Consider the following 288,358-nt stretch of genomic DNA (forward strand, 5'->3'; position numbering starts at 1 on the left):
TAGTCCCGTCACGGGTGAGGCCCCAAACATTATCTCCAAGTTATGGTTCACTTTTACATGAATACCGTGCAGCCATTGCCACTCAGGCAGAAAGTTACAGTCGTGGTTTCACTGCAGACACATGCCCCCCCCTAAATACAACATAAGATGATTGACGTGCGGTCCAGCCAATCGCAGTGGAGGTAGGCGGAATTTCCGGGGACATTGACAAATCAGTAATGGCAACAGCAGAAAAAGTTTAATATGTCAGCATAACAACACCGAGGGGGAGTGAACTTATGGACAGCAGTCATATTTTTAAGAAACATAATATTTTCACCTAATTGTGTGCAGTTACAGTTCAGCACAAAGGTAAACTGACCAGCAGCGCTTCCTTTTCGATACATCTTGACTCGTAACTGTTTAGTCTACCGCTAACTGTCCAAACTTTTTGACATGGACACAGTTCGCGTGGAGGAGATTCTATAACGACAAGCCAGCGTCACTCGGACTAGCTAGAAGGCTAGTTGCTATCCTAGCTAACGTCGGCTAGCTGTTAGCTAAGTTCCCCAACGATCGAGCGATGCAGACAGCGTAAACGTCTTGAGCGTTAGTTTGAGAAACCGTGTGATTCTCGATGTCATATTAAAGTTTATTATCGTCTCTGTAAATGTCGCCGAGGTCATGTCAAGAGCTTGACTTTCATTTAAAGTTTGATTTTGTTTGCCCATCCGTGATGGCCACCAGTTTTTGGGGAAGCCATGATCCAATCAGAGATCTCCAAAGTGGTAGTTAATGTTATCAAGCTAACGTTGCTGTTGTTGTCAGAAAACGACGATATAACACGACCGCTAGCCTGTTAATATCATCTTTATCGCGCTATGTAGTCTGTGTTTTAGTAATTGACTCGTATAGACATATGTTTAAACGCTTTAAATACGGCCTGTTTGTTCAAACGTTACCTTTGGTGGGCATTAGTTGACCACGATTATCACGATTACCTTCCTATAGCATATCTGAGATGGATCATTGTGTTGTGCATAAAACAAAACCGAAATATACGTCTTTAAACTGTAGATCATTCAAATGTGATCATCTGCATTTGTGCACCAGAAGCTATGTGCCTGAAGTTGACAGCAGAAAGTGATGGACTTTTTTAAAAAAGTGGACGGAAAGATGTCCAGCTGTGGATGTTTGTGTGTCACTAGTGATGAACACAGAAGAAAGACATTTCCTCTCATTAAACTTTGCAGTCCACATACCCAATTCACTTTTATGTATATAGTGCATAAGCTATGGTTGATGTAATGTCCACATTCATAAAGGGGCTTAAAGGTTGATTGACTTTTATCATGAAGATACATTTAAACATATGCTAGGCCTCAAGAAACACTAGCTATGAGGTGCTCCTTTTGCCTTTATTGAGAGTAGATGGTAGAGACAAAGGGGCGAATGACATGTAACAAAGGTCCGCTTTGCAAACACTATCCTACCAGGTCGCCCCCTAATTTAAGTCATCTTAAAATGCTAAAATTTAAAATGATTACATTGATTTGTTGTTAAAATACATTTAAATTAAATAATGAAATGACTCTGGTTATAAGGTAGACAAACAATAGATATTACAAAACAGAATTTCATGGCAATCTTAATCCAGATGACACCCAAAGCAGATATCTTTCACTGCATAGTGCCTAAAAAGAAAATGTAACACTGACAAGCTAGGAGATAGGAGCGAATGAAACAGCATTTTGTAGAGTTCACTTTTTGGAGCTCATCGTAATATGTTTTTATTGACACTGGCAAAGAGTGGTTGATTTAACTCATTGATTATTTAAGGGTCTGTGTTTTTAAATAATAATATAGCATTATTTAACATCTTTTTATACATGATATGCAGCTCATTAAACAAAAAGGAGACTGTTTAAACAGCTAAAATATTAACTTATGTGACATTTTATGGTGGTATTGGACTTTGCATGTCATTATAATACTGTCCCTCCTCTGTTTCCTGAAGCCGACTGGTGTCCTCCCAGCATTTCAGTCGATGTCCACCCCTTCAGATACCTCAGGTGGTATGTCCCATCCTGGCCCTTCTCCGGGGGCAGGTTTATCACCAGGGCCCATCTTGGGCCCCAGCCCTGGACCGGACCCCTCACCAGGCTCTGTTCACAGTATGATGGGACCCAGCCCTGGACCTGGAACACCCAACGCACCTCACAGCATGCAGGGCCAGGGACAAAGTGATTACTCTCAGGACAGCATGTATCCTATGCACAAGGTACAGCATCCCGACTGTTTGTTAGTGTCTTTTTATGTCACTGTTGCACAAGCAGAGTATTGTAGTATATTATATTAGATTCTCTGTGAAGTCTAAATGACTTCATTGATATAATTTGACTGAGATCCTTGTTACAAGAGACTGGCAGATAAACTGGCCAGACCAATATATCGACTATGGTGGCTCACTGCGTTGGTATATTGTAACAAGAAATCCCATTACAGAAATACCAAGATATGTTTCAGGTAATTAAGGCATGTATTTCTGTGACATAGTTTGTCCAACAGAAACTAAGAATACATTTCTTTTATATTTATATATAGATTTATTTGTTTATGAAATGTGGTTATTATAAAAATGATTTGTAAGGGTTTGTGGTTGTAGTTGTAACCTTTCGCTTGTTGGCAACACAAATACCCAAAATAATCATTAAAAATTGTTTTTTTAAATAGTTTTCTGAGATATTTATTAATGCATGAGTCTCTGGCATATTGATAATGTATGTTGGATGTTGGATTGACAGACTATTTTTCATCCCCACAGACTTTTTGTAGATCTTGATTTTCAGGTTATCTGATTATTTACAGGTTACATTACTGTTGTGGGGGAAAATGTTGTATACAATAAATTGATCATGACCCTGAATCTTTTCTTCCCTATTGTCAGACCATGGAGGGGATGAATGACAAGACCATGGCAGATGCGATGCACTTTGGCCATATGAAAGGTGTGGGGATGAGATCCCTGCATAGTGGTATGGGGCCTCCACAGAGCCCTATGGACCAGCACAGCCAAGGTAACAAATGCTTTGGTTTAAAAGCTAAATTGCTTTCTAGGCAGGTGAATTAGATTGTGATTATCATAATCTTGTGACTCCATAGACTATTTCCCACCCCTCAGGTTGGCTCTGACCCCTTGGGAACCACCGCTTTAAGGGTGCTAATGTGAACTTCTTCCTGTCTACTGTAGGATACATGTCCCCCCATCCATCCCCCATGGGTGTCCATGAGCATGCCTCTAGTCCCATGTCAGGAGGTGGAGGTGGTGGGGGACCCACACCACCCCACATGCCTCCCTCCCAGTCAGGTCCTATGATGCCCATGGATCCCCAAGGAGCCATGCCCAACATGTCCACCATGGGCCAGCAGGGGCGGGGACCATCTGCTTTCAGTCCGATCCAACTGCAGCAGCTCAGAGCTCAGATCCTGGCCTACAAGATCCTGGGGCGTGGGCAACCCCTGCCTGAAAACCTCCAACTGGCTGTTCAGGGCAAGAGGAGCTTACCCACAATGCAACAGCAGCAACAACAACAACAACAGCAGCCGCAGCAGCAGGCACCTGGTGCTAGTCCTTACAACCGGCCTGCAGGTAATAAAATACAGTTGTTGAATGATGCAAACTGGTTATTTTGATACTGTTGGTTTCTTTATTATGAGCAGATGAATCTGATTTGTGCAGGATTTTCTTTTTTTTGAGCATGGTCTCTTAAACTCTCAATTTAAAGATCCAGAATAAGGATTGTATTTTTTTGTGACTTGATCCAATGACTTGATCCAGACACACTTGACACTTCAATGCGAGCTCCGTGTCCTCCATGAAATGTGAGCCAGGCCACCTCAAAACATGGATGGTTCATATCTCGGTGTGGACAAGATCTGACCTAAGAGCTTCCATGCCTGCAATGTAACCTGGCTGTTGACGTATTCTGGCATGAGCAGCGTGTCAGCTTGCATTGAAAAGACAACTGTAATAATTTCCAGAGACTTGATAAATTTAAAGCTTATCCAATCTAAATAATTTTCCGGTGTCAGAGATGTTTTTCATGGTAAAACTCACAATTTTCTGTACCAGATAAGTCCCCTATTTGCGATTTCTACCTCGTTTATAAATGTGTCTTGTGATGGAAATGATGTTGTTTGTGTAGTTATGATTGCTATATTCATATTTTAAATGTTTGTATTTCTTTTTTTAAATGTAACACTGTCAAAATTGAACAATCTTTGGTATTAACTTCATTAAAACTTTTTAACTGAACATTAGGGCCCTCTCTCTCTCCCTCTCTCTCTCCCCCAGTCCCTCCCACCCTCTCGATGATAAGTTACAGTGAAACTTGGGCTTTATAACGTTGGTGAAGGTGAAGGTGATGGTGTTGTGTTATATATTCGAGACTAGATAACTTGTGGGGAGAATAACTGAAAACGGGTCAGATGAGAGAGGTCTGGCTATGCAAGACTAGCTATGACTTGAATGCCACACTTGTCAGCCTCCAGTAAAATCAGCTTTTCAAACGTTAAACGTTACCCCAGGACCGCAAAGATTTAACTGTAGCCCATATTTTCTAACCGCATTGCCAGAGTAATGCTAGAAGGTATTTCATGGAGTGGAGAATTACTTTATGAACAAAATATCACTGATGAAACATTAATCTCTCTTAGGCTACATGGAAAAATGTGACATTAATTTTAAATGTCTGTCGCGCATGTATGGCTGCTGCATATCGAACGGTAATGTACAGCAGTTACCTGTCTGTGTCAATTTGTTTACTTAAGATTATCAGGAGTCAATCACATGCACACAGATATTTTCAGCAGAAGTTGCCCTCAAATGATGATGACTGACTCAGAGTATCCTTGCAAAATGGTGACGCACTCGGTGGAGGCTGTGCAGCCATCGGCAACTATTGGAGCCAAGTTAAGCCGATAACAATAGTTTGTAAAAGGTCCTGTCGGTGCCTCTAGTTTGTAACAACTAAGTTAACGTATTCAAATAACTTATTTTGTCTGATTAACAGTTTAAAACTTAAAGTTATTCATTTACAGTGTTGAAAAAAATCAGACCCTTTGATTTTCAGAAGCATTAAACTGTTCTTCAATAAAAGGATGAAACAAACAGACAGGAAGGTTAAAGTTTTTTTGTCAAACAGTAGCTACTGTAGCACATCACAGGCTCACATTATCTGCTTGTCTACAATTTGAAAGTGCAACAGATGAATTATTAAAATATTAATCGTTATTGTGTTGAAAGGTATGCCAATGGCACCTATGGGTGGTCCCCAGTCAAGTCCCTGCCCTACACCAGCCATGCAAGGTCACAATCAAAGCGCAGGACCCAAGCCTTGGTCTGATGGTAAGTAAAGCCAATGTGTTGCCGATACCCGCTGGGAATATAGCAGGCTAAATAATTGGTTGAGTCAGCGATGGGCGGGGCTGCCGTGCATCCTGATCCGTCCCTCACTCATGTTCTTTTCTTTCGCTTCCTTGTTTTTGTGCGCACCAACAAGTTGCACTGCTTTGGCCCCATCATTCCCATGACACAGCTAAACAGAAATTACTACCCTGTGGGGCTTTAACATTAAACAGCAAAATAATTGAATTTAGTTTGTTAGAAATTTCGTAAGTTTGTTGTTTGGGTTTGTCAAATCTGTCCCGAGTAAGACCTCTTCCAAAACAAATCAATAAAAGATCTGTGGCAATGCTATCAGTTCTCTTCAGTTCAGTTCTTCCCCCATGAGTGAACCCTCTTTTTTCCCAAATCATAAAGGCTTCCTGAAAAAGAAAATAAACCCAACATCATATGTGTCTATGTGTATATGGAAGTGCAGCTGCAGGCTACTGATAAGCTAGTTGTGTTGTTTTGTGTCTGTGTTTTTGATGTGTTTTTTCTCCTTTCAAGACATGAAAGGAAGACATGCAGACGTGCACAGGCCAGCGCGTGCAGGGTTAGGGTTATGGTTATCACTGATGCTGCCTTTGATGATGAAAAATAAAAGCTAGTTTTGCAAAATTTAGAGTTGTGGCACCCCTAGTGATCTTGTGTGACCCTGTGTCGCCAATAAGTCATTTAGTGTGCAAACCACAGATTCATGACTCCTGATGACAAGAAAGAGTGTGAACAGTACAGTGTTCGGACTCCTTTGAAAGTCGTGTTGTATGACCTGGGCATTAGTACTCTCTCAGTGCATATTTTGGACCAGCTGAGCTGAGAAGTCAAATGTGTATGTGGACTAGAGTCACAATGAGCGGCATTAGTTTTCACTTACAGTACACTTTTTCATTATATACATCATAACCCAGTCTGACTGGAAGAGAAAGGTTTGAGACTGAACAGCAACACCCATCTGTTTGATGTGTAGTCTTACATCAGAGTGTCTTTGAAAGGTAACTAAAGTGAATTTTTTGAGTGGCATGTGATGTTGTGGAACGATGCTTCAATCAAAGGTTGACTTAAAATACAGAGTGACAGCAGCGGCTTTGAAGAGACTGCATTTTTCCTGTTGCAAAGAGGGAACTCTACCCTGCCTGAAACACAAACAATTTGCATACGCTGCTGGTCATTTGGACAGCTCCATCTGGACAGCCATAATTTTCTGTCAAAGCCATGAAAAGTGTGAAGCCAGGCGCTGTTGATGAACAAGACATGATTCCTAACTAGGAGACACGGAGTACAGTGAGTGGCCCACTGTCATTTTATGGAAATTTGGGCAAAATATTATAGTAATACATGTGAAGAGAAATAAATTCCCATCAGGATGAGTGATGGAAGTAAACAAAATTCTCCAGTTCTTTGTCATTGAAGCAGCACTTTTCTGTTTCTTTTTTCCCTCTTCCCTCTGTTTTCCTTCATTTCCAAGCTTTTGTCATTAAAATAAGATGATTTAGAGAATTTATTCATGAGAATTTTATTCATTAGAAAACCTCCCATTTGTCAGTAGCTCTCGGAGTAATCTACCAGTGTTCAACCACACACACCAGCAGCAAAACATGCTTTTCTCATGTCTGCATCAGTTCGAAGTGGTAAAATTCCTACAGTCTACCACTCGTGACTGATGCATATCTTGTAGAAAATCTTGTACTTTACAAATAAATTAAGTGTCTTAAAGATTCATAATAATGAATATTAATCTACCCAGGTGATAGCTCTCACATGTTGAAATGACATGAAAGATTTAGCATTGGACGATATGGTGCAGCAATATATACTACATGCACCAAAATGTATGCATTCGCTTTAGGTTAGGTTTTGTTTTTCCAATCATAACCCTAATTTAAACTAAGCAGTCTTTACAAATTTCCACCATATATTGTATGTAAAGTGTTTTGAATTTCAACAAAGGTTAAGACAAAAACGGCAGTAATAGTCAAATACACAATTAAAAATCCAAGATAAAAAACAAAAATCACAATTCCCACTGAGGTCAATTTAAAACTGGATAAATACAAAAAATTAGGTTGTCAAAACAACAACAAAGGGAAGGGTCTCTGGTGGTAAATTGTTTCCAGGTGAAGCACCAGACATGGAGATTAGAGTGACCATCGAAACAGGTTGATCTCCCTTGAGCCAGGCCTGGGAGGGGAAAGGCATAATGTTATGTGTAGGTGTCCCATGCCCTGCCAGTCTATGTCTGAAAATGACATAAGTAGGAAACCCTTCCTGACATGTACCTGCCTAAGTGTGTAAATTAGCAAAGTTAATTTCTCTACAGAGTTGTCCACTTCCAGACTTGTGTGTGAGGTGATGTCTTTAAGCTAAAATATTGGCTGTGGAGGTCGCTGGTCTAAACCCCCAAAATCAAGCCCCACTGCTTTGCTAAAATCTGGCTAAACATTAAAAAAAAGACCAACGTTTATCCCCAGCCCACCAGTCCTCAACAGGATCAAAAACTAGAAAAGAAATGTTTGGTTGAAAGCTTTTTAAATGTTATATTTCATCTGCTTTGCGTTTCATTTACTGTGTTTACATGCACAAGATATTCATGTTTTGCTCTTATTCCAAAAAGGATTATATTCCTCCTGCACGGCCATGCATACTCAGATAAACGCAGCATCAAATGTTGTTTATCACATAAAAATATGGAAAAGTGGAACGACTGGTGCTGCTTGTGCTGCTTTTTCACTCATGCCAACCACCTTCTTGACAAGGTCTCTGTTAGAATATTTGCCGATATCCAAAAACCTGTTGATATCCAAGTCTTTCATAATGTTTAAAAGAAGGTATAAGATATATGAAAGCATATCAAGGAGTATTTTGTCCAGCCTGTCCTACTGAAAATTGACACAATTCTTTGTTCTCCAGGTCAGGGTGGTGAAAGTCAAGCCAATGCTCAGAAGCACCTCACCCCAGCTGTTAGTGGACGCCCGTCCCCTGCACCACCTCAGGCCTCCGCTGTGCCAGCTGGACCCATGCCAGGCAGCTCAGTGACCCCTCAGCCTCCCGGGCAGCAGGTGTCTCCCATGCTCCAGATGCAGCAGAAACAGAACCGCGTCACACCAATCCAGAAGCCTCAGGGCTTGGACCCAGTTGGGATCCTGCAAGAGAGAGAGTACAGGTATTTATCTTTATTATCCATTTAGCACTGGTGTCATCATACAGAAATACTTCTGCACATACAATCATGAATTATATGTAATGTTACATTACATATAATACTATACTCGCATACAAAAAGATAACTGTCAAGTCAATATGATTAAGATAAATATAATTGATAAAAGTATGTAAGTACTTTTTGTAAGTAAGGATAGTATGTCAGTAATGAATTCATATTTTTGTGTGACAAAGATAAAAGGAAATCAATCTAACAAATTAACCACAACTTTTATGGCACTAAAGTGAAAGACGATTTACCAGCAATTAATTTGCAGACATTTTTTTTTTTAACTTTATAAATTTACAAAATCAAGTGTCGCACTTTTATCGACTTGTTCTTGACTCCCAGTTGTAATGTAGGCTGGCAACACATACTCTGAGTCCACATTTGCCAATGGTGCTACAGACACCGATAAAGGTGTTTTTTCATTCACTGGACGGCTCGAAGTAGGTATGGGAACCTAGCAGGAGACCTGTGGGTCACACTCACATCACTCACCATAACCCAATATCACAAATCACATGCACAGAGAGAGAGAGGGTGTGCTGTATCCTATCCTTTGAATAGAGTTAATTTAGATTTTGTGAAGGAAGTGCTTCAGAAATTTTCAGACTTTTTGAAGTACGTGTCTAAAAAGGGTTCAGTTTGCATGGCTTGGCTGTGAACTTCATAATGTCTTCGTCATTTTGTGTTGGAGCCTCTGAGGTCTTTGATAATGATGCTGTGCATACACAATCACCATTCTCTGATGTGGTTATAGTATCCCTCAGGCTGTATCCTTTTCTGAGAACAGAGATGGAGATATGAGGAAAGGTTCACAGGCCTTAATCTTGCTGTGGCCCTGAGGCTTCTTTTTCTTCATACAACTTCAAGGCTCTTGTTTTGATGATCTCTTCATAGTAATCTCAGATCACCATTGACAAGCTGCATTGGTCAGGAAATGATCAGAGACCGGAGACAGAAGACCTCTCTTCACCTTGTCTAGCCAACGAAGCTGTCTGAAGATACAGTACCTCTGGGAAACCATTGGAAAAACAGCAACTTTCTCTACAAACAAGGACTTAATTAATTCTTTAAACAACCTCTTTATTCATCCCTTTTAGGGTAATTGGGTATGATAGCGTGCACACATGCATTAACCTTCCTGTCTTGTCTTGGTCGGATGAGGGCCTGAGCAGGTGGAGATCGATTTTTTAGTCCAAAAGTACACTAAATATGTGTTTTTATAGGCTAGTTTTTTATTTGCAAAAAGACCAGTTGATTTACCATCTTCATAATGTTCCTCAGATTGCAGGCTCGGATTGCACACCGAATCCAGGAACTGGAAAGTTTGCCGGGCTCTCTGCCCCCCGACCTGAGGACTAAAGCCACAGTTGAGCTCAAGGCATTACGCCTACTCAACTTCCAGCGGCAGGTACGCAGCAGCTGCTGTGTTTTCATGTTCAGTGTGATTGCACAGAATATTAATTTACCCAGAATGACTTACAGTTGGGAGCACCAGGACATACTGCTGTTTTCCTCATTGTCTCATGCTCATTGAATCCACACAGAAGGTGTTAGTTTTTTGCCCTGGGTTTACCATTTTATCTTGCTCAGGAGCTTAACAGTGTAGTTGTTAAAACAATAGAGTTGTGTCAGCCTTTGCTATTACTTTCTCCAGTTTCAGTTAAATACTACAAAATAACTTCATGCACATCATGTGAAATAGTCATTTCAGTTGGATCGAATTTAGTTTTATCCTTAGAACACCCCTCACTGCCTTAATTTTAAGAAAATAAATCCAAAGTTGTTGTTAATTGGTGTGAGACCATTAAAAAGTTTAATGATGCCTCATAACCTGAATCTTTATGTATTAGTTTCCGTTTTGCGTCATGTAAAAAATCTACTGTTATCATCAATATACCTTGAATTAGATTTTTATGTGTAACCTGTGTGTACTGTATCTCCAGCTGAGGCAGGACGTGGTGGCATGTATGAGGCGAGACACAACCCTGGAGACGGCCCTCAACTCTAAGGCTTATAGACGCAGCAAGCGACAGACGCTGAGGGAGGCACGCATGACGGAGAAGCTGGAGAAACAGCAGAAGCTGGAGCAGGAGAAGAAGCGCAGACAGAAACATCAGGTGATCCACACACTTGTGTTTGATAGAATTCAGAGAAGAGCTATGTCAGTTTCAAGGTTTAGGAACGAGAATCATCTATTATACCGTGTTCTGGTTGTTACATTAATTTGCAATGAATGCCATGAAACGTTGTTGTGATAACTGAGATTTTGAAATTCAAGTGTGAGTCATTATCACTTCGAGCTGCTGTTTGAAGAAAACTTCAATACTTTGACCATTCAAATGTTTTCTGCAAGCTTCAGCTGAAAAAGTTGAAGAAGAGAAGTCTCAAAAAGAGACATCCGTAGTCTATTTCTTGACAGCGGACAACCACTGTCAAAACAAATCTTAATAACATGGCTGAAGGCTTACAAAGCAGTGTCATCAAGCTGTCAATGATACCATCTAAAGTAGATGACAAAACTGACAAAGCAAGTGGGGTCTTAATGTTCTTTTTCTAGTGTGCCATGTTGTCAAAATATTGTTTTTGCTTCAACAAGTTTTGTGACTTGTTTTTCAGGAATATCTCAATAGCATCCTTCAGCATGCTAAAGACTTTAAAGAATATCACCGCTCAGTGTCCGGTAAAACCCAGAAACTCACCAGAGCTGTCGCTAACTGGCACACCAACACAGAGCGGGAACAGAAGAAGGAGACTGAGAGAATCGAGAAAGAGAGGATGAGGAGACTTATGGTAAGTACCTGAAAGTCAAAATATACATTGTTACACACCTTTCAGAAATGATTACACAGTCCTAAGAGCTGTACACTTGAGCTTTGTCATGGCAGTAGGCAGAAATCAGTTTATACTATTGATTTATTTGACTCTTTCTTTTGAAATATTAGCTGTAAGAGGTCAGAATAAGCCAGAATTAACTGGCCATATACAGCCATACTCACTGATAGATGACAGATGAAATACCCAGCAAACTTTGACACACACTGAATAAAGCACAGCACAGCTGATATATTAATGGTTTACTTCCACTGCATTAAAAGTAAGACAAAATCTGCAACATGAGCAATATAGTCTGCTCTATGAACCTAAATAGTGATGCATCTTTTAATGAATACCGAGCACATATTTTCTTATTTTTCAATATAAAATTTGTAGATATCACAATATGGTATGATTGCAATTACTCTTTAAAGTCTAAGGGCAATTGTATGGCAGTGTGTAAAAATAATAAGTGTGTTCATAGGGAACGGAGAATGAAAGTATTGCAAATACAGTGAACACAAGTGATAGACAGTGTGCAGGACTTTCGGTTCTTTAGAATTTGTCAGATTTGATGATCCGAGGCAGCCAACACTGATCTCTCATATTGGATTGATGCATTCGCACCCCAGAGCTGCACTAATCATACAAAACGTGGTCTAACTGGCTTTATATGAATGTCATCAATCTCTAAGTGATATTATGCCGATTGATTGCTTCTACCATTAACCTCCTGTCACCGTTCCCCTCTCAGGCAGAAGATGAAGAAGGCTACCGAAAACTAATTGACCAGAAGAAAGACAAGCGACTGGCCTACTTGCTGCAGCAGACTGATGAGTACGTGGCCAATCTCACCACCCTGGTGTATGAACACAAAGCTGCTCAAGCTGCCAAGGAGAAGAAGAAGAAGAAGAAGAAAAAGAAGGTAGGAAGAGAAATGGTCAAGTGGTTATTATTGACAGGATGATGATTCATGCTGTTGGATGTCAAATTTGTATTCTACTAGTTTATTATAAAGACGTTAAATAGATTTTTATATGGTGAATATAATTTTTCCTATTGAGTCAAACAAGGCATGCAAAGGGCAAAACCAACTACTTGTTGGTATGTTTCTAAATATTTTCGCACTTCTGGCCAAAGCAGTAAATTACTCAAGATTATTTTGGGTGAAAATCCAGGCAAACACCCTGTTATGTAGTAAGTTTCAGTGTAGATGGGCGTATATCCTTGCATGAAGTCAATTTCCCTAGGACACTGTGACATGAATTATACCTTATAATTACTTTCATCTCATGGTTCATTATTTTCCTCATTTCAAGTGTCTTCTAGAATGAAAATGTGGTTATTGTCGAGGATCACATAGCCTCCTCGTGATTTAAAAGCGTCTCAAACTCAGTGATATGCTTGACTGATAGTGCACGCCAACCCAGATCATTTCATACCTTCTGTCCGAGAGGCACAACTAATCACCGAGCTCATCTGGTGTTGTCTCTGACTGGAACAAACACCTGCAGACTCTCAGCTGCTCAGCACACCTGGTCTGAGATCGCTGACACTGACGTTAGCCGTTTGAAAAGGCTCTCTCTGGAGCCACATACTGTGCCAGCTCAGTTGATGTGATGTTGATTTCAGTAATACACCTCAAAAAATATTTTGATACCTATCATGATCCTTGATTATCCTGTAGGAGAGCCATTTGTGATCTCTTAAGAGTGAAGGACTCTGCCCTTTGACCCAGTAATGGAGGAAACAATGCCATTAAAACCAACCAAAAGCATTACTGAGAGATTATATAATCTCTGCTGCTGTTACCTTCACTTAAAACATACCGTGCTGTTGGTAATGTATGTCAGCTGAATGGATTTATGTGCTTGATGTCTAGAAGGTGGATGGAGATGGCGAAGGCACCAGTGCCATTGGACCTGATGGAGAGGTGAGCTGCAGTGCTTATGTTTTTATGTCATATTTGGTCGTTTAACATTGTATACCTGATGTGTAGCTGTCTTTTAGAAAGTGGCTGTAATCAATATTTTAATTAATGAATTCTATTAAGTTACATGCTCCCGGTAGTGATCTGAGAGATGTAATAACAAATTACCTGAATATGAGGCTCCCCTCAGCTTTACAAAGCTTTATAGTAAGTTTTAGCTCATCGGCTAGCTGTCTGGCTACAATTTAACAGATGTGTTGCGCTGTTACCGCTCACATTGTTGTTTTTGGCTGAATCAGGCAGTTGTTTTCAGAGAAAACGCTCTAAAAACCCACTGAACACTACATGCTTTGCACCAAACAGCATACAGAGTCAATAACTAGCTGATGATCATCGTGGAGTATCCAGCAGCTTAGGAGCCAGATATTTCCCTCTAGAGATGGTGGAGACCAAAACAGGTTAAAAGAGAGATGAACTCCTTAGATGTTCGACTCACCCCCCTGAACATAGAAGACATTGTGGTTTCCATACGATACGATCTTGTGTGGCCCCCTGATCAGCACCTCGGGGTCACACACTACAAGGTCTGTCATCAGAAGGCATCCCTGAAGAATTTGTCTGGTGTTCAAACCACATTTTGTCACAAAAAAACCTCAAAACCACACATGAGTAGCACAAAAGTAACGTGCAGTCCAAATTGTTCAAATTTTAATTGATAAAAGATAGAAAAAATAATGGATGGGAGAGTTGGATGTGTAATTTTTAGCTCCCAGCTCTGTTGTGGTTTGGCAACAAGGTTACACATACTGAAAATATTGTGTGTATGCCAATTTATTCTGATAGAAACGACATCATTGTGCCCCTTCTGTACAAACAAATACATAATAAGGCTGGGTACAGAGAGCTACTAAGCGCTGCTCTGCCTCTGATCTGAGGCCTTTCGTAAGCAATTGCCCAAAATTGTGGCCAAGTGGAAAATCGGTGCAACAAATATCAGTTATTGCAGATTTGAAGGGTATTTCATATTTCAGAGTGACTAATTGATTTACAAATGGATCTCAGGCTCTGAGGTTATCCTGCTTCCTTTGAGGATATTTCACTGTCAAGCAAACCTTGTTATTTTGATACTCATATCTCTGCTGCTTTCACTGATGTATTACAGCTGCTGTGAAACCACTTTGCCTCAATCCTCATAATGTGCTCTGGCAGCAATGAGAAAAAGTTGTAGTTATTCTGCTAGAGGCAAACAACACCCTAGGTAATAGCACAACCAAACCAAGTCAAATGTCTTGTAATTAACAAAAAAACGCTCGATATCTGCAGTATTTATTTGTTCTTTCTTACAGATTCCCTCAGCTTTTTAGTTGAGTTCTCCTTACTCTGGGGTGATCGAGTAAAAGGATTGCATAGAATAAGACAAAAAGAAACAGTAATTTGCAAAGAAACTGCAAAGCATGAAATGCATCCCTAATAGTGCTACCAAGCAAATACCATCATGGTGCTCTGGTCCTGTTTGCATGTATTTAAACTAGGTAAGATGCATTCTTTTGCCTCAAAATTGGCCACCTTGGACCCTCATTGACTAAAAGTCCAACTCACACTGTTTGTCATAGCCACATGCCATGATGAGGTCTTATTGCCAAAGTCTTTTCACATTTATCATCCCTGTTATGTATGTGTCAATAAAATGATTGTTCCCTCTTGGGAAGTCTCCTGATTGAGGGGTGAATTTACAAAGAATGGGCTGCAGCCGCATTTCAGTCTCATGTCAGATACACAGTTGATGGCCAATATAGAAATATAGAAAAAAAAACACTTATTCATGTCCCATCAGTTGTCTGTAGATCCAGATGTTGGATTCTTATGAGGCGGGGCATTTACAGGTTTGGGATTTATTGCCCCTCCTTTGTTATCGAGTAACTGCAACAATGTTCTCAGCAAAGCTTAATCATGTTTATCTGAATTGAATGCAGGCAAAAATATAGGCCATTTTATTGACATAATGAAGTCTTTTACGAGGGTCTACTAGGGTTGGACAATCATCTGTATTTTCATATCAGGCGCTCTGTAACTTTCTCTGTAATCACTCATTTTAAATGTCAATATAACGGATCTCTCAGCACAGCTGCTGTCATTGACCTGTATTTTAGTTCATTCTGTCAGCCATTGTAGTGATCATAAAATATTGATTCTGTCTGCAGTGCAACAGCTTGCTAATGACTGCAGGTTAAGGTCGCATTCATGAGCTGTGATTAAATTTCACTCTACTACCAACGTCTCACAACAGAAACAAAATAATATGCAAATAAGAATAGCTACGTTGTAACTTTGGCTGCATGAAAACAACGTGGATATAATCACAAAGAGGGCATTATGGACAATTAATTCCTAGTTAAAAATACATTTTAAGTCAAATCGTTACAGGCATTTATATACATAGACCAGTGAATTTGATGCTTCATGTTTGTCCTTTTGGTTTGTTTGTCCTGCAGCCCATGGATGAGAGCAGCCAAATGAGTGAGCTGCCAGTCAAAGTGATTCAGACGGAGACTGGGAAAGTTTTGCAGGGAACGGATGCTCCAAAATCCAGCCAGCTGGAGGCCTGGCTCGAGATGAACCCTGGGTGAGGAGGCACATTACTGCGTAAAACTGACTGAATCTCTCACGTTCCATTACACGGATGTTATTTTTGTACTGCAAGTGGCACTTTTTTGTGCACAAGCTGAAAATGTCATATTCAAAATAAAATAATCACATCCAAAGGAAAACAGGAACTGCAACACATACTGATTTGCAGCCTTTTAATAGTGCAGACAGACCAACACTCCTGTGCCCTCAGAGTCAAAATGGACAAAGACACTAGGCAAATAAATATATAATCAACCTAGAATCGTTGTACGGTTGTTATTGGATCAGTGTGGCTACAAAAGGTAGAGCTGTTGTTCACTAACTGGATGGTCGGTGGTCTGATCTTGTGCTTTTAAAAAGCTGTGCAGCTTGTCAAGGTTCAATGAGGACTCATCCAGGTGCCATCTCAAATAAAGTCAAACACCCCACATCGAGGCTGCTGCTTCTTAATTCTCTCAAAGGTGTGCATTGTTTTGATTTGTGACAGACAGACAAGAAATATAAATACTCTGCTTTCTATTTTCATCCTTTATTAAACAGGTATGAAGTGGCCCCGCGGTCAGACAGCGAGGAGAGCGGCTCTGAGTTTGAGGAGGAGGTCAGTGACTTTCTCATTAATGAACTCCCACAGTGCCGGATTTTAGATCAGCCACCCTGTCTGCACTTCTTCAAATCATGCAAATGTTATTAAATGGGATTCAGCCAGTCAGTCAGACCAACACATACATACACACACTGAATACACACATCAAAATCCACCAGGGGGCTGTAGCTGTATGCTCTAAAATAATGCTGTTTCGGCTGCTTTTGTTTTATCCCCTTCGTAGCTTCTTTGTTAATTTGTCTGTTATCATTATATGTATCCTCTCAGTCATGTCTTATCAATTTTGCCTCATAAGGAGGAAGACGAGGTGGCGAAGGCAGAAACAGAGGAGAAGATGATCGATCCGAATGGAAACAGAGTGAATGTGACGGCTGCCAAGCACATCATCGAGTATTGTATTACTTCTTCACTATCCCACTATCTCGTGATTTTTTTGCAGGACAAATATTTTTGTTTTCAACCTGGAACTGCGCTAGTTAGAACAAAGATAAAAAAATCTTTTTTGCTCAGTGGTATTGTTAACAAAAGACAGAAAACATTAAAGTTAGAAACATATTTTTCGTCTTCAAAAGATTTCAAAGAAACTTCTTCATTTTCCCAGTGGGAGTCTCAAGTATGGGTAAATCAGTGAGACACTGAGAATAAAGACAAAATATGATAGAATAAACACATAAATAAGTAAAGCTCTGTTAGACCTTATACCGTATCTTGACGTTTCCAAAGGGGCTCCTTGTGAGGATCTCTGGCTGCACTCCAGCTGAGCTCCCGGTGCCAGACCAACTGAGTCTTGAAACTGATCATTAAAATCAATTCTAAAGAGCAGAGTTCAGTTGGTGTTAGAGGGGTCTCAGACAAAATCCCTCTCACTCCCTTTTTTTTTCTTACATCATGCACACAGGTCAGCCAAGCAGGATGTGGATGATGAGTACAGTGTTCCCACTGGACAAACCAGCTCCGCGTCTTATTATGGAGTGGCCCACGCTGTCATTGAGAGGGTGGAGAAACAGTCGTCCCTGCTGATCAACGGCACACTCAAACATTACCAGGTAGACACATGCATACACGTATACTTACATTTGCTCTTATTTTGTAGACTTTTGTAACAGCCTTTTGCTGGTTTGATTGCTCAGTTTTGAGCAATGGGTTGTTGGTATTTCAGATTTTTTAAATGTTTTTCTATCCGTTATGTGTTTTAAATGAGTTATAGATTGAATGTTTATCACCGCACAACCTTTTTACAGAAAGTAAAGTACTTAAAAAAGTACTTATTTTTTGTTTGTTTTTCTGGCTTTGAGTTTTCCAGCAACATGACTCATGAATGCAATAAAGAATTTCTTACCATTTTCTCTCATATCTCGGATGATGACTGTCCTTGAGCCAAACACAGAGGAGGGTTTTTAAAATGGCAGCTTAAAACGATGTGACAGTAATTTATCAAAGAAAAACAAAACAGATGTGACTGTGACAGAAATACTGAAATGAATAATAACAATCAAGTTTCCATTCATTAAATTGTTTTTGTAGCTGGAACTACCACTGATTGCAGTTTTACTGTAATTTGGTGGGTTTTGATTAGGGCTGGCAATCTATTTAAATATTTAATTTAATCACATGATTGTCCACAGTTAACTCGTGATTAAGCGCAAATTAATCACAATTTTTATCTGTTCTAAATGTCCCTTTAAAGGGATAGTTTTCAAGTTTTCAATACTCTTCTGCAGACATAAACATGGGAGTGGACAAATATGATTGCTTTATGCAAATGTATGCGTATTATTATTGCAACAATCCAAAACAATTGCAAACGTCGTCCAGAATATTCTCTAGAGTAGCATGCTCAAAAATATGCTGAAAGCGTAACATGGCAAACTCAAGCCCAACAAGCAACAACAGATGGACTTTTTGCAAGAATGTAGCATTCATAAGTAATACTAACACAATGTAGTGTCCAACTTTACACTTTTAAAGGTTAACTAAACAATGTTAATTGACCTGCAAGCTGTAGCCACCCATTTAGCTATTGCTGTTGAAAGTTTGTCACATGTAGAGTTGTCCAGGCGTCTCTGTTGCAAACTATCCACCGTGGTCTGCCTTGTAATTTTGAAGCTGAACTTGCCGTTCAAAAGACCCTTTTCTTTATCCATTTCTGCTCAAGGAGGTTTGTTTCTGCTTGCCATCCACAACGTTACTGCTGCATCGCTTCCTGATTTCCCAAACTACGGGGTGGGCCGAGGGTCATAACGTGGCGTGCGTCAATCGCACGTCAAAAAACACATTGTGTTTTGTGATGCTGTGTGTATGGAAAAGCTATTTTGTATTTTGCAGGTTGTTTACAGTAATAACTAATAACCTCCTTAGTGTTACTCTTCTAATCTTTTACAAACACTTGAAGCTGAGCTGTGGAAACAGAAACAGGAACCATCTCTGTCCCTTTCAGCTCTCATCATGCATCACGCAGTGTCCCTAAATACTCCTGTGTGGTGGGAAAGAGCTTCTGTCATGTGGGTTTGCTAATGGGTAGATGGTGTGACCAAACATGTCTGCTGCTCGGCAACTGAATGCTAAATTATCTTAATTTAAAGACAACTGTCTGCTTATAATGATGCTACTACATTGTTTTCGTGTTTGACACTACAGTCTCTTCTTGTGTGTAATAAGTTGAGATGGCATTAAAAGAAAGTATATTAAAAGAGATAGGGCACTGGCAATTGGATGTTTCTTTCTTGCAATCAGGTGGCAGTCCTAGTGTTGATTTATGGTGTGCCAGCCTTTAAATGAGATATGGTGGAAGCTCCCTGGGGAAATTGGAGAGATTTCAGCTACACAATAATTGGATCAAATGTCTGCTGTGCCAACAGAAAACTGTGTAACAAACCAGAATAGTAAACAAGAATTCACAGAAGCTAAACATTAATATAGGATAATTTTCAGTTTATCATTTCCTATTAATTTTACCCTCTGCCAGCCTTTTTTCTGTGGTATTAGCTGAGCTGTCAGGCGTTTCTTTAACTACCATGCAGTTGGTAATTGGTTGTCGGCACCTTTTTCTGCTGCCTGTCCCATCGTGCCCTTTCCTATCTCTCTGTACTGTGTGTACTGGTTTGTACCATTGAAGTCCAGGTTTTGATTTTCTTCTAGTAGAGCTGAAACGAGTAGTGGAGTGATCAGATAGCAGATCGTCAGAAAATTATTTGGCAGCTATTTTTATAAACGAATACTCATAATGTCATTTTTCAAATGGAACAGGCTTCATAGTCGTTGGACAGACAAAACAAGCTCATTGAAAACGTCGCCTTTGTTTTTGTGAACAGGCATTTTTTTTTATTGTTTTCTGATGGGAAACCTGACAATTACTCAAGAAAATAATCGTCACATGAATATATCATTTTAAATAATAAAAACATTTTTCCTTTTAGATTGTCACAGCTAAAAGTGACAGGAGATTTAACAAGAAATAGTAGGACACGACATGCCAAATGTACTGTATGTTTTGATGCCCTAAAATACAAACAGCCATCTGTCCGATCAGCAACAGCAATTCAATTTAACAAGGTAAAATTTAGTCTCTTTGATTTATCCTTGATAACTTCCTTGAACTACTCATGGTGTTTTGTGTTTATCTTTTATATACAGGAGTAGAAATAATACACACAAATGCGGAGATGCAAGCAGCGTCAATACTATTTTCTCTGCAAGAATATTTTTAGGCATGCCTTTATTTCTCTGTCTTATCCAGATCCAGGGGCTGGAGTGGATGGTGTCCCTGTACAACAACAATCTAAACGGCATCCTGGCTGATGAAATGGGTCTCGGCAAAACTATCCAGACCATCGCTCTTATCACCTACCTGATGGATCACAAGAGGATCAACGGCCCCTTTCTCATCATTGTTCCTCTCTCGTCAGTACTCCTCATCTCCCATCCATCATTGCTCTTATTGTGCAGTGTTATGACATCCTAAAATATTTTTGGCGAAGGATCGATGAACGCAGTATTAAAAAAAAATTACTTTTGGGAACAATTTGATTAAAATACACAGACCTTATCAGTCTAAATCACAAGATAGGGCACAGATAGTCCACAGGGGTGTCAGGAGTCCCTTCCCTTATTGAGACACTTATGCATCTATTTGCTCAAATGAAATCCAAGTGTGCACATTGATCTGCCTACAGGGAGTGGTGAGTCAAAGTAAACAGCAAACAGTGTCTATAAAACAGCAGTGAGTTACTTCTCTGCTCCAGCGAAGCTGGACTCATTAGTGCTATATTTTATCATCCAATTTGTATAGTGTGGAAACTCAATTACTACCTTAGAAGACATGAGAGTGCTGTGTATATATATGTCAGCATAGAAATGATGGGCACTGAAGTTCAAATAGTTATCAGGTATTACAGTGTTGGCCTGAGTTTAGGGCAACCATGAAATTTGTTAAAATTAGAAAAAATAAGGACGCATTAATTGTTCGAACCTATCAATGACCTGTGTGGGGTCAAAATTCATTGTTCAAAGTTGTCTTAACAGCACTCCTTTTATGTCATTATTCTCCATCATCTGTTGGTATTTATAAAGGCATGAGATGCAAATATGGGAATTTCTTCCATCACGTATTTGTCCCTGCAAAATGTGTGATTTCCCTTGCTGTTTTTGCTGCCTTAATTAACCTCTTCAAATAATTCAAACACAAACCACTCCAGCCTTCATTTAAAGCAGCAGAAGTGGTTTTATGCTCCTGAGTCCTTTTCAGCTTCCTAAAATGTAGCAGGTGAAAGCAGCCTCAGTACTCAGAGATTTACATTTCTGGGAAAAACGATGTTGTTATTACCGGTTACACATTTTACCTGATTAGTTTATGTGTAATTATTCATAACTGCAGGTGTTAAAAGATTAAAATGAACAATGGGTTTGGTTTTTCCAATACCTGTTTATCATTATTACCAAGAGGTGCACTACTTTTTGTTGTCAAACAGAGCACATCAGAGGCTGTGTTAAATTTTCTTTTTAATATGCACAGCGAGCTAATGCGGAGGCTAGCCTTAAACTTGCCCTCTTCCCCTCTTTGAAGTTAAACTATCAAAGTTAACGGGCAGAGAGCTCGACCTTCCTGGGGGACCTAGTTTTGAACAAAGCCCTTCTTAAAAAACACAAGAAAAAAAACAAACTCATTTTTGAGCTAGAATATATTTGACCCTTTGGAAATGCGTTGTGCATAATCACTGCAGGGGACTTTTTTTCCTCTTCTGATGTGTTTTCCAGCAAATTATGTTTGAATTTTGAGGATAGACATTTAAATGAGCACTTGGCCTCGAGTTGCTCTTGCCTCTCCTATTCATGTCTTAGCCAAGCGCAGCTAAGAATTTGTCTTTGATTGCTCTGAATTGAGACCACGTTCTTACATGCAACAGTTGTGGAGATTTTCATTGATTTCCTTTTTTCCAGTACTTTGTCTAACTGGGTCTATGAACTTGACAAGTGGGCACCATCTGTGGTCAAAATTGCTTACAAGGTAAGAAAAATCTTTTTTATGTCATTTTTACCTTTATTTCCACCTTTTTAAATAGCCATTGTGATTGCTCTTTGATGACTTGTGACTGACAGCTGTCTTTTCTTTGTGTCTGTCCCATGGAAGGGCACCCCTGCTTTGCGCCGTGGGCTTGTGCCTCAACTCCGCAGCGGGAAGTTCAATGTCTTGCTGACAACCTATGAATACATTATCAAGGACAAGCAAATACTGGCCAAGGTGAAAGAGATCAAAGCTTTGTCCTTTCTGTATAACTTACGTGCTCTTTTCAGCTCCATTGCCAATCAGCACACTTTATTCATTTTACAAAGTTTTCAATACAACTTTCCTAATCAGTGGTTACATGACTGATGCCTGAGGTTTCTCCATGTAAGTGCCAGAGTTTGAAAGTTATTTTTCATGACCCACACTCTAACTGAATTGCTCTGCACTTACTGCTGAATACAACGAGGTAGTGAAAACAGACTCCAGGTAAAGGCAGATATAAATGATTGTAGGTAAAGGAAGATTCAAAAAGTTCCATATTGAGTTTATTTGTTTTGGTTTTTGCTTAAATTTCAGGAGGGGCTTCTTCAAATGTCTTTGCTTGACTTTTTGCGACAGTGAGCAGGGAGTCTGGGGCCCGACAGGCAACATACAGGGTCATACAGCAGTGCATGACATTATAATCAGAGCTAAATATTTCTGTAGACAAGTAGTAGAATAATTTGACTCACAGAGGCAAACTTGACACCAGTGCTGAGCTTTAAAACAAATGTGATGGGAGCTCCCTTCTTGGTTCCAATTTAAAATATGGCAGCAGCGCTCCGTATGAGCTGTAATTGATTTATCGACTTTTCAGGGAGGCCTGAGAACGGTGCACCGCAGTAGTCAATCCTACTTGTAATAAATTAATGCAGGAGGTGTAAATGTGCTCATGGTGCATAGGAAAATCTAGAGCCTAAAATGTTGTCCTTAGATGGATTTTGGATCATCCACACATCAGTGTCATATTTAATGTATGATAAGCAAATATACATGCAGTGAATCATATGTTAGGTAAAGAGTTTTAGTTGGAGTTCTGCGGCCCCCCTCAATGAATTCTAATGAAGACATTGTGCTTAGGTCCGACTCAGCAAACGTTTTGGCTGATTAAATGATCATTTATCCATGTCATTAAGTGTCAAGGCTGTTATTGTATATTTGTATACACAGTCACTCCTGCCCACAGTTTTACTACATTTCACTTTTGCAAACAATATAGGAAATCATTTATCCTTGACTTAGTGTGTTTGTGCGAAGGTGCTGCATACTAAGTGACTTACTGCTGTAGACAGGCTGGAAAATGTAATATAAAGAGATCATTCAATATGTACAATTGTGCAATTCAAGGAGTTGACTTTTAGCTCTTGCATGCACATTTAGCAGTTATCAGCGTCCTCCACACAAGTGGGAGCTGTTCGTTCATCGTCACTTCAGGTTTTTGCTGAAATACAATCTAACGCATGTAATCCTTTTGTTTGCAAAGCAGCATTAGAAGCAGCTTCAGTCCACACACCAGGGTGTACTTAAGATGCTTTCGGGCACAGCAAACATAAATGAAATAGACTTGAATGTTAAAAAGTACTCTGCGGGTTGTATCGACGTGCATACAACACAAGTGAAAAGTGAGCTGTTACACAGCCTGTATTGTTCAAAGGAAAGTGTCTATTCTCACAGATGCATTAATAACGTGGGAGAAATTCCTCCTGTATACACAGCAGTGTAAGTGACTTTGATGTTGTTGCCTGATGTATTGGTTTGGTTCTCAGATACAGAATTTTACCCACTACAGTTTGATCTAGAAATAGGAGCGTTAAGTGTTTTCTGTAGCTGTTAAACCATTGGAAAGAGATGGAACGGTTGACGGGAATCTGTTGCATAAGCATTGACCAGAATCCCCTTAAAGCGGTCCAGCACCCTGCTCAGTCCATGGCTTGAAGTGTTAAGGCGTGGATGGTGGCAAGGAAACAAAATAATTAACAAAGCAAAAAGTGTGCTTTTTTAGTAAAGAAACAGTGCATGTTGATTTGTCCACATCGCTTTAAACTGTGTGCACAGTTATTACACTTTTGAAATAAGAGGGGAAATATGAAACTTCTTTTTTATGCAGTTGAGTTGTGCGTGTCAGAGCACACACAACTTTTGTAACCAAAACTATTTCACAGTGAATCTGAAAATGGTTTCTCTGTGTTTTCCACTATTCCTAACACAGATTCGTTGGAAGTACATGATAGTGGACGAGGGTCACCGCATGAAGAACCATCACTGTAAGCTGACCCAGGTGTTGAACACCCACTATGTGGCTCCCCGCCGCCTCCTCCTTACTGGTACACCACTGCAGAATAAGCTGCCTGAGCTGTGGGCCCTGCTCAACTTCCTCCTGCCCACCATCTTTAAGAGCTGCAGCACCTTCGAGCAGTGGTTCAACGCCCCTTTCGCCATGACAGGAGAGAGGGTAATTACTGGGAAAAATAGCCTGGATTCTGCAGCCTGTGCTTCATTTGGTGAAATGTTAACATGACTCCTGTCTACCTAAAACCTGTAGTTTTGCGATATGAAACTTTCCTACCTAACTCTATTTTCTGTAAACGAAAGAGAATTTTGTATCCAACCTCTCAAAACATTCAACCTGCAGGTTTAGCTGAGTTATGTTTCGGAGCGAACTCAAACTTGCAGGTTGCTCTGCAAGGAAAATACAAAGTAAAAGGCAAGTGAAACAAAGACTTTGAGCTTTGCAGGGCAGAGCTGAGCACACAGCTTATCTCCATTGTTGTTTCAAAGGCTTTCATTTTGGATTCATATTAAAGGCGCTCTGCAGATTTTTCTTGTAAACATACACCAGCTTTGTTTATATTTACTGTTACTCATCAAAGCACGTTGTGTGCATCCTTCAGGTCTTAAAATCAAATTAAAGCAGATAAACAAAAGGTATTGTTTGTTGCTGCTCATTGGTCAGTGCAATATTTATGAATCTGATCAAGAGAATATGTCCTTACTAACATATTTAATGCATTTCTTCCTAATAAAACGTTTGCAAAAGCTGACTTTAAAAAATATATATATACAGTATATTTGAAATTTTGTAATGCTAAATCAGTATTAACTTGCTGTCTTCCCTTGGTGAATGGCTTCCCTTGATCCACTGTTGATCAGTGGAATAGTGTGAAATAGGCATCAGGACTGTATATTGTGCTGCCTCCACTGTCTGTTCATTCTGTTGTTGTGCGCTATACACACAATAGGGACCCACTTGTAAAAAATCACTGCCACTGTCAGAAACTCCCCTTCTTTAATGTGACAACTAGACTCACCACTGGCCACAGCAAATGGTTGGCCCAGTCCCACAGTATTGTTATTTTCATTACAGGTTATACTGCAGTGCATGAGGACACATCAGCAGGTCACAGTCTTGTCACTGTGATACTTAATCATTCTGCAGTTATTGCATGTATTAACACAACATTCTGTGAAATGTATAATCACATTTTACTCTCTGACTTGTTTAGGTCGATCTGAATGAGGAGGAGACCATCCTGATAATTCGGCGTTTGCATAAGGTGCTCCGCCCCTTCCTCCTACGCAGACTGAAGAAAGAGGTGGAGTCTCAGCTGCCAGAGAAGGTGAGATTGAGACAAAATGTTACTTCTTTGATTTGATGTAGTATGATTATATTTACTGCATGGTTTGCAATGCAGAAACCTCGTACTGTTGTTTCACAAACTGATTTTATTAATTTTGTTTCACTTCTTTTTGTGACATAATGTTGACAGAAAATAAATTAAACTAATGCACACACAATTTAAATCAATGATTGATCTACCAGTTACTGTTGACATCTTTCTCCTCTCCCTCTTCTTCCCTAATATATTTTAAGGTTTAACCTGAGTTTAAGAGTAACGACTGCTCGATAAATCAATCAAAGTGTACTTTAATAAAGTGACTCACACCCAGAACCATGAATTATAAAGGGCTGTAGACTGTTTACTGCACATTAATATTCAGTGTTGTACTGAACAGTTCCAAGAATAACGTGATGAAAGTGTATTCAGCTTTATCTTCAGTGCTAAAGACAGCCAACATTAATAAGCTTATAACTATCTTAAGTGCTGCTTTAGGGAACTCTTTAAAAAATTTCAGTGCCTTTGCAGAGAACACTTAACTCTGAAGATCGACCGATATAGGGCTGCAAGGCCCAAGAGAAGAATAGAAAACATGCTTTTAAAAACCCCCCTTTTATCTTTGTATAGTATGGAGAGGTACGTAAGGTGCCTTTCTTTCGCTCTTCCTCCCTTCTCTGTTTTTGTATTTTCCCTCTCAGGACTGTCATTTCCTTTCTCTTGCTGTCAAGTATGAGGGCTGTCAGCGCAAACAGCCTCGACACCAAAAAGACACAGCTGTTTCACTGATGCATTGTCTTTACTGTCATTCATCCAGGTGGAGTATGTCATTAAATGTGACATGTCTGCTATACAGAAGGTTCTGTACCGCCACATGCAGAAAGGCATCCTCCTCACTGACGGCTCAGAGAAAGACAAGAAGGTAAATTAACCCAGACCCCCGTGGCTTCACTCAACCTGTCTGCTTTGTTTTATCAGTGTGTGTCATGCCAACAAACTGAGCTGTTTAGCTCTGAGCACAGCGATATTTACTGCTTCCTGCTGTTTGACATCAGACGGTCCGTGATTTTTCTTGTATAATTGGAGTTATACAGTTGCCCTGTGCTATTGATTTTAAGAAAGTGCTTGCTGTGAAATGAACAAGATATTGTGTTTGCTAAAGATAGAGACTATATTGAAAATGGTGCTGGAATTCAGATTGTGAGACTACATCTTTGCTTCTAGCTTCAATGCAGTTTTGAGGCTAGGAGACTGATATCCAAACCACCCGGGGACTCCTAATCTGTCAAGTTTATACCTGCATTACCTGACATGACTTTGAAACGAACCAGGGGTTCTTTGAGGTTTTCAGTGCAGTTAAGGATACTTAAAATGCCTTTAATCTATGTTTTTTTTATATGAACAATGAATTAGATTATATGAAAACAATGCGAGAATGTCAAAGCAGTTGCTTATAGTTATATATCTATAGTTATATATCTACAGAGAATTATAATCTTAATCTGATTTACAGATCTTTAAGAGAGTTTCAGCTCATTGTCCAGCCACAACTCAACTGTTTTGGTTAACTCTCAATGCTCTCATAGTGTCGAATTCAGTCGCAGTAGGTAGATTAAAGGGGTGATATGTCAACATTATGTTCATAACTTGTTTCTGCTGCCCCCAACTGGCCAAAAAAGAAAAAAGAAAATCAGGTTTAAAACTCAAATTAAGAAAAGCTTCATTGCTTTGATGTTTTAATTTTCTGCAGGGCAAAGGAGGAGCAAAGGCCCTGATGAACACCATCATGCAGCTGAAGAAGATCTGCAACCACCCGTACATGTTTCAGCACATTGAGGTGAGTCCTCCTCACCCAAGACCACTGCTCCTGACAGTCTCGTCAAGCAAAGAACTGTAGTTGTCTGCAGGTTTATGACTTTTAAACAAGAAAATGTTAACGAACAGAAGAAGTAGTAATTTAAGCAAGTAATTTAAGAAGTTGATTGCTCAGACTCATTTTGACGCCTTTCCCCAGGACTGCCTTATTTAAGCCAGTAATTGTTCTCTGTTTTAGGAATCTTTTGCTGAGCACTTGGGCTATCCAAACGGCATCATCAGTGGGTAAGGTGGACTCAAAAAGGCTCTGTGTTCTGAACAGTTACACACATCATTAATCGTTTTCCTATCAACAAAAGCTAAAAATCATTAGAAGTGACAAAATCCAGATTTTTTTACCTTCTGAATGTAGAATAAAGGAGAGTCAACTGATATAAACAGGACAAGTCATGACTTTCATTCATGTTTTCAGTTTTCTATATTATTGTGTCAAGATGAGCTTGTTTGATCTTAACATCAATTCATGTGATTTTTCGTAACAAAATGCACATAGTCACAAATACACTGACATCCACATTATGTTTATTAACAATATTGTGTGTAGCATCATTGTTCAGTGTTGTCACTTTCTCTTGTTTCTCTTGATTTTGTGTAAAGCTCATTGAAACAGTACAGTCATTTACATCTAATGCAAGAAGACATTTTGTCAGTGTGTCAGATCATCTCTGCAGCAGTTGGCAGAGGTACTTGGCAGCAATAGCAGTTATTCATAGCAACAATTCAACTCAAACCATGTCACAGTCCAGTCACACATTATATTTCCATTGTGACTGGACATTAACCACTAGGCTTCTATCCCTTTGGTTTACCTGCCACATAAATCACAAAACAGCAGTGTTGCGTTTAAAAATACCAGAAAACAACCAGATGTGAAGACAGGAACATCTGAGCTCAGCAGCACAGCAGAGAATCGTTCCAAAGAGCGTGCAATTTAGCCCTATGTTGATTATATCCATAAAATGCGAGATATTGTTAAACTTCTACTTTAAACCATTTTCAGGTGAGTGAGAGTACATTTGTTGGAAGGGTTTTGCACTTAGTGCTCTCCATGTAATTCTGCTTCAATCACAAGAGTGCGGTGGACAACAAAAAGTCGTTCTGTGACACCCTGCCCGCTAAGGAAAACTACATTGCTCTTGCCAGCACTGCTAGTTGTGTTTGCAGGGATATACTGTGGGGGCAGATTATATTTTTTTCAGGATGGGGGGGTCGTGCTTTTTCATACTCAATGATAACATTACTTAATTGTATGATGATGAATATGATTATATTTTTTAAATGATTGTATAATTAATAATTATGAATAATAGTTAATATCACTGAGGGATTCTGTCGATTGTCGTTGATTGACAGCTGTTGCGTGTCACGGTGCCCCTCCCTCCTCTGCATATAGGGGAAACACTGTGAAATGCTTTACCAGTGAAACAATGTCAAAGTGATGGAGGATTTGAGTATTAAAAACATAACATGCTGGCAATGTGACACAGGGCCCAATAAGGACTAATTAAAAATAATGAGGCAAGCACTCTGAATCTCTGAACCAACTGTTGGTTCTTGAATTTCATTGTGGGTAACATAGGTGCCAGGTTTTGACAAGGAAGAAGAATGCATGGAGGGAAAAAGACGTTAGCTCTGGTACTGCTCCATCAATAGTGACTTTTTTTTTTTTTTTTTTTTTTACTAATGCCTCACATAGCTGCTAACAGGGCTGTAGACTCTCTGTCTTGTTACAGAAACATTACAAAGAGATTCCATCTCTTTCCATAACTGAATAAACAAGCTGTTCTCAGAAGAAAATAAGGTCCCCAGAAAACTGTTTGAAGCTAGAAAGGTGGCAGGGTCCGCCAAATATAAACAAAGTAAAACAGTATGAAATTGTGTTGTTTTAAGGTTTATTCAGTCGTGAAAACGAAGAGAGTTTGTGTATTTAGTTTGTTTGGGCATCAAAAGAAGATCAGGTCACTGAAGATCTTTCTCTTCTGGATACATTTTCTTCCCCAAAACTAAAGAGTGCATCTTTATCAATCATTATATGGGTATTCTTGACTTTTGTTACATGTTTGCCTGATTACTTCCACCCAGGCATGATCTGTATCGAGCTTCTGGGAAGTTTGAACTCTTAGATCGCATCCTGCCGAAGCTACACGCCACCAACCACAGAGTCCTGCTCTTCTGCCAAATGACCACACTCATGACAATCATGGAGGACTACTTCAGCTACCGCAACTTTCTCTACCTACGTCTCGACGGTAAGCTCACACCTTTACTACTCTAATTATATGAGATGTTTTGAGCCAATCCTAAAGACTGGAATTGGAGCAGAAAAGCTGATGTTAATGTTAATTGTGTGAATGACTTCGTAACAAGTTTAATTTTAACGTGGCTGTTGTCTGGTTAAAGTTTTTACTTAAGGCTAGTGTTTGTTCCCAGCCAAAGATGGTGTGGTGATGTAGACTGAGTGTTTCTGTAGTTCCCACAGCTCCAACTGAGAACTTCCCTCAGCAGGTCGCGTCATGTCAATTTCAGGAATTGAATTTTCCCAGTTAAACTTTAATTCATATCATTCCAATCATTTAAGATGATCAACTTAATGGTTTTCACATCCACTTTTCAAGTGTCTCTTGAAAAATAAGGTGTGTCAGACTTAGTTATTAGTTATTTGAATGTGTCACGTAGATAATTAATCAACATTTAGGTAAATATAAGTATCAGAGAATGAGTGAAACGACAGATACTCAGTGTAAAAGGACTGCGATTGGGATCTGGTAGCAAATCAGGACACCTTTCAGTATATTATTGCTTACATGCCAGAGGAAGTAGGTGGAATCTGTCCATACAGACTTTTCACTCCTCCTGCAGTTTCTGTGTTGTGTGTATAAAGTATAGTAACCACCATATGTCAACACACAACGCCTTGTGTGTACTAAGCAGAAGAGAAATACTATATAAAAAGATTTTTCTAATTAGTCCTTGCAACACAACACATGATCATAATCTGAGATTAAGTCAGATTTCTTGTAATCCCTTTATCCCTTTGTGTGTCTGCTTTATTAAAAAGATCAATTTCTCATTTCTTATTTAAGTTGACTCAAACTTGACATACTGAACGAATAATAACGTGTCACACTGAGGTGTCTGAGAATTCCCATCACATACACTCAGCATGATGCATCTCAAACAAAAGGCAATCCTATTACTGCCACTAGGACGGGCAGCAAAGACCCGAGTTCACTGAGGAGATGTTATCGATTTTCAGTGTTATGTTCAAGCTCTTTTTGGGGAAAATAAAATGTGCATTGTGATCCCGGATGTGTCTCTCACTCCATTTTTCATCGACTGCTGTGCGTGAGAGACTAATGAGGCAGATGTGTTTCCCCCAGCAGTGAAAACAGCAGCGCATAGAAAATGTGACAAAATAAAAGCAACGTGTGGCTCACAGAAACCTGTAGTAACTTTTGCTGTTTAGTGTGTTTTTTGGGTAGTTATTCAGGATTTGACAAAAGCTTAGAAAAGCTCAGGTGAAAGGTACCACGACGGACGTTTTTAATAATTTTACTTTGGTGAAAGTTACAATCAATTCTTTCATATAATTAGTATTTTCTACAACTAAAAAAATACATTTTTGAAAGGAATCAGTAAATCATTTTAATGGTCAGCTTTTATCCACACAGCACTTTCTGAAACATACTGAGTTAGCAGACTTGTGAAACCTCCATAGTAAGCACAATATATTTAGACATAAATAACTAGTCGTTAATGTTATTTTTTCCCAGCTTAATTAGAGTCACTTCATGCCACTTTCAGAAACCTCTGAAACAATTAAATTGGTCAGAGATGAAGCACAGTGTATAGGTGACATTTTTACTTTCCTGCCAACAAAAAGTTTTGGATCAGAAGAACAAGAAGTTCAAGCAGACTTTATCAAAGTTAACTTGACAGATATTTCATAACGATCATGTTTGGTGTTTCAGGAACCACCAAGGCTGAGGATCGAGCGATGCTGCTGAAGAAATTTAATGAGGAAGGATCTCAGTTCTTCATCTTCCTGCTCAGTACCAGAGCCGGCGGCCTCGGCCTCAACCTGCAGGCTGCTGACACTGTCATCATCTTTGACAGTGACTGGAACCCACATCAGGTAAGTCCACAAGTAGATTTACAACCTGTATTGACAGGACTTGTTCTGATTATAGGAAGTTTTCAGTATGTTAGTTTAGATTTGGGATATCATTATATCCTAATATGTCACAAGTGTCTTTTCGTAGTTTTAATGGCTGCATTACAGTAAAGGGACGCCATTTTCTAAATTTACCCGACTGATCTACTTGTTCATGTTATACTTGGCTTTACCAACTTAGGCATTATATTCACATTACTGATGGTTATTTAAGAGTTGGGTTGTGTTAACATTTAGTGAAAGTACCAATATTCATCCCCACAATATTTGTGCAATATTGGTATCGCATTATTTGGTCATAAATATCGATATCTAATTTTGACGGCCAGCCCTAGCTCTTAGAAATTATCTTTAGGAGATATCAAAATACTAAGATATATATCATGTGTGCAATATAGCCTAAAGATATTGTAATATTATTTCAAGGTCAAATTGCCCAGCCCCATTTTATTTATAGTGTAGTTATTGGTACCTGTTTGTATGTTATAATCTACGTTGTTTGCACAGATAATCTGGTCAATGCAGTTTTTTTCTCTTTTCTCAAGCTGTGTGAATTGTTCCAACAAGACTCAGGAGTAGTTCAGGAGCAGAAAACGCTTTGGTTTTATGTTCCATTACTATTCAGATGTGTCAAAACAGCCAATCATTATTTATCAACTAGAAGCACTAAATGTAAATCAAATGAATTGTGACTGGGCTCATTTACATTTTTAGTCTTTCTAATGAACCCAGTAAATAGACATATTGCGGCGATGCACCACCTTTGGCTCCTGATATTAATTTGCCACAGGCTTACTCTAGTGAATCTTATTAAATCCAAATCAATTTTATTAGTATAGCCCAAAGTCACAATCACATTGCCTCAGTGGGCTTTACAGTCTGTACAGCGAGCAACATCCTCTGTCCCTAGACCCTTGATTCAAGTGAGGAAAAACTTGCCATATTGAGAAAGAAAAAAACCTTTCAACAGGGAAAATAAAAAATGGAAGAAACCTCAGGAGGAGCCACAGAGAATTCATTAGCTCTTTACTAGCAACTCTTTCAAAATGAAAGAAGTACCTGAAGGACCCTGACATGACAAGTTGAAAGTTAGGTAGTTGAGTGTCTGTGGACAAAAATCACTTTTAGTCATTGTGATGTGTTCAGCACGTCATCTCTAGTCAACATTTATCAATGGCTGTTAACCCAATTGAACAATTTGTATTGGCAGAGATTGTGGCTTCTAGTGAAATCATTTTTTTTGTTTGTCTTTTCTTGATGTTTTTAGGAGCAGAAACACAAACTACAGACTTAGAATTTCCTCTTATACGGGTGCAGAGCGTACCTGCATGTGTTAAGAGAAGATAGGTGTTGACACAATGCATTTCATCAGTCGTTCTTTGATATCAGCAAGGTGTGTCAGTACTCTGACAGGCAAAAGGATTGTATGTTATACAGTGATTTATGTTTGCTTTGACTTTATTGGCTTAGAGAGAAAATATTGGTTTTTATTTAGAGGCAATCTAAATGATCTCGAATTTCTGATTCACCTGTTGACACCAGGACCTTCAGGCTCAGGACCGGGCACACCGCATCGGTCAGCAGAATGAGGTGCGTGTGCTTCGTCTCTGCACCGTAAACAGCGTGGAGGAGAAAATCCTGGCAGCTGCCAAATACAAACTCAATGTGGATCAAAAGGTCATCCAGGCAGGCATGTTCGACCAGAAGTCCTCGGGCCACGAGCGCCGTGTCTTCCTCCAGGCCATTTTAGAGCATGAGGAGCAGAATGAGGTAAGATCTGAATTTGTAACTTGTGTTTCATTTGATATGTATTATTAGTATCTATATCAGCCATTGTATCATCCTTCGCTTATAATATTACTCGGATTTGTAATGCAATTCAAGTTATTTAATTATTATTTGATAGAATCTGTATGCCAAACTTAACTGATTTGTTTTGAAGTGAGCATGTGTGCCTTCTGATTTATTGAAACAGTTAAAGACTGGTCTTCTCTTTTAATGTGTTTCCAAATGTAACTCCAGGAAGAAGATGAAGTACCCGATGATGAAACCCTTAACCAGATGATAGCCAGAAGTGAAGATGAATTTGAGCTCTTCATGGTGAGAAAAGCACACATTTTTGTAAGATCTAATTGGTGTTTAAATTTCAGACTAAAACTGAAATATGAATTAACCCAGAGAGCTAAAGCTGACAGCTGGTTCTCTTACTCCAAGATAATTATAGCTGCAAATTAAATGCAAAATGCTCGTACTTTTGCTACTTCACGGGTTCCTGGTGGTGTCGCCTAATTTCAATGATGACTGGGTGCAAGATATCAGATATTCATACGCATCTGGAAGCAAGCCGCATAATATGGTAGCTGGTAACTTCTGGAAGGGCTTCATTCGAAGTAGGGCTGAGCGGTGTATTGATATATTTTCAAACAAGATTTACAATTACACAATAACGTTTATATCGATATATTTTGATGTTCAGTTACATGAACTGTTTCTTCCATAAAGCCATGCCAGTTTGCAGTCACTTATTTATTGGCCGTATGTCAGCTGATTGTCATGTGGCATGAAAAATGAGACCTCCCTTGTCTGTCTTGGTTGCCTATACAAGCCTGTAGACAATGGAAGCCTGGACTTTGAATTTCTCTGTGAAGGACTTTTCCTTTTTGCGCTGCATGAATGTGGGATGGAGCCACTTGTTTGTGTGTGAAGTGAATCATAGCGCATCACTATTCTCCTTGATAGCTAGACAATCGTGTGATGGTGAGATGGCACCTGAATTTCAACGACAGAAGTGTTTGTAAAAATGCAGCGCAGTGATGATACTTATTCGTAAGACAATACCTATCACCACAAAGGGACAGCAGTAAATTCAGCTGAAGGTTTCCATTCATGTGGTATAATACAAAGGAACCAATAATCATGTCTCCATTTGCTGTTCCAACCTGATGAGATTTTTCCCCTTTGTAGCGCATGGACATGGACCGACGCCGTGAGCACGCCAGGAACCCAAAGCGTAAGCCTCGTCTTATGGAGGAGGACGAGTTGCCATCCTGGATCATCAAAGACGACGCTGAGGTAGAACGTCTGACGTATGAAGAGGAGGAGGAGAAGATGTTCGGCCGAGGATCGCGCTGCCGTCGGGACGTGGACTACAGTGACGCGCTGACCGAAAAACAGTGGCTACGGGTAAAGTCTAACTATATATGTCAGTCTATGATATTTAGCCTTTCAGAAATTTAAAGTACATATGGTGTTAAAATGTTTTATGTATTTATTGATTTGCAATCTATAGCATTGTTATTTATTGATCCTAATAGTGAGCAAACATGAATAGTGCACATTGGCTTTGGAACTGGGAGAACATTTATTTTTTTTTTTTTCCCACTCTGCAGTTAATTATAACAATTCTGTGTAATATCCTGACTGATTTGATTTGAATAAACTCAATTAGAGATATAAAACTTTTGTGCGCCAATCCTGTTGGAATGTTCCACTTTATTTCAGACTGCCATGAGCAAACTGCCAAACTGCAGCCAGTTTGATTTCTTTTGTCTGAAACAAAACAAGATTTTTCTTTTGTAAGCTTGTTTATGCTCACACTGACAAATGAAAAAAATCAAGGATTATACTCCCTCCGAAAGAGAAGTAATGCACAAGTAGCTTGTTTGTTTTTCTTCCTTTCAATCTTATTAAAAAGACCAAAATTAACAATTTTGTGGTCTAACTCTCCCACCCTGTCTGTGCCTCTCAGCCCTGAGGCCATTTGTTCCTACTCAAGACATACATCTTAACAGTCACAAATATGTGGTTTCATTTAAAAAAAAAAAAAAAATCCTAAAACAGGAATAACGTCATCCATCGTAAGCAGATCAGACCTTAACCATGACTGGATTCAAAGCCAAAGTTTATTTTACCGCGACTGGGTTCCTTAAGCCAAAAGGAACCCAGTCACCCAAACCAAATACACTCCGACACTCTCCCCAGGAGATACATGTCAGGCCTGGCAGATCCATTTTATTGACTGTGGCTCAGGTGTTAAGGGAGACAAGAATAGAACAGAGAGAAACTTTAAGAGCAGGGTATGTGGGATGTCTAAGCTGAAGTTCAGAGAAGAATATGCACTCATAAAGAAATTGAAGTTATCTTTCGGTAGGAGCCAATAGCAGCCCGAATTACAAATACTGGAATCAGTGAAAGTGCTTTCTGCTGCCAAGTCGGACTTGCACATTTATTGACAGGGATTCCACAGTTCTACATCATATATGGACAAGTTGAGGTGGTTAAGAATTAATCTTGTCTTTGCTCTGGCTCTTTTCGACTCCAGGCCATTGAGGATGGAAACTTGGAAGAGATGGAAGAGGAGATCCGGCTGAAAAAGCGCAAACGCAAGAGACGTCAGGACAAGGACTCGTCGAGCAGAGATGAGGGGAGCTCCAAGGCCAAGAAGAAACGTGGGCGTCCACCAGCTGAGAAACTTTCCCCGAACCCCCCCAAACTCACCAAGCAAATGAACACCATCATCGATACGGTCATTAATTACAGAGATGGGTAAGAAGATTGATTCACTTATGAGTTATTTCAATGCATTAATCCGCCTGTCATAGTGCTAATGGGTTTGCTAAGGGTTTTTTTTTTTTTTTCTTTTGCACTTACCAATCAGTAGCATATAACATATCCATATTTCCATGATCATTTTTAGTCAACACAGAAGTTGTGTTAGCACTTGGAAGATGTTTTCAGGGCAATTTAAGAGTTGTTTCCACCTTAAACCATTTGGTGGATCTCATCCACACCTGAGACTATTTTTTCAGCTAATTTTGAAATGCAGCTGCTATTCCTACTCGTACACAGGAAAATGATACCTTCATCCTTAAATAGGGCTCTGATTCACTCGATTTTCAGCCGGTGAAACTCATCAATGGACAACACACGGAAACTATTGTAATAGCTGGGAGAACAAACAAAAAATGGATATGTTTGCAGCATTCAGAGGTCTGAAACCCTTTTGTCCTCAGCATGTATGATGGTATTGTTAATATTAGAAAGACCTCTCTATAACTCAGTACATTTCTACAGCAACCCAGCCTTCTAAAACGACCATAAAGTTGAATATTTCTGCAAAACTGAACATAATAACCTTCATGAAGGTAGGAATTACAGCTATCTGTTATATTAGCCTGCATTAGTTTTAGTTATGTGCACCTAATAAACTTGCACATGAGTATATTTCTGGCTACATCTCCACCATCTGCTGTGGAAGGACACCAAATTCTCCGGTTACAGTGAGTGCACTTACACTTTGACTACACAGGACAGCAATCAACTGTGCTTTATTTGTCTATCTGAATGAACAGATACAGTACATGTAGGTATTGACAGCAGCATAATTGCTCATGCTTGACACATTTAAATGCAACATCAGCATCTTGATAGACCTTAAATCTATTGATCTATACTTTGATTGTTCAGTGGACTGTGAGAGTGGTCAAAATGCTTCTGTGGCTGAACAAATGCAGTGTAGACCCTGATGGAGGACTAAAAATGTTACTGTTGTGCTGGTGACATGCTTTGTCCACTACACAGCCAATATTTAGGCCCATGGGAGTGTGAATAAACAAATCTGAGTTGTTGGTGAAGTACACAAGTAGTAGCAACTCTTGTAAACCTGTGTAGAGCACTGTAATGTACTGTATGTAAACGATTTCGAGCACAGGCCATCCTTTAGAAGTAGTTACGCATTGAAAATGCTATCAAATGACATTAAAATAAAACTTAACACTAAACTTTTTGAACACAATTCTGTCAAGTTTTAACAGAAAGCAGGCAACGTCTTTGCACCACAAAATCAATTTTACTCTTTTAAACCTCCATTAAAACCTCGTGTTTCTGTTCGGTACAACTCTGCCACCACAGTAATGGCGGCAGCGCTCGGGAGCACACACAAAAATCTGTGGCCAGTTTCACATACAAGCATAGACCATAATCAGTACATGCAATGCAAAGATACATTGTATTTGATAGTGGAGTAAACGTTATAAGTCCGCTCTCATGAGGGCCCATTCAGTCCTTGTTGTGGTACATCTCTAAAACATGTGCTTTTGAGAGCAAAAAAGTATCTAATTTGCGAGAGTTTGTTTGGTTATTCAATGGAAAGTCCCGATTTTTCCTGGTCAGCAGGGTAAAAATGAGCAGACATGAAGTCATGTCTAAGGAACATAATGTGTGATAAACTTTTTTTTCTCTTCAGTCCAACGTTCCTGAAAGTTGGTGTGTGAGTGTATTTCTCTGTGTGTGCATGTGGTCGGTTCTGTGGTGTCTGCATTGTCTGCCATGTTCAAAATCATAAGTATGCGAGTGTCTGTCTCGGTAATATTCACCCGTGCATGAAAGAACATGTGCATTTGTGTTGCCATTACTCAAATATGCACTGGCTGACTACTACGCCGGAGCATTTCCAGGAAACTGCTACCTGCCTTTCCAGAAGTCAAATTCTTTCCTCTCCCAGTCGATGGTTGTTCATCCCAGAGCATCTCAATCATAGCTTTGGCACTCTTCTCACTTGACTAGACTGGGACAGACTCAAGAATTTCCATTCCAGGACTTTAGGACTCTTATGTAGCAAAGCCTTTTCCCCATAAGACAAATTATATCGCTTCATTGCAACAGTGTAGGCTCCATTTCCTCCATCAGCTAGATTAAGGTGTCACTTTGTAGAGATCTCCAATAAGCATGGCAACAGACATCACTGATTTCAAACACAGCATGTCTTTTGCAGGTTGTTTTGAAGTCACCGCATTCTGTCACAAGACATTTGAAGCCTTCGTGATCCCATTTCCATTCATTCCAGTGTCTTTCATGGATGTCAACAATTGGGTCTGTTTCCAGAGATCCCCACTGCCATAACGCTGAGCTTGGAAGCATCACACTTAATACATCAAAGATGTAAAAACCCATTTTCAACATACCATCCACCTTTGTGGTTTCTGCACAGTTTACACAGTGGATTTGAGCTCACAGAACATTCAGAACTCAGAGGAACCGCAGTGGGATGATTGTACAATATCCAAGTCATCCGAGATCAGCAGCCTTGAAATCAGGCTCAAAATACTCTGCTGCTGCAGTTTCAATCTTTAGGTGGATAGACTGTAGTGGATTTTGTATTTCCAACACACTGCAGCTTTGGTGTGACAGCAGTTAAGTTGCCCTTTCTCTCCATTCATCACTTTATATTACTGAAAGTGAATCTTTTTTCCTGTTAACTGTGCTGATCTGTATCATTTTCCTGTAGGAAAAAAACAACACATTTAGGATGCATACAGATAAAAATCCAGGGGAAAACTGATCTCAATTAATACACAGAAAATGCTTCTGTGTTATATCATTACAGAAAGTCAGTGGCGTGACTCCTTGCAGATGTTTGGTGCAGTATATAGGTGTACTGTATGTTTTGCTTAAGGATAAGTAAGGAGGTAAGGAAAGGATTTAGGGGGCTTAAGACTCTTCTGGTCGGAGGTCTGTTTCTCTTGCCCTTTGTTGCTTATTAAGCTACAGTCAGGCACAGAAGCAGCAAGCAAATCCTTAATAATCTCTGTTAGACCTGACAGTTCTGTTGAAATGTACAAAATAAACACTAGGGTTATGCTAATAACGTCTCAAAACACAACAGTGAGAATGGCATGTTGGCAGAATTGAACTGCTACTAAAGCAGACGGATCAGAGACCTTGATGTCTGCGTAGAAAACCTGTTGTGGGCAGAAGTAATGCAGATAAGCAGCGATTGGTATTACTGACATGAACATTTAAAAACTCTGTTCACAAGGTTGACGTAAAAAACAAACACTTGTCGTCTCTAACTTGCTTCTTTTCCTATAGTCCCACACTCTGGGGAAATGAGTCAAGAAAAATAACAGTTAAAGAAAAGACCTGCGAACCTTTATCTCTGCTGCAGGAGGATAATGATTCAAGGGTATTGTGATTTCTAAATCCTTGTTAAAGTGAGCTCATTTTTGCAGTTGTGAGCATACTTGCAGAGCATACTGTCCTGGAATAACTCTGAAATTATAGTGCATCATACATGTTTGGTTTGTATGGGCTGAGTAATACACTGCTCAAAAAAATTAAGGGAATGCTTAATCATCACAGTATAACACCAAGTCAGTTAAACTTCAGGGAAATCAATCTGTCCATTGAGGAAGCACAAGTGATTTTGAGTCATTGTCACCTGCTTTGGTGCAAATGAAAGTGACAACAGGTGGAATGAAGAGGCAAAAGCAAGACAACCCCCCAAAAAGGGAATGGTTTTGCATCTGGTGGCCACAGAGGATTGCTCTCTCCGTTTCCGTCCTGACTGATTCTTCTCTCGTTTTGTGTTCTGCTAGTGTCCTTGTCACTACTGGTAGCATGAGGCGGTACCTGCAGCTCAATCAGGTTGCACAGGTAGTCCAGCAAGAAGGTTTGCTGTGTCTCCCAGCACAGTCTCAAGAGCATGAAGGAGATACCAGGGGACCTAGAGTTACACAAGGAGAGCTGGACAGGGCCGTAGAAGGGCATTAACCCAGCAGCAGGACTGGTATCTGCTCCTTTGTGCGAGGAGGAACAGTAGGAGCACTGCCAGAGCCCTACAAAATGACCCCCGGCAGGCTACCGGTGTGCATGTTTCTGACCAAACAGTCAGAAACAGGCTCCACGAGGGCCTACTGCCTCTAGTGGGACCTGTGCTCACTGCCCAGCACTGCGCAGTTCGATTGGCAGGTCCACCATTGGGCCCTGTTCTCTTCACAGATGAGCAGGTTCACACTAAGCACAAGTGACAGGCATGAAAGGCTCTAGAGACGTCTTGGTGAATGTTATGCTGCCTGTAACATCATCTGTGATGGTCTGTGGAGACATATCCTTGGAGTGTTGCACAGACCTCCATGTCATAGCCAATGGTACCCTGACTGCTGTTAGATACCGGGATGAAAACCTCAGAGCGACTGTCAGACCTTACGCTGGTGCAGTGGGCCATGGGTCCCTTCTGGTGAAGGACGATGCCCTGCCTCATGTGGCCATGAGTATGTAGGCAGTTCCTGGATAACAAAGGCATTGATGCCATTGACCGGCCCTCTTGTTTCCCTGACCTAAATCCAATTGAGCACCTATGGGATGTTATGCATCAGTGCATCTGACACTATCAGACTGTCCAGGAGCTCACTGATGCCCTGATCCAGGTCTTGGAGGAGATCCCCTAGGATACTATCTGCCAACTCATCAGTAGCCCAGACATTGTCGGGTGTGCATACAGGCACTGGGGGGCCATACACACTACTGAGCCACATTATGAGTCCAAGAGATGAGCTGGATCAGCCTGCGATTTCAATTTTTTATTTGCTCTCAGCTCCTCAGGCAGACTCTTCCAGCTGCTCCCAGCATACAAGCGAAAGTTTGCCTCACCAAAGTTTTTGTCCTACACTTTGGAACAAAAGAACAGACTTGTGCCAGAGGAGCATTGGTGCATATGTCTGGAATCTAAAAAGACAACGACTCAAATATGTTGCACAATTGTAGGACCAACGCTGTTAGAGCTCTGTGTTTGGTTTTTATGCAGCATTCTACTCGTAAGAGCTTCTTTGACTTTATTTTCTCTCCTGTTGCCATATTGCAATTCTTTCCATGCACTCATTTGCCTGTTGTTTACCTCGCTAGCTGTGAAGCAGTCACCCTGGCCCCGAGCATAAACACTTTATTATTGATTGTGCTGCATTATTCAAATGTATGGAAACAGATTGAACATAGCGCGCTCCATGAGGCCAAACAGCAATTAATACACCAAGGAAAGGTTTTGCACTTAAAGTCACAAAAGTCATGACTTGGAGTTTTATAGTATTATATATAGAGTGTGTGTCTAATTGGTCCTGCTTTAGAGACGATAGCTGAGGATACATACTGCAATCGGGACTCACCTTGTCACCTCTTTACATTTAAAGCCACTATGTGTAGAACATTTTTGACAAACATTGGTGCCCCTAGGTGGTTGTATCATGAAGACACTTTGGCAGACAGCAGTTCATGCCACTACCCATACATTCTCTGCCACTCATTAATTTTTTACTCCATTGTTTGACTTGGCATATATTCTTCTTGTTTTGCATTGCATGTTTATGGTGGTTAATGGGAAGCTGAGGCTCAGGAATTGGAAAGGGCCAGCAAGTGCAGGGTTTGCAGTTCTTTGCTTCTCCCAACCACACGTGGAAGTGTCCTTAAACAAGACATTAAACCCCAGTTGCTCCCCAGTGTTAGCCCAGTACATCGCATAGCAACTCCACTGCAGCCAGTGTGCGTAACATATTTTGGGCCTATTCCAGTATAAATACTGACATTTTCAAGACCAGAATGGGGATCAAAGACTAGTTCTAATGAGGCTGATCTGCATTCCTGAGGTCATTTGAATTGTGGATAAGTTAAGGAAGTCAGTTTCTTTTGGATAGAATAAGGTATTCTGATGTTATTTGCTGCTGAAAAGGAAACAGCTCAGATTTTCCAAGATGGCAAAAAGACACCATTTCATTTGAACTTATACTGGAATGTTGTGTATCGATGTTTTTTCTTCTTTTGTTGTAGATATAAATGAAGGCAACCCATATTTTTTTACATTTAAAGGCTTGAATATTTTAGTCGTTAATATGTAAGAATTGCAAACACACAAGATTTTGGGGAGTTAAAAGGAAAGTTTTGCCTAATGATCTCCCTTTAAACAGGGTCAAGTTTGAATTTAATAACAGTGTGAAATGATTCTGTGTTAACAGGTCAGGAAGACAATTAAGTGAGGTCTTCGTTCAGTTACCATCCAGGAAGGAGCTCCCAGAATATTATGAGCTAATCAGAAAACCTGTGGACTTCAAAAAGATCAAGGTATGTCAACTATGACGACCCAGCAATTAATGTGAGTGAGGGATAAGATGGTTATGATGTTGAAAGTGAGCAGAATAAGAAAGATACAATCAACAGTCCAATGATAAATGTTCTGCCATAGCAACTATGACTTCATATAGCATTGCAGCTTTAAGATTTATGGATCAACCGATTAATCAAGAAATCAGACTACCTGGTAATAGCAATAATCATACGTTGCAACCCTAATCAACTGTAAGTGTCATTAAGAGAGATTTAAAAAAATATAAATATATATTTCTGAGAAAGTAAGTTGAATATCTCATTAGCTGTAGGCTCACAGAACCTGAGAGTGATGAGTGTCAATCAAACTGTGGCTCCATGCTTCTGTTTTCTGTCAACAGGAGCGTGTGAGAAACCATAAATACAGGAGTGTGGGCGACCTGGAGAAGGATGTGATGCTGCTTTGTCACAATGCCCAGACCTTCAACCTGGAGGGATCCCAGGTCAGAAACTCCATGTGTAGCTGAAGTTTCGCAAATTTACTTCCTGCAGTGTTCAATCAGTGTGGAATGGAGAGCCAGATGTGCAGGTTTTTCACTCATTACGTTTACATGATATAAAAAAAAGTCGGACTATTTACTCTCATGTATAAGCCTAAATTGGACCTGAACTGGCCTCGGCGTTCTGTGCATGCACCACAGTCCACGCGCCAGGCTTTGACCATAAATCCATGTCCATCTCAGTAAGATTCATACCAATAATACAACAACCTTGTTTGTTGCGTGCCGTGTCACTATGGCCTTCATTCATTCCCACTCAACCAGAGGCTTTTAATGCTTTTTTCACTTTTACGAACTCTTATTTTATAAAACAGACCAAGTCATTAGTTAATCAAAGATATGATTGTTTATTGAAGCCTTCCTCTCAAGTGACTTATTTTGCCAGTCCCATGCTCCATTGCTCAAGGTTTGACAGCCATATATCCTCCCTCTGTTCTGTTCCTTTGTTATTTTTTGGGAAGGCTTGGTTTTGTCCTTGAAAATTTCCAAGGGAAATTATATTCATTCTTTAATGTATTATACCAACCCACAGAAAGAGATAAAAGCAAAAAAGGTTTCTTTGGACATTTTTAGGTGCCAATTAATTAATTAATTGCTAAGCACTCCTTTTATAGCCCCCTACTTGCCCATTTAAATTCTCTCCATTTACACTTAATCTCTCCTCTTTTATGATCCCTACCCACGTCCACCTTTTTTCTGGCGTTTATGCATGCTGTTCAAAGAACCATTTTTACCATCCTTCTTTTTCATTCAGTCTTCTTTTTGTTTCCCCCACAGATATACGAGGACTCCATTGTCCTTCAGTCTGTGTTTAAGAGTGCCCGGCAGAAGATTGTCAAGGACGAAGAGAGTGAAGATGACAGCGATGAGGATGATGACGACGACGATGAGTCCGAGACTGAGGGTAAGACACACCATTTCTGGAACACAGACAAATACACACACAACACACCAACACGCTTGTGTTATCTAATTTTAATTCTACATTTGTAAATCCAGGCAGTGCTGCTGCGGTTTGAGATTCACTTTTCCACCATCCCACTGGGAGCAAAATTGACTGCTGCTGCCTTTAAATGATTTCTCAGAAGGAAATTAAAAATAAAAAAAAACAGGAAGGAAGAATGAAATTGTAGCTAAAGTTTGAGGGGAGTTTATTTCAATTGCGCATGAAATTTCTTTCTTGACCCTTGAAAAAGTCAAGAGGAGTTGTCAACTGGGTCTTCAAGCCACTGAGAAGGTGTTTCGTTAAGAAGAGTTTCTGAAATGGTTCACAAACATCATCTTGAAAGTAGATCAACAATTTAGTTGATTTATTGTTTGCTCCACATGGCAATTAAAAAAAAGTTAGTTAGTTAGAGTTAAGTTATCAACAGTCCAAGTTTCTGGCTGACAATCTATGGGGCTTGGGTCTGCAGTGGGTCATGGACAGAATCAGAATGGGAATGAGTCCAACCTGGGTGCCAGTCCCCACCTCTCTTAAGCCTTGACAAAAAGGGCATCGTCACACCCTGATTGGCTGGGAGGGGAATGCCTCAAGCTGCTTTCACTCATTAATTAGGAAGGAGCCAGTCTCCCCACCCCGCACACAGGTGATCTGAATCCACTGCAGTCCATCCAGAGGGATTTTGAAATTCAGCCAAAATAATTTCAATCATAATTTCTATGGTAGCTTGTCAGTTAATAACAAACAGGTGCTTGTAAATATAAGTATCTCTTTTTCTGAGCCTACATGTAGGTAGAAAGTTAGATGGGCATCAGTTATGTTTTCTGTCTAAGCAGAACCATTTATGTAAGATGTGTCGGTTGTTACCTTAAATCCATCCTACTCTTTTTTTTTTTTCTTTCCCTTCATTCAGCTAAGTCAGTGCGGGTTAAGATCAAGCTCAGTAAGGAGGCACGTAGCCATGACAAAGGCAAGAAGAGACAAAGCCGAGGAAAGGCCAAGCCGGTGGTCAGCGACGACGACAGCGACGAAGACCAGGATGACAATGTAGGTTGTTCCACTTGGCTGCGTTTCACTGGATCGTTAACACACCTTTCAGCACAAATAACTCACAGTTCACTCAGGAAAAGGCTTATTCCTCACTATCTGGGAAAATCACTGTTTTTCAAACTCAGCAGGTCTCCTTCGTGTGAATATGATTCTGAATGGGCAAATTAGTTAATATTATTGTATTTATATGGAAAAGACACTGACGTAAATAACAGCTGTCAGTCGTCTAATCAGAGGCTGTTTCACACCTCGGATACCAGGAGCAGGCAGATAATTGCTGAATAAAAGCTGTAATCGTAAATATTTGTTTAATCTTTGTGTCACTAACTGAGCTTTGTCAGCTGCCTGATCGATACTGCACTGTGCTACTCTCAACTGAGATTAGAAAGAAGCAAGATGTCTCTCTCCTTACCACCTTACATCATCACCTCTGGAGAAAAACGAGTCTAGAACATACCATGTAGTTACTTTTTTAAGGAGCTGTACATCAGCTACAGAGGAGTGTAGCAATATGAAGCGAAGACATGTAGCCGCCATAAATACAGTGTAACCCCTTCAGTTATCGTTCTGGCCAACCTGAGCCCTAAAATCTGTAGCAGGGAACTCCAGCAACACAATGCTCAATTTATGCTTCAACACACATTTAAAAGGTCTCTGTGGTACTTCAGTGTTGTGCTGGAAGCCGGACTCCATTTCAACACTAATGTTAGCTACTGTTGCTCTCTGTTAGCGGAGCGGAGAGAGGCAGTGAAACGAGGCACTTGAGAACGGACATAAAGTCACATCCTTTGGACCCTTGTGGAAAATCCGACCTGAGTCCTTCACAAGGAAATCCACAGTCCAGCCACATTAAACAACTGAAAGTCCACAGGCTTGTATAGACAACAGAGAGAGATGGGAAGGTCTCATTTTTAACTTCACATTACAATCCTGTCTGTGGGTGTTACGAACTGTTGTATAGTGGCAGTGTTTTGGCATCTTTAAACACTTAATCTGTTACTCCACCTGGACTTCCTGGATTGTAATGTATTGTAATGTATTGTCTCATTTTCACAACACGCTCCCATCTATGCAGCCCTCTGCAGGGTTTTTTTCTTCTTTTAGCTCAGGGCTGAATCCCTGCTAATGCAGAATAATGAGTCCAGTGGAAGAGCTTGACAAACATTTTCATTAAAAACAGCAGTACGCACCACCTTAATATTAAATCTGTAGGGATCAGAGGTTGTTTTCCCATCCATTAGATTTTGGTAGATTCAACATAAGTGGGCAGCTTGAGGCAGGCCTTAGTCATGTCAAGGGTGATACTTAACTGCAGGGTGTTTGAGGTTAATATAAACAGCTCAGCCAAAGTTATACTTTCAGGAGAGGATGGCCAAAAGCCACATCACTCTGTGAATACAAATGTAGGGAGTGATTTCCTCACCTGTCTATCAGTCCTGGTGGTAACGTACTTGTACTCTTTATGCAGGGTGTTCAAAGAAAGGTCTTTCTGTCCTTTTTATCTCTCATACCACTTGCCACTCGCTACTTTACCAAAGGTTAAAAACTGAACTTTTCCTCCTGAATTTCTAAAGCGACTTTACAAGTCTACCACCCCACCACCCCCTTGGCTTTGGCCCAGAAACTAAATCTAGAGAGGAGTGGATGTAAGGAAAGGGCACTGTCTTCACCTCCAGACCTCCTTCCCTCTGGAGATCTTTATTTCTTATTTAAGAGTGTTTGATATATTCTGCCTGTGTTGACCTACACCACTTCTTGTTGATGCTCTCTACAGACAATAAACCTTCATCGCACAGCGTTCTCCTTTTCTCCTCTGCGTCTTTGCCTTTATCTCTCTCTCTCTCTCTCTCTCTCTTCCAGGATCAGTCAGACAAGAGCAAGAGCGATGATGACTGAGGACAAGGATATTGTTTATAGCACTTATAAACAAAAGGACAAAAGCTTCCATTATCTTTGTTCAGGTTCATTATCTGTATTTTTTTATTTGTTTTATTTTACTTATTGTCTGTCCGAAATGTGTTGTTCCTCCTCCCACCAGCTTGGAAATGTATTACTAATAATCAATAAGCTACAGCAAATACCAATCTGCTTATTCCTGTTTTTAAGACACTTTTGTAGTATATTTTTTAACTCTGCGCTTTAAAGATTGAAATTCTGTTTGAAAAAAGAACAAAAAAAAAGGTCATGTTACATGCGCTTTTGCTTTATTTGTACTTGCTTGCTTGCACTTTTAGAAAATGAAACATTAATATCCAAATTTTTAAAAACAAATATATATATATATGTGTGTGTGTGTGTGTGTGTGTGTGTGTGTGTGTGTTGCCAAGGACTTCCAAGTTAATTTGGAAAGCCAGTGGTAATTAAAACAAGGCAATCAATCAACTTTTAGACTTTCACCTTGTGCAGTGCCAAATGTTGGAACATGGAGAAACTGATTGTTTGTTGAACCCCTTCCGTGACCAGTGATTGTGCAGTCATAGCTTAGTAAGCGTAACTAGGCACAGCAGGCATGTCCAGCTTTAGAGTTCTCCACATGTTGAAGTGGTGTGTATCGGGCTGCAGTAAGAGAGATGCATTTTAAGAGTTTGGAGGGCAGTGCCTTTTTTTTTTTCAGCTTTTCAAAAGTAAAAATTAAAAAAAAGAAAAAGGGAAAAGTTTGAGGAATGGATTAAAACGTGTGCTTATCTGCTCTTACATAAGCTGCAAATATTTGAAAGTCCTATGCAAATAAAATGTACTATTATTGTTACTATGAATAATACAGTAGCAATCAAACATTACTGCCAAGGACAAGGAGCTCAACATTAACTACAGTATGTTAAACAGATACTGCAGTCATTAGCATGTCCAGCTAACTATCTTACAGAAGTATTATCCAAAGCCAAGAAGCCCATCCGTAACTAGGTTACATTATTGCATGGGTTATCTGGATGTATCAATAAAACTCCCTGCTGAGTGGAAGCTGGTCCAAGATGACCTCAGAGTTTAGGCTAACGCCCTGCTTTTGTCTGCTTGTGTCTGAAACACAGGACCCCATTATTTCAAAACTTACCAAGAATTTTGACAGTAAAACTGCCACAGTAATCACTGACAACTGCTCCATGGAAAGCTTGACAGATGTAGCATCAGTAACTCCAAAGGGTGGGACTTAACCAACAGTCACTTGCGAGACAACACGTTTTTGAGCGGAGAAACAATTTATTAAGTATCTTTCTTACAGCCAGCAGAACAAAATGTCAGTTGTAGCTGACTGAGAAATGTATTGAAGATTACCATAAATGTTGGCTGCATTTTTAAACTGCTTTTATTAAGAGAAGTGTAACCTTTACATTATGTACGCGGCACATCATTTAGGTAGGTCCATGTGTTTCATGTATTCTTTCTTCTAATGTGTTGGTGATGTTGTGCATCAGAGCAGAAGCTTTGAACTTTGTGTGAACTGTATTTTCTCACTCAGAAAGCAGTGTTTGGGTTATTTTGATTGAGAAGCTGTTCCCTTAGCGCAGTATTTGATTTTGGGCAGCATATTAATGCGAACACACCTTGTCTTGTTGATTAAAACCAGCATTTATCGTAGCATAAAATGTAGCTTTCTGAAGCATCTGCATGTTGCACCATGCGATCATAAACGGATTGTAAAGAACAAAGTGTTGGCTGGATTTTTGCAGACTATTAAAGACAGTAGACTGCAGGAGAATATTACAAATAAATAAAAAACAAGTGTTATGGGATTAAAAATCAGATTTGAATGACAGTGAATATAACTATGTTTTGAACAATGTATTGAGTTATACATTTGGATTGAGGTGTGTTCCTCTATGTGTGTGTTCCTGTATTAGATTAGAGTCCTCATTTTATTGGTTTATATGTTTGTAGCATGAACTCTTGGCAATATACTGTGTACATGCAGATACATCATTTTTGTCTGTATAATGTGCTTGCCGACTCTCCATAAGTGTGACTTAATCTTTGCTTTCTTTGCACAGTGTCTTTGTGGTTGTATATCATTGCCCAGGGCAAATAAAATTACACCGATTTTCAGCACAAACAATGTGTTCTGATTTATGTATCTCATATGCTGGGAACCATTTCTGCCATCTTTTAGTGTAACTGATTTTGTAATGCACACTTTGTAGAAATAGAGGTTTTTGTACACGTCATTCAAACTGGAAAGTTCTCACAAAGACATACATTACATACATTTAATTGTTCTGTTACAAATCTAGTTTGGAAATCTATTTAACTTCTGCTGCCTTTAGTTTAGAAACAGGATGTTTGAAAAACGTACGTTCTTAAATACACTTAAATAAATCCTGTGTTGCTCTTGTGTTGACAGAATGAGCAATCTGACATCTGATGTGTTGATAGTTACCCTGTTTATTTGTTTGTCCCTACTAGCTGCCATGGCAAATGTCTTTAAACATCTTAAATGTGCCATAAGCTGATCAAACTCCCAGAGTTCCTGTTTTAAGTCAATCTAGTCTACTTTTACTCTCTTCAAGCACCTCCATCTCTGTCAACACAACTATCTGGACAGTATTGAAGATTGTTTGAGCTGTGAGCCTTGTGACAAATTATGCACTGCAAACCTCGCATACTGATAACACATGTATGCGCTACATCTTCTCTAGAAGTTTGGCAAAAAATAACTTGATTTAACTTGTCTTTAATGTTATCAAAACTCTTTAAGGAGACAGCACAGTGTCAATCACTGTGAAATAAACTAAACTCAGCTGTACTTTGACATGCCAATGAAATGCTACATACAAAAGCATTTAACAGGTTTGCTGTAGATTGTTAGCATGCTATGTCTAGCATTAAAGGTGCAATATGTAAGAATTTAAGTTGGAAATCTCAGAATCGATCTCAGAAAGACTAAACACATCTCTTCATTATTCATTCGTTCTTTTTTTCTCTCTGGTGAGCATTACAGCCCGAGAGAGCTTATAGCATGGCTTCAGTTTGTTTGTTTAGACTGTTTTCTCTTGACCTGAGGCGATCCACTGAGTATTCCTTACGGTATGTTTGTTTACTCTTCTTCATATTGTACCCTCTGCCATTTCTGGGTTAGAGAAGAGTCTGGCAAAAAAAAAACCTGATGGAAGGAATCATGGAAAGAGAAAATGATCTCATCTGGGACTGTGCATGTTGTTGCTCTGCTCGAGGCCAACGATCACCCGCGTCGAGGCTGTGTGTGATGTACACTGTGGCTAAGGTGAAAAATGCACCAAGGGCTTCTTGAACTTTCATACTGTACTACTACTACTACTACTACTACTACTACTACTACTTCTTTTACTGTGTGACCTCATTTCATGATGAGCTTTGGAGTCGACATTGCAGTACATCTATCACTTAAGCTATAATTTCCTCATTATCGTCAGATTTTTTAATATTTAAAAACTGAATGTTAATGTGCTCATACGCCTCATTCCGCCAGAACCCAAGAGTCTTCCTTGTTAGCCCTGAACACGTGAACGGTCAAATGATTTTATTCACCTGATTAAGCATTTAACTCAGTGGTCACATGTTGCCATGCTGTCACTGTAACTGACGTAATAAATTCTTATTTATGTGTCAACAAAGTTCACAAGTTGGGAGAGTGAACTTCGAAATCCAGCTTAAATGTAAAAAAAAATATTTTCTAACATTTTATCCTTACGTCTTGAATCAATGTCTTCCTGTGAAACATTTCAATATGTTTTGAAGACAATCAAATGTGATTCCGGGTACCGAGTTAACCACGTCCATCGTAAACCACACTTGACCCTTGGCCTTGGGCTGCAGCAGCTATCAGAGCAAAGCGACTTTGTTTACATTTGTAAACTGGGTTCTTACACATTTTTATTTATCCAAATTTTCTCTGTCCTTCATGTCCTGAGTAACAATGTGGGTGAGGGAGGCCTACAGTCATCTCCAGCACCGTGTCAATGTGATTCTTCAGACACTCATGCTCACTAAGCCACAGCTGCTGTTGAACAGTCCAATTAAATCCCTGAATGATTCAGTCAGATCCCTCACAGAATGGCTCTCTGCCCACGGATTTACTTCAAAATCCAACATAAAAGCTAAAGACGCGTTAACTGTCATTTACTGTGGACTTTGAGTCAGCCTTCCATTTAGTGGGCGTTTACCAACAAACCTGACAATAATTTCTTGCATTGTAATCAGATTAAAATAGAAGATAAAAGATCAATGATTGGGAAAAGTGGGGATGGGGAAAGTGGAATTTCAGCCACTACAGTATATACTATAAAACTGAACTACTGTGGAAAGGTGGCGATGCAACATGGTGGCTCGGATTTCTTGCTACAACACAAGTTACTCTATAGGAGTGAAGACTACTGCAGAAAAATTAACACAATTGAAAACACACTGGAGATATATATCGATTTTATTTTCATTTAAACTTTAAAACCAACCAAATAAACTTTACTTTTATTTTATTTTCAGGAGTTTTATCCCATACGACAGGAGCTGATAGACTAGACTGGAAAAACACTATTGATAGGGAAGGAGCTGATAGACTGGAAAAACACTAGGAGCAGGGAAGGAGCTGATAGACTGGAAAAACACTAGGAGCAGGGAAGGAGCTGATAGGCTGGAAAAACACTAGGAACATGGCTGGGCTCGTGAAGGTGATGCAGTGCAGGTGTGGAGTGAAAGCAGACCAGGGAGGAACACCGGGAACAGGCTAGTTAGACAGATGCAATACAGGTGTGGAGGAAAAATCAGGCTGGTGAGGAGCACAAGAAAACAGGAGGGAAACATACAGTAGCAAAACACACCACAAAGATCACACATAATAGGAAACTGAGGAGACAGGGCCGTGACAGAAACTAAATAAAACATTATCAAACAATAATTTGGCAGCCCTGATGGGTTAAGGACTTGCTGTTGAAGACCCAGGCCGTATGACATTTCCACACAGCTGTCCAAACCCCTGCACTGATTGGTCTGTACTGGTGGGCTAATACTGTATTTCATGGCATCACAGCTGTATTGTGCAGCTCAGACACTGGAGGGCAGAAGAAGGGCCGTCACACTGTACAGCTGGCCCGACCCTCACACATCAAAACAGCTTTCCTTTTTGTATTCCTGCCATTTTAAACAGAGCCTCACTAAGCCAATTCCCCCTGAAGAATGACCATCCATCGCCCTCTTTTTATCTCCCTCTTTGAAGTGCCGAGCTGTTGGGATAGACTTGAGCCCAGGAAGAGAGGGCCAAATTGGATGTTAATCCTTGTATGAGGGCCAGAGATGTCAGCTGGAAAAAGTCAGGTGCCAGTGCGATTTCTGCTATTCCTCTGTAGCTTTTGTCCGGAATCATCACATTCTCCAAGCAGCAGATGCAGGTCCTTCCACTCGCAAACTGATTCAAGGAATTTTCCTTCCTAATGGCTCATGAATGGTGATCTGAAAGGGCCAGGTGCTCTCTATTATTAGAGAGTCCAGTATTATCTGGTGTTGTAACCCGTCCGCATTCAAGGCGCTATCAATGCTAACTCTTGCACAACTTAAAAGGAAGAGCGGGAAAAGGCTTTGTCTCCCTTTGGATTCCGGGGTTCACTATCAGTTTAACGCATGATCGAGGAAAAGGCTCATTTTTCTTTGCAACGCTGAGTCCCGGTAAGCTGAAAATCTGCATCACAGACACGAGGACAATAGGGGTTTTGTGAAGAAACAGAAAACATACAAAAGCATATGTACCTGTTTCCTGCAACAAACAGTCTGCATCACTGATGGAAATGTCTATTTTTTGTCTCACTGACCAATCAGTTAGTCTACAAAATGTCAGGAAATAGTGAAAAATGTCCATGTCCTGAAAGATATTACATTTTTCGAGCATCTGGTGACACATTTTAATACGTACATTTCAATTCAAAAGCAGCCAGTGCTCACATTTGTAGACTGGACACAGCAAATGTTTGCCACTTCTCATTTACAAATGACGTATCAGCTATCAAACTTATTGGTGTATAATTGACTCATTAATCAAAATAATTGTTTCAGCATTCGTAAATACAGCAAACTGCATACAGCCAGATTAAGATTCTGTAATGAACAGGGTTCATGGTTCGTTACACCAACAATGTGACGTTTCAAATAGTTACTCTGTCCAACCAACTGTCTACAAGATATCCAGTTTACAAAGAACAAAGAAAATCCTCTCATTTGAAGCAAATATTCAGATTTTTTGTGAGATGAATGAGGTAAACCAATAGTCATTTATCAAAATAGTTGGCGTTGATCGATAATCAATTGATTTGTTTTGTTTGTTTTTCAAAGTTTCTTTTATAGGTGCAACATGCTAAACATCCCCAAGCATATACATTTTCAAAGATAATGTCTGAGCCTGTAATAACACTCTGCAAACCCTTAAGTTAGCCACAACAGCTACAATGCTACAATGCTTTGCAGCACCTGGAAGTTGGACAAAGACTTTAAGAATTTAAAACAGTACAAAGACGATGTATTTAATGTTCTACCATACCGTGCATGTTTATTCTGAATTTGATGGCAGCAACATGTTTCAAACAAGTTGGGACAGGGGCAACAAAAGACTGGGAAAGTCTGACGGTAAACAGGTTCATTGGTAACAGGTTTGATTGGGTGTGAAAGGAGCATCCTCGAAAGGCTCAGTCGTTCACAAGCAAGGATGGGGCAAGGTTCAACACTTGCAGAACACATGAATGCTTTAAGGAATATTTGTAAGACTGTTGCTGGTGATCACAAGTCATTTATTGCATTCTGTTATTTTATACCTTTTACACCACATCCACACGTTTTTGGAATTGGGGTTGTGTTTTGCAATCCTCTTCCTCCATCTTGTAATTTTACGGATGATTCAAAGGAGGAAGTCTTCTGCTGTTCTCCACGATACTTGTTTTCTCCTCATTGAGGCTCTTTTTGGGGTGTTCTTCCTTCCAAAGCCAGACTCCAAAGACAGAGAGTGTCCTGTGTTGTACAGGTCATCAAGCCCATTTAGTTTTGGGCTGTAACAAAATTGTTGACTTATACACTCAATCTAACAGCAGCATTGACAGTCTGCATTTGAGACCTCTGATGCAAGTAAACACCTACCCCTGTTTAGTTATCTCAGTCATTGTCCTCAGCTTTAGCCACAGCTCTGTGTGGTGACTGAAAGCATGGGATCATACATACATACAGAAATGTCAAGATGATCGTTTTTAAAAGGGCAACTCACTCATTCACTGGTGATATAATAATGATTGACAGGTTCAGCAGAACCTCAGTGTCTTCTTTACAGTCAGAGCAGCCAGCTGAGGTGGGCTGACAGTTTATTATATCCCCTTTTAAAGAATTATTACATTATCTGGCAGAACATTGCAGTACATAATCTATTCTTTATTGGTTTTAACCAATTTCCACCTTGTTTTGTATTCTATTTAATGACATCACCAAGCCACAATGACAGTGCTAACATGCTGATTTTTAGCAGGTATAATGTTTACCCTCCTCTTGTAAGACCGTTGCTGGGGAAAACAAGTCATTAATTGCATTCTGTTATTTTATACCTTTTACACCACATCCACATGTTTTTGGAATTGGGGTTGTGTTTTGCGATCCTCTTCCTCCATCTTGTAATTTTACGGATGATTCAAAGGAGGAATTCTTCTGCTGTTCTCCACAATACTTGTTTTCTCCTCATTGATGCTCTTTTTGGGGTGTTTTTCCTTCCAAAGCCAGACTCTAAAGACAGAGAGTGTCCTGTGTTGTACAGGTCATCAAGCACATTTAGTTTTGGGCTGTAAGCAGCAGCATTGACAGTCTGCATTTGAGACCTCTGATGCAAGTAAACACCTCCCCCTGTTTAGTTATCTCAGTCATTGTCCTCAGCTTTAGCCACAGCTCTGTGTGGTGACTGAAAGCATGGGATCATACATACAGAAATGTCAAGATGATCGTTTTTAAAAGGGCAACTCACTCATTCACTGGTGATATAATAATGATTGACAGGTTCAGCAGAACCTCAGTGTCTTCTTTACAGTCAGAGCAGTCAGCTGAGGTGGGCTGACAGTTTATTATATCCCCTTTTAAAGAATTATTACATTATCTGGCAGAACATTGCAGTACATAATCTATTCTTTATTGGTTTTAACCAATTTCCACCTTGTTTTGTATTCTATTTAATGACATCGCCAAGCCACAATGACAGTGCTAACATGCTGATTTTTAGGAGGTATAATGTTTACCCTTTTCACTATCAATGTCTTGAGTTTTGTAGGCATTTGATCATATAAACTTACATAGAATTGGACAAATACAAATCTACCTGTTAATCGTGCTACATGAAAAGTCATCTTCTAGGAACCACAAATCTCTGTAACACATTTAATGCCAATCCATCCACTAGTTGTTGGCGTTGGCGTTATTCAGCATTTTGCTGATTATCAGAATCAGTGTTTTTTGTTTTTTTATCCAATTGCAGATTTAAAAATGTACTGCTTTGGCTCAGATGCAGCATGCAATGTGCAAAGTAATTGGTAACTAAAGTTATCAAATAAATGTATAGAGTAAAAAGTGCAATGTTTCATCAAAACAATGTTATGTGCTGAAAGCTTGTACAGTATGTCGAAGTAAACATGTATGTAACTCTGTGATCCGACCCTCTCACTGAAGTAACATAGTTCAGAAACATGTGATAGAGACAGAGACACCAGTCACCGTGTTACAAGGCACTGTACCATCAACGTGATTTTTAAGCTGTTATTTTAAGGTAGAAGTTATATAATGTTGCTTTGATGGCTACAAAGGATACACAGTCCAACTCGCACTACTCACCAGTGTTTGAACTCTAAGAATACCTTCCCTTCTCATACCTTATTTTAACAGAACTAAATTGCGAGTTTATTGTAAGTAAGTGTTTCACATCAATTTTCCGTACAAATGCAGCTCAGCGTGCTTTCACTGAAAAAACAGCGTCAGAAGTGATGCGCTACCTCATTTTCACCGACAGCTGCACAAAGAGAGGCAATGTTTCAACTTTCGACACCATGTTATGAATACATTCACAGGAAACAAATCCACAATTTTCCCGGGGATAGAAAATTGATATGAATGCATTTCATGTTTTATAGATTAGTAACAGCAAGAACACAAAGTGAATTTTCCTGAGGTCCTCAGATGTGGATGATTTCACCAGTGGAAGTGATGGGAATTAAAATGTTCCTGTTTCCTCAGGCGCCCGGTGTTTTGTCATCGGATGAGCCTCTCCTTGGAGCTTGAATCAGTCCCACCAGCAGCAGTTGTGCAAAATGAGAGCTAATTTGCCACAGCATACCAACAGATTTCATAACGTCTTTGAACTGCCACTTCCTAAGAGCCCATGAATAATTTCTTCCCTTAAAATTGTTACCACAGCCCACACCTCTGCTCTGAAATAATGAGTCAGAGAACAATGTTTATTTTAACGTAATTTGTGATGAACAGACACCCATAGTTACCTATGACAATTTGGCTGAAATGTTAGCTTTTAATTTGAGCTCCAAACCAACCAAACACATGAATAAACATTACGTTTTCAGAATTTTATCACACAGGCACTATGTTTTACTTGTTCTCTGTTCCGGTGTTGTAATGCTAAACCTTTGACCATTTCACTGCAACATCATACCTCCACCCATGACAGGGTTACATACATTCTCAGCTGGAGCCCCTCACAACAAACCACGGGCTTCTTTGCATGGTCAGATGAACCCAGCAGGAGTCCCCAAAGGCGAAAATGAGCAACAATGCTCTTTGACCTGTTCCTCCTACTCTCTTTGACCTGTTGCTTCAAATAGCCACCAGGCACGGTGCACACAGCAGATGACACACAGGCACGCAGCTTGGTTTTATATTGCTGTAACTGAGCAGTGCTCCCAGAATTATACCTGGCCCCACTGCTGTAGCTGATGTTATTTAATTGTGGAAATGTTAGTCAACAAATGAGTTATGTGTCAGGTAAGTACAGTACCTACTGAAATCATAAAGGAATTAGAACATGTTTTGTTGTTGCTACTTTATATTTGTTTAGGTTGAGTTTTCTTTCTCTCTCTCATCACAATGAAAAATAGCCTGCTATCTCCACACAGAGTCGCTTGTGGTAAAAGCACCACCATCCCTCCACGTCCTGATGAATAAGTCTGCTGATAAGCATTTAATGTGAAATGGTATGACACATTTGGTACACGTCAACCTTGGACGTATCTGTGGTTTGCAGAAACATTAACTACTAACATTAAATCCAGGCAACTGGGCTGGGCATTTTAATTAAAAGTTGCTCAAGGATGCTTCAGAAGTCGTTGTCAAGAGATGACAGAAATATAGTCATTTTTTCACTTTTCCCTCCAGATATAGTTCTGATTCAGTAGTTTTTCTGATTCACAACACTTTGTGATCAAATATGTGTTTGCGTCAGATGCCACATTCTGTTAATTTAATCTTTCTTTACAGTCACCTATCAAATGATTTTACAGAACTTGATAAAATGAATTATTAAAGTTTATCCAAAGTGTACCCAAATACTCTTTGGGTATATTGTTGCATATTCAAAATGTTAAGAGTGGAGGAACAAATGTCTCATGCCTCAAGGCAGACAGCTACACATATTGAAGCTCAGATTTTTTTACTTACTTTTTAACTTATAGCTTTTCTGGAGAAGCTTCAAACTTCACCACTACTCTTTTTTGTGTCAGTGCTACAGATAAAACACATTTCTCTCTTCGGGTTAAAGCTTAAATGAATTCCATTTGGTCAGTTTGTCTTGACCTCAACACACCCTACAATCAAGAGGACCCCGTCGCGATCAATATATCTGACCCGGCTTGTGTGTCTCAGAATTGATGAACACTGAGGGTAAAGCTGGCAGGTGCTCTGCAGGTCCATCAAGGTCTGTGGAGCAAAGTCTGTCCACTCGCAGCTGTGGGATGTTGAAAATAGAGTCTTGAGTGTAAAATAACTAAGATGAACTTGAAAATTAAATGTTTTTACTGAATAAATTGGTCTGTTTAGAATTTCAAACTCAAGTGTTACAATAAAACATACTGCTTAAGGAAGGAGCTCCCATAATCCCAGAGCACGGCCTTGTAAACAGACAGAGATAAGTAGCCTGATTTGGTTCTGCCCAGCTGGTCCAATTCACAGCTGCATTGGCTCACATTCCCATTGTGCCTAAAGCAGATAAGCTGTTTGCTGCAATGTTGTAGTAGCTTCCTATCATCACTAATTATTGTTAATGAATTGATCCGTCATCTTGTCTGAAGTTGTGGATTAGTCACAGACTTCAGTTATTCTCTTTTTCCATACTTAAAGGGGCACTACGTAGTTTTGGAGGAGAAATTCAAACTCAGAATTGTAATATTTACAATATTAATGAGTTAATAATACAAACTCAGAAATATTTATTTGTTTCACAACTGAATAAACAAGCTGTTCTCAGAGGATAATAATTTCCCCCGAACACTGTTTGAAGCTAAAAAGCTGGCAGGGTCCGCCAAATATAAACAAAGTAAAACAGTATGAAATTGTGTTGTTCTTTAAGGTCAGTTTGTTTGTTCAGTCATGATAACAAAGTCAGACGTTAATGTTGTTTATCTAGTTTGTTTAGGCATTAAAAAATCAGTCAGTGTAGATCTTTCTCTTCTGATTAAAATGTCTTCCCCAAAACTTCATAGTGCACCTTTAATCAGTGAACGTTTATTTAAATTGAACATTTAAGTGAGGTATTTAATGATACAGAGGAATACTGAAGGACATCCCACAAAGTCTGAGCTGGAGGTCCTTCTGCACACACACACACGCACACACGCACGCACGCACGCACGCACGCACACACACACACACACACACACACACACACACACACACACACACACACACACACACACACACACACACACCTATGATATGAAAAGCAGATGTGCTAGAGCTGTGCCAAACTATCACTCCAGTCCTCCATTAAAACCTGTGGGGCCTGGATCCCCATCAGTGTCAGATTGGAGTTTTGCTTTCACAAACTTGGACAGATAAACACATACCAAGTTATTTTCCGTCCCTAATTTCCCCTCAGTCGTCTGCACTCTGACTACAAGACACCAAGTGTGCTTCTTATTCACTTGTTTTTAGATGCATTTTTGATTTGCACATAAAAAAACAAACACTTGAGTGTCACAAAATAGCACTTAAAAGAATATCCCAAAAAAGTTTCGACAGATGTGAACAAAATGGAAACCAACTTGAAGCAAGTGACCACTGAAGAGGCAAAAACAAAACATGACGAAACAATTACACATGCCATATTTCCATAATGTTTTCCACATTGTTTTTGTTCATTTGAGGTTTGACTGGAGCTCTTTTAGTGCCACCGTCTTTTTACATCCTCAACCCTCGATAGTTAAAGGAGACCTGGTATACTTTTAGTTTTTTCCTTTACCTTCAGTGTTTTATGTTCTTGTGAATGTAAAAGTTCTTAACTGTTAAATACAAACTCCGCACCAACAGAAGCTCCCCTCTCCCACAGAAAACACTGCTCCTGAAATGCCTCATCTCCCCTTTAACCTTGTGACGTTGTGACATCACACTATGTCACCATGTCATACATAATTTTTGCCTTGCGGCTACTTTGGCACATAAAAATTAATTTCGCACAGCTGCTCTGTTGTTGTTAGCTGTGCTGGCTCAGGAGTGTGTGAGCTGACCAATCAGAGCAGACTGGGTAATCCGGAGGGGGGGCCTTAAAGAGACAGATAGACAAACATAGCGCTTTGGAGAGGGGGAATACAGTGCTGTACAGCACTGGACAGTATGAGAGAACTGATGTGTTTTTTGAGCATTAAAGCATGTAAACCTATTCTAGTAATAACCCAAAATAAAATTATGAACCTGAAATTGTGCATAACATGTGTCTTTAAATTGCAGGCCTACTTGAATAGAGAATTAACATCACCAATTGTTTATATCAAAGCTCCCCACTCTTAAAGGGGAACTCCGGTTTTTTGACACCTGGACCTTATTTATAGGTGTATATTATGCTCATATACTCACACAGACAATTGTAGTGCAGCTTGGAGTCCTTCGGACGTTAGTTAGATCCAACCGATCATGACCGCAGCGCACGGGGGCCACGGCAATGGAGCTTCTACATAGGAATTATCTGCCGCGAAACTCGCTCATTTCACCTACATTTTGTCATGAATGGCCAGTGTTATCATCATGTCAGCTCAGCTGCCTTGTTGTCGTCAACCCTGTTTCTCCTTTATTTCTCCTGCGTAATAGCTTCAGTCTGTGGTCTGTATTCTACACAAGCCATTACTATGAAGTACAGATATCTAAATTCGCCAAGTTATTTACTTATAAAGCAAACAAATTCATGGAAAATAGACCCTTTATGCATGTATAGACTACTTACTCAATCGAAAGTTGACCGTTCGGTCCTGCTGGCTTTGGCTGGGTCTTCCAATTTACTTTCGGGACATGGAAAAAAGTCTCTACCACAGCCCGGTTTATCATTGCCGAGAAATCCTCCAGAGTAGTCAGACATATATTTATGGAGACATCAATACGTGTATCTCCTGGTCTCAAGTCCTACTCTGAGCAGCAAATACATTCCTCTTCTGTTGCCATCGGTGAGCAGTGTCCACAAGAGCACCACCAGTTAGCAGCTATTCGTGGACGTGCAGCGGTTTCTTGTTCTTGGGCCAGCTGTTCGGCTCTCTGCCTCCGCGTCCTCCTTTCATGGAGCTCCTCGTCAGTGTATTCTGGCTCAAAACGGTAAGGACACCCATCATACTCAAAGTCGTCGTCCTACACCTCTACATCAGATAAATATTCTGCCATGTTGCACAGAAATAGCCGACCAAAACAAAGTGAAACAGCTGAGTTTTTGCGGCGCATGTCTATGACGTCATCAAAAGTTTGTTTGAAAAAATCCCAGACGACAACAAGGTAGCTGAGCTGACGTGATGATAACACTGGCCATTCATGACAAAATGTAGGTAAAATGAGTGAGTTTCGCAGCAGATAATTCCTATGTAGAAGCTCCATTGCCGTGGCCCCCGTGCGCTGCGGTCATGATCGGTTGGATCTAACTAACGTCCGAAGGACTCCAAGCTGCACTACAATTGTCTGTGTGAAGATATGAGCATAATTACACCTATAAATAAGGTCCAGGTGTCAAAAAACCGGAGTTCCCCTTTAATGTTAAGATAACAGTAGCAGATAGAAACATGTATTTCCTGGAAATTCAGTTAAAAAGTCTGCTACATTTGAATTGAAACCTCATTATTGTTCCTAAACTTTGTTCTCAGTATTCCTACATAACAGTTAGGGTTGAACTATATATTCATTAAAGGTGCAACATGTAAGATATGGCCAGAATTTGAAGATAGCTCCAAATATATGGGGAGCAGCATATCACCAGAGTGAGCACCAACAGCTGCCCTCTATACTCTTTGCTTGCTAACTAGCTGTAGCTCAATCTCCAATGGGACTCTGCTCAGCCGGGCTCAGCAGCCTCCCAGTAAACATAGTTAGACAGAGGTCAGATACAGCACAGAGTTAATATACAGCAGCCGGGACTATGACCTCGAGTACATTAAGAGGCAGAGGTGAGTGAGAGTTTGGCATCAGCACAATCATAAAAAATGTGTCATTTGTGCTATGTGTTATGATGGATGGTGTTAATGTGTCTACTGCAGAACAATTATTTTGTTCACGGAGGAAACGTGAGTAAGTTTGATAATAACTATTGCTCTTCCCCAGATGAACCTGAAATCTTTCTGAAAACAGCCTTTGGTTCTGGAAAATGTCTCCAATTAGTCCAAGTGTGAAAAAGGCCTCAACCGTAGCATGTGAAAGAAGTCTGTCAGCCATTCAGAGATAAAAGCTGTTGTACACATAGTCTGGAAACTTTTTTGCTGGCAGAGGTTAGTGAGGACTTTTCTAATCACTTTCAGGGCACCTGTGTCATCTTTTTTGAAGCGTGTGTTTCCAAAAAGAGGGAGGAGGTACTCAAGGCAGTTCATCTGTGGTGTTCAGTGGTATTGACTGAAAACAGACAAGGAAATAAAGACTATTTGTTCTTCAGGCATCAATAAGGTCTTCATCCACACAAGGCATCATTTCTGCGAGGGTTAGAGGGAAATGATTTTCAGTATCCCAATACTTCTGTATCACTTCTAAAGTTTCAGTCAGAATTACTCACTGAAATCTTCAGTACAGTCCAGCTCTTTTTTGACCTGGGTTTTGCCTTTCAGGTTGCAAGCAGGCTGCTTTCTGATCCTCTGATTGGTGGAAGTTGTTCTGTCATCCTAGTAAAGATGCATGTAAACATATGCGTCTGTATGAGGCATCTGTCAACAAACAGAGGTAAACGGTAATAACGGTGTGTTCTTTCTAAATTTATCTAAACCATCGGAAATAGCATCCGCTAAATATTATTTCGATATTTGACTCTGTGTCCCTCCCACCTACAGCCTCAGGTAAACATCAGCTCAATAGAAAATAATATTAAATGCTGCTGAGATGCAGCGCTGGTGTGGAAAAGCTCAGTGATTTAAACTAAAATGGCAGATGAGTGACTTAGTGATTCAGGCCTCTGCTGGCCTCTGGGCCTCTCTGCTGCAGCGATTGACAGCGAGAGAAATTTCATATGAAACATGACCACCAGACCCATGGTTTTGACGAGGATCTGGAGCAGTAATGCACATCACATCAGGCTTCATGCACCACCATGTGCCGACCTTCAGCTGGTGTTGAGAGTGTGAAAGCTGCCCACATCAATTCCATCAACATGATGGGATGACCATTTGTAGGAGATGGTGAGATGATTATGTCTGAAGGCTGTGACATTTGGCCAGGGGACAGGAGCCATGTAATAAACCGGCAACAAGAGGAATCAGCTGAGTAGTGGTGTGTTGTGCTGCGAGATCACATGATCGTCAGATCTTGCAAATCCGTCTTGCCAGCTTCAAGCTATTCACTTGTGGCTGGCCTTAACGGCACTGATGGCTTTTACTCTTTTCGACTGGCTGTGGTGAGAGTTTGATTTACCAACTGGCTCATCTGGTGATAACACTCTGATGATCTGATAGGTAGAAGCTAGCCTCTGATAGATGGTTCGTCCAATATTTGGGGCTCCTTTCCAGATGGTTATTACGTAACGCATCAGGATAAGCCACTTGTACCCTATTATTTGTTATTGCACTATGTCAGTTCAGTAAGTGGGTAGGGCCACAGTGTGTAATGACACACACACGCAAACACACACTTTCTCTTTCTTTCTCTGTAAAAGTCGTTTGTCTCAGGTTCTTCAAAATAATAATGTTTCCATGAAAACATGCTTTAACTTTTGATGTTTGGATTTGAACTGAGAATAAATTCATTAAAAATGTACTCACATTAAATCACTTGTGTCCTTGAAACGAGCAGGAGATTAAAAAAATTAAAAAGCAGATAGCTTGTTATTAATCATGCAGAATTGGGGACAGCACACTCATATTAATTTGTGTTGTAACAAATGTAATACTGTTGTTGAAGTGCTCTAACACTCAACTTAAGAACACTCTGACTTTTGTGTACTTAAGCACTCTAACAAGATAGTGGCAGTTTCCTTCATGCCTTTACAATCATCTCAACAATTCATACCTTCTTTGAAAGGATACTTGTGGTATATTCTTGAATCTGGCCTGAATTTCATAGCTTTGGCACTAGTTTCCACTTGTTACACTCCCCAAAGAAATTGCGAAGTGCCATCTCTACAACTATTCCAGTGGGTCAAGAAACACCAGGTTGACAACCTGACAGGTTGTGAACAAGGCAACAGTTAAGAGAGACTATCCTACCACTTGATTTTGAGGTGAAGCCAAAATGCTTGAAATAACTCCCCATTGCTCAACAAAACTGTGCTGAGATACAGTGGGTCAAAATGAAAAAGTAAGTTTGGAATAATACAGCACTTTATACATAAAGCCTTTATAAGCAATAAGTCAATAGGATATATAATTTGACATATTGATCTCGCCACAAGGTCCATCTAGTCGCTCTTCTGGAGCTTTCAGTCAAATCACACAATCTTCCACAGTATGGTGTCTCCCCATTTTCCATATCCATTTTTCTGAGCACTTTTACAGCACCTAAAAACTGCAGTAACTTAAACAAGCTGTGAATATTGACACATCATCAGATATTAAGTCTATAAAGTCTTTTTTTGTCTCCACCACCTCCTGAGGGAGACATCTGACTCTATAACTACTAAATGTTCATCTTTGTTCACCAGCTAGTCTCTAACAGAGTTTGTCTGATGTATGCTGTAGCACAGTGGGTTTATAGATCCTTTTTTTTCTGAAAACAACTGCCTGCTGTGTCTAAAAATGATGGCATGAGAGCGGTGATCAAAACAGCAAAGTTGTTGGCTGGACGGCTGAACAGTGAGCTGGAACTTGAAATGAAGCTCCTGAAAGCCGTGCAGATTAAAGTGGCTATTCTCTGTGGGTTCATCACTATGAGCGACCCCTTTCCCATTGTCTTTTTATACGTTGTTAATAGAAAAAATATTGATTATTCATCCATGTTGGAATATGTCGACTCTTCAGTGTTGAAGTGCAGGAAAATGGAAATGTGAACATCAGCAACTGACCACTGGGCAAACTCCTGCTGAGGAAGGTCAAGAATGAACTTTCCATCGCAGCATACAGAAAATATTGCATTTACAGGTTGCATAAAGGTATTCAGATTTCACTAAGATTATTTTAAAAAGTTGCGTGAGGTGACAGTTTGAACAGCACTCCTTATTCAAGGGCCTTTTGCTGATGATTAAAACTACCACCAGGAATATCAGCATTGACAGATGATACAACTGTGATGAACGAGAATCGTCTCCTATTAGATATGTTTGTTTGGATCCACGCAGCGACAACAGCACCATGAATGAGAATTGCTTAGGATGCAGCGTGTTAAGTGGCTGAACTCTTACCTGCAAAACAGCAGTGGGTTCAAAGAACAGGGAGCAGGGAGAGAGATGAAGGGCAGAAGAAGGTCTGGCATGTGGGCAGACTTCAAATCATCTCTGCATTCAACCGTTTGACCCTGATGTGCTCAGGAGGAATTCAAGGTCTGAAAAGAGAAGCGGGATTTGAAACGTTCGCCGAAGCAGGTGGCCGGATTGTAGAAAGAGACGATCGCAGCTTGTTGGCTCAGTGGTTCAACCTTTTGATAACATTTCCCCTGCAGCTGCACCATCTGGGCTTTGATTTCTCTTCTTGTCATTACAGTTTGTTAACAGTGGTGCCACAAATGCCCTCGTGGTACGAGCCAAAAAAACCTCACCACTCGACCAAATTTCACTCTGCCAAGACAAAGTGAGTGCCTGAAATGTCATGAGTGGGGTTTTGTATTTTAGTACTTCAGCACGAAGAAAGTCACTGATTTAACGTTACACTACGCAGCATAAAGTCGATGCAGCAGAACCAGAGATCTTCCTTTTATATTCTTTTTCAAACCTGGCACCTACGTTACCCACAATGCAACTCGTCTACTGACAGTTGAGTTAGGCGTGTGGATGTGTATTGCTAGTAACAGCTAATGTAGACTATTGCCTCAAGCAGCAATGAGGAGCAGGCTAATTCAAGTGTGAGATCACTTCTTTCTAACTTCACACCCCCACACTCATAGACTTTTTCCCTCCTTGGGGAACACGTATTGCAAGTTACAATTGTGTTGTCTCCTTCTGAACTTGAAAAACAACGCCCATTCCAGCGAAGACATGTGTGGCTCTGGTCTTGTATTAACCCCCCTAACCCTAACCCATTATCTGCCAACAACCATTGATGGAAATCTTCCGTTGTCGGTTCCAGTAATTTATTTATATTTCACGTATCCCGAGATAATTGTAATGGACGGAAGTAGAAAAGATCCACTGACAAGAAAAGAGGTATAGGGAGGTATAAGCAATTAGAGTATTGGCACAACAGACAAAGTGAAGAAGTAATTTGTCCTTTTGTGAGATATACTGCTCTGTGATAAGCCTCTTTATGCTTCAAAGCAAAATGTGTTGCTGTGCAAGGGGTCAGAAAATGAGTTTTGAGAAACACATTCCTTCAGAAGTAATTGCTAAAATTATTCAACAATCAGACGATTTTCTCCTGATGAATGGTGGGTGACATAACTCTCTGATATCCCTGCATTTATAATGTTAATGACTTGTTGAAAGGGAAACAATGATTCTGTATTTGCTTATAAAAATGGAAATTTAAACCAGATTCATAGTCGCAGTGACATTTCCAACACAAAGAAGTCGACAGTTTGTCTTTTAAGTGAAGCTGCTCAGTGATAAATAGTCTGTATTAGCATCAGACTGGGCTGCCAGGAGCCTGTTTTAACCTTAAGAGTCAAAGCTGTACAGGAAGTCAGAACAATCTCACTGGTTGCATTGAACTTTAGAAGAACAACTTTTTAAGGGTGGAAGTTTACTGAAGGGGTTAAAAAAAGGTGGCAGAATATGAATTGAATATAAGTGCTTATAGGACTGTGGCATTAATGAACAGGCCTGTAAAGTCCTTTGAACTTCGGTCAAGTAAGTTTGGCAGACAGTGCATTTTAATTAATCTTGCAAGTTTTGTAACTCAGGGCCAGGGCCTGCAGCTTTCATGCTCACATTGTACGTGATCGCTGAACACCCAGTGGGTCCTTTGTCGTTCTCTTCACACAAGAAAACCCAGTCTTGATCAATGCTGACAAAAAGGGAGAAAGGCAGCATTATGTGTGCAATTTTACAATGATGCAGACAGTACAAAGAAAAATAAGACGCTGTCCAGCAGTGAAGTTTTGTTACAACTTGTAAAATATTTCTTCGATAATATTTATCCAAGATCACTACAGTTTTTCCAGCAGCCATTTGAGGAATTGGCCTGTGGAATTGCCAAAACTGCAGGAGACCAAACCAAAGTGACTATTACACCCAAGAATTAGACTGTGTTCAGACGTAACAACTACATGAAAAAATGGCAGCCACTGCACTGCAGAAGGCTCTATAGGAAACCTCCAGGGTCAGCCGGGCAAAAACGTGAACCTAGCTCAACTCTCGGTGCAAAACCTTGCACTTTCACTTGCTTACTTAATTTCTTTTGCACTTTTTTACTTTGTGACTGACTTTGTAACCTGTAACTGGCTTTTAGTTGATAAATTCAAATTCAGTAGAGCCTTTAACTGAGTGGGAAGGAGGGATGAAAGTAGGCAAAGAAATGAGAAAATTGTACAGACAAACAGTGGGGAGGAATAATAGGAAGGAATTAAATGAGGAATACATGGGGTAAAGAAAGAATAGACAAATACAGAGAAGAAGACAAGAAAGAGCTAAATGAAAAGGAAATTTAAAAAAAGAGAAAAAACACCACAAAATTTAAAAATATCACAATTCTGGAGCTGACGAAAAGCATCGTGCCTCCAATGGATCATCTCATGAGTGTATTTTAACAATAAGAATCAGTCAGTGAGCACATTCAGGCTGTTAAAGTTTCTCAGGAGTTTGAAGAGGCAGCTACAGAAATCTATCATCAAGTATCTGTCTGTAAAGTTTGTTCCGACTACAAGAGTGAAGCAGCTTGCATTGTTTCCACAAGACATAACCACCTGTAATTATTGCACTTTACACAAAGCCTGACACGCGTATGTCTTTGACTAGTCAGTCAGCCATACTGTAAGTGTGGAAAAGTGTTCAGACTGCCATCGAGTGCCATCAACCTGCTTTGATTAATTTTTTATCTTTTCTCAAAAGAGACGAGTCGCAATTTTGTGCTGAAGGCTGAGGCTGAAGGAGAGCCTTTGTGAAGAGTCACAAAAACTGCAATTCTTCAAATTGTGAGTGTAGACTGAACAAGGCAACAATATGTGCAGGTAGGGACGAGGTCTGTGCCATGGTCATGATAAAACAGGTATTTCTAGTGAGTCACTCAGCATGGGCAGAAGTACATGGGATGTGTCATGCCAGTGACTCATTGCTGAACTTGCTTGAAGTTATTTTCAGGTGAAACTGGTCACACGCACACTTTCATATTTCACACCAATAAAAATTTTCTTAAACAGACACTTTTTTGATCATATAGCACATGGAAAAAATGTAGGAAAAAAAGGTAATCAGAGAAGCTGTTAAATAGACTTGACTGTGAATGGCTCGCCACAGATGAACTGCCTCTGGACAGGAGACAGAAGTTAATGTTGCAGCCTGCCCACACATCCCCTCCTGACCAAATATTCAGCAGGCATGTAGGGAAACCATCTATCTGCATTCCTGCAATCCTCTGGGGTCTGCAGAAAGGCGAGTTTCATGGAGATCACATGAGGACTGTGAAAGAAGACTTTCTGAAAGCAAATGCTGCTCTGCGAGACGAACAAAAAATCACCATCAAATAGGTTTATTTTGAAAGACAAAACCTTCTATAAATAAACACATTAGCTCAATGTCCAAAATGCTCAGCCTGCAGCTGTGAATTATAGTTTATGAAGGAAAATTGTTATGTTTTTAGCAGAGGGCCAACTGGAGGATGACAGCCAGGCTTGAGGATGTGCAGGGTAAATTTAGAGCACTACACAAAATAGCTTTCCAGTCTCTTTCACAGAACACGCCACTCAGTTGTTTCACTCTCAGCTGTCCAAGAACCAAACCCTTTGTGTCCAGAGGCATTGTGTCAGTTCAAAATCAGCCAGGGAAACGCAAGCAGGAAATAATTCCTCAACAACAGTTATATGCCTTGTTATTGATATTCAGCTTTGCTTGATGTCAGCTTATTCCTCAGAGAGAGGAAAACAAAAAAAAACTGCACATTCTACATCTGTTCATTCAAAGCTGAGGTCCCAGGAGAGAAAGTGCACTCTCACTATCAGGTCACTGTCACCAGTGTTTGCTTCTATTTTAGGACTGATCTGATATCGAGTTGTTCAGATAATATTCTTCTTCTTTTGTTTTTGTGGTTGTTTTGGTTGAGTTGATGCCTGGTGTGGTTTTGTTACTGTGTTGATTCTGTTGAAGCTGCATGAAAAAGACCAAACATGCATTCTGACTTCAGCTTCTGTGTTATTCAGCTGCATGATAAACCTGTTTTTGATAACAGCTCTCTCATAATGGTACAGTTACATAATGTAAATGGGATGGTAAATGGAATTGCATTTATATACTGCGTTTCTTACCTATGACTACTCAGAGCACTTTACAACACTCATCACAGTCACTCATTCAGACGCACATTCATACACTGATGGCTTTGAAGCAGGTGCCGACCTGCTCCGCAGGAGCAACACGCCCCACAATATTTCTATGGTTAGCCATTCACACACACTCTCACACAGATAGAAACTGTCTGGGATGCAGTGTCTTGCCCGAGGTGTAGCCAGAGCCACATATTGATCCCCCTTCCTGGCTCTCAGTGTTTAATGCATTAGCATAGAATGGTTTGCCAAGTAGTATCAAACTGAAAGCACTGCTTAGGCTGATGGGGAATGTCGTTTTATCCTCACTGGGCTAAAGATGGGTGAACCAAATTTCATGGCAATCCAATGTTAACCTCATGGTTGCAACAGAGGAAGAGTCAGGGTATCACCAAAGTAAGCAGAATTGATTGTGTGGAAACCACTAATGTCTGAGCCAAAGAAGGTGCCAATTCAACCGTCACTTTGACAAAAGGCAATAACATTTGCCACCTTCATGAAATAAACGCAATGTTTTGTCAGTGTCATGTCATGACCCAACCTTTTGACCAAATGTTTGGCGAATTATGTTTTATACAGTGTTATCATGTCACCAAGCTCTCCACATTTGACAAGATTTATTAATATTAAGTAGAAAGTGACAGCCCTATCCCCGACTGAATGTTTAACCTGGATCTTCACTTCCTATTAATGCAATAACTCAACCCTAAACCTTCTGAGGTCCCCATTTACATGCACATGATTAATCAAGAAATATGATATGCAATGAGCCGCAGCTTTAAAAGACGGTAGAAAAGAGGGTCAGAGTCAGTCTCCATTTTCAGTAGATGAGGCTTTCGGATTTTCAAGAAGTGTTATCATCTACACAGTGGGATCATTATATATCCGTTCTCTGCTACTCTCATAAATCCCTTTTATCTCTGACTTTAGATCAGCTCATATGCTGCTCTCATAACAAGCATTTGATGGATAACTATGTGTGGGAGGAAGCAAAGTTCAACGTCAATCTTAACAAGCAGGTACTCTCCTCAATAGGATGTAACAGCGCAGGGAATATGAATAAAAATATAAAAATGCAGGTAATAGCTGCTGTATGGACCACATATATATATATAAAAAATTGCTTTTGAAAGGAACTCGTTCCATTATAAGATTAATGCCACTTAAAGCAACATTATGTATCTTTTTTACCTTAGAAAAACAGCTTCGAAACCATGTTGATGGCACAGTGTCTTGTAATAGGGTGAATGGTGTTTCTTGTTTCTGCACTGTGTAACTTCAGTGAGAGGGTAGGATCACAGCGTTATGTATGTTTACATCAATATACAAGTTTTAAACACCTAACACTGTTATGATGTAAGACGTTTTGTTTGTAGTTAGCACCTACATTACTGTCAATCTGACAAATTGTTACCTGGGAATTGTGTTTACGACTGTTGCATTAAAAACTGTGGGGGACGCCCAGAAAATGCCAATTTCTACATAATGATGCTTGAAAAGTAACTTTTTACGTTACAGCCTACTGAGAAAAATAACTAGTAAGAGTACTCCTGTATTACAACAAATGAAATGCCTTTTTGATTCCCAGCACATAATCCTGTTTAGATTATATAGCCTTTTCTGCTGAAAATTGAAATATTATTATCAATTGTTCTGAAACTTTTTCTCTGGGGCCCGTCCTTTTGTAGAGAACAATATTTTCAAGCCCCAGGCGAGATATGCCGTCATATTTTCTTGTCTTTGTTAAGTCGCCTTGCCATGCCCCCTCTGTTATAACAACTTTGGGATCCACTGTTCTTCATTATTTATGGCTTTGTCTTAGAGTCTCTTTTTCTCATCTTACATTTGTGTGGTTGTCTTTTGCACATTTTGTATGAGCATCGCTGGAGGGAGCCTGAGAACAAGCATTTCATTGCCAACGACTGCATGTGACTCATAGAGAAATTAAACTAAAGTACTTGTGAAGGGTTGTACCAAAATAATCATAATCATAATCACATCATACATAGTGATTGTTCAAACCTGAGTTATGTACAGGCAATATCAGGTACTCTGGAAACAGAGATACTCCCACAGTTAAATATATTCATGGCACTCTGTTCCCTTAAGGTGCAAGAACTGTATTTATTAAAAATTCAACTGTCTCACGATAAGAGTCAATTTCATTCATGCTATATGGTTTATTGAAATAACGGGATGTGAAGCGTCCCCAAAAATACAGTTTCATTTCACCGTCACATCCAGTCTTCTAGGAAAATGAGATCTAGACAAATCACTCTGAGGTCATCATGATGACAAAGCTGCTACCACTGTTTCTCTTTTTATAGACTTGTTTTGACAAAACGAGCTGAAGAATGACATCTCCACAGCATCTGCAGCGCCAGCCAACAGAAAGCAGAAAGGTTTAATGTGGCTCATTATTCACTAATCAAAGGTAGGAGCAGAAAGGCTTGTGCATGGGAGTAAACACTGTTATATTTAGCCATTTCAAAACAAAAACATGGTTTGTGAACATGTACATTAAACCATTTAGTATGATAAGTAATTGTGTTATAGCTTCAGAGCTGTAATGTTGACTGTAGGGACAGTAACACTGCAGAAGGTAGAAAAGATTTGAGAGAATTGAGTGATTTGGCAAAGAGACGCATGTTAGCATGTGTGTTTTTTTATTGCAAGGTGGTAATTTATTATATCAGTAATATATTGTTAATTGTGATGTCATAGTGGAAGAAACTAGTCCATTTGTGGTGTAAAATCGTGTTTTTTCCCAAATTTCTCATGGCCCAGAGAGCCAGGTTGTAACACACTGAACTGAACAGATCCAGTTGTGGTGAAACAGTGGACTGAACACTGATGTCAAAGTTGAACGAACACATCCATTTGTGATGTCACAGTGGGCTGAACACATTTCTACAATATTAAAAAAGTATTAAAAGTCCCTATTTTAGTTGCCCAGGTCTTTGGCACACAGGTAAGTGTGCTTGTCTCCCAGCATACCTGCCACATCACTGGTTTAATCTCTTTGAAATAGCTTAGCTAATCACAGTGAAGCATGAAGACAAAAGCTCAACAAACACTGAACTGGCTTCCCTGGCGAATCATATTGTTGTCTGGATGGTGCAGAGCAGCATGACGTGAACAAACACAGCCACAAACCCGCAGCCAGACGCAGGTGTGGAGTTTGTTAGAGGCTAATCAGTGCAATGATGATAGAAGCAAACAATAAAGAATAGATTGATGAAGCACTTTGGCCATTCAGTCATAATTTTACTGTAAGTCACGTTGCAAATGGTTAAATTATATCTTAAAATGTAACACAGCAGTGTTGGAAAGGAAGATGTGACGTACAGGATTAATGAGCTCCAGTAAACCGACATCTTTCACAAAAGAGATCTCTGAGTTGTCAAAGACCAGTCTGAAGACGGTGCTTATTTTGTGGCAGTGGGGTGTCGTTTGCACATGATTTAATGATGGTAAACACCGTAGACAGCTGTGTGTAATGGCACTGCGCACTGGCATGGCACTGGCAGATTCATCAGTTTATCTGTGCTGCTGTGTCCAGATGTCTGCAGTGATTTAATGAACCGAAGAAGAAACTTTTCATAAAGCAGCAGCTGTGGACAACAGATTCTGTATGAATCACTTTTAACTTTGCAGAGAAGTAAAGCTAGTGGAAGGAAAACGTGCCTTTTATTTATCTATTTATTTATTACAAAACTGGTTTAAGCTCTTTTTAAACTCATGTTCCCCAGAGCAGTGCAGAGAGTGTAAGTGTAGCACTGACAATCTAGTCTGTTTTTTCTTCTGTCTGGTAGTCAGACCCACTCTTAGCCAATCCACACTACTGTGGAGAGACTGAAAAGTTCAAATATTGGATTTTCCTCTGAAGCCAGTTTGGCGACGACTGCTCTGTGCCAACATCAGCACAAAGAGACGAGGGCAGCGAGAGGCTCTGCCCAGTCTGTGGATGTAGGAGCGACATCAGTGTGAAGCTGTGATCCTCTGTTGGCCTCACACATGTAAATTCATAATTCCCTGTCAGGGTTACTGTAATCGTTATGAGTGACAGGATGTTTTTTGGGATCATGTGTGCGATTCTGGCTCCACATGGGATTTGTTTCTTCATCCTCTTCTTCAAACACACACACACACTTACACACATACATTTACCTCCTTGCCAATTCAAACCCTGAACAGCTTGAGAAGTGAGAGAAAATGTGAGAATGTCACCCTACAGACTTGCTGGTGCTGTTGCCACTAATGATTTATTTTTACACATTTGCACAAAGTTCTTGTATCCAATTAACAACTTATTTACCAACGGTGTAGCTGTTCGTCACAGCTGATGAATTTCAAACCACATATGGTGTTCAAACCACATGCAGACCAAATGGAGGGTTGTGTTTATCGCGGGGCAAATTCACACAAACAGTAAGCTGACAATACTTGACTTGCTTATTAAGTCTGGGAGTTTTTAGCCCCTGGGTATCATGAACCATTCTCTGCTCTTCTCTGCTGCTGCATGGGGATTTTAGCTAGGAGCTGCCTGGGGACACAGACAAGCTTCCCTAAGGCATCCATCACCTTCCAGGTTCAAACCGGGAGTCAAGGAAGATTATAGTAACAGTAAAAGCCAAACTTACTGTCTGAAAATAAAACATAATTAAGAATGATCTAACCTTTGCAACAGGTTTAAGCATGTAAGCTAAGCAGCAATTTGTAATTCATGTGAAATTGTAGTTGTGGTGTTTATTCTAAGTTTCTGAAAACATTACGGAAACGATTCCTATGGAGATCCACATTTTTTGTTATATAAGACGATCCTGTTTGTAACCAGAAACACAGGTCTCGTTCAAGAAGTCTCGCTTTGAAATCTTGCATGATGAGTTGTCATGGTTGTCGCCACACATCAAAATTAGATATTCAGCCATGACTCCAGAAATAGGTAAACTCTAAACTCTTCTCTCCAACTCTTTCCACCACCATCTTCACGTCTCACGAGATTTCGGAGGGAGACTTCTCCTTGAATGAGACTTGTGTTTCTGGTTACAAAAATGATCTTATTATTTAACAAAAAGGTCTCTCTCTGTAGGAACTGTTTCATAATGTTGTCAGACACTTAGAACAATAACCCCTCCTGTCAGTGACAAAAAACAAGCACTTTCAGTGGACGTAACTTTGATGGTCAGAGTTGCCCTAAGGTTTACATTGCAACCGTTATAGCCCATTATAATACATTATAAATCCAGTGCCAAGGTCTAAAAATACCAGAATTTCCCTTTAACTCACTACAACATTTATTAACCAATGTCTGTTCTTAAATCCCAAAAATGAACAGGGTTATTTTTTTAACCCAACAAATTACTTAACTACTAACTAAGTTACTACTGCTAGGTTATTTAGCCTAACCACTGTAGGCTAGGTAGCCAATGATTTACTTCTCTGCTTTGGAAGTAACATTTCCAAGCTAGGTAGCTGAACATGCTAACGCTAAAGCAGATAAACATACTGTTTATTTAATTCCTTACACCTCTGCTCTTGTGGTTTTGGTTTAGGGAACACACACACACAGTCATGTTTCTATCACTTTTGAGGACATTAGACATCCATTTTCTGGAGACTTACCCTAACCGTAACCATAACGACCACTTACTTACCAAAATGTGACTCATACCCAAACATGAACCAAAATGTGACCTTACCCTAACGTTAAACCAAGTCTCCCCCCTAAAAATTTGTGACATTATGGGGACATGCATTTTGTCCTCATAAGTAAAGTGGGTCCCCACATTGTGACTGTCCTCACATTTGAAAATTTGGAACATGTGAACATTAGATGTTTTCTTCATTCATCGATTATCAAAATTGTTGTCAATTAATTTTCAGTCAGCTGGGGGTCCTGCTATGAAGAGGGCTGCCTACCACTTCTTCCATTTGTTCTCTGCAGTGAAATCAGGGCAGGAACTATGGCTCAGCCTCAGTCTTTTCAACCGTCTGTTTGTCTTTAATTCTCAATTAATCCAATTACTCATGTCCAAGGTTTTACACAGCAGTAACTGGATTTAATGAGACTTAATGAGACTTAATGGATTGATGTATTTCTTTGCTCATTTGCAGCATTTTCAAAAAAGGACACCGGAGGGGACCTGCTTTATATTTTTTGTTTTCCTTGTTCCAGACTGTGTTTCATACTTGAAGACTTTGATGTGTGCTTTTTCCACCAGGGACTCAGAGTCAGCAGTGTGGTGAGTTGTGTGGGCACGTTTTAATGCACACAAATCACTCATTTAGAGGGAATATTCAGAATAAAATAACATGCACTGTTCACAGCAGCATGACTTATCAATAACCTACGTTTTCATGAGTGATTTAATAATGTCTGGAAGGATGTGTGCTGGCCTAAAGGCCAATAGGAAATTAACTATAATAGGAAAATGGATGGACTCTGTGTGTGTTTTCTCCCTCATTCAAGCCCACAAATGAGTTTTACTTTTCCACCTACACTGATCATGCTGTCTCTCTTCTGAATATGAACAGGCATACAAATACTGTTTTGTTTCTTTTACCACTATGGGGCTGTGAGGTAAACACAACATTAACATATAGTACGTTCATATGCGGAAAATAGGGTGAGGCCAAGAATTATGATTCTTTCACATAACCACACTAAGATATTACCAGACTTTGACAGAAAACAAAGTCCTGTCCGATCCTGAGAGGGGCTGTCGAGTCATATGATTATTATTATAGGATTATTATATTATATATTATATTATCTTTGCAGATGACCACCTTCACTAGTTGTCATGTTATTAAAGGTGCAATATGCAAGAATTTGCATGGGGGGGGGAACTATAGTCAAAGAGGAGCCTGTGGTGAACCTGAGCTGCACACGTCATCTCCAGACAGGATAATTGATCCAGTGGGAGGTGGGTAATAAAATATTTTCCTTTATAACTCATCGTAATTCAAGCACAATTAAATATAAGGTGACTCATAGTGGAGAAGGATCTTCCAAAGGAAAGTCATTTATAAAATTAGTCTGTAGCAGACTTATGCAATCATGTGTATTTAGAGGTGGGAAGTATAAACACTTTTTAAATGTACTTACTCAGGTATACACACTTTTCTTGAGTATTTAGTATACGCCATCTTCCCATCATCACAAAATGGATTTCAACCCATCAGCGCATATCAAGCACGGCAGATGTAGCATGATGCAATGGTGTAAAATACTCAACAAGATGGAAACAGACAGAGGGAGACCCGAATGTGTCTCTAGTGTCTCTTATCTGTATTGTATTATTTAACCCCTTAAGTTTTGTCCCTTTTTGCCCTTTATATAGCTTCAAAATCATCAAAATCATGTCCACCTGTTCTAACAGTATCATATTCTGTATTATCTTGTTCTTTTTTATTAATATTTGAACCAAAGACTTTAGTTGAATCAACACCTCCTGACACAGCCTTCTGCATTAGATTGTAAAGGTGTTGTTTTATTAGTCAACCACCTTTACAAATAAACCTTACCAGGCACTTTAAAGCCTAAAAATGATGTAAAACCGGCCTACTGAACTCACACTGACACTGAACTGAAACTGAAATAAAAACTCTGTATGGGAACAACACATTATTCAAAACTTAAATTCAAGCTATAATAACCCAGGTTGTTGGCAATCGCTCCTGCCCTTTTCCTCTCTCTGGTTGACTGCATTTCCTGCCGTGTGTGTGTGATTACGTGGTATGTTTATTTATTAAAGCTGTGGCCTTTACTCATTTTAGCCTTTCATGACAGGAGCCTTGTTTTGCATTTGTACTGTCTTCCAGTTAAAGAATGAATAATGTCCTTCTTTCTTGGACATCATTAATGTATGCATAAACATCAGCCTGAATACATGGCCCTAGGCTGGTTATATGTAAAAATGTTCCTTGCTTTTGGTAAATATTCCATTGGGGTGGAAGGTGGGCAGGCCTGCTCGAGATTGTTTCTCAAAGGTTAGCTGTGTGGGAAGTCTTCCTGAACAGGGATAAATAAGGATGTCCACACAACACAACAGACAGTATCAGAGAGACCCTTATATGATATGTAGATGTATAGAAATAAACAAAGTCATGAAGCTCTGAGGGGAAGATGAGTCATAGTGCGGTCAACATCACAGTGACGTCAATGACTTGTGTATTTTTTTAGTTTCAGCAGCTAACTTTGTCTGTCTGCCATCGGCACAAAGGCTAAAAGGCTTTTCTTAGATAACAGAGTGTGTTATAGTAATAATAAGAACATGTTCTGCTATTTGAGCTCACTCTGCATTGAAATACACATAGAAATGCAGCGATGGGGAGACTCCAACAACATTACACATTAAGTGTTCCAAGAAACATCCACTGTAAAACAAAATAACATACAAATACTCTTATTATTATTATTTTTAGGGAAATGTATTACACAAAAGCAAACAACTGGTATACATCAGATGTAATGTAGGTGCTAATTACAAACACAACTCATTACATCATAACAAGGTGATGTGTTGAAAACTTGTATGTATGTAACGCTGTGATCCTGCCCTCTCACTGAAGTTACATAGCGTAGAAACAAGTGATGGGGTGCAGAGTGGCTGAGACAGAAACACCACTCACCCTATTATGACACACTGTACCATTAAAATGATTTTGAAGATGTAATTTTGAATAAAAAAGTGACATTCTATGGCTTTCATGTTGCACTAATAATCTTCATATGTGATTTGTACCCCTGGGGGCGGCTGTAGCTGCGAAGGTAGAGCCGGCTGTCTGCTAATCAGAGGGTCAGTGGTTTGATCCTTGGCTCTGGCTACATGTCAAAGTGTCCTTGGGTAAGGCACTGAATCCCAAATTGCTCCCAATGGCTGTTCCATCAGCATGTGAGTGGTATAGCATCGACATATTGTAGGGCGCTTTGATTAGGAAGCACCGTATCACCCCTGATGCAGGAGTAGGCAGCCTCTGCCATCGATGTGTAAATGTGTGTGTGAAAGGGTGAATGTGGAAAGTGTTATAAAGCACTGTAAGGGGTTGGTAGACCAGTAGAGTGCTCTATAAATGCAAGTCCATTTACCAACTACCCAGGGAGGGGGCAGGGAGTCCAGTATGTTATCAAATACTCCTATCTATAAAGCAGGCACAAAAATACGTTGCTATCCAGTTAATAGTGCCACATAATTACAAATGATTGACCCATCATGAAGCAAAAATAACAAAAATTAGCAAGTTTCAGCTACTCAAATGCCACTTTTCTCTGTTTTAAATCTTTGTAATTCAAAGTTCTGACTGTTGCATTGATAAAACATCAGTTGAAAACATCACCCTCCACTCTGCAAACCTTTAAGTAACATATTTTATTGTTTTCTGACCCTTTTTAGACAATAAATTGAATAAATCATTGAAATATCAGAGTCAAAAACCTTTGTTTTGCACTGTGCTCACCACTTCTTTATTTTTAATCAGCAACATTGACAAATACATATTTCATTCAAGTGTTCATAAGTCACACCTGCTTGAAGTCACATCATTAAAAAGTATTTTCGGGGAGTATTGTGCTCACTATGCTGCACAGTCCACGTGTGCAGCAGCAGTTCGAGGAACACTATTATGGTGGTAGGACTTGAAAACACCCTTACTCAGCCCCATCACACACAGACACACACACACACACACACACACACACACAGGCTTACGAAGACTTTCTGACACAATAAAATCTGAGTTTAAATGCCTTGTCAACATCAACTGCGGACGTGTTATACAGTACCAGAGGAAATGCACAAGACAGCAGCTTGAAGAGATGAGTAATGCTTGGGTGGTATGTCTTTTTCATCTTTTGTTTACAAGGTGACGTGTAAAACGATCAGACAGGGCACCATGACCCAGTTCTGACTCCATATGGGGGCCACTAATTCACCTCCTTCACAGTTTGGGCACAGTTTATGGCTGTTTCCGCTGGGTTTCTCCTGTTGAAGTGAGACCCATGAAAGCAGAGCGAGACAGGGGTGGGAGTGCACCGCTCAACTCTCATTATTCACCATTGTCTCAGTGGTCTGTGTGACATGGCAGAGGAAGTAAGAGATGGCTGTGCTCAGCGAAAAAAAAGCTGCTGATTGACAGCGGGAGGGATGTCTTTAATGTGTGTATCCAGAATCCAAAACATCATCAGGAAATGTATTCTGACAAGAGTTTGTGCATTAATGAAACAAAAACTCTGACTCTAAGTTAAAAGATGTTAAAACGTACTGGATTGATGAAGTAAACAAAGGTGATAAAAACTTTTAGTTGAAAAAGAAACATTTAAGGTGAATAAAGTTCATAATTGAGGGGTTTTCATTGTATATGCTGATTTTTAAGTTTAACAGATATGAGTGAGGTGTTGAGTACTATTAATTGAAGCAGCTCCAGAGTATTATAACACATTTTCCATATTGTTCAATAAGTTACAGTACCTTTGCTATGTTTCTGCCTGTTTCAGCACCATCCTGAAACATCATATTTACATTAAAGCTATGTTAATTGAATGTTTGCCACTAGGGGACAGGAAACCTCCACCCACAAGCCAACACACTGCTGTCACATTGCTTTTAAAACACCCCCATGGCTAATGTGATAGCAAAAAACATCTATTTTTTACAGCGTACCCAAATGCTTCTACCACAACAAGATTTGTTACTAAAACTTGACCGAGAGACAACAAAATAGTTTCCTCGAAGCAACGGCGATGGCGCAAAGCAATGTTAGAAATCATCAATGCAGTTTTGAAAAGCGAATAATATTTTTGGTTCATTAGCGGGACAAATTCGACTGTGGTGGTAATTAATGGGAAACACAGCTTCTACACTTCTACCATTGCCATTGTAGTCATGGTAGTTCAAATCAGTATTTGAAGCTTGAGCTTTGGTGGTTCTTTTTGAAGAGAAAGGAGACGTTGCTTCGTCAGTATAAGGAGACAAAGGATTGATAAAGAATGATAGATCTTTGTATCTGCTTCTCTGGAGGCATATTTCTCACTATGAGCAACAGCTGGAGTCATTTGGTTCAACATTAATATTTGTGATTCACATTTGGTCCAGCGAGAGCGCCCATGTATTACAAGAACAGTACTTGGTTTCCAGTATTGGGGTAGTTGCTCAAAACAGGTCATTCATTCCATATTACTCATCACCTTTGAAAAAAGTAGTGCATTACTTCACTAATTTTCTCCCTGTATGGAGTAATTCATTACACTCCTTGTTACATTAACTTTCTGTTACTCGGCAACATTGCCTTGGATGCACTGTCATGTAATCACCAGCTAATATAATGTTAAAACCTTACATGTCAGCACCCCATCCCCATCCTAAGGAGGACACACACAAGATCTGGTTACGTTAACTGAAAGAGGAACATTTGCCCAGAGTCAGCTGATTCAGAAGAAGTGAAGAAAGAGATGATTAAACTTACTGGATTCTGAGCCTCATTTCCCTGAAAGCTGTTTTTATTGGATTTTGCAAAAACATGTGGAGCCTATTGTACATGTTCTGGGAAGCAAACCTGCATCTGAATGAAAAAGGTGGAGCCTCTGAGTAAAGCAAACATTAATAATGGCAGGGAAACGCTAAATATATGTGTTTTATGCTTTATTGGATGATTATGCTGAATAAAGATTACCTCATATATTCATTTGGTACAAACAAACAGCTGAATGTGGGCCCTTTTTGAAGACGAAACAACATGTTTTTGTTTTCTTTTAAGCTCTGAACATGTTTGCGGGCTTATACATAATGAAATATTTGTATTATTGTTATTTTTCCATTATTTCAGCATTATTATACTCACGTACAGCTGGAAAAACAGGTAAAACCAAACTGTACTTGAAAATTTGGAGCAATCCTGCATTTACATGCGATAAATTTCAACCACCTGTGTTAGCCTCATTAGTGAGAGCATGAGCGTACACATGGCAGTGGCCTGAGGCTGCTCGTAAAGACTGGAGTGTATCACAGAAGCATACAAGTAGGTCCTGCTGATGCAGAATCGTCTAAACTCTCCAATTAATGAGCTGCCTGTATTACTTAATGTTTATACCTGTTGGTGCATTTGTAAAAAGTCGGTGTTAACAGGAATCAGAGAAGAACTCATGTGCAAACATTTTTTCCCTTGTTTTGGACCTAATGAACCAAACTAGAGGTGTTTAAAGAGCCACTTAAATGTATATCTAAAGCCCGACAGAGAAACAGCTACTTTCTTTTAATTTCCTGCCAACACTGCATACTAATTAGAAACGATTTTTGAATGCACTGGAATTTAGCACTCTTAAAACAGCATGTATAATAAAAAAGTTACAAAAACAAGAACACATTTTTGCATGCTGTTGATGGAAACTGCTGTCAAACAATGCAATGCACAAAGAAAAGAGAGTAGATGCTCACAGCTGCATGTTATTAAAGTAAATGATGTGTGGTGGAGAAACAACTCCAGGGAGTTCTTCAAATACAAAAGTAGTTTATATTTGAGTCTTTGGTGAAGCTTTGTAAAGTTTGATTGGCGGTGATGATAGTCAGTTTGAAAATGAGTTAGTACAAAGCAGTTAAATGGAAATTTTGCCCATTTGGGTAGCATTACGAAAGTGCACAATGTTTAACTTCCCCACATCTTGCCCGCTGCAGATTTGTCAGCAAAAGTCAGTCGAATGACGCGTTGTGTCGCATCATCAGCCAGACTTTTGCTGACCACAGGGCTGTTTTTCAAATTACAAATTATACTTCTGCATTTTTTTGTATGCCAGACAGTCTTTTTTTTTTTCCTCGAGTAGCAAATGGAGTCGAATAATAGCAAACCCCTTTACGCCCTCTCCAGCCCCACATACCCTAAAACAAGTGGTGGCTGGTGACCACCACTTGTTTGGGGGGGGGGGTCATCATTGGTCAGATGCGCTATAACCATGTATCACCAGTAGGACGCGCCAAAGCACCCTACTGGTGCATCATACCGGTCAATTTAAATAAATTAAAAGAGCTCTGCTTGTCAAACCATCAGTCCAAAACCTAAAACCTAATAAATGACAAGAAGAACAGCAGCAAAAAAAAATACATCCAAGAAGCTGGAAACAACAAATGATTGACATTTTAGCTTGAGTCAGCACTCTTAATTTCTTTGATGACTCAAACTGAGAGTTCATTCTGTTCTGTCTTAGATGTTCCTTTAAACACAGTAGCACTCTGCAGATGTTCTTGTACTGCTGCATCTAGTGATGCTACAATATCCACTCTGAAAACACCTGCATTTTCTGAGCGCACACTATCATCATGGCCACGCGAGCTAGCTCAAACGCTAGCTCAAATTTTAGACAAGATGTGCCTGTTTTTGTCGACCTCCTCATTGTCTTTCGGATCCCTATTCTGCAGCCTTCATCAAGTTATGATTGGGAATTGAGTTATTTCACAGGGGTCGTGACACGTAAAAAAGGTATCAACCGTTCACAGTGAAATGAAAGCGTGAGGAAAAAAATGTCTTTTTGGGCCCCAGAGCATCACGTGACATTGTAATTACACAGTTTGGCCACTACGCAAGATGGATTCAAGACCTGCCGCTTATCCTGGGGGCTTGGTAGTTGTTGGCACGACGTCACAGTGATTTGATCTGTAGCACTTCCTTCCTCATGACATCATGAAGGTCATGAAAAAAGGTATGGTATAATTGGTCAGAGACCTTCGTGTAGTCTGTCAGCTCTCTTGTTAAAGTCACGGTAAGAATTCATGACTATTGACCCTAATCTGACATAGTGACCACCATAACAGATAACTCCTGAAATTAGCATCATTGCAGAAAGCTGAGTTAGCGTCGTATCATGTATGTAGCCATCAAATTCATTCACTTTCATTCTGAAACATTAAAAGATAAGCTAGAGAAAGAGTTTTCAACAAATTCATGGTATTTATGTCAGCTAGCTAGCTAGCTGCAGCTGATAAAATCTGTCAGCAACAGTTGTATTTCCAGACTAAAAATGATAACTCTGCTTTTGTTTCCCTTTTCAAATTATTGACAGATTTTAACACATTTCCAGCATTTAATCTGCCACTGCATGTTATTCTCATACATTTAGAGCAAGTTTGGAAAGCTTGACAGGCAGAGCAACAATGGCAGCGCTTCTGTCGCACCCACTGGCCTCATACCAATGCTTGATGTCACAGTGTTTAGAGGCACTTTGACGTCACTCTGGCATTAATGTGAAAGAAAAGTCCTCCTCAGCTTCACTGAATCCAACGAGCATTATTCAGTGTATATGGAGACAGGCAGAAAACAGTGTTTCTGAGCTATTTTCAGTGACATATGACGATGTTCCTGGTCAGCAAGTCTTTGCGGGGGCTGTTGCCTCTGCCAGGGTTGCATCAAATCCTCTGCTGCTGAGGGTCGTTGAAATTCACAGACTGTCAGAGGCTCTGCTGGTTCTGTTCCCCTAGAAACGGCAGAGGGATGGTGGGGAATCAAGGAATGCAGGACACCAGTGGTTGCATTCCCATGTGCAGAGAGATCCATTTATTTCTTCAGTTAATGGGGAAGAAACAGCAAAGTGGTGTGGTGGAGAAACATCACCTGCTAAGTCGTTTCAAATAAGAGACAATGCATGATAGTTACGTCTTAGATAAGGAAAACAAAGTTATTGTGCTAAAAAAACCCAAATGTGCTTATCCCCCAATAACAAACAAGACCAACAAAGATAATAAAGGAGAGAAAAAGAGAGAAAAATTGAACAAAATAAAGAGGGTAAAATTCACAGGTTCTGCCAAGCTTAGACGGAGATTATAGCTGACTGACAAAAATTGCCACAGCTCGGATTTGGGCTCAGTGGATAATTGGCTAATGCCTGCTATCAGAGATGATCTCTTTTATACGGTTAGCGTAAAATAGGAGTGCAGACAGAAAGTGATCCATTCACCCAAAGGCACACGTTTGGGGCTTTCAGGGTTCTCTAGAATACATATAAATAGACGAGAACAACTGAAACAAACATGCAGTTTAACGCATGGGGATTTACAACATTTTATCCACGGTAGGCACGGCGTTTGTTTTAACAGGATTTTAAGCAGTCTTGCTAGCTTAACCATGTAACTGTAAGCTGAAATACTTTTTGGATGAACAAGACAAGACCAGTATGTTGTTTAAAGTGACAACATTCTTCTTTTTGTGACATCTTTCTGTTTTCTTTTACTATTTTCTCTAGTCTAGTCTCTGTTTTTCCCTTTATGATATTAAATGTAATTTTTTATATTGTGAATATATCCTTCCATTGAGTACTGTAGCTTTTGCTTTCGACTTCTTGAAACTATATTGATTTCAAGAAAACTATCATCTAATAAACACTGCAGCACCCGGCTAAACGGGATCGGCGTCACCATTTTTGTTATTGTCAAGCTTGTCCACCATAGCAAGAGTATCTAGGTAGGCAGGGAATTGTGAAGAGATTTGAAAAACAGCGATTAAGCAAATAGACATCTACCTGTATTGCAATATCAATAGCTGTCTATTAATAACTAAATATGCTGAGAATAAAAGAAAACGTGTAGGTTAGAATTAGTTGAATGTTCATTGTGCAGTGTTAGCCACAAATCAACCAATTATCTCATTGTCCCCCTCTTAATGACTAATGACAATGACCTGCATTTCACTGCGCAAGTCACAACAAGTCATACAAACTCATGCTTTTCCTGCGTTACCCCATCCTTACAAGCTTTAGCAGGTTGAATCAGTGTTACACACTTCAAAAAACATCAGTAACACTTTATATTAGGGAACACATATTAGCCATGAACTAGTTTCTTATTAGCTTATTCTTGTTTAGTGGTTTACAACAACTCCCTAATTCACTATCAATAAGCAGTGATTAGGAAGTTATTGAGGGAAAACTCTTGCAGAATATGATCATGCAGAATAAGGCATTAGTAAGTGATTTATAATGGCTTAAAAACAGCCAATATGCTACTAATATGCATGCTAATAAGAAACTAGTTCATGGTTAATATGTGTTCCCTAATATAAAGTGTGACCAAAACATCTATCAAAATTGCCATGGCCATAACACTTGCACAGGTTAGATTCAGACGACAACCAAATTAGATTCTTAAATCAACTGGAGGCTGGTTTGTGTTTTGTACGTCATCAGTCTGTCCACTGACCTTTAGAAGAATGCTCTTTTATATTGTGCACCATAAACCTGGAGGGATCGGTGGCACTTGAAGAGAAACCAAATATATTGCTTGGAAATCTGATTTTAAATGATAAATAAATTATAATTTTTTGAAATATATTTTATACTTCAACCTGAATCTGGAGATAATGATGAACAGAAATCATGCAAAATAAAGGAGAGACTGATTTGGACACTGTAATGGTGCTGCCTCATAAACCTTGCCCTCCTGAATAGATGAAGTGCTTTCCATCCTTGCAGATTCTGTGTCTAATCACTTCCCCTCTATTCACAGGCTTATTGTAACACACTACAGTTGCCCTTCTGCCCTCAACTTAATTGTTTTTGTCCTGTTCCCAAACAAAGCAAGTTAGAGGCGCTCATGCTTACGTAAGAAAACAAAACAGAAAAAAGAAATGGTTTCCACTATGGAGGAGGGAGCGGGGGCTCCCATTCATAATATGACAACCATGTTTTAAATTATGTCAAATCCCGACGCTCCCCTCCCTCTGCTGGAATGTCTCCTTTAGCGCCAAGGAATTTTATTACCCTACCTTCCCTCTGTTGTGGTGACACTGGGGGACAAAAACCAGCGCTGACCCCATGGGGGCATCTGCTTGGCTCACCACCTAGATGCACATTGTGACTCTGGCATAACTTCGCTGTTAGACGTCACAAGTCATTGTGTGGGTGCGTTTTTGTGTCTCGGGACAAAGCGTGAAAGAGAGAAAAGAAAACAATCCAGATGCCTTCTCTGAAATGGCTCAGCTTGCCCCCTTTTATAATGCAAGTGGGGGTCAGCTTTGTTCGAACGCGGTGATAGTTGTCGTTTTAGAGAAACCTACTTTCAAAGCACATACTTACATCTTGTAATTAGGTTAGCCGTTCCCCATGCTGATGGCTCTGTCCTCTCATGGGGATTACTCTCACTTGGCAAAATTACACAAATTAGACGCATGTGTTAGAGCTATGTATTCATTTTCTTTGACTGAATACCAGTTGCCCAAACCAGAGGCACACACAGGCTGTCATTAAAGACGTTTGAAACAATAGGTTCCCACCACAAATATAATTTTTGTTTTTCTTTTCTTCTCTTTATAAACATAGATTTTCTCTCATCTCTGGCAAAATAAATGCTGAAGTATATGAGAACTCCAAGTACGACAAATTGTCTTTTTCAAGACATCTCCAGGTGTATTTCATTCAGTTAGAAACTATTAAGTATTATTTGAAGGAGCAATTGCTACATTTGGCTCCCCATCCTGGATCATGGAGAGAAGCTGTCACTTTTAAAGAGTGTTTTTATTATTTTATATATACACACACAAATATATGCCCAATGTACACACACACATATATCTATATATTTATATCCACATTTGTATAATGTTTTGATACAATCCAAGTTAAAGTTCTTATAAGATTTAATGCATGAAATTGCACATCGACATCTTGGGGCAAAGGACTCCGACTCCTGTAGCATTGTTTTTCATAAGCACTCCTTTTTTTGGATAAACATTAAAGGGTAGTTTTGGATAATAATAATGTTTACAATATTAATGAGGTAATAATACAAACTCAGAAATATTTAGCTTTTCCATAACTGAATAACAAGCTGGTCTCAGAGGACCAAAGTAAACAAAGTAAAACAGTATGAAAATGTGTTGTCCTTTAAGGCCACTTTGTTTATTCAGTTTATTCAGCCATGAAAATGAAGAGAGTTTGTTTATCTGGTTGGTTTAGGCATAGAAAATCCCTCAATGAAGAATTTTCTATTTGGATTAAAATTTCTTCTCCATAACTACGTAGTGCACCTTCAATCTGCAAGCTAATCATTTACTCACTATAATGTAGTTCAGTAATAAGTACAATATGTGTCTCTGCACTGTTGTGGAGTAGAAGTATAAAGCAGCAAGAAATGAAAACACTAAAAATTGAACTGTATTTGGGTAATTGTATTTAGTTACTTGCAACACTGATTATTAGGGCGCACTCACACTAGGCAATCCCTACTGTGCCCAAGCATGATTGACCCCAAAGCACTAGTGTGAGTGCTCTGTAACGCGCTCAAGCACGGTACACTTTCCTGGCCCTGGCACGGTTGGAGTAGGTGTGCTTCGGTGCGGTACGGTTGCTCACAAGCACGGATGCGCAACGTGGACATGAAGTATAATCATGTGTACTACGCCGCATTGCATGATCAACAAATCCAGGAATTTGAGAGGGCTGTCCATGACCAAAACAACACAAAAAAGTCAGTAAAGTCATGTTCTCTGTGTGTTTCTCCATTCTGCTATGACATGATGACATATGTTCAAGAGCTAACCTTGCTCAGGCCCGGTTGCGGCCAAAGAAATGTGAGTGCAGAGCAACTGGGCCAAGTGTGAGTGCATCCTTAGTGACAAATGAAGAAGTTCATGGCAGTCGGAAGGGAGTTTTATAGGCACAGCATGAAAAACAGGAAATAGAGCGGGTCCTGCTGTTTGTTTTAAGCCTATATAAAATGTAATGACGCAGAAATCTTGTGAGACTTTTTTACAGTGAAACAATTCAGCACTAATTAAATTTGTCCCACTCAGAGGAATCATACAAGTGTGTTTCTTGCTTGAGTGATGGATGATAAGTGAAAGGGGACTTGTTACCGCACCTGTGTAAGCAGAAAACATCTGTTCTCTCGAGCGATATCCTTCAAGAACTTCTTCCCAAAAAACGTATGAAAAAGAAACAATAAAATCTTTTCCTGTAACCTCTAGAGTAAAATGTTTTATCGCGCTATCTGCATTGAAATCCAATTTTGCCGCAGAGGCCTGCTTTCAATTTGCTTCATGTGATTCACTGCCAATTGTAACAGCAACTTATTTGTCTGGATCTGTGGTTGTGAGAAAGACCAGATGTTGGACTCTGAGGCCAGATGAAGGAAGTCAGAGGGTCTGTGTCTCTGTGGCGGGTCAAGGATGAACAGGATGTTGATAAACTAACAAACCAGGAAACCTTGACTCCTTAAAAAAAAAATCACTTTTGCTCTCCTCCCAGCTGCCCTCATCTCTCTGTTCGTCTGATTTCTTTCCCTCCTTCATCCCTCACCTCACCTCTAAGTCTGGGCCTTCTGGCCCCTCATTTCTTTTCCCCTTGTCTTGCCTCTGCTCAACCCGTCACCTAGTTTTTCTCACCTTTCTCTGCCTGTCGTTCCTCCAGCTCGCCTGTGAGGCCATGAGGCTTGCAGATGTGCCAGTTAATTAGGTTTCCTTATCTGCAGGCAGCTCACCTACAGTCCAGCTGAGGCAGGTCTGGGAGGGCTCAATCACAGACCCAAGCAGCAGCAAACGACGACGGAAGTCTTGTTATATTTCCTCTTTGTTATCAGGTCATTTAATGAAACCTGCAGCAGAGTGAGAAGGCAGCTTCATGTCATCACGGTGCAGACGGAGAGTGGGGGGGAGGAAAAAAAGGGGGGTAAAGAGAGGCTGCGAGAGTGAGGAAAATGAACAGAATGTCTTGACACAGACCTCTAACGACCCTTTCGTTGTGCCCAATAAAAGCAGTGATATATGATCATGTGTCTTCCATGTGTGATGCAGCCCAAGCACAGACTCACACAGCGAGGGCTCTCAGGGCTCCATTAATCTGACAGTTCATTCTCTCGGAACAAACCACGGGGGAGAAACCACAAACTTGGAAATGAATTTGTTGCATCTTCTTGTTTTGGTTTGTTTACACTGAACAGGTGAGACTGTGTGAGGTCAACAAAACATTACTAAAGATGGCTCACAGCCAGCATTTCTCTAGAATCTGGGTTCAAAAGTTGTCATTTTTAAATGTCTATATTGATTGATGTGTTTCAACATCATGATATTTCAATGAAAACGTTACCTAAGAACACATTGAACACAAAAAAGTCCAAAATCAAATCTAATCTAAGTCCTTTTGGGGAAAATCCAAGTCACATGCAAACAGTGCTGATCATTAAAATGAAAGAACATTGTACTTTCAAAGCTGTTTGACCAAGTCATACTACATATTACATTATATAGGCTGAATGATTAGATATTTAGACTGTGTGAAGTCTCAAGTCTTCATTTTTGTGACTTAAAATCCTCTATATGCTGTGAGATTTTGGGCTGTTTTAGACAAAAGTCCAGTCATGAGAGTAATGTGCATGGATCTTGAAAGATCTTGAAAAGCACTCTATAAATTAAATGTATGATTATTATCATCAATCAGCTGATTCAGCCAGTGCCAGAATTCTGACAGGGTCCAAAGTCTCACAATGTGATTACTGATATGATCCACATCGACAAGTCAATTTTGTTTACATAGCTCAAAATTACAGATTTGCCTCAGAGAGCTGTGCAATTTGTAGAGCACACAAAACCATCTGTGATTAGACCCTGTCCCACAAATATGTACCATACAGGAGTTACAGGGAGGTTTTAATGGAGGGAAATTGCGAGTGCAAGACTTTGGCCCGAGAGTCCCGGTTTACATCTTGGGTACCATCTGTGGTTAAGGTATAGACAAGAAAAGCAAAGCAAAGTTGTTTCTCAGGTCACTTCAAACTTTTTCTTTACTTAACCAGACCAGACCATATCCCTTAACATCACCATAAAATCATTATGTTATTAGAAAATGTAATCTAATTGCTTTATGTCTCCTTCAAAACATATTTTCTGTTACAAATCAGTTGTAAAACCTAACCCATCAATCTCGACTTATCACAATAAATATCTGTTTTTGGTCATCACAAACCTGTCTGGAAATTGCCCAGGGGTCTCCTCAAAAATATCCTGTTGTTTCACACTCACAAATATTGAAACACAGTCTTGAACTGTGGTCGCTGGCTAGGCAGCCTTGTCGTCTGTAACTACACCACCATCCCCTTCACCTCCTGATATGAAAGTCAATAACATGTAATGTGAACGTAGTATGACACACATTTTGTTGAAATATCATTAAGGTAAGTGGCCATGTACAAATGTGACGTTTGCAGGAAGGTTAACTGTCAACATTTTCTCCCGGCAACTGGAATGCGTATAGAACCAAACTTTCTGGGAAGTTGGAGTTAAGTTGATTTAGATCCACAAAAAATGCTTTAACAGGACACTTAAGTACAGCATGAATTGACACAGTATGCTCACAGACCTATGCTTGCATTTCATTTCCTCTATATAGTCTATATAGTTTTGAAACCTCACGACACTGACATTGAATTAACCCCCCTTATCGTGACTTGGTCCAAATCTTAAAATGTGTCATACACAGCACTACTTTTGTTTTGTTTATTTGTCTAATTATTTTACTTTCTCTTTTTTCTCCCATCTGTTTAGCTAATTAAAGCCTGTGGTTAATGACACAAGGTACATGATACAAGGTTGATGTATAATATGGTCTAATTAGAGGATAACAATCACATAATTTTGATCGTCTTGTCTCGTCTGGCTCTTTAATTCAAACATAAAATGAGGCGAATGCCTTTTATGTATTCTCCTTTTATGCTGGTGCTTTTCAACAAGCCCTCTAACCCTTCAACAGAAATGCCTTTCAATCAAAGAGATTTCTTCAGAGAGGAAGTCATACAGCAAATTCTGGCTAAGAGTTGAAGCTACTTCAACACTCTGGGCTAATACCCCCCAGGTTCTTGACAGCGAGTGGGAAATGTTGGCTTTTCGTCAGAATAAAACACCAACGCAAGCTGCAAACAGTAAGAAGTGAAGAGGTCAAAGGTGAAAAGCTTTTGGAATATTTCTACATGTAATGTACTTTACTCGCCTTCCAGAGAGGTTAATAGAAGCAGAAGAAGCAGTGTGCAGACACCGCACGGTGCCTGGGGACCAACTACTGTTCTAGGCCGGTGTCGCTGGCAGCAGAAGTATCCTAATAGACATGTTTTGATACGTTTTTTATCCTCTGGTGGGTGGGGGTATTGGGTCAGCTGGTTCTGTGCAGGTTTAGCTGATATATTTAAGCCGAAGGATACCTCAGAGTTGTGGGAAGTAACATCAACTCAACCACTGCATTGTTTTGAGGTAGCCATACGTAACTTTCCTTTTTATATCTGAAAATAATATTCGAAATTTTACTCTGTGGCATATATTTGACACCTATTTTTTTTAGATTAATTTCCAATTTCTTCTTCTTTCATCTTCTTCTTTTTTAAAAAATAAAAGCACGCAAGCAGATTATAAAACACAAGATAAAACCTGTGGTTCTTTTACTTTTTGACTTGTGACCCCTCAAAAAAAATACAGTGTCTGCCTCTTGTCACGTTTCACATTTCAAAAAGTCATACAGGAATTTAGAGGAACCAAATTAATCTTTTAACAGTATAAATAAGTGTCAAGTTCTGACTTAAATCTTAAAGGCACTAGTTTCCTAACTCAAAATTATGAGGTGAATCGATGTTTCTTAACACTGAACTTATTAAATTACATTTCTAAACAAACATGATCGCCATATTCACAGACATCCTAACATTCGGTCTTTTAGTAGTTTGTAAAAAACATGCATGATGGAAACTTGCAGCGTGATTTTTTTTTAACATGCTTGACAAGGTCACCGTACAAGGTCTTACAGTTTGCCTTTTTCTATGTCTGGTATCAAGTGGCTTCAACAGCACACACAGTTGTTAAGGTCTTTGCGTGACTTCTCAAACTGAGAAAATGTTCAACAGATGTTGATACAACTTAATCTCTTAAATTTAATGAACTTGTTTAATTATCTTGTCTCAGGGCATCGGGGAAGGTTACATGCCTAAGTGGAACCAGCCTGAAATGTTTTACAACAGACATTCCCCTTTAAACTTTAAATACAATTGAACTCATCTGGTTTTATTGAAATTGTTCGAGGTCCAAGGAGGTCAAACCAAATTTAATACAGATTTGTGTAGAAGAACTTTGCCTTTTCCTCATTACTACCTACTTAACCCTTTAAATGTATCTTGTGACCCTCTGGAGGGGGCCCAGCCCTGAGCTTGGGAACCTCTGGTCTAAACTACCTTACTGTATATAAATCTAGACTAAACAATTCAACTGTATTTGAAGTAATTAACCCTAGCTTAATCTTGATCAGCTAAAAAAGTCCAGTGCTAGATCAACCAGCCTGTCCTCATCAGAAAAACGACGATATAGGTCAACTATGGAAGCAGGTTGTTTTGACTCATATTAAAATTTTTTTATTGGCTGTAGTAATGATTATGGCTGTAAAGGAAGAAATAAGGAGAAATAGTATAAAGGGAGAGAAGTTCGTCCCAGGACAAGCTCAGGGATGGTGGCTGTTTCAAACAATGATAGAACTTTTATCTAGGAGACCGCTGTTTATGTCCAGTGTGAAACTAGAAGTTGACATTGAGTTGTTTTAACTTACTGTCATAGTTAAGTTTTGTTGCATAAATGACATAATGTTACTTACGTTGCATAGGTATGTTTGCAACTGAAGTTACAAAAGTAACATAGTGATTCAACCCAAACCACATTGTTTTTTTCTAAACCTTACAAAGTATTTTTAGTGCCTAAACCTAACCAAAATGTTTTTGTTGCCCGACCTAATCAAACTGGGACAGTACAACGAAGGCCCAGTACACCTGTCGCTGCTCTGTTGCAATGGTCATATTGTTTTGGGAGTCACCAACCTATTCAGTTGTTTTGATATAAAGATGTGTTGGGTTCAACATTTATGGAATAGTGACAATCTAAAGAATTACTATTACATGTCAGGGGGCAATTATCTGCAGAACATCTACTTTGACTTAAATAACCAATCCTCATACCTAAATAACTGAATAGGTCGACTGGCAATCACTCCCAAAACAACATGTGACTGTTGGACAGTGACATTGGTGCAGGACCTCCGTCTTCGTCACGTGGTTAACATTAAGATGGTTGCCATTAGGTTAGGGTTAGGTACAAAACTAGTTGGACAGGTTTAGGACAATATCATGGTTTGGGTTAAAAAAAAAAGTGCATTAGTTGTGTAACTTTACATGGGCGTGACTTAATTTAAGCAGTTTGGTTAAGGTTAAGCACAAAAAAAAATCTTGGTTAGGTTTAGGAAAAGATCATGTTTCAGTTAAAATAAGTTATATATGTTATATACTTTTTTTATATACCCCAACAACCTCCATCTGCAAACTTTGTTGCTGTTTATACATTACCTGACTTCCTCCTTTCCTTTCATCATAATTACGATGGCCACTATAGGTCTAAATGTATATGTGGGCTTGTAATAAGCTGTTTGACCTATACATCCGTTTCTCTGGTGACGACAGCTGTTCATTACCTGCTGCTGGGAAATCAAACCGGATCCCCCTACACCTTCCTGCTGCCATTTGTACTCCAGTTTAAAGATTGAAGGGGTTTAAATAGGATATTCCTTGTTCATTTGAAGCCATGGATATTTATAAATGTCATTGCTATTCAGAAAGTGTGTCTCGAAACCATTTGTCTGTTACGCCGACATTCAACCGAGACATTTAGGCTCATGTATTCCCCTGTAGTCTTATAGCTGTCTCTGCTGCTCTGGCTGGAAGTGTCCCTATTTGCTCGCGCTGGCTTTCTGTATTAATATTTAAATGCCTGACAGGACCCAAATCTAAAATCATGACATTTCTGCCTCAGAGAGAGCCCTGACATGGAAGGAGAGACACAGAAAGAAAGAAGTAAATGATGTGCAGTCAGTAATGAAAACGACTACGGTTCACATTATTGCAGATGATTGCTACGCCACCTATCTTGATTTTACATGCAGCTCTCACCCTCGAGACCGTGTCAGTCAACTGAGAGAGAAAGTCTGCGGCTCTGACAAATGGTTCATGTGAAATGTATTCAGTTGTTGGAATATTTTAATATGTCACATACATGAGGAGAGAGGAAGGTTCAGCGGTAAAATGCAGTTATTATGAAGCAACTTCTGCCAGACAAAAACACACATTTCTGTCAAAATTGAAAGTAGTTTTAGTGTGAATTCATATATAAATTTGATTTTATACAGATTCACATATATTTTATAGTGTATATGTATTGCCTTAATATCAACAGCACTAGTATTTGTTCCTCTTTCAGGTTTCCTAATCAGTTTGGGTTGTAGAAGTTGAGTGCCTCTCCTTGTTCTCCTGTCCCACCATGTGTTCAGATGAGGAAGGGTAGGCATTAATCATTATTGCTAGTAGCACTGGGGTCAGTATTATCGCGCACTAACATGCATGCCTGGACCTCACATACTGTAGGGGCTATTTTATTACATTTTTCAACATGGAATTATACCTTCTGACCCTTTTTAAAATTTTAAGCTAAGAAAATTTACTTCAAGTATCAAAAGTCCTCAGAGAAATGCTCCCTGTCAGTGTTTTACTACTACTACTACTAGTTTTTGGATCACTATTACTGTTGCATTAATGTGTAGATTGCATTTCTCTGCTGTAGAAGTTTGAAGGTGAGCTAATTTTTAACTACTTGAAATCCTGTTGAGTAGTTTCATCTACAGCAATGCATCATATTCTGTAAGACTATCGTATGTTTGTTGCCTCGCTGTCCATTCAGCTTCTTCTTCAGCAGCTTGTTTTCAGCTTTCTGATCATGTATTTCTGATGAAGGCTTTTAAATACTTTCTTTAGTGTTTCTTTAAGAAGTATGAGAACTTTCCCAACCCATAGAGGAACACTTTATCCTTCTATTTTGAATCACCACATTTGGAGATAAGTGGTTATCACTGAACACATATTGTATGAAAATGAATAATCTGGAAATTAAGTAGAAAAATGACACTGGCAGACAAATGTCAGGGAGTAAACAGTCTAATATATGACTCTTGAGATGAAGTGGAAAAGATGTATGAAGTTGCATAAATTGGAAAGACTCAAGTGAGGTATGAGTACCTCAAATTTGTAGCGTACTTAAGTAAATGTACTTCATTACATCCCACCACAGAAAATAAAGATGTGACAAAAAGGACAATCTGATTATCAGGTTGATCAACAGGCACATTTCAATCTATCACCTGTTTATCAAATGTGGAAAACCATTTCACATATAGTGAAGTGAGGTTTTTTGACATTTCACTTGGGATTAACTCACATGATGTAATAATTTGTTGATATTTCACAAGTTAAAGGGGCTCTGTTGAACTTTCTCTGTGCTAGAAGCTGGTTGTTGCTTTAGATAGTGGTTAGGCACTTGAGAATGTACGTTATGTCAAATCTTTTGGGCTGTTGTGGAAAATCTGAGTCTCTCGGAAAGAAATCCACAGTCCAGCAGTGTTAATCAACTTCAACAAACCGTCCAGAGGCTTGCATAGGCAACCGAGAGAGACAGGCAAGGTCTCATTTTTCACGTCATGTTTCAGTCTTCTCACATAGGGCCAGTAAAATGTGATTAATACACGGAAATAATACAAATTGTCACTTTAAATGTAAGACACATGCAAACACTAGTCTATACTGTGTTATCAAGAATGTATTAATTGTTTGCACACGAGTTATGGATCCTTCACAGGAAGTTTTTGGTTTGTTTTGTTGTCTGATTCTTGATGAGTGAAATGTTGTGTATAGTAATATTTGCCTAACTTCAATAGTGGAGTACTTGATACTCCAGAGTTAATACTTTCACTTGAGTAAAGGATCTGAGCCTGCTGTCTCATCCTGTCCCGTCCTGGGATGAGGTTCAGGAGGGGGGAGTTCTTCCTCCTCCTCCTCCTCCTCCTCCTCCGTCCCTCCATGTGTTCAGGCTGAAGAAAGCGTGACGTCACGCAGGGCTGGTCTTTGCCGTTTATTAGCCAGGGGAGCCAAGTGCCAGGTTGCAAGAGCTTCACACTGCAGCTCTGTCCGGGCCGGCGGCAGAGGGGATGTCCTACTACTAACTCCACCAAAAAAAAAAAAAAAAGAAAAAGAAAAAAAAAAAGAAAACTTTCTAGAAACTCAGTCAACAGCAAAACACTGACTGACTGACAAAAGTGTCGCAACTCGCCTCACTCCTGCTTCAATGAAACTTGAACTACTTTAGGCTTCTTCTGTTTTTTGAGCTCAAACAGAGGCACAGTCCGCACATCCACCCTGGCCACTTTTTTTTTTGAATGAGCCGGGTCACGCTTGCGTAGAGAGTTTTTTTTTTTTCTTTATTTTAATTCTCACGTTGGGATAAAGTTTTTTTTTTATTTTTTCCCTTTATCATTTAAGACTCGTGATGGCTGTCCTGTCACTAGCGTCACTACTGCTTGTAGGATTTGTGTTGACTTCAGCTGACAAGGTAAGTGTCCGTGTCGCCTCGGTTTTTTTTTTTTTTTTAAACTCTGCGCAACATCGCCTCTCAAAGTGAAGCCCGTCTGTGTGAAGTGATTTCAGCCCCGAGGCGGAAAAAGTGGGCCGACACAGCAACAGGTTTTTTAAAAAACTGTCTCCAAACTTTCCCGTTCTTGACTGTGTGAACGCGCACACTGCCTCCTCTGTGAGATACATGTTGACACTGCACACGCATGAGTTTAGCCTGTTACATAACACATGTGAAATAGAGGCATTTCTGTTATTTTCTTTTTTCTTTTCACAAGCAGCTCAGCCTCCAGTAAACTGCTGCAGGGCGGTAGTGTTGCTGCCGCTGGACATCTCAGCCTCTCTCACATTATGATTTCCTTCTGGCTTTGCTTGTACCGCATTTAACGAGCTTTTCTTTTCCTCTTGCAGGCTGGTGAAGTAGATAGAGAGGGTAAGTCCTGTTTATGTTTTTGTTCATCTTTTGTTGATAATGAGATGTGAGCTGGCAGAAAGTGTAAGGGGTTTTCCTCCGGGCACTGATAGAAAGAGAGTAACCCCTGTGCACTGAGATCAAAGTGGGAGGGGGGTTTGTGTGTGAGGAGCTCTGTAATACACCTCCCTCCTCTACTACCACCCCACCATTCCCCCTGAACACACACACACACACACACACATGCACACACACTTATATTACACGAGCGAAACTGCTTCGAGGGCTTTGTTATACAGGAAAGAGAATTCCACTTCTAAATCCTGCACATCTGTTACCCATTCTGAGGTTAAGAAACAAGTGAGCTGCAACAGTGTCCACGAAGGATCCTTTTACACCCGCCGTTATCTTCTGAACACCTCAAGGGCCCTCACACAGCAAGATGACAGCTGCCAGTCGGACCGCGGTTGGCATTTTGTGGTCGTCCCGTCCCCTGTAGTTGGCCACCGTTGGCTCTTCTTGGCCATTATCGGCCTCGTAAAACAGCCCTTTCGCCCATTTAGTGTGGTTTCTCTGAGATTTTCACCTCCCAGTTTTCGTCTGTCATGAGTTGAAGTCCACGGGGCTCGTGTAAGAAGTACTTGTATGAACAGATTTTGTCCACAAGTGATGCGGGATGAGAACTTGTTGCATTCACCAGTTTTCTTATATTAAGTTTTCTCTAAAGTTGAAACACAGTACAGACCTGTCGTACAGAGAGTTATGATTAAAATTTTATTAGCATATTACGGCATCAGACCTCAGGCAAGTTGCACCCAACAGTGTACCATCAGATACTATTTAATATTCTGTCGTCTCCCTATGAAAAGATGACTCTTCAAGGTAATTTACAAAAAGTTTGTGCTTCTAGAGTCTTGTGAATCTGACCTGAGATCAGAGAAAAGTAGGAGATGTTTAGGTTAGAATATGAAAATACTCTTTCATGAGGCCTCTCGTCGTTTTCCTGACTGAATAAACTGAACAAACAAACCGACCTTAAAGGACAACACAATTTCTTTCTTTTTTACTTTGTTTATATGTGGCGGACCCTGCCACTTTTTTCTAGCTTCAAACAGTGTTGGAGGGATTATTATTATCCTTATTTTCCTCTGAGAACAGCTTGTTTATTCAGTTACGGTAAAGATAAATATTTCTGAGTTTGTATTATTACCTCATTAATGTTTTAGATACAACATTTTGGGTTTGAATTACTTCTCCAAAACTACATAGTGCCCCTTTAAACTCATAGTTAATTAAAACCTGAAGGGTTAAGTAAGCACCTTTTTGGCTGTGAAATCGGCATCAGACTATTCAGCAGTCATGCTTATTCTATAGCGATTGGCGAGGTGTGTAGCATAGTAGAGTGGTAGAAACACAGACTAGTTTCCTCCCCTCACATCAGCACAGCACCATCTTCCATCCTGGTGGTCAGCTGGTCGTTGGCTAAAGCGGTTTGTTCAAGTTCACAAGCTTTTAAGTTTAGGTGTTGCATCAGTGCAACCCAAGTGCTTGTTGGATGATGGGATAGCGTCAGGGCTTATACCCAGCTAACCGTACACATTCTGCCCTCAGAATCCAGGAGCTGTGTCTGAAAATGTTCTGATATATGTATCTCAAGCTTTCCCGTTTGCGCTGCCTTCAGATATTGGTAATCAGACCAGCTGTAAGTCTCTGTGGTGTGTTCAGGTTCACAAGTTGTCAGGCAGAGGTGAGGCATCAGTCTTTGTCAGTGCTAATCATGGTGTGAACACTAGGGGTCGACTGATATGGTTTTTGCAGGGATCCCAATTTTTTAGTAGTCAAAGAGAACAATAACTTATATTTATACATTTGCAGTAAAAATTTAGTTTAGAATAACCTGTGCTGGAATGTAACTAACTACGATTTACTCAAGTACTGAACTTAAGTACAATTTTGAGGTACTTTACTTGAGTATTTCCATTTTCTGCTCCTTTTATATTTTCACTCCACTACATTTATTTGATAAACTAGTTACGAGTAACTTTGCAGATTCAGATTATTGAGTGAAAGGTTGTCATCATGGGTGAGGTGAATGCAGTGTTTTTCATAGTTACCTGATAGTGGTAGTGACAGTCATAGCGCTCTCTTTACACTGCAGATCGCATAGCCTTTGTAGGACAAAATCTGCACATCAGTCCATCTATCAATATGTATGTATATTTATTTTATTGAACTTTAAAACAGCTACTGGTGATTTGTATTGTGACTTTGCCTTCATGGGTTTGTTTTTTATCTTGCTGTGGACACCTGGCGAAACGGATGTTGCACAGAGATAGACAGAGATAGGCAGGTACAATTTTTGCTGGTTTGATAACATCAGCTCTCCCAGCGAGTAAAAACCTCTGCAATAAATGTCAGGATTCAGTGTTAGACCCTCACAATCAAAGAACCGAAGTGTGTCTTTGGAGAGCTGCCATTTTGTAGTACAGCAGTCATGCAGATGGACAAATCCATCAGAGCAGAAGCAGAGAGAGCAATTTGTCCACTCACGGTAGCAGAAAATAGACCGAGCGCTGTGCTTAAGAATTCCATTTATACTTCTTCCACACTAGCTCCGCTAAACCAGCCGTCACACACTACAATGAAATTAATCATGCAGCTCACGCTATTTCAGCTGTGAAGTTGATATTTGACAAAAAAAAAATAATACAAGAAAGACAAAAGAGGAAAGAAAATACAAGAGAAAAACCAAATCCAAATTTGCATGAGAATACTGATAGAAACAGAGAATCGCCCGACTTAATGAATTAATGTCAGGGAAGGTAAAGCTTAAATTAGAATTAATTCATTATTTAAAACATCATCTTCTTCATCTATAGATGGAATTTCATCAAATTATGCGGGATTGCTCGGACTGCGTGTGTGGTCATACCATCAACATTTTACAGTATATATAGGAGAAATGGCAGTTCATGTCAGATAAGCAGCCTCTGCAATGAGTTATGGGATTACTCACTGGGAAATGGTTGCCAGAGTAGGTGAAGGTTGTATGAAGATAAACGGCGCAGAATTGGTTCAGGCAAGAATTGGTCATGTTTTTACATCAAGATTTGTCTCGTACCAAACAATCCAGGAGAGGGTTTTATATTTACACCTCGTAGATCAAGAGTCATAAGCTTATGTGCTTCATTAATGACCACATGGTGGCGCCGCCTGCACCACAAAGTAATTACATATATATCTTGGCTTATGGCAGAAATCTCTTTAACAACAAACAAAGCAGACCATACAAATGAACTGATGGGACTTATAACTGTGGCAGAGATGGATAGGACTCACTCCTGTCATCTCTATCTGATGCTTCTGAGGGTTTGCAACAATCAGATGTTTACTTCATGAAAGTAGAGATATGTGGCGGCAAAAAAACCCCGTTTTATTTTAAATTGCAGATGTTCCTTCTAGTTCAGTATTTTATTCAGACATTTTCACTGCCGTTTGATCCTCAAAGATCAAGACAGAAAGGTTTGAAATGTCCAGATTAGATAAAACAAAAATCAATTGTCTAGCTATTTAGTGTGTCCTCGAATTGAATCATTTGCAGGGTAAAAACTGAACAACCCCAACCTTACCCTTAGCCCTTTCAACAATGTATGTTAATAAGCTGCAGCAATGTGTCCTTAGTGTTTCATATTTGGATTAAATTGATGTTAGATGGAATTTTTCCTCTGTAACTGTGGATGTCATTGAGGGAGTCAAACACTTTCCACATTTCTTGGCCTTGCCATTTCACTTTGACAGAATGTATCATTTTGAATAGACTCAGAAACAATGAGAGGTACTCTAAGTGCATGTAACTGTAGCACTGAAGTGCCAAATCCTTTTTCTCATTTTCTTTTCGGGTGACACAGTGAATGATTAGATGGTCTTTTAGAATAATATAATGTGTTGACTCTAAGTGCTGTCTGGTCTCGCCAATCATTGAATGTATTTTATCTTTCACTCCAACTTGTGAGCAATTGTGCCTCTTTTGCGAACAGCGTCAGGTTTAAAATGTAACCTTGCAAACCTCCAACTTCTGGGTTTTTCAGTTTGTCAGACCAATTGTACTCCTTTGAAAGTAAGCTTTTATCCTTCTTCCAAAATAAATGGATTCCAATACAAGGTTCAACATTTGCAGCTCAGTTCAGCAAATATTACATAGTACCTCTAGAGCAAAGCCAAGACTTAAGGCCTATTCAAAGTTGATGCTCCTTTAAATGTAAGGCTGTCCAGAAATACTTCAATCAGATCATTTCTTTAAATTTTTTCTAATCCCATTACACTTGCTAGGCCTTGCTTTGATGGATTACTGGATAAAATAATATTTTTTCAATCAGTAGTTTCTGAGTCTCTTTAGAGCAGCGAGCTTCTTCATGAACACACTGTTACACTGTTATCTTCCAAAGTCAGATCAGTTTTCGTTATTTCTCATGAAAGAATCCAGGAGTCATGTGTTTGTCTGTGCTCCTCTTTAGCTTGTATAACCTGGGTGAGGCTGAAGTGAAAAACGTGATGTCATCAAATTCAGCAACATTTGAATCAGATGTACTGTAATGACTGTTGTGGGGTTAAACTTGTAATCATGAAAATATTTCAGTTCCAGCTGATTTGGCGAAACTTGTGATTACCATGGTAATAGCAAGGGTGGTTAAATACTGTACAACAAACACTCCTTTAGTTTACAGAGCAGCCCAACAAAGTCACAATGCTGTCAATAAAAAGTTGTAGAAAAAGTTGCAAAAAACAAACTCTGGGGAAATATGCAATGCCACAGTCCAAACTTAAATCAGTCCTGCACACGACCTGCACAACTTTTTCATATACTAGTATCAAACAAATAACTCTGTGTCACTCATGTTTGCAGAAAGAGTAAAGTTAACTGGATGTAACTGCGAGGTATTTGCCCTCATAAAAAGGCCTTTGCATGTTAAAAACAGACACGTGCCTGCAGTTTGCTTTGGTTTTGGTCTTATGACAAAAATTTTCAAAGTTTCAGAGAAACGTCATCAGGATGCTTTCATCCCTCACAGCTAAATGTGTTGCGTCGGTATCATCGTCATCATCATCAAATGGCTGATTAATAACTGCGTGCTCTTTCTCAAAAGCTTGTTTTCTTTTAAATCACATTTGTCCAGAGCATGCACACTATGATTTGTAAAGCATGTAATTTCCTCAGCCATGTAATTTGAGTTTCACCATTGACACCTGTTTAAATGTCTTCTAGTCAAAACCTACAAGATAATGACTAGGTTTCGATATTCATGTTACATTTTTTCCCAACCAAAACTCAACCCAAAGATCTTGAATGTGTCTGCCGTTGCACACATGTGGAAAAGCAAACTAAGCCTGGGTGGAAATTTCCTTTAAACCGAGAGTGTTTCAAGGCCCACAGATTTCCTCGTACAATTGAGCTGACCACAAATTAGCCAGTGAACAAGCGCCTGAGGGCAAATGAAGCACTATGCCAAGATAATATTGATCACCATCCAGTAAAGGATGCATATTTTTTGTGCTGGGTATGTATTTTGGACATGTTTAGGGTAACAACAACTTATCAAGAACATCTGGAGGGAAGACTTCTCTGCGCTTTAACTAAGCCTGTAGTTGTATTGTCGGATCTAAAAGCATCATGCTTTGATAGAGACACTGGCCGAGTCTTGGTGAGATTATGGTCATACCCGTCTGTAAGAACATCATGCGAACAAGGCTATGAGATGGTGCAAAAAGTCACAGCTTCTACATTTATGTTAAAGACCAGTGGAATGGCACAACGTAGGATCTTTCCTGAGGCGCAGGGTGACAGTAAGGGCTAAACTTCTGCTTAAGAGCTGTCCAAGGTCTGCTGTACTGGCTAATTCAAATACAATTCATTGTGATGTGTAGCATGGTGCTTACCTTTGGATTTGGTTTGGAGTGTTGTTCTAGTATTGTATCGAAGCTTTATATATTCTGGTATCATCTTACCTCTGACTTTGAAACTTGTGATGTGTGTGGGAGAGAGAGTGTGTTTTCACAGCACAACACATTGCAAACACAACCCTGTAGGTCTTTGCTGCATGGAGCCACAGAGTTCACAGCATATCACAATAAAGTTTGGTCTGAAAAAGAGACTGAAAAGTTTTCGAACTTATTTTACAAACATGCAGGAGTGTGTTGTTGATGTTTCTCCCTCCTTCTGGCTTGAAAAAAAAAAGCTCTCATTGTCATTGTGTTGTTTTACAGATCAGCTGAGGAGTCGCCTGAAGGAGTATGGCCTCGTCACTCCCTTCAGCACCGACTCCCATGGACACTACCTGTCGCACCTCCTCTCCGCCACTCACAAGCAGCGCGTCAAGAGGGAGGTGTTTTCCTCTGGTGATTCTGAACAGAAACTTTTCTTCAACATCACCGCCTTCGGGAAGGAGTTCCACCTCCGTTTGCACCCAAACAACAAGTTGGTGGCGCCGGGTGCGATGGTGGAGTGGCACGATGAGGTCGAAGGCTTCGGGAATGTCAGCAACAGCACTGGTGATGATGCCAGCGCAGGCTTCAACCAGACTGAATCCACCACTGCAACGGAGAGGATACTGCGCCGTGAGCTGCTAAAGACGGACTGCACCTTTATTGGTGACATCACAGACGTCCCCGGGGCCGCGGTTGCCATTAACAACTGTGACGGACTGGTAAGTCCTTCTCATCCATAAAGCTCACAGTCCCCCACCCCCTCAAACCCTGTTTCTTCATTACAAAAGTGCCATGACCTTATCAACTGACACAAATGGATTTAAGATGTCCGTAACTCCTGAGTTTAGCCTTTCTTTACGTCAGCACTCACGGCATTTTTACAGCACATTGTTCTTGGAGATATTCTTCAGGCGGGCAGAGGGAATAGCTTTTTGTACAGAAGTTTGTCACGGGTGAGTGGCCAACCATTGCAGCCACAAACCCAACGGATTTTCCCCCCGAACCTCTTCCCAACATAAAACATGAGTTTCCTTTGTGCTCCACAAAAGTCTGCAATCCTATCCTCCCCATCACCCCTCATAAAACACTTGAGCAGTAATTGGGGAATGACCTGGGCCAAAATCTCTCAGAGTAGGCCAACGAAACATCTTTGCATTCAAGGAAAATACTCGGTTAGCCAAAAACAAAGAACTTCAAAGGAAGTTCGAGGCTGAAACGCTGCAGTCTTTAAAGACAGAGCAAAGATTCACCATGTTAAAAAGATAAACCTGGTGTAAGAACTTTGTGATGATTTATCCTAACAAGACCGGTCTGTAGCCAGATACCACTCAAGTGAATTTATCTTGCACTGCAACATGAGTTGGGAATTGGCAATCATTGATTGATTGATTGATCATTGATTGCTTGGTGAATGGACTAATAATTCTGCAAGTTGGCACATTTCAAAGGGAAGCCTTAATTAGATAACTGAGCACTTTGTTTTATTCCATTTATAACGCAAACACAATAGCTAACATAACTTCAGCAATCAAAATGCATCCTCATTGTGTTTCAGACTCATCTCGACTTACAGAGTTTATCATGATAAAATATAGCCCCTTTATGTTTTCGGCGCCACACCGGTGGTGACGCTCCAGGAATGACATGACTGTCAGTTTGATGAATTGCTGTGACAGCAATGCTTTTGTGCATCAATTCATGGTTCACTGAGGATGACTCTTAATGTTGCGACTACTGCAGGACAAATTCATCACTTATACAGTGAAACACAACACGAACAAAACAAAAACACAGATTTTGAGCAGACATCCACGCTTCCCAGACGATGAATCCTACTGACTTTGGTGACACTCATTTCCTCATCCACCACCAGCAAGTCGACATTTTTGGGTTTGAGTGAAATGTCTCTGCAGAAATGTGATGGATTGCCCTTAAATTTGATACACGAATTAATGTTCCCTGCAGGGTGAATTCTGATACATTCCTCTAAACCTCTGACTTTTCATCCAGCCCCAGTAGCTGGGCAAAATGTTTAGTTTGTCTGACATTTCATACGGTGCTACTTCTTTGACCAAATGCCTGCAAAACTAATGACATTCAATAGCACACAGAACTACCATTATACCTGCCAGACCTTACCATGTTATTACTGTCATTGTGAGCATGTTTGCATGCTGATTGTACTATATAGCTAAAAGCACCACTGCGACGTAGCAGAGCACAGATTGTGTGTGTGTGTGTGTGTATCCCCTCAGGATTTTATTCTCAGAGGGTGGCCAAAGGTGCTTCTGCAGGGGTTCACTTTATTCTCTCCAGGTTTCTAACGCTTTTAACAGGGCAGCACATGCACAGAGAGATTCTCACATGCAGGCAGGGGCAAGTCACTGGCCAGTAAAAGCTGAAGCAAGTGTGTGATGTTTATCTAATTTTTTTATAGAGGTGGGAGGAGATTTTTATGAAAAAATAGGCTGACTTCCCTGGAAGACTATCAGGTTGATTCACAAGCAAAAAGCTGACAGCATTTGTTTTGGGTTTTGCATAAAATGTGAGTTTACCATCAGACAATCAATGCACAGTATTTTCCTCACAGGTTCAGGCTAAAATCTTCCAGTAATCGGACTGAAATAAGAGCTCCTGACAATAGAAATAACAGTCCAAGTGAGAGATGACTAACATGGTAAATGACCATTTTCCTGTTTTTAAGGATTCCTTGAAACAGGCTCTTACACTTCCTGGTAAACATCTTCATCTTCAATTATGACCTCATTCTTCCTCAGTAGATGAATCATTTGGTCAATGAAATGTCACCTAAAATAGCCATTGCAGTTTCCGAGAATGCTAGTTGACATTTTTTATGGCCGTTCTCGGTCTTTCCAGCCTAAAGTCCAAATTTTAAAGATAGTCAGTGTGCTATCAAGAATAACAGCAAGTTCAGTGTTTTCCACAGAATGGCTGTAAAAGTATTAAATGCTCAAATGGTTCGGACAAATATACTCGGGCAGCCATTAATATACCTGGGCGGACCGCCCAAGTAAAACATATGTGTGGGAAACACTGAAGTTTCCACATTCAAGAAAATGAAATCAGCTCATTTTTGTCATTTTGCTTAACAAAATTCTCACAATTCTCACAAGCTGCTCTTTTCTGCCCTCACCATATCAGGTTTTCTGGGCGGTAAATGGCCTACATAAACTGCATTCCCACTACATGCAATATGTGACACTTACCCTCCCACTATCGCCTGTCTGCTTTATTCTGTTGGCGCTTTAAGTTAACTTTGTTTGTGCGACACACAAAAAGTAGAGACAGTATCCAAATGATTCACACATGATTCACACATAGTCACATAGTCTGGCTGTCCATCAGGCGCACTGGAAATCCTGACAGGCCTGCTGGTGGCTCTTTGGGATGCTTGTACCGCTGTGAGCCACCTCCCTTTCAAACTCTGTTGTAAGCGAGCTTGTGAGTTAAGATCCTCATGGGACAATATGTTCATATCACTAGATATATTTCATCAATTCAAGCAGAATTCACTCTTTATGTTTTATTATGCAGTGATATTTGAATGTCAGAGCCGCTGACAGTGAACTGACAGAATATCAAAACACCTCTCTTCTTTCTAAACTGAGCAACTGCAGTGTCTCTTGTGTGAACTCCCAAATATAATCTCTAAAAATAAACACAGTAAATACAATGGCAATGTCAAGCACATGTCCTCAAAGATAATACCAGTCTGACCTTTAAATCCCTCCTCTGAGCTGCAGGATTTGGCCATTTCCTTCGATTGGAGCAGGAGGAAGCACTTCATCACTTGGGCAGATTCAGTCCCTCTAAGACATTTATAGTTGAATCTCGCAGGAGATGCTGGCCTAAGAGGGGGCCACACAGGATGTGAGAGTTTTGCTTTGTAAATACTGTCGTGGCAGGATGTCACTTTAAAGACGCCAACAGCCATCAAAGGGTCAGGCACTTTGCTCAGTGTAATGCTGATTTGAAAAGTCTGCTGCTGCAGCACCGCATGGTGCCATACTACAGTGAACCAACCTGTCAGTGGTCGTTCTATTTTTTGAAAGAATACCCAAATCTGACAAAAAACACTCAATAATACAAGTCTGAATTTAAAAGTTGTTGCATTTTGCAGCTCGAATACTCATTTTTTTGCCCTGTTATGGGCAAGAAACAACACATTTTGGATATGCTGATTCATAAAATCTGGGTAATAATCAGTTAACAGTGATCTGCTCTTTAGAGAAGTCTGCCATGTACGAGACCATACGATGCTCAGGGATGTAAGACCAGGTTAACATTTTTCTCTACATGGTATTTCTGGACATGATACATGAACTGTCAACATCATAAAAGGATTTCTTTTAATGTCAAGATCAGTGTTGTGTTACAATAGAAACCAAAAACAAAATTAAGATGTTCGGGGACATGCGTAAAATCGGTAAAAATGACCGAAATGGTACAAATCAGGACATAAAACTGGGTTTTGTCTCCTCTGATATTTTTGGATAAACATCAGTGAAAACCAGAAAAAGTACCATATCTTTCTCGATATACTACATTCTGAACCTTGCTCTGATGCTGAACATGATGATCTGTCTGCAGCCTAAATGCAAAGTTTGCAGGACTGCATAACTGGAGATCAAACACTCACCAAACCAGTGGTTGCTGATGAAAAAGCTTGTTGTTGAGGGCCAGTGGTCTTTGATCTCAAGTGGTAGCCCTAGCCCCTCGCTAGGTGTGTGTTTTACTGTTTCTTAATTATAGCCAGGCTGCTGTCTGGAAGAATTTACTGGAGGAGGCAGGCAGGCAGGCAGGCTGACTGCTAAATGCTTATGAGGCAGATACTTCCTCTGCTTCAGCAGCAGCGTGGGGGTGAAGTTAGGGTAATCCTTGCCGGCCTGTGTGGGAGACAGCCTTCATGTTGCATGCATGTCAGAGAAACAAGGGATTTTTTCTGCTAAAGGCGGATGAAGTATACCAGTGCTCAGCTCTGTTTTCTGCCTCTTGACGTCTAATGTCTGGAGCAGAAGTTAATCTGTCAGGGTTGGAAAAGAGGTCACATTCAAACAGGTGTAGAATGTCAGCACATTAGCACATTGATTTGTCACGTTCACTCCAATGTTCAGTGATAAGAATTTTGATACAAGGCCTGACTCATTTTCCAACTTGTTGCCAAAGTAAAGGCTTTGAATGTTAAGTCTGACTTTTTGAGGGGGAGCCTCTTGTAATCCTAAATATGGGAAGGCTACTGTGTTTGATTCTCAGTCAACTCTTTCCTGAAGATTTGTGTGTGTGCTGCCTCTATACTTTTGGGTATTCAGCAGCTGGACCTGAAAATAAGACTTTGAAGAATGCTGGAAGTTTGTCGTTGACCTCAATAACTAAGAAAGAGGAACTGAATATCTCGATACATATATTTATATTTACCTTTTGACTCAATCTAATCAGCAGCTGTACTAAGCAGTTCTACGTCGTTTACATGTTCACATTTATGTAACTTTCTGAGAGAGTTCTAGACGGTGCTGGTGTCCAGTCCAGATTGACATGGTCAAGAAAGTTGAGGCGCTTTTAACAAAAAAAAAAAAAAATAAGACAAATAACAAACTTAATCTTGTGATTACAAAAATAATTCTGATGCATATGGATGCATGTTCTTTCTAATGGCGTCCTTTAAATTATCTCTGACGTATGCATGAAAAGAAGAAGCTCTGGTGTCTTGGCTGAAATTGAAGCGTGATTTCCCCAGACTGAGTGAAACACTGCAGCCTTGTGTGGTTCACAAACTATTTGGAGCTTTATGAAGATTGATTAGACTGATAAAGATCCAGAAAAAAAAAAAAGCCTGTTACTATCTTCTGTATTTCCTGAGTAAAGATCAAAGAGCAGACATACGAGCTACTGTAAATCTTTAAAACATGGACTGTCTTTTCAACTTTGTCACTGTTTTTGGAAATATGTGGCTCAGTGAAGGAATTTGCTTCCGTTTATGGGATATAATGACAGTGTTTGATCCGGGACACAGCTGGTCTGTAAGGAGGTTTGTTGTGAAAGGATGATAGCTTTACGAGTACAGTACGTCCATCGTAAACATTCGGAGGGATGGTTGGTCACGTGAGTCTTGTTTCTTTTTCACGTGGATGAAACATAAAGCATGCTGCAAAAAAAAAGCATCAGAGCAAAACAACGAAGGAATGCGACTGACCTCGAGATGTCAGAAGTGGATGTGTACTGTATCATTCCCATCCTCCTCCTCCCCCAACATGTCTCAAAGCCCATGTCTGGCCTCTCCTCATGCGCTCACAGGGTTCCCTTGTCACAACCTTAATGGTTCACATACTGCAGATATTTTATTGAGGAGTCGTTACCCTGAAAGGCAAAGAGGGGAAGCTTCTCATGTCTGATGTATTTTTGGACTTAAGGACTGAGGACATAATCTCTGTGTCTGTTTCTTATCCAGCTACGCAGGGCAGGGGAGATGATCGAGGAGTATGAATTTAATAATCTGATTTGGGATACGTAACTCCCTCATGCTGTTATAAATGGCATGAACCGTAATATAGCCCCAGGCCTGAAAACATTCAAACATTGATTTAAAATAAACAGTGTTCAGAGGCAAATATTCAAACATGTTAAGCCACTAGTGAGATTGAGTTTTGTTTTCACTCTGATGCAGAGCCGGTGCTGCCTGTTGTGGATGAGTCTTAATATGTCCTCTGGGATGAAACACATGTCTGACTTCAGCCGTGTTGAAATGAAACCCTTGCAGAGTAGGAATAAGCTTAAAACTCCACCATGAGGTTGACGTTTGAGAATTTGAGTGAATGGTCTTGGCAGCTATCGGATACTTAGTGCTTACTTGCTAAAATATGATGGTAAACATGGTAAATGTACTGCTAAACATCAGCATGTTAACATTTACATGTAGCTCAAAGCATCTCTGTGCCTACGTGGAACCAATCTAAGCTTCAAGCATGTCTTAATGTTGTTATTCTTGTAATGCTTTCACCATAATGCTTGCTCGGCTTTACTGAAATAGACTAATGTGTTCTCTTAGATGAACAACTCATTTATATTTAAAGGGCACTATTTACACAGTAGAACCAGGGTTTGGTGACGTGTGCAGCCCGTCCTTATCAGAAAAATGACCCATATCTACATTTCTTGTTAGGCAGCAACCTCTAGTGGCTGTAGTAATCATTACAGCAGCAAAGGAGGAAATCAGGGCAACGGCAAGACAAAGACACAACTTTGAGGAGACCACTGTTCACGTCCAGTGTGAGAGTGAAAGCAAATTGTGAGTTATTTTAACTAAGTAATGTAGTCAAGTTACATCATCTGCGTTACACAACTGAAGTCACGCACTCCACGTAGGTATGTTCGTAACTGAAGTTACAAAAGTAATGTAGTTATTTTATCCCAAACCATGATGTTTCCCTAAACCTAACCAAGCAGTGTTCTTGCCTACACCTAATCAAACTGTGAATGTACAATGAAGGTCTGGTTTGCTGTTCCTGGTACGCTCCAAGGGTCAGGCTGTTTCGGAAGTCACTGGCAAACGAGCATGTGTTGGGTCTATAACATAGATTTATAAACTGGTAGAGATTTTGTTATACCATGGCATCTATTCCTTTAATATCTTAACATTTTTGCATCAATATGATGATGAAGTAACTTGATTTGTCAGGTATTTAACTCACTGAATCAGTCAAACTCACATATTCCCAACACATTATATATTAACATCTCCCTGACCTTTAAGTTGAAATTAATTTGAGTTTCGAGTTCAAGAATGAACCTCCAAGCTCCTATATATATTTCAATTATGAGAAACAAATGAATGAAGAAAATAATTGTTTTAAAATGACATATGACATGCGATGGTTAAGTGTTGACATAAAGCCCTTGGCAATTAGACTCTACTGGGAGATTTTGTAATTGAGGGATGTCTGCCCTGAGCAGCAGCAAGATAATTCCCCCCATGGAGTCCAGACACTGGTGATGGTGGTGGCTGATAACGCTGCTGCGACTGCTAGACTGATAATGATGAAGCTGATAAATCTGTGAAGATTGGATGGTGATGGGGAAGAGGAGGAGGGCGTGCACAACAGCCGCATGAACAAATTAAAGGCAGGGAGAGAAATATATTAAAAAAGGAGAGCCAGATGATTGGCTAACAATGTAGGTGTGTCGCTGTGCTATTGGATAGATGTGACCTGCTGATGAGAACAGCCCCAGAGTGTGACAGCAGGGAGTTTATGAATGAGCATGTGTGACAGGAGTGAACAACAGGATATTTGAGAAATAAACTACCTTCTTAAGCATGCAGTAGAGTAGTGTGAACCTTCGCCAGAGCTTCATATAAACTGTTTCTTAATTGATTTTCCAGTTTCACTTTACACAGATATAAATTGACGTATCCTGAAAAAAAAAGGCTTATCCATACATGCCCAAGTGGAGTCTTAACATCTGTACAACGATGTGAGTGTGTGAACAAGCTAATAAATAGCTGCCAACCATTTAATGTGATGCTTTTATTAAAGAATGGTCAAAACTTAACCCAATCGCTAGAATATATGTTGGTAATGTGTGTTTGCCTCTGATATGTTGAAACGTTTCTTTAGGTTCAGTTTTCATTTTATCTTGTGACAGTGCTGTGGTGTTGTGTGGTTAGGTTTACAGACAACTAACACTTGTTCAGGGTTAGGAAATATCCCGTTTGGCTAAAATAACTGGAACACAGCTGGAAATCGCCCCTATGTCTCCTTTAAAAACACATCATGTGGATTCATGCTTACAAATGTTGAAACGCAGTCTTGAACTGTGGTCACTGGCTTCTCAGGTTTCTCGCCTGTAACTCCGCCACCTTCCCCTTCAACTCCTGATATGGAAGTCGGGGCCTGGACATGTAATGTGGATGTGATATGACAGGTATTATAGACCAATATGGTAGCCAATGACACACACAAACGCGTCAGTGGTTTGCAGAAATGTTAAGTGCCAACATTTTATCCTGGCGACTGGGCTGAGAAACGATATGACCCACAACAGGAAGTGTTTGAAAGAAGTAAAGCTGCGATGCACGCTGTATTGTCTTAATTGAGAGCTGTTGCATGTATGCTAATGTAATATAAAGGTGCGACTTTCGGGGGACCATCAACGCAGCTACAGCTGTATTATGTAGGGAAATATGCAGTGATTCAGTAAAAAGTGACATCCCTTCTTATTGTCACTGCATCGCTGACAGATTGTGACTTGAGTGTTCAAATAGAAATCTGTTTGATTTGGTGCTCTATATCCATGTGGTTCAGAGCAGCAAGCAGGTTTTTCTAATTTCAGTCGATTGCGGATCATCAGATCTGTGTCATGTGTAAGAGGGGGGGGGGGGGAAATCAGACCAAGAACAGCAGCTTTTATTTCATCTTGACAAACAAACTGTAAGCTGCCTGGAAATGCCTTAAAGCAACAATGAAATACTGCTTCAGCCCCACTCATTAGTTTCCATGAGGCAGGACAGCTGGAACAAAACCCTCCTCTTATCCCGAGTCGCATGAAGGAGATAATTTTTTTTTTTTTTTTTTTTTTGGTGAGCAGGCCTTGGCAGACAGACCAACCGATCGACCGACAGATACAGACAGTCAGAGGCAGAGCTGACCTGAGAGCAGCACCGACTGTTGATATTAACCTTTACCTTGCCAGCGGCTCTGTTAAACTTGGACACCTCTTAATGTGTGTCATGTTACATAATCAGCTCTACCAGCCAAAAAGGCTGAGGTACTGCTGTGTCTGTGGCATGTGAGTCTCGCAATTGTAAACACACTGCAGGCCCGATGGGTAATGCACCAGTTAGTGTCCTTTCAGAGCAAAAGCCTGCATGATGGAGGACATTTTAGCTGAAACGCTCTCCTGATCCCCTCGCCTTGGAGGAAACGTTTACAACGCTGAGATTCATGAAGAGTGACAAAATGAGCAAATAAGATATGCTAATGTTTTGCTTAGAGCTACGTGTGTTCAGTGGCCTAAACTTTTGGCCTTGGAGACATAAAAGAGCATTCTGGACGTGCACAGCTCTTGACATATCTGGAGCTGCCGTGGAGGGGAAAAAAAAGCAAAGAAAATATCCTATTTGATTAGAAAAAGAAAGTGAGCCAGTTCCTCTTTGCAGTGAACTGTAGTCGGGCACAAGAGTTTTATTCACTAATAGTTCTTAATGTTTCTTGTTGACTTAGCCAAGGCTTGTTGCAGAGGCTTGACCCCAGAGCTGTTTGGGTATATGGTTTGAGGTACAGGAGGGGAGGCTGTGCAAAGCCAAGCTGTTTCTTCCAAGATCTCTCCTCAGCAGTCGAGAGTTCAGCTCAGTGTGTACTGCAGGGGTGCTTTTATTGATATTTATGTGTTGAAGCATTTTTAATCATGACCTATATTAACATAAGAGGAGCCCACATTTTCTGTTGTCGTTACAGACAGACATTGGGAGCCTTTCACCAGCGAGAGGTTTTATTTTAAGTCAAGCGCGGACTCCTCACCGCCTCCTCAAAGCCGTCTGTAAATGTTTGCTCTGTTTGCTGGAGCAGCACAAAAAGACTCGGCTGAAATAAATTCTGATATTGTTTCTCAAAGTGCAGCCTGCCCTGCACTTTAACCAAAAACTCTTAAATTTCAGTTTGTTATCAGCAAACGTTGTTGACTTTCTAATATTTCATTTTATTTTAACAAAATCTGCTTAAATACATCTGAGGTTCAACTACAAACATAAACACACTGAAAAAACTAAATGTGTTGGGGATATGGATAAGATGATTTATAGTTTTAATTTCCCTTAAGTTGTTTAATATTTTCGCAAATTGTTAAGCATTCTCCAAAATAGTTCAGACTTCTCCACCAAGACTTTTAGTCCCTGCAAATCACAAGAAATTAACTTGTGTGTTTTTTCCCCTTAAAGTTTCTTTAAAGGCCTGGGGATGAAAATGGCAGGTAATGATGACGAAGGTTTGCTCACATTTTTGAAAGCAAACACACCTTTGAACAACACCGAGGGTGAAAGGTGGCAGTGTCCTGGCTGAATTCAGACCTTTTTTTCATCCTTGCAGTACCTCAGCTTTTTTTTTTTTTTTTTTTTTTGAACGAAAGCACGTTCATACCGACCTCCTTAAGAAGTTTAGACTGAAAGAGACTGTTTTTGAAAAACTGGAGCCCTTCAGCTGAATCCCATATGTTTTCTTTGGCAGACGAGTGCTGTCTGCTTGGCTGAGGCTGATGTTGGGGATATTAAACTGATGGAACACAGCACTCTTGATCCCTTTTTTGAGGGTTGTGTTTAAAGTCTCTGTCAGACACCTGCCATTGTCTCCCCCTGATATTGGACAACACCGACAACTGGGTGGCAAAAAATGTGCCATCAGAAACCACTCTGCTGTGGAGCCAAGCTCGAGATGGCAGCCAGGTTTGACGTAATGTGAAAGTGTTTTTAAAGCCAGTTGTTGCGCTACATTTTTTTAACGCTAATTATGGGACTGTTGCCAAATAATCATCCACAAGGCATTTTATCTCCCAGACATGCCCTCCCAGAGACATCATTTCCAGCTGGCGAAGGATTTTCCTGATGTTTTTTGTTTGTGAAAGAGATTCCTGGAAGATAATTTTAAAGTAGTTTGGATGAGGGTGACGTGATGCGTGAATACTGTACATGCTGGTTTGTTGGGATTATCACATGCATGCTTTGCTCCACACATCAGTTCACCTCAAGCTGATCTCGCTGATATTCAGCAGATTGAATTAAGGCTTTCATCACTGGAAAAACAGACTAGTTTGAGGTTATGCAGAGTATCTCCTTTTGTTCAGTGCAATAAGTCTGATTTTTACAACCTTGACACAACACGACCTTTACCTTTGTGGGTTCGATCACTTTGAAGCTGCAGTGTATGATTGTTTTCATTGTCCAATTGATCCATATGTCCAGTGGTTCCCAACCTTTTTGCTTATGACCTTTTGAAACAAAGCTTTATGTGCTGAGGCATCTCCTTTAGAGGTGACTTTGGGAGACATCTCATTGATCACAGGGTTGGTGGTTCAATATATGGCTCCTCCTGTCCACGTGTCCTCGAGCAAGACGCTGAACTAAAGGAGGGTGATATGGTCCTAAAATGATATCCTGATAGTTTAGGGTATATTGGCTATAACGATATTCTTGACCATATGACAAAACTATGAAAAATATTTTTGATTTAGACGCAAAAGTTGGTGAGCTCTTCTTGTACTTAATTAACTTAACTTAAACCACACCTCTTTCCCACTAGCAAAGTCGCTCCTCCACCGTGGAGCTGATAGCAATGTTACTTTCACTTTCAGCCATGCTTTAAAAAAAAAATCTTCATTTCATTGCTTCTAAAAGAAAAACAATTAAGCACAATCAAACCAAATAACAGTGAAATCAACTGTACAGGCAAATAAAGGATAAATAAATAAATAAATAGTGAAAGATAATAAATGTTATATTCATAAAAAAACAATGTAAATAGGACATAGAATATGAAATAGTGACAAAAACAACATGCCAGGGGTTAATGTAAATATAATAATTTACGAAAATATTCAAATAGAAGCACTGTCGCACAGTTTCTTGCTGCTTTCCTGTTCTTTGTAGAGGTTATTGTTTTAATATAACGCTCCAATTCCTTTTTGAAAGCCTGGGTGTGAGGTTTTGTCTGAGCAAACTTGCATTTATTGATGTAAAACTAAATAGTCTTCTTCATATTTTGTGTTGAAGCTTACAAAACCAAAAATTGTCCATTTTCCAGTAGAAGTTCAAAGCAACACACAATCTTTCACCCGTGCTTATTGTCGACGTGCGTAACTGTATGAAGTCATTACGTCAACAAGTTGTAAGACTGTCATCACAATATGATGCTTTTTTATGATATTAAAAACCACACCGATATTGTGACTGATACAATATGGCACACCTCACAATGAACCCCGTCTTGCTCGCTGCCAGCGGTCTGTCGACTGGTGAATGAGAGCCAAATTGTGAAGTGCTTCGGCTGCTCAGCACATTTACCATTTTAGCTGAGACGCCTTGTCACCAGTTGTAAGCACTTATCTCCACAGGTTATGTATTTATTTGAATACATTTGGAGCCCTGGAGATAAAACTTTCATGATAACCCATGAGAAAAACTCTTTATATTGTATTTTTCCTCTGTTTTCCCCCAAGGCGCTAATCATACATACATGATATAATAAATAAAACAAGAATAAAAGTGTCAAGCTGTTAAAAACTTTAGAAACAGCTTTGCCACTTTTGTCAAAAATGTTTTCGTACATCATTTCATCCAGTACTTTGACTGAAATGATATCTTACACTGTAGCTCCCAGCAACAGTTTCTCTTTCGTGTTGTCTGGAACTCAACCACAAATAGTTTAAACGGGCAGAGAACTGTCCTGAGTGGTTATATGAGTGATTATATGCCCTGAAAATGTATTTAAAAATGTGTTGAGCTCAAAAAATGTGCTCCCCGGAGATTTTGGACTCATAAATGAAAGAAAAGAGGCATTGTTGCAGTTTCAAGTGTACAACTCTACTTTTAAACCATGCTGTTTTAAATATGAGTGGCTCTCCTACTCACAGTTCTTCTGATATCGTGCTGGTGGGGGGCAGGCTCATCACATTTTATCTGGATGGATCGTTCACTTGATTTGTCTCTTTCTGTGAGCCACTCAGTCGTTCTAACTGTGAAGCGACAGTACCAATCACACTGCTCAGTTCTCTTATTCATAGATAATTACATTATGTGATTCTAGGTGAAATAATCGCTGAAGGACGTCCTTCAATTATTCATCCAGCCTCCATCTTTATAAAGATGTGTCTCTGCATGTGTGTGTTAGAGAGAAACTGGCTGTGCAAAGACTCTCATTAGATTCTTCTTTCATTCATTTCTATTTCTTCTCTTTATTGTTTTGATTTGTTTGTCTTTAACAGCAGCTTACACATAAATAATGAAAAATGCTGAGATAAAGATACACACTGGACTGTGTCGATGCCACTCTTGTCATGTGGGAGCAACAATGAGGCCAAAAAGTAGCTGTTTTGCATTTAAACACTCAGAGCGTTTAAGCAACACATTGACAGCTGTTTACTTTCGTCCGGCATGTTTCGGCATTATATGGCATCAACTGGGCAGCTTGAGTTGTTGCTTCGACTTGAGCGGTGAATTTTCCCAGTCTGAAAAGTTTTTCTGATAATTCCGACAACACATTAACGCACATTATCCCCTGCATACCACGAGACCTGCCATATTGGAGATGCTCGGACCCAGTCATCTAGCCATCATAATTCATTCTCTCTTGATTGTTACGATTGCCCATTTTTCCCTCAACATCCAACTGTTCATTCACTGCCTGTATATCAAACCCCTTGACTGACACCACTGAAAAAAGATTACCAAGGTTATTGACTTTGCCTGTCGGTGGCTTTTTTGTTGTGGCTGATCGATGCGGTCTCATGTCCTTTTGTTCAGAAAGGGTCCTGTGTATCCCTCCAAAGGCCACAACTAATACTATTATTCAATACTAACTGTATCATGGAGGCAATGTCACTTTGACAATTTGCTGTGATCAGCTCCCCTCTAGAGACAAGATGTAACATAATAAGGTCTGTAATGAAATTTTCTCCAAATGTTGGTTATTATTATGAGTCACAAAACCACAAAAACCCATGTTTAAAAAAAAAACGCTGCCAAAGTGCCCTCTTGGATGCCCCTATGGCAGAAAAAAATGATAAAGTACCCTCCAGTGCCCTTTCTGTGCCCTGGTGCCCCACCACATACAGTCGTGCCCTTTTTTTCCACCCCTGCCCCTCCAACATCCTGAGTCCTCCACTGAACTGGGCAAATATCAGTCTGTAGTGAACACTGCCTTATTAAATGTTCCCATAAAATGATTTAAAAGCTTCTTTAATACATTTAGTGCAGGACGAGTCAGATCAATTACCCATTTCATGTGACTTTTGACGCCAACACTGACTCCATCTGCAAAAAGGCCAATCGGAGACGGTTTCAATTGAGAAAGTTGAGGTATTTAACGCCAACAAATTGATCTTAAAAACATTGTATTCATCTTTTATTGAGTTATTTTCAACTTGAACAATGATCTGTTGGTTTGGTAACCTCAGCATGGTTAACTATATTAACCATGCTGAAATGTTTGCCAAAAAAACATTGGCAGTGAATTTTAATGATCTGGGTCATTTTTATAAAGTCAGAGCCGCTCAGAGGTCCAAGGCCATTCTGGCAGACCGTCATCACCCTCTCCATGCAGAGTTTTGACTGACTTTTGAGATCATTTGTTCCATTAGCTGGTGGGCTTCCAAAAAGGCTGTAGGACTTTGCACTAAACAAAGGACTGATGTACTCTTAGAGCTTTATTCTACTGTTGCAAACCAAATTGCCGCTTGGAGACAATAAGGACTTTCCAATCCAATCCAATACTAACATGCTAAATCTTAATTCCTTTACACAACAACATATACTTCCCTCTGGCACTGCCCTCAGACCACATTCTACCTTTTTACCCTACCAGTGGTAATGATGTAAGCATTGGCGCAGGATTGGGTAAAACATTTGGGGGCTAGGTATTGTCAGATGATGTCGTGTCTATATCGGACAATGTGAGAATTCATGTCACAATTATCACGACCAAAATAATTGCGATTTTACGATATCATCCCGATGATCACGACAATGGGCCTAAAACTCTGAAATTGGCACTAAAAGATACTGGAATCACTTTTTCTTACATCTTGTTAACAAACAAATATTTTGATTGTATCACAGATGTGATACACATCTTGTGGCATGTCACTCATGTAAGAATATTTACCGATTATCCCATTTCACGATTATCACTATGGAAATTTACTGCAACCAGCTTATCCTGGGTATTTTTTATCGGGATCATGATAAAAATATTGTCTCATCCCTAGTCATGTCATGAATACTCCAACTGATTTTCAGCTCATCCTGGCCTGAAAGAAAACACAATTTGCAATAAGCTGAAATGTGTGTCTAAGCTTTTTCTCCTCCGAGTGTTTGAGAATGTTAATCATATCTCTGCTTTAAGGATACGTGAAAATTTAATTTCAGGACAGCTGTGTCTAATTGCTTATGTCTCCATTCATTTAAATTAGTTGGAGCTCAGCACTTCCTTTGGCCGACACAGATTACTGAAACGCCTGGCAAGCTCAGACTGTTTTACATGCATATAAGACATTGTTCTGTTTTTTATGGTCTTACATGAAGCAAAGCAGGGATTTAATGAGCTATTTTCTGTGTTTTGTTAGACAAAAAAAAAAAAAAAAAGGTTTGAATATTTAAAAAGAACCCAGTATTGACTGAATTGATTAGAGCTTAGCTGCGCTGGCCCAGTAATCGCCCCCAAGTCTTGCACATAAAATGTGTCTTTTTTTAAATAACAGCATCTTTCAATGAAAGTGCAGACAGTGTTCCTTGTTGTTTTACACATAGAAAGATCTTTGATATCGACTAAGCAGTTCCCAGTTGTGCGTCATGCTGTGAAGCAGCTTTGATCAATATAAAATGTGAGCTCTCATTCTCATTATGTGGACTATTGCATGACGTTGGTGTTTTTAAAGCTAGACCATGACTCCTCACAGTTTGCCTCTGTCAAGCCTTAACAAGCAGGTGGCATATTCAGCTCCTCCGTTCCCAAAAAGTCTCAGTATTTAACAGCAACACTGGATGGATTCAAGAATTTTATCCAATTATCCATCCGTCCGTTTGCTTGCACAGCCTCAGAAGCCCAAAGCGGCGCTTCGGGTAGGCCAGCAGCCTAATTCATGACGTGTGTGAGGGATTAATTTTATTGTGAGAGACATGCTTCAGCTTTACTGATCATAACTGATCTATTGAAGGCTTGATTCTCAAGGTTTTTGTTAACATTATTAATATCTGAGATTATTAACTTCTGAAATGCTGAACTTTATCTCCTTTCTCAGTCAGCGAATGGTTGAGAGTCATACTGAATTCATTACAGTTTCATTAAGCTTCCAAGCTCAGCTGATGTCAACATGCCTGTCTTAAGGTAAATTTGTTTAGCTACCAGCCAGGAGACAACAAAGGTTGGAGACATGTTCAGAATAAATAATGGAAGAAAAAACTAAGTTACAGCATGTGGTCATGCGTGTAATGCAGAGAATAATTTAGGCTGCATTATCCACAGAACTTGTCTCGGAATAAAAGTGCATGTAATTGGCACAAGGAAAGGCAAACAGCATTACTGCCTGGTAATGTATGCTGACATACAGAATACTTCTAATCCGTGTTTGCCTGCAGGTGTAAGATAAATGCACACGATAAGCCGAGGAGGAAATCCCTGCTGCATATATACAGAAGTAACAAGGCAATGAGAGAAATGTGAATTTTGAAATGTTCTCTCACATGAACTTTTGGTTTATGTTGTCTGTATCACATCACTCTGCAGGAGTTGCTGTTCTCTTTGATAAGAAAGACGATAACATGTAGCTGCCATCATAGCTGAATCTAGATTTCATTTGAGTGTGAACATAATATCCTGCTGTAAAATGTCCCTATGATACAGATGTTCTTTAAAAACGCATCTTTATCCTCTCTACTGTGAGCAACATACATTCATGCATTTGTGATTCAATTGCTTAGCAACGTGTGGATAGAAGAAAGCTTCACTGGTAATCTGAGGTTTTACGCGCAATAGTCAAATTCTTGTAAGGGAGATGTGAGCACACATGCTCTGAGCAAAGCTGTTTGCATGGCTCTCATATAAACCTGCGGATGTGCAGTGATTTTTAATGACTGGATCAGCCATTCTCAATCTCGTTTGTGCAGTTTCTCAAGTAAAAGATTGGCGTAGATAACCTAGAAATAGAGAGGAGAGATGCCCTTCGTTCGTGTGAATTAAATATGTCGCTATCTGCTTTTGATCTCACACTTTCATTTCTCAGTCTTCTAGATGTGTAATTTCAGGTTCGAAACTTGGAGGCGGTTGTAGAATCTACACCTGAAGGTGCATTTTTCCACAAAAACTTGCAAAGCTTGGCTTTGCTGAATCAGGACGAGATCTTAAAGGGACCCTGATGATTCCTGGCAAATAGTAAATAATGTCTTCATAAGTGGGCCCCGTATTTGTTTCCTTCTTTTGTATCTTTTGCAATGCTACAACATACACAAGGGAGTATGTATGATACGCATTGATACCAACTGTAGAGGGCGATATTGCGAATGTGTTGTGCATTCAAGGCATAAAACATGAAAAACAGGAAGATAAAGGCTTCTGCGTTCACGGGAAGTCTGTGAGTGCTCAAAGGGCCTCGAGTTGACTTGGGGTGCAGACTTCACTGGTCTTCCCTGATTTAATTACCCCAAATTAATTGCAATTCAAACATAACATTGTAGAACTTGTTACTTGAAGCATGTTGGCCAGAAATAATATTTCTCAGCCACATCGTGATACAGAAATATGTAGAAGTATAAGCTGTAGAGGTTAAAATGCTCAGAAACTCAGGACACTTTGCACAAAATTCAATCCTGTTGAAATTGTACATATTTTTGGGGAAACAGTTGTTTTTTTAGGCTTCCAGGTTGTGTCAACTCATTTTATCAAGTGTTTGGCAAAGCAGAGGTTTGAGGATTCATTCATAAGTAAATAATAATCAAAATAGTCCAGTTTATGTGACGTCCATCAGCATCATAACCAGGTTGTGTTGTCAGAAGACAAACTGCATCACGTCCGACTAACACAGCATACGGTAATGTTCTGATGAGACAAAGTGGCATCAAGCAGTGCAACATTTTTTAAAGAGGTCATTTGGAGGCTGAATCTTTTTATTTAATTTCACTGGCTGACTGTTTATCTATGTGCAGCACACCTCAGGGCATGAATAGTCAGCTCACGTGTTTATAAATGGCCGCAAGGTAACTCAGTCGCACAGTATCCAAGTTACATGTGAACTTGAATGAGAACCTAAATTGGATTCTAGCCGGTGGTGCGTGTAAACAGGAGGCGAGAGAGGGGAGAGTGTTCAGTTGATCGGGGACTATGGGAGCTGGAAATGAGTTCAGTGTGTATGTTGTTGCAAAGCACCATATGTGCACAGTCCAGCAGAGTGTTAGTGAAGAGGCCGGAGCGAGGTAAGGTCGGAGCGGTGCAGCAGTGGAGCTGGACCGACCGACGGGCTGAAATAAAATTCCTCTGGAGGTCTGTGAGAGCATTTCTCTCTGCCAAGGCAACCTGTTCTCTAATGGATGAATGTGATTGTTAAACATTAAGTGATTAGTGTGTTCCTCCTGTCTCATTCGATGCTGCAGGTGTTCGCAGCAGAGTGATGCATGCTATGAGCTGCACGGCACATATTTGCATTTTACATTTATGTCCTCGATGCATCAAACATGAGGCCTCATTAGCATTCTGAATTGCACTTTTGATAGATCTTAAGGGCACATTTGTAGTATTGTCGTAGGAACGTGCCTGCAGATGGTTTAGCAAGGTCACATGCTGCTCAAGATGCAGCTTTCCTCAGCCTTCATGCGTGTGACACCTGCTTTAGCACGCCATTGGGATTGGATGAGCTGTACATTCAGCTTGTTTGTGCATCGTTGTGTTAACTGGACTCTGCGACTCTTTATATCCGCCGTTTACTGCGGGCATGATCCACTCCTTATTGGAGGAAATCTGAAGCGATCACAAAGCAATTTTCACTCCAATGTGCCACTAACGATGTGGAGCTTTCGGGTTACCGGCTGTTAATCTCAAACACACTATATGCTGCAGGAAGAGTCAAAACAACATGTCACAGTGTCACACTGAAAGACTCAATACCTTTAATCATACAATTAGTACTCAGAGACACTGTGTTAGCACATCTGTCATTTCATTATCATATATTTTAAGAACCTTGTTGCATACATTTACATAAATAAAAACACTTTATTTAACATGCTATCAGCTGAATGCAGTAATTATCTTGATTTTCAACCTTATTAGCATATTTGTTGCATAATAGATCGTGGTTCATTATGGCAGGACATTTGTCTAATACCTCTTTGTGGCGATGTCAGAACCATTATGCTATTCAAGCATTTGAGAAGAAACTGCCCATTGAAGGGAAATTAATTACCAACTATTTTGATATCCAGTTAATCGTTTCATTCATTTGTCAAGCGAAAATTTTTTTTTCCACATTTTTAAATTTAAGGATTTGCCGCTCTTCTTTGTCATTTATGATTAATGACTGACCTGGTATTGTGTTTCAGGCCGGGATGATCCGCACTGACTCAGATGAATACTTCATCGAGCCGCTGGAGAGAGGGACTCAGGAGCTGGAAGACCAGGGCAGGGTTCACGTGGTTTACCGCAGGTCGGCTCTGCTGCAGGCCCCCTCCGACATCTCTGTGGACTACCAGCTACAAGGTAGGACCCACAACCATGACGTTTACTGCTAATACAACAGATAGCAGTCCAGAGGGTGTTACTAGTACTGCTGCTACCTCTACTCCTACTCCTCCTACTATCGCTATGACTACGCTGAACCTACTTTTCATACAGCCAGTGGTCCGGTTGTAATGTGGTTTTATCTTGAAAATGAAGTGAGGAGGGTTCTTTGGTAGATCATCCATCTATTATTTCTATAATTAATCAATGCTTATTCATCTCATTAACCTGTGTCATATAATACAGTAGTTACTTTCAGCTGCTGCCAAGTTCGAACATCAAGAGCACATGTGAAAAAGAAAAACTACCGATTTCTCTCGAACTGTTCAGAAAAGAAACATAAATCGCTCACCACTTCACATCAAATCAAACAAAAAGGATAACTTTTGGTGTGCGTCCAGGATTTTTTCTCATTTTCTTTAACATTGCAGGACTTTTTCACATTTTTCTAAATTTCTCAGGGATTAATGGATCTTGGTAAAAAAAAAAACATAGCCATATTTAGGTGGCTGGTAATTATGAATGAGTGCAAAAGGGGACTGTTTGTACCTCTTGTCAGAGGTATGCGCTCTAATGAGTGCCATTCTGTTTTTCCATTGTAAGAAAGTCCCTGGCGGATGTGTGCCGAGCCAGATAAACTTGACTAAAAGGAGTGCCACCACCCATATGGGCTGCACATGGGACATCAACAAGTGCTCATCTTTCTTCCACCCTCATGGAAAGCAAAAAAAATTGGACCAAGCCAGACAAGTTTATGCCCAACCTTTTAATATAACAAAACATGCTGATATACTTGAAGTGTCAGAATCAACCGGTTGAGGCAGATGGCCGCCCACCATGTACCCGGGTCTGCTCAGAGGTTTCTGCCTGTTAAAAGGCCTGTTTTCTCGCCACTGTCTCCAAGTGCTTGCTCATGGGGGAAATGTCAGGTCTCTGTAAGAAAAAATTATTAGAGTAGGGTCAAGACATGCGGCAATTGAAAATTGGTATGATATAATTTTTATTGTGAATTGTCACTATATAAATAAAATTTACTTGACTTGGTCTGAATGCAAAGGAATAGAAAAAGATTTTCAAGAAGGGGTCTAGCAACGGTGCCTGGAGTTTCTCATTGATTCACATTGGTTTGGGGTTGATGGCTTTGTAAAGTTGAAATCCAAGACATCATCTTTCTGTGCCAGAGCCAGGAAAATAGCTACATTCATGAAAAATAGAGACAAGAAAATTACCCCAGAAATTGCCAAATCTTTGACATGAGATTGAGACAGCTACACTGAAATAACAACTTTTCAACCACTTCCATAGCCTCTGTGTTGACTGAAAATGATGCGTCGCTACTGATTGCATAGGGCAAAACAAAACAAAACAAAACAACCCCCCTCCCAATCAGAAATCATCTAACATGATTATGATTGGCCCCCCTCCACTCCCTTTTAAATTGAGCATTGACTACTACTGCAACTCCTACTACAGCAGCCTCTACCACCAGGCAGTCTAAAGGTTACTAGTGTCGACCTGACTTACAGTATGTGTGACAAAAATGTACAACTTAAAGGTCAACTTATTAGCTTCAACCGCATCTCATGGTCCTCACCACCTATTCGAATTTGTTCCATTGGTCACATGATGAAACCAGACTCAGCGCTGTTTGCCATTGAAGGCTGTGAAATGCAGGTAAAGACTCAGAAAAAGCGAGTGACACACAAATTACTGCTTTTACTTCTACTGCTGCTGCTACTACTATAATCATTAATGCTAACAGCTGTCGCTGCTTGCTCTAAATACCCAGCTCGCCCTCTATTTATACCAAACAAATGTCACTGTTGCTGCTGACGAATGTGTAATGCATCACATCCAATGTGAAGGAGACTTGTGCCACAACTTCTTCCTGTGAATCACTTTGTGTTCAGGAACAACAAACAGAACTTCCTGAGTCACTTTCTATGGTTTGTCAATCGGCTGTAAGGAGAAGTGATAATGGAAAATGTATTCATATTAAAAGATCTTTCAATTTAAAATAAACAAACATTTCATCAACGACAGGATAAATTGTTTTTCCACTGAGTTAGAATATAAAACAAACCTCCCACTGAGAGTCAAGGTCAGTTGGTAAATGTACTCTGCTGAGTCGTGGTCTGTCTGGATTCTGCTGTGGTGTAAACAGAGCAGAAATACTGGTTTAGAGCCAGACGGGCTGTATCATCATGTGCATGATGTGCATGTGTATGCTGTCGTAATGAATGCACAGCAGTATGATGCCTGTAACTTGTCAAACCATCTGCTGACGGAGTCAATAAACGTTGCTTTTCCTCTGACATTTGTAAATAAAATCATCTACCATCTGGAGATATCTGCCCTGATTGCTCTCATGTCAACTATTTTTTTCTGATTTCACGCCTTTGCAAACTGAAACTTGACAAGAAAAAAGTCAACCCCAAAATGAGCAAATAGTGCTCCGGCAATCAGCTGCTCAATTTGTAATTCCACAACTACACTTCAGATTTTTTCCTCCACACTCTGGCACAGAAGTTGTGAAAATTGCAATATGAATATTTATTTGCCTGGCACTTTCTAGCATTTTACTACAGAAGTTCATGTCTCAAAATAGCTCAAAAACTTAGAGGAGCAATCATTAATGCACATGATTATCAAAGGTCTATTACCTAAGGTCTAACAAGGCTATAAATGTTCATAGCAGAGGCTTGAAATTATCATACGTACGTGAGTCATAGCCACTATGAAAGTGGGCTGATTATGGATTACTACAGTACATATATTTTAAAGCAATTTTGACGCACTTACAAATCTACCAATGAGTCAGCAAGCCTGGAAGCCTGTTCATTTTCTGCACAACAGTTAAGGCCATAAGCTCAGCAAATAAAATACACAACTTGGCTTACGGGTGCATTCGAAACAACTCGGCTTGAACAGACCATAGTTTTTAGTGAGTCAAGCCCCATGTTCGTCATCATAGTCTGCACCAAGCATGACTGACTTCTAAGAGGTCATGTGAGGCGTAGGATCCATATTTTGCTATCCTGACAGCGTAGACTAAAACCAACCAACCGACAAATGATCATACATAATGGCTTTTTTTTAAATAATTGATTGTACAGAGGGCAGAATTATTGTACAGATGAGATAATAACTGATGTCTGGCAGCTAGGAACCCTGTGCAGGTTAAGCTAAATAAATAAAAGAAGAATTACTTAGACATTGCTATTGTTTTCGCCCAGGGGTTTTTAAAGCACAGTGGCCTTCACCATAGACACAATATGATCATTATTCTTTGTCTAACATTCGGTTGGATGATCATGCTCTAAGTTTTGAAAGAGTCCCTACAACAGTATATTGTTCTTTTATTCAAGGATTGTGTTTCCTGCATTCTGGTGACTTTTAAAGAATGAAAATATATAAAAAAAAACAGCACTTTTATGTCAATTTACTTTAATTTTAATTTTTAATTCTCAGAAAACACCAATGAATAATTCACCCTCTAGTGTAAAGTGTCTGTGGCATAAAGTAATATTTCTCACTTTTCATTCAGTCATTGATTTTACGTGTTTGTAAGTTAGATCTGACTGAGTTATGATTCTGAGAAGAGACGTTTGACTCAACTTGTCCTTCATTGTCCTGCAACATATCAACATCTATTACAGATCACATCCGGTCATTTCCTGGTAGTTAAAAAGCCGCGCGGAACAGTGAGGTAAATCACAGAGGAGCACAGTTAAAATTTCAATCCTCACCCCCCTCCCGTATTGTTAATCCTGTCCGAACGGGTCTTAGCTAACCATTAGCTAAGTGCTGTGGGACTTTGAGGATGGGACTTGGCTCTGTCTGCTTTGAAACAGACAAAGTCCTGTTCCACCTCCTTTGGTAAAACGTGCCCTACTTTATTTCCATGGAAGTACTGATAAGCCTCAGAGCTTTTCAGGTTGTTAATTGCTTCACTGTTGGAAGTAAGAGATTCAATAAAGTAGGCTAGCGCTGGCTTAGTGAGCTTACCTTCGGCCATTTCTTCAGGTCGTCCTTCTGTCCCTTGCTAGCAGCAGGCAGATGTGTGGTCACATGATCCTGTTTAAGGTTCGGCAGACTGTTTCCCCACATTTATTTCCCTCAAATATCCAAGGAAAAGGGAAATGTTTGCATTGTAGCGGTAGCTAATTACACCACTGTGAGTCTACATTCAGACAATGTATAATGGGGCTGGGAGTGCGTGATAAGAAATTTCATCTTATTGTGGACTCCCCTCTGTTACCTCTTTTTCGTCTTCACTCACGTCTTTGAGATGAAGCATCGAAGAGCTAGCATGCGGTGTATGGCATGGTAAACAATATGTTTATGTACTGCTGTGCCTCAATCGCTCAAATATAGAGAGATCTTGCGTACGACACAATCCTCCTGAACGTCTGGTTCCACTTTAAGCAGATTTGTGTTCTGCTTCTGTGTCATTTGCTCAGAAAATCAATTCCTCTCAATGCCACTTAATATGAATTATCAGCTGTTAGAATAGACGCACGGCTATAATGCACTGTTTAGGCTACGCGGTTGCAAGTCACAACAGTGTAACAGCATGGATCTACGTCTCGGCACTGCTCTCCGTTCGACCATGATGTTGTGCAGTTTGGGTGGGAAAACCAGTTTAAATGGAGCCCAGGTGACTTTTGAGGTGGCCACGTAAAATATGTGTATATCAGTCTGTATTGTTGGTGCACATGGTATTTTTTGTACATCTCACACAGAGCTGTCAATTCAAGGCAGCAGAAGAGGTTATTCAGGCGACCGTGATATCTGAAGTAAAGGTATATTGGGCTTAGATGGACATGAAGCATGAAAATGTCAAATTTAATTATGTGAACATAAAATACTGGCATAACTACAACTCCTGAGAGGCAACAAGCAATGCCTCATGGAGTGTTTTATTCCTGATAGCAATGACGTCACATTCAGAAAAAATGCTGCTTCTCAGATGTTTGCCTCCGGCTGCATTCTTCACAATAGCTGAGGCTCATGGATATCATCATATTTAGAGAAATTCTCCACATCAAACTGATGTAAAAAATGTGATTTCTCCGAATTTATCAAGGAGATTCCTTTGCTTCTTGGAACATTGGCTGCCTTATCTGCTCTGTGAACACTGACATTTGCAGATGCCAGTAGCATCATATTTTTTTTTTTTTGGTCTGTTTTTCTGCCTTTATAAATGTTGAACAGTGACATTCAATAACATTTTAGATGGGGGGGGGGTCAACTGATATGGACTGATACCGATACAGATTATTAGAAGACCAATCAGATAGGGTTGTGGGCGGGACATTGTGTGAGAGGATGTAGCGTCAGAGCCAAAATAGCACATTTTAAAATTTGTATAATTTATCAGCAATCTGACAGAAAATCCATGATTTCGATAAACAGGAAAATGCTGAATATCGGACGACAGTTGTTCTATACCTCATTTTTTATATAAATGTATTCCTTGCTGTCTACATTGTGAAGCTTGCAAAATGTCTTTGATAAAGGCTTTTCAGTATTTAACCAGTATCACATGGCAACGACATGCAGACATGTTCAATACTCAACAACTCTTTGAGGTAACCTGTTGCTTTAAGTTAACAAATGTAGCTACATGAGATGTTACATGTAATAATTTAACAAACAAGTGAAAAACGATTGCACCTTCCTGTCTTGGTTAATAAAGGGTTAACATCGATCCTCACAGGTGCTGTGAGAGATTATTTGCACTGTGCAGCAGAGACATCATAACTGTTTGATTCTCGGCCGTGCTCCTCTCGTGATTTTTTTGGTGTTGATTGGATTTCATACCTTGAACCAATCTCACGTTTGTAATGCCCAGCGACTAGAGGATTGTAAGATTGATTTTCCAGACTCACTGTGGGTGATGGCATTGGATGAGTAATTCCTCCCTTCTCTTGACAAGCAAGCACTGCTGCGATACCTCTGAGCAAGGTGCATCTTGCCTTTGAGCAGCTGCTCAGCAGGTGAAATTGTCCTAGCAGGTGTCCTCGGCAGCTTTCAGGTGTGTCTTCCTGGCATTTCTATCAGTAATCTCTAAATGTATATGGTTATTCCTGGATCCACACAAGGATTTTCACTGCATTTCTTGTACTTTAATATAAAGACTAGAGTACTTGACACGTGAAAGGTTTGGATAAACACATTTGTCCAGATGGCATCTTCACTACTGATCAGACAAGGCTGCATTGTGTACGTTTGTTCACCACACTTTGAGCTGATTCTATAGCCTCTGATTTTTCACCCTTTAACGTCAGCGATATTGAAAAGTTCCCATGAGCTTACACCCCAAGTGCTAGTTTTCCTGCAGGCTGTGTTAGATAAGGCAACATCCACTGTGAATCCACAGGAACAGAGAAGAAGAGGCAAGGCTTGAAAGTGTTGAAGCTGTTGCTTGCTTCCGATCCTCCTGAGCTCAGTATTGTGTGTGTGGTTAAGAAGCTGTGTACTGTATGTTTCAGCACCTTGTCTTTCCTGTTGGGGCCTGAGAGTCAGATTAACAGTAGCAGAGCTGTGTGAAAACAAAGGTGCTGATGGAACGGCACGCTTTTCTTCACAGTGACTTGGAACAACAAAGTTGCGTAACAAAGACAGTAACAGGTTTTTTTTTCCTTTAACCTACAATACTTGTGCATGAAAGTTGGTTTACGATCCACCAATAAACACGAAGAAGAAGAAGACGAAGAATTATCATCTAACATTCATCTTTGCATACTATATCTTTTGCCTCTCATACCTTCAGGGGTGCATACGTTACAGGTTTGCAGCTTCTCTTTCAAATACAGAAGTGTGAAATTATTAGTTATCTGATTGGCATTGGCCATGAGAAGCAGGTAAATGATTAGTTAGTGGTATCAGCTGAAGAAAATCCATAATGTGCATCACTAGTGTTCACCACAGATGTTGCAAATGATATTATATAGCAATCATCACAGTGTTTCCAAGGTCAAGACTATAACTTCATGTTTAAGAAGTACTTCATGTGTGAAACTAGAGCACACATGTAATTGCATCTCATTCCAAAAAGACCTTGGGAAGCCACAAGAGCATCAGTGAGGTCCAACACTGATGTTACGCGATAAGGTTGTTTTCAGACGGACATTAGCACTTCCCACTTCTGTCATGTCGGAACAGTAAAGGGCCTCTCCTTAACAACTAACACAGCAGTGATATAAAAGACATTCCCAACTCTAAATGCAGCTAAAAAATGGAGGGTCATTCAGCAAAAAAATTTGGGCCTGGATCCTTTTTTTTTACCTCAACACAATGCAGCGTCATCCATTATAACATAATCATTTAAAAAATCCCATATCCCAAATGTGTTGAGTGGAGTCGAGGCCCTGGCTGGCCAGGCAAGTTTATACACACCAAAATAGGAAATTTTCATTTTTCATTTCCTTCTGGACCTGGTTGGGACTACAAGACTGTAGAATTGTTAAAGTGTGTCCACATACTTACGGCCATATAGTGTATATTTCTGCATTGTTTCTGATCAGGGTTGACTTTCTCTATCAGCTGATGGTAAGGTAGTACGCTCAACTTTTGTTAAGGTCACCTCGACTGTGGGAATCGTGCCTGTTACGGCCGCGCCTATAACAAAAGATTATCCTGCCGTTTGTGGAACAAGATTCTGAATAAATAATTCTCTACGTCTTTTCTTAATTTCTCAGTATTAACAATTCAGTGTGCAGAAACATGATTCTGCTGACACTCCTGCAAGTAAAACATCTGTGAGCATTTTCTGTTTTTCTATAAAACAATTTTCTGTGATATGAGATGCCAAAGAAAGCAAACAAAAGCCAGAGGATTACACATGGAAAGGTGCTAATAATCCGCCAGAACACTGTTTCTTTACAGAGCCCCAGCGGATCAACAGTTTGATACATGGAAGAGATTTTTATCTGAAAAGGATTCTCACAACATCATAATGTTTTCCATCTCTGAGAGTTAAGAAATTTGCCATAAGACTTTCTCACTTGGGACATATCTTCTGCTATTTTTAAGAGGTTAACGAACAATACAGTTCCATGAACCGGTGCTAGCTGAACATTATCTTGTAAAGCTCCCACTGCAGTAGATCCACCACAGTTTGAAAATATTAAGTGAATAAAATAAAATAAGATTTGCCGGTATGTTGACAGGTTCCAGGACGTTGTTGACTGGATATACTTAATTATATCAAACAAATGTGTCAATAGTGCAACTGAGGAAGTGAAATTGTTGTTACTGAGGAAAACTTCCAAACAAGATGATTCTTAAGGTCTGACGGCATGAAGATTTTCCCTTTCTATGATTTTTAAGTGGATTTAAAGACTTTTCTGGGTTGACATCAGAGATGTTGATATTTCTCGAAAGTGTGAGTCACCATGTACCGTGTCTGTATGTGAGACGTAACTCTTACTGCGTCAGTCAGGTGTAAAAGCCACAGTGGTGCTTTAACTTTTCATTTTGAAGTAAATGTTGATTGCATAGTTTGAAGCCTATAATCATTTAGATTGGTTCCCTATAAACCTTGCTTTCTCTATGTAGTGTTGCCTGCCAACAGGCACAAAATCTCCAGGGACAATTAAGGCTGACTGGCAATCCAGTCAGGCTGGCAGCTTGCCTCCATTTCTATCTGCTTTCTTGCCTCCATTAGAGAATTAAGTGAATGAATAAGCTCATGTTTTATCCTGTGTTTTTTGGGTAGTTGGGACTCAGACACATTCAGTAGTCTTTGCAACAGCAGCCCCAGGGGTGGAAGTTAAGAGGAAGTGGAAGTTTAACAAAAAGTTAAAAGTTTTATTTATTTTATGTCGACAAATAAACTCCATCTGTTTATGAAGACCATGTGATACGATGAAAGGTTGCAGGGCGGCTACTAAACGGACCTTGTGGAGAGCCTGTTTGCTCAACCAAATAGTGTTTGTACATCAGTTGTAAAGTGTAATCACACTTTGTGTCTGTAAAGACTCTTCGATAACAATAACCAAATTCTGATAACACCGCAGTCTTGTATCCATCCTGACAGAAGTCAAAGGATCACAACCTGTTAGCACTCTCTCTGTGGGTGAATACCCCCGAAGGCTCAAATGTAAACAAAAAAGTTAAAAAGTTCAAATTGAGCTAATACATTTCCTGGAACCAAAATCACTCGGGTACAAACAAATGGAAAACGTGCCTGGAATCACAAAGTGAACGGGGCTGGTTGTGCTGCTGATAAATTGACATGCCTGCCAGGGCAGTGTTTCCGCATCTTCTGCTCTCCTCCCATGTGGAAGAGAAGAAGTCTCTTGGGGACACACATGTGAAAGAAGCTTTGTATGTATACCAAGGTAAAGGCATAAAGGAAGATTGTCATTATATTTCTCCTGCTTTTATCCAGGCTCTCAGGCTTCTGACGTATGTTGTTTTTTTTCCAGTTTCTCTGATTTCTCCCTTGAAAGAGCCAGCAGTGATGCGTCAGTCAATGTCGCTGAATGATTGAGGAGAGAGCTGTTAGTAGTCAAACAGAATGGCAGCAGACGTCACCCTGTTGTCACGTATACAGAAGGTCTATATCACCCTGTATTTGATGACATTTTTCAGATTTATGGATACATTGTTACCAGCTGCGACAGCATCGGTGATGTTTTCAGTTTGTGAGTTGAGTTGAGTTGAGTTAAGTTGTGTGTGTGTGAGTCATCACTCACTTTAACTTGGTTTTGTACACATCTGGTCAGGTGGAGCAGTAGAGTACGTTCATTTCATTGCCAGCAATACAATATGGACATTTCTGTTTATATAAAATATTAAAACATGAATGGATGTGTAAAATAAAATGTAGTTTCTCCCAATGATGTGTGCTGAACATGGAAATCAATGTGTCAGCACGACTTTTCACATGAGCATATGAGCATTTGAAATGTAGCATTTTAACATCATAAACTGACCGATACTGAATTTTACAGAATCCTTTAGGCCAATACCAATATGGCTATTTTTTTTTTTTAATTAAAGATCACAATATATCCACCAACATTCTTTTTTATTTTGTACATAACTGCGTAACATTAGCAAAACAAATTTGACCAGGATTCCTTTAAGTTGGTTGTAGGAATGAATGAATGAATGAATGAATGAATTTTATTTTGAACATGTATAAAAAAAAAAGAAAAAAAATGTATGTAACTATTTGTACATACAAAAGAAAGAAAGAAAAAAAGAAATTAAAAAAAGTTAAATAAAATAAAGAACTAAGACATAACAAAACACTGCACATTGTTCGAAAAAGGAAGTGGTGTCCAAGACATCGAATGTACTGACAGGGATATTTTGCAGTTGAGAGATATACTTGTCAGTGCTCTCTGGTGGACACATAGTGTAATGGAAACACTTGTTCTGAATCACCCAATATCAATCATCAAATATTTGTGGCATTTTCTAATCTGCAATTCCTTGTTGTTTGTTAGACAATACTGTATATATATAACTAAAAAAGTCAAAGACCAGCGGACATGAAATAACACAACCAAGAGAGATTTGTGATATGCTGCGACGGGAAGGAAGAAGGTTTATGGGGTCATGTAGTCTTACAAACCAGCGCCAACAGTACAGCTAACAGTTGATGATACATAGGGCTGCAACAAGTTGTTTTCTTAATCTGTTCATGTGTCAATATTTTTTCTCCTATTCATTCATTAATCGTCCATTCCCTATCCTTTAAAAAATCAGAAAGTGGAAAAAATTGCTATCACAAGGATGGTATTTCTGGTTTTATTAGAGCCGGACCGATGTCTAATTTTTCTCAGATAGCAAAATTGTGTCAGACACCCTCATCGGTCCAACATACTGCATGGAAAGATGGCACCTGTTTGCCAGATCAGAGCCATAGGCATGCCATATTGTGGCCACATGTCAGCTAAAAGCAAACCGAATAAACCAGGTCCAGCCCACCACAACAGAATGAACTGTGGCCCAGATTTAGGTCAATTCTGGTTTATTTGGTTCACTCTTGGCTGACATCTGACCATGCTATTGCAGACTGCCTAAGTGCCATATTTCCACGCAGTATGGGGGCCGGATATCGGCCGATATCAGGAAGTAAAAAAATCCTGATATGGATATATCCACCAATATACATACGTTTGTTTCAAATGTTTTTCTCAAGCACTAATGTGTAGGGGAGGCAGGATATTTTACAGTTAAATGTCAATCTTTATTCTCTAAAATGACACCCAGTAAACTTACTGTGAATGTAATCATATCATCCCAAGCATCTTCATGTGCGTTATAATCTATAAAAAAAACAAGATTTTATCGGTGCATATTGGGCAACATATACGCAGAAACCAACAAATATACTGTATGTGATAGGCCAATATCAACTGCTAATATCGTCCAACAGATATGTCGGTCTGGCTCTAGTTATTATACAGTAACATAAAACGATAAATAAGCAGCAAATCTTCCCATTTCAGAAACTGGTTCCTGCATATTTTTGACATTTCTTCTTGATAGATGATGATTGTTAAAATTGTTGCAGATAACTGTCTGTCAGTCCAAAAATCGGTTCATCGCTAACAGTTTCAGCTCTGATAATATATAGAGGTTTAAAATGCTGCCTGGAACACCTTAATAATCAGATTAACACACAAAGACAAACACACAGCACACGGCCCACACTCTGTACCCTCACATAATGTGTATTTGACTGTATATATTTCAATCTCTCATTCATGCACACATACAGGGCTAATCACGCTGACAGATGGATATGTGTGTGTGTGTGTGTGTGTGTGTGTGTGTGTGTGTGTGTGTGTGTGTGTGTTTTATGTTTGTGTGATCCTGGGGAAATGAGAATTACAGTGGGGCAAATGTCTGGACTCCTCTGTGCCCCTGAGATCTGATCTGCTGTTATCTGGCCTGACGCCCAGGTGCGGGGTTCACCCTCAGCAGCACTTGGATATGAGGTTTTATTTTCACATGGTAGTGAAAATGGAGTGAGAATCTAGTGAAAAGCCTCGTGTCTGAGGGCGTATCAATGACTTTCACAATTGGGTGAAGTTTGGGAAAATGAGCCCAAGCTCTGAGAGAGACAGACGAAGAAAAAAAAGATAGACTTGGAGAGAGAGAGAGAGAGACAGAGAGAGAGAGAGATCCTGAAAGAAAACGGTGATTTATATTTGTCACACAGATGTGTTAAGCAGAGTGGGGGCTGGCTGAGTGCAGAGGAATTTTGTGAGCTGGCAGGAATGAAAAACACTCAAGGGAGGGAAGAGACAAAAAAGGGAAAAAGAGAATAGTCTTTACGTTGTAATCCTGCTAGAATTCACCTGAAAATGTGATTTAGCAGGGAGGGGAGTGAGAAAGACTCAGCAAGTGTAATTGGCAATACAAAACAGGTTGGAGTAAGGTGTTTTCCCCACTGCCAAGCTACTTACTGCTGTAATTATTAAGCTATTCACTATTGCATCTGAAGCAGAGGTACATCTCAGTACTTTTTAGTGCTGATTAAATGTAAAAGCTCCTATTTTCCGCTGTTGGACCTACATATCACAGCACAGTCCGCAGCCTGGTTAGAAAATGTATGCAAAAAGCGTTTCACCAGCAGCTGTTAGGAGACTGATTTTGAGGTCGGGTCAGGTAATTGCTTTATTGTAGTTCTTGAATTCTGGTTCGTCTGGGCGGAGAGAAATGAACGACTTAAGCTGCTCAGTGAATGTGCACGATGCAAAGTAGGGCACCGCTAAACGCAAGCATGTGTGCTCAGCAAACCTCGGCTGGAAGAAAGGGTTTATGCAAGGTGCCTGTGTGCACTGCTCTCTCCTTATCTCTTTGTGTTGCAGGTTGAATGTGCACTGCCTGGCCCACTTCGAATGCAGATACTGTATTTTTTTTTTGTGGGAGCATCAAAAAAGTCATTTTACCTCAGCAGGCTCAGTATTCCTTTGATTTCCAGAGCGAAAGCTCACAAACCTCCCAAGGGTCTGCATCAACCATGTGATGTGGGTGAAAGATGAATGCTGTTTGACCATGTGTTTCCACGTGAAGCCTAGAGAGGTTGTGCTTCATTCTTTCTGAGGAGGGTTGTGTGTGTGAAAGAAGGACTGGAAGATCTTTGTCACTTGCCGGGTGTTGTAAGAGATGGAGTGGATTCTGAGGGTTGTAACCTGAAGAAGGGTCGCAAGATTGTAGATGAGTGGATGGAGGTGAAAGTCTGCAGTAAGGATGAAAGCTCACTTATCTTTCTCTTATTTTCATTTGAGACAGGTATGTCACTAGAGCAGCAATGACTAGTTGATCAACCAATTAGTGGATCGAATGAAAATTAATCACCAATTTCCTTCATGATCAATTAATTATCGTCAGTCTTTGGTCTTTGGATTTTGGACAGCACACTGTCTACCTCACTTACAATTAAGTTCAATGACAACGATGTTTCGGTACTTAGACCTTCATCAGGTTATCTTGGGCTCCGGAAAATTGTGATGAACACTTTTCACAATTTTTATATTTAATGGAAACAGTTAATTGATTCATTGAGAAAGTTTCCGTAAATGTATTATTTATGAACATTTGTTGCGATCTATGTCACCTCAAACTGCTCAGTGGTCCTTCGTAGTTGTAGGTGTTTCAATTGCAAAATAGAGGGTCAACTCCTCAGGTCAAGATGCTGCTGTCCACTTACATCTGAAGGAGAAAAATCATTAGTTTGAGGACAACAATGTAAACATCTTGGCCAGAGAAGACAGATGGTTTGAAAGAGGAATAAAAGAATCCATCTCTGTCAAACCGGAACGACCTTCTTCGAACAGAGGAGGTGGCCTATGACATTACTCATCACCCACCTACAATGCAGTACTGCGTTCCCTCCCCAGACAGCTTAACAACCATTCACACCTTGGCTCACCTCGCCCTAACATCCCAAATGAAGGCCGGTTGGGTCAAGGACCCCCAAGTGGCCCTAATGACTCTGAAACGCAGAGCTTACATGTGTCCTTAATGACTCTATAAGGACACTCCCACACAGAGTTTAAAAGCCTGCCAAACACACAGCCAGAGAAGACAGATAGTTAGAACTGAAGAAGCCTCTTGGATGAGAGGTGAAACGTCTTCAAGAAACTGAAACAAGTCCAGTTGCCTACGATACAGCACTTAGATTTACCATGACCTGGATGACTGAGAACCTTCATCAACAACACGTAACATTGTTTTGATGTAATGAGTTTGGTTTGTAGTTGCAACTACATTACGTCTGAATTGTTACAGACCTGGGATGTGTAATTATGACAGTGGTGTTGCACTCAGAAACTGTGGGGAGTGCCAAAACACAAAATGCTAATTTCTACATAATGATGCGTAATATTTTTAAGGGCCAAAAAAGAAAGAGGGTCTCATGGAAAATTAAATAAAATATTACGGAAAATTACAAGATGATTATTTTCTCCGATTTTCTCTTTGACAGTATTTTCTTGGGTGCCCCCTGCTGCTGAAATACTACCTTCTTTTTTTCCCTTTTTTGCAGTGTATGTTCTGTAGGATTAGGATTATTATTGTAAATGTGAAAACTGGGACAGCAAATCTGTTGTTAACGTCCAAGTCCATCCCAATCCTCTGCAACGCTCTCAAATCACCACTCCTAGCTAATCATGAATCACAATTCACATTGTTTCTACGATTTGTCACAACTTCATGCAGTTCCCCAACTCAGCATCTCACCGACTCACACAGCCACCGACTTATACAGTAGGTCAGAACATCTTCAACTACACGTCAGGTATCAGCTGAGGAAAACCCACAATTGCCTGTTAAAAGATTGTTTTATTTCCTAACCAGCCCCGTTAGGTTACAGAGCTGCACTGTCCATACTCCTAAGCTTCTTGAATCTTCCTCACACAGAGAAAGTAGGCTGCAGGTAATCCAGGTCTGCCGGTGAAGGGCTGATATCACGCTGCAGCTGTTGGTGTACAGCTGCTTCTGTGGTGCTTGCCACCTGTTTTCTGCTTGTTTTGGTTCTTTTGTGCCCTGATGAACTTCAGCCTCTCTCCACAGCGACAGCTAATTTTTGTTTGTGTCAGATATCTTCAGTTTACAAAGATATGCCAACACGGTTTCAGCAAATGCATGCTGTTTATGTGACGATGCAGCTGCTGCTCTTTCTGCACAAACCTAATTCACTGCTGCCCTCAGCTTCCTTTAATGAAACGCTTGTGTTTGGACGTCTTGTGATAACAGAAAATGAATCCTCAGATGCTGCTAATGGCTTTTTTTCTTCACCCTCAGCAGTGTTTTAATTTCCTTGCACAGGTACCTACTCCTTGAGACATAAAAACACATCTGCACTTTTCTCCACCCTTTGAACACGATTGACGCCAATGTAGTCATAAAAAAGGTACATCACCATCTGATTTCTGTTGTCGGGACGTGAGGCATGTGTTTTGAATTACGGTATGAGGATGTGAGAATTTAACGATAGGGAAAGCAATTTACCTTGAGTAATGAAACATTAAGATAAGGTTAAGGTGATGAAGGTTATCAGGTTTGCTTCATGCATGTTGGTTAGGATTGATCCGCTAACGGTTTGTAAACAGAAGCAGTTTTAACAATGTCAGAGGTGGGAACACTCTTGCATGTGTGCATATGTGTGTGGGAAAAGTTAAACCGACCACAGGGAGCTTTGAAGTCTTCTGCAGATCCACTCCAAATCAATGCAGGGTAAACCCAGACACGTGCTGAACACAACAACACTGTCATCAGTAAACTACGTAATTCATTAATGACGCTAATCACGCTCCATCTGATATCAACCCGTCCCTATTTGCATGATAAACCAGCAGATTGGGAAGCTATGATCTACAGTCCCTCGCCTCTTTGGAAATATGAACCCTGAATGCGTCAGATGATTTCTTTCCATTTGAAACCTGGTGATAATTAGCGACTCCGGCCCAAGCCAAGGATCTGAAGCGAGGGTGGAAAAGACCTTGGAAGCATTGAGCAATATTTTGAATCGAGAATCGCTACGTTTTGTTCTCTCCCGACTCGCTGTGATTCATCGTATTGCTTTCCAAAAGTCACATGGCAGCTGGAAGGGGCTCCTGAGCATCTCTTTCTTCTTTCCATCCAGTCTGCCTGCTCGCTGGAGCCAAATACTTAAAATTCTTGTTGCCTGTTGTGATACTACATCCACCGTGTGCTTTACAGAGAAATGCTCATCCAAAAAAAAAAGGAGGAAAGCAACGTCAACAGCTGTTTGTAGGGCACAGGAGGAGATTTGTGTGTGTAGTATTGCAAAACTTTTCATTTCCATTGCCTGACTCAGATATCTTCGCATTGTGTAAGAATCTGAGAGCTGAAATAATACTGCCTGGAAGTTACACCATGCACATCAGAGAAATAGCCCAGAACTCGTCTTGTGATTCAGTGTTGTTTGTTTGTTTGATTTAATCTCAAGTGCTGCTTTCTCACTTGTTTATGTGGGATTGTTGGGTTTTTGTACTGCCCTCATGTATTTTGTACCCAGCTTTAGCTCTTCTGCCTGCCTAGGTTTTGATTTGATAGTTTTAAAAAAAAATTAGAACAATCTTTTTGGCCTTTTCGTGGCTTTATTAGATTTTTTATTTGATAGAACAGCTGAGGAGTGACAGGAAACAGAATGAGAGAGAGGGGATGACAAGCAGCAATGGGTCACAGCTATGAGGGTCGGTATTTTTTCAAAAATATATATTTATATCGAAATCCTTGTGCTGGTTTCACACTGGTGTATGTTATATATAGTCATTTAGTCAAAAATATGTTAAATCTGTTTTACAATGAAAAGAGCTGTACAATGTTTAAGAGGGTGTTATTATTATTTTTTTTTAAAAAGACTCCACAGATACTCACGGCTGAAAAAAGCACCTCATTTGAATGTCCTTCATGTTTTACTGGATTTTTTTTTTTTTTTATTGATAGTCAGTTTTCTCCTAAAAACACATCAATCAAGGACAAGACAACACAAGGACAATACTCTGTATAGTGAAGGTGGAAAAACAACAATGTCAAAAAGTAACAGGTCTCTATGAAGGAAACTAAATAAAGTAGGGAGCAGTTGGACTGTCATGTTATTATGGAAAGCACAATAACTAGTTCTGATTGGCAGGGTGAGACGGTGGCGTTATCTGGCTGCTTTGTCACTTTTGGTCTTGCTGGGCTGTAATCTCATCAGCCAGGCCGAACAAAACTCATCAGGGAAATCATCATCAGTGAAATCAGTTGCGGTAGTGATTATCTGTAAAAACTGGCTGAGTCTCAATCCTATGAGTGATGCCACAGTGATAAATTGGTCTTTCTCTCTTTCTATTGTCCTCTCTGCCAAGGAGGTTATGTTATGGATCGCAATTAGATGAATGTTGCATTGGATCATGAGATTATAGGATAGAAAATGCATGACGTCATGATGAAAAATAAAAGAGCTAGAGAGCTCTGGTTATGCTCCAAGAACGTTATTTTGTTTCCATCTGGATCTACATAGTCCTGACTTTAAACTCACAAAATGTGATTGTAGTTTTGAACGTTTTCTGCCAGCTAAAATTAAAACAAACAGGACCCAAAATGTTCATGGCAGAGGTAAAGATTGGCTCCATTCACAATCTTACATCTCCTTCAACCTTTAACTAATTTGTTAGTATTTAAAGCTCTGATATTTCTGTTACTTTATCAGTCGTGTTGGGCGGGTTCAGAGTGGAAACAGTTTGTCACTTGACCTTTAAGATGGTGACATTGGGTTGTTTGTTCTTTGAAAGAAAGAGAGGAAAAAAAAAACGGATGCAAGTCACCAAAATATATTGAACTCCCTGAAAGGAAATACAGTGAGCATTTCTTCCAAAAAGGCAGTTCGCACCCTTCCATGAATGAAGCCTAAGTTTTGCCTCATGTTGTAACCGACCGACCCCAACAAGGCGTACCGTTGTCTGCCTCAAGACTCTCTCTCTCTCTCTCTCTGCCTCTCTTAACTCACACACACTCCACACATGTTTGATACTCTTTTACTCAACAGCACAACAGCAGATAAGCAGGTTTGCAACAGAGAGACAGTAAAAACTTTAAGACAGCAGGCTCTCTATGTGAAAACGGTTGCACAGAAATAAAGCACTTGTGGGGTGAGCGCAGGTTGTATGTCTGGTGCCAGTGTCAGTGTTGTTTTTGAGAGCGTCCTCCAAACACAAATAAAATGCAGAGTGACAAGTGCTCTATCACTTCAGGGTGCTTAAAGGTGGTGTTGAAGTTGAAAAGACAGGTCACAAAAAAGAAAAACACTCCTCAGGCACTCTTAAGCAAAACGAGGAGAAAAAGGTTTAATGGTTCAAAACACAGGGACCTGCTGGTGATTTAAACAATTACGGGCCGTCTAAATAAAGACCTTTGATATATTTTTCTCTGCCTAGGAGTGCCCAAACAACATTTTCTTTTCTGAAACATGTTTTAAGTGCTTTAAAACAAGTCAGAGTCAAGCGTCTTGTCTGTCAGTACAAGCCTCAAGTCTGAAATCCTTCAGGATTTCATAGTCACAATGCAAGTCAAGCTGCAAGAGTTCTCTGAATCCTGACCATGAAAATGACACAGCATTTCGAGCTATTATTCATCAGGCCACTCATTGAAGGATAACTGCAGTTTGTAACATCAAGTTGAATCTAATTTTTGGCAAAAGTATATTATTGTTCCTGTTAAAGTAATTGCTGAGATCTTGGAACATGGCAACATCACTGAAAAGACGCCAAAAGGACCAAGAAACAGGAGCATTAAGACGATGCCCAAACCTATGAAATTGGGCCTGACCCGTGCAGTTTTGTATTTTGAGGTTTTCTTTTTGTTCCTCTGGGTTTTTAAAGGTCAAACCTGATACTCCAAATGCCTTGTTTTGTCTGACTGTTATTCCAAAACCACAATTTATTCAACCTACTACCATAGAAGACTAGAAGAAAGACAGCGGTTATTCACATGTTAGAAGCATTACAAGTGCCTTTAATGATTGAGAATCAAAACTGTTGCTCTTTATTTTTGTTAGTTGACGGACTAATTGGTACAAACGACTATTATAAAGCAGGTCTAGGTGCTATATACATATTGCGAAAGTATCAAAAACATTCAATCCATGGAGAACTCCACACAGCCCAGAAACTGTGCCTTTAAATGTGCCGTCAAGACTTCTGTAAGGGTGTGATGTCACAGCTATACACTCACCGCTCTCAGCCACAGTTGCAAAACACTGGCGGAGCTGAAGCGGAAACATGGTGTGCGATGCCTGCTCAGGCCTGTGACGGCTGACCAATCAGAGAAAAGTGGGCTTTTCGGGAGGGGGGCCTTAAAGAGACAGGAGCTAAAATGGAGAGTTCAGACAGAGGTTCAGAATAGAGGAAGAGATAATGTGTGTTTTTTTTACATTAAACCATTCAACATTTTCTACAAGGCAACCAAAATTTAAGTATGAAGCATGAGCATAATATGGGACCTTTAATTCAAGGCATATTTGATGAAACAATAAGTTAACACAAGGAATCTGATCAGGAATTCAGCGGCAACATTCGGTAAGAGTGTATGTTACTCACACTAACAGATGACTGAAACTAGCTGCCTAAAAACTTCACGTGCCTTCATGTGATTGTATTTTGGCATATGTTTGGGTTGTGGCTCTGACATTTCCACTGGTCTGGTAGTTGAGCTCCCTCTTTATACCATTGATTATCAATCATTCATCTAAGACTTAATGCAAGGTCAACAGATACTAAAGTAAAGAGAAATAACCAGTAACAGTAATTGGTCAGCAGCAGCCAATCCATAGTCAGATTAATGAGATCCAAATTGATCTAGATTGCTGATGTATTTTTATTGATTTGATATGAATTTAAAAACACTGTAAACATTCGCTGGAGAGACTATTTAAACTCAGACTTGAGATGACTGGTCCAGTCATCACTGTACTCATCTCAGCCAGTACAAATGCAACATTTTCAGCATAACGTTTTAAGGAAGTAGGCCTAGTATACCTTTGCAACACAAAATACACACACTATTATTTATAATTGGCTGACTGAGCCACAGATGGACTGTCAAGCTCATCAAACCATTGCAGCAAGAATGGTGTCTTAATTATAGTAATTTTAAAGAAACAACCAAAGTTCTCAGAAGCAGTGCTTGTCATATAAAAACTGTTGTAAATGACAATTCTGCACTGAGAAGACTCACCACACACCGTTATTTTACTTTGGTGAAAGATGTATTTTTTTTCCAGAAAGCGTAACCTTCAATTTTGGGTGAGTTGGCTCCCCAGTGTGACCAGCAGCATCCATGAGTTTATTTTCCAGCTCTCAGGGTCCTCGAGGCATGCAAAATTGCTCCTTTAGAAGCAGATACATTGTGAAATTGTCAGATACCACCTTGGTCTGTTTGCTTCAGTATATTTGATGTGTTATTTTTACATTTTTATGTTACTGGTACTGCTGCTGACTGTCAGCCACAATCCTGTGGAGGTTTTCACATGAAAACGTGACATTTTTTTCTGACAAAGAGCCATGACTACATGATTTGGCTCCGGCGGGATAATAGAGCAGCTCATGGAGATGGCTATGACTTTAGTGACAGATATTAACTTTGAAGCTCAGGCCTCCAGCAGGTGGTTAAATTGAAATTTAATGAGGGGGTGACATTTTATTTTAATGAGGACCCATCCAAGTTTTTTAAAAGCTTTGTGTTTGTGTTTATTTTTGCACTTTGGAGTCTTCAGATTTTGACTTTTAGTCTGGTGCAAACTGGTTCTGAGCCTTGATAATCTCATGTGTTACAAAATATTAGGCTGCTGCGGGTAATTTGAAAACATCCTTGCTCTATGTTGGCAGTGTGGTTTTAATTTTGTTAGTTGAATGGTGGGCGCCAAAGTTCAAAACTGTTATGCAGTCCAAATAACACATAACAAATCACCATAAATCCACCTTTACTCTCCTGGCTTATCCCGTAGGTGTGCTGCATCAGCAGCTAACAAATGTGTGACTTCAGCTGCTTTTTCCACTATTGAATTAAAGAAAAAATATACTTTTTGTTAGAATATAAACTAAAGAATAGAAAAATAAAAATGCTTTTTTTTGTTGTCTTGTCCTGCAGGTTTCTAGTCTTTCCAAGCTCACTTACTGGCTCGCGGGACAGCTAGTGTCTATTCTAGCTGGTGTTGTTAAAAGTAGAAAGCTGTTAATTGATTTTTTCTTTCAAGCTGTAAACTCAACATCCACTTATTATCACCTTTAAATGTTGCTGTGGTGGACGTGATAGCAAACACTATTACAGCCTGCACACAAAGAGCAACATTAGCTTTCCTTTTTGAATCATGTTTGTGACAGTTTTCAGTCAGCTCCTGTGGGGACTGTTAGAGATAAGTTGTGGGCTGTAAAACCGAGATTACTGTCGAACTGAATATGCTAGGCTGATTGGAGGTTAAGGGGAACATAGGCCTAGAGTTGGGTTTCATGGTATTAGCGACACCTTTCACATTAACGTGGTTGTTTGACCTTTTGTTAAGATAAAATTATTGATTAGAGCAGCTTATGTGCCTCTGAACAATCTTGTCTTGGATGGGAACTGTTAGAAAACTGCTTCAAGCAGCAAGTCGAGTATCCAACATTAGTTTGGTTTGTGTTTGGTGTAGTAAGCACTATTGATGACACGAATACACTTTGTGTCCGTATTTGTGTCCAAACAGCAATATCAACCCTCAGCTAAGCACTACACATTAAAATAATTTTTTTTACCCATTCCTTTAAAGTATGTCTGTATATATTTTCTTTGCCATAGCAGCCAAGACTTAGAATCATTAGTAATGCTTTAATATAAGGCCCAGTGGGAGCAGCAGTGTTGGCTTTAATTGTATGCCTAAAACTCCCCATGAGCCTGTTCATAGCGCTTCAGAAGCTTCGGGTGGGCCATGGAGAATGCACGTAGACACAAACGCGCCTTTTAAAATCTCCGCCGCACTTCAGCACGGAACCGCAGACCTGCATGGCGTCTCCACCATGTGAAATGCCTCGGCCAGCATCTTTTCTCCTGTTGTGGTGCGCTGCTGGTAATTAGGCTGCTGTTGTTGCTGCTGTCACCGCTCATTTTCAACTCTATTGAGGCAGGAGGAAAAAAAAGGCTAAAACAATATTGCCTCACTCGTAAAATCCAGTGTAATTATCCCAGGGTTTATGTGCCCTAGGGGGTCAAAAATCCCCTTACACGACAAGAAGTACATTGCCAGCGCTAAATCAGCTGCAGCTTCAGAACACCCTCATGCTGGAACCACCACCCAACCAACATGATAGAGCTACAAATGATGCTAATTTTGTTTTTTCTATTCAATACTAATGTGGGATTTCTACTGAAATAGGGCAACCGATTTCAGGCCGTTGTTCACTGATGCATATACCTCCGTGAAAGCCATATTGTGCAGGAACAGCATTCTGTTATAGGCTACTGTAAAATGAGATGTCAACCAAGAAAGATGTGGCAGTAATGGATTTTTTTTTCACTCATTGTTTTCCTTCTACACAGTGAAAAAGAGAACATGCATCACCTCCTATGGTGTTTCATATAAAGAAATACATGAAGGGAATAAACTCCTGATCAGCACCATGTTCCACAAATCACTGTAATGATTTAAACAACAATGTCCCAGTATTAAAGCTGGCCAAGCAGCCATTAATGTCAGCTGCCTGTGGTTGACTGGTGGATTGTGCTTCCCATGTATAGTGTGTTTAAGTTGGTGTGGCCACGTTATTTGTGGTTAATAAACATGAAACATAAAAACTGCAAATCATCAAATGCATGCTTATGCAGCTCTGGATAAGTAAGCTAAGCAGGGGAGATGGAGGGTCCCCAGTCTTTTTATAGTGACAATATCCTTATGGATTGGCCAATGGGGAGGGTGTTTTATTGCAACTGAAGTAAATTTTATTTTCTCTACCTCCTATGATGAAACTGTCAAGCCTTTGGTTTTGTTTTAATTCAGGTTAGTTGCATCCTTCATTGAAATACAGCGGAAATGCGAATCGAGCAACACTGTTGAAAGACTGCTGACCTTACGTACTTGTTAACTACTTAACTTAAAAATTAATATCCTGTTGTGGCATGTGACATTGAATAATGAAGCAATATGCCACACAAACGGCACCTAGTTCGAACTATTAAAGCAAATTGGCCATAAAAGTGTACAAGTATCATTCAGATTTTTTCCCAGAGTTTTTAAATTTCCTCCCACCTTGGAAGTTAATTGAGAGTTTGTTTGCAAAAAAAGATAAACACTATTCTTAAAATGCACAATCAAAAAACTGTTTGAGTGAAGTGCACAATAAAAAAAATGATTTAGAAAAGAAAAAAAAACACATAATGATGCCTCAAAAACCTACTGGCTGGAAGCAGGATTGTATGTTTTCAAATGAATTGTTGTCATCACTGAGATCGCTTCCGCTGAGCAGCAGCGGTCAGGGCTATGCTCAAACCTGCCCATGATCCTGCTTTTTTCACAGTTGCATCAGATCGTGCTTTAAACCTATTTTCTTATCTGCTCACATGGGAAGCCATGTGTGAAGCTGTGTGGCATATAAATTGCTCAAAACGCTCTGGGAGCAGTTTGAGTGCACGACATACGTCCGATTGTAGATAATTCACTATTTCTGAATCAGAAGTCAAGCATCACTCGTGACTTAAATGCAATCAGTCTCTCCATTGATGAATTTATGATATTTGAACCCTGCTCTAACAACACGATTGCAGAAAAGAAAAATCCAGCTCGCTCACTTGGTCTATTTGTCCACTTTGTTTTACCCCTTACAAGTTTTGCCGCATGAGACAAATTACCATCAGCTTACAGAGCATATTTGATGCAAATTCCCAGAACCAGTTAAAATGTGCATATTGTATCATTTCATACACAAAGTACAGTATATAGGCCAATCCTGCCACTCTGCTTCATAGCAGAATGAGATAAAAGGATTAAAGGCTATATTTTAATGCCAGAATGCTTCTTGTTGTGGATGAAATACCCAGGATATTTTCACATTTTTCCATAAATTAGATGCTTTTTCTGTTATGTACTGACATTTTGGATTAGAAATATACATACATATCTGTGCTCTCAAGGAGGAGGCTGTGCCGTAAGTATTTATGCACTTGCCTGAAAACAAACAAATTCTGTTGTACTCCTCATTTTTCCGCCCACCTTCTACGATTTACGATCAGTCCGGCAAAACATCTGCGTCATTTCTGGACTGCGAGTGTCTGTGAATGGTGGATATCAATGCCGTCACACCAGACACAGTAGATTTCCACTCCAGGCTGATGGCGAGTTGCCTGTCGCCTACCTCTGTGCCATTTTTAGCCTGCGGCGGCTCTGGCTGGCCTCGTTGCCACCTTGCCGCACAGTGCCACGTGTGGGCAGGCGCTGGCTGGCTGGGGGCCTCTCCCATCTCCTAGGCTGCTACTGCTGCCGCTGGTGTATGGCGGGGCTCCCTTGGGACTGGGCTGTGGGCCCGGGGTGGGGCGAGGCGGGGCTGAGGAGGAGTGGGAGGAGGAGGAGGGGGCTCGCCGCTGACTGAAGCACACTAGTGGTCTTAAGGAGCGCTGCTGAGGGGAAGTCCTGTGCGTTTGAAGTAGGGACCTCAGAAAGCCTGTTTACTCAGGAGGGGGAGGGGGAAGCTGGCCCGCTGCACAAGAATGCCTGTGTCATGACGGGAGCGGCGGAGAGGAGGAATGCACTCCACAATCCCAACACTGTCGGAGCTGGGCCAGGGCTGAGGTGGCAGCCATTTCTTCCTATTTATTTAAGCTCCCTCTCCACTCAATCACTGGCCCTGTCTGTGGCCCTAAGCATCCCTGGAAAAATGAAAAATGGCCTGCGCTTTTATTTATGGCTTTGGATTTCCAAGTATTTGCCAGTATCTTCACCCAATGTGGATAAAATATTAAAACTGTGAATTTCTTGCTCTGATCATTTATTTATTCAGCGGACGTTCATAGAGCACAGAGGAGCTTTTTCTTCAGTAAAATGCTCGGCCGTTCCTTTCCTCAGGTGCAGACATGTATACTTAGAAGATTTCGGGGGGATCATATATTCCAGTCTTAGCAGTAGTAGCTTTGGTGGTTTGGTTTCACATTCAATTATTTTGAGGAGGTGAGAGCGTCAAAAAGCTGCACTGAGACACCTGATATTGTCCTCCTCCAGAAGCACTGCTCTGTCATTACCGGGACATGAGGTTGAATCGTTATACAGCAAATAGACGCGTTTGTTAATCTGATTCGTCATGTGATCTCAACTGGTTTGTAGACCACAAAAGGTTAAAGCCAGTACACGGCGCAGACACGTCCATCAGGTTTAGCTAAATTCACAGGCACTGGAACATGGTTTGTTTTGACTCACGCCGCTGCCAAATGTTCTAACACGGCAGGAGGAGGACCCTCCTTAACACACGAGCTACTTGTGAGTCCATGTGACCTTTGTTTACCAACCCGGGTTTGTTTGTAAATGGGCGGCGTGGACCTACATGAACCCACTTTTTTTATTTCAAGGCCAGTAGTGTCTTGCTCGCAGACTACAGCTAGAGTTTTATGGACTCCATCGTTTTCAGTTTTTATATTCAGTGTGAGGATCGGAGCAAAGATGTCCTGGTGTTAAACAAATGCAAAGGGACCACAGGAGGCCCATCGCACACACAGCCAGAGGTCTGCAGTGTGATTTATTCAGAAAACGTCACAAGTGGGGACCATTGCACCAAGCTGTTCAATACAAAACATGTACCATTGTGTGTGTAAGTCAAACAGTTTAGCTCTCACAAGTAATTAGCTATAGATTATGTGTTTCAGAGTGCTGATTAAAGTAATCAAAGTGCAATATAAAGCTTTTTGAAAGGGCCTATGATTAAAGCGAAAGAGTATTTTTTTATTCAGTTGGTTTTTCTGTGGATCTGGCTCTCTGATGACTGTCAGAGAGGTTTTGTTAATATATAATGAGATTTTGAAGTTAATTTAGTGGTTAGGAGTTATAGAAGCATTACAGGGATTAAACACTTTTAGTACACAGTAGCAGCTAAGAGAAAATTGGTGTTGGACACATTAACAAGATCCAAATTGCAGTGTTTGTGTCAGTGAAAAGTTTAATAAACCGTTCAGTGCAATCAGTACTAAACACTGGTTTGTTTTATGTTGCAATGATAGGGTAGGTCTCAGAAAACAGTCTCCTCCGCCTGCAAACATTTGAGAAACTCTATTTTAAACCACCAAGAGTGCACGCAAGGTTCAACCGCCACATTTGAGATTATGTCAAACCAAATTAAAATGAACTAAATACAAAATTTTACAACAAAAGCGTAATTTTCCACTGTGGCCGAGACCAAACAAAACAAACAGTAGGCATAATCACAGCCCTACTGTTGGCCAGCGGCTCCAGCAAAGCAAAACAGTGCTGCTCAAAGACACCCTGATGATTCATTCACATCCCTGCCAAGATTTTCCCCGCCGGATTTTCAACCTGCAACTCTCCTGCTGGTTGCTTTTATGACCGACTGAGCTGCTGATCTTTCAGTCATTATTATAGTAGAAAATGGTAATCTCCTACTGTAAAGCAGCAAAGTGTAAAGTAAGGGATATCTGTGGCCACTTCAGTTCTCGGGGTAGGCGTTGTTTACTCTGGTAGGGATTACCGAGGGGACCAGATGATGGATATCATATCAGCAGTGCTCCCAGCAAGATTTGACAGAGACAGCCTTCCATCAGAGTGTAAAGCTAAGCAGTATTAGGGAGACGTTAAGTACTGGGAGACCGTTCCATCGAAAACGGCAAGTATTAGCAATTTCATGGTCTGATTCAGCAAGTTCAGAGGGGACCGTGCTGTCAAGTCAGATAATTCACTTCATTTTTATATCGAGTGGAGGCAGAAACATGCTTTGAAGTCGATACTGATTTTCCTGTTACATAACTACAGCAGATCATCTGTGAATTGTAAAAATACTTCAAAACAGCTACAGATATAGGTTGTCTTATGCTGTTACTACTAGCAGTGAATTGATGCTTATCTAAGAAAGCCGACAGCATGAAGCTTTCATTATCAGTGAACACACAGTATGAGTCGTGCCAACTGTGTGCGATACGGTATGTTACAGAAATGCACAGTTGGTCATTTACTCCAGGGCATGGATGTGAAATACTATATAAGTGGTTTCTTATCATTTTAACTGCATGAAAAATACAGTCAGAATGTTACAAATGAATATTTATTTGATGAACTTGGTCCTGATCATGTATAAGAGCAGTTGAGTGTTCTTACCTGGTTGGTTGGTTGGTTGGTTGGTTGGTTTGTCAGCAGGATTACACAAAAACTACTGAGCGGATTACCAAATAACTTCAATGGAGGATGGATTTCAGCCCAGAATAGTGCCCATTTACTTTTGGTGCTGATCCGGAAGGGACGGATCTTGCTCACTTTCTTTAACAATGCACGATAGGACGTTTTTCAACGTTTTTGTTAATTTCTCAGGGAGTAATGCTTGGATCTTGTTGAAAAAATCAGATGTTTTTTGGTGGCTGGTGAACAATTTGATACCTGTTTGAATACAAATCTGGATCTAGCTGATTTCTGTATGTTTTATTTGATAGTCAGTTAGGCTTGATAGAATAAAAGGGGACTGTTGGGCCTTAGCGGAGGTATGCACTCGCCTGAGTGTCAGTCTAATAAATAAAGTAATAGAATGAAATGAAGTCAAACAAGATGAAAAAAAAAGGTCAACACATTAAATTGTCAAATGAAAAAATGAAACATTTTCTGTCAAGTCCATTTTATGTGAGTTATACATAATAGATTTGATTTTTCTAATCAAGTTTTGGACTTCCACTAATGACCTTTATAAACTATTCATTTACCTGTCATGTATTTCCTTTTTGACATACTGATACATTGTTGTTGTTGCTGTTGCTGTCTATAAAATGTCAGAAAAAATTTAAAATAATAAAATAAAATAAAATGCCAACACAGTTTTCTAGAGCATTAATCATTGTGTGATTTGTTCGACCAGCAGTCTAAAACCTACATGACATAAAACTGATAAATGCAATAAAGACATTCCTTTTACAAGCTGGACCCTGAAAATGAAGCTGGGATTTTTGCTTGAATCAACAAATGGTTGCCTGGTTTGTAGATAATATAAAAGTAAATTATAAACAATGAGGAATCCCCCAAATGTAACCTCTAACACAAACTCTCTGATATTTAATTGTTGTAGAAGTAAACGTTTGTGTTTCTTGGTAATTGCTTACAGTTTGTGATGTTCCTCATATCCAATATGTTATTTTGAGACTGGTATAAAAACAAAACACAGCTTGTCATGAATTCCAGCTTCTGCACGTCCATGTTAACTCTTCTGTCACCCCTGTCTTGATCCCTTTGCAGAACCAGAGCTGGATGTACCCGGGACTCTCGACTCTATATCCCGGCAGGTCAATGAGACAGTGCGCCGCCGTCGCCGCCGCGATGCCGGGGAGGACGACTACAATATTGAAATCCTGCTGGGAGTTGATGACTCTGTGGTTCGATTTCACGGCAAGGAGCATGTGCAGAATTACCTCCTCACTCTCATGAATATTGTAAGTGACTGACACTTGTTTTTGTTACTAGTTTAATTCTCCAGTTTCAGTGTAATACATGTACATAAATGCACTTCGTATTTTAAATGTATTTGTACTGGACATAATTTAACAGGAGTGGGCGTTTCATTAAGTATATAAGGTACTGTGATTTTATTAGGTTTATTAGACTGTATTAATTTACCTTTGTGTTCCTTAGGATTGCCATCCGTTGTCTAAGATAAATGCTCACTAGAGGATTTTCTTTTAGGAGTTGAAACCTTAATGTTCTTAACATAAGGATACAACAATTATTTTGTTAGCAAACAATTACAGCTCGCATGAAAGTATACCAGCATATCATCATTAAAAGAGTTTCAGTCAGCCATTTCAGAAAGTGCCCTCTTGGATACTCCTTGGATACTAAAATGCCCTCTAGGGTGCCCTCTCCGTGGAGAAAACATGATCAAGCACCCTCTAGGGTGCCCTTCCAGTGTAGAAAACATGATTAAGTGCCCGCTAGGTTGTCTTTCCAGTGGAGAAAATGTGATAATGTGCCCTCAGAAGCCCTTCCACTGGACAAATCATGGTGAAGGAGGCAGTGATAATTAACTATCCAAATGTCCATTAAAAGTCTTTTTAGATTAAAGTTATCGACGTTACACAGCAACTTGAGCTTTTCTTTTCTAACTTGTTTTTTTCATGTCTTTTGAGAGCTGACTCAGTATCAGTAAGCACTAAGTTCTGATTCCCAGGGCCAGAGACGATACACAGGAGGTTAGACTACCCCCCTAATCTGACATGACAATCACATACTGTTTGCAAGTGGTCATGATCTGAATATATGAGTTGTCAGCATTATTACCACAGCTTCTGCCCTCTGAGTCCTCTGCTGTGGTTCAGTGTTTTATCGATGGATCCACAGTGATCATAGACAACACGCTGCTGGCAGGGAAGTTAATGCATCTATCAGCATCAGGACAAACTGCCCTCTCTAGATATGGTTACATCCGTTAAAACACTAAGGAGTGTGTCATCAAGTCCCGAGCAGACGTTATTCCTCCTACATCTGTTTTGGCTGTAGTCGCACCTCAGCAGGGTCATTCAATTAAGCTGCTCTTTGTTGGCATTCGACAATTGACGGTCATTTGCCTCAGTAGGAATATAAGAATTGCAGTGATTACCCATAGCAGATGCCACAGAAAAGCTTACTACTGGCAGAAGAAATGGGCCATATGTGCCACCATTTGCCGACTTCATGGCCAGGCACTCCTTTAATGAGGCATTTTCATGCCGAGCAGAAGCAGGCAGATTACTGTCGCCACATTGTTTTCATGCCTTCCATGGATAGTGGCTTGACTGTGGAAGCTGCTGCCGCTGTTTCTCAGCAACAGGTCTGGTAATGAAAGCTTCCCTGAGGGACTTGGGATGGGTTGAAGATAATTGTGTGCCACAGATACACACAAAGGCAGTGGGTAATGTTCATTTCTGCCTTTGATGACATGTTGTCGGTGATAAGAATTATCCTTGAACCATGACACCAGCGAGCTGACAAAATCAATGACTCAAAGTTAATCGTTGACATGCAGGTTACAGTATTGAATCTGGACGCTTCTATGTATCAGCAGGAGATATTCGCACCGCACATGAACAGGATGGTGCTGCAGTTATTTTTTATTTCATCTAGTGTGTCGAGTTTCAACTTGCTACGATTTTGTTGGTTGCAGAAAGGACTGGCTGTATTCCCTGATGGCCTGTCATGGGTTTTCTGTGAAGGCACTGGATCAGAAATGTATCAAGATCCTTTCGAGTCACAAAAGTCTGCAAAGAATAATCCTTTCAAATGCAAACGTTCTGAAGCAGTGATGGAACAATTTTCTTACGGTCTTTTCTCTGCAGTCCTCTGCCTGTTTTGTGGGTTTTTTTCTCAGAACATGGAAAAACATAGGATTCCTTCTCTTGCACTCGCTAGCTTATTATTGATATATGCACATTTTTTACGCCACCCAATTGCAGAGAACATCAATAACATGTTATCATGCCTACTGTTATCATGTTGGCCCACTGGAAGATGTAGACATACAAAGCTTTTCAATATGTTCATACATATTCACTGAGAAGAATAAGGAAAGTACTTTGTCAACGATTTGTGTCTAATGCACATAATTAAAGCTTCGTCTTATCGACCTGTCGAATGTACAGAAATGTTCTTTTCAGGGTGTTGTCACCAACGTTTAATTTCTAAGCTTTTATCAGCAGATACCAATATTATCCTTACCGTGCATCTCTACGCCCAAGTCAAAACACTGACGTACTATCTCTTGACTTTTGATACCATAATAATAATCATATTATTGGCATGAACAAAAAACATGTTGTTGCCAAAATTCAAGACAAAGAAGTTTCTCTTCTGGGGTCAGTGTTGGTGAGTTTGTTACTGTATTGGCTGTTTCTCAGGAGTGTAGATCTCGTAGTGATGAGAACTTCTCACCATGGAGGAGAAAGTGCATTTCTGTGTCTGCTTCCCCTGATGAGCAGAGACCACTTTGCTGCTTTGGCCGGCTGTGGAGATTTCTGAGGTTATTTATGGTGTTTTCCAGTAGAGGTCCCAGTTGGCTCTGACTGGAGGCTGCTGATCCTGTGGCCGCTGAACACTGATTATGACTGACAGTGTCTGGTTCCAGCCTCAAATATTTGTTTATCATGACCTTTACCCGCTTCTCTCTCTCTCTCTCTCTCTCTCTCTCTCTTTCTCTCTCTCTCTCTTTACTCTCCACTCTAAGAAACAGCCTTTTCTTTCCTTACCTTGTCCTCACCTCATCTCTTTTCTCTTCCCTTCTCGCCTCTCCTCTTCTCATCTGCCTTTCCCCTTCTTTCCCTTACTCTCCTCTCGTCTCCTCGTTTTCTCTTCTCCCTCATTTCTCCTCTTCCCTTCTATCCTCCCATCTCTCCTCCACTCTTCCTCTCTCTTCTCCTTTCCTCTCTTCTTCTGTCCCCTTCCATCCCTTTTTCCTTCCTCCTCTCCTCTTACCTCGCTATTCTGCTAGTCTCCCTTCTTTCTTGGTGTCTTGTCCAATCCCCTCTCATCTCCTCTTCTCTTCTCTTCTCTTCTCTTCTCTTCTCTTCTCTTCTCTTCTCTTCTCTTCTCTTCTCTTCTCCTGTCCCCACCTTACCACTTTTTGCCTTTCCTCCCCTTCACTCTTCCTCTTTCCTTTTCCCTCCTTCCCTCCTGTCCTTCTATCCTTCTCACTTCGTGTCTCTTCTCATCTGCTTACTTATTTTTCCTTCTCTTCTCCTGTCTTCCTTTCTCTCCTCTCTCCTCATCCACAAATCTTCTCTTTTTCCCTTTTCCTTCTCATCTCTTGTCCTCTCTCCTCTTTTTCTGTTTTATTTCTTCTGCTCATGAGAGCCTCTACTTCTCTCTCCCCATTGACCTCCGGATAATTGTATGTATTTACTGTATCTGTTGAGTGTGTGTGTGTGTGTGTGTGTGTGTGTGTGTGTGTGTGTGTGTGTGCGTGCATCTTTACCAGTGACACTAGGGTCAACAGTCTGATCAACAACAATGTATTTTGCAGGGAAACCCTTGCAGACACAGACAAACCAACACATACTGTAATCACTTTGTGATGAGATAAGAATTATCTCCCCTCTTTTATTATCACATCCCTCGTCATTAATGAGACTCCATTAGCGAGCACAGCAGGTTTTCATTCTTATCACAGCTCAACACGGGAACCGAGTGCCCGTTTTCAGGAAATGTCCTTGCTGTTATCTGTGATCCAGTTTAGTTAAATGCATGGTTCATTTAGTTCTGTGATGTTCACTGAGTATGCAAAATTAGTAATCACTTAACATTTGAGAATATTTATAAATTTGATTTTATAAGCTTTGAGTTTTATGCCGAGCATTTCTCTCCTTTTTTGCAAACTATTTTGACCAGTTTGGGTGTTACAGCAAAAGAGATTCGTGCCTTGAAGGTCTCACACCATTTCTATTTTTGGATTTTATTTCACTGGAGTCTTGCACTAAGATTGTGTCAGCTGCTGGTTGTTTCAGTCTTTGGTTTACACATGAGAAATTGCTTCCCCTGTTGGCATCAGCTTCTGCTCTCTCAGGCTGTAAGAGATCAATAACAAACTCATATTTGCTTTACATTCCTCCTGCAAGTCTCGAACGAAAGCTTTTCCACATCGACTCAGACGCCATAAAAGACTCCGATGAAAAATTTTATGTCCTGTGCAATCTGCTATCTCCAGAAATGACACCTCGCAACTTTGAAATAAAAGATCCAGTGGGGAGTTTGAATTGCTTTGGGAAGATTGTAATCTGCATTTCTGCTTTCAGAATCAGAAAACAGATTCAAATTGTGCACATATTAAGAGTTTTATGTGTGAAATTACCCAAGTCAAACTCTCGAATCTATAGCCATTGAAAATAAATAGTAGAAACCACCCCTGAGATCAAGCTGGAAGCAGAGGTCCCACATTACTGAATTCACTAATGAGTCCTCTTAATGAGACATAAAGGAATGCATGACTTTTATGGACCCCTGTTGTTGATATTTAGGTACTGCAGCAAACCAGTACAACAGCTTTGTTTCAGTTAAGTGTTTATTTTATCATTTAACACTGCTTTTTGTACTAAAATTCAATATTCTGTACTGAAAGTTATTTCTCAGTCTAGTACAACAATAGAGTTAAGCCAGTACTTCCACTATGACAGTGTCATCATAAACTAAACATTATAAACATCACAAAGGTGTATTTCACACTTGCATTAGCATCACGTAGAAAGTGCAGGAGAAAGTGTTGCATGCTTGCTTCTGTAAAACTGGGTCCCACTTAAAAATAATCTCTCCACCTCTCCCATATACAGCCAAAAGTATGTGGACACCTGAACATTACAGTCATAAATCATTTTAAAATTCTTGTTCCATTTATTTATCTGCTCTACCAGATGTTGCAACCTGGCAGCAGTGATTTGACCCAATTCAGCCACGAGAACATTAGTGTGGTCCAGCACTGGCAATGGGAGATAAGACCTGGCTCACAGTCAGCGATCATCGCGAAGGTGTTTGATAGGGTTGAGGTCAGTGCAGGGAACAGGAGCGGGGCTCAAACTGTTACCACACAGCTGCAAGCTCAGTCAGGTCTAACGTATCAACGAATGCTGTAGCATTAAGATTAGCTTTAAGTGGAAAAAGCCCCAGGTTGAAATAAACAAAATGATGCAGACAGGAGTGTCTTTATACTTTTGTCCACATCTTGTATTCCTTCAGTAGAAATATGCTTTCAGCAAAGTTCCCACTGCAGGCTTTTTGGCCTAAATCTTCCACTCGCTGATGGTATTTTGATATTGCAGACAGATCAGAGGTACATCAGCGATGCGATCCGGGAGCTTGCCTACGCATTGCAGACGCCGACTGGATATATAGCTGGCTAAATATCTGGTTTACTGGCCGACGGGTAGGGAAGCCAAGGATGAGCTACAGCCAATGAGAGCAGACTCTGCTCTCTCCACAATAGCTCTCTGAAACTCACTGAGCACCACTTATCATGCATCTTGTAAAGAGCTAGCAATGATAATAGCCTGCCACTATGAGCAGTTTTTTCATTTCTGCCCTCGCACCTTAATCCATTCTCCTACCTGTATTCTTTTCTTTTACTTCCTTGGGCCATTTGGACAGCATAAAAGTGTAACAGGAGCTGATTTTGGGTCAGTTTTGATATTTTTTTAGGTTTTAACCATTGTTTGTTTCTTAGAGATGGTCTCTGCTTCTCTCTTATAATGTTAGGATGGTCGATCAACGTAGAAAGCTTTGTAACACAGCAGAACTAACAGCCTTCATGCAGTTTGATTGGCACACATGCAGAGACACTCTCCGTTTCTCTCTCTCCAACTACTCGTCCCTGTGTGACTCATGTGCATCTCATGGGCAGAAAACACAGCAGGAGGCAGAGCATGATGCTGCCAAGTCAGCTGTGATGGAACACTGAATTGTGATTAAGAAATTTCATTTTGTATTACTATGTGCCATATGAAACACCGTAGATGGCATCATTTTCAGGAAATCCTGCTCAGTGTGAACAGCTGTATTAATGTCCTATTAACACCTTCATCCACTCAGATTAACCAGAAAATGAATGGTTTTATTGGCCCAAAAAGCAAATAGATTTAATACAAAAGTTCCAACATGAAGACAACACTTGACACCAGACACCAGAAAACTATTGTTGTTCCTGAACAGATTGCACACACGTTTTGGGATTAGCAGCTGAGGAAGCAATCAAGTTAGTGCTATAGATTGATTACCCCATCCATCCCCAGCGTCCCTCAGAAGAGACGTATTGTGGCCATTTTAAGCTGTTTAGAGGTTGCGTGAGCAGAATGAGCAAAATGTGAGGCTGAATACAAACAGTCAGAGGAAGTCCGACTGTAAATGTGTGGAGGACACTGTTAAGATGTCGCTGTCTAGTACATCATTATCACATGACCTAGTTTGACAGCAAGCAGACCAGTGTGTGGGAGAAAAAGATAACATATGGTGTAATTTTAGCTAGCCCTGAAGGAGAGGCTCACAGTGCAGCTACTGTCAGCAGAGCAGAGCTGCTCTACTACGAGATGAAAGTTTAGGATCAGCAGCGTTTATCTGTCTTCTTTTCTAAAATAGTGTTCTTTTAAATGTTGCTGAGTATCAAAAGTCATTTTCTGGCAATAAATGTTCTAATGTGTCAAAAGTACAAGTTAAAGTAAATTCTGCTTACGATATATTTACATGAATGTACTGTATATAACGTATACTATGGGTTGACCGACTATGGCAGATTATGGGATCAGATATTCAGCATTTTTCGGATTATTGCAAACAGTTTTTTAGCAGAAAATGTAAATACTCAAGTAACATATAATAACCACAAAATATACTTGCAGCACCTGAGAAAGCACTTTCTGTAGTCGCACACCATCACTGGAAATAATACAGTATGCAACAACAAACTCAACTTGATGGAGCTTTAGGTTTCATAAGGCGGAGCTCTGACCTGCTCCTCCGCCACGGCACCCAAAAAAGTCGATGCGGCAAAAGCAATGCTCTGAGGACAATTTAGAACAAAATGATTTGCTGCTGGAATATCATTTTCCACTTCAAATACCCTGAGTGGAGAACACTGACATATTGTGCAATGTGGCGGATAAGCACAGTGAGAAATCAGTGGCCCAAAGAAAATGAGACCCACTGTGAGGCTGAATGTCGCTTCAGGCCAAATGCTAATGAGGTCTTCTCACATAGTGTCAGTGAGCTGCATCGACAAGATGTTGAATTGTTCACTGATTCGATTGGTACTAACTGTGCGGTCAATCAGTGAGTGACAAAACAACCGAGCACACACCGAGCCTTTTTAAAGTTCAGCTGTCAATAAGACGCATGTTGTCATTGTATTCAGTGGTCATTTGATACAGGCACGACTTCTTTACCATATAAACTTAAAATGTCAAAGTACTCCATCAAAATTGGCAAAGTCATTTCTATCAACCACAACATACCTGGTCACCCTCTTAACTAACCGATCATATTTTCTCTAGAAGTGTGAGTCACACTTTTTCATTCATCAGCTGTGTATCACTGTGTTGACATAAGGGCTCATTCATGTATTTGTAAGGGGAGATTATTTCTCCCAGCAAACCTCATTGCTAGTAAGATTATAATATAGTCAAATATCATATAAAGTATAATGTAATATAATTTACATCATTTCTTTTGGCTGTTAATTTCTCTATTGGAAAAATAAATGTGGACACTGTCTGGCATTAATTGTATACAAGGTGTCTCTAAAGGTTCTGCAACAAAAAAAAATGAGAAGAGGGGCAAGAGGAAGAAGAGGAGGAAGACGAGGAAGAAAAAGAGGAAGAAGAAAAGGTGAAGGGAAGGGAAAGGAGGAAGAAGAGGAAAAAGAAGAAGAAGGAGAGGAAGAGGAAGAATAGGAAGAAGAAGAAGAATAGAAATAAGAAGAGGAAGAAGAAAAGAAAGAGGAAGAATAGGAGGAAGAAGAAGAATAGAAATAAGAAGAGGAAGAAGAAAAGGAAGAAGAAGAATGGGAAGAAGGAGGAGAGGAAGATAAGGCCCATTTGCTCTCTATCTTCAGAATAATCTCACAGCCATCATTCAGTGCATTTCCCATATACCTGCAGATACAGTGAAACTTGATCTCCTCCAGATGACACCCACCAGGTTTGTGGAAGATAACAGTGTTGAGAAAACGAGGTGTTAAACAGCGTGATGACTGCTTGAAACAGGGCCACAGCTGGAGCTTGTGCGCTTGAAAAAAGCTCACAGATTGAAGCGGAGGGAAAACGCTGCTCAGGATATCTGTAGAGTCTTTCGCTGGCCAGGCTCCCTGACTTAAACACCTCTCTTTACACTACTTCAGAGGCTGCAGGGAGCTCTAACGGTCTGAATACTAAACATGCTCCTTTCTTGCTCTTTCTGTACCTCTCTGCATCGTTTTTTTTTTTTTTTCCTCCTCTGCAGTCTCTAATCATTTTAAAGCTGCATTTTTGTGTGTTCTCATGAAACACATGTTCCCTTGTTGTACATAGTCAAGTCAAATCAAGTCAGACCTATTTATATAGCTAATTACCACAAATCACACATTTTGCCTCAAGGCAATTGTGATTTGTGCACTTAGGAGCATATGACCCCCTCTATCTGAGACCCTTGATTCGGATGAAAAAAAAACAAAAAACAGGGAAATATGGGAGAAACCTCAGAGGAGGGATCCCCTTTCCAGATGGACAGACATGCAATAGACATTCAGGACAATCATAATATAGATATATAGATTGTAAAGTAGGTTTCTATTTGTCACATCCCAGCTATACGTCTGTGCATATGTACATATCAAACAAAAAGCTCCTTTCTTCCTTCCTCTTCCTCCCTGTGCACAAGCTGCAGGCTCTGTTATTTAGATGCTGATTTTCCTTTTGTTCATATATCTGATATGGCAAACAGGTCTAGTGAGGAATGAGCACACAGTGATGGGACGTTCCTCCTCCTTCTCACTGTATTCATTGGCTCGTGCGTGAAGACCCAGAATAGTGATTGCACTGCTCTGTGATTACGGTCATTCATGGAGTGATTTGTAAAGACCGTTCTGTTTCTCGCGCTCTCTTCCTCTGATGAGTGGAAAGCAGAAGGCCAGAATTAACAAGATAGGGGGTGTAACGTCAATGATACAGATACCTTAAAAGAATGTTATTTATTTATTTATTTGTTTGTTTGTTTGTTGTATTTAAACGTGTGTGTTACTGATAGTCCTCTGACTGATAAATCGCTTGCTTCTCAGGTCAATGAGATTTACCACGACGAGTCGCTTGGAGTCCACATCAACGTGGTCCTGGTGAGGATGATCATGCTGGGGTACGCCAAGGTGAGTTTCACAGTCGATTACTAATGATAGAAGATCAGTCGAGGCAGAATTTGCCCCAGAGAGAGAGAGAGAGTGCACGCTGTGTGGGAGAGGACTGTGCTGCAGCCGAGAGATGGAAAACGGCTCCTTCACACTTTTGATTTTGATCACATCACAAAAAGCAAACTGACATCTCTGCTCTGAAACAGTCAAACAGTCTTCATAACAAAGCTGCAGCCGGGGATAATTTTCCTTAGTGATTCATCTGTGAATCATTTAAACCAGCAAGCACACACAGACACATACACACACACACACTTTGTGATTTGTGTTGGATGTCGAGCCTTTTTCTGTTTAAAAGTCGACCAAGCACCCAGCACAAATGCTCCCCCCCCCACCGAAAGTCTGTACACAGCAATTTGTTGTGTGCCCTGTGTGCTGGCTCTAAACCAGAGGCAAAGCACCAACCCATCATCAGTGGCAAACAGACAAATAAACAGCGCCAGAACCCGAAACAGTATCAACGCTTCTGCAAGGCATTAAATTGTCTAGAGGAAACAAAGAGGAAACAGCAAGGGGCAGCAACAGTCAGAACTGACGACTCTCAGCTCCCTGACTGCACTTAACCTGTACCTATAACCTATATTTTCCGTCTGTTATCACACATCATTGGTCACAGCCACATACAAATCAAAACAACATGAATTAAGAGTTAAGGAAAAATGGACAGCACAGGAGAAAGAGGGAGCAAGAGAAAATATAAAGCTGAGAAGGAAAAGAAAAGCCTGGAAGTAAATTCTTTAAAATCACAGATAAACTTACGAGCGAGGGACATGGTTATTGTAAAAAGAAAATAAAAACATCTTATCACAACCACCTTTCTTAAACTCATTCTATGTTTTTAAGGAGATGACAATGTTTGGAAATATTCTGGGAAATAATGCTGCATTCCTCAGATAATCCCATTTCCCAAATTGGGAAGTCGTTCTTCTGACTTTGTTGCGTTCATGTATGTCATGTTGGAACGTGGGAGCAACATTAATCTCTCAGAGTACAACAACAACACGTTGACAGCTGTTTCCAGTATTTGACTGACAAGGAAGTGCGAAGGAAGTGATACAGTGACTAGGGTTGGGCGATGTTTGCCAAACTGGCATATGACGATGTCTACAGTGAAAATTGTGCTCTCTGGTGGGGCGTCTTTTAAATCACGATGTTACAATGGTCAGGGATTAGTAGTCCATGGCTGTCAGCAATCAGCAATGGACAATGGCACCGTTCATTGGCCCAACCTTAACGATGACTATAAAATACATGACCTTTAGTAAAAAATTCTTGCCATCAACCCAATGTTTACTTTCGTCCACGATGTTTCAGCGTCATATGACGTCAAATCGGCAACCAATATTTTCACAGACTTTCCGACTTGTTCCAGCACAGCATTCATGTGAATTTTACCAGTTGGAAAACTGTTTTTCAGATAATTCCGACAGCACATGAACGCACCGTTAAGACCTGTATCTTAACTGTCAGGTGGAAGTTTACTCCAGAGCTTCATGATGATCAAAATAAGTCAAGTCAGAGCTTTGAAGAAATCACAGCTGCAAATCAAAAATGTTGATACCGTACATGAATAGTTTTCTTAACTATGGAAGTTGATTTGATTTTCAAAAAATAAAGTAAATGATATTTTGCTGGCATAAACAGAAAAGAGAAAAAAGATCTCATCAAAATGCTTACAGTGTAATTGGTCTGCTCGTACTGGAATGAATGCTGAGATTGGGGGGACTACCTTCAGCCTTCAACGCTTGAACTCATTTTTAATGTTTTTAAATGTTCTCATGCTTTAATAGTCTCATGCCTGCAATTAAAAGTAGTCTGCGAGCCCTAATCACAATAATACCAATACCATCAAATACTGTATGTGTGTAAAAGCTTCACAAGGGTTGTTATTTCATACTCGTGTAGCATGCTGGTGACACATCCATAGCCATTAATAATGGAGCAGTGATGCTAAATAGGGAAGTGAATGTATGCAGATTGCAGGGGTCAGCCACTCTCGCTCTCTCTGAAACATTCTGTTTGAATGTAGAAAATATGCAAAGAAATCTGTAATTGTATACTGGTGATGTTAGCTCGCCTGACCTTTAGTTTCTGAGGAAATTCAGTTTAATATCATATTATTGTAACCCCATATTTAAGAAAGAAAGGAAGGTAACATTCTAGATAGATTGTAAACATTATGCCCACAGCGTGTTTGTATTTGTTGCAAACAGCCAGCTATGCATCCGCACACACACAAGTATATCAAACAAAAATCGCCTTTTTTCTTCAAAGCCTGCGATTGCACAAACTCCAGCCTCTATCATTTAGATGCTTATTTAGACTCCTTTTTGTAATTTTTTTAGTATGGCAACCAGGTCTCAGAAGAACAAGAGCTCGATGATAAGATGCTCCTCCTCGTCGCTGTATTCATTAGTTCTCCCATAAAGCTTCAGAAAAGTGTTTTCTTTCAAACTCCTGGACACATCCACAGCCATTAATAATGGAGCAGTGATGCTAAATAGGGAAGTGAATGTGTGCAGATTGCAGGGGCCAGCTACTCTCGCTCTCTGCAAAACATACTGTGAAAATGCACATTTGCATGCAGAAAGTATGCACAGTAATCTGTGATGGTACGATGCCTTTGTGAAATTGTAACTACAGTTTCTAGTGTGAAAAAATAAGGCCCTACTATAAAACACCTGCTTTTATAATGGAGTTTGGTTTACCGGTCCGTCTACTCGACTGACTACCAGGAGAAGAGGCTGTTTTAATGTGGATGATACACATAAATTGAGCTGACCTGCTTTCTAATAATGAACCTTGTAAACAGCGTAAAGTACCATTGGAAGTGGAGCTAAACAGACCTGTTTTCACCTCCTCTCAGCTCGTAGTAAACAACGGTCACGAAATGAAGCATAAACAGCTGTCAAAACAGAGACGGTGGTTCTGCCTCACCACAGCGATGTGAATTGTTTACAATAAAGTCCAATAGACAGATTATAAAACAGTAACATAGAAAGTCTTAATGACAAAAAAGATTTTAGATGACAAAAAAAAAAACCTGGACGTTTAATAAAGGTAGGCGGGACGTGATGCAAGGTCAAAGTACCCCGGATGAGTTGATCTCATTTATACTCACCTTAGTTTTCGTATAGATTGTAGAGAAGAAATTCAGTCTGACATCCAACTATTATCACCCGTGTTTGTTCTGTGTCTACAGTGAGCACTACCCATTCCAATCAGGAAAACTATCTGTTCAATTTTGGGCTGCTGACAGAATACTAACGTATACTAAAGCATTCATTCAAACAGTCACGGTTCATTTGTAAGCATATCTCTCTCCCTCTCTCTCTCTCTCTCTCTGTCTTGCTTGTCAGTCCATCAACCTCATTGAAAGAGGTAACCCATCACGGAGCCTGGAGAATGTGTGCCGCTGGGCCTTTGTGCAACAGAAAGGCGACCCTGATCACGCCGAACACCACGACCATGCGATTTTCCTCACTCGCCAAGGCTTCGGCCCTACAGGGATGCAGGGTAAGGCCCCGGAGGACACAGTGGTTCCAATAAAGCTTTGCTGTTGCCTTCGGCATTTTGACCTGCCCCTGGCGTGTGATCTGAATACAGCTGCAGGAGATTATTCAACATACTACATGGCAGTAAAACACCCTGTCTTCCAAAATTTGCAACTTGTTAATCAGGACTGATTCTTTGGTTTATTCTTGACATTAATGGTCGTGGGAGGCTCAGACTGCCCTCGACTAATTTTAAGGGATTGCACGGCCTGTCTTTATGTTAAAAGTTGAACTATTATGTAGATTTCATGTTGTACATTTAACGAGCTGTTTTCGAGAAATGACACAGTAAGACACAGGTCTCATTTGTAAACTGTGCAGATTCTCCCTGACTGCAGCTGTAACAGTTCTATGTGCCCCAGTTGCACAAGGTAAAACACAGAAAAACAATCAATCAATCAATCAATCAATCAATCAATCAATCCTTTATTTGTCATTGCCATAAATAACAACGAAATTCCGTTGGAGCATACAACCTTACATAGTGAAAAAGTGCATAGTGCAAAAAGTGCAAGATGTGCAATGGTGCAGAATCCCACGGGCATGTCATGTACACGAAAGAAGGACAAAAACACAAGGGGCGCCAGAGTACATTGTCAGAGGTAGTATGGTGTGTGCTGCAGCAATGCAGAGACCAGTTCACAGTTATTGTAAGATGGAGTGTGGTTACTGTCCATGTGAGGGGGGGAGAGAGAGGAGGGGGGCACTGTTCAGCAGCCTCACTGCCTGAGGGTACAGGCTGTGGGCCATTCTGGTGGTTCTGGCAGATAAGGCCCTGTACCTTCTACCTGAGGGCAGCAGGTGGAACAGGTGATGGGCTGGGTGGTGTTGGTCATGCAGGATGTTACGCACTCTCTTCAGACAGCGGGAGGTGTAGATGGTACTGATCTCTGGTAGAATGGTCCCCATGATTTTCCCCGCTGTTTTTACCACCCGCTGGAGTGCCTGCTGTTCGGCCTTAGTGCAGCTGGAGAACCACACAAGGAAACCGTACGTCAGAACACTGCTGATGGCACAGTTGTAGAAGTTCACCATCAGCTGTTTCTGGATCCCGGCATTCTTCAGTTGCCTCAGGTAGTAGAGCCGTTGCTGGGCCTTTCCTACTGCTGAGGCGGTGTTGATGCCCCAGGACAGGTCCTCAGTGATGGTCACTCCCAGGAATTTGAAGTGTGCCACCCTCTCCACCGCCTCGCTGCCGATAGAGAGTGGAAGGTGGCTGTTTTGTCTCTTTTTGCGGGGGTCCACAATAATCTCCTTGGTCTTCTTGATGTTCAGTATGAGATTATTACCCACACACCATGCTGTTAGATGTTCCACTTCAGTCCTGTAATCCGTCTCATTATTGTTGTTGATGAGTCTGCAATATCACAATAATACCAAGCCATGAAAAAGAGGCCGGAACAATCAGCAAGCCTCTTTATCACCAATATCGAGCTCAAACAGCATGACCGGTCGTGTATAGGTACCACCCCAATGTCCTTTGTGTTTCATATTTGGCACCTACTCTTAATTTCTTTTCTTATGATTGGAAAGGCTTGAAGCTGAAGGCAATCTGCACTGTCTGCCTGAAATTGACTGCTCGCCCCACCTCTTATTTTCTCTACAGCAGCCAAACTGAAACAATGAGAGTGACGAAAAGTCCATTCAGAAGGCCATTCATCTTGCTTTATGTCTTTTTTATTTGCCCCTTTGAGCAGCAGCTGCATGTATTTTTCACTTGGAAGAGACGACTGTGCACTTTGGCTAATCCGCTAATTACGTCCTTTTTGTGGAGACCAATCAGAAGGGATTTATCTGCAGTATACAGGCGTGTACCAGACATGTTCTACATTACCTGACGAGACCAAAGCTTTTGTAGACCTCACTGATGCAGTGGCATTATGACAGAGTTATTGGGGTGCTTTAACAACAGCCAAGTTTTAGCTGAGTTTATTTAGTTGCTACTGCTTTGTTTGGCCCACTAAAAGCTGTGCCAATAAGTATATCAATAAAATAAAAGTTTTCCAGGTCTGCAGTGCTCTTTGTTCAGAACGACAACATATTTTGAGCCATTTACAGGAAACTTAACAAAGAAACTCCTTAAAACACAAAATACCACAGCTGGAAGACTGAGTTGTATCTAAGATAAACGCAAGAGGAGGTAAATCGCTGTAGACATTGTCGATGAATTTGAAGTTAAATAGACTGGAATCTGATATGTTTTGACTCAAGAAACAAAAGCAGCTGGTTTCACAGCCGTTTAATGGCGCCATCGGATGATAATGGAGTCTCCTGTGTGTTTGTTATTGTTGTGTAGGGTGTGCGGTGGTCCTGATGTTAGTGTGTGTGTGTGTATTCAACGTTTCGACTGGCAGAGGAATCTTTTTCACACTCTGGACTGAAGCACACACTCAGTTGAAAATGTAAACTTCAGTAAAAGCTAAGAGGACTGAAAGTTTATAGGAAAAATAACATAACTCACGGTGGAGTAGATGTGTTATTATCATATATGATGTGATACACTCAGGAGATTTAAACACAACATGTGTATAATATAGAAATAAAAATTGCTGAAATCAGCATGCCAACTAGCTCACAATGATAATGGTAGTATGCTGATGTTTAGCAGGTATGTTTGCAATAATATGTCTTAGTTTAGTGTGTTGGCATGCTAAAATCTGCTAATTAGCACTAAATAGATACATACATGCAGTACAGCTGAGGCTCAGACCAGTAAACAGTCTACATGTCAGTCCATGACACTTCATTTACAGAGTGGGAGTGTAAAATATAAAAAAAAACAGCAAATGAAAATGTTCTGCTGTTTTTTTGGCTAAAGACAGCCTGTGCAGTACATGTGGTTTCATGCTTTCAGCTTGTTCATGTGTAAAATAGATAAGGTACACACGGTGCTGCGATGCAGCTGAGGCTTAAATGATCACAAACCCAGTATTCACCATCATGCCCAGTCCTGAAATCTGAGATACTGTATTCAGTTTCATCCAGGAATGGCTAAACTAGATCTGGTAGTGGAATCATATGCTTTGATTGTATTTTTGAAGCTGCATTAGCCTCCAGTGCGACTCAAGTATAGCAGACCTTCTTGATTTTACCAGTAGATAGGAAGACTGACCACCATATCCTTGTGATTACATTTACATTTTTTTGCTTAGGGTAGTTCCCAACTGAGTGAAATCCCAGTGGCAGCTGGTTGAATTCTGTAAATGCTAACGAAGGGTGCTCCTAGTTCCCCTCTGAACTCACACTGGATTATCCTTTTACAAAAAGGAGAGGAAATACACCATCCTACAATACAAATAAAGTCAGATTCTCTTTTTGAGGTGGCTATTTTATTCATGAAGAAACAGATGGGACATTCATATCTGGTTATTTTATGCATCAACATCTGCTTTTCTCAACTTCAGTCAATGGCGATATAGTATAATGAAATACTGTGATAAAAGATTGTATCTGTGTTTTCCAGTTGGTTTGATCCCACGAGCAATACACTGAAAGATTTCAGGGACACAAGCTGACACTTCATGCGTTATTAATAATCAGTACATGCCAGCGTACTGCAAGTGGTATAATGTGGTGCTATACTTTCCATACAGACAAAACCTTGTATGTGTTTCATCTTCACTCTGCTCTCGCTTCATATGAAAGGGATTACATTAAGAAAAATACAAAAGGGATGTGCGAGTTATTTCCTCCCCCTGCTAGGCCTGACACAAATAGAGAAAGGTCAGTGTTTGTTCATTTTTGATCTACAGCAAGAGATGCATCTGTTTCACACTGTGCACAGGAGAATTGAAGCAGCAGTGAGAAGATCAGCTGGTGACTCCTGAACTTTATAAACGCCAGGGGACACTGTCTTTTAGTGGTCTATTCCCTGTGGAGATACTCTGTAATTGAACCGAGTTCAAAGCTGCATTGAGACATTTTACCATTAAACCAATGTCTTATTGCCTGCAGTCACTTACGGTACAGTGGGCTTGATTTTTGATGCCAACACGTGCTATTTCTGTCTGTCAGGTGTATCACTGTTCTTAGTGGTAACTAGAATAAACAAAAAGAGCATGTGAGAATTTGCTATGTGAGGCGAATAAATTGTCAAAAGCAGTGTTTAATGCTTTTTTTTAATGGAGACCCAGGGTGTGCCGTACTAAATGCATTAATTATTAAAGAATTATTTTAATTAAAGATTAAAAAATTAATAAAATGGGATTTCAAGATGAAAACTATTAGGATAAATAAACCAATGGCTTCCCACTTTTGGTTTTATATAAATCAAATTCCCACACCAAGCAGCGCTGAGATTTCAATGATGCCATCAAGGATATTAAAGTATGATTGGCTTCATGGCTTCCTGTAGGACTTCACTCATCAAAGGAAGAATTATCTCAATGCTGTCTGGGGAAAACATCTTACAATCACTTCTCTGCAGTCTTCCCTAGGGCCATTGTTAGATTGTATTAAGCACAGAGCCATGCTGTAAGCACGCTGTCATTAAGCTTGTCTCTGTGTGTGACATGTTTTGAAACTGAGTCATTTTCACAGGCTGAAATAAACAAAGAAATTGACCAGATTTCACCCCACGGACAGTGAACAGACAATAAGAGGTCGAAAGAAACAGTTGCTGATGAAGATGAAACCGAAGCGCCAGGTCTGCCTTCCCTAGATAGCAAATCTAACCCATCAAACACCATCAAAACAAACAAAACCTATTCCCTCGACATTACGCTGGACCGTCTGTCAAGGTTGTGATCCTGCATTTCCTAAGCCTTCAGTAAATCTGCCTTAAGACGTAATAAACATCAGATACCCTTCACACTTTTCTTATCACACTAGAGACAGTCCTCTCCAAAAAAGCCCAACAATTGTTTGGTTCACGTGTAAATGATAAATACGTGTTAACAATATTACAGCAGAAACCCAAATTGCCAGTAAAAGGCAGTGTACTTTTTTTTGCCAATCACAAATATGTTTATATTTTCGTTATGTTGCAATTTTACTTTAATCTTCAAATTTAAGTTATGGCAATGCTGTGTTTATGGTCTGGTTTGGTTTAGGCACTAAAACCACTTGGTTAGGTTTAGAAAAAAAGATCATGTTTTGGCTTAAAATACCTATTTCTGTCTCCACAAACACAGCTGGAAATTGTCCCAACATCTCGTTAAAAATTCAAATACTGTACATCTGGTTTTGTTGCTACAAACACAGCTGAAGAAAGTCCCAACCTCTCGTTAAAAATATTTAGTGGTTTCAAGCTTGAAACCATGATTCAGCGCTTAGGACACAATTTAACGTACCTGTGGTTTACACTGTTTATTCCGCCGACGGGGCTGCAGAAAATGCTCATCCTAGTTTTGTCATTCAAGATATTGAAGCTTTGCTTAAGAGGTAGGACTGATGCTCTGACAGTTTTCAGCAATGGATTATTGGCTTAAAAGTGAAGTATCACATTACACCAGGTAGGAAATGTCTATTTGAACTATGAAAATGTGCTTGAAAATAAAACAGGTCACTCAGGTGAATAAAATGCTCCCAAAATCTTCATTAAAAATGAGCAAAATGACATTTGCTTGCACAATTATATATATGTATACTATGAAGTGCAAGGAGACATTTTAGATGCAAAAAGGTTCCAGAAGTCCAGTCATTTTTCTGCATTAACATTTGTAGATGGCAGGCATTTGGACATCGAGGGCGAGGATGGTCATGAAACTCTGCTGGCTGAGTCATAAGTGCAAAAGATAGCCGCTGTGTTAGAAAATATCTGCCTGTTTCATGACTGTCAAGGGACATTTTAGTAAGAAATGTCCAATTACCTAGCATAATATTTTGGTATGTAGGCCACACTGCTGACAGCAAGCAGAAGTCAGTTCATTTGTTCATTTAAGGGATACATCCTCGGATTCCGGGTCAATTTTAGGTCACATGTAGCAACTATAGAGCTGAGATTTATAAATTTGGTTCAGGCCTGACTTGCTCTTTCACCATAGCAACGCCAGCTGAGGCTCATCGGTATCATAATATTTAAACCAATCTGTCATGTGGAACTGACGAAAAAAACAACATGTTTTCCTAGGACCTGTCTCAATATTTGAAGAGTTCATTTTCAGTTCATCACTGTTTCATGTTGAGGAACATTCAAGATATCATGAAACCTTTAAACCTTAACCTTTGTTCTAATCCCTGGAGATGTATGTAAATTCATGTATGTAAAATTATCCTTAAAGGCCTGTCCCAGTCTAGCCCAAAGTAAATTCAAAGCAGTTGTTGAACAGTTTGGAGTACATGCATGGTTTGGGGCTCTTTTGAAAGGTTATGAGTTGATTTTTTTCCCAAACTGTCAGAAGCCGTAACTGCTTCCATCATTTATCTATAGGAGTTTGAACACACTGAATTATTTATTTGTTTGTACACAATGTAACTTATTGGTGGTTGTAGGCTCTAGGGCGAGCATATGAGCTCTTATCTACTAAAATGAGCTCATGTAATAATTAAATTGGTCAGCATAGTTGTTCTTCCATTAAGGATATGGATATGTTCTTGATTATTGTATTATTAGTGCACCATTACTTCTGAACGACACACAGTGGTTGCATAATATGGCACAGCAAAATGAATCCCCAGTTGGCCTTAAAACTGATTTCCTGGTTGCGGTCTGCTGCAGTTTTTGGTGTGAGTGCATTGTGACGATAAAGGGTGCAATCAGATGAACTAATCTGGATATTTATAAACTCTCGTGAGAGTTTTCTCGTCTAGATTATGACAGCTGGACCGAAAGAGGGCACTGTTTAGAGAGTGACCCAAACTCTAAATACAAGGGGTACAAAACTAGATTTAGATAACTAAATCCCAAGGTAAATTACACCCATGGGGAGGCATAATGCATGAGCAGTCAATTATGTTTGTCCGAGGCATTGGTGAGAGTGTTTGAGCGAGTGTTCCCTCCCGAATCCCACAGAGCAGAGTCAATTCTCTTTCAGTCTTTATTCAATATTGCATGTTTTTTTAATTTGACTTGAATGTCAGTTTCTTTCTCTGTTTTGGTTCGTTCTTTAATGAAATTTCAGCTCCAGTTTTTTTAATTTCTGGTAGAGACAGAGTTATTTTAATGATTAATAACTTTAAAAGAAATATAATTTGTGTAATAGATATATCGTCTAAGGCGTAATTAAGTCATAAATTGGTAATGATGTGGATGGATTTTTCAATTAGACTACAAGAAACTTAACATGAACTATCTTAGTCTCTTAAAAACAGACAGTTACATTTAGCTTCAATTTAATTTTTTTATTATTTTTTTGCAGATCTTCATGATTCACTCAGGTTTCATACTTTCATTCTTTATTATGCCATGATAATAGATGACTCTTTGAAAACAAAGCAAAAACCCTCTCAGAATGAGAAATGATGAAAAGTCCAGTTTAATTTGCAGTTTGTATGTCACGATAAGTGATTTATTTCAAAGTCAGGAGAGGCCATAATTACTGGCACCATGTATATTCTAAACTCACTAGTGTGTGTCTTTGCCTGGCGGTGTGTTGTTCACTTCTTGTTAAATCTATCAGCATTTGGGATTTGGTGCCAAAGAGGGTTAATCGTTATGTTACAGCTACAAGTGTGTAACTGTCAGTAAAGTGGCAAGACAGCCGCGCAGAGCAGGGACTAAATGAGGAAGCACATGTTTATTCTAATTTTGGCACAGTTAAGGTTCATCAGTGCTACCATCTGCTGCTTTCATGCACTCAGTTATTAATGTCAACAATGTATTTGCATGGCTTATGCAACATCATGCAAATAAGAAGCAGGAAAAATATGAATTTCAGTCATAATTAATAATCATGAAGGTGACAAACATAGAAGATCTCCCTGCTGAATCTCCCACTGTGCCTCTCCCTTGTCCTTTGTTTGTATTATCTGTTTTCTGCTGTGTTGCAGAGCTCATCATCACATGCATTGTCGCAATCCTTATATACATGTGACACACTGAAACATGCACAACAGACAGAAATATGCACATATCTGTCCTACTTAAAGAATAAGTTCGCCCCTACCTCAAATGCTTTTCAGCCACATGGGTACTGTCAGTTTTATGTGTTAAATTTCGAGATATCTGCCTGTGAAACTTCTGCTGTCACTCCAATGTAGGGGAATGGGGTTTCTTTTGTGGGGCTCGTTCATTGGAAATTTACGATTTAAATTTAGCAGCAACATCTTTTTGTAGACACAATGTCCCAGTTTCTCTGAATAATCCCCAGATATTAGGGACATTTCGTTAGTAGTAGTATTTTCACTAAAAAACTGCAAAGTCTGTTGATTTTCCAAAGTTACAAGGACATAGTTTTTAAAAAAATACAAGCCACTGTCGTTTTCAGTGAGTTGATCACTGCAGTAAAACAAGATACACCGAACGAATCTGTGATCACTGCCAGTGTATTTAAGTTGTTTTCCCCACATTCTCCTGGTAACTGAAGCATGAGTACTGTTCTTGTTGTCTTGGTTGAATACTGAAGAAGCCAAATCCTGATTTAAAACACAATATGTAACCAAAGCCACCACTTTCCCTGACCCTAACTATGTAAGTGTTTTAAAAGTTTAAATCTAACAACACATGAGAAGTCTTTCAACCTGAGTCTCTGGTGTCAAAGTCAAAGTGTGTCATATGTCCAACCACACATTCAGTTAGGGATATATCAGTTACAATACCTATTTTGCTTGGTTATTAAAGAAAATCTGTGAGAACTGATGATGTAAATTGGACAGGACACTTTCTAATTTGGTGTATCAGGTGCACTTGAATGCACCATGAAGTCCCCGTCCCTTAGCTGTGTGTGAGGAGCTCCTACATAGACTGACAGCAGAGAACAGAGGCAGTAAGTCTGTAAATGACACCAAAACACTGTAGAGACTCAGTATAAGCACAGTTTTGGTACAAACATATATTCCTCAGTGTGGTGGATAGTCTTTAGAGATGTAAAAAAAAAAAAGATTATAACCAGGACACGAAAGCACAAGTAAACACACTCATTTCACTCAGTTTTTGACAACAACATTCATCCTTCTTCCATGTTGTTCTTCAGGTTACGCTCCGGTCACAGGGATGTGCCACCCAGTCCGAAGCTGCACTCTCAACCATGAAGACGGCTTCTCCTCAGCCTTCGTTGTGGCTCACGAGACCGGACATGTGTAGGTTCTTGATATGTTCTTCCTTCTTTGACTTTGTCGGTGTTTGAATCTAAACACACACGTTCCTCTCGCCAGGGTGACTCTATGTTATGTGCGAGGGAGATTGTTGTCTTTCCATATAAAAAAACAGTGTCAGTCTGCAAGTGCATCTTCCTGGGGCATTTTTTCCCCTTGATCTCTATGTTAAGTGGCAAGAGAGACCTTTGAGCAGATTGGCCTTTAGCACTCTGACAGTGAACATATTAGCCTTTGTTGAATTTCATGGTTTATTTATTGAGCATATGTCTAAAAGCACAAGGATTCATTGACTGTTTGTTTTTATATCTGCTCTCCATTTTCTGACCTTTGAATACATCTTACAGACAAAGACCTACTTTGATGAAGTAGAGTGGGATCATTGGAGTTGTTGCCTTTACCTAAACAACCTCCATTTCTGCTTAAATTAGGTTTAAAATGATCAGTCAGCTGATTCGACCACCGTCTCCAGGGTCGAATCTAACAGTCTTAATTTGCTGAAGCAAATTTTTTTAAAGCTTGTTGAAAATTCAATTAGTAGAAAGGGACGGAGGACGGTGATGTAGCGAAAAGGGAAGCTGTCTTTCACAGAGTAAACAAGCTGAGACAGCAAGGATCTGTCCTTATGAAATGTCCCAGAGCGAGACACAGAATCCTCCAACTTCACGGTTGTTGCTTTGTGGCTTCCCCTGGAGACAAGTGAGCATACGGTTTCATCTTCAGGGATCAATAGACCGTCCCAGGCAAAGAATCATATGAAACAGTTTGGTAACCAGGAGCTGTGCTGTACAGACACAGCTGTCTAATGCTGAGAAGGTTTTACAATCCATCCTGAATATCTGTGTGTATATATATATATATATATCATGCAAAAAGTTCATAATAGTTATATTGGGGTGATGAGATGAGCCTGTAGAGCTGCAGGATCCCCTTGTTTCCTCACTAGACTCCCACTGTCACTGTTAGTGAGCACTACCACAGAATATGAAGTACAGAAATCATGTTTTCAATTAATCCGTTGCCATGGTTAGGATATTTAATGTGACCTCGTGGAAAACTTTATAACCTAGTGTCAGATCATTATTTGATCAGGCATACAGTGTAAATCTGGTGGGGAGAATGGGGCAGCCTGAGTGTATAATCAAGTGAAACCACCCCTTGTTTCTTGGTAACCATAATCAAATGAATCATGTAACCATGGATCCAGAAAGAGAAAATGTTTCAGATGTAACTCACAGTAAAAATAAGGCCCAATTACTTTCAGTTTGTCTATATAAACACATACACAGTACATCCTTACAATCTTATGTTATTATGCCACTACAATACATTTAACAGAGGCTCACAGGGGATCTTTGTCACAGCAAAATGAAAGTCCAAGGAGAAGTTGATTTAATTAACGGCAGTCAGATATCAGACAGACAGGGTAACATTGAAGAGATGCACTGAGAAAACCAAACAAAGAGGAAGTCATGAGCAAGATGTCTGGTATTCACCCACACTGCACATTCTGTTAAGTCTGAGTGTGCACTTGTCCTTTTGTTTAAAAAAGATGTTTTCATCACCATATGACACGACGACACCTGATAAAGTGGTCTGATATGTGAGAGGTTCTGAACCCCACGACCTGAAACAGAGTGGATTATTTAAGTGTTTCAGTGTTTTGTTGTTTATACTGTAGCATGGTCATCTAAAAAGTTTCAAAAAGAGAAAACCTGTTCAAATTATGACACTTTTCATAGCTTGTCAGTATTCAGTTTTAGGGCATCAGTATGCTTAAGAGCACTCCTGGTAGTTGAATCCCCCACACTTGTCAGATGTCAAGGATTTTGTTAGCTTTCCAAAACCAATGAGCACATCCACTTAGCTCAGAGATTGGCAGGGTGAGAGGAATGAGTGGGGGGGAAACGTCATTTTTAGGTGCATCATGATTCTTTCTTGTAAATCGTACATTTAAAACCCAATTCTCCAAATTATGATCACCGGTTACAACTTTATAAGACCAGGCAGTGCGCTCCTTACAGCTGAACCTATTGGAAGGTGAAACATAACGGATGTAAACATGTGTTTCATGTGTTTCGCTCTGAGCTCTGTTACAGTATGTAAGCCTCGGTGTAAACCTGTTTCTTTAAAAGTCAGTCCAGCCAGACGAGGCGTGTCCACAGTCTGGTTTACACAGGTTTGCACCATTTAGAGATGCATAGAAGTTGCCAGCTGAGATCAAAACAACATTAAATCTATAGTCACAACAGAAGTGTTACATCTGTCGTGACAAGTGCCATCTTGGCTCTCTCTCTCTCTGAGCAAAGATTCAGTGAGAAAAAAATAATTATGCATAGAATTCAATTATTGTGAGGCATTCAGATGCATTGATAATTGTTTTATATGTGTATGGTAGTCCAATGAATTAGATTTAAACTTTCCCAAGTTCTAAGTTTGCATCCTTTACCACACTACCTCTGTCACAATTTGCTTGTATGAAGGAGAAAAGACATACAATTTCATTGCAACAGCACAACAAAGAAGTTTTTCTTGTGATGCAGCAGTGAGGAGGCTATTATGGCCTGCTTTCCATCTAACCTTCAAGTCTGAATACTCTTTCCTTCAGACTCGGCCATATACCACGTAGCACGACCTGCTTTGTTACAAGCATACTTTGCCCTTGTTTGGGTTCATTTCATGCTACACAAATTACACAACATATATACAGTAATTTATATACAAATATACATATTTATATACATATGCAAACAAGATGGACAAGATAATGTGGGTGGCATCTTTACATCAAAAGTTTGAGGAAACAGTCCATCAACTTAAACTGTGTGTGAGCAGCAAGCATCAGCGTTAGTCCACCTCGCCTCGTCCAGCTGTAGTTCTGTGCTCTGTCGGTCCAAACAGGTTGGATGGGTTCAAATGCACTGCTCGTCATCCAAAACAACCCCTTTCTTCTCTGATGTTGACAATCTTTCTGCCAGAGGCAGTACATGTTTAAATATCAGTATTGTTGATAAAATGTGACTGTAGGATTGTCTGCTCCCATGCCAAAAACGCCCCAGTGAAAGCACTAAATAGACCAAAAACAAAAAATATGTAACAAACTACAACAGTTAAGTTCAACTGACTCCTACACACAATGTAAATGTTCAACTGATTTAATTATACAGAGCATTATGTATAATTATGTGTAATAATTTTACAAGCCGATGCCGCAGCTGCACAAACGCTTAAACATTTCATGCATGCCTTAAATAAGTGAACAGGAACTTGTGACATTGGAACACACAGTATTGACGCCTCATCTGCCGACACAGGCTGCTATTGATGCTCACTGTATGTTAAATGCATGACCTCATTCAGATTAGGGACAGCACAGGATGTACAGCAGTGCGTAATGGACACATCAGCTGCTGTGCAACCTTTTGTTGTTATTGTTCTCTGTTCAATCAGACTGTGTGTTGAACATTAGAGAACAACAGAAATGCATCAGTAGTAATCCAAAATGTATGGTGATTAGAAAAAATGATATATCATTATAAAAACTCTAATAATCTACAAATGTAGTTTCAAATACAAAACTTCTTTCTTTATGTTCACTTGGTGTTTTATAGATTATAGAAATTAAAGCAACATCTGCGTAATGATTGCTAAAGCCCAAAGGAACCACACAGTAAAAGCTCAAAAACTAAATTCACCGTCTATTTTCTTCCTAAACTAACTCTTTGTAGCGATTCAAGGCAGTGCATTGTAAGTTGTCTGGTATTAATAAGTTACATAAGCAACCTTGCATATTCATCTGACAAACAAAGTTCGTTGGGTTCAGTTTCTCATAATAAGAAAATGTCTATTCTCAAGAACATGGCGGCAGCAGATATCAGTACTCTGCGTACGTGTCCAGCACAGTTTCTTCAGAATCCGTATGAAATGCTCTTCTGTTGGTTTTATCCTCTAAATTCTATCCGAAGCCTCCTTTTTCCTTCAAAGCCGAGACGAAGATCAAGAAATTCATCGGAAATGTTCCTTCATTTCAAAGTTTGAAGGGATTGAGCTTACTTAAGTTTTGTATTATTGATGCTTTATCTCTGTTTTATTTAGACATTTTGAAGTATGAAAGTTCATTCCTGACCCTGGAAACAGTGTACGGGTCTACTAATTAGCTTTCTCTGAAACTTTAAACAATATCCCAGTCATCATCAGTGGATGGCGTTTGCTCGGGTCTGAAGGAAAAAACGTAAGCAGATGTCGTGACCATTAACAGCAGTTAACTACAGTGTGGCAGGTGGCGCTAAGGTGGCTGGGTGACGTACAATAAATAAACAAGAGGATGCAGCAACTTAATAAAATCGAAAAACAGAGCTGAACTTCAGGGTTATCGTATGTCTCAGCAAAAAGAGTTTTAAAGAGTTTTCAGTCTCTTCTTCTTCTACTCATCTTCTCTTTGGCGAGACCTGCCTTCTTGAGATTGGCAAATAAGAAATGGTGACTGTGACATTGGTTCAGCTCCAGCTGGAAACCTTTGTCGCAAATCATCTTCAATCATCTCTCTATTGTCAACTCCTAGATGAAGGCACAAAATTTCTAAAGGAATACTTTTTTAAAAAAATGACACATGACATTTGATTCAACTCAATTTGAACTCTTTGCTGTTTCAACATTTCTACATTTGCCTCTGCAGCTATTTCAGTTTTTTAGACTCACTGTGAGTAGCTGCTCTTAATGAATTTGAAGTGAAGAAGACCATGAGGAAGATTTTATGGCCTCCACCTCATAATCCACTAACAGCTCAGAGCTGAAGTGTTGCACTGCATCATTTGTCTACATTTGAAATGTTTAAAAGAAGTTCTGCAGAAAAACATTCTCACAAATACAGATCAGAATGTCAATGTTGGTTATTCATGAGTGTTGAATTTTGCATGATATCTCCTGGCTGAATAGGAATCTAATCATTTCTGTTTTGCAAGTCTGTATCAGAGCACAAAATGTCTTTATGAGAAGTCACTTTCTGGGCATTGTATCCTCTCCTCTCGCAGGTGTTTACACTGGTGGTATTAACTAGATTATAAATATAATTTCAACAATCATAGATATAATATTTATCACTGAAGAAATAGGGAAATCATTGAAGTAAAGTAGAGTAAGTTAAAAGGAGACACATTACGCTCATGCTCAGGCTGATAATTTTTTTTTGGGTTACTACTAAAATAAGTTTACATGCTTTAATGGACAAAAAACAGTTTTGACAGTGAATATGCCCCTGTAATATTTCCATAACACCTGTCTGGTGTTATTTATGATATATGAGGTCCACTTGCAGTCTGGACTAATGACGCTCATGATCTGTTATCACTTTGTGAGCTTTGTGACAATAGAGGAGATAAATGAACACATCAGCTGCAGTAAAGTACAGCGTTATCATCGGTCTCCCAACCCCCAGCCTCTCGTATCTCAATAAAAGAGTCATCACTTGCATTGCACATAACCCTGGTCACATTTTGTACTCTGCTCCCATCCAGCAGAAGTCTCTCCTGTCATAGCTGTACTAAACTCCATGGCACACTAGTTCCAATAATACACTATGTATTCAGTATAGATGTAATCTAAATGTAATGTTCACATGTGGGTCCATCGTAACACAGGATTCAACTGTTTACGGTTTAGGCCCTTAGGCTAACAACTGAACCAAACTACAGGTGTGAAAGCAACATACCAGGAATATTTACAACACATGTTGATCATTTTCTGTAAACAGGCAAACGTCATGTTCCCAAAATCCCATCTTTGTTATGAATTGATTGTGATGTTTCCTCTGGACTGATGTCTGAGCAGGTGTAACACCTGCCGTATAATGAGACACTGTCACGTGGAGAACAACAAACCAAAACATCATCCCTTTCCAATCGTACAGAGAGTTTCGTACAGAGAGTCAAAACGTTTGTTTGTCCTTCACTTCCTCCAGTGAACAGTTTTGTTCTTTTTGTACAGACGGCCGACTGAAAATGATGGAAAAACTTTTGAGAAAAAAGAGGGAAGATAATTAAAATGGAAAAATGATCATAAATCTTTATGTAAACATACTACTATGAGAAGATTGGCTATTTCTGAATAGTTTTTATAATTATTCTTAATATCACCTGGAATCATTATTATCAGATTAGTTTATAGTGGAGTGCTGAGGATGAATTGAGGAGTCTCTCAGCCTGAGGAGAGAAGCTGCTGTCTGGGGGTACGACACTAAAACAAAGCTTACTTTTTACACCCTCGTCATTTTACAGTAATTGATTTTACATATCCACAAAAAACGTACTTTACCTCATTACCATTCATCAAGAAAATAGTATTAAAAATATGTAATGCATCTTTCTTTCACTCGGGACAAAAGCGCCCTTTACGGGATCTTTATGATCGATGGAGATCTTTATGACAGGGTCTGCCAATTTTTTCCTCTTCTGTCCATAAAAAAGATTGTGTATTATGGTCCAATAGTCTAAAAGCTGCTTATTTGATCAAAACTCTGTGAAGATTGATCTTGACATCCTGCAGATTTGTAATCATTTGCTTGTATCCTGTCTGTCCCTGGTCGAGCAGGTTGGGCATGGAGCATGACGGTCAAGGCAACCGCTGCGGGGACGAAACAGCGATGGGGAGTGTTATGGCTCCTCTGGTGCAGGCGGCCTTCCATCGATACCACTGGTCCATGTGCAGCGGACAGGAGCTGAAGAGATACATCCAGTGAGTTCATGTTTTCAGTTAACAAAGATGCTTTAATAATAAGTCGCATAAAAGAGCAGGAATGCAGATCTATGATTGACTTTGTTTGACTACAAGTCTGTCTTTACTGCTTAATAGCACTGGTGAACAATGTCGGAGCCAGAGTCATAGAATGACGCTGAAAGTCTCACATGGAGTGCAAGGCCACACGTCCATTCAAATGGGTTGTTTCAGTGCTAGAAAATGTTAGGAAAACTTTTAGCAGTAGCTCAACTTCATGTACACAGGTTGTGCTGAATGTTGCATTTTTTCAAGGATTTGTAGGTGAACGAGATTTGATAAATTTGTCTTTGCTTACATGTGCAGTAAAGGGTACATCAAAAGCACCTCACATCCAAACAGGCCGCATTAAAAACAAACTCTACTCAAAACTCTACTGTACATCTTCTGAGGAAATGTACATCATTATCCAGCAGCTAAAGTAACTGAAGCTGTGAAATACAGAATGTTCCTTTAACTAAGCACTGAGCGAGGACACTGAGAGCCCGTCTGAGCCTCAGCTCATGCATCCATGGCCTACGTTCGGTTCCCAGGCATCGAGGTTGTCAGTCAGCTGTAAAGGAATCAATTTGTGATAAGCTCAGCAGAGCGTGGTCACCACACAACTAGGTTGCATTAAATGAGATGACAATGTGCAATCAATCACCATACAGAAAAAAAATCAATGTATAGTATCATATGAAAAGTCTTACTGCACTATGATAATGTAGGATCATACAAGATAAAGTGTTGCATTGCTGCTGCTGTGGTGAAATTTATAGGATGATTAAAATAATTTGACACAAACAAAAGGCACAGATGTCTTGCTGACTCTGGGCAGAGATAAACTGTGCAACTCGCCATGAAAAGAATCAGGGGACTTACTGCAGCTCAACCCAACACATGCAGCCAAACCTGTCTATAACCTGTCCAGATTGTTTGGCTCTATTATAAGTCTGTTTAAAACTAAAGGTCTGGCCACCATTGAGGTTAATAAAGGCCCCAGGTTACAAATCCATTAAAAACATTAAGTTAAAATCTTTATTAGGAGTCTCTGTTCAGTTTTTGACACCTTTGTCGCCTCTTTTTTCATTTCCTGACAGCACATATGACTGTCTCTTGGATGACCCCTTCAAACACGACTGGCCGCAGCTTCCTGAGCTACCTGGCATCAACTACTCGATGGATGAGCAGTGTCGATTTGACTTTGGAGTGGGCTATAAGATCTGCACTTCAGTGAGTACAGCCCCCAGGGCTTCCATTTAGTGGACGGACGCTACCTGCAAAGTGTGAGCCCCATCACGGAAATACGTCCATAAGTGAAGCTCAGCAGAGAAAGATGGAAAAGATGGAATCTATAGAAACTTAATTTACTCTCAAATAGCAAGAAAAATAAGATATCGTCCAGCTGAAACTATCTCTGGCTGTAGAAATGATACTTGAGGTGAGCAAGGCGAAAGTTCTGGTGAGTTTTTTGCAGAAGGACGTGCAGGAGATGTTATCAGCCCCCTGAGAAAATTTCTTTTACATATCAGCAGACTCATACGAGCAGAATCAAGTGCTAGATTAGTTATAACTTCAGACATGTGCTTATTTAAACACAGTCACACCTGCTGTCTGGCTAGTTCTGTGCATAAATGTTCTTATCTTCAGTTCAGCTTTTCTTCGTTTTTCACCGGTCACGTCATGACAGATAAAAATTCCTTTTCCAGCCTGCAAAACGCCAGAAAAGTACTATTTCTTATTTCCTTTTAGACTTTGGGGAAAGTTTTAAAGCTTTTTGTTTAGTCAAAATACTTTGTGACTTGGATTGGTTGAATGGTGAATAGTTGAAACTGTTGCTCTATGACTTTCTAATTAGTGGAAAGTCTTTGTTCCAAAACAGAGTGCAGCCTACAAACGTGAGTTTCAAAATTCAGAAATTGCAGCACCTGATGAATAATTGATTTGATGATGCTGTTGATCAAGCCAGGCACAAAACACCACGCCCTTTCATCAAGGCCCGTTGCTGTCATTCATCATTTTCAAAAACCCTCCAAAACCTGCAGGCGAATGAGTCATCCTGGAATTAAATTTAAGCAGAGAATGTGTTTATACTGTGCGGACCGGGCAGAGACCTAGAGGCGGGGGGGTCTGACTTAAACCTTTACTTGAAGAGTAAAGCTCTTGACTGTAAATCAAGGTCAGAATTTCTTTGAAAGCATTTTTGATTTCGACGTTTGTTACACTGCCTCACTGGGGACGAAGGCTGCACTGTTTGATTTCCACATATAAAAGAATCAGGAGGTCAGACGGCTTCATCTGATGTTTAATCACAACCTGCTGTACATTCAGTCAACCCAGAGGGCTTTTGTTGCAGTTGGCTGTCCTTGCTCATACTTTGAAGGTTAGTTTTTGATCCACCAACACAAAAACTGATAAGACAAGCCACTGCCAAGGAAGGATAATTACATTTTTCTTCACTCCAGTATCCATTACCAGTATTAACATCCTCTTTTCAACGCTGTTGTAGTCTATTTTTAGATTACATACATAAAACGCATCAAAAGCCTTCTTGAAATGTACTGTATGTAAGAGTAGTTGCTCATAATGATGAACCCACAGAGAATTATCCCCTGACCCTGCAGCTCTCCTCAGTTCTACACAGCATTCCAGCATCTTTCGGCTCATTGTTTGGGTTTTCCAGCCCATAATTATTTTGTTTGATTTCTCTGCTCTTATTGCCGTTGTTTTTGGTGAAAAGTCTCTGATAACCCACTGTAGGCCACTCACCCAGCATGAAATAGGAGTTCACAGCTCCCCGGTGAACATAGTAGAGCATTTATCCACACAAAATGAATCCTAATGTTGCTAAATAAGAAACAAGAACCAGAACAAGAGGTACCAGGGATACCAGAACATGTGTTCTCTCTTTTACTAGAGGAGCAGGGGGAGGAGAGACATGAGCCATTTAACACTTATTTTAATAAGGAAATAACACCTACAGCGGCTTTAAATGTAGAGCAGAAGTATGAAGAAGCATAGAATGAAAATATTTGAGTACAGTAGATTCACTGTACTGAACTACTGTTCTTACAAACAGCACTATAGTAAATGTGCCTTCCACTAATGACCATAACACATCTTACAGACTCTGAGCTGGAATAAATACTCCTAAAAAATACTTTAACAAAGTGCATTTATTGCCAAGGTCAGTAGATAAAGCTGCCTTTACTCAAAAGGCTAACTTTGTGTTTGCAAAACCAACCTCAAAGAATTACCAGGCAGAAGGCTCAAGTGACTCAAGGATTTGTCAAATCACACAGGATGCACAATGTATTGCCATTTATATCTCACAGCACAGAGAGCAATTTGATTTCAGGAACTTTGTGGCCAATTTCTGCATGTTCGTCTGGTTCATAAATGGTTGCTTTAGCGTGTGCTGACAGCAGGCTGTGGTGTAGCAGCGTGGATGCAAAGGTCAGGGTTGCTGTGTGGAGCTAGAATAAGCTCTGAATGTTTATAGGACATTTAGAGATACGATGTAGATGTGAACCACCACAATGCTCCATTATAACCACATAAAGATACCAGACGGTGGACTGATTGGTTGGCTGTTCTGACTGTTGTTGGTTTATTTGCTTAAAAAGTGCCATTTCAGTCAATTTAGGATGGAAAGAGCGTAATGCATAATGTCTGTTATTTGCTTAATTCAGTTTGTTGTCCAACCCTAATCTTAAATCTTTCCAATCGTTCATTCTCTATCGGCAGACTATTACCAGAAATACCCTGGAAGCTGCTGGAGATCACTGTGTAACAGCAATGATCTCCTTCTACTGGGATTACTCTACTAAAACTGGCAGTCACACTGCTCTCCTTTAGTTTTTCTGAGCACTTTTGCAAATTGAACTAATGGCGGGAGGAACTTACTTAAAAACTAACTTGTTTGCTCTTCTGCCTCATAAACCTGATGATGGCATCTCCCTGGATTTTGTTGGATAGATTCTTGAAATATGTCCAATGCATCACTATATACTCCTCAACTTTTTAAAAATTCAGGAGCAGCCTATCCTCTGTGCTGGAAAAGCCTCAGCTGCTGACTCTGAATACTTGGAAAAAAAGGGGATATTTTCATGAACAAAGTCAATCCTACACACATGTACATAAAAGCACCAGACCCATGCGGACTACAAAGACAAAAGACTCCTTGTTGTTTTATTTCCAAATTCTTCTTTTTTGAAAAAAGAGTGAAAAAAATCTGCTTTCGTCGCTTGTCGTCCGAACTTCAAATAACGTGTGTCGAATGAAAGAATTAAGAATGAGACAGCACCTGGCACTTTTAAAGAATTTCTGAATGTATGTGCGTCTCTTGATGAATACCTGGAAGCAGACCTCATGTATTCAGGTTCTCTTTGTGAAGGCAGCTTCCCAGACTCCTCTGTTTGAACCCCACGTAAACAACAGAGAACCAGAGCTGCAGTTGGGAGTGATGGGAGCCCCTTCACAGCAATTGTTTATCACAGCCAATTGGATTCTTTTTGTGTCACCGGCTGCAAAGTTTTTTGTTCGTATAGAAAGAAGTCATTCAATCTAGCTAATTGCCTTGTGTGCCTCTGAAACAAAAGGCCACTCGCCTGAGCAACTGATCCAGAAGGCTGCGCCAGACATGCTCGGAGGCTCGTATTAATCTCTGCACAATTCTAAGTTCAAGTACGTTACGTCTTTCTATTAAATCCTAAGAAATGAGCTGGAGAGATGAAGTGTTTCTTTATCAATATCAATCAGTGATCATTTGAAGTGGTGTCATGCCAGTATTTTAATGCACAAATGGAAAGAAATGTACTTGAATACATCTAATACAGATTTTGATGACAGATTTACTTAGAAAACACTCCAAGACATTCAGCAGGGTGCCAGATTACAGCTAACAATAGATAATGATGCTGATTGTCTGATGATGGCCATGGGGAGTATTTCAATCTTATCCAGAGTCATTAGAGATTTGATCAAGGATGAATTGTGTTAACAGTGTAAGTGAGCCTAAAGTGAGTCAGACTGGAGCTATGTCAGTTTTAAGTTATCATCTGCTACACCTGCCAGTCAAAGACCATTACATTTTAATTGAACATATTAAAAGTCCTTTATCTTGTCTTTGGTCCATTTAGTTGGTTGCAATCTGCAACCTCACCAACAGATGCCACTAAATCCTACACACTGACCCCCGGTGTGTCCCCCATCAGATATTGTAGAAAAGATTTTTTTGAGGTGAAAATTATGTTGTTTTTTTTGTAAAAACATACAGCTTGTCTTGAACAAAACTTTTGCTTCTTTGTCTTAAAAGTTACCACATCATAAAGATCTCATAAATGGCCACAAGGTGGCGATGTTGGATCCCGGTCTTAACTTCACTTGTCACCAAATTAATCACATTGCCCATTGCCAAACCGCCCCCAATTTGTTAAGTTTCTGCTCGGCAATGTTTCTACTATTAAGCATCAGCTGCATAGCGGAGTATTTTGACAGAAGACGTGATCAAGTCAAGATAGATAGGATGTGGACATCAGGGAAGCAGATCCAAACAAATTGTCTATTTTATGAAGAGTTGATGCTCAAAAAACAACAACCAATGTATTTGGTTGAGACAGTTATAAAATCTTACAGCACTCTTAAAACAAATAGTTTGCAGAGCACAGATTTATAGTTTAGCACCAGGTTGTGGCTATGGTAGTAAAATCAGCTACATCTCAACCTGACAGGTCTTAAGGGTCATTTTACGGCACATGTTGTCCACAAAGCCTTAAGGTATGAGGATGCACCAGGAAGGTAAGAGACCCATTTTTGAGTTCTCTGAAATCGGTCTGATAATCTCTTCTAATCCTGTAGATAATGTCTGACCTACTTCTCTAAAGAGGGTCCAACAATAAACTGTTCCCACAGCAAGCTTTCATAATCCCTTCATCTTTAGTACCTCTGATAGTGGAGCCCTGAACACCTCTAAACCTGTCGATCAGAGTGTGACTGTAAAATACGTACATACTTTTAAGTAAAACTTCCTCTTGTATCAGACTTTATAACATCAGATTTATTTGTATCAATACCATTTAAGCATTTCACAGCTGGATTTTTTTTTTTGTATTAGTTTAAAAAAACTATTATTAATTTTCATACACAGTACATGAGCTCACTTAGCTTTTCCTCTTTTTTATGTTTCAGTTTCGCACATTCGACCCATGTAAACAGCTGTGGTGCAGTCATCCAGACAACCCTTACTTCTGCAAAACCAAGAAGGGACCCCCTCTCGACGGGACTGAGTGTGCTCCTGGAAAAGTAAGTTAGTCAGTTACACTCGAGAATATCAACACATTATTGTTGTTTTTGGTTGTGAAATAAAATATCAGAGACTTTCTCTGTGAACACAAAATACATTTTTCTCTTAAATGTTGAGCATATATTTGTTAAAATTTGTGTTAGTGAGCACATCTCATTTGCCAAGATAATCCATCCACCTGGCTGGTGTGGCATAAGATCCTTAATAAACAGCATGATTTATTTCGCAGGTGTACGTTGGACTGATCAGTATAAAAGGCACTTTGGAAAGGTGATCTCTTGAGACTGTCTGGTTAGGGACCATCTCTCCATTCCTCTTAATCTTGGCAAAGGAGAAAGTGCTCACTAACAAACTTGAGCCTCATATGTGCACAGAAAGAGTCTCATATCGTTTACTGAAATTCATGAAAAATGGGAGCCTTTTTTTAAAAAAGGGATTTGTCTACATAAAAATGTGATCAATATGACCTTTAACATCTTATTCCAAAACCACGGACCTCAACTCTTCTGGGAAGGTCTACCAAATGTTGAGCATGACTGCAGGGATTTTTTTCCCTTTCAGGTCCAAAGTTTTCAACACTGACCAGGTTGAGGTCAGGGCTCTGGGCAGGCCAGTCAAGTTCTTTCACACCAAACTGGGGCAAGCATTTTTTAGAGACCTTGAAAGGGCCCTACCCAAAACCATTGACACGAAGTTTGAAGCACAATGTTAACAGAATCTAATATTTTTGGATTATGTAAAATCTAAATTTCCCTTAACTGGAACCAAGGAACAAAGGCCAAATCGTAAGCAGAAAAAAAGAAAAACAGCTTCAAACTAAGCATATTGTGTATTTTCATATATCCCTATATTATTATTTACTGAGTGTAGAAAGTAAAGAGGCTTTTGCTTTTTGTATTTTCCTCTTTCCTCTACCTTGCCATCCTTTTTAGTGGTGCTACAAAGGTCACTGCATGTGGAAGAACCCTAATCAGGTCAAGCAAGATGGCGTCTGGGGCTCCTGGAGCAAATTTGGCTCCTGCTCGCGCTCGTGTGGAACTGGAGTTCGCTTCCGCACACGTCAGTGCAACAACCCAGCGTGAGTAGAAAAGCAATAATGACATGATTTGGTTTTGTGAGAAGTAATGAAGTAATGGGGGATACTGATCTTAAATGGCAGTGACAATCAGATCATTTTATTTTGAAGGCATCCAAACCTAGAAAGAATCCTTCCATACAGATACTGAATAAAAGATTCATATTACTTTTGTTTTGAGATTTTTCTCTCCAGAAAAAAAAAAAACAGAAAGAGGCCGAGGAGGAATGCACACCGTGGTGCTGACCACGAGGAATACAGAAATGTGCAGTAGAAAAATTGCACGCTACAAAAAAATGCTTTAATAAGACTTTATTGAAGCAGAAGCCTCAATGCTTTAATAAAAGTACTTTAATAACACATTTTTATACAAGTGTGCAACTATTTTACTGCACATTTTTCAAACACCGAAAATGACTCATCTTTACACTACACTGACAAGCAACCTCTTGCAGCCTTCAGAGTAATGACTGCCCTCTTTAAGTCGTGTCATGTGTCAGGGAAAACGTCTCAAGAACAAGGTTGGGCTTGTTGGTGGGTTCAAATCAGCATGTGACAGAAAGCCGCCGTTTGCATCCTATCTCAAACCAACATTCAACTGTGGCTTCTTCTAAGCATGACAACAATGTTTTCCTAACTTCACCCATGACGATGATGTTCCCCTTACCTTAAAGCAACATTATGTGGAAATTGGCATTTTGTATTCAAATGTTTTATCATGTTATAGATTGTCACGTTATTTTAGCTCATTGCTGTAAATTGCAAAATGCAATATACTACATATTACAAGTTACTTTCATTTTAAAGTAATATATTAAGTTGCAGTGTTACTGTCTGCATAGAGTAAAAGATTGAAACCATTCTTGTATACCAGCCAAAGATTTTGTACGGACAAAACAAACACGTTAGAACGTGAGCTTTAGAGGTGCAGGTAAGCATACAGGCTTTCAGTTTGCATCATTCGTTACACATTAAAATATATGAAGGGCTGAAATACATCATGTAAGCACCTCACAGAAAACAGACATGTAATAGTTGAATACAAAGGTGGGCAATACTAATGTGTGGTATTGGTAATGATCAATTAGTTGCTCTGTACACCATGACAGACAGCACCTCGTTAGAATGATTCATTTAAGCTTCTTGGCATTTTAGCATCGTTTTTTAAGCAGGATTTATTTCCAGATCCTTGGCCTCAAAGAAGTGCACACTGTGTGCTCGGCTCCTCTGATGTTCATCCGCTTCCTTCCTCCAGGCCCTCCAACGGTGGCCAGGACTGCCCAGGGGTGAACTACGAGTATCAGCTATGTAACACTGACGACTGCCCCAAGCACTTCGAAGATTTCCGCGCCCAGCAGTGCCAGCTACGCAACTCCCACTTTGAGTTCCAAAATGCCAAGCACCACTGGTTGCCCTACGAGCATCCCGATGGTACGCCAGAAAAATGTCAAACAGATCTTTTTGTTCCAGTGTGAGGGTTCGTTTTTTAAAGCCAAGAAAAGAGAACAATGAAAGTCAACAAGGGCAGGGGATCTGTCTTCTCTCAGCAAGAGAAAACAATATCTTAAGAAGCATATTATATATCCAAAACAGGGATTTTCCCCACTGTTTTAGACAGTTTCCGCATACTGACCACGCTATTTCGTGCAGAGGGAGCATTTTCTATTGTGTTTTGTGTCTTTCTTTTAGTTTTTGCATTCTCGTCCTTTCCCCTTCTCTTTCTCTTTTTTTGCTTTCCCATCACTGAGCCAATAATCAGAGTTTAAAACCACCCGAGCTCAAAATGTGCCCGTTCTGCATGGGCGATGCATCTCTACAGTGTAGATACAAAACTTGTATCCTATTTCAAAGTCTGCACTCTTTCAGACGTTGCTTTTATCCAGCCTCGCTCTGTGGAGCTGCTTGTCACTTATTGAACCTAAGTATTTTGAAAGTCTTTTATGTAGAGAAGAAATATGAAATCCTACTGAGAAACTGCAGAGACAAGACAGTAGTGGAAGTAGGAACCCATTGTTCTATGAAAAGGAGAGTGTAGTGTTTGATTTGACAATCAAGTATGAGGTACAAGAAAAAGTCCATGGTCATATATGTGCTTACTGTATACTGTATATTGATAATATTCTTGTATAAGATTGGTGTGTATGCACAAATGAATATATTTTATTAATCAATATTGGGTAATATATACATAGTTTAAAGCTTAAGCCTACTGACCAAGCTGCAGAATTTGAGGACTTGGGAGTGAGAACGTGTTGAACATCGCATAAATCATTAGTTTGGCACAGTGATAACTGAACTGTAACATCATCAATCATGTCTCACAAAGTCTTTTTAGGTGGAAAATATGCAGAGCATTACACTTGGTAAAAAACAAAGATTGGGGGTTTTCAAAACATGTGCAAACTTAAGTTAATATTTTAACCCCCTCTATGATATGTCTCACTCTCATTATATGTTTTTCTGATTTTTATGTGTGCTGCATTTTCTTGCTTTATCATTGTGAAATTTTGAGACCACAACAGAATCAACCAATTTTTGATGGTGGTTTATTGGAGGGTGTCTCTCAAGCCAGCTTGTGTCCACAGTTATTTTTACATGCGTTTGGCCTGCTAGTTGTGTTGTCAAAAGTATCGAAATATAGAAAAGACACTGACTATTTAAAATGGTTTCTGCAGGTTGACAAGATTAAAACTGTAGGTCATTCTAGCCATTACCAAGTAAAAGTTGCATTGATTTAGAAACATAAACTGGTTCAAGTAGGTGAAGGCTTTCTGTTATTTATGTGATTTATGGATCTTTTAATGTTACATCGAATATGTTCTACTTTAGAAAGTATGTAAGAAATTATCAAAAAACATGATATTCTTGATTTTCCCAGTTGCATTTTCAATCCAATAATCTAATAATCTAATCTGTTGATTTGTAGCCAACAAGAGATGCCACTTGTACTGCCAGTCGAAGGAAACAGGAGATGTGGCGTACATGAAGCAGCTGGTGCATGATGGGACACGATGCTCCTACAAAGATGCCTACAGTATCTGCGTGCGTGGAGAGTGTGTGGTAAGGACGTGTTTTAACATGGACATGATGCTGCAGTCTGTTTTGAAAGCACTGCGGGACCTAATGATATGACATAGGGTGATGTTGGTGCTCCTGAGTGTTCGCTCCTGAGTATTATACAGAAGCTTTATGATCATGTTTTGATTCCTATGTAGGTACATATTATTCATGTTGTTTGTTTTTTTCATGCAACTGCTTGTTCACAGTGTGTTCAAGGCAGTCAAGCAGAAATGATAACAGCTATGTTGAATACCAAATTTGACGGGGATTTGATGCATTTTATGGAAGGAGAAGGGAAGTAATTTAATTACCCATGACACAAGAGTTATAAGTCACATAATATAAAGTACCTTAAGAATGCCCACACGATATTTATATGGATATTTATAACTTCTTTATTGGCCCTCAGTAAAATTTTATGACGTTAATATCTGTCAACGCATTTTGGCAATATACTGCTGTCAAGCAAACACTGAGGGAACTCAGTAATGCATTGTAGGTGGGTGACAAGTAATGTCGTAGGCCACCTCCTCTGTGGTTCCAGCTTGACATAGATGGATTCTTCTCCTCCGTAATCGAATGGCACAACACAGGAGGGCCAACTCCTCAGGTCAAGACGCTGCTGTCCACTTACAGGAGAAAAGTAATTCCTTTGAGGAAAACAATGTAAACATCTTGGCCAGAGAAAACAGATGGTTTGAAAGAGGAATAAAAGAATCCATCTATGTCAAGCTGGAATGACCGTCTTTGAACGGAGGAGGTGGCCTACGACATTACTCATCACCCACCTACAATGCAGTGCTGAGTTCCCTCCCCAGACAGCTTAACAACCATTCACACCTGGGCTCACCTAGCCCCAGCAACCCACATGAAGGCCAGTTGAGTCAACCACCCACAAGTGGCCCTAATGACTCTGAAACTCAGAGCTCACAGGTGTCCTTAATGACTCTGTAAGGACACTCCCACACAGAGTTTAAAAGCCTGCACCTCCCCTCCTGTTAGTTAGAAGAGAAGAAGAATCTCTGATGAGAGGTGAAAGGTCATCAAGAAACTGAAACAAGTCCAGCTGCCTACGATATAGTACTCAGATTGTACTTAGTTAAATCCCAACACAGCCAAAAACTCATGAAGTCAACTGACAGGTCAGCTTCTCATTAAAGACATGTTGTAAATTTTACAGTTCAAAGGCTTAAAATGAATTTCAGCTCACCTGTCTAATCGTTTTCTTGCCCTCCAGAAAGTCGGGTGCGACAGAGAGATCGGCTCCACCAAAGTCGAGGACAAATGTGGCGTTTGTGGTGGGGACAACTCCCACTGCCGCACCGTTAAAGGAACCTTCACCAGAACACCTAAAAAACCTGGTAAGAGCACGTGGAACGAGTAGAAACAAAACATCCACAGACAGATTTGTTTCTGTTTTTTACATGAACAGTTTTTCCCTAATTCTTTCCCTGCATGTTTTCTCAGTTTGTTCATTCGGCAGACTGTCTTCAACAATGAATGTTTATAATCAATGACAAACGCTGAGAGTGAGTGATTAACCTTAATTAGACATACAGATGCTGCACTGTACACTGTACTGATTTACACTCGTATGATGAGGCTGGTGTTAGTCTATCATTGCTTTTATCGTCAAGACCAAAACCAACAATGCTTTAGTCAGTAGTGACCTGTCTGTGGCATTCAGCCCCAAACATGTTTAAAGTATAAACAGCAGCAGAATGGTATATGGTATGCTGTATCTGGGGTTAAGTCAAAAGGCAACAGGCATTTTTGGTCTTTTAAGTGGGATTCGTCGACAGTAAGACAAATACAGCTCAGCTCCAGCCTCATCCCTGTCTAATAGCATCCTGTTTGTTGCTAGAGTCCCTTCAGTATAAGTGACTTTCTTGTTTCTTCCTGATAATATAGGCTTTTGATTTGAAAGGTCCTAATTTGAGGAAATTAAAAGGGGAGTGCAGTTTTTCTCCACCTCCCTAACTATTAAAAGAGCATCCAATCCCACAAGTAGTGATTAAAAAAGCAAAGAGGCCAGTGCTGAAAAACAGATCATGATTAGCAGGCCGAGTGCAGTACTAATAAAGCATTCATTTATAGCATTTCACTGGTTCTTTTCACATCTTAACCACCCCTACAAACAATCTCTGATTGCACTGACTCACTGTCATCACGACTGACGTGGACCAAAAACATTCCTCCTCTTTCAGAGCAAAAATTTTGTTTGGGTGAAAAACTGCTCTTAATGTGAAAAGGAAAAGTGTCGAGTGGCCTTGTCAGAGATTTTACATCTCAGCTTCGTGTGATAACACACTGAGCAGAGAGCTCACTGAGGTGCAGCTGAGCTTAAATAAAGAATTTAACCATCTTTCTTTTATCTGAAATGAGAAATATTGAGAGAGCTGGCAGGTAACTCTGCAGAACTCATACAACTGGGAGCAAATACAAAAAGAACCTCTCGAATACATTCATCAACCTGACTGCTGCAATTGAGCTTTAGTCAAAAATTGCGAAAAGACTATGATTGCATTAATGCCACTCCTCTGCCTCTGCAGGGTGCAAAGGATGTACAGCTGTGTATGTTTTATTTCAATGGAAAACTGTACAAAGAGTGAATATTTAGAGAGACAGTTTAAAGGATGAATTTATAAGATATGGCCAGAATTTTAGTTTAAAACATTCAGAAAATTAACTTGTGAATGTGAAGACACAACAGTGTTGACGTTATGTTAAAGAGGTCAATGTATTGTGTTGCCAAGATATCTACTGAAGTTAGAGATTGTCTGATTGCCCACATAATTTCAGCTCTCTTCGCTTTTAGTGTAATAAGCGAACAAAATAAACTCACAAAATGTCAAGAAAAGAAACATTCTTACATCTATTTTTTTTGCCAAACAGTAAAATACAACCGTACACCTTTTACCAAACTAGGACAAGCTTAATATAGTTTGCTGATTTATTAACTCAACATAAAACGCACTTCATTCAAACACAACATTAACTAAATAAAATGCACCAAAATAGTCTTGGTTTGTCATTCCACAACCACCTCTGGTTTGCTCAAAATAAATTATTTATTCTAACCTTTAAATTGCTAATTCACTGAGTAAGATCTGAACATTTTCCAACTCTACATGCGATTTTCACGGCTGACTGAGCCATGAGTCAATTAGCTAACGGTAGATAGCTAAAACCGAGGATAGTTAGCAAAGAGCAGCAGCTATGTTTGTGGAGCTGCCTTCAAATTCTGGCCATATTTTACTAATGACACCTTTAATTATACCTGTCAATTACAGATGCTGGGTCACATCTGTAATGTTAAATGTGTGAGCTGTACTGTTGCAGGAGAAAAGCCAGATATTGTTGAGTGTCTTTGTAAATGAAAAGAACAGCCCTACAGGGATACTGATTTTCACAAGAGCACAGATGTGCTGAAAAGCCTCCACCTCGTGTAGATCATTTCATTTCTCTTTGATCACATCAGAATTTGCAGTCGTGCTAATGAATGACTCTGTAAGGAAGGTGCAGAGTGACACGGCGGTGTGCTGACAGCTCTCACAGCCTTCACATCGAACAGTTGGTTTCATTTGGATTAGGACCCTGACTAATTAGCAGAGAAATAATTAAGCCCCCCTTTTATTTATTTATATATTTATTTATGTATCTATCAATAAAGTAAGTTTGTTTTCTTCATCATCCTTACAAGTTCATTTATGAATTGTGCTTTACCTTTATACAGACTTTAATACAAGCGTCATCCTTCAGGTTATCTCCCCTCTGCAGCTACATAGGGCACGCACACACACACACGCACACACACACAGACACACACACACTCAATTAGAAAACAAGCTGGATGTTTTGCTTGCCAATGCAAAACTCAACAGCTGTGCAGTGTTAAACTGAATGAGTGCGAGAAAGTGGTTTACTTCCTTTTTTGAAATTGTGTCTTCGCATCGACCGCCAGCATGAAGGGAGTAACTCGTATCGGTTTCATGATGCCATCATGGAGAGCGTCACAGAAAAAGGAAAATGTACTTTCTGAGATATCGGACATGACGGCTTCATCAAACCGTTCCAGGTTGTGCTTTGTTGAAACTGTGATCATTTCCTTTTTTATTTCCCTTAACATCTCACTCTCATTTAACCACTCACGTTTTTCAACAGGGAAACAGTTAAGCAAGAGAGCCCAAAAAGAAACTCCTATGTTGGAAAACACAATATGCAAGTATCCAGTGTTCCTGAATCCCTCACAGCCTCTTTTCTAGCATTTTCTGTCCAGCTTGTAGTGCAGATGGATGCCTAACGCTGTAGAGACCTAGAGAGACGAGTTATATTGTATATGCTGCTGTTTCTGCTGTTCCTTGTTACTAATCAAGTGTCTGTTTAGGTCTGACTCAACTGCCTTAGCTGTCATGGGATCTTTACACAGTCAAATATTTTTTATACGTATGGTCATTTAATGTAAATGTCTCCTGTGCGGTTGCTTCAACAGCCTAACAAACTAACTTTTAAGTTGTTGTGCAGATAAAAATGTCACATTAAATCAACCTGCAGACCTTTGGAGGCAATCTGGGATGTTGTTGGCCATTTACAGCCTGATTGATTGAACCTCAACTGGCACGCTGGTGCTCGGTTCAGCCCAAGCACCCACCCACAGGGTCTTCAGACAACTAGCTTGTGTGCAGTATTTCCTATCCTCTAACTCTGAAATCAGTATGTAATTTCCGACTTGGGGTTCTGAAATTGGCTGCTATCAGATGATGTTGTCCCAGACATGACAGGGCACCTTTTGCCATTTTCCTTGCAATTTATGTCTTCAGAATAATTTAGAGTGAGCAGCACCAGCTACTCTGCCATCTATTGTGACCTCGGTTGAACCCTGCGACGGTGTGCCAGTCGCATTCATAATCAACTCAGCGGCACCGCCGAGTCTGCATCAGGAGGCTGTCAAATTTAAGGGCGAGTAATTACACGCCAGTAGTTCACTCCTGGTGATTGACAGGCGTCACCCTGCCAGCAACAACAGTTTGGCTCCTCATCCAATGTGAATTCCTCTGGTACCTGCTATGCCAAATAAATATGCCTCCACTGTAGGTGATATGTTGCAGAGAAACAATGAGACGGTGAGCCGGAGAGGAAACATCGTGTGACTAACTACCTCATTGATTTTATTTTGAAGGGAAGACCAGAGGAGCCTTCTCTTTGCCCAAAGGAGCTCGAAATGTGTTTTTAAATGAAACTGAAGACTCTAGAAATGTACTTGGTGAGTGACGGTAGGTTTGTAAGTGGTGGACATCCCGGACAGAAGGTGACTTTGCTGAACTTTAGTCTGAAAAACCTTTTACTTTTGCCTCATTGAAACATGCCTCAGGGCTCTTTTCATTCACATCCTGTCTGCACATGTTCATTATGAATTCAGCGGAAAGGGAGTTATTTTTGAGAGGCTTTCATTTGTGTAGCAATACAAATATGTTTTTTCTATTTTTTAAAGACCCTTCGATGACACAACAGATGGATGTGAATGAGAGGCCGTTTTCAATGAAACTCTTAGCTGCAGCCTTCTACAGGGCAGAGGAAAGCTGACGTAGACATTTACCATTTTCTTTTTTTTTCTCCTTCAAACCACCTCATAGAGCAAAGTGGACCAAACTTCTGATACATGCGTGATGTCCACCACTGCAAACGAAAATATTGTTTTTGTATCTGCTTAACTTACCTGTCTCTTTCTCATCTTTCCTAACCCCCCTCTTCTACTTCTGCTGACGCTGCTGCAAACTGCACAAAGGTTACCTTAAGATGTTTCTCATTCCTCCTGGAGCTAGACATGTGATCATCCAAGAACATGAGGCCTCCCCTCAAATTCTTGGTAAGTCCGACGCCCGAACACAAACGCATGAATGAAATCAGAGGATTTAATAAAACACCTTCTTCCTCATGCTTCCCTGGAAGACTAATGAAAAACACAGGCTATACTGTTAAATCATAGATTATAGACTATGAATAATTTATTCTCTAAGTCGTCACCTCCCAGGCTGAGAAAATTACTCTTCAATTTGTTCATTCATTATTCATTGATCTAGATTAGCGGGCTCTTTCTGTACTGCAAAATGGGACTGCATTTTTATTTATTTATTTGGCATTTAATTTTTCTTGATGTGAGATGAAATCACAGTCATACTCAGGCATTTTCAGAGGGAATCTGCATTATTTGACCCTGTTACCTACCAACTATCAACATTAGTTTCTTCTAAAGAAATCATTCCTCATGTTGACCAAGTGGTTGTTATTTATGACTTGATAAAGTATTTATTCAAACCCAAACCATGATCTTTCCTCAACCCTGCTGAAGTAGAGTTTGTGCCTGATCCTAGCCAAAATGTTACCATAGCAATGTAAGATCATTTCTTTACGGGTAAACAATGTAATTTCCTGTTTAAAGTGGAGGAGTTGCTGGCGCAGTATACTATTCATGGGTACCGGGCTGTTTCTGACCATATATTGATAGGCACTGCTGTTAGCCAATCAGATTGCAATGTTGCTGCTAAGTTCTATCAATGCTGCCTTGATTTAAAACAAGCTGACAGACAGTCGTGGCTTTAATGGTTAAAGTTTCAGTAAAAGCATTCACATGAATGTGGAGCCGTATAGAGCGTAACTCCATTATCACAGCTCTGTTAAGCTCTGCTGTGAAAGGCTCTGTAGCCAGTTGATGCTCCTCTGTCCGTGTTCAAAGTTGGCTGTTAATTCTTTATGAGTTTTTTTATTTCATCTAGTGTGCTTTTGAACAAACAAACAAACACAACTTATCAGGCCTTATTAATTGTGCACATCTGTATACAACTGAAAGCAAAGTAGAAACATGAAAGTTCAGGAATTTCCCTTTTTCCCTTCAAACAAACAACCCTCCAGGTTCCCTCTAAGGATTTTGACTGACAGGCGATTGAAGGCATGAAAGAGCCGATGAATCTTTTTGTTTCTTGTTCCGTGAGTGGCCCGAGGAAAGCATGATTTATTCAGCACCAGGTGAAACGGGTCAGCATGAGTTCCTCCGCCAGAGGCAGTGTGTTTTTCAAAGAACTCTGTAAAATAATCATTTATGCTTAAGTAATTTATCTGACACTCCCGTCCTGGGATAGAGTTAGAAGGGCGGAGGGAAGAAGATAAAGATCTACATAACTAAAAGAAGTGAAACAAACTGATGTGTGGAGTCTTTGAGGTAAAAGGTTGGTTTAAAAAAGGATGTAATGAATGTACTGTAGACAGGCTGACATTCTTGTGAAGATATTGGTACAATCTCGGTCTGAAAACTCCAGGAACAAACATCTAAAGGGACTGTATAACCACACACTGGCCTGAGAGACATTCTCTCAGGATCAGTCAGATTGTATATGATTTTGAAATAAAACTTTTAAAACTTGATTTGAAGTTTACAGACCTACAAAGTGAGGCTCTCTTGGCTCTGTGTTGCTTCATCTAAACTCAAGAATGCAGTGAAGGCCTTTAAACATTAGTAGAAGATTCTCAAAGGTAAAAAAAAGAAGCTATGATGTCAGTTTTCTCCAGAAAAGGTTGGCTGATTGACTTTTAGCAAACCCCTGCGCCCCCTGAGTCACTGGTGCTAAGCCTGCCAAGCTTTCTGCTCTCACACGGCATGTAATGTAGTTTATGATGAAAACTCAACGCAATAACCAGAATAAATGTTAGCGATGTACATTTCTGCAGACCACGGAAATGTTTAACTTCTCATTTCTTTTTGTTGCAACTTGAGGTGCCATTTTGAATTTTACGTCGCCACAACACTGTGTTTATGGACTGGTTAGAGTCGGGCACAAAACCCACTTGGTTAGAGTTGGGAAAAGATCCCATTTTGGTGTAGAATACCTGGTTCTGTCACCACAAACGCAGCAAGAAATTGTCCCAAAGTAAAGAAAATAACTAACCTGTTCAGCCACAACAAATCGCTACAGAGGCTGACTTGTTTTGTAAATTGCAGTGATTGTTCTGGAGCGACATTAATTATGGTGTTCCAGGAACAATACCAGCACTGTGATATCAAATAAAACATCTTTCCCTTCTCAGAGTTTGACTGTTAATCAAGTCAAATTAATTTTAATTATATAGTCCAAAATCACATTTCACAGCTTTTCTTCAGGGGACTTTAACTGTTGCAAAATTTTAATAATCACTTCCTATTATGCATGCATGGGAGCGATGTATGAATTATATCTGCCTTGAGCCATCGAGATTGTCTTTTTATTTCCTGCTCTGGAAATATTATCTATTCCAAAAACTAGTGAGGAGAAGTGTGTCCCTCCACTCTGTCACCACCTTTGTTAATCCACTTCCAAGGTATGGTGACAGTCACCTTCCATTTTTCATATTATGCAGTTAAATCAAATTCAGGTTTGGTTTATTGTGTTTGAAAACGTCATTAGAAGGTGTTGACCTCTGCTGATTGGGGTGAAGATGATGCATCAGAGGCTCTGAATAGCTGCTCTCGCTCTGACTGTAGCTTGGGTGATAATCTTTGACAGACAGGGGGAAGTTTTCCAGCTCAATCTCCAATCAGAGTCAATTACAGATATTCCAAATATGTGATTCCAGGGTGTGCTGATATATACTGAAGAGACACTGATTTGTATGTCATACATGAATAGAGGGATGAAAAAAAGGGGGGGGGAAGGAAATATGCTTAAATTGTTATAGGCATGCATTTACTGATGTATGTCCTGTGTTATGACGTGTAACTTTTGTCTTCTCTATAAACTACTTCTGTTAATTCTGCATGAAAATAGGGATTATAGTGATAACCTCACCCTTAGAATGACTTTTTCATGTTAAAGAAGGCTTAAATCCCTCCTAAACAACTTGACCTTTCAGAAACACTTTAATCAAATTCTTTAAACAGCAGAGTCGGGGTAGGAGGTCGATGCACGTTAAGTTTTGTCGTTTTATAAAGATGAACCGGGGGACCTGAATAATGCAGTAATAGACCCTGACCAGTGGAGACTCATGTCCCTGAGCTACAGCATGCCATCATTTGCACTGAGAGAGAATACTCGCCTGGGAGACCGACTTTGCAGAAGCTTAAAGGATAGGCAGGTTTTATTCTGTTTTTAAATACTTTATTTTGGTGTATCACTGGGGGGGGGAGGGTGGATGAGCTTATGGAATCAGTCCAGTTATCCTTAGCTGCCTACATCAATGTCCAAACTAGAAACTGTGTGGTTGCTGGTGATAACTCTTTAGTAGATGATGTAAATCTTGTAGAAATGTAGCAATTTGTCCTGTTGCATTCAAACGTCAAGGATTGTGGCTTTTTGCAATAGAGATGTATTGAGTTGCATCCCAGCGTCACCAGCTGCACTATATGTGCAGAATTTAAACAGTACGACGACGAGTTTTAATGCAATTGCAGTGATTTTCTATTAGAGAAAAGCTTCAAACAAAAAAGCAAAAAATATTCTATCATAATCAGAAATGTAATTGACTTCATTGTTTCGATTGAGAGACCCCATAGCAGCAGAAAGTTCAGTTGTCATGGGAACAACTATGAACACTCGGGTACAATCGTGACTGTCGGTAGAAAACACAAAAACAAACAGCATGTTAAAGTTTGATCTTTAGTTGACCCATCCGTCTTTCTATTGCGTTGCTTTCTCAAGCCAGCTGTGATGGAGCAGTCTCCTGCCTTATCACGGCGCTGAAAGGCCCAGCGAGCGGTCAGTGTGAATGTTAGTGGCTACTGCAAAAGGAATATTGGCTCTGTGTGTCGGGAGAGAGCAAGACTGTGCCAGATGAAATAGCCTCCATCATCACAAAGCATCATTCACTGAGAAATGTCTGTTTGATGTGATTGGCTTTATTTTGACCAAACCCTGCGGTTCTGGATGAAAAAAAAGGAAGTCTCCATTGCAGATGTTGTTTTTAACAGAGAGAAGAGAGAATGATGAAAAATACACAAAAGCACTAAATATAAAGGTTTTGTGTATGTCTGGCTTTTTTCAGACCATTTGACATCTTATGCTAGAAAAAAGGTTCATTTATTTAGCATCAGAATGAATCCTCTGCTGAACTGTAGTTTTGTAAACAGCATCCATCCGTCCTTCCTGTCACTGTCATTATCAGGTGAAATGACATGTGCTGATGGATCACTGTAGACTTTTCTGACTTGCTTATGTTTCAAGGTTTCCTGCTGTTAGTTCTGCATTTCTGTCGGTGTCTGTCAATATTTCTTGTATACTCAGGCAGCACCAAATAAATGTATTCATCATTACTTCACAGCTAGAGTTGAATCTAAAAACTTAAGGCACAAGTTTTGAAGGAAAACAGAATGTTTTGACGCATTTAAAATCATATTTCCTGGCGCTCCAGGCTGATAATAACACTACTTTGTGTACTGATCATATGACATACAGGTCATCACTGGAGAACCTGATGCCAGTAATGGGACATTAGTTGCAGTTAGTTTGAGTCATGTTTGCTTTTGAATGAACATGTGGGTCAGCAAATAAAAACTAGGCTGGCTCCTTGCTATCCCTCAGTGTCATGCAGTATAAGTGTAAGACTGGCTCACCAGACTGAATGATCCGTGGGTCGTAATAGCTTTTCATTTTGCCCCATGGGCATGTTTTTCACACAAACGCCCATTTTCCTTTCAGCCTCTCACTTTTGACAAGTTTCATTACATAAGTGGTTTGGCAGCAGGTTCAGAATGAATTAGAGAACAAATGAGAGGTTGTAATGTTAACGCATAATTATTTCAAGTAAGTGCCCTGGGTAATACGATTCTATGAGTCACCCTTTTGAGACCATAAATTGAGGCTTTTTCTTTGTGAATAATTCAAAACTTCAGAAGAAAGCCATTTCAACTTTGTCAGTGTCTCATAACAAGTTACTGATTACAGCAATCAAGAACCAGGCGACGGGGCATTACATCCTAAACGGAAAAGGAGAGGAGGTCAAGTCCAGAAGCTTCATTGACTTGGGCGTTGAGTGGCACTACATCATCGAGGAGGACGTGGAGACGCTACACACCGACGGACCTCTGCATGACCCCGTGGTGGTTCTGGTAATGATACCTCCTTCTCTATCAAAGCTTCTTTTCAAATTAAACCAAACCAAACGTTCCCTTGACAGTATTCATTTGGTAAAAGAAGCAGGTCGGCCATCGAGTTCAAGCCCTCCATCCTTCTCATTCATCTTCTATCACTATCCGTTAAATTTGAATGGATTAAACTTATTAAACTCCAGTAATAACAAACTCTTTTTTAATATGACGTGCATTTTTAATATAAAAACAAAAAACAGGTCAAAAATATGAAGAGAATTTCAAGAGAATATTGAAATAAAAACACGAGAGAATAGCAAAAGATGAGGTCAAAACTCAGGTCCAGGGAAATGACAAGGCAAGATTTGGGCTCAACCAAAGAATATTACGCAGCAATCCCACTAAGACAGTTCACGAAATCACAACTATAGAATAAGTAGGAGTCAAAACCTTCAGTAAAAGCTTTGAATTAAATCCAATATTGACAGGCAGGACGTGAAGTGTAGCAAGGACTTGGGGTTATATGGTCACTTCTGTTGGAGCGGGTTAGTATTCAGGCAACAGCTCTCTGAACTCTGGGAGGTATTTCTCCTGCTGAGACCTGAGTGAGTTACTGCGTTAATCAAACCTGGTAGATCAAAGCATGGATGACCTACTCCAGGTCTGCCAATGAAAAAAATACTTGATCTTGGACATGTGTCTATGATTGTAATCACTTCAGGTACTTGGGCATGAGTCAAGAAACAACAGTGTAGATTATTTCCTTGATTAATAGATTCCTTGTGTCAAATGTGTTTGTCTATTACACATCGGAAAACAATGAAAAGTAGCATACAAAGATCTCAGATCTCAAGTGGCACTTATACAGTATGTGCCTTTTTTGTCCAATCAACAGTCTAAGGCCAAAGATACCCAATTTTGCGAAACAGAAATTGGAAAAAGGTTAACTCTCAAAAACTGCATATTAATTAAAATAAATCATAACAAGGCTTCTCAAGGAGATGCAACTTAATGAGTGAAATAGAGCTACTGCCCAAAAGACCTAGATTTTCAGATAGAAGGCTGTTAAACTGAAGTGTATAGTTTGAATCCTGTAGGAACACAACCAAAGAGTTCCCCCAGGCCCAGAAAGAGTAAAATTCCTAATAAAACTATGGCCAGCATCATAAAGACAGACAAATCAGTAAAATTATAATTAAATAGTGAAAATACCCCGTGGCTATTATCATGCATCATCTGCCAACCTGATGTACTATAAGGACTAATCTGTTTTTCGTCTGTCGTGACATCCTTTGGATCCGATCAGTGGGAACTTCAAAAGTTTTTTTGTGAAAGAAGTGATTAAATGATGGAGCAGACAAGATGAGCTATAATTGGATTAATCTTTTTTTTTCTTGTTCTGCTTTGTGGTTTCTTTCCGATTTCTCATCCCACAGGCTTTATGAGACTTTTGTGTCGTGTATTTAATACATGTTCATTCTTATTAAAGGTTTGTTGAGCAAAACACATCATCTCACCTTTTTGCCCTCATGCTGAGGCTTGATATTGATATACTTAATACATTGATGTCTATAATAAGTGTTAGTTAATAGGTAATAAAATAAAATATACAGTAGTCTTAAAATATCCTTATTTAAGACTACTGTATATAACACAGTTTTGAGATATTGATAAGCACTTAAAAGAAACTTGTCAACAGTTTATAGACGCTTAAGAACATTAATAACAGCCTTATGAGTTTCTTATACGTTTATAATGGCATTACAAACACATTAACTAACTAACTAACCTTATATGTTACCTGTTAAGCCTTTTATTGTTTTTTAATGATGAAACCGTACTTTTTAGTAAGTAAAGATTAACTAAGATCAATTCTTTAAATTCCAAGACGGATCTTTCAATATATGCAGAGTCCTGTGAATGTGTACCTGGTCCAAAGATAGCACCCGCCAGCCACAACATGCGGGAACGTTAATATTTTTGATAATGGAGCAGGTTAGAGGGTACCTACTGTACCTTGTACATTTTACTTTCTCAGAATATCTTTAATATCCAAGATAATTTATGAGTTTTGCTTTCATGATTGTGCAAAGACAAGATTTACAAGATTAAAGTTTAAAAAATGAAGTTAAGCTTAAATAGCTTTAGTTTCTAACTAATCGCTGTCAACTTCATCAATATGCATCACAATCTACCTGGTTTCCAAAACCTTTAATGGTGTAATGGCTCTTGTATAGACTGTGGAACTGACATATTGTGAATCAGGAGGATCCAGACACTGGAGTAAATTCAGTTTACTTCATTTAAAACAGAAACCGAGAAGAGGGCGTTCATCTGAAAAATGGTGGAGATTAGTGATTGGAGCTCATTGATGTTTCTGTCTGGGTGATAATTGGTAAACTCAGCATGCTGTTGTTCTCCTCCACCCACTGCACAGCGAGCCAGAGTCAGCCATATGAGAGCACATTCACTGAGAAATATTGGGGAATCTCTTTAAGGGAAAGGAGTTTATGTCTGGCCAAAATGTTGCTTGATTTGTCTTTGATCTTGATTTTTCTCTACCTGTTTATAATGATAACATGACTAAATGTGCGGGGTATTTTCAGTGATGATTTTAATCTCACTTCATAGAGCCAGCCATTTGATAACAAGTACTATATAATGTTGTAAAAGGTATGATATTCCATGTTATTTGTAAGAAAATGTGGAATATTTATAGTTTTTCAGCCTGCATTGGTGGTAGCATAATTAAAGTAATTTGTATGTGTGTTAATCTCTCAAAACCCAATATCCACAACAACACCTGATTTTAAGCTTCTCCATTTAGGTACTCCTGCAGAGTGTTTTATTCAGCCAGCTGTTTTCATTTTGAAATTGAACTCTCTAATCCGCTCTGCAACATCCCTGTAAAATATACGTGATCCAAAGAAAAGTTCAGAAACAGCAGATGAGGTTTCCGTAGACCAGTGTTCAGTCTTCTGTTGTTCATGAACTCTTAAGATTTATTAGAACCTCGAGTGGGTTTATGGAAAATGCTCCCTGCTCTCGAGATTAAACGTAACTCATTTATTTGCACTAATTTGCACTTCAAGTATTCTAATGCAAATACACTAAACAGAGGATGTTGCTATAAAGGTACTGTGTTTCTTCCTCTGGTTTGCAGATTATACCCAAGGACAATGAAACACGGTCCACTTTAATGTACAAGTACATCATCCATGAAGATTCAGTGCCTGTCAACAACAACAATGTTATCCAGGAGGACACATATGAGTGGGCTCTGAAGAGCTGGTCTCCATGTTCCAAACCTTGTGCCGGAGGTAAGAGATAAATTACCATCAAATTAGAAGAGAACAGATGAATCATTTATTTTCTTTCTTTCTTGTACAAAAACGTTTTTCAATATATTATAGGCATAGGCAGCCTTCAAATTAACGGTAATGCAACTTGGAATAAACAAGAAGAGCTGTGTGTTTTAATGACCTGCTATTGTATGTCTGTAGACACATGCTCAGGGCGGTTGTATTAAAAAATTCAAAAAACGATTTTTACATTAGCGATTGTAATATGATTGGCATCTCTCTGCAAGACGTACACCTTACATACTTCTTGTTATTTTTGGATACAGCAAATCCCCCGTCTCATAGCTGGCAGGACGCCACAAACACATCTGCTCGACACCTATATTAATAATCTTATTTATACATTATGTTTGCAGTGTATTTCCTGTTTGGAAAGGATGATAGTTATGGACACATGATTCAAAAGTACATAAAAAAAACAATAGGAGTTTTGTTTGAGTCTTTATGAATGTTTTATGATATAAAATAGAACTCAAAATATACTTTTAGACAAAATATTTTTGTTTATGTTAAATGTTGTTGAACATACATCTGTATTGAGTGAATGGAGAAGTGTTGAAGCTAAGAACAGCCATGCTTGCAATTATTTTTTTAACGCCGTTATCTCAACATCATGGGTTAATGATTGCTCGAGATAACGTGGCTCATTTTCTCACGATAACAGGTTAATTTATCCTGTTATCTTGAGAAGACAAACAGCCGATTTTCCGGGATAACAAGTTAATTTAATACGAGGAAATGACTTAATTAGATTCATAAGAGTGGCTCATGAATTATGGGCCGGGTTTGGAAGTTGCAAAGCAAACCACATTAACTTTTTTATAAACTTTTGCCATTTGTTTTAAGAATGTTTTACCTAGTGATTTGACATGAAGGTACATTATTGGCTAATTGTTGTAAGGGATAGGCGTACATAAAGTGGTCAATTTAAACTGAACTCTCATTGGCATGGGGGAACCAGAGAAGAAACTCCCCACACTGGTGGGTCTTTGAATGGTTTAATTAAGTATGCGTACACATAAGTACGATTTAAGTACGTTCTGATGCGTAGAGCTGACATGGCACTGCTGATCTCTGAAAAGGGTTATAAGTAGTAAGAGATAACGGGTTAATTTTCTTGGAATCTCGAGACAACAACAACTTAATGCCATTAAGAAAATCAGTTGCAAGCACAGCTGTTCTCTGCGCCATTAAGGAAGAATAATAATAAAGGAGACCACAAATCTGAGCAAGTATTCAATGCTCCACAGCTTTTGGTACTTGACAAGTTTTGATACGGTTGAATTTCCAGCCTGTGAAAAATGGCTGGGTAATGATCGAAATGTATACAATTGCTTCTTTAAATGTTCCCTTGTTTCACCTTTGCGTCTTTTACAGGTTATCAGTACACCAAGTATGGCTGTCGAAAGAAAGGCGACACCAAGATGGTCCATCGAGGCTACTGCGACGCCGGCAAGAAGCCAAAACCCATCCGCAGAATGTGTAATCTTCAGGACTGCACACAGCCTCAGTGAGTACACACTTTCCAACTTCACTCAAAGGAAAATATATTGAGGAGTTATTACAAGTGCTGATTAGATTCAAACTGGGACTTAGCTGCAGTCTATTAAGATAAAACGTTAAAGTGTCTCCACTCAGTGTGAGCTGAATTTAAATGAGCTTATTCTTAACTGTGGTGTCTGCAATAGAGAGGGTATGGAGAGAAAGAAGGCTCTCCAAAATCTGCTCTGTTACATCGAGAGGTTAAGTATGATCATTATGGGCTTTCAAACCGAGAGTAAAACAGAACAGGATAAAAGTTTCAGAAACTGTCACAAATCTTGAACACCTTGTACAACTGCTGCCAAATTCAAAAGAAGATATACATTCAGTATCATTTTCAAACAATCCTGCTTCCAACGCATTTTTGCAAGTTTGCTAAACTGCGACCATCAGCCAGTCAGTGTGTTTTGTATTCAGAGATGCAAGTCAAAATTTTCTTCATACTCCCAGTTTTGCACTGCATTACCATAAAGACTGGAGACTTGTGAAAGAGATTAAAAATACAAAGAGCGTAGAGGTCATTTAGTCAATAGATAGATTTAGTCACGCTGAAGGGCCTTTAACAATGGTTAAAAACTAAAAGGTGCACTATGTAGTTTTGGGGAAGAAATTGATGTTCTTCGACTTTGACTTTGGCTTTTTTTTCTATCTGAACAAATTAAATAAACAAACTCTCTTCGTTTTCATGACTGAATGAACAAACTGACCTTAAAGGACAACACAGTTTCATACTGTTTAACTGTGTTTATATTTGGCGGACCCTGCCACCTTTCTAGCTTCAAACAGTGTTCTAGGGACATTATTTTCCTCTGAGAACAATTTGTTTATTCAGATATGGAAAAAATAAATATTTCTGAGTTTGTATTATTACCTCATTAATATTCTAAATATTAAAAGTTTGAAGTTCTTCTCCAATAATAAATAGTGCCCCTTTAGAGGTGTTGAAATAGGCTGATAATAGATAAACTTGTAAACTGCATCAAAGATTAAATCAGAAATATTGGGAAAAAATTCGATCAGACGAGGAATTGAATCATTCTAACTTAATGGAGTCATTGCATGGGGCATTAAATGTGTCTCTGCTATACTTTTGACATCCAGCTGACAAAAAAACAAAAAAGTTTCCCAACTTCAACACAGATTACATTAGTGATTCCCATTTGACATACTGTGTCCGGAGCAGCAGCATTAATCTGTATTTATACTTGTCTCTTAATGTTTGTTTTAATGCTGCTTTAAATCTAGATGGACTCAAACCTTCAGAGACCCAGCCAGTCAGTAAAGCCACCAAAATACTGACACAGGGATAATTGTACACTGTTTAGCCTTGATTTTCCTGTGCAGAGTGTCTAGACAGGTCTACTTTTTAATCAATACATCCTTTCAGTGTGACTTGAGTGAGAATGAGCTTTGTCGCAAGATATCAGTCTGCTTTATATTTTGCCAAACAAGGACATACGGATTAGAAACAAGACAATGTGAGGGCGAAACGGCCTCCCTGGGTGAGGACACACTCAAGCTGCTACACTCCTTATGGAAGCAGGGGTATGGAAGTAAAGTACATTTCTGAGGAAATGAATGTGTCGACTGAGGTGATGGAGTCTAAATGCACGGTCCGGACAAAAGAAGGCCTGCAGGTGATTAAAGAGGGCTGCTTAAGCTGATGAATGGTGCAGGCTGTGAATGCACCAAGACGAGAGGGAAGTTTAAAGGCAGATGCCCTTAAAAAACTGCAGCCAAGATCATCCATCCAAATCTTACAGCTGCATGAGCATCTGCTTCTTTAGGTCAATACACGGCCATGATGCAAGACCTCGCATGTGCTAATGTTACCCACCGGCAGCTGTGTTCATCTTCAAACCAAAGGAGCGAGAGAGGAGAGAGATCTGACACTGGATGGAGCGTTCACTCACTGCTGTTAAGGGACTTCTCTTTGAGCACCTTCCTAGACCTAAAGCGTCATGTTAAAACCAAGTTAAAATTTGTTTTGGTGCAATTTAAAGAATTTGAGAGATTATGAGAGCTGCAGCCTTGGTGGAGGTATGTGCTCTCCGAGTATGTGCGCTACTTTTCCTTTCACTGGCTTTGTACTTTGGTATCTGAGTCGGTCTGTGTGAGGAGACAGACTTTAAAGAAAGGTGAATTCCCTCAATAGCTGGCCAAATTTTCTTTCATCATTGCTGGACTCCCCACCTTGCATCATGACTGAGATTTTCAGGCAAACTTAAGGAGAAGAGGAGCGGAGGCAGAGGAGATACAGTAAGAAATGCCAGGGAGGAGATGTGGGACCGTGTGCCTCAAAAAGATACGAGCCGGGCCCTGACGATGTAGGGTAACATATGATTACCAGCCGTGACACCATCAGCTGGTAATGTGTGTCATCATGGCAAAATATGTGCCTGAAGACATCTTTTGTAGCGGGAACTAACACAGAAGCCGTTTTGACAACTGCCAAGTTCAAGAATGCGCATAGTCCTACCCATGAGTGCTGAGATCTTACGTACTGACAGTAATCACTACAGAGTAGTAATTGGTCACAATGTGAACATGTTGAAGCTAGTCGCGGCTGGTGTGATCAAAATGGTCTCTGGCGTTAAATCTATATCCCTCATACAGTATGTTGCTGCTCATTAAATCTGACAAACTGCTACATCCTTTTCACACAAACAAATGCAAATAGGCAGAACAACAGCTGGATACGTCCCAACACAGCAGTGTGAGAGAAAGGGTTACCGTGCAAGACATTAAAAGCTTGCCATCATAATGCAAAAGATTTAGAAAAAGTCCTGAACAAACACTTCTAATCCTCACAAACGACTAAGCAGCACTGAGAACAAAAAGCAGATGGGTTTGTCAGTCTTAACAAGGAGTTTTGACCACTTCTGTACCCCTACAGTACTGCAGCCTCTGAATTTTTGATGTTGTATGCGGCAGAGGCAAAATCATATCACAGCTTAAGAAATCCAGCTGAACTGTAAAGTTATGACCCAAACTAACTGCTGTAATCATCCATCATAGTTCGACTTGTTTCTATTTGGACCTTTTTGACCTTATTTGCACATTAGGATAACTGCCAATATTTAGATTGTGCTAACTTTTGGTTTTGCCTCTAATTAATCTGGATTAGATACTCTGAATCTCTGAATCTGAGGTCAGATCATCTGGATCTGGCTTGTTCAAAACCAGTCTGACTGTTTATGTTTATCAGTTATCTTGAGCAAGAGATTGTCATTTACTAATATTTTCCTTTAAAGGGTCATTTCACCTAAATCTCAAATGCACTGCATGCCCCCTACCTATCTAGACAATCAGTTTGGGTTAAATTTGCAGCAATTTTTGTTTGTTTTTCCGGTTTTCCATCCCATAGCCCACCCACCCGTCTGTCCATACAATTCTTGGGAATGAGATCTCTCTTCTTGTGAGGGAATTTCTTCAAATTTGGTACAAATGTTTACTTTTACTACTCATGGTGCCCAATTTTCGTGAACACCATATCTCAGGAGTGCAGGATAAAATGATAAGGTTATGACATTCAATATCCAAAAAGTCAGAAGTTAAATGCAATGTGACATTATAGTATTCTGCAAAAAATGTTCTGCCCATTATTCAACACCATAGTGCAAGAACAGCAACTTGACTGGTGCGTGGAGGCATACAACCGTGAGGCGGTAATTCTAGTTATACAACGCATCTTCAGTGAAAACTAAGAAACCCAACAGAAATGTCTCTGTCTCCCCTGAGATACTTACTCACTGCCAATAATCTTTAATGGGAGTGCAAAGGCTCTACAAATAAATCAAAATATGTAAGAAGAGATAGTGTTAAAGTGGAAAATATACTCCATGGAGTGGATTTATGATTTGAGTAGACTAACCCTTTGTAAAATACACCCATGGCCGATCAAGCTTTTGTTAGAATTTAATGAGTCATTACGAGTGCTTCCAAGTACAAAATCAAGTATTCTCCATTACCTACACATCATGTCATTATCCTCTGTTAAATATTAATGCCTTGTCTCTGTCTGTCATACACACACACACCCACACAGACAGATACAGTCCTTCTGGGAAAATCAACTTCACTGAAAGACTCGGGGGAAGAAAACAGTCACACAGCTGGTGTCTGATGTTTTTATAAGTGGGAATTAATACAAATGTTTGATTTGAGAGTGCTAGTCAGTCAGCATGACAGCTTTCAGTATTTGAAATGGATGTGCTGCTTCAGGTCTGGGAAGTGTCGGGTGAGTCTAAACTTCTAGGAGAAGTTTGGGAAGCGTTCAGAACGCTCAGGCTTTGTGTCCAGTAAACATCTCATAGCTGCATGCCAATTCTCTCTATGTATTTGTATCCTACGTCAATGAATGCTATGTTTAAAGCTCTTCACATCTGCTCCTGAATTCCAATCGATTCTTCTTTGCTGGCCTGCAAAGAAGCCTGAAATGCATCACTTTCCATTGTGCCCCCTTTTTGTCCTCCGTTCAGAAGACCCATTTACCGTCTCAACAGCCTCGATGTGATTGTAGATTCATAAACGTTGTGAGAGATTTCATCTTGAATTCATCCAGATTCCATCAAATTAAACACAACAAAAGTGAAGATAAAGAAAAACATGTAGCAACATGGAGTCCAAGAGTCTTTCTGAATATTTACAGTTCCATATATATCCTCAATCAGCCTTTTGAAGTTAACTTTTCTGCTCACTTTAAACTGGAGGAGAATATTCTCAGCTTTTACTGAAACTATAACTTGTACCGATATAAATCAGATGTATGTTCCCATGCAGGAAGAAGTTGGTTCCTGCTGCCAGATGACTAATCAATTAATTAAGTAGTCAATCAACAGAAAATTAATCAGCAACTGTTCTATAATAACTATTAATCAGTTTGAAGGCAAAAAATGCCAAACATTTGATAATTCCAGTGGCCCCTCACTGAACTGTTTATAAAATAGTCAAAAGTAGCTCATGTCTTCAGTAATAACCTCACTTTGATTTCTCCAGATGGATCTCAGAGGAATGGGAGCATTGTACCAAAACCTGCGGCAGCCTGGGCTTTCAGATACGGACAGTTCGGTGTGTGCAGTTCCTCCACGACAGCACCAACCGCTCCGTCCACAGCAAGTACTGCAGCGGGGAGAAGCCAGAGAGCCGGAGGCCCTGTAACAGAGTCCCATGTCCTGCCCAGTGGAGGACCGGAGCGTGGTCAGAGGTACAGTATCCACATGATCTACTTGAAAGAGGCTGAAAGAGAGATTTTCTTTAAAACTCTGTTCTTCCTTCATCTGGGTGTGGATCATTTAGCCACGGATCCATCTGATTGATCATAATCATCATGTCATCTTGTTTCCAATTAACTTATGTTGGCTTACTCGCTACCAGATCACCATTTTCCTGTAAATGTGTCAATGCAACTGCAGCTTTAACATGCCTGATATTTGATTTAAGCAGCGTCACATCTCATCCGAAAACACAGCGGTTTTAGTCAACCAATTCCCTGCATCCAAATGAGACCTTTGAAACCATCCAAAAATCCAATATATCAGACATCCAGCTCAGCAGTGGAGAGCAGATACGAGCTAATAAAATGCAATTCTTCATGTCAGCAGTTAATTTGTGAATTGTGGTCAGATTTCTGATAGCATGGCTTGGAGCATAGCTGCATATATGAGCATGACAGTAGTTCTCCAGTTTTTTAATTTCTTCTTATAAATTGCCTTGTGACATGAATGATGAAAATGAAAATACACAAGTTCCTCCTTTTACCGGCTCATATGGCATCTGAACTGCATTTAACAATAGTGTTGTAATGCGAGTTTAGACCCCGTCTAAAGGAAAAAGTGTTCATATCTGCCATCAACACTTAAGTTGACAGTTATTGACAGAGGGGGTGATTAATCTTTTTGGCAGTGTTGAGCACTCTGTGAGCCAATGGTGTTAATGATAAGAGACAGAAGCAGCAACAGAAAAAGAGAGAGAGAAGTGGGAACTGGAAATAAATATTAGATAACGGGAAGGTTTCAGCCACGACACAACAAACATGCAATTCAGTAGAAGGTAGAAAAAACGGAAGAAAAATTTGTCAGCACAGTTTTTTTTGTGTGTGTGGGGTTTTTTTTTTTTCCTTTTATGCCAGAGCATTTTTCATCATCCCTCCAACAAATGTTATTCAGACTCCAGCGTATTTGGCACATAGCATATTTGGATGAGTCCAAAGTGATTCGCAGTTCACTTGTTTTTAGAGATGCCAAAACGTGTTGCTAAAGTTGGCTGACAAATTCTTGTAGGCGTAGCCTATTTGACCTGAACTAACTCTCGAATGCATAGTGCAAATACAACCAAATCTATGAGGCATGTGCATCTACTCTGAGTGAGGTTTTTATATATATATATCACTGGCACTCAAGCAAATGATATGTTTAAATGGGATCAGTGGTAATGAGGTAGACTAACTGAAAACCCAACTCATCTCTGTGCAAAGCTTTATTTTTACCAGATTACATTTGGGTTATCACTGTGTGTATTCGAAGCTGCCAGATGGAGATATATTAAAATGAATATAAATTGCAGCTTGCTAGTCTATCAGCTGTTTTGAATTCTACAGTGACTTTACAGAAAATGAAGTAAAATGAAGTTGAGATGTCCAAACAAGCAACAATAAAGTAAGCTTTGTGTTATCCGTAGGACAAAATGTTTCAGCAGGACGTGATAGACTTCACCTCTTGCAGCTAGCCAAACATTATGTTTCATGGTGACAGCTGAACCTTAAGTCGGCTTATTATCCCACCCACCTATCCTGACATTTCCTGTTGCCTGTTTGAGCTGCCTTCACTTGTGTTCCCTCACAGTGTGTGAGTAAGTCGCTGCCTGTGCTCTTCCACAGTGCTCTGTGACCTGTGGAGAGGGAATGGAGAGGCGTCTGGTCACTTGCCGGATTGGAGATCAGTGTAACGGAGACAAACCTGAAAATGTGAGACAGTGCAGACCGGGACCCTGCCATGGTAAGAACAGCATTTCTTAAGAACTGAAGACAAATGAATACCTCCTCTGTGGATCAACATTTCAGCACATTTTGGCTTCTTCAAATCATGTATTGTTCCAACCTTCCAGCAGCCTTTGGTTTTCATTCATTTCTGTATGGCATAAAAATCGATGGGCAGACTCGTGATTCATCACAGTGAACATGAAGTCGGCATTAATTACTTCCATTATTGTTGGATGGTAAATGCAGTTCAAGTGCAGATTTACTAGAAATGCCTGCACTCATCTCAGAGCAATAGTGACTTTGTGTGACACAAAGATTAATATGCAAACTTAAGGTGGATATTGCTGTGTAACTGAAATGTCCAAGTCAGCTTGGTGACTTTATTTTTGGCTCTTTTTATGCTGTGTTTAAGCATGGACGGAAATAAAATAGAAGTAAACACAGAGCACCTCACCAGGAGACAGGTTGTCTAATGACGATGCTTTAAAACAGCTGACTTGGATAATAAGGGGAAATTTCAAAGAATTACAATCTACTTTAAATAGCCTCACATCCTTTCTAGCATTCATTTTAAAAAGAGCATTTTCTAGTCTCAGTTTAATATATAACTGTCATTCTCAAATGTCTACACATGCAAATACTTTTGTTAAAACATAAATGCCAAGTTGATATTTGCAACCGAGATACAGGGATAAACTAGGATGGAGACGCAAACGCCACACCCTCTCATCTGTGCATAAAAGCACGTGAGGTATATCCTGTATTGATCCACAGTATACGTGGCTGCTCAAAAATATTACTTACAGGGTTCTCAAGAGCTTTAAAATCAATATGGCACTGAATATACAGAGAGTAATGATTACACCGCATCAATACATAATAAACGTGCATACTTTGAGGATATTTAATTGAGCATACTGATGAGGTGAGTTCAGTTGAAAGCAAACAGCAACTTCTCATACAGTATGCTGTAGTGCATTTATACCATCCAAATTAGAAAGGTCAATAAAAAGAAGAAAGATTTTAAAACAGCTGAATGAGGAGTCTGAAACTCAAGATATCTGTTTTGCTTCCAGTAGTTTTTGTCCTTAGTGTTTTATTTTTAAGCTGAGAAACAAACCAATGTGTCCCAATGCCATATTATGTATAATTATTTGCACATTTTTTTGTACAACCCACTTTGTGCCTCCCTTGCGTCAGCCTCCTCAAAGACTCTTCTAACAATGTAGTGGTTAACAAAGGTTCTGTCCACTGCACAATAAAAAAGATTGTAGGTATTAGCTACCATCTTTGTGTGGATTTGGAGTCACACAGTTTACAGGTTAAAAATATATTTTTTATTGTAAGCCTTCAGAGCAGCAGTAAGCGTCAACAACCCTTTTCAAATGAGAAACAGATGTTTATGAATGTTATTAGAAGGTGATGCTTATGTTAACACATGAAAGGCACTAACTGGTACTTTACCGGTGCTTACGATCACAATGCCCTTCACGATCGCTTCAACATCTGTTCCATTTTCTCGGCAAGCGAGTCAGGCAAGAAAGCACGCTGTTAATCTATTAGAAAGAGTATCACTGCTGTTTCTGTGTTTGATGTAGTCTATGTCTATGGTGGTCTATGCCTATTGCTCCAGAAGAAGCAACGTCCTGCTTATCCAGGAACACATTAAAGGCTCTAGTTAAAAATTAATGAGGTCATTTTAAAGATCGTCTTTCTGTGTGATTAGAAAAGGGAACCTATCTATCACTGCAGCGCCACTCGCCAACATGTGAATAAGGGGAAAACCAGCAATTTTTTCCACTTTGCGCACCGGTATGTGCAGTGGTATGGATCTGGGATCACAGCTCTCCTCTTCACAGAGAGTTCAGCTGAGTGTCCATCACTCTGCTGAATGTGCTCTGCATGAAATGTTCTATAGTTTTTTTGTGGCACAAACACTCAGCTGTCAGTCTCCTAAAAGCAATGCTGTAGTGCTCTGTAATGCATCTACTTCCACGCCACTTTTTTGATCCCCTCCCTCTCGCCACTTTTCAGCACTGTGTCTCATGCACTGGGCTCACACTGTATGCTCTTTGCCTTTCAGATGAGCCATGTAATGGAGACAAATCCATCTTCTGCCAAATGGAGGTCCTAGCACGGTACTGCTCTATCCCAGGCTACAACAAACTGTGCTGCGACTCCTGCAGCAAGCGCAGCGGAGCTCTGTCTCTGTTTTCAGACGCGGCTGAGACAGAGGAGCACGTCCGCTTTGGATCAGCCTCCCAGCTGCTAGAGACATTAACTGCCTCTGTAGCGGCCAACGGCACTCGTAGTGGGAAACAAGGCTCAGGCAAAGGATCTGCCCCAACAGGCAATGCCGCGAAACAGGTCACCACCCCTGCTCCACTTAAGAAATCCCCAGCGAAGATCACTACAGCACCAAGGCGGGTACCACGACACATCGGGCTCACTGGCAAGAAGCTGCGTGCCATGACAACATTCCCCCTGGCAGAACCTACTGAGGGTCAAAGGTCAAGCAGCTTGACAGATAGTCGGTGGCCTACATATTCTGACGTGGGGAGATGAAAGTGACGCCCTTTTCCCATCTGAACTCTTAATGTACAGTAGATAATTCAGCTTCATCCTGAGTCTTTTCACACCAAAAACACCACAGAGCGAGAAACAGAGAGAAAGAGAGAAAAGTGCTGGTTCACTTTGTTGCTAAGACTTTCCCTTTCCTTTTGCCCCTGATATTGACTTTCATACTTAATATTGAGAGGAGAAAATATTACAATCATATTAAGGTAAAGGGGGAAATGGACCAAAGGTAATTTTCATCTGTGTCAAATGAAAAGCTTAATGAAACACAGCTGCAGTAGTTCATAGTGAATAATTATGGTGGTTCAAAATAGCCAAAGGACAGATTAAATTAAATTAAATTAAATTAAATAATCTATTTTTCTACACTGCTCCAAACTTCAAACATCTCAGTAAATGTTACAAAGAAATGGTTGTGTAATTCCAACCAAACTCTTAACTTTTTGACACAAGTGAGTCATGAAGCCTTGCATTTCCCCTCTGATTGGTCTTTTCTCTGGCTTTGTCATTTAATGAATCAGGCCCTGATGACTGCGGAGCGTTGCAGCAGGTCCTCCGGCAAACGCTCTGCGGATAGCGAGAGAGAAAATGTCAGCAGGTGCAGTCATTAAAGTGACAATGTGAACATTCATGACAACAGATCATCTGATGCAGCTGAAAATCCCCTTTTTACTTGAAACAAACTGCCATTGTCTTGCCAAAAAATTCAAGATTGAAGCTTGGCTCATATAGAATCCAGCTGTCCCAGTACTTGAGGAGTCATAGCATATACAGTATCATCCACCGGACTTTATATGGCCACATGTGGAAAGTGGCCAGAGATAAACAAGTGAAAACCATTAGGAAAATGGTTTTAGTTGTATAGATGTTTGATATCCAGTGACGTCTGTTTAGTGGCACTCCACAGTTTGTATGGAAATGGGTATTTATAAAGGTTCCTGTAAATACTGTGCATGAAAATATCAGTATTATTTTAATAAGCTAAGGATATTTTCAAGCACCCTTTCAATCAATTAGAATATTATGATTATTTCTAATGTTTACATTTTCAGCAGCAGTGTTGAATGGACATTAACAGTCACTGTTACACACTCAAATGCTGGTGCAAGGTTCCCATGGTAATGTTTTAAAAGAATAGTTCAACATTTTAAGAAATAGGATTATTTGCCTAATTGCACAGAGTAGATAAGAAGATTGGTTCCACTTTCATATCTGTGCAGTCAATACAACACTTCAGCCAGGAGACAGTTATCTTAGCTTCGCATAAAGACTGGAAGCACTAGTTCATTAATGAATCTGTTATATTCTGTTTATTCCGTACAAAGCTGAAGTTTAAAAACAAAAAAAATATATTTTGTTATCTTTGGAGAGAGCCAGGCCAGCTGTTTCTCCCTGTTTCTAGTTGTTACAATAAGCTAAGATAACTTTCTCCTGGCTGTAAGTTTATGTTTATTGTGCAGAAATAAAAGTGATATTCGTATTCTCTTGCAGCATTTGGCAAGAAAGTGATAAAGTGCACTCCCCAAAATATCAAACTATTCCCATTACTTCATCCCAGCCTTTATCCTTTTCTACATCAGAAGTATTTATGGTGCTAGCCAGCAACCTTTTTGACACGTTGTATTGCCCTCTTGTCAAAGTTTTTGCTCAGAAAGGTTGAAGTTGTTAGGTCAAAGAAGGGAACAAACCAGGGAACATATTTAACAATACGTGTCACGTGTAAATACTGTATATTAGATACAGCCGACTCTTGTTCAGCTTGGACAGACTATAAGAAGGACGTGACTTTTCACTATGCAACTCAAAAATGTATACTTCTGTTCTACTTTGATGAAACCACAAAATAAGCAAACACGCAACTTGAAATGTGCTCTGGTGTTAAGTTTTATGTTAACATAAGTTAACAATTAGATTTCAAACACTTAAAGCTTCATTAAGCGTTTTTTGACCACTAGGGGGGGAAAGACTCTCAAACAAACTCGCAGTACAGTCCGCATGTGCCCATTCACCTATCAAGTGTTACTGGCTAACCTGTCTGCAAACAGCTGCATGTTTGCACATCCAGCAGAAACAGGGCAATATGAGCATCTCATTGAATCCTGTGTCTGTACTATTTGGTCTTTACCAACTCCTGAGGGAAATCTGTCTCCTCAGCTCGGTGCTGTTTGGTGCTGACTAATGTGCTATAAGCTGTGTAGTGCTGTAGAGTTGGGTGTTAATTCTCAGTGGGTTAATCTCTGTGAGAGACCCTTTACCATTACACAGAGTCATTTTAGTCCAATTTTTATATCAAAAATCTCGCTTAATGGAGCTTTAAGCTCATTACATTCTTTCACATTCAGTCTGAATAAGGTTGTACTGAATATATTGTGTTTACAGGAACAAAGCCTCACTGTAAGCACAAGAAGCTGGACCTTCAGAGGAGTATTACTGTATGTGGAACATGGTTTTTTACCAAAGTGTTTCCTAAATGGCTTTTTTTTTTGATGGTGGAAGAAGGTTCAGGAGAGAGAAAGCTATTTATTTAAAATTTTAAGGAATTCCTCACAACCACCATGCATCTGACTGCAATAGCAAAGACACAGATTTGTGTTTTCAGCAAAGAAATAGCTCGCAACTATTCACACTCACTCCTGTGTGCCAATGTATAGTACATGTATATAGCATTGAGTACATAAATATTTATTGAAAGTTAAAGGGTTCTGCTTTGTTTTTACAGTATGTGCAGTGCCAGCTGGTCAATAAGCTGCAGCCATTAAACAACTGAAAACTGATCACATTCATGACGCCCTTTTCTTTTTTCAGCCACATTTTCAAATTTTAAATGGCTTTCTACTTTAAAAAAAAACAAAAAAACATGATAGACTAGAATTGACATTGTTTTTTGCAAACAATTAGATGTAAATATACATGCTCAATTTTGAGATGTTTTACTTGTCGTCAGAAAGCTGTCTTTTTACAGCTGTTTCGTAGAAGTTGTTAACAGAGCTGTTACATCAGAGCAACATGTACTGGCAGACAAATGCTTTATTTTAACCAATAAAACATTATTAGTGTAGTAACAGTAAAGTTGTTTTTATGCTGTTTGTAGTTGTCAGTGTTGTCTAACCATTTCCTCCCCTGTCCTTTTCACATCCTTTAGCCTACTTGCTGCCTATACAACATTGCTGCTTGTTATGCAGAGCTTGTAATGAAAACTAGGGTAGCTGTAGATGTTACATTGACAATCCCTGAGCCTCAGACAGATATTACTGCATAGGATTCTCCATGTACTGTATCAATACCCCTGTGCTATCCATGCATTGAAGTATTATGATTGTCATGACTGTCAGTCACTCTCTGCTCTATTTGCTTTTCTATGTATTTGTGTAGATTGAAGTGTACACTACTGATGCTGTTTGTTGTAATGGGGAGCACATAGCAATAAAAGATATGATTAACTAGTCTGATTTCCTGCTTTCAGGCTTTCTCCATCATCATTTATGCATTTGCAAGGTTCAGTACTGCATCCTAAGTCAAATTAAGTCTGATATCTGTAGCCCAAAAACAACCTTTTAACCTTGTGAGTAGTAGATTAAAGTGCAAATATGTATTACATATTCTTACCAAAACTTCTAAAACTAGAAACTAAAAAAAAAACCACAAGAAGTCAGGCTTTTTCTTTTATGGCATCTCGTAGGCTTTTGGAGACAGTCCAAACAACCACAAGAATAAAGTCCTATGGAGCATTTTCATTTTTCCATGGTGACTTTTGACATTTTGTTCAGATATACATGAGCTGGATTTAATTAAAAGGCTGTATATCTGAAAGAGGAGGGGATTATAAGATTTTAAACGAGGAATAACTGGAATTAATTAATTTTATTGTTAAAGGTTAAAAAGATGAAATCGGGGTTGCAAAACGGAAAACCTGAAGGTTGCCAAATATAAAGGAGCATTTAGTGTGGGAAAAACAAAGGATATACAGGAAGTGTAATATAGTAGGTTACTTCTTAATTTATTACTCATAGCTGTGGAGATGTCCTGTCAGTTAAACTGCTTGGCAGTCCTGTGACACCTCTGATGGATTGGTGGATTGATGGATGGATTGGTGGATTGATGGATGGATGAATGAATGGATGGAAGGATGGATGGATGGATGGATGAATGAAGGATGGAAGGATATTACACTGTTGCTTTAATCACTGTCATGTACATCAGGGGTGGTGAGAGACAGTTGACTATATGAAAATGTCAGACATAATTACTCACGCACCACCATTTTTAATCTAAAACTAAATGGAGTGTGTTTTTTGCAGAGCTGTTTCATCCTCTTTGACTCTCATTTAATCAAACGGCATCCTTATTTCCAGCACCAGCCTGTATGATTGATTACGAGGAAAGTCAATGAAAACGAGTCCTGCCATATGTCCCTTCAACACTACTCGGCTGTATTTTTCGATTTGTGTGCATAACGTTATTAAACTGTAGTACAGTTGGAGCAGGACAGTAAAATGTCAAAATAAATTAAAGGTGAAAAAAAACATCCTGTTTGGTCCTCTGCACCACATGGACAAATACTGTGGGTTGTACATTAACAGCAAAGTTTATCAGTTAGAATCATTGAGCGTTATATCAGGGATCATTACACATAATTACCATCAGTTCCTCCCCTTCTTCAACATGAAGTGACATTTGCTGCACTAATCACATCTCCGACTTAATAAGTTCATTGATTTACAGTAAATAATTACATCAGGGTGATTGACATTTAGACTCTTGAACATGGTTTGCACGTCGTATGGCTCGCAGAGACACATTTCAGACGTTTTAATGACCGGCTTTATTCGTTAAAGTGAAAGGTTTTAAGTGTCTGATGAACTGTACTGTATCAAGTGACATTTCATTAACAACATGTTTAACTTTTTGGTTCCTCATTATTATTTTTCTCTTAATTTTACAAAAATACCAAAACAACAACAAAATACAATATGTGCACATCTTTCCATCTGCCTGCACAGCAAGATTCAGACTGTGGTTATTAAAATTCTGTCAGCAGCAACAAGAGCTGAGTGTGCCTGTATGCTGGAGAGCAGCGGGTACATCCCTGGTATTAATATCCTCATACACTCCATGAGATTGCTTGCATTGTAATCCTATATATAGTATAAAGCTAATATGGACTACAATAAATTAATACCGGATTAGTCTGGTTGGCTATTTCGACCTTTTAAAAGAGATCTCGATTATTTCCAGCAACGATGTAATTTTTCCAATCCAAACACTTTACTGTATGGCGGCAGATGGCTATTCTAAATTGGCTCAGCTGAGATTAGCTGCAAAATGGATTTATATAAGATACAACTATGAGAAAATCAAAAATTGCCCAAACACACAAAAGAAATAATAGAATTCCAGCTGCAGCTGTTTTCAAAAAGTGGAGGAGAGATGAGCGACGCATCGAAAACTTTTCCATAGATAATAGAAAAAGCCAAGGAGAAGCGAGGTACCATGGCTGGATACATCAGTGCATGTAAATCTCTCGAGGTGAGAAATCGGATGAGACAGAGCCGCCACAAACACAGGAGCAGAGAGAATGGAAGAAGACACCACTGACTGTTCCTGCCAGAGCCGCCCTGCTCAGAGGGGACGATTATACATGAAAAAAACACAACGGCCACTCTGATCAAAGCCAGTTGAGTTTTTCTTTTTTGTCCTTCCAGTGTAATTATGTTTCATGAAGAGTAGTATTTTTAATGAGCAACCAGCAATGCATTATACAACTTACTTTCATAGTGTTGCTTTTCCTACAGCGCTCACAGATCAGCCGGCTGACACTGAGCCAGCAGCTACTCCGCATGACTGATGAGGGCTTATCCTCTGAGCTGACACACTATAAACTACTTTGCACTTGGGTGGCTGCTTTTGGCGATTCTGCAGAGGAACTCTGAGGTACTGTAAGCCTACAGTAGAAAAGCCACAAGCCTTCGCCGATGTTTGACTTACTCTTTGCGACATCTAGACCTTTATTTCACTAACTTTTTAAGGCCGAAATTATCTGATATTTTCTAAAAACCAAAGCTTAAAAGTCTACAAATAAATGAATATAAATTCTGTAGCAGAGGCTTTGTTCTTTCTTCCTTATGACTTATCTTGTGACCCTTTGGAGGGAACACAACCTCTGTGTTCAAAACCACTGGACTGTACAGCCCATTCTTACTCCCAACGTGTCAAATACAGCAGCCTGGTCTGTGGCCCTACACTTCTAAGTTCCAGCTTTTAAGCTGTAGGTAGTCCTGCAGCGTCACTTCTTGAAGAGCCCCTCTGACGTAGTAGTTTAAAGAGTGAGAAAAGTCAGTCAGAGGATGGCTGGGGTAACTGGACTCTCCCTCCAGAGACTCATTCATGGGGGTCAGTAATGCTGACTGCAATCCAAACCTTATTGTCAAAGAGTGTGATGTCCACAGGTATGAAGAGACAACAGATTGACCATGCGATCAATGGCAGCTTATTGGAGCTGTACTCACCATGACAAGAAATCACTATTCAGGCTGTGAAAAATGGCCTCCATTAATTCTAGATAATGCAGAAACAGATGGCTCTTAGTGAATCAGTAAATACCGATGGCATGGCATTTTAAGTGTGGGTATATGAAACACCTTTTTATAACAGAATTTTACTGTTTTCAATGTCACTACTTTTAAAAAAAAGTCTTTCCTCGCGTGAAGCAAGACATCATCAGTCGTTTCAACAAGTGCCCCAAAGCTATGTCAGTTTACATTCAAATGTATTCAAATAAAGTCCTTCAGTGGCCGTAGTAATAATGACAAGAGCACCAGAGGAAGTCAGTTGTTGTGTAATGGAGTGGCAAAGTGTGCATGGTGAGGAAGTGAATGGAAGGGTCAACAAAACATTGAGCAAAATTATTTCCTGTTCCATTATTTTAACCCAAACCACAACATTTCTCGAAGTCATTTCTGTGCCTCAACCTACGTAGCTTAACCCTAACTGTAGTGCCATCACATCGTAAAACAAATTCGATTTACAAAAGGGATTGTTTTTAAAAAAGGCACAGATGAATGTCGTCGTCTCCCTGATAGTGAGGTCAGAAAACTGGGTATGACAAACCTAGGTTTTTGTTGTTTGATTTGGATTGTTGTAAGTATAATAATAATAATAATAATAAAACTAGATAATCTGTTCTACTGTAACGTGTTATCTGCTGGATTAATATACATGTGGACTGTGGCAGTATCAAATTCACATCAATCACGACATCACGCTCCTATAACGTATCGGAAAAGTGAACGCTTAAACATACATCAGAATTTAACACTCAAGTTCTAACACTCTTGTTTAGTTATTCTGCTCCATCAGGATTGTATGTGTGTGATCTGATCTGATTCGATTGACAGTGACCAAACGATTCTGTATCAAATGTTCAAAAGCTCATGACCGCCTTTGTCTAACTGATTTCCACCTCCAGAAAAGACAATGACAGCACTTTGTCACAGGTGTTCAAGGCTACATGTCACATTGACATGTACAAGAGCAATGTAATTACCAAGAAAAAAAGTGTACTGATGATCGCTGTGGTAATTGTAAGCATCCAGTTGGGGAATGGATAGATGTTTTCGTATTTACAGCTTTTGCAGCCGTAGCAACAGTCTATCCTAGTGGCAGGCAGCCAATTGGGCTCAGCCGGTGTGAACATTTGCATGACAGTGACTCCAATTGTGCGAGCTCCTCTAAATGAGGGTGAGTGGCTCGGAAGACACGCAAGGTTTTTCTTTTTTTTGTCAAACTCTCTGCGAGATAATGATCATTTCGTGTGGTAAAGCATCTGTGATTTGACTAGTGACTGCTTGTCCTTTGTTTGCTGAGAGAAGAGGCTGACAGGTCCTTTTTGCTCCCAATTAAGATGGAGTGAGGCCCTTTCTTCCAGTTTGTTATTAACTCTCCATGCAAGATCAGTGACGTCGGTATATAGCACTAGGTAGATCATGTCCATGTAAAGGAGAGGAAAACATTTCCACCATAAATTAGCAATTTTACACCAATATTTGGGCATTTTGAACACAGTGAAACCTGCTAAAAATTACCAATCAACTCCTTTTAATTAAATTAAATTAAAATTAAATTAAATTTTATTTTCTTAGTGCCGGTGGACAAGTTTGCCCTTGAACACATCAGAGTTCATGTTCAAACTTACTTAATTAAGAGCATTCAAGCTAGCTCAGGCGTGAGCCATCTCGCTGCTTTCTCATCACTGTTGAGTGTTGCACATGTGCAGTACGGACCAGGAGATCAGTGACGTTGTAGCGGTTATTTTTTTTTACATCTTTTACTTCACTCTCTCTTTCAAGCTCAACACCGACTGAACAATGTTCGATCTCTGCTTTAAAGGCGACGGATGGAAAAGCATGTTTGTGCCAGCTGTTCTTAGCTTCAATGCATGTCATAGAGCAAGATGCAAAAATTAGCTGTCATATTGTTAATTGTCATGTTTCCATCGCAGCTGATCGGAGTCGGGACCGATGTACACCTGTAACTACTGCGGAGGTGTTTGACATTTGAGTGAATGCTGATTGTACCTTTTTCCAGTGAAGGCAAAAGCCAGATGTCAGTGGGTGTTAGTGGGTTTGTGTCCGTGGTGAAAGGGATATTAGTTTTTCAACCAAGAAGACCAAAAAATTTATATTCACACTAGTATTCTGGATAAATCTTACATGACAATATGTAGAGGAAAAAAATGCATCTCCTCACCATGCTTCAAAAATCATCTGTTGCTCTTGGTCTCAATAAGTGATCAGCCTCGCAAACCACAGAATGCATGTAAAAAAAATGTTTTTATACACCCTCAAATGCACTTCTGAGTGGATCGTAGCAGTTAAGATGACGTCCATCAACTCTATTGCAACCCTTTTGCATTTTCTGATGTTCAGTAGAAGTCACGCAGGGAGAAATTTGTCATGAAAGAGTATTCATCATCCACACACAGTGGCTTCAGTGGACCATAACGCTGCACATACATGTAAGGTGTGGCTGCAACCACAAAGGCCCCAGTGCTCATTAACTATTCATATCTTCTTGCATCAACATTTTATTGAAACGGACGGGCTTATTTTCACACAGAGGGAGTTGTTAAATTTCATCCAGGGAGATCGATGTGGGAAATTAGTGACTGATGTAGTGGTCTATAAAAAATAAATTACAGCTCATTACGAGCTACATCTTCTGCATGCTCTGAGATGACATCAAAGCACCTGGGTATGGATTTTCATAATCAAAAAAAAGTTACACGCTGCTTCACTATAAAAAATTATAAATCAACAGAAGTGTCCTCCTGTTCCCTCAGTGCTCTCTTCCACAGACTGGGAGGTCTGGAATTGACTCCCATGCTCATTGGCAGTAAACTGTGGTCCATTGTGGTTTTGTGGTGGGCACAGTGTTTTGTGTCTACTCAGCTGTGCTGTTCCAGGGCTGAAATATTCAGGCCAGTGTCTCATTTCATCCTGTCGTTCTCAACTGGAGGATAAGCTCACAATTTTTCAAGTCTTAAAACAAGGGTCAGGTGCCTTCATGAGCATTAAAATAAGTCTTGCTCGCAACCATTTTTTATCCTGTTCCTACTGCCCATTAACAGATCTCTTCCTGATGTGATTTCAATGGATTCTTGAGATCAACAAGAATCCAACGTGTCGAGAATACTTGGCCATGCACTAGGGGGTAGGAAACATGTTGTCATGTTATCATAGATGACATATTATCACCTTTTGACAGTTGACAGGATAAACTTGTTGACAACAAACAACTGCTTATTTACTCATCCAACAGTTTACCATTCATTTGTTGTCATGTTTCTGTCCACCAAATAATGTAAGCCCAATATAAACAGCCATGTTTTAAGTCCTAAAGTAAATATCTGGCTCTTTAGCTGCTAAGTGCTCCATTATGTCCAAGAGCTATCTCTAACTTCAATCGTCTGCTGTTTGGTGCTGAACAGGTAGTTTACAGCTGCCCGCTGCTGCTAAAAATCACGGCATGAGAGCGGTGAGAGTAAGCGAAAACAGTAAAGTTGTGGGCTGGAGAGTTAAACAGAGAGCTCCATAAAGCTGAAGGGAGTTGATTTGAGTTGTGATTATCTGTCGGCTCATGATTACAAGTGACCTCTTCATTAAGAATATTGCTTACAGCTGCCTAAAGATCACCTTTAGAATGTATTTTTTGCACCGAACAAGTGGAGGATTTAGCCTCCAGTCACAGTGAAAGCGTGGGGGGCGTTATGAATGCATTGGATCGATTTGGACTCATCACCCTTTTTGTTCCTGCCTATGCTTCTGTAGCAAAGCCATGATATGTGATCATGTGAGGCAAAATCAAATCCAAAACAATGGAAATAAGGCCAAAGTATTACATCAAAAAAGTGTTTTTTTTCTTTGATTGTATTGTTTGTCCCTAAACTTTATAATTTGATGATCGCAAAATAGCAACTACAAAATTTGGTCCCTTGTTGAAACTCCTGGTCTTTTTTTGTCAAGTCATTTGACTGTTGTCGTTGTGAAATGTGGCTCATCAGAACTGAATAGTGACTGTGTGATTGTAAACTCCACTGGGCCCGAATGACTCATGAAAGTCTACATGGGAGTATCAGCTGTGTTGTGAATCCTGTGTGCATGGCTGCTTTGACTTCACACCATTAGAGCTGGTGCTCATCCGCTCGGTTTATCAATTCAGCCTCACTGCACCGAGCCCCCACCCACCCCACTGTCCCCCCCGTCACCCGCAGCATAAAGCTTCTCTTTAATCTGGGTTATTAGATGAACTGTAGTGAGCCATGCTGCTATACTGTGTCTAAGTCTGTTATGAAGCTTCACTTGTATGAGTAGGAGTTCAGTAGAATTAGAGATAACGCTGTGATGCACTCCTGGTTTGAACTCCTCTTAAGAAAAGCTTGTTTTAATTACATGTATTATATTTTTAAAAGAGGTAATAAAAGGGATCAAAAGAAACGTTCGCAGTATGACTGTGATACATCAAATTATACACACAAGTGATGAAAAAAATACATGCAATATAATGCAATCTGCTTCAAAAATGAGTTTTAATTTGATAACCGTGAATCAGTTATGTTAGCACAGCTCAAATGTAAGACATTTGTAATCAGATAATTCTATCAAATAGCATGAATGTAAATTTAAAAGGTTGGGCGTGTACTGAGAGAGGGATTAAGGTTGCATTTCTTATGCTCACCAGGATGCTCAGTTTTGATGTAGGCTGCCAAGAAGGAGTTAAGCGTTCAACCAAATCCAGACGGCTGTGGATCACACACGAGGCATGCAGAAAATTGGATAATGATGATTATGCAACACTGCCACAATTGAAGTGGTGACTCCGCCTATCTGGGCGCGTTTCAGCGGACGTACGCCAGACGAAAGTAGAAGGGCACTGACCCACAAAAACGGACGTGACTGGAAGATCATCTACCACATGTCAGAGCCCTAAATATCTGCACGCCTGCCAAACATATCTACCAATATTCCCATGTTTTGTCATTAGAAATGATTACATTTTTAATCTAAAGTGCATTTACGTATTAAAATGTCTGTCTTCTTACTGGGTTTTCCGCTACAAGTTAACTAGGCTATATATTAACTTGGTTAATGTTAATTAATTGAAGAGAGCAACTTCAATACTGAGACAGACTATGAGTTAACAGTTAACCTTCAGTTATAATGCCCTAACATCCTAAAACGTCTGTTCAGCTTAACAGGCTGACATGAGATGCACTGACCAACACGGTCACACATGTGGTGAGTACAACTGTTCACACCTGTTGGGAACATAACATTTATTTTTGCAGAAATGCTTTAAGCTGTTAGAAAGGAATTATACACCCCTGCAAAGATGTAGTATGTGTTTTCGTGTGTGTGACTTTACTTTGCTGAGGTGATCAATTGAATTCAGCATTCCCTGCAACAGATTTAGTTGGGATTTATGGCAGAGCATGACTAGTCAATAATGTGGGGAAGGTATTTCATTTGAACCAGGCAACAGTTTCTGCATAACCTGCAAAAATCTTGGACATTTGTAACTCAAGGCTATCTTGCTGATTGGAAACGATTGTTTATTTCATTTAAATTAGACAATGGCTGTTTAATCCGTAGTATTGTTAAGGATTGATAAATGCTTCTGAAGTTTGAGGACCAGTGGTCTAAACAATAGCCACATTTATCAAATATGTGTAATTTAACGAGCGACATTGTGCCTCTACATACATAAAATAACATACTTTTTTTTAGTTAAGTCTCTTGTTATATAATGTCAGGAAAAACCCTGAAAAATGTACTCAATGGAAAATGTTGTATTGTGAAGAAAAAGACACCTTTTGTGAATTTTATGAGCACTCCACGTCCCCACTGCTTTCTCGCACTTTACTGCACTCTGTTGCAGCTCTGTTCAGGGACGAGGTCAAGACTAAATCATACAGGATCACATTATTATACATTATTATATTATACATTATACATACCCTGTATGCACAATTTAGACTCCTTCCGTTCATTTAACTTCCATTAATCAGCTTTTATTAAAATAGGAATTTTAGATCAGCTGTATCAGTCTTGAATTCAGACAAGCCTTTTTTCTGAACTTCTACCCTATTCACATCTGTGACTTAATTTCTTTTGATAGAGAAGTTACATTATTTAAAACTTAATGTTTTAATCTTTAAAACTTATTTCATTTTAAAAAGAATATTTGTTGGATTCCTCCGAGTGTCCCTGTTGGTACGTGGACCACAGTTTGAGAACAATGGAGCTCCAGTCAATCTGCCAAAAAACATAAAAGTGCCCAGTTTGGTTTGTAACATGTCTATGTGTATTTCCCTGATTTTTTGTGGGGTTTGTTTATGTTACTCTGTCTTCTAGGTTCAAAAGGCACCAGCTCCTGCAGGTTCCTTAAATTATGAAACATGACAAACAGACTTTAATATTGCAGCCGTTTCAATGAATGAGGTAACATGGTATTTCGGGGCATCGCGCTGTCATCCATCACTGTTTCAGGGACACAAGAAAGTTTCCTACCACTGAGTCTATTAATATTTTATCAGCTGGTGCAAAATGCAGCAGTGCAGAGCTGTAAGTGGGTTCCTGAGTGATTAAACACTCACAAAAAATTTGCTATGCTCCTCTTCCCAGGTCCATTGCTAATTAGCTACAAATCACTGCATTTCCAGTCGTATCTGTGAAGAGAGAAATCCATTCTTGCAAGGACACGGTTAAAATTGACTAAATCACACTGTTGTTGAGAAAATGACTTGAGTGCAAAGGGTGTGAAAAGAAAGAGCTGTTTACTGAGGAAAGGAGGGATTAATGGCCCGATAAAGATAAAAGGAAAAACATCACACTCTCTATAGGTGAAAATAACAATGCATCATACTCTGTTTATAGTGAGACAGACATCTGAGCACATTACAGTAGATTCCACTGCTATTCTTTATACGCTTATTTCATTTAATGATTTGAGTGCTGATGAGATGTCTGAAGATACTGGATTCATGTAAATTTGTATCATGGGATATTTTAGAAAAATAAAAACAACTTGTCGCTCTCATTGTATATATACAGTACACGTAGCTTTTTTAATCTTGTGTAATTTATTTATTAAAACTAAACCAATAGACACTCTCAGGCTGTGAAGGTACACAGTTCTGCACATAATTTGAGTCTGATACACAGTCATGGACAAATGCAATGGAAACTGCCACTTGATATTTCCCTTTCTTTTTCACTTGCAAGTCGGGTCAGAACAGGTCAAGTTCGCTCTTAATGACAATCCTTGACCAATTTGTGAATATTCTTATTGCTTTTGTGCTTCATGCCAGACCTGGCAATGTGAAGGAGCACACATTTCAAAAGGACATTTTTGAAAGCCAGGTAGACGACAGCAGAAGGTTTTGTACATTAGAGGAGCACATTCTGATTTGTGAATACTGCAAACATACAATAAATCGATTAATTTAAAATTCTGCTGCGATTCTTTTAATTTAGCTGTTCCACAAAGCAGAACAACAAAATTTGTTGATGCCACATTAAGCAAATACGTTCCAAGCTGTTGAAAGAGCCTCAAGCAGACGACTACTACAGTATAAACAAGACGTTTGTAACTCTTGACAGGACACCTCCAACTGCAAACAGTATGAATTATTACTCTTATGGCATTTTAACGCCTTTGATACATTTGTAAAACCATCCCAGAGCCTGGAAAAGCTATTTTTATTTGAATGACATCACCCCAATGTAAATTGAATGGTTTGTCATCAGAATACACAAAAAGAAAACTCCTGAAGCGATTTCCACTTGGATGGAAGATACGCCTCGGCCCAGGATAGACCCCGTTAACATTTACTGTGGATAGGATAAAGGGATAGATCCTGGAATTTCTCACTCTTTAACAGAACCATATAGGGCTTTATCTATCAACAGTTCTGATCATTTTGCAGGGATTAATGCATGGATCCTGGTGAAAGAGCTTACAGTAACATATAGTTGAGCAGTTATGGTGGTTTAACATTTAGAGTGATACAGAGCTATTTAGTTTGATATTGGATTAGGCTTGATTGGATTAAAGGGGACTGTTGGGCAGTTTTCACTTTACATAGTTCCATTCTGGTTGCTTTTTATTCTTCATATTACTCTGGCCAATTTGATTTCCATTATATTGGTTTTGTGTAATTTTTTGACTGTATTTCATTTTAACAATAATAACAATGGAGAATGTATGCTGTATGCCTGCTGGGAGGGTGAGGTCACCCCTTCTTGTGAATTAGCTGTGGCTTGATGTCTACAGTATATAATCCTGCAACCAAGTAATTTGTCTCCCCAGAATGACTGAAAGGAAGCCACTAATCTTCGCTTAAAGAAAATGTATTCAGAGTTAATCGTTGAGGTACTTGTTGGAAGAGATAATTACACAGCAGTTGTAGCTAAATCTGTAGCTGTATCTGCATCCCTGTACTGGTTCAAAGTGGCACAGCTTGTGATATGTAGCCTACTGTAGACAGGTTAACTCTAGATTATTTATTTATACAAACACTCATAACAGGTGTTCGATTCTCAGCAAAATGTAACAAAACAAGCATAGAAATGTCTTATATTATCCCTGTGTGATAATTAGCTTTTATTATTTTGCTTGATGGATTGTTTTCCAATTAAAGGTTTACCAAAATGGAATGATGTCCTTGGATTATAAAAGATTTTTATCCTTTGATGGGATAAAAGTCACAACCCGCCCTTTTCAAATGGAATGAAATCTCTTTCAGATTGAGCCGGTTTATTTGTGATGAAATTGCACGTGCACCTTTGTGTCCTGTTTGTGGTCTTGTTTTTGAAGGTCACTCACTCGTTGTCCATTGTATTCTTCAAAATGTATCAAATTGTGGAAATTGCATGGATATTTGGGCCACACAGGGCACACAATTTCTTGCAGGCCTTTGTTAGAGGGTGTTGTGGGAGACATTTTTTAAGTCAAGAGATTCTTCAAGAGTGATGAAAATTCTGCCTGTATTTATTTGCTTTGAAGAAAATTGCTAGTATGAACTCTTACTGATAATTCTGCTCAAAAACGTTTCCAAAATGCGGATATGGCGTTAAACAATGATCACTGTGGTTCAGTTCTTGCCATAGGTCATGCTAGAGGTTTGTTGTGGCATCTTGGCGCAGTATCTTCGGGCATAGCTGGGCAATATCTGCACATCGGACACGGTTAGCTGCTGCCTCTCTAGCTCCTCCAGCACTCGTTTCCCCAGGAGGCTGTTTGACCCGAAGCATCAGCTTTCTCTCCTCCTCAGCACTGTGGTTGGGTTTGTGCAGTGATGAGGAATGGATGACTCCTAATGTTTACAGTTGTATTTTAGACACAGTGGCTACATGCAGACATACTCGCTTCAGCTGTGGTTAGTAACCGGCTGTGGTAGTATTCAACTGCACGGTGTAAAAAAAGAGGGATGGGGGTGATGTTAAGCCAACAAAGACTAATCCATTCGCAGTTTTTATTTTCCATTTGAAAGCACAGCTACTTCAAGGTCAGCCTAAGGACCTGGCAATTAGATGTTTGTTGCTTTGCTGCTTTGCTGCATTGTTTAATGCATACCCCTGTCACGCTGAAACCTGTAGGGCAGCAGTCATCAGCTCTTTTAATTAGTTGGAGCTGTTCTATGGGCCAACAGTTGCACATCACACACAAAATATATCAAAGTATACTAATTAAAGTTACTACGAGGAACTTTCAGTTTATGTTGCTACTAGCGCCCCTCTGGACAAAATTGGTACGATCTGTTGTAAAGATCGTTGCTAGCGTGTTCCAGCGACATGTGCATTTGTTTTGGGAGCGAGTGACAGAGAGATCGCAGGATGGATCGCGATGAGTTAATGTATTTATACGTGATTTCATATGCAATGCAATATATGTGATCGGACCAGAGCACAGGCATTAATAGTTACTATATAAAAAAAGCAGTCGTTTCGCTGATGGGCTCGTTTGCTATTACAGGTCATTTATTATCATCAGAGGAATCACAAGGCTGTTTCATAAACACAGAAAAGTTCCTCGTAGTCAGTTTGAGTATTCAACCAGCCCTGTATTCTCTCGTCTTGTAAAATGAGCTAGGTTGATAGGTCAGAATACCTGCAGATCAATGACATTGCGATCCATATCCTCAGTTGTACATGCTTAACTAAGATGGTGGACCTGGTTAACATTTCACCTGCTAAACATTATACTGTAGCTATATATTGAATTATTATTATTATTATTATTATTATTATTATTACATAGCTTTACAGAGCTGTGGAATCTGTACAATTAACCATTCTTTCTCCATTTAACTTTATGTCACACTTTCGTATGAGTAATTTATAGATTTTGGCTCTAACCTGAAGAAAGCGGAGCACCCAGAGGTCTCCTATGCAGACAAGGAACATGCTTTCTCCATGCTGAAAATCAAATTCAGATCTGATTCCATTCTCTCTTTCCTGACAGATGGCAGCTGTCTTCTTTACTGAGGCACCAGGTGGGCAAAGGCCACTGGATCGTCACTGTCAAAGGAGTTTAAATCCACCAAGGCAGAATAACATTATTTCAGTCAGGCTGTTATGGTAATTGGAGTGTAATGGTTCAACACAGCTTCTTTGCCTGGACAGATAGACGTTTCGCATGGGGATGGGCAGACAAAACCTCATATTGGGAGTAAGAAAGCTTATTATCATGGTTTAACATCAGTGGCAATGGCTGCAGTTAAAGATTGTTTTCATGAATGAATGAGTTTTCAATTATGCTTTCATGAATCTTTTAGTTTAGTTTCCAATGTAGTGAAGTGTAACCATCACCGTCCTAATTGTTTTATTTAAAAAAAATCCCCAAATGCTCACCCTGACATGACCCAAAAACCCCAACATTTGCAATTTAAGGAAGAATTATTCTATGTTTTGGCTATCTTGCTTTATAACCACTTTCATAAGCCTACATCACATAGTGTTGCTTTAATTGTCCACCTTTTGTACGTACATTGACTTGCCTCTCCTATCTTTCTCTCATCTGTTTCTCTCTCCTTTCTGATTTTCTTTCTATCAGCAACATTATCTGCTTTCTTTGTTGGCAGTACACACACACAAAAAAAGAATAAAATGATGAAACGGGTCGACAAACATACTTGTTCATATACCTGGGGGGACCACCCAAGTCACAGAAGCCATTGCCAGAAGCCTCACACTAATATGCAAAATTTAAGATGGTTCACATTATAAACTTTATACACTAAATAACAGTACATAGCATTGTCATTACTTTACAGAAGCATTTGACTCAAAGTCCACACCTAGTTAATCGGGTAAAATGATAGCAGACAGAATCAGATATCTAGATCATTAATGTTTCAGTCTGTGGGAGGCGGGTTTTTAGCTGAAATACAGTCAGCTGTGTGTAGATTGCTGTGTTAGCCCACATAATTGTATGTATAGTTGGAGAGACCAGCTGTTCAACGTGTAGCTTGTGTTGCGCAGATGATGTCATTTTTTCTTCCTAATCTGATGTTATGAGATCTATTTATGCAAACAATATTAAGCTCATCACGTTCCTAGTTTACGCAGTGAGGAACAAACAGTCGCTGTGATCCAAACATGGCTGCCAGAAGTCAGTAGTTTAATGTCACAAAACCATCACGTTAGGATTTAACAAATCAAGATCGGTGAAACAGAGAGACCAAATATTTTAGTTATACTGTAAAGGTTTATTAATTAATTGAAAAAGATGTAATAACCTTTTCACTGAACTGCGTGACTCACTGCATTGTATGACTCCTTTCTGGTGAAGAATGGAGCCACGGTGAATGGAGGAAATTATCGGTAATTATTTTAATTTCTCTGCATTATGTTACACAGATGTTTCCTCGCCTTTGCTCCCATGTGAAATGGTAAGTACTCCATGTCATTATGTACCGCAGCTCTTAGTCTGACTGCATCCTCATGACACGTGTCAACAAAAGCTTTATTAGCATTATAATTCACATGTTGAACACGCTGGCTGAGGGGATATGCTCCAGGAGTACAACAACATCTGTTAAATCGAATCAGCGTGAAGCAGATTTATTCTTTTCACAGGTTAGAATTTGTTGAGTACCTAAACCTATAAGAAATATTCATATTGACATTTATTGACAAACTGTTATTGAATGGTCCAATGGCCATGGTATGATAGTAGATTCTTCTTCTTCTTTTTTTTTCTAGATTTTAATATTTTCTTATTATTATTAACGTGTCCATTCAATATGGCATTATACCTAAACTTAGCTTTGACAATAATACCTTCAAATACCTTTGCAAAATCCTTCCTGTCTTTATTAAAACTGTCATCTACACAGAGATGTTAGCCGGAAACGCTTTGAGGAAGAAAAACACTTTTGGGTTCAATTTGGAATGATGGAATAGAAACTGCTGTTAACAATGCAGCAACCTTCATTTTTTCGTGACACAGTTTAAGCTGGAATTAATGAGACACTCCCTTTTTAGGACCATGGATAACTGCCACAAACAGCCATTTGACATTTTGAAGTGCCTTGCGTGTAAGAATAAGACCATTGAAACTGAAGTGAGTAGCAAAAATTATACTGTGAAGAAGGAAATTGTAACTCTCGCAAGCTCATTGAGTTCAGATGACATCTTTTTCACAGAGTGCCTTCGTTTTCTAGTTGCATCCACTGACTTCTGTGCAGCAGCTGCCCTACCCTGGCCTCTACAGTGAAGCCTCTTCTCTCAAGAAGCATCACCAACCTTTCCTTTTCCGCCTCAGTCTTCATGTGATCCATCTGGACTTGCTCCTTGCATGGTACATCAAAACCTATACCTGTTTTATTCATTTTGTTTGTTTTGACTTGTTGCGTTTTGTTTTTTCAAGCAGCCATGGTCACATTGTTCGAGCTTGTAGTTGACGTCAGACACTATGAATAAACTTAACATCATTTTACAGCCTGTTGTATATCGTGTATAACCATGCACAAAATAGAGTGATACCAACTTTTGACTTTGAAGCTAGTACCAAGTTCAGTATCAAGACTCAATACAAAAGCAGAACTTGAAACTAAAACAATACTGATTGGGTATGTGATACCTAATAGATCAGCCGATGCTGTTGCGAAACCACGAGTGACCCTCAGAGTGTACATAATACATTTGCAATGAAATCTAACTATTTGACATATAGCTAGTAGCCCTATACTATTTAACAGTTTTTAAAACAACAAATTTAGACCTCTAAATGAGCTTTGTAGATTTTTCATTTTGAAACTTCTAACATGCTTGTTGTGCTATTTCCGATAGAGGGATGGGTTGAAATTGATACACTGTGCAATTGATATGCTTCTTATCACATATCATTTGGCAGCTCATCACCATCCTACCAGCTGGCTAGCCAGCTAGTTTATTCACTAACCTGTTATGTTTTTTCTGCCTTGTGGAGGTCTTGATGTCTGTCATTGAGGTGCTTTGCAAGAGACTGCTCACTGCAGAACCTACAAGTGTTCTGGCCTATAGTCCACCTCTATCTCTAGTGCTAGCCCTACCCCCTAACCATAGCCCTGGCCCAGTAAGGTGGAGCTGAACTAGTACCAGAGAGGTGGAGTTAGACCACTCATTTGGCTCTGCAATGAGCCCTTATTGGGCTTGGCGAGGTCTGAAATGTTTCCTCCCTTGCACGACACTGTCTGATAGCACCTTTTGTAAGCAACATTATAATGCAGACAATCTGACATCTTGTGATAAAGCAAACTGTAAACAACTGATCACATGTTTGCAGGGTGGGAACTTTTCAATCACTTTTTCCTTTGTCTCATTAAAAGAAATCAATTATATGAGCCAATTTGTTGTTTTTGTCATTTTTGTCACTGTCTGATGCCACTTTTTGTACTTTTGGTGAAAAGTAAAACCCAGTAGTACCCAACCTTAAGGCAGATGACACATGAACCATGGTGAAAAGAGAAATTAGCCAGAGAGAGATTTTAATACTTTATTGTAAATGAGTTAAGACCAATATCTTCATTAATGACCATTTGGACATTTTGCTGTTCACAATAACATATATGCACCCTCACAGTTTGGGCACATTGAAATATCTCTTGATACAAAGGCAAGACAGAAATGAGCTTGACAATTTTTAAAAGCATACAACTGCAATAGGTTTTTTCATTATTCTACATATTGTCAAATAGGAAATACACTCAGTGAGCAGAGAAATGAAACCTTTGTCCCTTCAGAAGACCATTCATTCCTCTACTAGGTCTGACAGTCATCTGTCCAGGTTCATCCACTCATAGGCATTATGTATTTCTCAAGGAAAGACTGAAAACCTTATTGCCTCTATGGGAATCTTACATGAACAGAACATAAGCCTCGAAAAAGCAGATTTGACATGTTCTTTGACATCCTGGATGCTAAAGGAGGCTTGTTTTGTTCAATACTTCAGAGCTTTCATGTGGACCAAAAGTTGCTCAAGTTGGGACTCAACAGGGCTCTGTTTTTCTCGTCACTGAGTGTATATACATGGAACACAGACAGACAGAAAGCAAGCATCAAGCTTTACAGCTTGGCAGACTGAGAAGAAAGCAGGAAAGATTTTTTTTTTTTAAAATAGCTTGTTTCAGAAATCGCTCACTACTCCCGACTCACAATACGGGCTATCATGTGTTGGTAGGTGTGAGACATATAAGCCATTTTCTGGTCCTGGCTCTGTGTCGAAAGCCATTTCTGTTGTGGCACTTGGTGCTTTGAAACTAACCATCTGTCTCAAATGTTCTGGTTATACTGCAGGGCAGTGTCCGAACACTAAAGTTATATACTAATTCTCACTGCACAACTGGACACCACTTGGAAAACAGGAATTAGTAGACTGAATAGTGAACGATCTCAGGCGCAGCCTTATTGTTCCCCCAGAGATAAATGACACATTGGGACCTTTCTCAGAAACAAAACAGAATATCCTTGTAATTTATAAAAAATACATAATACAACAACAGTAGGAATTAACGTTGGAGCTGTGTTTACCGTCTCTCAGGTTAGTTTCTTTCTTTTCCATTGCAGCAAAAGAACATAAATGTTTGTCCCGTCCACATTTCTGAGCAAAACTGCAGTATCATGCAATACAATTTAGGATGTTTATTTTGCTTTGGCCAAGATTTCAAATTATCTCATTATTTAATTTGAGAAATTGCTCCTTAATTTTATTTTCATTTTTAAATTTTTTTTTTAAGAGCACTGTTAATTCTCATAGAATTAGTCATCTTCAAATGGCTTCTAGCGATTCATAAATGCTTCCCAGAGTTGTCCAGTAGGTTGTCAAAGAGGATTTGGCCTGAATAAGTCACTATGAGGCTCGGTGCTTTTTATTCTATTCTGCTTCCAGACAACCTGGATTAATCACTCACTGATATTAACATGGACTGACTATTCAGCTCATTCAGAATATTTATTTTAATAAGTACTTTACATCAGATGCTTGTTAAATTATTCCATTAACATTCCAATTTACAATAAAATATCGGGCATCATGTGAGTTGTGTTTTTTATAATAGTTTAACTGCTGGTGTAAATCAATGTGCAAGATTTATTTAACTGCAGATACCCAACTAGAAGTTCATTAAAATACAATACAGGCAAGCTCCCACGGACAAAACAAACAATAAGCCAACTACGAACACACTTGACAATTTGAAAAAAATCTACCTTTCTCTTTGGTCACTTGCCACGTTAAAAGAGCAATAATCCACTCTGAACTGTTCTGATACGTGAACATAACAAACCTGGTGGAGGAAATGCTTCTCCTAATGCTTTCTCCACTCTCCACCTCGTGTGTTGTTTTCATCTGAATCAGAACACCTCATTGTGCATTGCTTACATGATGGCCCCTCTACATTTCATTGCAAAGTCAGTTACCCTTTAGTATTCTCCCACAAATGCTTTCTTTTACTTTTAGCAAATATTGTAAGGCCACATTCAGACCGACTTGGGGCCTGTGTGAAAAAAACGCAGCTTCTCATTCATTTGAAAGGAGTCTGTTCAGCTACGCAGCTTGGACGACGATGCAGGGTTGCCCAGGCTCGAATTTTGCTTCAACATGATGTCATCTGGCACTGGGTGACCAAATTTCTACTTTTTTACCTCACAACCATCGGTTCCACTGTTAGAGTGTAAAATCCTGTCTGTGGGTAATACAATACAATGTAGTGTTCTGGCTAGTGATAGCTTTGAAATGAAATCTGTTACTCCAACTGGACTTCTTTGACTGTATGTCATTGTCTCACACTAATAAAACAACACACCCTGGCCAGCGCAACTCCCTGCACTGTTTAAATATGGAGCTGCTCTTGGTCTGAATCCCCACTGTGAAAGCACATACTGTATGTTGTCAAACTGTAAGATTGCTGTTTGTAACGTAGACGCAATTACAAGCTGAAGAAATGCTCTTGTCCTTGATTTCATATTCAGTTTATTGCCTCTATCAGGCGAACATAATATAGTCATTGTATGTAAATGTTGTCACTAGGCCAACGGTGTAATTCATACTGTATCAGAGATTTTGTGAAATATCTGTTTGAAATTGTTGTTGGCCTTTTCCCAGAGGCACAGCAGTTTTTATCATTTTTAATCTTTAAATCTAATCAATTAACTTCAAAATCCCCTTAGTATATAGCAAATTACAGCAGATTCTGTGGAGAGAAAATATTCATTAACCAAATGCCACAAAGCAGTGGCATTAAAAAGCCTTTGTTAATACTCAGAACCCTGACAATAAACCATGTAATTATATTTTGTGCAGACAATCACAGAGGTAAGAGATAATGTGATGAATAGCCCTTCACAAATAAATAGGACACCATTTACTCGCTCAGTTTCTATAAAATATTACTTCCTGTAAAACCTGCAGACAGCACTTGTGTCCCGACAAATAAATCTTTAAAATTGTTGTTCAACATTATTTCAGAACATGTAGGAGAAGACACAAAAACCACACATGCTAGTACACAAGATATTCACATGCAGACTATACAAAGGTAGTCTCTAGGTCCCAAAGAAAGTTCACAGTAATTAGTCCTTACTTACATACTTGAAAATAGAAGCAGACATAAAAACATTTTTTTTTTTTTACCACAGGCACCATAAAGTACAACTTCTTTACATTCAATACTGGAGTGTAACACTTAACATCTTGCCTGTGCCAAAAGTCTCACAAGCAATGTTTCGAATGCTATCTTGAGTCTTGTAGTGTTTCAAATGACTGTAGATACCCCTGACATCTTTGGCAGGAATAAATCAATGCAAATGGCTGCCTAAAATCCAGGAAAACACCACCGCTGTTAGAAAACTAACTGACAATTTCAACAAAAACACTTTTTTTTTTCAATTAAATGACAATTTTTGGTTTTACTGTGTAGAAATGCTGAATTACAAGCTGAAGTTGTGAATAAAGCAGGGCACTATAAACCTCAATGCTGTAGTATGAGTAAGTACTGATGCGTTTTATTAGCACTGAGTTAAAAAAAATTGTTGTGGGCACCCCGGTAGGTCACCTGGTAGAGCATGTGTCCTGAGTCCTCAGCAGCGGCATCAGTTTGATTTCATCAGTGGCTTTTTGCTGCCCATCTCTCTCTCTCATCCATTTCCTGTCTGACTCTTCTAGCTGTCCCATCAATATAAAGGCTGGAAGCCCAAAAAATAATAATGTTGATTATTAAAAGTTGGTGTCATGTGATTGGTTTGATTCTTGGGCAAGTTTACTTATTATTTGATCAGTTTGTTTCCTCATCTAAATCAGGAAACTTAAAACTGTGTCTGTAGGTGTAAGTTCTTTTTACAAAAAACACGCTTACATTTCCCTAAATATGGTGTTGTAACGATCTTTGGATCAGTACCAAAACATTTTTTAAACAATATCTAGCCAAAGCTGTGAGGCTAAAAGGCAGCAAACTGACATTGCTTTTTAATATCTTCATGCTGTAGCTTTTTCCTAAATTAGACTGAGATTGAGTGCTTGTCTCACTTTGGATACAGGTTCTAAATTGGTAAAATACCTAATATCTCAAGCTCATCTTAAAATTTCAAAAAGCTAAACCAATTCAGATTCAATTAAATGCTACCGAACTCCAAGCATGACCTATGGCTCACAGTGCTTTGTAGCATACATAAAATCACTCATGGATACTCTCGGAGTGCTCAGTAGCTTATAGGAATTACCTCTAATTATAAACCAGATAATATGAACAAGGTCCCCAGAAGGTCAGTCAGACAGAAAATCATGGGAAAGTAAAATCTCTCAGAATGTATAATAAATGGGAACACTCACTACAAGTGTTCAATGAGGAGCGGTCAAACCACGGTCACATAGGGGCCTCTCTTCAGTATGTGTTAACACATCACACAGACACACTGAAAGGGGAGCCATGGACCCTGTTCAGCAGAGAGGTCAAGATCAGGGCACATAAACATGGCACAGCAGAATAAGCAGAAAGAACTGAATACAGTTGAGAGACCAATAGGTGTTAGAAAAAACTCTCGGCTATCACGTCTGGTCCTCTGTGGAGATTGTGTTGTGATCCCTGTGCTGTTTCTTAAATTCACAGATTTTTATAAGCATTTAGACTGACCTGGTCTTCGTCTAACTCCTCATTATGTGACTCAGTTAAGTCTTATATGACAGTGTGACCTCAGCAAATATTATGTGACACCGAAGTGACACATGGGTTAAAGTGCCTGAAGCCCTTTCAGTCAATAGAAGGGATGCAGCCATTTGGATAAGTGTCAAAAGGACCAGACATCCAATGACCTGGAGAATCTTAGTGGACAACTTGTCAAGATTTTAGGTATCAGCTTATGACAAGTGTCAACATTAAGTGCTGGCTGAGCCATATTTTTTCCCCTATGTGAGCATTAGCAGTGCAGACCTCTCAGTGACTCAAATAAGAAAAATCTGCTGTTGAAGTGGTCCGCGCAATCCACACAGGCAGATGCTCGTGAGTGGAATTTACTTGAGAATGTATATAAATTACTGTATTTATGGGAAATCCACTTAAAATGAATTTTTAATGATACATTTAATTACTGTCTGACTTTGTCCTCACACTTTTAGGGAGACAGAAGGAAGAAACCTCTGTTTAATCCAGCTGCTCTGTGTTGTAAGGCAGCCAAATGCAAAACATACTGTAGTTGTTCACACTTACTTTTGTTGTTGTTGTTGTTGTTGCGTAATAAGTAGTATGAAATGGAATCCTGGCTAGCAGTCATTAACAAGCTGCTGCTTATTTTTTAATCATGAAAAACTAAATTGCAGGTTAATGAGAGCAGCTTTGCCCTGAAAACAGCTTTAGTGGCATTTAAATCGAGTGACTGCAGAGAAAATTGGAAGCAACAAAAGGCTGTCACAATCAGCTCAGCACAGTCAAAAAGCATCAGTTACCACATGAGCCGCCGTATTTCTGCTTGTAACACAAGAAATGTCGGCAGCAAGTGGCCAATATTTTCACATTTGGTGTGGAACATGTGATGGAGAAAACAGATTTGAAGCATCATACTTCCCACTCATTACAACTTCAACTGTCCCACAGGCCTGTAAACAAATGTATATATACTATATGGCACGTTGTCAGTTTTCAGGAAAGACTGCCAGGTTTTGCAGACTCAACCTTGCTACTGAATCTATCACGCTCTCAGTAAAATGTGCATCATTGTGTGCATGTTATTTATATAGAGATAGCATATGACAGCCTTACACTGCTCCTCAACAGTGCGTCGCTTTTTGTAACCTTCACCCTTGACTCATTTTATGATTTTGCTGATGATTCTTTCCTTTTTTACACATTTTTTACATCTTTGCTATCTAAAGTTTCAAAATGGTCCCTGCCAACGGAAGAGATTTAAAGTTTGTAAAATACCTAACCAACGATTGTTCAGCACACCACCCCACAAAGACAGATTCACATTATCACCTGTAATCTAAGCGTCAGACTTAGTAACATATACTTACAGCGGACGATACATGTTTTGGGGTCAATGCAGGCCCTCTTGTTTTTCCCATTTGCTATATGGGTTATCTGCACAAGACTGTTCATAGAGAGATAAAAATAAAATGAAAGCAAAACACTTTGTCGTCTGAGATTTACATGGCACATTCATAACAGGCTCATGAGATATCATGAATAAATTATATTAAATTCAGCATTGTTACATTTTATGTACGTGTTTGAAGAGCAGATTTCAGAGTAAGAGCATGGACGAAAAGGTCATTTGTATGTACAGTATATGGCTCACGTACGATACAATCATAGCTCTCCTGTCGCTCTGCATGAAGAGGCCTTGAATGGGTAAGCTGATAAAACTGTGTTATCATTTGTGTGACCTGCAGGACTGGCCCTTTACATTTCTGTTCACAGTTTATCTGGTTTCCTGCCTTTCTGATTGGATATAATTTTATCACTAAGGGAAGTTTTTAACTGATTGACACAACTAACAATGGCTTGGGTTAGTCTTTTTCAAGGAAAAGGTCCTACATTTCAATATATCATTACCACATTATTGTTAGACAGTTTATTAGAAGTGGTCCAATGGCGAGACATTTAGCAGCTTCTACCACAGTAGCTGCCATATTGCATTGACATTGTGTTTGGAATTGTATTTCCCCGATTTCTTTAGCCAATCAACAAAAAACTATGGCGGTGAAAAAAAATGCCGGGGATTTATTATAATATGGACAGAAAATGTCACTGAGAATGCTGCAGCTTTACAAGTTTTGTAAGTCAACTCAGAAATAACTATTAAATCAACATGTTTTTATTGAGTCGACATTACAAATGTTAACTGCTCCAAGCAACCGCTCCCACGGCTTCTGCCTCTGTCTTTCAAATAACAGTAATCATACCAAGGGATAATTAACTCATTAATCAGTAGGATGAGTCATTGGCATGCTGTCAAAGCCTCATGGATTCTTGTTAAAATGACAAGGTGGCAGGAGCAGATACCGCTTTATCCTATAATACAGACAGAAAACCAGTGGTACAGGTTTCAACTTTTTGGAAAGACTGAAAAGATCTTCTTTTAAGGCAATGCCCAACTGTCTTCACTGGACTGGTATATTATATAATATATAATGTTTCATACAGTGAAGTGATATAAGTAGCCTAAAAGGCTGTATAATAATGTACTTTGCAAGCGGCAGACCAACTAAAGACTAGGTTGCATTGCCAAGGGTTAATTATATTCAGTGAACTTTAAAAGCATTATTTTCAAATGCATTGCCAGTACTGAAGAACTTTTGTTTATCAAAGGAACTCTGTAGTCTGTTAGACAAGCTGCTGACACAATGATTTAACGGGATGAAAGCCTTGATCAGTTTCTTAAGGTCAGTATCCCTCTGTAGAGTTTGCTTCTCTGCAAAACAGTTGTGGGCATGGAAATAATTGTGCTTCATGATCGAGATAACTGAAAGATTTTTACTTCAGTTTGATGTTCAAGGCCTTTGACTTTTTAAAAAGTTTGTTTTTAAAATAATCTGATTTCTTAATAAGGTGATATGGCTTAATTTTACAGGCCATGGATGATTTTCTGTATTCAAGGTCTTAAATGATTTTAAGTACTTCCCATTCTCAATAGAAGTGATTAATACTGAAGACGGGGAAGGTTGTTCAATCTAATGTGTCAAATCTTTCTTGTGAAATCTGCTCTGCAAACATCAAAGTACATACGTGTTTGATGCATCTCTATACATTAATACATACAGGTTTCATAAGGTACTGTATGTCGTGGAGCAGGACAGTGGCCTGTTATCAATGCAATATCAACCAATCCTTACGGATTAATTATGCATTTGCAAAAGAGATTTGTTTTCCTTTTGTTGACAGACACAAATCCAACAGCGCAACCTGCTTCCATTTATAACACAGCACAATGTGTGCAACATAGATTGTGCACCTTAAAGGTGATGAGTAAATCTTCACACCAAATGAGTATTCTCTTTTTTTTAAATTGGTCATTTAAAGTTCATTTCATTTGTTTCAGAAGCAAACACTGTTGCTGCATGAATTAAGTGGTGAAGGACAGTCAAAAGGAAAGATTTCTGCTTTACATGTCATTTCCATTTCCCAGTTTTTGTCATTTTTGCCTGTTTTATTCAACAGTATTAAAATTACCTTGACAAATTCAACATAAACGTCAGCTTCTAAAATGTATTCAGGTGAGCCTTGACAGCAGAGGCCTTTATTTTAAATGATGAGGGCTATTTCCCTGCAGTGTGAACACCTTTACTTATCACCTAGAAGACTGTCTCTACGTGTCTCCTCAAATAGACACTGCTGTCACACCTCCACTGCTGCAAGATGCCTTCTCCAGGTCCTCCATCACCAAGTCCTGTTCAGTGACATGGTTGAGTCGCCTGGAAGTGTTCTTATCGAGGCTGTTGAGGGAAATGGGCTCTAGGGAGGTTTGTGCATTGTTAGCTGGGAGCACAGAGTTTCCCTGCAGCCTGTGCGAGTAGGTTTTCCTCCGCTGTCCGTCGGCCGTGCACAGACTGAATTTGAAAATGGCTTGAAATCCTCTGCGGAAATTCTCATTAAAGAAACCGTAGATGATGGGGTTGACGCTGCTGTTGAAGAAGGCCAGCCAGTGGGCAAAGGGGTAAATGTAAATGTTGATGATTCTGTACTGCTGCTCAGTCAGGCTGGCATAGTCGCTCAACATCATGAGGGTCCACAGAGGCAGCCAGGAAAGGATGAAAAGCAAAGCAACTATAAGAAGCATTTTAATCACCCTTTGCTTTTTCTTTGACACAGTGTGGCGGTTCTCGTGGCCCGGCTTCCCTCCCGTTGGGACTGCTGTTTTGAAAAGCGTAATGCCAATCCGGGCGTACATGATCACGATGAGGGACAGAGGAGCAAGGTAGATATTTGCAAACAGGACAGTGGTGTAAATCTTCCTCATCTCCTGGTTTGGCCAGTTCTCTCTGCACCAATAAAACGGGCTTGTTTTGTTGTCGTAGCCCAGTAACACCCGAATGGTTTGCTCCTTGGTCACTTGTAGCATCACCCCAGAGGGACACATGATGGATATGGCCAGAACCCAGATAATGACTATTATCAAGGTGGCTGTGGATATGGTCAGCTTTTGCTTGAATGGGTAGACAATACATCTGAATCTGCAAAAGGATTAAAAAAAGACTGGATAAGAAAGATGCAAGGAGAAATTTAACCTACTTTGACATAGCTTTTTTCCACAGGAAGTTGAGTGACAGTAAAGAACATTTACTTTACATGGTACAACATTTTATATTTAGATTCACTGTAAATCATCCGGGCTCTTATCACATGGAGGGGATGTTGCCAGGGACCACAGGGTCCTATGGTAAAGGGCTGCACATGAGAACAAGCATGAATTTGCAACAGCTGCTACCAGGTATGCGCAGGCATCCACTCGTTCATGCATTCACATGTGCACTACCTCACAACTTCCATGGCAAATTTCAGCCTCTGAAACCTGCTGGGATCACCTTTAACACCTTACTTGCCATACTTTTGAACAATTTGTGTCTGCACACGTGCACTGTGTTAGTACTAATAGAGACACACAGTTATCAGTACCAAGAAGCAGTGTTTTCTCCACAGGCACAATTTGCACCTGTTCAGGGGGCATAATGAACCATTTTGGCAAAAATGCATGAAGGGACTTTCTATATTTATTTAAAATAGTAACACTGAACTAATAATTTATTGTAATGCCTTGCTCTGTTATAAAGGACAAACTAATTATGTGACTGTGATAGAAGAAAGTCTCCAGTGGAAATTAAACCAATTAAAATAAATCATTATTTTTCAGAGAGTGCTGATAGAGCTCAGGATTTATTAGGATTGCTGCTTTACTCCAAACAGTTTTGCTATATGAATCTGGACTGTGTGTGTGAAGGACACAAAACATTAATAAACAAATTAAGTTTAGCGGCTGTGCCTCGTGCATAAATATATGTATTTAAAGCTGATATCTAATAAGGGGTCATTTCAGCTGGTCTCTTATTCCTCGCTCATTATTCCTCAGAGATTCCTCCTCGCTCCTTGAGCCTCACTCCAGTCAGAGCACAAATAAGAGCTTTTGGATGGCCTGCTAGTCAGTATTTACGAAAAGAAGAAGAACAACAACAACAATGTAAGCAAATAGAAAAAGTGATTTGGCTTTTAAATTAAAAATGTGTTCAAAAATACAATGACGTTACTGTTTGTGCTTCATTAAACCATTCCTCGCTGTGTCGTCCAATTTGTACTGCTGATCAATTTCAAAACAAAAGGGGTGTAATTAACACAGCTCCCCTTTCTACCTCCATTGTAATCTGTGACTTTATTGTCATTTGTTAACAAAAGGTATGTAATGATCGTGCCAAATTGTGCACAAGGTTGTCTTTGTGCTTCCTATTTAGAAGACCAGAGAGACAGTAGCAAGCTGTTCTTGCCAAATGGTCATGAATAGGCCATTGTACACTTGAGATTTTCAATGACTATTCTGTTGAAGTTCTGTACGATTTCTCTTTGAACGCACCACGTTCTAAACTTTCTGAAAAGTGTAGAGGTTTGCACTGAGTTTACATTTTGGTATTTATAAATCAGCATTTATAGGAGTGCTATATGTTAGTTTTGCAGTGTCTCATGCAGTCTGTGACAGTCCAGCCAGCAGCAGTGTGTCTACTGTTGGGGTGGCTAATACGCTTTTTGGCCTTCCTTTTGAAGTCAGATCCATCCATCTTCATTTCTCTCACTGTAGAGTGCTGAAAACATGTATGACTAACCAAATCAGTGACCCTCTGGCCAATGTTTTCTTTTTTTTCTTGGCTTTCTGAAATGCTACTGCTCAAGCCTTCAAAAATGTGTCTGCCCTTCACCAGCCATCATCTATGATGCCTATTGACCAATACTTTATATGTATAAATATGAAGTTGACTTGAGTGATAATGTTTATCATTCTTTTTATCTACATCGGAACAGTTACTTCTCTGCTCATGATCTTTTCATTTGATCCTGAGTTGCAAAACACATCTTCTTCAGCCTCTTTGAACCATGCTGATGAAAAAGTCGGAAATGTTTTTTGGACTACAAAACTTCATCCGACTTTCCATCGGCATTTGGCAGCGATGGAGGAAGTATTTCAAGAAATAGTCCTATATTCAGAATATTTGAGCCAAGGTACAGACGTATTATCAGTAACTTGTATCCAAATTTCAACTGATTTATACAACTTTGGCAGTTTAATCAGTGACAATTCATCATAGTTTATTCGATTAAAAGTATTATAGTATAAGCTAGAAAATAGAAATACTCAAGTAAAGTATACATATATATTTAACTTGTGGTTTTAATGAATATACTGACATTCGACCAGTCTTAGAAGTGCAGCAGAAAACAGAGCCTTCACTGTGAAGCAGCTGCAGGAGTGTGATGGAGTGAAGACACCGAGGGTAAAATCACTTTAAACTTGATTTGAATATAGATTTGCTCATTGGACACTTGTTTTCGAGCAGATCAGTTGGAGACATTGCAGGTGAGAGATGGGAATCATTATCATTAGACTCAACTGGCATCTCCATGTTAGGCAGGAGGTGGATTGACACAAGCTCTCACTGTGAAAGAATCTTGTGATTGTTAGTTTGAGAAAAGAGACATGCAGAGACATCCAGACCAAGAAATGTATTCCTGAATTACTGTAGCTGGTGTTATTGTGGTGTTTCTTTAACACTTTAAGATATCAAGCCGATGCCATCCCAACATATTATTTAGAATAATGGTATAATTGATAATGGTATGAGAGCAATAAGGTCACATCGGGATAAATACAGACTCTTTAGTGGTCTGGCTTATCCGTGTATCTGTCCAAAGGGTGGCAGCCAGGACTCTTGATCTCCTCTTTCAAATCAAATTCCTATCATGTGTCTGATAGATAGGTGACTTTAAATCTTGGATGTCAGAGCATTTCAAACTCCAACTGTCCTTTCCAGAGGCGCAGACACCCTCCAGTGATTACAAATTGTGACAGAGTGCCGTCACTGCACGTCGAGCGCCTGAGGACCAGGTGATGATAGAATACCAGCGCTCTCGTTTTCACAGTTTGGAGGGCTGTTGTAACTCCACTGGGTGTGTTACCTCGCTGGGCTCCAGTGTTAGCGACAAACTATAATTCCCCACTGTGAGATTCTGCAGCCTCCTCCATCCACATGTTGTCATCTCGCTGAACAGCTGGGCAGTTCAGCACAATCGTTAAAAAGAGTGCGAATACAAGATGAGGATGAGAATGCGGCACAATCCTGCTCATTTGACTAGAGTGCTAGAAAATAAGGTAAAAGGATCAAAGATCGAGTGACTTGATTTTGGTCATTTATTTTTCAAGATTCAAGGACATGTGACCTTGGGAACACAATATCTGTGCTAAATTATTCTACACCAAAGGTACACTTACTGTCCGAGGACTGGCTGGGATCGGTTCTAGCCAATATAATGATTATAGACTATGACTTAAAAAAATAGCCTTTGTCTCAGGGGATGGATGTCCCTAAAATGAACTGTCCCTTTGATGCATTGCATGCCCTTTTGCCATCAGTGAGCTTGGCGGTTATCACCTCAACCAAGGAGGTTGTGTTTTTATCTTGTCAGTTTGTCAGTTAGTTTGTCAGCCAGCAGGCTCACACAAAAACAACATGAAATCTGGATGGAGGACGGGTCTCTGCAAAAGGGGACTGTTGGTACTTGGCGGAGGTATGCGCTCCACTGAGTGCAAGTCTAGTTTTTCTCTTTGCTTCTGCAAAGTGGGAAACATCGTGCCAACTATTATTGTGATTATGACACCAAACAGGAAGATGCAAAGGTCTGAAAGGGATTATAAGATTTAGTAATTAATGTGATGACAACTGCCTGTGGGATTAATATCACGCTTTATATGAGCGTAAAAACACAAGCAGAGAAAAGAAACAAGTATCTGCCGTAATACTCTGTAAATCATCCGTCTATGGTAAAACTTACATTATTATTACAGACTGAACTATAAGATAGGATATAAACTAGATGCATTTCTTTAATTGTAATTTGTGCTAAATATTGATTCTGGTTGTTTACTATTGTACTGTTTCGTTCTGTGTTTGAAGGCCACACCATGATGTGCAGTCTCCAGTTAATGAAATCTGAATCTGCAAAAATTAGGGATGAAGCTCTGGCTGTATTGTCACACAAATGAGGCAACGAGGAAATAAACAAAGCTTTAATCCTTTGACCTGGATTGTGCTGCATTAACACAAACAAATTGCATATCAGTTTGCAGTGTAGCTTCCAATCCTTTTCGAGAGCTTTTTCTTATCTTCGGAGAAGGCAGCCGTGAGATATGAATTAAAGCTCTAAGAAGAAGGAAGTAAATGAACTGTGAATTCTTTATATTTTCTCATTATTTAATAGGATTGTGCAGCCTTGGTTAAGGCTTTTACAAGGCTTTTTTTGTGACGTGTAATGCCAATGTGAAAGTTGCTGGGAAAAGGAAATGTACTGTGGTAGTAAAATACAGCCTCTGTACCTGTCAACAGCGATAGCGACCAGAGTGAAGACAGACGCTGACACTGAGATCCCTTGAACCATGCCGCTCATTTTGCAGACCAGGCTTCCAAAAGGCCATCCTGTTGAAGGGAGAGATGCAATCAGCTGATTTACCGCTAAGTCAACACATTAAGATAGGACACCTGTTGAGACTCATACAGATTCACACACACAAACCCATCAGAGTACAGGAGGAGCTGAAGGAACTCGGCGTGATGTATTGTGTCCCAAGGGTGAACAATCCTTTTCTTTGCAGCACTTAATCAGGGATACCGGTGACTAGTAGCAGAGCTGCTGACAGTGTAGGTGTCCTATTGTGGCAGACTCAAAATAAATACAGACTGCACACTTTCATCAGAATAGCCCTCAGTTTCTATAACACTTGCTTGGATTAATTGCCATACGCTTTTATAATAAAGGGTGATTGGGGATATACTGTACGTCTAGCGCTCTGAAGCTCATAGCTGTGGTTATAAATTGTATCAGTAAGCTTTGTGTTGGCTTCAGTTCTTATTTTCCAATACAGAGAGTAATAAGGCTGGAGCTTAAGGCAGCACTGCTTGGTTGTTTCCACTGCCCAGATTTGCTCTGCAGCTCAAATTATTTGAAGGTGATCGCTGACCTTTCTAAGAATGTCCAATCAGAAGCTTAAAGGTGGAGACATCATCTCCGAGTTTCCAAAGATAGATTGGTCCAATTTCAAAGGTATGTGTGTGCATTTCTTCAGTATGATTTTAAACAATGTTTGTTTAGAAATTATGTAAATCATGTGATGATGTGTTGGCATCAAGCTCAACACACTATCTCTGGGACCAACATTGTCATAGGAAGCCTGAAAGAGGTGGGAGTGAGGTGGGATGATGTATGTGCTAGATAATAGGATGAGAGTAACAATGAACCTATTTTTTCTTCGACTGTTGTTTATGCTTTCACATCCTATTCATTTTTCTCTTTCTAACATTAAGCAGTTTTTTTCCTTTTGTCTATATGCAAACAGCTTCTTCATCCATTGTGAGAACGGAAACCTGGACTTACAGCAGAACAAAATGTCTTCTTCTTCAGTGTGGGCAAAAAAATACACATTACCATTGCCTCAAAGCTCTTTAGATCTTGAGCTGCCTACTAAATGCTTATCAGGTTGCACAGTCCACAGGGATGGTCCGACTCTTATTATCTTTCTATCTACAAAAATGCAAAAGATTTTAAACACTGATGGGTAAGTGGTGCTATTCTAAGAAAACTTTATTAAGCTTGAAGCAGATCTGCAGCATGATATGCAGTCCCACTATCCACAATATCTTATTTAAAACTAAATGATCCATGTTCAGTACATATGGAGAACTTTCTGGAGTAAAATCGTCACTTTCAGTTCCTTGCGATGCTTCTTTCATGTGGTTTACAAATTGCGGCGGGCCAATCAGCATTGATTCAGGTGAAAAATCTCCATCATCTTCAATTATGCGCCGTAAACATCCTAATGGTGCATCAGATGAAAGCTGTCTTTGAAAGACAATGGCAGATTGCGAATTGTCCAGTTTTAAAAGAGCCCTCAGAGGCCAGACAAGAGGCTTGTGTCACAGCGGCTGGAGACAAAGTGACAAGAAGACGCACATAATGCTCTGTAAAACTGATCTCTCATCTTGGGTTTTCATCAACAACATAAACCACAAAAACACTCAGAGGCAGAATGACACACACATCACCACAATGATAAACATGTGCAAGGGAGATTTAAATCCTCAAATCCTATTTTTACACAAGAATGTGCATATATACAGTATATACGTGTTTTTAAACACAGGAAAACCTTTAAAAATAGGCAACTGACTGCTTTCCCATCTCTAGAAGACGAGTTTGTCTTTCCATTTTTTTGTTGTTGTTTTTCTGGTGTGCCAAAAAGCACCATGGAGGCCAGTGACGATGTACGGTGGTTACAGTTATACATCTCTTACTTTCATCGCTGCAGAGTCCTTTCACCCAGAAATGAATGCCAATTGTACCCCTTCTGTGAAGGCACAGACGTCTAGAAACTGCACTTTGAACCAAGACTTGTCCCGCTAAGTGTCACTGCCCTGTTAAAGTTTGATTTATAACCCCATCAAATGTCACTGGCTGTCTGGATGTCCCACTCCCTGCCGCTGAAAGGCCCTGTGCAGCATGAGGCTGTCACCACAGAGCTTCCTGGTAGGGATGCTGGGAGACTGGTGATGAGCTCTGCCCAGTTTCTGACTGACACAGTGCTTCATGTTCCAGCTGAGTGACTGAGTTTTCATCTCTTTGACACCAACAAGGCTTTCACCTCCTGCGCTCGCAGTCTTTTATGTGCCTTTTTTTCAAACGGCAGCCTTGACCCTTTTCTCAAGGTGTCACTTTCTCTGTTACTCAAACACTGCTCAGATTTGAGAAGTGCTTTTCTGACTGTTTTGCTTCGAGCAAGATTTTTTTTTGCCTATGATCCTTCGCTTCTTGTTCTCCTCCCCGAGGAAGGTCTTCCATATCCGTTGAATGTCAGTCAACTGGAATGACCGATGACACCCTCCTCCCCTCTCTGTAATGTCTACCTCTCTGCTGTATTTCACATGACATCAAACAAATGACCGGACAGAAAAATGGTTATTTGATGAAGCTTTTAATGTTCCTTTACAGATCTCGGAAACACACTCGCATTGAAAATGTCACAGTAAGTGGGTGATAATTACCTAGCAACATATTTGAAATTTCTTTGACATTAACCCCCCAATCACCATGATGGCTACCTCATAAACTATCGTTCTATTGATATTTCAGAATAAAATTATTCTATTTTTCAACAAGCAGTTAATAAATAGCTGGTAATTTCCTCAATACATTTCCGGGAAACTTACAGCTGGTTACTGCTTAACATCTGCTGATGGTACAAGTTTAACTTCCTTTCAGCAGGCCACTGAACGGGGGTGAGTTGTTTCAGCCCAGCTTCCAACTAGTTTCTGTCCAATTTCGGCAGGTCAGTACATTTAAGTACGTCTTTTAACCGCTTACATTCTCACCAGTTCAACAATCAGGCTCTTTCTCTGTCACACTGAAATTACAAACATTGGTGAAAATGTAAATAATTAAAACATGTACTTTACTTTACTGACCAATAGACCTGTAGAATATTATTCTGAGATCTTTTGGGGTAAATTTTCAATACATATTGAGGTAATTATTTTGGTAATTGGGGGGGAATTTTAATTGACCACCTACTCACCATGAAATTCGCTGACCTGTAAAATGAAGTGTTACCCAACTCTCCTCAAGACATGTTTTTAACAATCTGCTTTGAATAAAAGTCTTTTTTCCCCCGAAAAAATTAGCTAGTTTAAAATTCTTAGAAACACATCCAGTTCTTCTCTTGCTCATCTTGCAAAAAAAAGACTACATGAATATGCAAATATTTTTGGCAGCTGTGGACCTTTTAACAGACACATTTTAACTCAACACCTTTCAGAGGAATTTGAGTGAATTTTAATTCACTGTCTAGACAAAGGGCTCAATAGTTTGTGTGTGTGTGTGTGTGTGTGTGTGTGTGTGTGTGTGTGTGTGTGTGTGTGAGTACTAAGTACTCATGTAACTGAAAAACAGAAGATACCCCATGCACTGCAGTGCTTCTCTTGCGGGTGCAGCCGGTACAGGGCAAATTACAGTAGATTGACATGACATGAGAGGAGTGAGTGTGGCTAAACAGATGAACCGTGCCAGATTCCTTCAACATGCCTAACCATCCTCACATAGTCAGTTAACTTATGCTGACATCTAAAGTATACATGTGTTTTTCTGAAATATTCCCTTGTTTGATACAAGGAATGTACGACATTAAACATTGTACAGTTCACCTGTTGATTGCATGTAGTGCCATATTGTATTCTAGCTACAATCTCAAAAAATATGGAAAAAGCTCACATGACCAAAAAAATTCTGAAAGAAATGTAAACTGCCAAAGGCATCAAACCATTTCTGTTAAAAAAATTCATTTGTAGTTAATATTGTGAAGATTATAGTGTTTGTCTGCCACTCTGCTTTAAAAGTCAAGTTTGTTTTCTATCCCAATCCACCCCTGACCCCATGATTCATTGAACTGTCTGTGTGCATCAAATATATTGTTGCCTGTTGTGTAGTGTGGTTAGCGGTGTTATTTTGTCTCAAACAGAAAGGCAGGTAAAATATTTGTGTATTTGATCGCATGCTGTCAGGAGGAATTATACACACATAAACTAAAAGTAGGATTGTTGCAACAGTAGGTAATATATTTATGTATTTATATACATGTATATATGCCAAAGAGATTTTTGTTAAACTCATGATTGCATGATTCTAACTGCGATAATCTACTGCAGAGCTAATAAGCTTTCATTCTTGTTTACTCCTGGAAGCCGCAAGCTGTCCATTTGTCACGTCATTGCAGCAGGGATTCAATCATACAAAGCACTCTACCAGCTGTGTTTCCACAAACTCTATGCCAGGGTCTAGCATGTCTCTCATTCAAACAATGACTGATTACACATTATTGGCTGTTCCTGTGAAGAGGCAATAGATGGATAATGGTGAATAATTATTTATATATCTTTTAGCCAACATTTTGTACCACTAAACATGTATTAATCACTTTTTATTGGCCATATGTGAGCAGATTGTAACATGATTTGAAAAATGAGACCTTCCCCGTCTCTCTCAGTTGCCTATACAAGCCTGTGTGTGATTTGTTTAAGTTGTTGAATGCTGCTGGACTGTAGATTTCTTTGTGAAGGACTCAGGTCGGATTTTCAACAACAGGCAAAAGATGTGGCTTAATGTATGTTCTCGAGTGCCTCGTCTCAGTGCCTCGCTCTGCTTTCCGCTAACAGAGAGCAGCAGTTGAAACGTTAGTATAAAAATGGATACGGCTTTCATAAACTAACGACCGGCTCTCAGCTCAACAGAGAAGTTCTCCAGAGCCCCTTTAGTCATATATTGAAAGATAAGAACATCTCTGAATGAGGCAGTTATGTTGATCCACAGTCAGTACAAATTTCTTTTTCATTCACTTCACATTCTTATGCTTAACAAAAGAGAGACATGTTCGCAGGTTTTATTTTCTTATCTTCAACCTGGCTCAGTTTGACCAAAATCAAACTAATTTCAAAAAGCCTGACAATGCCTGTCAGTACAATTTTTTCTGGGTTTATCATCTTTTGAAAAGTTTATGGCCTTGATTGTAGTCAGTTGAGAAGAAACTCTTCTCTCACTGTTAGAAAACATTTTCTGTGTCATTCCCAGCTCATCAAATACTGACACTTTAACATGGCAATGGATCGGACCAAAAATCCCACAGCGTCAGTATTCAACGAGTTGGGAAACCAAAAGCGAAAATGACACTCAAAAATCAACTTGTCTACAAAGTGGACCTTTAAGAAAACACTGCAGCCACAGCAGATTGCCCATATAAACAATCTGAACTGGCAGCCGCTATCACTCGCCTTAAGAATTGCTCATGTGAGATTTGTGTCATCGAGAGCCAACTGTCAGGTCCAATCAGCACGATGTGTAAAAAGCCCTGGTCTTATTCATGCATGCAGGGAAAACTGTCGCCTACATGATGAATCACAAAGTCAACTCCTCTGAGCCTTCTTGACTTTTGATTGCCACAGGCTGCTAAGAAAACAACAAGGTTCATGCTTTGTGGCATGGCCCCGTACACCTATAGTGCACATTAATGTGAGTCTAAACTGGAAAAACAAGTTCACCCTCTAGTAAATGAAATGATATCAATGATTAGATATTAAGGGTCAAGTTTATCAAAGGATTTACAAGGCTAGCAGCTCTGTGGAGCTGATGGTGGCACCAGAAGAAAAATATAACCGTTTATTCTCTATACAGTATTCATTTTAGGATACCTCAGGCTGAGCTCATTATACTCACCTCTGCTTTATCATCCTTGATTCAGCTTTTATTAGTCAAAGCTTGACCTTGTCACTTACATTTCAACATCCATCTACCTCACTTGTACTTTGTTGGATCTAACTCTTGGACCAGCGTTCCTCAGCTGGAAGTTCAGAGGACGTTGAAGGGGATGGGAGCAATATTTTTGAAAAAGGGTTTGCAGGGCGTTTGAGAGTGGAGTTGAAACCTGGAACATACTGTAAGAGCTTCCAGTTTACACAAATGCAGCTAGACGAGATGGTGTATTGCTCCCATAGCGACAGCTCTTTGCTTTGGTGTTACTGTCAGCTCTCTGCAGCTGCTCCATGTTGCCCTCCAAGGAATGGGACGTCAGAGGATCATCCATAAAATTTCAACAACATGGTTGTCACTTGGATCTGTCAAAAACGATGCTGTCTTGTTTGGTTTTCCCAGTGGGGGAAATGAAGAATTCATTCAGAATAGACCATGAATGTGTCATCATCGTCGTCACAAATTTACAATAGGGATACGCTCCTCTTCAACTTCCTGTGAAACCAACATCCAGCATCCAGACACACACAAACCAGACTCCTGCCACCTGACAAGCTGAGTAACAGCAACGGCAAAACCATCAGCCAGCTTGATTCCAGCAGAGACAATGGAACGGTTTAATCTACAGTAGTTGTGAACATTACAGTGTTAATATTAGAAAGTCTGAAATAAATGAAAGGTGACATCTCAAAACATGGGTCATTTAGATTGATGAATATCATTTTTTGATCCCAAATGGGTATATTTTTGTGGGTAATAGATAGTCAGGTGCTGGCCCAAGTTGTGGTTCACGCTCAAGGCCAAGATGATTAGATTGTGTAGCATGTTAGCATGGCACCTTAACAGTTAACTACAGCTGAGGCTGTCAAGTTGGCTGGCAATTAAGTCGTCAGTTTATGAACTGAAGTGGTGGACAAGTGGAGATCACTTGTCCGAGCATCACATTGAAAGCTTCTAATTACTCACCTGTAATGATGTTGTCAAGAAGAGTTGTGGGCATGCAGAAAATCCCAACGAGGAGGTCGCTCACAGCAAGGTTCAGGATGAACAAGTTGGTGACAGTCCGCATGTTTTTGCTCCGCAGCACAATGAAGCACACCACTCCATTTCCCACCATGCACACAAGGAAGATCAGCAGGTAGGACACAATGAAGATGGCTGCTGTGGACGGCTGATGAAGGTAAAATCCCACATAGGTGATGTTGTTCCTGGGTATGACGGACTCCAGGGAGGAGTTGTAAAATGTCCAGTTGTCATAGAGTTGAGTCAAGTTGTTCTCAAGTCCTTCGTTCATTTTAAACCTGGGAAATGACAGATGAACAGATGACTTAGTGGTGAATCAGCTTATTTTTCTTGCTTTCCTGGTTACGTGGTTAAGAGAAGGAAGAAAAAAATGTATTGCAGGTAGTGTACAGTGGGTTTATCAGAGGACTTTTGCTAAAATAAAAATATTGAATGGTGCAGCTTCAAGTGTGAATTGGAAGTCATTTTTAGTTACAGTATGATGTCGTCCCAGCATTTACATTCATCACAGTAGAAGTATTGTAGTCAATCAAATCAATCAAACAATCAAACAATCAAAAGTTCATGCCAAAGGTTAAGTGATCAAGCAACCATTAGATCCCCGACAATATGACATGTTCTTAATTTATGTGGTAGGACAAAGCCATTTAGTGGTACGTACAACAGTAAAGCCCTTCTGGCAGATCGTTATGTCAGTCGACAGCAACTGCTTCACATTAGAGGGTGAAGTCAGAGAACTGTCTGCAGCTCTCTGTGTATGCTTCTGTTTTGGGAGTATAATCCAGCCTCCACAGAAGTAGCACTACTTGTTTACTGCGTACAAGCAGGTGAAGAGAGAACAATAACAATCGCACAGTGGGGTTTTTTATTCCCTTGAGAGAAAACTGGAAGCAAGAGTGAGCGACTCGCACAGGAGGAGGGCTGTGATGCATTGTGGTTTGTCTTCCATCATTAGACAAACCAGTGTTTTGGCTCTCCTTTGTCATTGGTTTCTTGCCATTTGATTGTTGAGATAAACAAAATAATGAGCTTTTAATAGTTTTTTAATCAAAATGTTACTTGCAATATTGAATTTTTTTTATTGCTTGTTTTTATCTTGTATTCTTTATCTTTCATTATTTTCAGTTTTCATTTAATTGCAATTGGTGTGCATTATTCTCTAAACCTGTTTTTATACCATGTTATTGCTTTTTCATTCACTTGAACAGCACTTTGGAATGCATTTTGACTTGTTTGAAAGGTGCTATATGATTTGTTGGTTTGATTGAGTTTGATTGATATATCAGACCCGAGCCACAAACCAAAAGTGTTGGTTTTTGATAGCATGAGAATGAGGCTCCAGAATCGCTAAAAAAGTTTGCCTACACACTGTTGCTTTGTCCACACACTGGCTTGCCTCGGCTCTTTCTGTTCCTCTCTCCCTGTACGTGCGCTCCCAGGTGATGATGGAGAGCAAAGCGTTCTCATTAGTTAACATTCCTCGGTACAAGCTATTTTTCAGAACATTTCTTCATAAATTGTGCTTTTAAAAAGTGATGGGAAGACAAAATTGGCCATTTCAAAAAGTGGTGGGGACGTGTCTCCAGTGTGAATGACACCTATGGGTGATAGTATCATGATTGATATAAAAAGGGTCATCACGGCCATTGCCTCTGGAACACTTAGTTCATTTGTAAATGATTGCATTTTGTTTTTATTTACGTTTTTACACAGCGTCCACACCTTTTTTGAACCAGGGTTGTGTAAAAAAATGTCTACTTTGTTTTAATTGATCATGATCAACTAAAACAAAGTAGACATTTTTTTACACAATTTGGTAAACACCTGCCTACAGTCATTTAATGGGTTGTTTTGCTTCTTGCCGCACAGTAGATTATTTTGTAAAAGTTTGTTTTAATTGGGTTTCTGTTCACTGGAAGGCTCGGTATGCAACGTTAAACATTCAAACTGCCCCATGTGCAGAAAAGAACGGCGACTTCTATTACAGGCTCAAATTTCTGTTGAAAGTTCCTTTCAGTAAAGCGAATTGAATGTTTCAACATCAAATCTTATTCAGGAGTCGCTGTTAACAGGAACCATTTCTTTCTCACAGTTTTGTCTGTGGTCCTTACGAACATCATGAGTCTATCTGAGCGTCGAGTTCCAATGGAAAATGACACATTAGAAGAAAGCAGAAAAATATTATGTCTCTGTCTCTAACAGCTGGTTCTGAGGCGCCCAGACGTTTTAAAGTGGATTTCTCCACCAAATCAACAGCAAATAAACTGCAGTGATGGTATCTACCTGTGAAATTATAGAGCTTAGTCCGGCTTAGTAAGTCTGATAAGTGCGGTAATGATTGGATGTTACTTATGTAGCAATGCTGGAGGGCAATAGCAACATTGAGTTGGAAGAAAGCGCTTCTTTACATCGGTGACGGTGATGAGTTGAACCACAGTGTCCTTCATGCTGCTTTTTATGGTGTGAATGAGTTCAATAAAAAACGAGTGTGAATTAAACACGACTGGGCAAAAAAAAGAGGTCATGCATTGCTATTTAATGTGCACCCAACTGTTCTGTATTAATGACTTATTCATAGAAATGTAGATGTGTTTTGTTGGTCTTTAAGTGGGATGAGGTGTATCTGAGAATTGAAGAGCTGAGGTGAAGGGTAAGGCCTAATTTTGCTATAAAACTTTACACTTTCTGAGATTTTGAACACAATCCTTTTTTTCCTGAATCTCTTAAGAAAAGCTTGCTCCATCCTGTGGACATGAGTACATGTGCTTTCTTTGTGTTATTTACTTTTTGTGTTCGCGCAGCCCTGAAACTCCTACAGACTGAAATCCTCGCAACGAAAACCCTTGACCCTTCATCATGCACTAGCACTCGCCTGTAACTTAAGATACGAACGTACCTACTTTACACAGCAACTTCAGTTAGCGTATGTATGCAACGTCACTTCATTTCATTAGTAAGTAAAAAGAACTCACCATTGACACTGGTTTAAAGTCCTGTGCTTGTTTAACCTGACATTTCACCCCAACCACAACCTTGTCCAGACTTTGTCGCTCTTTATATGACTTCACCTAACTTCCTTCCTTTACTTAAAGATTGATGTGTCAGATTGATGATTTTGAAGTTTAGGGAAATGGCAAAGCTTTGCCCTATGAGGCAATGCAATACATCTACTGGAATCTTACTTCTATATTTTTAACACTGCCAAGGAGGTTATGTTTTCACCCATGTCCGAGAGTTGGTTGGTTTGTCAGCAGGATCACGCAAAAACTACTGAAGGGATTTCAAAGAAAATGGAGGTCTTGGCCTGGAATAGACCCCATTAACATTTGGTGCAGATCCGGCTGTCAAATTAGGCTTGATTGAAAACGGGGACTGTTGGGCATTGGACGAGGTACAGTATGTGCTATACTGAGTGCCATTACATACAATGAGCTCAATCAAATAGCATCCTACTGAAGAGCACCATCTTGCTCATTTTTGTTCATCTTGAAATCTCTGCATTGTAATATGATTATTATAAAAGCCTTGATTGCTGAAAAAATGGCATCTTTCTCCTCATGCATTTTGTATTCATAAGATTCAGCGAGTTGCTTCTGGGGTCCATTGCCGATGTGATGGAAGATCCTCTTTCACCCACAGCTGGTGAATTTTTGTATCAATTATTTTACCAAAGAGAAATCGTTATAGTGGGTCATGGTAATGGCTGTCTCAGAATGTCAGTCCCTGGGTTGTGTGGTAAAGTGTGCCTCTCCCTGGGCTTTATTGGAAATCATTAGTATCCAGAATAGGTAGTTTCAGAGGCTTTTTCCACAATGAGAGGAGTAACATTGTCAAGAGACACTTAATAACTCTAATTCATGGCCTTGTTTTAGCTTTTATGCACTGGTCCAGGCTGGGTGAGGATTCTAGTTGCATATATTCATGTCATTTATATGCAGCATAAGTCTGGAGGTGGAATGGGGGGAAGAGCCGTGTGAGCCCAACATGTTAGAGATTAAAATCCTGGTGTCAGTAGCACTTAATGAATGAAAGATTACCACGTCAGATTACTGCAATATGCTCACATATTGTGCTCTATAGGACAGAGGGGAAAAATATTTTGTAGTTGGAATTTCATTTTGGCTGACAGAAATTTTACACAAGATCTACCTGCACAGGTACAGTATGATCTCTAAAGGGACCTTACCCACCATGTCAGTTAAACTTCATAAATTAGCAGTCATTAGACCAATTCACCCCGAGCAGGACCGCAGGACTGAGAAGCTTGCTTAGTGACTCCTGTTGACTAAATCCTGATAATTAAAACAGCAGAAGAGGGCATCAGCGGATGATCTCCCTCCTACAAGCTCCTCATTATGTCTCGCTTCCCTGATGCTTCCCCAGTATTAACAGCTTACAACCAGGCTCGTGTGAACAGTGCAGATGATTTCAAAGTTGATCTTCGGCTATCACTGTTCATTTATCTAATGAATAATTTAAACTGTCCTGAGGACATCAAATAACATGTCTAATCCAGCACTTGCCTGCAAACTCAGCCTCAGATTAATTTAAAACGTGCATGTAATAAATTACCACAGTGATTCCCAGGCTGTATGACACTCTGCAGTGGGAATGATCAGGAGATGTTTAGAGGTAATTGCATGCATCTACATATCTCAGGTTGACCTACAGGATGGTTTCCTTTGAGGCACCAGAAGATGAGTATTTCAGTATTTTCAAGTTTTTCTGTTTTGTTTTTTTTTAACTCCCCAGATTCTCCTCAGCCAGGTTCACCCCCCAGCCTTCAGTGACCAACACGTACTGTAGCTACGCCCTTGAATTTCCCTTCAGCAGCTCTAAGGGAAACAGAAAATATAGATGTTAATTTTGTGCCAAGCTTGCGCGCAAAGCAGTCGCTGCACTTCACATGCGCTCAAGGGGGGTAAAAAAAAAAAATGTTTTTCACAGTTGCTTTGCTTCCGATTGCTCTCCTCTGCTGGGAGCTTTGCGCATTAAATTGTGATTGTGATCTGGATGCAAACTTGAGGAGCTGACTGCGCGCAAGAGCACGCATGACTGACCGCTTATGGACAAAGGTTTCTGTGTCCAAGTGGAAATCGGCGCATCAAACAGAGGAAGCTGGCTGGATGGAGAGCAGGATGAACGGGCTAAAATAAGTAAATACATTTTAAAAAAGTCCACAAGCCTGAAACAACCTTTTAATGAGTTTTTGATTCAGTGAGACAGAAAGTTTTTTGAAAATGAATGCCATGAATATCCATTTATTCATAATTCTTGCCTTGTTGACACTTAAGTCCAATAAACTTGTCTTACCTTGGTTTATTTCAAATCAAGCTGACGACGGGCTGTGTGTTCTGAGGAAAATAAAAAAAAGTAGAAAAAAATGTCCACTTTCCTCTGAATGAGACATAGATCAAGGAGAAAGACAAAACACAGAAAACGGGAAAAAATATAAAGAGTCAAGCTCCGTCCCTCCCGCGGTGTGCGGTGTCAGTCCGGTTTCATGTGCGTCGCCGCGGAGCGCTTCATGTGGCACGGGATGCGCTCAGACTGCCGCTCAGAGCGCAAGTGAACGATTTACAGCCGGATCCGTCCGTATGTGATGCGGTGACGTCGGGAGTGAAGGAGGGGTGGGATGAGAGCTGGATTAACAGGCTAATGGTTGAGTGAGATCCCCCCGTGATCTCTCCCAGCTGCTCTATTTGAAATGTCAAGAGAGCTATTAAAAAAAACCCACAACAACAGCGTCTAATGTGATGCTGACAGTGAGCAGGGCAGGTCACAGATGGTCGGAGCCGCGCACATTTCACTGGAAAGACGGCCAGAACTGCTTCCCCCTGCAAAAACACCCGATGCTGAGGGCACCACACCATCACGCTGCTGACGATTCAGTCTGAAAATGTACAAATTAAATGAATTTGAAGCTGTTGACCCCAAACCTGGTCAAGCTCCAAAGTGCCATCTTCTAGTGGAAATATTAAATGAGATTGTATTTAAGTTTTAAAATGAGTAATTAATTAAACCTATAACTAATCTTTCTTTCAATCACTGTAAGACAGAGGGTTGTGTCCATAGCACTTTAACACATGTTTAGATTTAGGACACACAATGTGTGTACTAGTGTAGGGCTACAGACAATAAACCCCTGGATCAATTAATTTAAACAAATTAATATAAAGTCTAGCCTACAGCAAATTTAAATAATCCTCTTATAACTATTTGTCTCATGCCTCTATTGTTTCCAGTGTTTCTAATGTTCAATTGTAAATTAATGATCATTTTTCTATGATTCCTTTTTTGTGAACTTGTTTTCATCATGACCTTGAATAATTGAATTTTAAATGAACTGTAATGCCTGAAGGGCACAACGTTTAAATTGCTGAGCAGGACTTATATCTGAACCTGCTTCAGAACAAAGCTTTGATAGCAGCTGCACCCCTGAGGGCTTAAAGTGTCAATATGAAAGTGAACAAAGTGATGTGGTTAGGAGTTGTGAAGTGTGAAGGCTGCAAATGAACGGCCGCAGGCAGCAGCTGCCTAAAGTTTCCTCACTGTTGTCTCACTGTGAGAGGTTGTTGCAATAAATCTGACCATCCAGTTTGTTAACTAGGGCTAATTGTTATCACTTGTTATCACTTTTATGTAGTCATATGATTTTTTGTATGTTAATTTTGTGTTTCCTTACAACATTGTGAAATTTTAACATTTAGGTGGAGGCTTCAAATAAGCCCACTGGGTTTTCTGCCTCTCCCTGCACTGTATGTTATTTGTATTCTTTGTCATTCTTTGTGTATTTTTTTTTAATTGTGCAAAATAAATAAAACTAAAAACTAAAACTAATTAAATAACAACTTAAAAACAGCTTGTTTTGTTTAATCACCTGATGTCAAAGATATTAAGTCATTTAACACAGAAGAGTTGAAAAGCAAATACTAACATTTGACAAGCTGGGAAAATGATATAAACAAGTTTATTGTTGCTGATTATAGAGATGTGAAGATCACATCTGCACATCATAATGATGCAGAAATGCTTGATGCGAGTGTTGCTATGGCATCATGCTCGCAATTTATTTACCGCTTATTTGTATGGGGACGAGTATGTAGCATAACCTGCCACACGCTACAGCATTTATAGCCAAAGTTAATTTTAAATGCTGATCCCTAGATTGGCCTTTAAGATATATAAAGCTCAACAAATTTATAATACACATCTTGTACAGCAATGACATGCTAACATGCTGAACCTAAGCAGATGTTTGTTATTCATCGGCCTAGTTTAGCATGTTAGGATGCTAGAATTTGCTTATTAGAACTAAACACAGTGCAGCTGAGGCAGACGGAGGCGTCACTAGTTTTGCAGGTGATTGCTTGTTATCCAAAATATGTTGGACAAATAAAAATTTTGACCTGAAGATGCTGTTAAAAAAAAGTGAGATGATCACTGAAGCTGTTACAATTCATCCTGAGGGGACCATAAATGTCTGAACCACATTTCATCCGTCATCGATCATCATCCACCCGTCCAAAGTTGCTAAAATATTTCATTTTAGATCAAACTGGTGGAGCGACCAATCCGACCATCATGTTTTATAAGGTCAAACATTAGTGAAGGTTAGTCAACGTGATTTGAACTTCACAGTAGGAATCTCGCTCATTCAGTTGAGAACCAAGCCGTGGCCGTTTGAGTGTACTCGGCCTTCACTTGAATCCCTCTTTTGAGCTTCACCTGCAGTGGAGGATAGTGGCTGATAAATAGATTGAATTGTAAACTCTTAATCAACCCACATGGCTCCAGCCCTTTTAAAGGACAGTTCGAGCCGATACTTCCCCCTGTCTGTTAATTCACTTCTATCTCATTATTTCATTTTGCATTAGAAACCATGCCTGAGCCAAGCCTTGCAATGCTGACGTACACGGCAGCTTTGAGGTGGGATATTGCACAACAGATGAGAGTTTTGATGCTCCGGCTTACCTCAGCTGAACCCAAAATCAGCCCCACTGATGGGTTGACAGTACATGAGTGCTGCTTCCATGAATCCAACTCAGCTTAGTTTGGGAGTTTTCGCTGATTGAATTGAGTAGAGCTGAATACATTAATCATAGCAACATGGACTCTGTGTTCAGTTGTCAGCTTGTGGCATTACAAGCAGCAGCACCAAGAAACTGAAAAGGATATAAAACCTTCTCTTCCTGCGGAGAGAGAAAGGTTTTACTCATCGGGTAATGTTTCTTTGAATGTGAGTGTTTGAGAGGATAAAAAGGTGGATGTGTAACAATGTGTTTAAGCTTCGCTCTTGGTCTGAGCGAGATGCTGGTGTTGCTAAAGTGGATGTGGACCCTTCAACAAGCTGGCATGTGCAGAATGTGAATGTTTATATAAAATAGAGGAGCGTGGGATTATACAACACGTTTCTTGTTTCCACGTGTGGGTAAAAATATTCGTCTGTCAAATGTTTAATGCAGTGCAATCCATTGTATAGATAGTCTGTGTCATGCAGCTATATGCATTTTCTATATTTTTCTTTCCCCGCTTTGTCTCATTCTACAAACATCGAGCTTAAATATTCTTGTCCACCTCTGCCAGCACTCAGCTTTGCTGTGCCTAAGGAGCTTTGGCGGCAGAAGTCAGTGTCATGTCACTAATCACCTCCTAAAACAGTGTTTTGGAGACAAGCCTATAAGTTACTTTAATACACTGCATTTCCCGTCGGATATTTCTGTTTCTGTCAGCCATCCTTTATTTTCATTATCCAGTTTATACTCCAGCAAGAATGGTTGTGATTATTTTCATTATCAATAAATCTATAACTTTTATTTAATCTTAATCACTAAGTTAGTCAATAAATGCTGACACGTGAAGACACAAGTTGTCACAGCCTAAAGGGAACTTTGCTTGTTTCGTCTGACGAGTAGTGTTGACTTTACAGAAAAAAAATCTGAAGCAATTTTACATTTGGAGCGCTGAAACCAGATTTTCTTTGAACTCAAATGATAACTGTTATCGATTAAATCATACATTCTGCTGATGTGGAGGCGAGCAACTTTTTTTCCACCGCAGAAGCAAGTGATGGGGGGGCTGTGACAGGGACGCTGTTCACCCTATTATAAGACACTGTACCATCAAAATGATTTTGAAGCTGTAATTTCAAGGTTAAAAAAAGTTACATAATGTTGCTTTAAACTTGGGGTCTTATTCCCTGTATATAATGACAAAGCCTGTGAAGCATCTTATTACATATGTCTTTAACTTTGTTGATTTAAATAAAAACCGTCTGTGGCAACACCAAGTTTACTGAAACATATAATTTATAAAAAGAATGTGAGAAATTAAATAGTTTTCCATTCAGTAAGAAATATACTGTAAACACCATATCAGGATGTGAGAGCAGAAGGGGAGAAACCCCTTTTGCTGTAAGTGTCATAGAGTCAGACGAGAGACAATTGCCTCTCGTCTGAGGTGTTACAGGAAGATAGATGGTAGACGACATTTACATTCTAATGAAGTAGCAAAAGGGTCACTGTCCTGGGAAAGAGACGATCCACCAAACATCAAGGGGTCATTGTTCTGGGAAGAAATGTTGTAACCCCCCACTCTGTTTTGTATTTAAGTCAGAAACATTTGAAAGACGGGAGAGAACACTTCAGGTCTTCTCTCCATGCTGCATGTATTAAAGAGATCTGATTCATCACGCTGAGTCTACAATTCTTCTGAGATTTAGCAACTCTCAACCTCACAAAGGAGAATTTCCCTTACAATTATCAGAATAGTTTGAGTTTTAGTTGTCCTATTGTTTTGCCCCCAGCTGCTTCACTTGCATCTGGTATTAGATGTTCACTACCATTTGATTTATAACACCTCTGAGGGAGCAGCTTTAGAAACTAAGCAAAACAAATTATTATTTTTTTGGAGTCTAAAGTCATGAGAAACTGTGATGGGAATTTTTTTAGCATCCCAGCTCATTAACTAACCTCAAAATCTTGAAGGACACCATCACCAACACATGATGTAGCAGGGTTTTAGTCGATTCAGTTCTCCTCTGAATTACTTTGCTCATGTGGCGTCTTGCTGAATATTTTAGTGGGCTCTTGGGGCTCAAGTGCAGATGGAAGATTTGTGTTATTTCACACCTGTAAAGAGTTTGAAAACTAATTCCAGTGTCGCAGTGACCCACAGGGAGCAGGACAAAACTAGATATTAAGTGTGTTTTAGGAGCTGTAAAGGATAAAAGCCTCTGAGAACACCTCCACCTGTGGGCAGTAAGTCAAAAACAAAGCTCGATCAATGTACTGTTCAGCTCTGGTTTCGTTTGTTGAAAACATGCTGCATTCTCATTCATGACTCTTATCTTGTTTAGATGAAGTGATGCTGTACCTGCAGGTTAGAGAAAAGGTTTAGCTTTCAAACTTTCTCCATGGATTTGAATACTAATTTGAGTGCAGTGAAGTGGATGCACACACGTTTATTTGGTCTCCTGCTCTTTTTGTTTCATCTTATGAAGCCGCAGCAAATGATAACGCAAAACTCAGCTCTTCAGAGCGCAAGAGAAAAAAAGATGCAGAGCCAGAGCAATGTTTGGCTCGGCTCCAACTTCACGCTTGGCTTCTCTTTCATTCACAGAATTGGTTGATACATTATGCCCAACCTCTTGAAATTTAAACCTGCATATTCATTCATGGTCCTTTAACTTCGTTTCTTTGTGCTTTGTTGCTTTTCTTTCAATGGCTACTTGTACATTTCTCTTTCTATTTGCTTTAGGTTCTAAATTTGCCTCCTTTTTTTGTCCATTTTGCAACTTCTTTCCTTTCTAAAAGACTGTGGTGACGGTCAAACTTTGGCCTAATGGTCGAGTGTTAATACTTTGCATCCTAGTGAGTATCAATGCTGTAAAAAGCACAATTAAAAGTGTCACGTTTTCATTAAACACAGATGCATGTTTTATTGACTTTGCCATCTGTTTTTTAATTAACCTGCTCTGCATAATAAGAAGCCGTTTGAACTATTTCGTTGCGATTGCACAACCTGCAGATATTTACTACCATGTTACCAACCTTCAGCACCATCTATCTACCCGGGAAGTGTCTGCCATCACAGTCCAATACTGATGTGGAGACAGCAGCAGGCAGTGCCAGCCAGAGGGGGTTTACGTCAGCCAGCTGGCTCTATGCAGTTTTCATGGACTGTGTCCCTCTGAGCTGGGTTAGAGACGCGTCTGAACTCACTTTGGTTGTCAGCACTGTTTATGTCTGTGTGTTTTCATCTTTTTAGACGTCTTTTGAGCCTTTTTGTAATCTTTTCATACTTTTCCTTTTTCCATGAATTTTCCTTGCTTTTTGAAGCATGGGACCATGTTTAACTTTTGAGGGCTGAATTTTTAGACATAATGTAAAGTCTGAACAAATTTCAGTCGAAAGGAGACATCATTCTTCTGCAATAGACTTTCCCTGAAGAACACTTATTCAAGGCAAAAATAGAGAATAACTTAGGTAGGAATCAAAACCAATGGTGCCTGTAAATAAGTGATATTTACAGAATAGAATGACCCCATTGCGGTTGTATGCCTCTGCACACCAGGGCTGTGGCATTAATGGCCACAAAAATGCTGAACATTTTGATGTCACAGTGCATTTAACCTCTGTATGTCATAACTTCACCATTGTATCCTTCTAGACATTTGTAAGTAAAATTGTATTGGAATTATTAGATGAATTCTTGAGTTATGGCCACGGATGCTTTTTGTGAGGTCACAGTGACCTTGACCTCTGACCTCTGATAGTGGACATTTGAACCAAATGTGACGAAATTCCCTAAATGTGTTCTTTAGATATGGTGTTCACAATAACGGGACGCCATGAGGTCACAATGATCTTGAGTCCAAGTGGACATTGGTACCAAATTTGACAGGAGACAGACAGAGAACCAGAAAAATAGCTGAAAAATAAGGGAAGAAAAACACACTTTAAAAGGAAATTCAATTATTTTTAAACCTGGGCTCAACCTCAGACAGCCTGCCAGTGGCAAAAACAAGCACTTTTACCTGATGTAACTTTGAAAGTCGCAGTGCCCCAAATGATTACATAGCAGCCATTTACAGCTGCGGCTTCTGCCTGAGGTGATCTGCTTGACCAATTCAAAAACTTTTGGGTAGTCTTTTGAATCATTTGAAAATACTGAAAATTCCCTACAAACAAGCAACACTTTTGTGCCTACAAGTGCAAACATCAGTCAAACCATGAAGCCAGTGATTACTGTAAATGGCCTGACAGGATATATAATGAGTAAACAAGGTACTCAAGCATGAATTATAAATAATAGTCCTATATTCTGTGGTGTATATGGTCCTGTAGATGCAGTGTAGTGATTGTTGTGTGTAAAAGATAATTGTCCAATATGCCATATCTGATGATCAAAATGATGTTCACCATTATCTCTGTTTCAATGAGCTTATCTTCTCTGCTTTCATGTTTGTTTATTATTTATTTGTACAGTGCATTAGGAACATAAAGGGACAGAATTAAATCTTTTAATCCACAGAAGTTTTTTTCCAAAGTACTTTTCCACAAAATAAAATCCAAATATACACATTTAAAGTGAGGATTAGACATCCGATTTGGATTATTCATTAAAATGTTTGTTTCAACCAAAGGTTTAGAGTCTGTAAAATGACAAACTCAACTCAAGCCCTTGAGTTGCTCATTCGTCTAATCAACCCAGATGAAAAACTCTTCCCATTCTAAAGCTGTACATGCTTGTTGTGAAGGCTCCTTGCTTTTCTTCAAATTCAAATAAGTCACCATGGTAACAAGTGGGAAGTCTGGCATCGCAGATGACATCCTGTGATGCCCACAGGTACAGCTTGGCTTTTCTTATTTTTTGCACAGTATGAACACAGCATGAGAATAATAGTGTATTACATGCACCGAGTGTGGTGGTCCGTACAGCTGGGAGTATTTGAAAAGCTGCTAAAACTATGACTACTGTGGCTCAAGGTGTGTGTGTGTGTGTGTGTGTGTGTGTGTGTGTGTGTGTGTGTGTGTGTGTGTGTGTGTGTGTGTGTGTGTGTGTGTGCGTGTGTGTGTGTCCCGACATCAGCTCTAAATGCCTGAGAACGCCTCATTAAAGTACTTCACCTTCATTTTGATCCAAGTCTGGCCATCCCCTTCTTTTCGTTTTTTTTTCCAACTGGCATTTAAAAGGATTTTAAATCAGGCATACACAGTATATCCTTCAATTATTAAAGAGGTCCGAGGCACTCAAGAGGGCGATGAGTTAAAAAGCCTTTAATGTTGAATAGGTCTTCATGTTTCAGCCATTGAGGCTTCATCAAGGCATATAAAATTGTTCACTCTTTCATTTATAGGTTAGGTTCATTTATATGTTTAGTATCCAGGTTGATAAATAATTAAATTTTATCATTATAATCATCAAATGCCTTAAAATCCAAACTGAGTCAGCACTTAATGTTCACAGTCATTGTTTCAGTTTAAATCCAGTACGTTGGAGTTCAACTATAGAAGGTCAATCATAAAACTTTATCTAGACAGAGCTGCTCTGAATAACTTAAGGCCAACATTAAAGCTAGCCAGGGTTTTGGATGTGCAACAGCACTCAGTCTCACTGAGTCTCAAGGGTTACAAATGATTTATGAGCTGAGTGATTGATCATAATCTTCTGACTTTTTCAAACACAGACTAAACAATCTAGCAATATTTCTCTTAATATGTCTGACAAAAATCTAACACACTTGAAGGTATTCAACAATAACCACAGCTATCACACAGTGATGCTGGAAATGGTCAAGAGCATGGATGTCTGTGTGTAAACAACTGGACATTCATGTGAGGCAGTTTATGCAGCAACATGTAAGTGTCCAATAACTAATGGCCATATGAGGTAGGAATTGAGTTCAATAAAATCATGACATATTTACATTATTCTCATTAAAATCTCGTATAACTGACAGATGGGGAAGCAGACTCATTAGCAGCAAGTGATGAAAAGCATGCACATGAAAGACCTCCTCAAGTCATTTAAGGATTAACCCATCTCTGGATTAGGGACTATTGGTCCTGCAGTTAATACAGGTAAGCATCATACTATTGTTTTTTGTTTTATGTAGAACTAAACAGGATTTCTAATGTGTTCTCTGTCATTAAGTGGATTTTTTAAATGAGATGTCATGCACTAGGAAATCACAATGGAGTGTCCAAAAAACTGACTTATGACTGGCCACGGCTCATCAGTGTGTATCATCAGCATCTCGTCAGACGTCAGCCTGTCACGATGCATCAGAAGACGTGTCGTACATGCAAACGTTCAAAGATCACTGACAAGAGCTACAGCTTTAGTTTTGGAACAGCAGGGGTTGTTTGGGTTTCTGAGCTGAAAGCTAAGCTAAATAAGTCGTCATCATTTGAAATAGATGAAACATGCAGATTTACTTGCATTTGGTACATTTCTGTCAAATAAACAGAGCTTAAAGTGTTTAATCTGTTTTGGCTGTCACTGAGTCTCAACATGAAGCTATTTAATAAAACATCAGTAGGGTAAGGGAAGCCAAGTCAGTGTGAGAAGAGATTTGCAGATATCCTGTTGCTTAAGTATTGCACTCATTCCTCGCTACACATCATTTAATTTCGGCCCTCCACCTGCAAGCAGATGTGCTCCCTCACCTGGCACGCCCCTCTCAGATCTTCCAAAGGGAGGAAGTCATCATCCTGGAAACAGAGCAGATTATTTTTAACAGCCCAGTCACCAGGATAAAAATTTTCTGCAAAGCACAGATACGTCTGTATGTCATATCACGTTCACATTACATGTTCATAACCTGATGTTTTTATGACTGGAGGTGGATTGGGATGTGTAGGGGACAAGGCTCCAGAATGTGAGTCTGTGTTTCAACATGTGTAACGATGAAACTGGTTCTATGAGATGCCGGATGTGGGATGAGACCTTGGGACCTTGTTTGTGGCGACCAAAACAGGTAATTTAAGCCAAACCATTTTCCTAACACTAATCAAGTGTGTTTTGTTGCCTATACCTAACCAGAGCATAAGTACAGCACTGTAACAAGAGAAAACTTGACAGTTTAACCAAAATAAATGGCATAATGCAAGATTAGAAAACTTGCCAAATCGGTTTAGCTACAGCATTTAATTTTGCTACATAAAAATAGGTTACTGCAGTAGATCTTTTCATCCGAGACAATTTGAGTCCTCTCCCAGGTTTCTGTCACACTGACCTTAATAAAGGCGTTAAAGATGCTGGGATCATTAACCTTTTGTCTCACACTAAGGAAAGCTGAACCAAAGTCTTGACAACCCTTCAGGACTGGGGGCATTCAGCATCACTGCTGAAAAGACAAGAGGGAGAAGAGGACAGAATGAACCAGGGAACAGACAGCATTTCCTGGCAAAGATTTTTGTACAAGGTGTGATTAGGCAGCCTTCACTAATTCATTGCTGCTCAGGCTTATTAGGAAAGTAGTTGACTGATTTCTTTCTCATTGTTGTTTTGATCAGGTGATGAATCCATATCTGAATGGCCTGATGACCCATCAATGGCTCCGTTGTCTTGGCTGCTTTTGGCATACTGGGCCCACAGGCAGCGACTCTGTCTCTGAAGACACTGGTGGGAAAGTGTTGTACCATTTACTTTCAGACAGGTCAAAGAATGGGACTCTTTCAAAGAGCAAGTTATCTCTCGTCCACTCGCAGTAACATGTAGCAACGTGTAGGGCAAATGTGGTTTCACATGACATGATCATGAGTTCTGTGTTCATCATAATATAATAATATCAACCTCTTCTCAACAAGGTTCAGCTGACTATACTGGTCATAGGGCAGGCTGGATGGCTGATGCTTAACACGAGCCTAACCCAGCTGGCTGTCATTGCCCTGGCGCTCCTTAATGAATGTACGTAACTTTTTGTTAGTAAAACGACAAATGTTATGATTTGATCTCATGGAAACCTTCAATTATTATAATCATTTTTCTTAATTTTACATTTAGTTAGTATTTAATTTAAATGTGTACCTTGTGCCCAAGATGTGTCAAGGCGCTGTTGGCCTTTCCATGACTATTGATATCACCATGAAACTTAATTTCTTACACTAAGACAATACAAGCTTTCTGAGATCTGATGTTTAAATGAGGCATTACGTGGTTAAAAATTCAAGAACATAAAATCTAAACATTGGATAAAGCCAAGATCAAAATTCATTACACAACTGGTTGATATATTATAGTCGAATGTTTTTATGGAGAGAAGTTTGGATATATGTTTTTATCACTTCAAGATTTTCGCCATGTTTCATGTATGTCATGCATGTCAGAAAACAGACAGGAATAAAAAAGGAGAGTCTGGTGAAGTGCTACCAAAGTGAAGAAAAAATCAATCAAGATTCTGTATATTTTTAGACCAAAAATGGTGAATAGGTAAAAATTTTAACTTAAAAGGCTCGTATGTGTTGTTACAGTTACTACCATGTAGCTAATGCTAGCTCCTGCTAACGGTAAAGGTAACTTATAGTTCTGACTTCACCATACTCTTAGGCAACTGTATCAAAACGTGGCGACACAATTACCTGTGGCTCAGGTGCAGTTGCTGGGTCCCGTATGGTTGGGACTGATCCTTTTACGAGGGTCAGTGTCAAAGCAAAGCCAGCTTTGTACTGACCCTCGTTACTGAAGCAGTCCGATGTGAAGCGGTTAGCACACACAAACAGACTTACACGAACCGTAGCCGGCACGTTGTTGTTAAAAATGAAACGCAACCACTGTCTCTTCTGTTCTTCTGTAGCTGGGACAGAGTATAGGCACTTATGTTGATTTTTACAACCAACAACAGAGCAATTTGCGTGTCTAGCTCTGAGCGACGACATTGCGAAACACTGCTATCTTACCGCTGGACACACCGACCTTCACCTCGGGGGTGAACGCCCCCCTCTCGGATATCTCCGGGGGGAGGGGGGAGTGTTTTCGGCGTACGTGTTTTTCATAAGATGTGATCATTTTCAGAAATGTCCAGAACAGAAACATAAACATCTAAATGTGTAATTTGGATATTTTCTTTCAACGAATTTGAAAGAAGCCATGTTAATGAAGCAAAATAGCCCAAAATCCTAAAATTGACCAGTGCTCGACAAACTTGTTGTTCTCACTTGAAGTGTCTCCCTCTGACTTTACTTTTTAACCTTACACAACTCATTAACGTTGTAGATATCAGGGTATTATCTAATTGGTCTGTGATTAGACGCACGAACGTGACTTATTCCCAGCACATTTTAAGTGAGCCGGTGGCAGTTGACGTGTTAAGTGTTTCTGCCCATATACTTAAACAGCACTCAAGATGGTAATGACATCCTTGTTAAATCATGACTGTAGCAGTCAAGATTCAGGGAGGTTAGCGGGAGAGCTACTTAACATAAATAGCTATTGGCCAGTATGACTAATATGACTAATGAAGTTCAGCAGGAGAGCTATTTAACTAGCTTACTAATGGAGATGTACGAGGGCCTCTCAATCGCCTGAGGGCAGTGACTCAGAGGACCATTGACTTCAGAAAAGACAAATTTAGGCTTTTTGAGTAACAAAAGATTATAGAAGATTTCCATTGACATACGACATCTTAATGGACTGTACATGTCTTACTGTACATGAGTGTGCTCCTGTTGCTTTTAAGAGGCCTCTAGCAGTGGCTCGTCCTACACATCTCTCCCCTACATCATGTATGAATCACAGCGAACACCAGGCACTTTTAAATGTGTTAAAAGGCCTCTAGCAGTGGTCTCACCCTCTCGCCTGCAACATGTATGAATCACAGCTAACACTGGATACCTTCAGAAGTGTGAAGACTAAATTGGAAGCTGTTTTTTATCTCTCTTAATTGGCACAAATGTGACCGGGTTGGATTGTTTTTGCATTTTATTCGTCACAAACAGTCATGAGAAGTGACACTTGAGGTTTATTCAGATACAGATAGTTGCCTGCTGTCGTGAACTACAGAGTAAATTATATATTATTTATAAAACTCAAGTTGTTTCAGATTCCTAATCTTCCTCCAGGCTGTCTCTTTATTTCTTATCTTTTTTGTATTCATGAGGTTGAGTCTCAAACCTTCACTCAAATAGATATATTTTTCACTCCAGTAGATGTGTCTTCATCATTCGTGCCACCTGGAAATCCATCCGTCTCATTTGGCATGGTTTGAAACATTTTTGTGAACCGCACATCACATTAAGACGATTGAGCACAGAAATGTGATAAAACTGCAAAGACTTATTCATTGAAATGCCTGAATTGACAACTGACTCATCTGTCGAAGAAGAAGAAGTACTGCTGTCACTGATGATAAGGAGCTCAAGGAGACGTCTGAAAAATGCCACCAGAAAAGTGCTTCTCAGCTGTAGCTTTTATTTTACGCTGAAACGGGAGTATGTAATGTTCCTCTAATCAGGACTGTCTAATATTTGTGCAATTCTTGTCTTTGTGACTCTCTGGTCTCGGTCCGGTGCACGCTGCCGCAACGGGACGTTTATTGATGCATATAATGTGCAACCACAGGTTCACAATTGCTAGTTCTGCACTTTTAGAAATACGCCATTAGCAACACATGCTGAAGTTAGCTCAACAGTTAGCGCGAGTTTGGTCACATGCGACAACAAACTATGGCAAGCACCTTTTAAATCAGTTGTTGGGGAACAATTCAGAGTCCTTGTCAGCTACAGCAGCAACGCAGAAAGTCCAACTGGTACAACTCGGTAATAAACAATCTCCGACTCAGAAAAGAGCAGTTCAGCGGTCATCTAAGTTGGAATTCCAAGCTGGAAACTCAAGATCCACGAAGCCTGTATTCACAACATAAACAAGCATGACATCACAGCAGTAAGGCAGCACACATGGTGAAAATGGTCTATACCTTTTCATCACTTTTTCACTTTTCTAGATTCTATTACATATGTTGTGAAACGTGCTGTAACAACAGCTTTGTAGTTGCCATTTTCATTTCATTCAGTTGATTTGTGCTTGATAGAAGTCTTTGCTAGCATGCAGTACGAGCGTAGTCGTCTCTTATTAAGTGCCCTAATCTGTAAAATCAGCTGCTGTAGTTGCTTTTGAAGTCCACAGACTTGCCATACAAACAAATGCAAATGCACCTGGATGCATTTAGATCGGGAAGCAGGAATATCAACTCAGAAATATGGATTTATGAATTGCAATGAATTGCAACACGAAATGTATTTGTTGTTGTTTCTTTTATGCTGTACTGTACTCACACTGAACCGGGATTTATGTGTACACTGCTAGTTAAAACCTTCTTTAAATTTTGCTGCTCTCAATCTGAATATATGTTACTTTTGACCTTGCCAGCAGCACAAAATAAACTGCTTTCGGTCTAATTTCTGCTTCTATTCGAGAAAAATTAGAAAATAGTTAATCAAAAGAATTCATTTAGTCCTATCCATCCCTGATTGCTGCATTTTGGTCCTCCGAGATTAATGTTCTGCCTTTTGACTTAACAGATGATGTTGTTAATTGGTTTGGAAAATAATTTGAACGTTTTATACCACAGGCTTTTGTTATTTTGTAAAAAAAAAAAAAAAAAACATTGAGTCCTATCTACAATAACAAAAAGGAAGTCAGAAAGCAAGTCCCCTCGGGTTGGTAGAGTATTCAAGCATCTGTAAGACATTTTTCCCTCTGAAGTAGTGTTCACACAGCAGGGTGCTTGTCTCCAGTGACTGTGCAGACAGGATGCTAATCACAGTGACAGCTTTACCTCCAGGGTCACTACATGAATTCTGAGCCTTGGAACTGGCTGGGGACTGACTCGAAAATTCCTCGGTGTCTTTCTTCTTGCTGGTAAAGTCCCAAACGTTTTAAGCAAGAATTAAGACACAGGAAAGAGGAAACTGCAACATTGATGTGGATCTGAGGGTTTATTCAGATGATCACGTTTTGTTATTGACACATGTTTTTAGGGGGTGTTTAAACATTATAAATCGCTCAGTGTTGCATGAGTCACCAGCCTTGGAAGACTTTGCTTGTGCAAAAGCAAAAAATCCTCATTCTTGGGTTCAAAACTATATTATTCAGTATCTCCATAATTATAGATTGAATTTATTTTATTCCTTTGAACCTTTTTTGATCAGAAGACATTGTGTTGGATAGTTTACCTTTGTGTGAGCGTGTGACTCATTACATCAGATTTGTAACATTCGAGCTTGAAATCATTTACATGAAATCATTTGCTCTCAATTATTTTGACATTTATCATGAATCAAAACAAATAGTATACATGCAACTTATACATGAGCACACAAGAGCCTTGTGTGACTGATGATTTATCAGTTTGCGAGCAAAAAGCATTCGAGCTTGTAGTTGTGAAAGTTCATTCTTCTGCCATTTTTCATTTGCTTGTAAGCAGGGAACACAAATTGCTTTTGTGAAATGCGCCCATGAATAGAAGACAGTATTTTCAATGAGACCTTGTCTTCAGACTACAAATAAACATATACAAAAACAATAAGATGAACATGGATATCCAAACACAACGAAGCAACATAAAGACTAAAGACAAAAAACAAAATAATTGAAGGAATTGTCAAGGACGGTAGGCCCTCATCCAGAACCCCATCCTCCACACTGTTAGATCTGAAGGGGGAGGATGATGGAGGAATTAATAAATTAGAGCAAAGCCACACACATTTCTTGCAGACTGACATTCCCTGACCCATGATCATATTGCTCTGCTATCTCCTGCAACCTGCGAGGACACAGTCCGGTTATCACATGTCAGTGTTTAGATTTGTGTCACTGAGGTATCAAAAATATTTTCACGTTTTACGGGAGGAAACAAAGAGGCTGATTTTATTACAAAGCACCAGTAACACTTAATAGTGAGGGTACATGAATTATCATGAATTCATGTAGGACTCCATGCATGGAGAAGCTTGAAATCATTTATTTAGTACCTCAGCAATGTATTAATAGTATCTAATGCCTGACTTAATGCAGTAACAATACAGAAAAATTAGAACAGGCCAAAAAATTAGAACAGGCCAAAAAAACTAGTGACTAGTCACAGCTGTGAACATGTAATCTGCTGAATGAAAGTGGTGTAATTATCATTATTATTATTTTTTTATTAACATTATTATTTTATTAACATTATTAATTATGAAATCTAAAATTCTGATCTAATTTGCAATTACTCAGTTAGGAAAAGAAATTGTGAGTATCATACAATCAAAAAGACAAATTAAGGCCCGCACTCCCATTAAACTGTTTATTATTTGCCTCACAGACATTTCGTTTCCCTTCTTCAGCGTGTTCTGGCAAATTCACAGTCAAACTCCACAAAACTGCACAACAGATACATCCCAATAGGGGGAACTGCATCCTTTTCAAAGAGAGGCCAGGACCACACAGGGCCTCATACTAACAAAACCTCACACCAAAATAGCTCCTCCTCTTTCATTCCCTTTGGAATCAGAGTGTCAAGGAAGTTACCACCTCTCTGAGGCATACTTATATGTAGTATATGATACCTACTTTAATACATGTACATTACTAATAGCTCATGAAGTACTAAATTAATTACTTTATGTCTTTTCATAAATAAAGCCATGCATGACATCATAGTCCTTCATGTACCCTTATCCTTAAGTGTTACCAAAAGAACAAACAAATAAATATTCAACATGTATTTGTTATATGTTAAGGTATAACTAACCAATTAATGCAGGGTCATAAATAGTTTTAAACTTTGAAAATGTATTTTTACATTTCAAAAATCTTTCAAAGGCAGATGGCACAAAGAATAAAGTAGTTGTTAAAAATATTCTTGGTTGCTAAAGAAACCCCATCATCACTCTGTGTCTCAGACTGATGACAAAGGAAGAAAGCTGTCAGGATGTTCACAGCTTTATTTGTTTTTCTGCAATTTCACCAACTATTCTGAAAAACTCAGCCCCTGAACCCATCAAACAATAATTTCAAGCGAAGAAACTCTGTGAAGCGAAGAAACTCTGTGAAGCGAAGAAACTCTGGGGGAAGGATGCTCTGCAGAAGAGTTAATGATTGTGGGATAAATGCACAGTGAGGGTGCATGGCAGGAATAAAGCCTGGATCCTGATTGGCACAGACATCAGGGTCGAGTTTCAGCCAATACCAACTGATACATCCATCTCTCACCACCTGAAAGCCTGTTTGGTCAGAGCCAAAAGCCACGTATGAGTACCATATGAGATAAATCAGTAATAGCGTTTATTAAAGCAGCCCTGCAATGTTCGATCCATTGAAAAACACATACACGTTTAAAAAAAATGTGTCACCTTGGCTTATTTTCTCTGTTATAATTTTCTTTGTGTTCTTTTATTAATGGACTGAACTTTTGTCCAGATATCCAGATTTGATATAGATATTGAATATTCCATTTTGATATTCAGAATTTGGCCTCAGTCTGAAAACAGTATATTCTGATTAAGACATGTTAGATGGCGATGTAATTTGGGTCTAAGAAGCGGTCTCTGGACATGTACACAGCACATTCGGAACATGCTTCTCAATTGGGGTGTTTACTGCAGTTTGCATATACAGGAAACAGAAACTCATAGCTTCATACAAGTATTTCTCATCTATGACTGTTTAAATAACATATGGGGCCCATCAAAGCACCCTTAGCTTAATTTCATAGTATCTGGTCTCTTCATGGGATTTGTTGGCAATGAGAAACACAAAATGATCACCAGACTTACCTTTTGAAAACAAAACACAACTCAAGTCTGCCTACTTTTTGTCGCTGGCCAAATCAAGGCTTCTTTTGGGAATTGTCTGTGAGAAGCTTGAGTGTGCTCTCAAGCTTAAAAAGACTTAACATACAGTCACCTGAGAATCGATTTCTCCAAACATTGTAACGTTGCCATCTGCCAGAAAGAAAAGATTTCCTGCTTGCTTCATTGTGCATACACAAACCCACATACCAAAAGGGAATTGCACTGTGTTCAAACCATATTCACTACAGTTACTACATACAGTTATACTGTGAGCCTCTTCAAAAGCAGTACTTGTGCTACTTGTAAGAAGCCTTCAGGTTGTTTGAAGAACAGCTGCTATCTCTGCACCTCAGATCACATTAACAATGGCATAGTCTCATTTTTCAAGTGTGAAGTAGTGACAGTGGTGGTTAGATGTAATGGTCACCCAGCAGCAACCCAGGTGATCGTACAGCATATCCTGCAGGAATCAGGAGCTGCTGGGAACCCTTTGAAATGGAAATGCCGGTGTAAAAAGCAGGAGGCCAATTAGTAAGTGAGAGCTGTTTCACACGAGGCACCTCAATCCTACCAGAAAGCCCCCCTTCGCTCATATATCTCTCACCTCTGATCCCCGCAGGAGGGATGTTCATAAGTGTCTTCTTAAAGGTGTGGCTCAGATTAGACAAGCACACGTGCACAATATAATAATAAGGGTTAGGGTTAAAAATGCTGATGTTTTGTCAGTTGTCAGAGCTTTTGCTGCAACACTCAAGTTATTTTTGAAACAATTAAACTGAAACAATTAAAGTTCATTAAATTCCAGTGGGCAAAAATGAAATAAGAAATTCAGAAGTGAGGCAGTTCAGAAGATGCAAGTCTATGCCAGCTCATTGTTCCATAAACAAGAAGTCCGGATGGCAAAGTCACATTCACCTTTTGATTTTCAGTCTAGACTTTAGGGACAACCGACATGTCCTTGCTTGAGGATTTAAGAGCCAAGGGACAGCTGAGTTTCCCTGAATGTGTTTGGTTCTGAATGAATGTTCTTGGCAGTGATGGTGGCCTCAGGTTGCATAAGTTTAGCCGAGAGATATTTTGGTACATCCAGTCGCAGATAGGCAGACCGTGACAGGCAGTGCAGAGGCGTTCACTTTTAAACAAAAAAACACTACAAAATGACACCAAGAAACCTTTGCTCAGATCAAGTGTCTATGAAGTAAGACAAGGTTCAAAAACTGCCTCTGCTTTGTTGGTGTTGTAGCTGATCTGAGTTTGTTCTGTAAAGTTTGAGCACCACTCGACAGTACACATTAAAAAACAAGCACTAGCGAGCAAAATCATTCTGTCCACAGAAACATCCACCAAACAAAGTTTTCAAACACCTTAAAACCTTAGATGAAAGGAAGCTTCTTGGATTAAAAAAAAATAATATAATTATTGGTCTAAATGTCAGACATCATCTTTGACTCTGGAAACACAGTCTGGTTTTCCATGTAGAAGAAAATAATTTCAAAAAATATTATATTAACAACAAATTTCTTTGGGGTTGTTTTTTTTTTTTTTATCAGGCTGACAAATCCTACCTTAATGTGTCCTGGATTCGTATCTTTTATGACTGGTGGCCAGATTTCTTCAAAATAAAAGCATCAGCTCTATTATTATTATTATGTGTGTCTAAAAAAGAAAGAAAAAGAGATCGTGCTGTCTGCTTTCATTTCTAATGGCTTCTATACAGTTACCCACCACAGCCATAATGTTTTTTATGCTGCTTGGTTGGCGTTGGTGGCATTGTGTGAAAATGTCAGTACGTCCAAATCCTTTTCTATAGATTCTATATAGCTGCGTATAGACCCGTCTGCGTCTTTCTTTTCAAAACAAAGACAAGAAATGTATAAAACATCAGTTACTGTGAACCAGATGAAGTTTTCCTGGAGCAATCATTATCACAAACACAATCTGATGCTCAGTCTGTGAGGGTTTATCTCTGTCCTTTCACTCCATTGTTGTCTTGTTCAGCAGCTCTTTCTGTATGTGCACTTAGTGTTCAGCTACATTGCAGAGGCACATTCACACTGCTGGATCATAAATAAAGAGACACAGTCCTTCTTCTTGCCCTTTGATTCTTCAATGGTGGTTAGTATCACGGCTCCTGAAAAGCACAGAAATAATGACTGCTGATAAGTTATTTTAAAGTAATTAAAGCACAGGCTTCATCAATTTTCACTTTGAGATAACACAGTAGTACTGGAACTGTTTTTCCAACATAAATAAGTGAAAATATCTGCTGAGTTTTTAGTTGTTTGCGACCTTTTCAGAGTAAATTGCAGGGTTGAAAAAAATGACAGCAAAGCTATAATTCATTTTATTAAAATGCCACAAATGAAAGCTGAAGAAAGTACAACACATCTCTGATGTTTTTTTATAAACAGTCATTTTAATGCAAAGAACACTAGTATTGTTTGGAGGACTTGTGTTGTACTTTAAGTGCCAGGTTTTTCTGTGATGTTATGCACTCATTGTAGCATTTCATTGTGCCAGTGTAATGAAAAAACGTATTTTCTAAATAAAGTGGTTGGTAGAAGTTCATGGAGCAACAGAAAATACCTTAAAGCTGCTGTAAGTGTTATTTTCTTATTTAAATAAGTGTTTCTATATTCCAACGGTAATCACTGTCATTGAGTGTTTTGTCAGTAACCCACGTTTCTCCCTGCTCATGCAGTAAAAGAGAGAAGAAATGTTCTTGTCTCCGTGCCCACTTTATCCAATCAGGACAGAGAACTCCATAAAAGGGTTGTCCTACCTGCTCGTGAACACACAGAGAGCAGGATCCCCTTCCTCTTGTTCAAGGCTGAAAAAGGGAAAGCTACCAACTCCAGCACTTCCTGTGACAGCTGATACTACCAAACAGGCCGAGCGGAGAAAAATACTTGAAGAAAAGAAAAAGGCAAAGAGAGCTGCCTCAAAAAAAAGAAAGAAAGTAGGCGTGCAAGTGTGGAGGCGAGGGAGGACAGGAAGTTAGTGAAAATGGCGACAATAATGCAGGCGCTGCCCTCTTGAGCTGGTGACGTCAATTGCCCATACATCTGCCAGACTCAATTACAAGCAGGGATCAGCTGTCAATCGTGATGTTACAACCCTTTTTATAGCATCAAATAAGTAATTGAGACCAAACTTATCAGAAAAATTAACGCTTGAACAAACATTGGTCTGACAAAAAATTGCCAAAAGCAAACCATTTTTTATCACCTTAACTGCAGCCACTTACTGTACATGGGCCGAACTAGATGCTTTGTCTTTATTTTTGGGATGCTCAGCGTCATGTCCGTGTCACATTTTGCCCACGCGTGAATCATACACACTCATGCGGTCTAGTCAGTAATAATAAATAAAGGAAAAAAGAAAGAAAAAATGTCACAACCAGTGCAGTAACCTTTAGCGAAAAACACCACTCAGTTCATTCACAGTCATTTAATTCAACTTTCTGTCCACCATTTGAATAAATCAGACCTGATGACGTCCTGCTGGATACAGGAGAGCAGTGAATTGACAGATTGGCTTTGTCCCAGCCACTTTGATGAACAGGCTGTGACGCTGTTCAAAATGCACTAAATTTTCCACACAGGACAAACATATGCTCAGACATTCAACGTCACCCAATAAATTATAGCTGAATGAATTAGAGCACATAACTGTGCGAGGGTGTATAATGTTTGATTTAATTAGTTTTTTTTATAGATCAGTCATAATATCTCATCAACATACGAGAGTTTCCTGCCTTTATAATAGTTGGCCTGACAGATCTGACTAATTTCTAATTGTTCCATGTTGCACAACCTTAATTCTGATCTAATTAATATTGATTCATTCAACAAAGAGACTTGACGCCAGATATTCATATTAGACTGAGGTCAGGCAAAGAATGTAGTTGCTTTCTTTAGAACAGCAAGACGTGTCCAAGAAGCACCAATTTCAATAACCCTGCTCTGAAAAAGATGGTGAAGACTTAACCTTCAATTTGATGAAATTGTTTGTAATGCCAGCAATGCACGTAAGAATGTATTAGGGAGAAAGGCTTTTCGAGGTAAAATAACAATGAAATGGATTTTTTTTTTTTCCAGTAAATGGCTCACAGAAACGAAAGCTTAATCCGAGCAGAATTGAAAGAGCCAGTGGTTCATGGTCTAACATTTCATATATGAAAGGACATCGATTTGCCAAAAGGCCAAAACATTATTGCCTGGCGAGCTTCCTACAGTGCCACTTGAGACAACTTCTAGAGCAAACATTTGGAGGGGAATATTGGCTTTTATCTGACCCGAGGAGCACATACATGATGTGCTACCATAAAAAGTGCTAACTCCTTATCTGTACACAAGTTGTTGTTTTTTCCAGATGAGAGGTCCTGTAAATTCTTGCTGTATGTGAAAAATACAATATGCAACATTTTCACACTAAAATGTCCAAAAACAAACAGACCTTTGTTACCAGCTGCAACAGCGTTGGCTGGAGACATTTTCAGTGTGTGTGTGTGTGTGTGTGTGTGTGTGTGTGTGTGTGTGTGTGTCATTATTAAACGACTTATATACTTTGTTGAGCTTTGCACTTACTTTAACCCAGGTGTTTCTAACAATGTTCAAAACCAGAGAGATCCACAGTTTCAAGGTAAAGGTGCGTTTCAATTGGTCACCTGTCGCTATAACTTCCAGTTAAACATCGGATGACATGTGAGAGAGTGACAGAGGAAGGCGCCAAATGTGACCAAACATAACGCGAGCAAAACTTAAATAAATTACCTCCTCTGTGAATGTTTCTGCCTCAGTCACGTCAGATAGATTCACTGGTTTCTATGTGATTTCTGGCAGTGCTGTGTGGGTGTCAATTGTAAGTCAGTGTTTTCGCTGTGGCACTAATGCTGTGAGACAGTCACCAGGTGGATTACGTCAAACCTCTTTCATATACATTGCATGAAATTAAATAAGAGGAATTAAGGGGGGGATTTTTTTCTACTCCATTTTAATTTAGATTATGCTAATCCTACCTTCTCTCAGATAAGGCAGGCTTGTCTTTAAAACACCTTTAAATTTGAATTGTATCTTTTTCCGCTAAAGCATATTGATATGACATTTGAATTGATTGTTCAATGCTTCCTTCCTTTGAGATAAAAATCAGTACCCGAGAGGTAAACATTTATACTTATCGTCGTTCCCTGTCTGTGCAGTAGCAAGGGCAACTAACAAGTATTTTCATAAATTAATGAATCTGCCAGTTGTTCAATAGTTTTTTTTCTCTATTTAAATTGTAGAACATGCCAGACTGTCCCGCAGCCCTTTTTTACACATTCAGTTTCATTCCAAAATACAAAAACATTCAGTTTATTGTCATTTTTGCAATTTCTACTTAAAAGGTAACTCAGAATTGGTGCCTGTGGTTTCTTCCATCTTTTTTTCCCCTGTTGAAAGTTTTTTTTTTTCTCAACATGGCAAGTTTTTCCTCACTTGAATCGAGGGTCTAAGAACAGAGACCTGCAGCTCTCTGTAGAGCCTATAATAAAACTATTTCCACTGGAAATATAAGAGTAATACTCTTGTAACATTATGCTTTCAGGAAGTGTGACGTGAGGACAACCCAGAATGATTTGACTTAATTGTTTTGATGTAACTGGGGCAGTAAAATGTGTTGCAGTTTAGGATAGATATAAATCACATAACAAACTCTCAGACTCATTCACACGTATTTGGCATATTCAGCCCAAAATGTGTGTATTTAGTTAGTAAATTTAGTCCATCAGTATGAAAGGACTAGAAGGCAGTCAGAGAGCGTTCCTCCACTGCACCCATGCAATCCTCAAAGTTTCATCCACGTCAAAACACTCAAAGCAGAGAGCACCTACATCCAGTCTGTGATATTTTGATGAAATGTTCAAAATTTCAGGCGAGTCAGACTACTGAGTTGTGGCTTTTTAAATTCATCATGCTGCGTAAGTTGCTGAGTTAAATGCCAGCAAATGTTGCACTCAGACTAGATGGGTGTTCCTTTAGATTTATTTAAGTTAATTTAAGTCTATTTTAAGTTTAAGATTCACAGCACTGACTGTTTTTAGGATCATCTAAATATGTACCAGATAAAAAAGTACTGCAGGAAAATAAAGTAAAAAAAAGTCAAATCTTTTGTACCGAATTGAAAATGCTCACCTTAAACCAAGGAATCGAGGGGAATGTCATTTCTTCACTACAACCTTAAGGATTAATGAGACAACTTCCTCATAATCTCCTCTGTTCTCGCTGGGACTATTGTTTAAATTACACAAAAATCTACACACAAGGTCACGTGAAGGTAATAAATCCATATGCTATTTCTTATAGATCTTGTACATTTGCATCAAATCTAACATTACTTTCTAACAAACACTTTCAGCCATTCATATTTACTATTTACATGTTAGCATTAGCATTTAGCACAAAGCATCGCTAAGTACACCCTCACACAGCTGCTAGAATGACTGCAGACTCTAACAGCTACACAGGACGGTTTTCAGTTGCTTTTAACAGTCAGTCATCTGTCTAATGGAACAGATACAATTACTGTATGTGTCATTCATTCCAACTGCCGACAACAACCCGCAGCATATTTATACATTTAAAGTCTATTTTTCTCTATTTTACGCTCCTAACAGCTGTGATTGCGTTGGGCTCTAAGCACTGACTTACACTCAACACTGTGCCTGAATGCAAAAAACATCATCAGAACTTAATTCAATTCAAATCTGGCTTTTGACCCTGTGTCCTTGGAGATGCGTACCCTTGAGCAGTAAGCATCTTCTTATATTGACCTTGACCTCTCAGTTTATCTCAGATTTTCATCTTATCTAAACGTGGAGCTCTTAAAACCTTTTTATTGTCCGATCATTGAATAACATCTAGAATGGTTAGCTGAGGAGGAGGAGGAGGAGGATGAAGTACAAGGATGAAGCAATTCTTTAGTTTATTTTTGCTGTTTTAACAGGTACTGAAGTAATAACAAGCAGCCTTTCTGCATATCAGAGTGCAGGAAGTGTCAAGAGAGCATTGTGTTGGTCCTTTTTTCCTGTCTTTACTGGATAAGCTGAATAACGGTGCATTCAGCAGGGCTTGCATTTTGTGATCACAGCTATGAATGGTACTAACAGAAATAAGGCTATCTCAAGAGCTGTGACATAAAGTTGTTGTTTCACAGGTTCAGTGGAAAAAGGTTTC

At 39.7% G+C, this 288,358-nt stretch overlaps 3 protein-coding genes across 4 annotated transcripts; 2 read left to right on the top strand and 1 right to left on the bottom strand.

Moving 5' to 3' along the window:
* Positions 1–246: 246 nt before the first annotated feature.
* Positions 247–47,851, top strand: smarca2 (SWI/SNF related BAF chromatin remodeling complex subunit ATPase 2). Of its 2 annotated transcripts, none has more exons than XM_084360561.1 (34): positions 247–351; positions 1,997–2,260; positions 2,927–3,056; positions 3,230–3,628; positions 5,285–5,386; positions 8,333–8,585; positions 9,915–10,041; positions 10,577–10,750; positions 11,250–11,423; positions 12,202–12,372; positions 13,330–13,380; positions 15,870–16,000; positions 16,546–16,603; positions 16,905–16,999; positions 17,508–17,655; positions 20,346–20,509; positions 22,046–22,112; positions 22,236–22,346; positions 24,361–24,603; positions 25,655–25,768; positions 26,583–26,687; positions 27,516–27,602; positions 27,819–27,865; positions 29,723–29,889; positions 31,612–31,775; positions 33,357–33,584; positions 33,837–33,914; positions 34,779–34,997; positions 36,136–36,359; positions 42,596–42,701; positions 43,085–43,186; positions 44,021–44,147; positions 45,100–45,233; positions 47,097–47,851. In XM_084360561.1, the coding sequence occupies exons 2-34, from the start codon at positions 2,027–2,029 to the stop codon at positions 47,130–47,132; spliced, it is 4,770 nt and encodes a 1,589-aa protein (XP_084216687.1). In that variant the 5' UTR covers positions 247–351; positions 1,997–2,026; the 3' UTR covers positions 47,133–47,851. The 2 variants fall into 2 exon arrangements, with proteins under 2 accessions (XP_084216687.1, XP_084216686.1); XM_084360560.1 differs by lacking the exon at positions 247–351 and adding an exon at positions 631–767.
* A 48,932-nt stretch (positions 47,852–96,783) lies between these two features.
* Positions 96,784–220,712, top strand: adamts3 (ADAM metallopeptidase with thrombospondin type 1 motif, 3). The gene is made up of 22 exons (XM_084360176.1): positions 96,784–96,857; positions 97,289–97,310; positions 103,551–103,990; positions 123,577–123,733; positions 152,190–152,383; positions 161,707–161,790; positions 165,192–165,348; positions 174,458–174,563; positions 181,164–181,307; positions 182,429–182,561; positions 187,518–187,631; positions 188,565–188,710; positions 189,963–190,138; positions 191,634–191,767; positions 193,005–193,128; positions 197,553–197,633; positions 202,675–202,838; positions 205,981–206,137; positions 207,557–207,689; positions 212,720–212,927; positions 214,599–214,716; positions 216,784–220,712. Exons 1-22 carry the CDS (start codon positions 96,795–96,797, stop codon positions 217,263–217,265), a joined length of 3,537 nt encoding a protein of 1,178 aa, XP_084216302.1. The 5' UTR covers positions 96,784–96,794; the 3' UTR covers positions 217,266–220,712.
* A 24,175-nt stretch (positions 220,713–244,887) lies between these two features.
* On the bottom strand, positions 244,888–263,904 carry npffr2a (neuropeptide FF receptor 2a). Its single transcript, XM_084359440.1, has 4 exons — positions 263,680–263,904; positions 258,310–258,644; positions 251,375–251,474; positions 244,888–246,977 (listed from the first exon to the last, which is right to left on the bottom strand). Exons 2-4 carry the CDS (start codon positions 258,635–258,637, stop codon positions 246,125–246,127), a joined length of 1,281 nt encoding a protein of 426 aa, XP_084215566.1. The 5' UTR covers positions 258,638–258,644; positions 263,680–263,904; the 3' UTR covers positions 244,888–246,124.
* Between the last annotated feature and the right edge of the window lie 24,454 nt (positions 263,905–288,358).

This window comes from Pagrus pagrus (assembly GCF_965226575.1).
Source record: "Pagrus pagrus genome assembly, chromosome: 8".
Lineage (NCBI taxonomy): Eukaryota > Metazoa > Chordata > Actinopteri > Spariformes > Sparidae > Pagrus > Pagrus pagrus.

Coding starts and splice junctions, on each gene's coding strand:
- npffr2a (XM_084359440.1), bottom strand. CDS start 258,637: ATGAACGAAGGACTTGAGAACAACTTGACTCAACTCTATGACAACTGG. Junction 251,475..258,309: donor TCTTGACAACATCATTACAG/GTGAGTAATTAG, acceptor TCCCTTCAACAG/GATGGCCTTTTGGAAGCCTG. Junction 246,978..251,374: donor GTCGCTATCGCTGTTGACAG/GTACAGAGGCTG, acceptor ATCCTTTTGCAG/ATTCAGATGTATTGTCTACC.
- smarca2 (XM_084360560.1), top strand. CDS start 741: ATGATCCAATCAGAGATCTCCAAAGTG. Junction 3,629..5,284: donor TCCTTACAACCGGCCTGCAG/GTAATAAAATAC, acceptor TTGTGTTGAAAG/GTATGCCAATGGCACCTATG. Junction 8,586..9,914: donor CTGCAAGAGAGAGAGTACAG/GTATTTATCTTT, acceptor AATGTTCCTCAG/ATTGCAGGCTCGGATTGCAC.
- adamts3 (XM_084360176.1), top strand. CDS start 96,795: ATGGCTGTCCTGTCACTAGCGTCACTACTGCTTGTAGGATTTGTGTTG. Junction 152,384..161,706: donor TCCTCACTCTCATGAATATT/GTAAGTGACTGA, acceptor CTTGCTTCTCAG/GTCAATGAGATTTACCACGA. Junction 197,634..202,674: donor GGCCTCCCCTCAAATTCTTG/GTAAGTCCGACG, acceptor TACTGATTACAG/CAATCAAGAACCAGGCGACG.